The sequence below is a fragment of the Onychostruthus taczanowskii genome, unplaced genomic scaffold (genome assembly GCF_017590055.1).
Source record: "Onychostruthus taczanowskii isolate IOZ18803 unplaced genomic scaffold, ASM1759005v1 scaffold91, whole genome shotgun sequence".
Classification (NCBI taxonomy): domain Eukaryota; kingdom Metazoa; phylum Chordata; class Aves; order Passeriformes; family Passeridae; genus Onychostruthus; species Onychostruthus taczanowskii.
The window spans coordinates 1,865,412-2,134,572 of NW_024507105.1; the positions used below are offsets into that span (position 1 = coordinate 1,865,412).

The following is a 269,161-nucleotide window of genomic DNA, read 5'->3' on the forward strand; positions in this document are numbered from 1 at the left end:
ACAGCTCCTCTCATTCAAGGGCTCTGCTCCCTGGGCAGCACTGCCTCATGCCCATGGGCTTCAGATTTGGAATTCTGACTCCTCAAGCTGCAAAAACTGGGAGTTTGGAATGCACATGTTCCCCATCCCTCAGAGAGCTGGGGAAGGAGGGGACCTGGGCACAACCCAGCACTGGCAAAGGGCAGAGTGGGCAGAGGACAGAGCTCAGCTCCCAGCAGCATCCTGAGTGTTGATCAGCTGTTCCTGGCCCGTTTCCCTCTGCAGTGGGGGGTACAGGATTGCCCAACAGCCTTCGTGTGAGATTTGTGCTCCAGAGCCATCCTGGGCCACCCCTGCTCCCAGCTCTTCCAAACGTGCTCACTTTGCTCATGTTTGCTCCAGCAAACACCCTCCTGCTCCAGGCAATTCCCTCCCTGAGCCTCCCACATGGGTTTAAACCTGTGCTGGGAGGTCTGACCCCCCTCAGGTCACCCTCACATTTCAGGCCAAGTTTTGAGTCAGCCTGAAGGTGACAACTGCCCTCGCAGGAGGCAAAGCCCTTCCACAGCCCGCAGGAAGGGGACACCTGGCCTCTTCACAGCTTTTCTTGAATATTATGAACCTCAGCCCGGGTTTCAGTTCTTTTACCATGCGTGGCAGATGTCAGACAGACAATCTGGAATTTGTCCTGCAGTATCAGCTTTTCCCGGGTCTTTTCTGACCAGTGCTCAGCTGCTGCCCTGGCCCTGGCTGAGCTCCTGAGCAACAACCCCAGCCCAGCCCCACTCTGACATCAGGAACCCCAGCACAGAGCTCCCCTGGGCTGGCTGCTGGTGGGACATCAGGGCACAGAGGAGCAGTCCTGCTTCAGCTATTTCATGTTACCAGAAGAATTCAATCTCCCAGGCCTTCCTGAAGCACTCACCCACAACAAATTCCCTTGAGATAAAAGAGAAAAGGAACACATCAGGAGATGGTATCTGAGTCTGTTCCAGCAAGAAGCACGCTGGAGATGCTATCTCTGCCTCGTGTGCTGCAGTGGGGAGGAAAGGACTGAACTCCTTGGTTTGCATTGGAGGGGAGGTGACATTACCTGTTGGGGTGACCACGCTGCACCCGCAGTGCCCAGAGTGGGGAGGGCTGCTGTGACACAGCCACGGTCAATGTGTTGCATTTACCTCAAACAATAGCAGCTAATTGTGCTGCTAATGTCATGAATAAGAGCTAATTAGGAGTCATTGCCTTTCCCCTGTGGGCCAGCTTCTCCCAGTGCCTTCCACAGCAATTCCCAGCTCGGTGGGAACTCGCTGGGGGTTGCAGGCCTGGGAAAGGAACGCTCCTGAGTGTGAGAAATGGCAGCACAGGCTCTGCCCCGGCCGACGGCTGTGCTCTGTGAGTTCGAAAAACACAAAATAGGGAACAAATATATCAAGGTGTGGAGTGACACATGATGTCTTTGTTTCTATCTCAGCTGTCGATTCTTTACCATCTGCCAGGACGTGTCCTGACGGCCCCCCCACATTATCTGGGAAAAGCCATCGCAGATGCTATTACCATGAAAGGAAAGAAAGGGTGCCTGTGTGTGCAATGGAAACTCCCTCTGCGCTGCCCGGGGCACATTGCCATCAGCCAGCGAGCCCAGCCTGGCTGCCCGAGCTGCAGGGCGGGGCTCAGGGGTGATGCCACCCCCTTTAATCCCTCCTGCCCACACCAGGACACTGAGATGGACAGCACAGCCCGGCCCGGCTGCTGCAGAGGGGAAGAGGAGGTAAAGGAGGCAGCAGGGAGAAGAGAAGGACAAGGGGAGGGACTCTATTGTCCCTCTCCAGGCTCCAAACTGGAGCAATGAAGTCAGATATTGCTGTGCCACTGGGACCCTCCACCTGCCCCACTGGCAGCCCCATCAGGGCCACTCTGGGCTACTGATGAGCTCTCCTGTGAATGTGGAACAGGGTGATGTTCCTCTGTTTGGCCCAGCTCCTGAGTGGTTTGCAGAGCATCAGGTGAGGTCCCAGCCCTGTGTCACTGATGCTTCGTGAGCCACCTCCAGCAGCGAGGGCCATGAGGGCACAGACCTGCTCCCCAGCAGAGCCCCTCGCTGCCTGTTTTGGCACAGGGTGTGCCAAGGGGATCCCTCAGAGTGACTCCCAGGGAATCAGCACTGCTGACACAGCCAGCCCACAGCTCTGCTGCTCACCCAAGTGCCAGGCAGCGTGGGGCAATGGGATCTCTCTGCTGCATTCAGGGATCATGGGCCCATCTGGCACCAGATGGTCTCTCCACAGTTGTTGAAGCTCTTCCCCCCAGTCCCTGTGCAGTTGTTCATCCCCGTGGCCACCAGGCATGGTGACAGCCCAGCCCAGGCTGAGCACGGCCTCTGTGCTGGCACATCTTAGCCAGGAGGATCCTGAACAAATTGTGATCACCGCTCCAGGCTCCGAGGGCTGGCTCAGCCCTCCTGCCTCTGCCTGGGGAGGAGGGACTCACTCCAGCAAGCCCAGTGCTGAGCAGTCTGGCTCCCTGAGGGCTGCCTCTGGTGACATCCCAGCCCATACAGTCCAGCCTGGTGACAATGGTCACAATGACAATGGTGACAAGAGCAGATCTGGGGGTTCCCTTGTCCAGAGCTGTGTGAGACCAAGGCTCTCCCTGTGAATCTCCCCCAGCTGCAGAGGTGTGACCAGGGTCACTCTGGCAGGCAGAGGAAGGACAGACAGACACACCTCAGGGCTTGTTTTACTCAGACAGAAGAATATTTTTATGTCTGAGCAGAGCCAAAGTCCCAAGCCACCAGGAATTGCTTGAGCTCCATCTCCATGACAAACTCCAGCCTCTGGAGTTTCCCACATTAGCTTTTCAGCATCTCTCTTCCAGGTAGCAGCAGCTCTTGCGTTTTCTCATGCCTCATTCCTCGGTGTGGCAATACAATCACACCCTGTCTGCTCATTCTGCTCCCCTCACTGAGCATGGCAGAGCTGGCAGGGAGCCACAGGAACATTCTGCTGACTGTGGGCAACAAACAGCAGCTCCCACACTCATCCTGCACCCACACCACCCTCAGGGCAAGGTCTTCATCCCGATGGGAATCCTGGCTTGGGACACCTGTGACGTTGGTGGTGGGGTGAGGCAGGTACCAGCATTGGCCTGGGGACACTTGTGCTCACAGAAGCGAATCATGATTTAAACCCTACTCTGAGGTGAGGCCAGTCACACCAAAGGACCCAGGGGGATGTGACAAACCTGCTGGTGGTGACAGGGGCTCTACCAGCCCTGTGACTCCTCCACAGGAGCCTCTGCTGGCATTAAGTGCCCTCCTGCATCCAGGCCTTGTCCTGGCCCCATGCAGACCCCCCCAGCAGCACAGCCCTGCTGACCAGGAGGATGGGCAGGAGCAAGGGGAACAGCCCCCACACACTGTGATTTCCAGCCCCCACACACTGTGATTTCCAGCCCCCACACACTGATTTCCAGCTGCCCCCAGGGAAGCCCCTCTCCTCCCTGGGACCCCAGCTGTGGTCTCAGTCCCCTCTGGAAGTGGGCTGTGGCCTGGCCCCTCAGGTAGGACGTGCTGTGTGTCCTGGATCCCTCTGCCCTCCCTCTCCCTTGCTCCTCGAGGGCTGATGGTTGTGGCAGGTGTTGCCCTTGTCACCTTGTGCACTTGAGGGGACAATGGGGCCATACTCCCAGGAGGCCACCAGAGCTGCTGGGAGGGGAAGGGGCTGCCCAGCCCTTGTGCTCGGGAGATGTCCCCCAGAGCAGTCCCTGTAACCGGGCTGCGCTGTCACTTCCCACACCATGGTAATGACTTGGCTGCTCCTTAATCTGTACTTGGCAGGGAGTTTTATTAAGTCATTAACAAGACTGAAACAGGCAGTGCCTACCAGAGGCCCCTGGCAATAAAACTGCCCCATCCCTTCCTGGGTCCCCCCCCAAGGCCCTGAGCCCCCACCCTAGCCCTGCTAAAGCCCCTGTTGGGACCCCATTCCCGCTCCTGCCGTGCCCACGGCACTCCTGGCCAAGTGCCACTGCTCCACCCTGGAGCTCTAATGACACTAATGATTTTCTGAACACGAGTTGGGAGTGCAGAGCCAAGGCCCATCAGCCGTGGCTGGCAGGAGGTGATGGCTTGCCTGGGCCTGGCACACGCTGGCCCTGCTCTCGCCCGGAGCGCGGCGGATTCTCCGATACGTAACACTAATTACACGCTGCAGCTCCTTAAGAGATTCACCTCTGTTATTATTCTCTTAATCCAAACCCTGGCTCAGCCCAGTGCTGCAGGACCAGAAGATGCTTGGGATAAGCTCTGTACACTGCTCAGTGCATGGATGTAGTTCTGCACCTCCAGGGCTGGGCTGAGGCTCCCGGACAGAACCGAATGCTGGGAGCCCTGGTGGTGCCAATGGTCCTGGTGGCCCTCGTGCCCCAGAGTCCCACTGATCCCGGTGGTGCCAATGGTCCCAGAAGTTCCCATGCCCCAGTGTCCTGGTGGTCCTGGTGTCCTGATGGTTCTGGTGGTACCTATGGTCCCAGTGGCTCCCACGTCCTGGTGGCTCATAGCCCCGTGTCCCGGTGGTGCTGGCGGTCCCAATGCCCCGGTGATGCTGCTCACCCCGCGGGAGCCCCGGGTGTGATGGGACTGCAGCTGGGCATCTGCGCTGGGACCTGCCCGGGGGAACGGTGCTGGGATCCCGCTCTGGGCTGTGGGCCGGGGCAGAGGGATCCGGTGGGACCCCTGGGGAGCGGGGGGATCCGAGGGGACCCGGTGAGACCGGGGGGCGCCGTGGGGCCGGGAGGATCCGAGGGTCCCAGAGGTACCCAGTGGGACGGGTTGGGACCGGGGGTCCCGGTGGGAGCGGGAGGACTGGGGTGCCCCGTGGGGCCGGGAGGATCCGGGGGTCTCGGTGGGAACGGGAGGACTGGGGTGCGCCGTGGGGCCGGGAGGATCCGGGGGTCCCGGGGGGAGCGGGCGGGACAGCGGCGAACCCGGCCCGGGAGCGCCGGGCGTGCCCGGGGAGCGATCGCTGCGCACGGGCTCCCCCTGCTGGCAGCGACAGGCGCGGCGGGACGGGAACGGGACCGGGAACGGGAACGGGAACGGGAATGGGAATGGGAATGGGAATGGGAATGGGAATGGGAATGGGGATGGGAACGGGGATGGGAATGGGAACGGGGATGGGGATGGGGATGGGAATGGGAACGGGGATGGGAACGGGAACAGGGATGGGAACGGGGACAGGGACGGGAACGGGAACGGAGATGGAAATGGGAACGGGAGCGGGAACGAGGACTGGGATGGGGCCGGGATGGCGGACGGGAACGGGAGTGTGGGGCAGTTCTGGGGTGCTCAGGGGGTACCAATGTGTGCAGGAGAGTGCGGGCGGCACTGGGGTGTGCACAGGTGCCCTGTGGGCAGCCGATCCCTGCCCGTGCTGCCCCCATGCCCCAGCAGCTCCTCAGCCCCGGTGCCGGTGCCGCAGGGCCGGGGCGGAGAGGGGAGGAGAAGAGCGTGATCAGGTGTGTGAGGTGAGCACGCTGCTGCAGTTCTGACACGCACCCGAGGCTGCTCCGCACACACAGGCTACCGGGAGAGCCCCTCTGGCACCGGGCACTGCCGGGAACGGGGAACGCGGGCCTTGGCAGTGTGCACTCTGCCCCAGCCCCGTGCCCCTGACCAACCCCAGGAGCACAGCACAAGGGTGAGAGCCGGGCCTCAGGGCACTGTGCAGGGCTCCTTCCCGAGTGATTCCCCTGGGGGTGCCCCCAGCAGGCTCACCCCGAGCCCTGGCCCGAGATGCCGCTGAGCACTGCTCCGTGTCCAGCTCCTGCTCCTGTTCCTGCTCCTGCTCCAGCTGCACAGGCTCCCCTGAGATGGGTCCCACCCTGTCAGTCCTGTGCAATGTCCCTCAGTTTTGACAGCCCCATGAGAGAGGGATTCCCCTGGGGATGCCCCCAGCAGGCTCACCCCGAGCCCCTGGCCCCGAGATGCTGCTGAGCACTGCTCCGTGTCTAGCTCCTGCTCCTGCTCCAGCTGCACAGGCTCCCCTGAGATGGGTCCCACCCTGTCAGTCCTGTGCAATGTCCCTCAGTTTTGACAGCCCCATGAGCCAAGACCCTTCAGAATCCACTGCCAGCTGCCAGGAATACGTGCACTGGCCCAGTGACGATGTCCCAGGGACGATGGCAGTGGAATTGGCCAGGGTGAGGGACACCAGGGGCACAGACCAGACCAGCAGTGCCCCGGGAACTGTTTTCCCAGCTTGCTCACTCACAGAGCCAGGGAGGCACCTTTCTCCGGGGTCTGCTGAGACCCTGGGAGTGGGACATGCTGGGATGCCAGCAAGGTGTGTCCCCTGGGGGAGAGCAGTGTCTCTGGCCGATCAGTCACCCCAGGTCCAGGCTGAACGGGGGGTCCCGGAGCTGCAGAGCCCAGTGCTGTGCCCCCACCCAGCAGCTCGCTGCCCCCGCGGGCCCCGTGAGTCACGGCATGCATTCCTGGGGCAGGAGGGGACATGTGAGCTGCAGGGACAGGCCGGCTGCGTCATCCCCTCCCTCCCATGCCCCGGGCCGGGGCGGCCCAGCTCCAAGCTGAAACTTGTCTGACAGTAATTACAGGGGAGACGAGCACTTCAGAGGATTTACATTCCTTTTGGGCCACACCTGGGAAAGAACTTTCACCATCAGCCAGTTCCTGAGAAATAATTTTCCACCTGCGTGGCCCAGCCACAGCCCTGCACAGGGAGCCCAGTGGGGCTGGGGGGCTCCTGCCAGCCCCATTTTGGCTTTGTCTCTCTGCAGACAGCCCCAAATCCCCTCCTGCTGTCCCCAGAGCTCCTGCAGGCCGGGGTGCTGGTGCCTTCTTTCCCTGTGTGGGGTCAGTGCAGCTCAGTGCCCAGCATGGCTGGGGTCTGACCACCCTTCCCTGCGGGTCAGAAAGGGTGGTTTTGGTGACTGGAAGCTGGGGGTGAGGGGATTGCACCAGTGTCCCCAGGAGATTGGAGCCACATGGGTGGCCAGTCAGCCTCTTCAATTGGAGCCTTGTCAGGAGGCCTTTCACCTGTGCTTTGGCTAAGAACAGCTCCCCAGTGACTGCCTGGGACCCGGGGCTTTGACCCAGGCCATTGTGAGGAACTGGGGGACTCGGGGGACACATGAGGCTCACTGGGCGAGGGGCCATATCTGCTCAGGGCATTTCTGTCACCCCCAGTGACACACAGCCTTCCCAAATTACAGACAGGGCTGGACCTGCTGAGCCCCTTGGACACATTCTGTTCATCCCAGTTGGAAAAGACCTGAGATCCCCCCATTCCTGGGCTGTGTCTCTCCATGTTCATGGCTAACAGGGAGAGCCCTGTTACCCATGAACATGGAGAGACACAGGCAGCCAGTTCCTGAGCCAGCTTTGCCAGAGCCTCCTGCCTCCTCCTCCAGCCTCTGCTGTTTCCCACCCTGTGCTGGTGACCCCTGGGGGATCCCTGGGAGGCTGGAGCTGCTCTCCTGCCTCTGGCCCTGGCCCAGCTGTGCTGCAGCAGCTGTGGCAGGGTTCTGAGCCCTGACCACTGCAGCTCTCTGCCCTGTGCCGTGGCTCACTGGCAGCACCAGGGACACGGGTGACCCCAGCCAGGCCAGTGTGGCACACGGCACAGTGCGGCACTGCCATGCTTCATGTCCGGGGCCTGGGAGTCTAGTTCCATGTGCAGGGCGAGTCCTATGGCCAGGACTGCCCCACATCCACCCTCTGGGTCCCTGCTTGTGTCCCCTTATGGCCAGGGCTGCCCCACATCCACCCTGTGGGTCCCTGCCTGTGTCCCCTCTCCGTGTCCCTTGCACTGCTGACAGGGCACTGCCACACCAGCCCTGTGGGGGTTCAGAGCATTGTCTTTGCAGGGTCCCGGGGCTCTCAGCTGCAGCCCAGCGAGGGCAGAGGGGCCATTTCAGCCTCCAGAAGCTGCTGGGAACTGGCGGCGTCAGCACAGCACCGAGTCCAAAGTGTTTTGCAAGCAGAAGGGCGCGGGTGCTTTCCTTATTTGGCACACCTGGCTGGGGCACACCTGGCTGGGACACACCTGGCTGGGCACACCTGGCAGCGCCTGCTGACGCGGGATGGGGACGGGGCAGGACCCGCCTCGCTAATCACAGCCCAGCGCCGGGCGTGGGGACACGCCGCGGCAGGGACGCGGCCCCGCAGCCAAAACAACGCCGGTGACACGCCTGCAGCTCAGCCCAGCACCTCCAGCCCGGGGGTCTCCTGCCCTGGGGGTCCCCTGCCCTGGGGCCGCTGGGCTGTTGGCACATTTCTCTTGACAAAGAAAAACAAAACACAATTCTTGCCAAGAATATTTGTGAACGTCACATTCTCTGAACATCCGAGGAAGAAAACTCAATTCTTATCTCGTTTGCTATACCTGTGTTATACCAAAATATAATACAATATAAAGATTATTTACCCAAAGTAAGAATGTTTTGTTTCCTTGGCCTATCAGGGCCAAAAAAGTGTCAGACTGCCACAAGACAGTCATGAGAAAATCAGAAACAAGTGCAATTCTATGCAGTTGTGAGCAAGGGTGAGTGTGAAGCAGATTCAGTTTAGATATAATGCATATAACATAGTATAATAAAGTAATTAATTAGCTTTCTGATTATAGAGTCAAATACATAATTTTCTCTCCCTCACCCACATCAAAATCACCCTAACTTCAATAGTGGGCAGCCCCTGTTCCCTGTGCCATGTTTGTTTCCAGTGAGGCTGGCAGACTCAGGAAGAGCCCCTGAGCAGGGGAGGCTGTGGTGAGGAGTTTATTCCTGCTCCTGGGTCAGGAGTTAAGGAAAAAAAGAGAAGTGCAACCAGAGTCTGCCCTGGAGCAGGGGGACAGCTGGGGAGCCAGGCAGTGCCCACTTCTGATCTCAACCCTGCAGGGTTTGAACACCTGGCCCAGCCTGGCAAGAACCTGCTGTAGGGTTGGGAGGTTCAGAGCCAATATTAGCCTTGGCACCCCAACCCTGGCCTTCCCTGTGCCCCCAAAATCCACTTGATCTGCCAGCCCTTCCTGCCCCACGCCGGTCCAGCCACTGTGGCTCTGCCTCAGTGCAGGACTGAGCCTGGGGCACAGCAGAATGTGGAGCAGGAATGTGAAAGGCTCCATCTCGACCTGGTTTTCCCAGGAAGCTCCATGCCAGGGGGGAGTGCTGCCAGGCAGGCCACGAACACGGCAGCTGAGCAGTGCTGTTCCATGGAAATGCCTCTGCTTAGGGGTCCCTGCCATGCCATACCAAAAGAAGGGGCTGTCACCGAGTGTTTTTACAGCTGCAGCCCCCAGGCAGCGCCTGCTGAGGTTTCCCTGTCCCCCTGCCAGGCTGGCACTTGTGGTTTCTGAGATAAGGTGACCAGGCAGCTCTGGGATAAACACACTGCTCCTGCACCTTCGGGGTGCCAGGGGAGCCCCAGGAGTGTGCACAGCACAGGGGGCCGGGCTGCACAGCCGCAAACACGAGCTGTGGCTCCCAAGGACCTTGAGCTCCCCAGGGGCTGATGTCCCCTCGAGTGTCCTCTGCCACTGTGCCCTTCCCGGACCAGCCTGTCCCAGCGCCTGTCTGCCTTTGGGAACGGGACCACTGGGACCCCAGAGTGTGGCCATCCCACCCCTGCTCCCATCTCCAATTCCCAGCCTGGCAAGGGAGTGCCACGGCCGAGTGTTTCGTAAGAGGCAGATCCCTGCGGTGCCAGCATCATGCCGGGACGGGCAGCCGGGCTGGGCTGGGCTGGGCTGGGCTGGGCTGGGGCTGGCAGCGCTGGCCCGTGGCCAGTGTTTGGCCCTCGGGGAGTTGGTGTAGGCAGCGATGAGTGTGCCCGGCCGCGGGGCAGGGAAGGGGCCGGGCTGCAGCTGGAGCTGCGTGGGGATGCGCTCACACCCCGCCGGGTTTTGCCTCGTAAGGGAAATACGAACCGGAGCGAGGCAGGTGCTGACCAAGGTGTTTGGCCTGACCTGCCCCTCTCTCTGCTCGAGTCAGCAGAGTGGGGACAGCTCTGCCCTGTGCTCATCATTCCTGCTGCTGTTACCCCAAAAACCTCCTGGCCCTTACCCCCAGATCAGCAAGAGCTGGATTCAGCTGGATCCATCCCTGTCCCACCAGGGCAGGATGAAACCCCTGAGCTGTCTGGCAGCCAGGCTGGTTCCTCCCTTGGAACAGGGAGGGCACAGGGGCAGTGCACAGTGGGCACTGCTTCTCCAGGCAGGGCAGGGGCTGCTCCTCTCAGGAGAGCTGCTCAGAAAGGTTTGTCCCCTCTGCCCTCGCTGTGCCAGCACAGGGGACTCTGCTGTGACCCCCTTTGTGCCAGGCAGCATTGGCAGCACGGGGCAGGTGTCAGGGCACCTGGGAAGGTCTCCCAGTGCTTCCCAGTGCATGTGGGTTGTTCCCGTTGCTGGGCACCCACCATGGCAGGACAGGGCCAGTGCACCCATCCTGTGTCCAAAGGCATTGCCATGCTGGAGCTGGCACATGCCAGGAGCCCAGCTCAGGAGGGCCCTGCCTGGCACACAAGATTCCAGCAGAGGCCAGTGCACCCATCCTGTGTCCAAAGACATTGCCATGCTGGGGCTGGTGATGAGCTGGCACATGCCAGGAGCCCAGCTCAGGAGGGCCCTGCCTGGCACACAAGATTCCAGCAGAGGCTCATCCCAGGGTCTCTTCATGGCCCAAATTCTCTCCCTGGCATGGAGCAGGGAATTCCTTCCAGATTGGAGGGGACCTGCCTGGCTCAGGCAGAGTGGAAGGGCAAGAAGAAAGCAGGGGGCTATTGTATTTACAGAGGACCTCCTTGGCAGGGAGGAATGATGAATGTGACTCCATGTTCTCAGAAGGCTAATTAATTACTTTATGATACTATATTATATTAAAGAACACTATACTAAACTATACTAAAGAATACAGAAAATATACTTACTCAATGCTAAAAAGATAATAATGAAAACTCGCGAATCTTTCCAGAATCTTGACACAGCTTGGCCTTGATTGGCCAGAGTCAAAACAACTCATACCAAAATCCAGTGAAACAATCACCTGTGGGTAAACAATCTCCAAACACCATCCACATGTGAGCACAACAAAGAAGAAGCAAATGAGACAAGAATTGTTTTTATTTCTCTGAAGCTTCTCAGCTTGCCAGGAGAAAAATCCTGGACAAAGGGATTTTTTCAGAGAATGTGAATGCCACAGGAGGCAGCAGAGCAGGACAGCTGCATTGCCCTGCCCAGATGGATCATGGAATCATGGAATCCCAGAAGGGCTTTGGTTGGAAGGGAAGCTCATCCAGTTCCTCCCCTTGCCATGGGCAGGGACACCTTCCACTAGATGAGGTTGCTCTAAGGGCCCATTGAACCTGGCCTTGAACACTTCCAGGGCTGGGGCATTGGGAATGGGTGGAGCAGGGCTGGAGCCCTGCAGGGCAGCATAGGGAGATGAGTTATGTCTCCAGCTGGACCCCAGTCCAGCTCCTTGGCCGTGCTGTCCAGCAAGGGAGCTGTGGGAGCTGAGCCTGGTACCTTTGCCCCTTCCTGTGGCACTGGAGCAGTTCTGTGTCCCATGGCCCAGGCGTGACAAACTACAGCACAGCAGGAGGGGTCTGGCATGTGCAGACAGGCTGTGTGGGGCTGACAGCAGAGCTGCTGTGCAGGGATGATCCACGCTCCCAGCACAGCCCGTGCCGAGGCTCTGAGTCAGCCCTGGCTGTGCCTGGCGCCAACAGCTCCTGAATCCATCAGGAGAGGGAATGAAATCCCATCATGGCTGTGCCTGTCCCTCTCCCAGCTGCTCAAGCTGCCCTCGATGCCTGCTCTGGGCTCTTGCACTGCAGAAAACCCTCTGGACCTGCTGCCTGTCACTGGGCAGGGGCCAGTGCTGCCCAGAGGTTCTGGGGGTGTCTGATGGAGAGCAGAGCTGCTGCCCTGAGCTGCTCCCACCCTTCCTGGTCATTGTGATCCCTGTTCCCAGTCAGCTTTGCTCCAGGCTGATGCCAAGGCCCCAGTGACCCCCAGCAGGTGGATTTTATTTGATACATCCCTGGGACGTGAGCACGGAGCGATGCCTGCACAGGGCATCCCCTGGCCAGGGGAATCCCCATGGGGGGAGGAGAGAGCCCATGGGAATGACCCAGGACCTCGCCAGAGCTGCAGCAGGGGGAACCTATGGCATCTCCAAAATCCTGGAGAACTTCCCTGAGCGAATTCCCCATCCCCGGCCGGGAGGGGCAGAGCTGAGCCCCCGTCGCTGTGCCCAGGTGCCGGAGGAGCGGGGGCTGAGGCAGCTCCCTGCCCCAGCTCTGCTCCTGCCCACCCGCACCCGCAGCAGGGCGGCTCAGCCTGTGCTCGGAGCTCTCCTGGCACCTCGCGGAGAGCAGCGGTGTCACAGGAGGGAGGAGGGACGTGGGGCCCTGCCAGTGCGAGGCAGGGTGAATAAATACTTTAAACGCAGTGGTTGTAACACACCCGGGGCCACGTCCGTGCCTGGACTGGGCTGACAGGAACCAGGATGTGCCCGTGCTGTCCCTCTGAATGTGTCAGATTCAGTGCCCCCATCCCATCCAGGTCCCCGCTGCGGGTGGGCAGCGGCCGGGTCAGCAACACCCCGGGGGCTGCAAATCTGGGATGAGAATGCCAGGAATAGTTGTGTACAGAAAGGGAGCGCAGGACTTGATCGAGGAATCCCTGCAGTGCCTCTGGCCCCGTGACAGCCGGGTCACCCTGCTGCTCTTTCCAGGAGCAGGTTAATCACCAGGGCTGCCCGCGCTGATTAATGGGATCAAACATCCCTCAAACATCCAGCTCATCCCGAATGCCCGTCCTGCAGTCACACAGAGGCTGCAGGAAGGATGTTGGAGGAGAAAAGCTGGTTTCTAGGAATGTCCCAGGCCGGAGGGCATGGCTGAGCTGCGGGAGAAGCAGCAAAGCCAATGCCAGGATGATTTCTTCCACTCTGCTGCACTTCCCAGCTGGGCTGGGGGTGGCACCAAGACCCCCCCACCTCAGAGCACAGGGTGAAATGGCCCTGCAGGACCCAAAAAGGACAGAGACAGACCTGCAGTAAGCACAGGGTGTCACCCAGCAAGAGCCCCAGGGCCGCTGCTGCAGGACCCCCACACAGTGTGGAGCTGCATCTCCCCGGGTCTCCGGGTCTGTCTGCACACACAGGGGCACCAGGGAGCCTGAGATCCCCGGGACGGCCAGGGGCACCCTGCCCTCGCCACCAGGACGTCTCCTTGCTGCCAAGGAGCACAGTGGTCCCCAGGAGCCCCCCGAGATGCCTTCCCCCTCAGAGCAGTGACAGCACAGGTGTCACAGGCGGCTCTGGGCTCGCCCTGCTCCTCCTGCTGCCCCTGCACCTCCTCTGCCAGGCTGCCCGGGCTCTCTGCCAGGCGCTGCCTGCGAGGAGAAGGCAGCAGCTCGGAGCTGCTCCTGCAGGAGACCGGCATTGCCACCTCGTGGGGAGCCGGGAGTGTCACCTCCGCGGGCAGGACGGGTCGGGAGCAGCTCCCAAAGACGGGCAGAGGGGAGGAGGATGCGGGGGAGCAGCCGAAGCCGCTCATGACTGCAGGTGCCAGCTCTGAATCCTGCTCACAGCAAAAAAAAAAAAAAGGATGTTAACACTTCCCTGAGCTCACTCCTGAGTGATGGGTTCAGCTCTGGTGTCTGACACGCTCTCACCCCTTCTGCTGTTGGACTAAAGGCTCTGGGGGCCCCGTGGTGAGGACACAATCAGGATGTGTAGTGTGGACTGTGCAAATCAGAAGTGACACTGATAAATCGACTCTCTAGGGTATCCTGGCTCAGCAGCAGGGCCAGCCTGCCCACAGCTCACATCAGACTGAACGTCTGATGATGATGATGATGATGATGATGGCTCTGCTGGAGTGTTTGGTGTTGAAAATGAAGAGCAGCCCTTTGGCTGCAGTGAGGACTTGGAAATGCCTCCAGCAGAAAGAGTGGAGTGTAAACCTCTAATTGCTTCTCCTGTCTGGCTACTCCACCGTGCGGCTGCTAGCGACAGCTCCTTCCCTGGGAGAGGAGGAAAATCTGATCAGAAACAGAGGAGAGAAAAGAACCATCTGCTCGTTCATGGTGGTCATGGAGCAAATTCATATTCTTAGGAGAATTTCAGCCAGTTTTCCAGCTGATCTGCCCCACGCAGAAGAGACAGATGCTTCAGAAACACCAGAGAGACACAAACACAGCAACGCAAACAATTCCCTCTGCCCGGTGCAAGAGAAATCATTTACCTTTATCTTAAATAAAACCCCCAAGAATGATGCAACATCCGACCCACGTGGCGTGTGCCAGAGCCACAGATGGCAGCACCCAGCTGCCAATACCCTGTCAAACCCACGTCGTGCCTCAGAGATGGCTCCAGAGCAGGGCAGCAGCACCCACGCAGGGAGCTGGGGCTGCAGGGATCCCAGGGGAGCTCCAGACACAGATGCTCAGCCCAGCAGGCCCAGCAGGCCCAGCAGGGCGATGCTCCTGCTCCCTGCGTGTCGAGGTCTCTGTGCTCGAGATGACCTCAATGTAGGAGAAAGTTTCTTTTTCCCAGCCCTGCCACCAAAGGAGTTGGGATTCCTCAGCTCTGCTTTTCAAGGTTGTTTGTTTTCTCTTTTCTGTTACATTTTTTCCCTGACCAGCTGAGGTCTGTCCAGCAGGTCGGTTCGTGGCACACTGCTGGCCCTTGGGGGGTGTTAACATTTTGTACAAAGAACTACCTGTACCTTATTGACAATAATTTTCCAATACCATCACCTATGTTAGACAGTCTGTCTCTAAACCCATCCAAAAGTGTCACCATCACAGCAGAAGATGGACACTAAGAAGAAGCAGGAGGAAGGACAGGACACGCTCAAATCCCTCCATCTTGCCTCCTGAACCCCCATTCTAAAACCCCAAAATTCTAATTTTTCACCCTGTGACAAATTAACTATCATTCTACTCAAACTCTCGTGTAAATCTTCACACAAAGCTGGCAATTTTCTCCATGGACTAAAATCAAAGGCACAGGTGTCTTTGACTCCAGGGCAGCCAGAGGAATGTCCTGGGTTCTGCCACGTGCAGCTCTGACCCCCTCCCAGAGGAGAGCTCAGGCTCTGCCTGGATCTAGGTGCCTTTTGACCCCATTAATTGTCAGAGATCTACTGTTCCTCGTTTCTGGAGTCTCAGGGTATTTTTAATATTTGTAATATGTTTATATTTTCAGTATTTTTAGCATTTTACCACGTCTCTGAGCAGGGTGTGATGTTCCTGTGGCAGCAGCCCCCGTGCTGGCTGGGACACAGCAGGGACACCCCCTGCACTTTGGGGGTTTTATGGAGGGGCTTGACAGCTGGCCTGCAAGCAAAGCTGAGTTCATAGAAGAAATAGCAATTGATGATTTTCGAGTGTATCCATAGCAAGGAAGAAGAGAAGGCTGTCTTCTAACAGTGATAAACCCCAACAGTGACAGGGTTTATCCGTGGAAAGCCACGGAATGGCCGTGTTCAGAAGCTCAGCCCAGGCTGCAGGCCCTAAAATCAGGGCTCAGGAGCAGGATTAAAGCTGAGATCACTGCCGTGGTTTGGGCCCTTTGGGCTCACTGAGCTGACTGCCAAGAACAGCTGTGTCTGTCACTGCACCAGCACAGGGACTGCCCCTTCCCAAGCAGCACGACGGGCTCACCGGGATGTGCTGACCCCCAGGAGCCAGGCTGGGCTGGGCTGCACTCGGGGCACACAGCAAAAACGGAGCTGAGCTCACCCTGCTGAGCCTTGCCAAGGCCTGCCAGGCTCAGCTGGGCTGCACTGAGTGCCAGGGGATTGGTTTAAAGAGAAAAACCTTCCTTTCCTGTCAGTTCTGGCCTGCTCCAGAGCTGTGTGAGCAGCCTGGGAACAGCACCCTGCTCTCTGCCAGCACCTCCCTGCGTGCTGCAGGTGCTGAGCCAGCCAGGGGACAGCAGGTGACAAGCCTATCTTGAAGTCTAGGAAACTTTCTCATGAATGAGAGTCCAAGTCAGAGCTCCCCTGGGGGTCAGGGGAGACTCAGAACACACAGAAATATTCCCTTTGCCCTGGGTCTCCACAAACCCACAGCCACAAGTGAGCTCTGAATCAGCCAGGGGACAGAGGTGACAATCCCCAGGGACAAACCCATGTGGGGTCCCAGCCATCAGTTTCTCTGGGTCTGAAGGCACTTGAGACAGTAATTCATGTTAGACTCAGGTGTTCATTATTTCTTGTCAGTAAAACAGTCTCACTACTGTGAGTTCAGCTTTTCAGTAGAAGGCACAAAATGGCCAACATCTCTTGTTACAAGGTCCTTTGAGACTAAACTATCCAATTAAGAACTGACACCTAGATTGTTTTCTCTTTTAACCCAGTAACTGATCCCAAAGAGCCCACAATGCAGACTTTTGTGCCCAATTACAAAATGCCACCCAAACCCATGAAGAAGAAGAAACCCAGGACAACACCCTGTGCCCCCCATCTTTCTTCCATCCACAACACACTAAAAATCCCAAAACCTAAATTTCTCACCAAGTGATACACCTACACTACTCTCTATAATCTATTTCACACTTTTGTGCATTCTAGCCTATCTTGAAGTCTAGGAAACTTTCTCATGAATGAGAGTCCAAGTCAGAGCTCCCCTGGGGGTCAGGGGAGACTCAGAACACACAGAAATATTCCCTTTGCCCTGGGTCTCCACAAACCCACAGCCACAGGTGAGCTCTGAGCCTTCCCAGGGGACAGCAGGTGACAATCCCCAGGGACAAACCCATGTGGGGTCCCAGCCATCAGTTTCTCTGGGTCTGAAGGCACTTGAGACAGTAATTCATGTTAGACTCAGGTGTTCATTATTTCTTGTCAGTGAAACAGTCTCACTACTGTGAGTTCAGCTTTTCAGTAGAAGGCACAAAATGGCCAACATCTCTTGTTACAAGGTCCTTTAAGACTAAACTATCCAATTAAGAACTGACACCTAGATTGTTTTCCCTTTCAACCCAGTAACTGACCCCAAAGAGCCCACAATGCAGACTTTTGTGCCCAATTACAAAATGCCACCCAAACCCATGAAGAAGAAGAAACCCAGGACAACACCCTGTGCCCCCCATCTCGCTTCCATCCACAGCACACTACAAATCCCAAAACCGAAATTTCTCACCAAGTGACACACCCACACTGCTCTCTGTAATCTATTTCACACTTTTGTGGGTTCCAGTCTATCTTGAAGTTTCAGAAACTTCCTCCACGAATGAGGGATCCTGACACCGGGATGTGAAAAAGGCCAATCACTTGTTTTTAGAGTTTTAAAAGTTTAATAGCAATAAAATGGTTATAACAATAGGAATATGGTTAGAGTAACAAAAATTTGGACAATTAGGATTTAGGACAATACGAGACAATAAAAACAAAGAGTTACAGACAGTCTGGGTAGCTTTTTCTGGACAAACAAGCCCAAAAAAGGACCCACATTAACAGAGGATTAACCTTTAAAAGCAGCAGCCTGTTGCATATTCATACACCTCATACAGGATGCATAAATCCCATTCAAACAAAGGATTCTGTCTGGTCAGTGTCAACTTCTTCCTCTGAATCCTGAAGAACTCGATAAGAGAGCAATAAATTATTTTTCTCTGAAAGATTTGGGTGTCCTGTGGCTGCTGTCTCAGTGTGAGCCCTCTCTTTAAAAAAAGCATCTTACACAGTTTCTATTTCATGTTGTAACCTAAAACTACATTTAACACACTTCTTAAGAAAATTAACACGGCGTAACTTTCGAACACAACACACGCAACGTTCATTTCAATATTTGAGAAAAGCCAGCCATAAAATACACATTTTTCACAGGGAGATGAAGCCCTGGGCAGCAGCACCCGGGGGCTCTGCACGTGGGTGGGTGGCCAGGGAAACCCTGAGGTGGCCACGGGAGCCCCAGAGGGGGTCTTGAGGGTCCCAAGGGAATATTGGAGGGATACAGAGTCCCAAAGAGATTTTAGGGAAGCAGAGGAGGAATTGGGGGTTTGGGACACCCAGGGAAGCTCGGGGGTCCCACAGAGGTTTTGGGGGGCATAACGAGGGTGTTTCGCAGAGGGTTGGAGGCTCCCAAGAAAAATTGTGAGGGCTGGAGGGGCTTTGTGCCCCCCTGAGGGCTTCGGGCCGTGCCGAGCGAGTCCCAAGGGGATCTGGAGGGGCTTCAGCGCTCCCGGGGAGTATTCTGTGGTCCAGGGGGGTATTTGGAGGGTCTCGGGGAGGAGAGTGGGCGCCCCAGGAGGATTTTGGGGGTCCCGGGAGGATTTTGGGGCCTCCGGGGGTCTCGGGGGGCGGCGGAGGCGACCCTGAGGGGAACGGGGGTCCCGGGGGTCCCGGCCCGGCCCAGGCGCCGCACTGCGCACGCGCCGCCCCGCGCGCTGCCGGGCCCTCCCTCCCGCGCGTGCGCCCCGCTCCCCCCGCGCCGGCCTGGGCGCGGCCGCGTCCGCCCGATGCGTCCTGACGCCCCCGCCCGGCGGCCAATCATCGCCCTCGTTCGCCGTGCGTGATGGCGTCACGGAGGGGCGGTATATAAGCCGTCGGCGGCAGTCCCGCCCCCCTGACACTGCCTCGAGCCGCCGCCGCGAGAGCATCCTCCGCCCAGAGCCGCTCCCGCCGCCACAGCCGCCCCCGTCGCCGCCGCCGCCGCCTCCGCCGAGGGAAGGGAAGCGTATCGTATGTCCGCTATCCAGAACCTCCAGCCCTTCGGTGAGGCCCTTTGTGCGGTGGGGCCGGGGGAGCGCGCGGGCCCCGCCCCGGCCCCGCCCCGTGGCGCAGTTGCTATTCCGGGCCCTGTTGCGTCAGCCGCGGGGGGGTGGGGGCGCGGCCCAAACATGACGGGCGGGCGCGGCGGCCAATGGGGTGGGAGCAGGGGCGGGATTTACCCGTGACTGGCAGGAGCGCGGGGGCGGGGCTGGGACGTGACGGACAGGCTCGGCGGCCAATGGGGCGTGCCGTATGCGTGATGGGCGGGCGAGGCGGCCAATGTGGCGGCGGGGGGCGGGGCCTGACGGCGCTCCCCGCAGACCCCTTTGCGGATGCAAGTAAGGGTGATGACCTGCTCCCGGCCGGCACTGAGGACTACATCCATATAAGGATCCAGCAGCGCAACGGCAGGAAGACCCTCACCACAGTCCAGGGCATCGCGGATGACTACGATAAAAAGAAACTGGTGAAGGCCTTCAAGAAGGTGGGGTTTCGGGGCTTTGGGGGCGGGCAGCCACGCCCAGCAGGGATGTTTGTGGTGCTAAGGAGGTTTTTGTGTGTTTGCTGCAGAAATTTGCCTGCAATGGTACTGTAATTGAGCACCCGGAGTATGGAGAAGTGATTCAGTTGCAGGGTGACCAGCGCAAGAACATCTGCCAGTTCCTTGTGGAGGTAGGACACCTTCAGCCTCGCTGAAATCAGCCCAGATTTGTTAAAAGCACACAGATCCCTGGGTGGGGGCAGCGTTTGGGTGCACAGGGGCGTCACCCCATGCTGTGAATGCGTTTTCTGTCTTGCAGATTGGACTGGCTAAAGACGACCAGCTGAAAGTCCACGGGTTTTAAGTGCCTGTGGGCCACTGGAGCTTTATGCAAGAAGATATCCTTACCATGAAATTCCCACCTGTCCCTTGTGATAAGTTTAAAACCAGCCGGTTTGTGTAATGTAACGATCTTGGGTCCACTGTTGAGTCTGGACTGTTGTAATTGGTGATGTAATAAACTGACACGAGCCCATGCTATCTCGTCTGGCTGTCCCTCATTTCCCAGAGCTCACACGGGTGCTGGCACCATCCAGCCTGAAGCCACAAGCTCCAGCTGAGCCCAGGGACTCGGCCTGTCCTGATGGCTCCTCAGTCCAGCTGTGCTTCCGTCCTGGCAGAGGGGACTCGTGTCCTGCTGGTGCCACCCGGTCCCTCTGGGCAGTGCTGGCTCCTGGAGGCAGAGGGATTTGGGCGAGCAGTGACAGAAGAGTGACCTGGAGGCACGATGGCTGCAGCTCAGGTGCTGGTGCCTGCGAGCCCTGAGGTGCCAGGCACGTGGAGGAGCTGTCCCATGGGTAAAACCCGTGCCAAGGGCTGCATGTTGGACTAACACAAGGAGCATCCCTGCAGCTGCAGAGCCTTGTGGCTGCTGCTCGTATCCTGTGCAGTAACATGGCTTTGCTTTCATTTCTAATGTTTTATTGTAATGTATTTAAACTTATTTAAATAAAACTGGTTTTCAAAAGCCCGTGTGTGGTGGGTTCCATCACTCCCAGGGGCCAAAGCACCTTCTCCTGTTGCCAGCAGTGCTGCAGCCACAGTGCTCGGGGGCCTGGTGGGGTTCGCTGCCCTTGGGGGGCCTGGGGGTTGCCCCCCACTCTGGCCCACTGCAGGAAGAGGAAGTTCCCTTGGTGCTGTCTCTGCTGCTCCTGCTGGGAGCTGAGGGAAAGCCGAGGAGTGGGTGGGTGCTGAGTCATTCCCTGCCCTGTGCTGGTGTCAGTCCCGTGAGCAGGGTCAGCTCCTCTGCTTCCCAGAAACTGCTCTGGGGAGGAGCAGGAGGTGCTGCCACCCGGGTCAGCCTCTGCCACAGCTCAGGGGCTGAGTGCTCTCTGTTTTCTGAGCTCAAGCTCAACATGCAAGAATGAAATCTCAGTAAAAGGCGCTGGCTGAGGGCAGTGATGGTCCTGGGGGCTGGCAGATGCCTCTGGCACAGGAGCGGTGTGAAGTGCACTGAGATGCTGAAGAGGGCCCAGGGAATCCCTGAGCTTATCTCCCACTGTCCCCAGCCCCTCTGTCCTGCAGCAGGGAGGGCCAGGGTGTCCTGGGGTGCTGCTCCCACCCTGGCCACCTGCTCATGCTCCTGGCAGCCCCCCAGAGCAGCTCCTGGCTCTTCATCCACTGCCACAATGACCCCATCTCCCCTGTGCTGCTCAGAGCACTGAGTTTGCTGCCACTTCCCTGGGAGACTTTGCTCTTGGAAACAGAATTGCTGCAGTTATGCAAAACAGCTGTGAGTGCACCAAGGGTGACCTCCAGCCCTGCCTTGGGGTGACCTCCAGCCCTGCCCATCCCTTAGAGTGACCTCCAGCCCTGTCTGTGCCTCAGAGTTACCTCCAGCCCCGCCTTGGGGTAGCCTCCTGCCCTGCCCATGCCTCGGGGAGCAGGTGCTGGCAGGCAGGTGGCCAGCCCTGCACATCAAGAGCAGTGCTGGCAGCACCAAGGCCAGCATCCACACCAGGGTGTGCGTGCGTGCCCACAGCCTGACACAGCCCAGCCTCTGCTCTGCTGCTGCTCTGCCAAGAATGCCCGTGCCCCTCGTGTGTCTAGGCCAGACTTCTCCCTGGTGGACTTGCCAGGCTGCCAACAGATTTGGCCACTGCCAGGACAGCTGGCACCAGGCAGGTAGGGGTGAGGGGAGCTTGGTCCATCCTCCAGCTCAGCCTTGGAGAAGGGTCCACAAACAGGGGAGGCCTGGTAACAAACCTGCGTCAGGCTGATGCCAAGCCCGTGGCCCTGGAGGGAGCGGCCGCCGTGTCCCCATCACCCTGACGGCTCATTTGGTCCAGATTGAGCCATTAAAAGGCAGAAATTGGAAAACAATTTGTTTGTTCCTTGTGCAAGGCGCTCGGCGGAGCGAGCGATCGATGGCCGCGGGGCGCTGGATGGCTCCCGGCCGTCCAAAGCCCATTTGTTTGGGGGTGTTTGTTTGAGGAGCACTGACACAGCTCCTTGGGGACAGGGGACGGTGACGTGCCCCAGCCCAGGATGTCACTCACAGGTTTGTTGAGGGAAGGAGACAAATGGCCTCTACAAATACACTGATGGGGGGTCAATAGAGGCAGCAGGAACCGTCAATATCCAGTGGGGGTGGGTGGACAAAGACAGGACCTTCAGGGGCTCTGACAGGGGGGCCCTCTCTGCCACAACACCCCAAAGCTGCTGGGGGTGCAGGGAGAGATCCAGAGCTGCTGGATCTGCTCTGGCTCTGTGTCTGGTGAGGGGCCTCACACACACAGACACAGCCCCCCAGGTCTGCACAGCCCCCAGCCCCGGGGCACAGCACGTTATAAACGTGTGCACACACCAGGGTCTGGGTACAGACAGACAGACACACAGACACACATGTGAGAATGCACGTATGTGCACACACAGGCTTCTGTATACATGTATATACGTGTGCATGTGTGTTTATCCACATATATGCACTTATATTGCTATTTTTAAATGTAGATATGTGGGTATGTGTATGCATGTATGTATAAATGTGCACACATTGAGATATATGTGTACAAATATACATATATATACACACATATACATATATATAGACATATATACATATATATACATGTATATATATACATATATATGTACATATATACATATATATACATATATATAGACATATATACGTATATATACATGTATATATATACATATATATAGACATATATACATATATATATACACATATATACACATATACATACACACACACACACATATATATAGATATATATCCACATAATCCCAGAATCATTTAGGTTAGGGACTCCAAAAATCATGGAGTGTGTATATGTATTTGTGAATACTTGTACATACACATGTATATAGATATGTACATATAAACATATGCATATATATGTGTATTTATACAAACATTCATATATATACATATATCTGTGTTTCCATACCTACATACATGCATATATATATATATAAAATATGTATATAAATATAAATATATTTATAAAATATCTAAATATAAAATATATAGATACAGATATATATGTGCATGTATGTGTGGATACATATATAGAGATGTCATGCTATTCCTTATGCATCCATCCCCACCCTCCATCAGTCCGTGATGTACCATTTCCTCATGCAGTCATCATCCCTATAAGCACACACATGTGCACACGTGTGTCCATGCCTGTAGCTGTGAGGCTGTGTCCGTGTGCACGTATGGATACCTGGATGTATTTACATAGATTCATCAGCTGTGTTATCTATTAGAGATGTATGCATATATATCTGTATTTTATATTGTATAAATCCTGTATATTATACTGTATTATTTATGCATGGCTGTGTAGATTTGTCTGTGTGGTTGTGTGGGTCTGTCTGTGTGTCTGTCTCTGTCTGTGTGTCTGTCTCTGTCTGCCTGTGTGTCTGTGTGGATTTGTCTGTGTGGTTGTGTGGGTCTGTGTGTCTGGGTCTGTCTGTGTGTCTGTGCCTGTCTGTGTGTCTGTGCGGGTCTGTCTGTGTGTCGGTCTCTGTCTGTGTGTCTGTGCGGGTCTGTCTGTGTGTCTATCTCTGTGTGTCTGTCTCTGTGTGGCTGTGCGGGTCTGTCTGTGTGTCTGTCCCTGTCTGTGTGTCTGTGAGGGTCTGTCTGTCCCTGTGTGTCTGTGGGCACACGCAGGTGCCCGAGGCCCCCCCGGCGGTGGCTGGGTGTGTGTGGAGCCGCCCTGGGGCGTGGCAGCCCCGGCAGCGCCTTTAAAAGCAGGACGGAGCTGGGCTGGTCTTGGAGAGAGAAACCCACTGAGACCCCCACCGGGACCCCCACAGGACAGCCTGCTGAGCCTCAGAACCCCCAGGTGAGTCTCACAGGGCTCTGGCACTGCCTGCAGGTGACTTGGGGGGAAAGAGAGATGGAGAAAAGCCGAGGAGCAGATGGGAGGGAGAGAGCAGCTCAGAGACCCACTGAGAGGAGCAGAGGGGATCTGGGGCCTGGCCGTGCCCTGGGGAGGAGAAGCTCCCCAGCTCTTGCAGTTCAAGGAGGAGCTGGATGATGCTCTTAGCGTTTTCAGCATCCTTGCAAGGAGCCAGGAGTGGGACTTGATCCTTATGGATCCTGCCTTGACTCTGATTCTAGGGGAACTGGGGACCAGCCAGGAGAGGGGGATGGAAAAGACTTGGGGAGGTGAAAGGGATGGAGGGGACTTGGGGACCCAAAGGGAGGGACAGAGGAGACTGTGAACTGTCCATGGGCTGGGGCTGAGCATGTCCCAGTTCGGGAGCTGCAGCTGCCCCGCTCCCCCCCGTTCAGTGTCCCCACAGCCATGAAGGTGACGCTGTGCCTCGGGCTCGTCCTCGCCCTCGCCGTGGCCTCCTGCCTGTGCCGGCCACCAGCAGAGCCACCAGCTGCCCTGGGGGACCCCCAGCAGCCCCTCCCCAGCCTGGCCCGGCGGGACTGGCCCAAGTACCTGTCCCAGGAGCAGCAGCACCTCCTGTCCCAGTTCCTGCCACACGTCCTCACAGGTACTGGGAGCTCAGGGTGGGCAGCCTGGGGGGCGCAGCCTGGCCCCTGTGAGAGGATAAAATTCCAGCAATTTCCAGCTCTAACTGCTGCCTTTGCCCTGGCAGAGCTGAACAAGCACGAGGCCTTTGTGCATGAGGATGAGGGGATGGAGGCTTTGCACGACCACTTCTACCCCGACTGGATGGACTTTGGCCGCCGCAGTGCTGAGGATGAGGCTGGTGCTGCGTAGCTGCTGGGCTGGACTGGCTGGGCAGAGCACTGCCACGCTCAGTGCGTGCCCTTTCCTCAATAAAACTCTGGCACCACGGCCTCTGCACTCCTGGCTGTGCTGGGGAGAGCCTGGGAGGGTGGGCAGAGGGGATTTGCCCCCAGCCCCAGAGAGCAGAAGGGATTTGCCCCCAGCCCAGAGGGATGCGCAGGACAGAGACTGAACTGGGCACAGCAGCACACACAGAACGTGGCAGCAGACACAGCACACAGCAGCTGCTCTGTGAATTCACATTTATTTGCCAGGGGATGGGGCACAGCTTGGAGGAAGGGACACAGCTGGGGGGAGCAGCAGATGCACCCCCAGAAACATCCCAAGCTGTGGGTGCTGCTACTATTGCTACTGAGTGAGCAGGAAAGAGCTAAACCACCATTCCCTTTAAAAGCCAGTCCAGCCCAGGTGCTGGCCAGGGGCCCAGCCCAGGGTGCAGGGGTCTCCCCCTGGCCCCAGCAGGTTGCCCCAGGACACACCTGAGCCCAGACTGGGATTCACCCTTCCCTGCAGCATGTGGACAGCCCCAAACGGGCCAAGCTGCCCCTCGCTCTGCAGACAGGCTCAGCAGAAGCAGGAACAGTTTTTATTGCCAGAAACTGGCTCCTGTGAAGGGTCCACACTCCCCCAGCAGGGACAGGGTCAGCCAGCAACCCCTGTACCCCCCATACCTGGGGAACAGTGCCAGGTTCTGTCCTTGCAGCCAGGGCAAAGCCCCCCATGCTGGTGCCAGGACCTGGGGCAGCACCAGGAGCTGAGGCTGAAGCTTGTCCTGTCTCCATTTCCCCACGGATGAGTGAGGAAGAGGATGTGTCACCCTGAGCCTGGGGGCTCTGCAGCAGTGTCACTTCTGGGTGCCCCAGGCCCCTCTGGGCGTGGCTGTGCACAGGATGTCCCCCCTCTGGCCACCACCTTGTCCAGCCCCAGGCGCTGCAGCTTCTCCACCAGGTTCCAGCTGAAAGTGCTGCTCCTGCCTGGGGGTCCACTCTGGCCCCTGGGCACAGGGGGCTCAGAGTGCTGAGGGTCCTGGGAGTGGAGTGAGGGGGCCCACCGTGATCCAGTCCTTGGTGCCAAGTGGGAATCTCGCCCCAGCAAGAGCCTGAAGAGTCCCAGGGGGGTGCTCAGGGGTCCAGGGCCAAGCGCCAGCGTGGGGGGAGTCAGTTCTGGTGAGGGGCTGCTGAGGCTCAGCCCCTCAAAGGGCCCACAAGAAGGCACGACGGCATGATACAGACTGGAGGGGAAGAGAGAGCAGAGGGGGATCAGCTGGGGGCCCTGTCCTGGGGGCTGCTGCTGAGGGGGCCAGGCAGGGCTGCAGGCAGAGCAGGACCCCCTGTACTTCACCTGAAGAGCCTGGGGCTGTAGGAGACCCCCCAAATGGGGGCTGCTCCTCAGCAGCCAGAAGAGACTGGGACACAGTCACTGCTCCACCAGCAATTTCCAGACACCAGGGTTTTGTCGAGCAGTGAACTCCGGCTCACATCAACCCCCAACGAGCCTTAGGGGGCCTCATTAGAGCTAATCACCGGTGCTCATTAATGAAGGGACAGCCCAGCAGCCGGCTGTGAAAAGTTCCTGGCTGCTGCCCAAGTGTGGAGAGAGGAAAGCTGCGTTGGTTCCCCAGAGTGCCAGGAGCACTCGCTGCTCCCCTACCCGAGGAAGGCTCTCCATCCATCATCCATCCATCCCTCCATCATCCATCCATCGGGGTGCTGCATGCAGAGGAGGGGGCTGGCCCCAGCCCCGGGCACACAGACACCGCAGCAGCCAGATTTGGGGAGATTTCTAGTTGCTGGAACGTCTCAGAGCATCAGGGGCTGCAGGTGGCCCCCGGCTTGCCCTTTCCTCGAGCTGCAGGGAGCCAGGCCCGGGGTGAGGAGGAGGAGGAGGAGAGGGCTCGGGGGCACGGCGGGGCCGGTGCAGGCAGCGCAGGCGGCGGGGGCCACGCGCCTTACCTGGGAGTCACCGTGGTGATCGCGGTGGTGGGGTGGAGGATGTGGCAGGTGGTGATGGTGAAGGTAGACGGGGTCTGGGGGAGGTTGTTAACAGAGAGGAACACTGGAAGGGACAGGAGACAAGGGGTCAGGACACAGGTGCAGGGCACGGCGGAAGGCAGGCGGGACAGCCAAAGCTGGGCTGGAAGCTCCTTGCACAGGGCACAGATTCAGCAGTAACTGCGTCTGGTGCCTGCTCAGAGGGGGCAGCCAGCACAGGTAGGGCCAGGAGATGCCGTCTGTCCCAGACCGGCCCCTTCCAGGCAGCGAAGGGGCAGCAGGGGCTCGCCAGGGGGATGGCGAGGGCTCATCCCGCCGGGGCAGCTGCCCGAGAATGTTCCTTGTGCAGCTGCAGGCGGAGCATCCCCGTGGGGACAGGCGGGTGGCAGGGACAGGCTGCGGCAAGAGGGGAGAGCCAGCCGAGACAGGAGGGCAGGGGCACCCCGGGGGCTGCGTCCCCTCTGTCCCCTCATCCCCAGCTCACCCCTGGGGTGCTCCTTGGCTTTGGCGGGTGTTGAGGTAGGGAGCAGCTGGAAGGAGCTGGGGTCCAAATCATCCTCCTCCAGGTCATTGAGGCTGTAGACTTCCTCCAGGTCGATGTCCAGCTGCCTGAAGTCTTTGGTGAGCACCCCGGGACGGGGCACCAGGATCCCGCCCAGGTTGGGCTGTGCCAGCTGCTGCCAGTGGTGGAGTGTCACAGAGCCTGGTGGGGGACACAGCCGGGGGGAGCTCAGGTGGGGGTGCTGGACCCTCAGAGCACCTGCAGCTCTGCAGCCCCTCTGCCCCTCACCTTCCAGTGGCTTCACAATCTGCAGTTTGTCGGGTAAGTAGGTGAGGGAGCCCAGCGAGAAGCCGGAGCCGGCGGTGAGCTCCGAGCCCCCCGAGCAGTTGGTCCCGGCGGAGACAACGCTGCCCTCGGGGGTGAGGAAGCCGCTGGAGCTGTCCCCATCTCTCAGCCGCCAGAGCTTGCGTTCCCTCTCGGCCTCGAAGAAGGAGCGCTCCTCGGAGCCGTGGCTCTGCTGCCGCACCGAGAGCCGCTGCACCGCCGCCTCCAGGTCCTGCCGGCCCGGGGCTGCCCGGCACTCCTCCCCGACCCCCTCGGCCCTGCTGGGGGGCACAGCGTTAGGGCTGCAGCCCTACCCTGCACCTCAGGCTGTGCTGGGCCCCAGCCAGACCCTGCTCTCCCTGCCCCAGGCTGCTTCCAGCAGCTCACCAGCAGCCCAGCCCCTGTGCAGGAGCCGTCCCACCTGGCTCGTTCCCCCCCAGCTGCCCCATTCCCCCCCCCCACAGCTGCCCTGCCCCATTCCCCCCACCCCAGCGCTCACTGGGCATCCTCCGAGCCGAAGCAGTTGTTGTGGGGGGTGCTGGCCCCCCCAGAGTGGGCAGTGGACAGCTGCTTGGAGCCTGGAACGTGGTGGGGAGACTCAGAGCAGGACTTGGCTTTGGCTGCCTGGTTCACGGCCTTCACGGTCTCAAAGACGCGCTGGTAGCTCCTGTGGGCAGGAAGCAGCTCAGGGTGAGCCGGACCCTGCCCCAGGGCACAGCACCAGCCCCCGATGGCAGCACTCACTTGTAGTCTGAGGAGGAGCTGTCCGTCCTCTTCCTCATCATCCCCTTGATCTCGGCCGCCAGCGAGTCCTGGGGACAGGGGTACGCAGTGTCAGTGCCGGGGGGACAGCGGGGTCACCCCCCTGGCGCCCGGCCCCCGGCTCACCACGGGCAGGAGGCTGGCCGCGCTGTAGCGGCTGACGGTGCTGTTGGGCAGGCTGCGGCTCCGCAGGATCTTCACCTCCTCCCGGGCCTCCTGCAGCATCCCGCCGCACTCCGCGTACTTCTCCTGCAGATCCCGCAGCTGCGAGGACACCGAGGGAGCTGGAGCACGGCCCCGGGGAAGGACCCCGCACCAGGGGGGCACCCACGGCTTGTCCCGGGCTCACCTCCAGCCGGAGCTGCTGCTGCACCTCCTTGGCCGCGGTCAGGTGCTGCTGGAGCTCCTCCACCTCGGAGCCGTACTGCGGGCAGGAGCGGCGGGTCAGGGCGCTGTGCCCGCATCCCCCTCCCCCCGGCACGGGCAGGGGACCCTCACCGTGCGACACTTCTGCTGCAGGTCCGCCACCTGCGCCAGCAGCTGCGTGATCTCCTCCTGCTGCCGCGCCGCGTCCTCCGCCCTGTGCGCCAGCTCCTCCGACAGGTGAACGACCTGCTGGCTCGCTTCGGCTGCGGGGGGGGCCGGGGTCCGTCACCACCGGGCACGACCCCCAGCCGCAGCCCACTCAGCAGGGCAGTGCCTCCAGACCCCCGAGCCCTACGTACAAAACTGCTCCACGCAGTCAATCATCAGCTGCTGCTCCTGGTCCTCGTACTGACAGGTCTCAGTGGCGATGTTGGTGGCCTGGGGGAGAGGGTTGGGGGTGCTGAGCTTGGCAGGCAGGACCTGCTGTCTCCCTGAGGGGGCAGCTTGGGTGTCCCCCAGAGAGAGCAGGGCACAGGTGGGCACCGAGGGGCATCCACCAGCTGGCTCTGCTCACCTCCATGCGGAGCTTCTGGTTCTCCTCCTCCAGGCACCGGAGTTTCTGCTGCAAGGTGTCGTACTGGAAGTACTGCTGCAAGGACAGCGAGGACTCGTGCCTGCGCAGCCTGGGGACAGCAGGGATGGCCTGAGCAGTGCAGGCAGGGTGGGGCTGCCCACTCTGACCCCTATGCGCTCCCCCAGCGACCAAGCTCTGTGGGGTTGGACCCACGGCCACCAAGGGAGGGAAGGGATGTGGCCAGTGCTGCCCTGGGGATGGTGATGGCTCCTGCCCAGCCCACACGTGAGTGGCAGGACAGGGACTCCCACTCACGGTGTGGAGGTGGTGGTGGCGGGCTCGCTCTCCTCCGTGGTGGTGGTGTAGAAGTGGAGAAGGTCATCCCGCATGGAGACCTCGTGGCGCAGCTGCGCGATCTGGAGAGAACAAAGCGCTTCAGGACACAGCCAAGGGGACCACAGCTGCCCCCAGGGGGGCACACAGGGGCCCAAGGCTGTGCCCAGGAGCCGTTACCTCCTCTTTGGCCAATTCCAGCTGCTCCTCCAGGAGCTCATTGCGCTCAGTCAGGCTCCGGTTCTGCTTCAGCAGGGACTGCCCAATGCGTGCTGCTAACTCCAGGTCCCGCTCTTTCTGCGAGGGGCAGGTCTGCCTCAGCTGGGACTCCTCACCTACCCCTGTGTCCCCAGGGTCCCAGCAGCCCTCACACGGGTGGGATCTCCAACGTACCTCATCCAGCAGGTTGGTGACAGCGTCAATATCGTGGTAGGTCTTCGTGATCCTGACCACCCGCTCAGCACACAGGACTGGGGGAGAGGGCCAGAAGGTGAACCCCCACACTGTGGGAGTACTGACCCAGGGGCTCAGCACTGTCCCCCCAAGGCTGCCCCAAGCTACTCTCCAAAAATGACCTTTTGTCTGCTGGGTGGCACCTCATGCAGTGCCAGGCAGGGATCCCCACAGCTGGGACAGCATCATGGGAAAAAGGGGGCTCACACCTCACCCCCGACCCTGCCCACACCTTGGGGTGGCAAGAAAAATGCTGGGCCCCCTTGCTGACCCCACGACCTCAGCACAGGCACAGTGCCAGCCCTACTGCAGGACTCACGGACAGAAAGGGGGGACAGGGAAGGGCAGCAGCAGAGACAGGATCGGAGGTGACATCTCCAGCAGAAAGCAAGCTGGAGCTCCAGTATAAATAGCTGTGGGTGGCACCCTGCCGAGCCGGGCTCACAGGCGGCGTCCCCTCCAATCTGTCCCTAGCCCCCTCCCCCAGATCCCCCCTGCCCTAGTTTCTCTCTGGGGGAGGGGATGCTGCAGCCCGCACCCACCCGGTGCCCCTGCAGCTGCACAGCACAACGCACAGAAGGCACACAGCACCGGAGGCAGCTGCGGCCAGGACGCTGCGGGCACGGGCAGCTGCCCACCGCGTCAATCCGGGCCCCAGCGACAGCTCTGCCTCCCCCGCTGCTCCCTGGGCCTCTGGCAGGGAGAGGAGGTGCAAGCACGGAGACGTGGGTCCCCCCGGTGCGGATCCTGCCAGGCAGCGCCGGGCACGCACCCAGACGGCGGCGCTGGAGCCGTGCGGCCGGAGGGAGCCGGGAGCAGCCGCAGGGCCCCGAGCTCTGCCCGCACCCCAGACCCTGCTTCCAGCCCGGGACCTGCCTGTACCTACACCCTGCCCACGGCACGCAGCACTCCCGATGTCCTTTCTGCTGCTCTGCTGCCCCGAGGGTGTGTGCCTCAGTTTCCCCTGGCAGAGCAGCGCTGGCTGCGCTCAGGGTCCCCACCCGCGTCCCCAGGCAGAGCCACCCCCCAGTCGTGCAGACGAAGTGGGTTAACGGGGAAGCTCAGCCACACAAATCCCATTAGGCCTCCCCAGCTGGGGTTGTGTAATGGTGAGTGTGTTGTCATGGCGATGCCCCCACTCGCCACCCCGGTCCCGCCGGCTCCTCGCTGCCCAGGCTGCTGCCCCACGCCCCAGAGGGCACGTACCCCAAACACGGCCATGGGGAGAAGGGCCAGCCCCAGCCCCAGCCTCACCCCCCTCTCCTCACCCCGACAGGCCCCCTCTCCGCGGGGGTCCCCAGCCGCACCTCGTCAGGCCCCTGAGCCATTAATTGGAAATAATTAGAGCATGAGCATCGTTACGGTTGGAGCGAGCGGCTGGCCCTGGGAGACGGGGGCTGCAGCAGCGCTGGCGAACACGTAAACATCCATCCACGATGGGCCCGACCCGGCGGGGTGCGGGAGGGGAGGACCCCGTTCCCACGGCAGGAGGGACGCCCTTCCCCACGGGCACACGCAGACCTGGCAGGGCCCCTCTCCCCGTCCCTCCCGGCGTGGGGACAGGTCTCCTTGGGGCCGGGGTGACCCTGGGGGTCCCCAAGGGACCGGGCGGCGGCAACCCCGAGCCAGAGGGCGGCGAGGAAGCCCGGGATTGAGGGAACGCACAGGTGGGGAGCACACGGCAGCTCCCGAGGGAAGACCCCGGCCCCGACCGCTCCGGACCAGCCTCGGCCCCGGGGAGACCCCGGCCCCCGCCGCTCCGGACCAACCCCGGGTGGAGCCCAGCTCTGCTGCAGCCCCATCCCCATCTCCATCCCCGGGGCGGGACCACCCGCGCCGCCCTCACCTTCCTCCAGCTCCCGGGCGATGGGGTCCGCGCCGCCGCCGCGCTCCGCGTTCCCGTTCAACTCATCGTAGGCGGCGGGGCTGCTCCAGATCTCCATCGCGCCGAGCCCACCGCGGCCGCCCAGCCCGCTGTGCCCACCCAGCCGTGCCCAGCCCAGCCCAGCCCCGCCACGCTGAGCGGAGCCGCTGCGGCCGCTCCCGCCCCTATTTATAGGATCGCCCCGTCCCCCGCACCTGCCCGGCGCATCCCCCGGCGGCGGGGCCAGGGCCGGGGCCGGGACGGGGGCGGAGCCGGGCGGGAGCAGCGCGGGGGCGATGCGGGGGTCGGGGGTGCCCATTCCGCCCCGTTTTCCAGGGCTACCTCAGGGACACGATCCCCATCAGGCACCCTAGGACTGGGCTGCTTGTGGGGAGCCCACCGGGACAATCCTGCTCAGCCCTTGGGGACTGGTGCAGGTGTCACACCTCTTGTCCCAGCTCACAGCCCGGGGAGCCCGGGCACATCACACACCCGCGGGTGGTGGTGACTGCTGAGGGACACCGGGGGTCCCTGAGCAGCAGCTCGGCAGTGTTGATGCTGTGGGTCACGCACAAACAGCAGCTTCTGCCCCTTGGGAAGGACAGGGAGAGATTTTGGGCCCTTCACACAAAGCCATGGGGTCCCCATGAGAGTCAGGGTACATTTTTCTGGCCAGCCCTGCTCTGCCACCCTGCTCTGGACTCCCCATCATCACCCACGCCACAAACCCTGCACCTGCAGAGCCCATTGCAGTGCTGGGACCTGCCAGGCCCCTGGTCAGGGAAGGGCTTTTCCATCCCACTCCAACCTCCCCATTCATCACCTCTGGATCCAAGCATGGGCTGGAATGAGCCTGGCCCCCTCCGTGCCCCACCCAGGATGCCCCACACTCCCTGGCTGGCACCCTCTCATCCCCACAGCCACACTGGTGCAGAAGCAGCACAGAAGCAGGCAAAGTGAATAAATCATGGTGTGCTGAATTATGGAGGAGCTGGCAGGCACGTAGCACAGGCCACGTGGGTGTGATGCTGGAAATGCCAACGTGCTCTGTCCTCATCACCTGCCCCAGTGCCCGTCCTTGCTAGCACCCAAACAATCAGTGAAGGGAGGCAGCTGCCCCTCACCATCGCACACCTTTGCCTGCTTGACTCCTTCCTGTTGGGATCCTGACCCCAACTGCATTCTGCCATAACCCCCAGTCCCCTCTGGAGCGAGGACTGGAGCAGGTGCCCTCAGTCCCAGCCTCTCCCTCCTCCTGGAGCTGCATTTTCTCTTGGTAAGGTCTGGGGCGACACAGCCAGCACCAGCAACTGGGCACCCACCCTCCAGGGACCCCAAGGACTCAGGCACGCGTCTCAGCATGGACAGGCAGGAGCTGCTTCTTCCTAATCCCCTGCCCCAGGATTTGCTCCTCTGGGCAGGTTCCCTGTGCCTGCAGAAGCAGATTACAGGGGGCTATTTCTGATGGCAGCTTAGAGGTTTGAGTGAAGGAATGACGCCCTCCAGCACATGCCAGCAGCACTGGAGGCCTGGGTATCTGTGACCTGCAGGAGTCTGGGACTGAGAGCCACTGGCCCTGTGGAGCAGGGCTGGAGTCCTGTGGTGCTGCATGTCCCTACCCCATGGCACAGAGACAGAGTTTGGGGCTCAATCCCTCGTACTGCCACTGCAAGGGGCAGTGCTGGTGGTCCCCACCTGCTGAACGGAGAGAGGAGCAGCCACAAGGGGAGGGCTGCAAGCACAGGCAAGGCATGGTGAGGATGATGCTGAGCCTGGCATGAGCAGGTGGGTGGAGGCCTCGGCCCCATCTGTCTCCCACTGCCCCACATCCATCCCCCAGCCCCTTGCTCTAATCCTGCCCCCGCCACACACAGGCCAGAGGCACAAACAAAGCAGAGATAATCCGTCTGTGCCCCCCGCTGAACCCCGACCTCACCCAGGGGTGGGCCACATCACAGTGCCACGGGCACTGCCCCTGCCTGGCCGTGGGGGCTGCAGGGATCTCCCCCTGGAACCCCCACAGCTCTGGGGGCTTTGCTGGCAGCAGGGTCCCTGAGCCCTGCTCCAGGCTGGCATGTCTGGGGCAGCAGCAGCCCTGGGATTCGCTGGCACACCTTGCCAAGCCCACCGGTGCCCCAGCCCTGGGAGCCACAGCACAGGAGAGCAGGGACGTGAGGGGGTCCCGGGAAATGATGGGGGCTCTCTCCCAGCATACAGCTTGGCTCAGCAGCAGCTGCTCCCAGAATTAGCCCGGGATGTTCTGGGTGAGGAAATCCAGCCCGTCAATCCCATTAGCAATGATTAGCGCTCAGGCTGCCCCCACCCAGGCTGTGCCCACCGCCCTCGCCAACCCCGCTGCCCGCGGGCACTCACGGAAATACTGCAGGGTCTCCTCTATCTGCTGGGGGGTCAGGGGGGCTACGGGCTGCGGGGGGCCGCTGGGGGCTCGCAGCCAGTCGCCGTGGTCATAGCCGAACACGGTGTCAGCCCGCAGCGTGTAGCGGGGCAGCTGCTCGCCCAGCAGGCTGACAATCTCCACCTCGGGGACATCCTCGCTGCACAGCTCTGGGGACACAGGGACACGGTGTCAGCCGAGGGTGGGGGTCATATGCGGGGAGTGGGCTGCACAGGGGGCTGTGCAGGGGAGTACATCCTGCACCCCTCACCCCACTCTGTCCCCTGGGGGTTTGGAGCTGGTGCCACCAGCTGTGTCTGTCCCCAGAGCCCCTAGTGTAGGGATTAGGGGGTCCCCAGTAGAGTGGCACTCAGGGACCCTTCCCCAGCTCTCTGCTCCCCCCATCGCCCCGCTGCCTGCGGGCAGGGTCCTGCTGCCATCTCCTGGCCGCGCTCTGCCCGCCCGAGCGGCGCTGGGGACAGCGGGCGTGGGATGCAGCGTGCGGTGAAGGATGCCGGGACAATGGTTCATCTCCGGCCACAGAACGGAGACAGCATGAAGGAACAGCCCAAAGGACACCCAGTTCCTCACCCCTCTCAGCCCAGTTCCCCGGGGTCCGCTGGCACCCTCAGCTCTACCCACCAGTGATGGTCGCGGCATCGCGGCGTGTGCCCGTGTCTGAGCGCTGGGACGCGGGGCTGGTGTGGGGACAGGCAGTGACAGCTGAGTCCGGCCTGGGCTGGACGTGGCAGGCGGGTGGGCTCTGGCTGGGGAGGGTCTCTCGTGGGACCGGGGTGTCCAGTTTGGCTGGTGTTACGTGGGGGCCTGGCTGCCATGGGGAGAGGCACCGTCCGCCCTGGCTCCCTGGAGCGGCGCTGGCGGGCAGCAGAGTCCCTTCTCCGGCCCCTGCCTGGGGGAAAGGAGCTGTTCAGGTGATGCTGGAGGGACCAGGGACACATCCTGAACCCCCACATCCCCCGCAGGACAAACACCTTCCTGGAGGCAACATCTGCCAGCCCGGAGGCCGGACGGTATAGCCCGGGCTCAGGTATCCCTGCTCCCTGCCGATGGCACAGGAGAGCTGTGGGAACAGAATCCAGCTCAGCTCCACCCCTGAATGTGGGGCAGGTTTAGCAGAGGCAAGGGGTCAGCGTACCTGCTCTGCGGTGGCTGCTACGTGACGCGGGGGGCTCAGCACCAAAGCAGCGCCAGGGCCGGGCAGGACCGGACAGGACAGGACAGGGCAGGACCCTGTCCCACGCAGGGTCCCTGCGGGGTCGCTGCCTGTGGAGCGAACAGGGAGGAGCTGTCGAGTTGCCCGGCAGTGGGCAGACACGGCAGCGGTGCCAGGGTGAGCCCTGGGGAGCTCCACCTCGAAGAGCAAAGTCCAGCTGTGAACCTCCACCCTGTCAGCACCACGATGCAGAGCAGGGAGCTGCCGTGCCGTGCCGTGCCGGGCAGGGCAGGGCAGGGCAGGGCTGGGCAGCTTCTGCAGCTGCCTCATCCCAACCATAAACACATAATGAGACGGGCCATAAATCCAGCATATCCCTGCTCTCTGGCCACCTCCAATGGCTGTGTCTCGGGCTGCAGCGCTGCTGGCACTGCTGCCCCTCTGCCCTGCAGGGCAGGAGCCTCTGCACAAGCCCCGTGCCCCATCTCCAGCCCTGCTCCCACCTCCACCATCGTGGGGCTGTGGTACAAGCAGCCCCTCGCTCCCGGCTCATGCCAGGGCATGGCTGCCCTCTCTCCTGGCACATTCTCAGGGTCGCTGCCACATGCACAGCACCCAGACCAGGCCACCCTGCTCCCCCCTGGCACACAGAGACGGCACAAGGCAACACACAGACCCCAAAGCACAGCCGCAGCCTTCCCCAGCCCTGCGCCCCCTGGCACTGGGACCACCAAACCTCAGGGCCCAATCCTGCACCGTGCCGCCCAGAAAGCAGCTCCCCGAGCCCTCAGACCCTCTTGTCCCCAGGGAAGGACGGGGACCCACCGTGCGGAGGTGCCGCGCTGCCGCTGGCTGCGGGGAGGGAGCGCGGCCGGTGAGTCAGCTCAGCCGGGACTGCCAGAGCCCTGCAGAGCCTGCTTTTGGCCCGGCTCCTGCACGCACATTTACTCTCCCCGGGGGAGCCTTGTTCAGACACGTGCCGAGCAGCTCCCATCGCCCGCTGCTCCCACCGCCCCCCGCTCCCGCTCACCCCGGACCCCACTGTCCCTCCCTCCACGGGGACCTGCCCCGGGAGCTGGGCGAGGGCAGGACGGTGGGACACGGGCCAGGAGGAGCAAGGTCCCGGCTTAGGCCGCCCCAGGTACCTGTGCAGACTCGCTCCTGCCCTGCCCGATGCCGTCCTGCACCTCCTGCCCGGGCACCTCCCGAGGAGCGGCCGAGCGCCGTGAGAAGGGGAGAGACGGAGGAAAATTCTCCCGGGGATGCGGCAGCCGCCCTCAAATTCTCCGGGGAATGGAGGGGACCGGCTGGGCACGGCCCGGGGGTCGCCCGCGGGAGCTGCCCGGGGATTTGGGGTGCCCGAAGGACGCGGGACACCGTGAGAACCGGAGGCAGGGCGCACCCGGTGACAGCGGGCACAGCGGAGCTGGAGCGGGACACCGCGGGAGCCCAGGGCTCGGTGCACCGGGAGTGCGGGAGATGCCGGGTTTGGAGTGCAGGGAGATGCAGGTTTGGGGAGGGAGATGCGCACACACTCTGGGCGCTGCTCCCGGCGCGGCGGCGGCTGCGGAGCCGTCGGACATCGCTCCCGGATCCGCCGACAATGAGAGCCGCTCCCGGCAGGCGCGGAGAGGATCCCGCAGTCCGTCCCGCCGCTCCCTGGGGACCCCGCAAGCACCTCCGGTTGCTCTGGTCCAGGTGTCCTGTCCTCTCGCTCTGCTACCCCACCGAAATCCCGTACAGCCCCTGGCAGCTCCGCACAGGGGATCTCGGGATGTGCATCCCTACCCCAACATGTGCGGAGGGCACACCCCTGCCTGTGGCTCCAGAATGGCTGCAGGACCCGACCCCTCCTAGGGCAGATGTTCTGGGGCATCTCCAGACCCGCTGTCACTTTGGAGACAGCCAGATGTGACAGCAGGAACATTGCTGCGACCCGCAGCAGGGCTGCCTGGCAGCCACGAGGTGGGGTCCAGGCTCAGCACAGCCAAACCCCCATCCCAGGCACATCCCAGGCACACAGGGCTACAGCCAAGGCCTGTCACTGACTGTCTCCTGCTCTGGCAGCAGCTGCAGCAGGCCAGGGGCTGGGCTGGCTGGCCCCCAGCCTCATCCCATGAGCCACCCCAGCCCCACTGCCCTCGGGAAGTGCACTGGGTTTTGCTGGGACTGCCCGGAAAGCAGCTGTTGTTTTGCTCATCGCTGTCCTGGCACGGGCTGTGGCAGGAAGCAGATCCATTTCCCTGAGCACTGGGCTTGGCTGCAGCCACAGCACCGAGCTCAGGCAGGATGTTCCCCCCAGTCCCACTTCCCAGGCCAGCTCCTGCTGCTTTGTCCCCGCTTGCTCCTGTCCCGAGCACGGCACATGAACCTCGGTATCCTGCCGTGCTCTGGGGCAGCCTGGGCCCACGGCCAGGCAAAGCAGGTGCCAAGCATGGGAATGAGTTCCTCAGGATCACTCTGGCCCGTGGAGGGACTCACCATGGGCTCACAGAGGGTGAGGGCTGTGCTTTCCCCTGGCTGCCCCGAGGGATCGTCCCCAGCCGACAGAAGAACAGGCTCAGGGCAGCACGGGGCTGCAGGGGTTATTTTATTCTTTGCTTTGGTCTATACAAAAACAACTTACAGAAATAATAAAATCTTCCATTCCTGACCCACACTCCAGTAGCTGTCCATCCCTTTCCAGCCGGAGTGTTAAACCACCATCAGATCTAAAGCCTCTTTTAAAAAATGCGTTAGATAAGGGAGGAGGGGACGGAAACACACCACTCACCAAAGAGAAGGGAAACGGGTTAAAATGTGCAACAAAGATCAGTACAAGGACACAGTTCCTAATGCTGGAGTCACTCCTCTATGGGGACTGGCAAGACAGGGACACAAAGTCAGCTCCCAGCGGCTGATGGGAAAGAATTAAACCTCAGACACCCCGAAGGTCCTGGGACACGGACCCTTTGCTTTCAGCAAACTGGATTGGCCTGATTCAGTTGGAGCTTGCAGGAAGCAAAGGGTTTTTCCATGTCAGATTCCTCTCCTAGAACACTAACACACAGAACAAACGGTGGGGAAGTTAGAAAGCACAAACTTAAAGACGGCAAAAGCCGTTGGCACCATATTAAAAATAAAAAAGAAATATATATTCATAGAAAAGACTATTTTGCCAATGAAAGATCACTAACGGTGCAAGGTTTGTGTTTTAAAGCTTCAGAAACAGTATCTTGGATGCTGGATGTGGCAGTAGGTGCTCGAAGCAGTCCCAGGAGGAAGGACCTTCTCCACAGACCCACAGCGAAGAAAACAAATTGGAAAATAAAACCTCTCGTGGGAATGGAAAAGTTTTGTCTTCTCAGGCACTTCTGTCTCCCAAGTCCTTCTCGCAAATGCTCAGCTCTGGGGCCACCCTCTTCTGCATGGAGAGAACACCTGCAGTGGCAGAGAACTCCTGTCACCCACCGAGGGGGGATTTGGGAGGAGACCAGAGTGCGGGACCCCCATGGCCCGCAGGGACATTGATCCATGGCAGCGCCAGGGACCCCGTGGTGGCACCAGGGATCCCCCCAGCATGGCAGGTGCCATCAGCCCACGTCCCAGGTGTGCTGGCAGTACCTGGCGTGGGGCTGCGGGCGGGTTAGGCGAGCATGTGGTCAGCGAAGGGCGCTCGGACGCCGTCGCTGTAGGCATCCATGGGGTAGTCCCCGTCCATGTCCATGTGCATGTCCATGGGGTCCAGGGGGATGTCACCCGAGTACATGGGGCGGTAACCAGGGTCCAGCTCTGCAGGGAAAGCATGTGGCAACCTCAGCTCCCATCAGATCCTTGTTCCCTCACTCAGGGCAGCTGGTGACATGTGGTGCTGTAAAAAGGCCCAACCACCCCCGGCCCAAGGGCATGAGCTGTGTGTGCCCTCTGGGAGCTGAGCATCCCAATCCCCAGCAGACTGGTCTGGCACTTGACTGACAGCCACCTGAAAAAGGTTTTAAAACCAGCCTGGCTTAGTGACACGAGGCAACTGCCTCCCCAGAACCCAGCCCATGGGGACTCTGCAAGGAGGGCTGGTGCCACACTCACCATCTGAGTAGGGCTCGTTGATGGGGATCATGCTCTGAGCCTACAAAAGAAGATGGCACAGTTGAAGGGATTGATGCTCACGATGCCCAGGGGCCATGTGGTGGCAAGCCCTGTCCCAGGTGGTGCCGTGACCCAGGAGCTGAGGCCACAGCCCATCTGCCTCCCACCTCCCACCGTCTGACAGTCACTCTGACAGTCTGAGCTCTGGTTGGAGGTGCTGGCGACAGCTTTCGGAAGCAGCACAGAGCCATCCCCTGACGCCCTGGCTTCCCCAGGGAGAAAATCTGGTTCTCACCGCTTCCCAGGCTGCCGGGTCATGCTTGAAGAGGGAGTTGGTGAGCTCCACGGAGACACGTTTCCTGTAGTCAGGATTCTTGTCCTCCGAGATGCGGAAGAGCACAGCGGCCGCGTAGGTGGCTGTAGGGACGGCCAGCAGCCTCAGCTCCTGCTGCCACGCAGCATCAGAGCCCAAAACCCCAGCTGGGACAGAGCGCCCAGCACAGCCCCCGGCGTGGCAGCACTCACCTGTCCCCTCGTTCCGGGAGTGCAGCAGCTCCATCAGGGGAGCCGAGGCCCCCTCGGCATCGATGGCATCTGCCGCCTCCTTGTCCTGGGCCAGCTCGCAGAGCACGCCGGCTGCCACGCGCTGGATGTTCTCCACCGGCGAGTACAGGAGCTGTCAGGAGAGATCAGCGGCCGTGTGAAGCAGCCAGCAAGGAGCCCCTGCGCCCTGGGCACGCCCTGATGCATGGGGCCACCAGCCCAGGGCTGCAGGGTGGCAGGAGGTGGCCCGTGCAGCCCCGGTGTCCCCGCAGCCCTGACCTGCACGAAGAGAGGGATGGTGTTGAGGCGGAAGATCTCCATGCGGTTCATGGGGTCCCGGGCCAGGATGTGCAGTGCCCCCGTGCAACCCTCCACAATCTCTTCCATCTTCACTCCATCCTGCCAGGGAACAAGAGCTCAGACAGACCCCTCACACACACAGGGCACGGCCACTTGAAGTGTGGGCACAGGTACCCGCAGGGACGGGCTGGGTTTTGGGGTGCCAGGCTGTGCTGGGAGCGGGGCAAAGGGGTGAGGCTCACTGTGTAGGGCTGTTGTGTGCCAGCAGCTGCGTGTCGCTGGGCGTCCTGGTGAGCCTTGACCAGCAGCTGGACCAGGCGGGGGATGACAGCAGCCTCCTGCAGCGGGGCGTGGTTGGCCGGACACAGCGCCAGGTTGCGGATCAGGCCTATGGTAGCCTGGAGGAGAGGAGGAGGAGGAGGAGGAGGAAGGAGCAGTTTATCTCAGCTGTGGATCAGAACAGCATGTGTTCCCCAAGAGACCCACTGGCTGCACCCCTCCCAGTCTGTCCCACCCCATGCCCTCTGTGGTGCGGGCTGACTCAGCTTCGCCCTGCCCTGGATCCATCCTCTCCCCAAGCTGAGCTCCAGTTCCAATCAGCAGCAGGCACGAGCCATTTCCTTCATCAGCTGCTGTCAAGGACATGACCCACCAGGGGCAGGGCTGTGGCAGCAGCAGCCACCACCCCTCTGTGCACAGCACCAGCTGCTGCCCCGCTCAGCAGCCCATCCCACCACAGAGCAGCAGCCAGGAGCTCACTCCAGCCCAGGCACCGGGCTCCTCCTGCCCCCAACACCCCTCTAGGCCTTTACCTTCACCAGTGGCCACTGGTTGGGCTGGTTGAGGAGCTTGACAATGGCGGGGATGCCGTAGTTGAGGCGCACTGAGTTCTGGGCCATCTCGGCCTCGGGGTGCCGGCTGGTGAGGTGCCGCAGGGCGCACACGGCCGGCTCGGTGATGTCCTCCTTGTCACCCGCCCGCAGGATGGTGTGGATCAGGGCCTCCACCCCGTTGGACTGCGTCACCAGGGTCTTGTTCTTGCTGTTGTTGCAGGTCAGGTTGGAGAGGGTGCCAGTGGCACAGGTCAGCACGTTCACATCGTCAGAGCTCAGCTGGTTCACCAGGATCTTGAGGACGCCGTCCAGGCCCTCCTGCAGGAGTGGGATGGGAGGTGGGAGCAGCACACACAGCCAGACCCAAGTTCTAGCCCCACATCCAGCCCCACGGCAGGCAGTGATGGGGGGGCCACAGTGCTCCTGACTCCCACACAGCTCCTTTTCCATCCCTCCATGGCTCCTTTTCCATCCCCCACAGCTGGAGCTGCTCCTTCACGGTGAGCCCCAGCCGCTCTAACATGTACAGTTTCACTCAGACTTTAATGTCTCCTGCTGGAATCACACTTCCAATGCCCCTGCCAGCACTCCCCACACAGTGATGGAGTGACCCCAGTCCTGACTGTGCTGGCCAGCAGCCAGCAGCAGGTCAGGAAGGAGTTAAAGCACCATGACCACATCCTACTTCAGCCCTTCAGTCATCAGAGCCAGGGATGGTTCCATGACAGCCAAAATAGTTTCCAGGCTGCATCAGAGCTAATCCACATGGAGCAGCCCCAGCAGATGGGAAAACTCATCAGGAGGCAGCAGAGGGCTGGGAGAGCAGACCCAGAGCAGGGCTGGGGTCACCTCTGCACCAGCTGCAGGGCACAACAGCCTTGGCAGCAGCTCTGCCAGCAGCTCCCCCAGGAGCTGGGCATGCAGCCAGCCCAGGACAGGCTGACAGGGCTCCCGAGCCAGAGCAAACTCTGGTGGCACCGCTGAGTGACCGCAGTGGCCTCGGCCCAGCACTGGGGACACGCAGGAGTGCTGGCAGCCAGCTGGCATGGGCAAGGCCACAGGCAGTGAGCAGCGCCCCGGGATGCAGGGCAAGCCCTGCTGCTGGGTGACTTGGGCACAGCAGGGCATCCCCTCGCCCTGCCAGGCACATGGAACAGGGAACACAAGGCTTTGGACTCAGCCTGGCATGAGCCAGCCAGCACCAGGCATGGACACGGCTCCGAAATGTGGCACCGAGGCACAGCCAGGGGTCCTGCACACTCACCTGTTTGGTTGCCACGTCAGAAAGGTTCCTCAGGGTCCACAGGCAGTTCTGGACCAGCCTGGGGCTGGAGCTGGTCAGGTGCTTGCCCAGTGCCTGCATGCCACCTGCAGGGAAGGGGACAGTCCTGTGAGCAGCCCTGGCCATCCCAGCAGGAGGAGGAGAGAGCAGCAGCAGGGCTGGGCGGGCTGGGCATGGGCCAATGGTGCTGCACACAGAGCAGCCTCATGGCTCAGTGGAGGCCAAATGTGGTGTGTGAAGAGCTCTTGGACAGCCAGGATGGATCCTGCCCACACACAGTGCCAGGAACATGCCTAAGTAGCCTCCAGAGCAGGAATCCAGGCTTCACTTGGCTGTGCAGACCTCTGCCCGTCCCACAGACATGTGAGAGGACATGTCCTCAGCCACATCCCCCTGACACCACCATTCACCCTCCTCCTGTTTTTAGGTGCCTTAGGAGTGTCCCAGGAAGCTTCTAAAAAGGTTCATTTTATGCTTGGAGCTCCTGGCATGTCCCCAGCTCCGTGCAGGTTGTGTCTCTGGAAAGGGTCTTGAAAAAGCCTCCTCCTGTGGCTCTGCCCCAACCTCTCTTACCAGCCTCAACGATGGCAGGTTTGTTGCTGGGACACACCGACAGCACCTTGAGCACACGGCTCGTGGTCCAGAGCAGCTTCTCGTAGTTGTAGCTGCGCATGATCTGCACCAGGGCCTGGGGTCCTCCGTTGGCCAAAATAATCAGCTGCAAGACAGAATCCCAGAATGGTTTGGGTTGGAAGGCACCTTAAAGACCATCCAGTCCCACCCTCCACCACAGGCAGCAGCACATTCCGCTAGATGAGGTGGGTCCAAGCCCTGCCCAACCTGATCCTGAACACTTCCAGGGATGAGGCATCAAAATGGAGGGTTGGGGTGTGGCAGCCCTGGGCTGCTGGGACCCCCTTTCCAGATTCCCCAGCTCATGCCAGGACACAAGCCAGGCCCTTGGCATGCAGGAATGCTCTGGACACATCATCAGGGATGCACAAGATGGTGGGGTCTCCACTGCTGCCTCCTGCACATCTGTGAGCTGCAAAGTTGGGCAACCACCCCCCCTCCTGCCTGTCTGGGATCCCCAGCCCACCTTGCTCTCCTGGTTCCCATAGGCCAGAAGCTGCAGGCAGTCAGTGGTGATGGCCAGGAACTTGGGGTTGTTCTTGTTCAGCAGGGGAACCATCTTCTGCAGCCCATCAGCCAGACGCACGGCCATCTTGGCCCCCTCCTGGTACAGCAGCAGGTTGTGCAGGGTGGTGATGGCGTAGAAGAGAACAGACTCCACGGGTGAGCTGTAGGCAGACAGCACACACCACGTCAGGGCAGGAACTACCCCACACTCACACCAGGCTGCAGTAGAGTCCTCAGGGCTGCCCCGAGCCCAGCACCCACAGCACCCTTCAGCATGGCCCCAGGGAACGGACACCTCAGAGCCTGAGCCCCATCTCTGTGGCCAGGGCAGTGGGGGTGAGGTAGCTGCTCCCCTCCTCCTGCCCCCATGCAGGCTCCACACAGCAAACCCCAGGGGTTTTCACAGTTTTGCACCCTCCCATTGCTTTGGTGAGCATGAGGACCCACACTGAGGGCAGATGAGCCCTCCCCTCCTCTGCCCCCATCCCAGGAGGAGCAGCCAGGCTCTGCCACCCCCTTGGCATCCCCACCACCGTGCACCTCAGCATCCTGACGAGGGCTGGGATGCCACCAGACTTGAAGATGGAGAGCAGGCCCTCGCGGTGGTGCGAGAGGTTGTGCAGGATGCTGGTGGTGCAGCGGGCGGTGTCCAGGTCGCTGGTGCTCTGCATGGTGCGCACCACGGCCGCCACGATCTGCGGCGACTGCATCAGCGCGCGGCGCGACGCCTCCTTCTTGGACAGCTGGTTGACAATCATGGCTGCCTTGCTGACAACCACCTGGAGGGAGAGGAGCCGGCGTCTGGGAAGGGGTCCCGCAGCAAGGACAGGATGTGAGGTGACGTGGCTGGGCAGGGGTGAGCTCAGTCCTGCACCTCAGTCTGGTGCAGGCTGGAGGCAAGCAGGAGTTTGGCCAAGGGGAAGGAGACAGACATGGCCACAGAGCCCCACAGGTGCAGCAGCTGAAGAGACAAACACAGCAAACATAGCTCCTTACCGGGTCCTCATCGTTGAGCAGCTTGGTGAGCTCTGGGATGGCACGTGTGGCCAGCTCGGCGTCATCCTGGTAGTTGATAAGGTGCACGATGGCTGACTTCAGCATCTGGGAGGGCTCTGCCAGGCGCTGCACGTTGGTCTGCTGCCCCTCCAGCTGGGTGGTGATGAGAAGCGAGCGGTCTTCCACCGTCTCGGGGTACATGGCGGCCCGGACACGCTGGGCACGGGTCATGGCCAGCTGAGCCTCCATGTCCGCTGCAGGGGGGGACAGGGAGGCAGCGTGAGGCTCTCTCCAAGGAGTGCTCCCAGCCCTGCTTGCCAAACCCAAGGAGATGAGCAAGAGCTTAGCACAGAGACACCGGCCACGTCAGCAGTCCCCGCACGCTCTGCGCAGAGCTGGAGCTTCAAAGTGTAAACAGATCCGGCAGCACAGAGATAAGACAACACTCAATTAGGCAGCATGATGGGGCAGTTGTCACACAAGGCCCATTAATTAAAAAATTAAGGATATTTGCAACTTGGGACTAGCTGGCACTGGTAAAAAGGAGAGCACTGAGGCCTTCCCCATGGAGGATGCTGAGGTGTGATACTGCGGGAGCCACCCATGGTCGCCACCTCTGCACCACAAGGACTGCACAGGGTCCTGTGGGGGGCTCTGATCCCCATGGGAGCTGTCAGTAAACCTTCCAGAGCCTATTGCCCACAGGGAACTGAAGAGCAAGCGGAGCAAACCAGCCCCTCTGAGGGGATAAAGCTGGGGGAAGCATCTTCCTCACTCCAGGCTGCGGCTCCGCATCGTCCTCGCCTCAGCGGGAGAAGCCGTGGCAGTGCCACGGTGTTACGGCACACACTGGCAGCTCTGGCAGCCACACTGGGACAGCTTTCCCAGCAGGCAGACAGGCAGTAGAGCAGGTGGCAGATCCGTGGGATGGGATCAGCTGTTCCCATCTCAAGCCAACCCCCTGGCACGCTCGGATGTGCGCGCAGCTCAGCTCCAGCGCGGGCTGACCGCGCGCCACCCCCACGCCGGAGCCTCTCAGCGCCGGGGAGGAGGACAGGAGGAAGCATATTTTAGGCAGCAACAACTCCCAGGGTGTGGAAGCCAGCATGGAGGAGTACCCAGAAGCAGCATGGCTGCGGGGGAGGAAGAGGAAGGCAGGAGCTGAGCAGCTGAGCCTGCGGAAGTGCCGGGCCTCACAGCCCCTTACCTTGCGCTTGGCTCTGGCTCTGGCTCCCTCCCTGGCAGTAACTCGTGGTGGTTGTCTTCTTGATGGTGTACTGCTTCCCATACACCTCGTCATCGTCTGCGAGGCACTTGCTGCTGACGGAGGGCACCTGCGTGTTGACGCCGGAGTGGATTCCGGAGTCGTAGGTGTAGGTCTGCTGCCACTCCGTCACCTTGATCGGCTGCTCCATCATGTTCATCACCTCCATGGCTGCTCTGCGGGGTGGGCAGGGCAGGTGTTACACCTCCAGGAGAGCCTAGGTATCCGCAGGACCCTCCTGCCCCTCTCCTGCCCCCGAACGGCACGGCAGGCCCCGCGCAGCAGCCGGCCCCCACGAGCAGATGGAGCCGATCCCTATCTGCCCTCCTCCCCCGCCGGAGATGAAAGGCGGCACCGCGATGACGAACCCGAAGCTCAGCACTTTGTTGCTCGTGTTCAGACATGAACGGCGGCTGCGTCTCGCAGCGCCGTGTCTCACCACTGCCACGGCCAAGGTGTGGGCAGGCTCTGCCCAGCACAGTGGGACACCACAAGCTCCGGGGGCCCTGGCTGCCCCTGAGCTTTTTTTAAGACCCTTTCCAGAGACACAACCTGCACAGAGCTGGGGACACGCCAGGAGCTCCTAGCTCCATATGGCTGGAGCTCCAAGCATAAAATGAACCTTTTTAGAAGCTTCCTGGGACACTCCTAAGGCACCTAAAAATAAGCAGGCAAAGCCCCTGGCTCAGCTCTCCCACGGGTGCTCAGCACCACAGGCGCCCACGGCGTGGTCCAGGGCTGGGCACTCCTCACTCAGTGCCAGGACAGGGCAGCCCGGCACATCCCAACACTCAGGACAAACCAGCCAAGGTTGCTGGGAGCAGGGCTGGGATTTCCTTGTCTTTAATTTGGAGATACAGGGGGAGGGAGGACGGCTCATGGATTAATGCCTGAGCTCACTCAGGGCTGTGACTCACCAGCCCTGCATCCAGGCCCCCGGCAGGACCAGGAGGGAAGGAGGCAGGCAGGGAGGGAGGGCTGGAGGCAGGCAGGGAAGGAGGGATGGAGACAGCACCCGCCCAGCCCTCCGCTGACCCATCACCCAGGATTCCTATCCCTTCCCGGCCGCGCAGGAGTGGAATGAGTCAGAGTTTCAGAGGCGATAAGCAGCAAAGGGAGCAGCTGCCGCCCGGCATACCTGGGCGCAGCAGCACCCATTCCAAACAGCCTAATTACCGCCCGCAGCGGCCCCGATCCCCGCGCCGGGCCGGACCGGGGCGGCCGCGCAGCCCTGGCTCCGCTCCAGCCGCCAGCGCAGCGCGGGCCCCGCGGGGACCGGCCGGGCTGGGGCGGCAGCTTCGGGCACCAAAACCCTCCCGGGGGAGCGAGGACACGGAGCTGAGCCCCCCGCCAGGCCGGCGGCTGACTCAGGGCGTCGGGTGGTGGCCGAGGACGCGGCTCGGCGGGGCACGGCGCGCACGGGCTTGGCACGGCTTGGCACGGCTCGGCCCAGCGCTGCCGGCTGTTCCCAAGGAGCGGCCGAGCCCCCGGCAGCTGCACAGGGAGGAATCCCAAGCTTTCATTCGCGGGAGCAGCGGCCAGATGGGAAACAGGAGCCCGCCACGCTTGTCCCCCCTGGGCAGGGGCATCCCCCAGCCCCAGGCGCCTTCCCGGAGCCGCGGCAGGGCGCTGCTGCTGCCAATCCGATATTTTTTGAGCTGTCAAGCAGCACTGGCAGACTCAGAGCAGCTCTAATGGGCTGTGCACAACGCACGGTGGTCAGGGAACGGAGGGCGGTGGAGGCAGAGCCGGGTGGGAGCCGGGGTGTGGGATCAGTGGGGCAGGACAGCGTGTGACACATGGTGCCAGGGGCGAGAGGAGAGGCAGCTCTGCTCCCCACCCCGCGTCGCAGCAGGGATGGGCCGTGAGAGCCCCGGAGCGGAGCTGGGAGTGCCGCGGAGCTGCACCCGGGCGCTGCTGCGCTGGGATTTGGGAGGGCAGCTCCTTCAGCTGGATCATCCCAGCCACGGTGGCAGAGTCTTAATTGTGTTGGGAAACTCAAGAGAAGCAATAGTCGTGCCTTATGAAGTGTGGAAGGGGTAGGCAGGAGAGGGCTCTGTGGCACCGGCCGGGCTCATCACCGTGGTGCTGGGTGAGCTGGCACCCCTCACACCTGCAGAGCCCCAAGAGCCCAGGCCAACACCGGAAAGCTGCCCTGGACAAGGTGGGCAGGGGGAGAGCAGAGCTGAGGGCAGTACAGACCACACAGGCAGGGCAGGGACCCCAGGCAGCAGCTGACAGAGCTGGCAGGGGCTGATGCTGCTGCACCACTGTCAAACACTGACATCCACTCCACAATTTAGAGGCATCAGACAGGCACTTAATTTTCCAAACCTCCAGGAGCTGGGCTCAGACACCATACAGAGCCCTGCATTATGCATGAGCCACCCCTTCTGTCTGCACCACAGCACCCAGGGACATCAAAAGCCAGCAGAGCTCCTCGAGCTCAGACACGAGCTCTGGTGATCGGCCCCAGACGAGCTCCAGGCAGGAGAGCAGGACCAGGAGCCCCACAGAAGGGACACAGGCACCTGTCCTTCCCCTGAGCATCCCCCCAACAGCATTTGCTCATGGCCACAGGAACCAGCGAGGCCAACAGCACCCGAGGTGGCAGGGCCAGTGCAGCAAATGCCAGACGCTCCCACGGTGAGCAGTGACATTTTCTGAGCCCTGTGTCAAGCGTGCCCTGCTCATCACTCCGCGAGGGGCAGACACTGACACAAGCCTCTCCCCCGTCCTCCACAGCCTGGCTCTGTCCTCAAATGTCCCCTCTCATCCCCAGCAGGAGAGGGGTGCTGGTTACCCCTGGGCTCACCTTATCAGGAGCCGTTTCCTGGCAGTGTTTCTAGGGAAGTGCTGTAGCAGGGAAGGACCCTCATGCTGGAGGGAGAAGCAGGGTGTTATTTGGGGCACAAGTGAAAATACCCACACTGAAGGGTCAGCCACAAGCAAGGGGCATGTCTGGGTGGGCTCCAGCCCTCCCACATCAGGCCTGTGGGCAGCTCTTACCTCCCCCACCAAGCTGGCAGAGTGGGAAGGGGAGAACAGTGAAAGCAGAAAAAACCCACCAGGCCTCACCTGAGCCCCACTCCACACAAACCTAGACCCCAGGAAAATAAGATTTGCTCCTGGGAACAGTGAGAAATCCCCCAGGAAACAGTGAGGCAGCTGTGGGGGACTGTTCAGAGGGGCCAGCAGGTTTGGGGAGAACCTCCAGCCTGCTCCTGCACCACAACGGGGAAGGGGCCAAGACACCTGAGGGGCTTCAGCCATGGGATGCAGCACAGGCAGGTTCTTATGTCACTCAAGCAGGGCACTGCCAGGAAAAGGTTAATCCCTCTCCCACCACTTCCCTCAGCCAGGAAGACAGAGGAAGCTCCCGCAGGCTGTCGGGCACCGGCCAGCAGCTCATCCGCCCCCGGAGCCATTTGATCAGCGTCCAAGCAGCACAGCCCCCCGGGACACCGTCTGGGAGGAAGTCTCTGGCAAACATGCAGCCCCAGGCCTGACCAGCCCTTCCCACCAGCTGCTGTGAAGCCTTCAGCCTCACCAGGCAGGACACAGCCGGCACAGGGCTGAGCTGCCCAGAAGAGCAGCAGGAAAGCAGTGAGTGCTGCTTCATGCAGAAATATCCACTGCCCATGGGCTTCTCGAGGTCCCTGGGGTGAGCAGCCATGATCCCCAGCCTGGGGTCACACCAAGGGGAGCAGGTGGGGGGCACAGGGCACCCTCACAAGCCCCAGGCAAGGGGCTGCACTGGACCAGGCACTGGGTCTCAGGGTCAGGGGGTGTGAGGGGCAGCCTGAGCACACTCAGGCAGGTCCAGCCTGCCCTCAGCCCGGCATGGAGCAGTGTGGGTGCCAGCAGAGGGCTGCCAGAGCCCCCCAGAGCCCCACCCTTGCTCAAAGGAGCAAAGGGCAACAGTGCTGGGGGGTCCCCTCATGCAGCCACAGCATGAGAGGGGCTGAGCTCGGTGTGGGAGCGTGCGAGCGGCTGCAATTAGAGTCGCCAAGGCTTTTAAGGAAAGGGAAGAGGCAGTTAAGGCAATTCAATAAACGCAGCACAAGAAAAGACTCTATTTTAGAAGCACTTACACTACACACAAGCCATCTCCGGTCCCCCCCTTCCTGGAGCAGTGGGGATTAGCAACTGCCTGCTCAGGCAGCACTGGCCTGGGCAGCCACAGCAGACACACAAGGGCACCCTGTGCACCCTGGAGAGCTGCACCTCAAAGTCCCCCAACACCCAGAGCCCCTGGCCCAAGGTGCTCTGAAGCGACACCAAGGGCTGATGAAGCTGGGGCAGCCGCTAACGAAGGCCCTGCAGACGCGGCACAAAAGCTTCAGTGGTTTTGAAGAGGATCCTCGGGAACACACAGCGGGAGCAGGCAGAGAAAGGAGCTTGTCAAGACCTCACCAGCATCAATGGGAAGCGTTCGAGTCAGATCTCAGCACCAGGAGCCCTTTCAATGGGGCTTTACAGGGAAGATGAGTGGAAGAATTCAAAGGGGAACGAGAGCAGCTTGAAGTTTAATGAGGAGGAGACAGCGGCGGGGGATCAGCCTCTCGTTAGAGCAGGCAGAACCACTGGCCTGGCCTTGCACACAAAGGAGCCCATGGCCTTTGTGTGTGGATGTAGCCTGGTCCAGAAGGGCTCCTGCCTGCCCCACCAGCTCTGGGCACTCAGGAAAGGCAGCAGGGGGCAGGAGCTTCAGATCCAGGCTCCTTCACTGGAGGGGGCTCCAAACCTTTTTTATATTTCAGCTATTGTGATGTTGTTACATTTAAGCTGCTGAGTGCCTCATGCAAAGCTCCAGCCCCTCTTGCTGGGGGTGCTGCATCCCCCTGAGCACCAGACCAGACTCTGGCAGCAGGGCAGACCCAGAACTGTGCCACGACCTGCTGCGCTCAGCTGATGCTCTCCATCAACCCAGACCGTGTCCCCGAAATGCCTCGCCTGCACCTGAATTAACAGCTCCTGACAGCTCCAGCACACGCCAGGCCCAGGCTGTGATGTTTTGGCACTTCACATCACAAACCAACACAGTATTATCCATCAAGTGCTCTCTTGCTGCAAGCACACACTGCACTGAGCATGACACCCACCCCCTGCTCCCGTGCAGGGGCATGGCTCACAGCAGGACCCTCAGCCCAGGGAAAGCTCTCCCAGGGACATCCACCTGCCAAAATCCCACTGTGGGGTCTCTGGCAGCTCATCATCCCCCTCCCCACATCACTAGTTGTTGGCACAGACACCTCCACCTGCAGGATCAGGAGGACCCACATGGGCTCATCTCCTCCTCACAGTTTGCTGATCTCATTAGAATCATGTCCAGGAAAGATGGGAATTTGCCACTTGTCCACGGAAAGGAGAACTGGCATGGTGAGATTAATCACAATTACTCCATCTGGATAAAAAAATCAAAAACCATTATTTTGTTTCAACGAGCACAAAGAACAAGTTGTTCTTTAAGCACACTATAATTGCAGGCTCTGAACCTTGCTGGCTGTTCCCAGCTCCAACCACGGTGCCCAGGACCCAGGCTTTGCCACCCAGCCCTGCCAGAGGAGCTGGGGCAGCGAGGAGGGGCACAGAGGTGCTGAGCCCCGGCTTAATTTCTCCATCCAGTTGCATTACAGCTGCAAAGTTCAGACGCTTCACAAGAAATTATCACCAACAGCCGTCAGCACCCGGCCTGTCGGAGCAAGTTAATGATTTGTCACCAGGGCTCTGCCCGCGCGTCACCGCGATTACAGCAGGCTCTGCCAGCAGCCAAAGGTCTCTCCCCCCACTCAGAGGAACGCTTTTCACCCAGCCTCCTACCCCCAAAAGCCACAGGGCACCCCAGCGCACCCACCCCACGGGGTCTGTGCCCCAGCAGCGGGGCAGCCCCCCCGGAGGGCACTGCCACGGTCACCCCCTCCCAGATCTGCCCACCCGAGCGTGGGATATGGGGAAAACACCGAGCATTCCGCCTCCACCCCGCCAGAAGCTGGGAAGGAGGCCCGGGGACTGGCTGGGAACAGACAGCGCAGATGTCGCGGGCTGCCCGACAAGCCCCGGCAGCCGCGGTGCGAGGCTCCTGCCCCTCTTCCAAAGCCATTCCGGAGCTGAGAGTCCAAGGCGTGCCAGGATGCCTCCAGGCCCGCCAGCAGCCGCCGCAGAACCCATCGGGGATGGCGGATTTAGAAGGGTATTTCAAACCTCTGCTTAAATAGAAACATCTTCCCCTCCCCCCCCCCACCCCACCCCGCGCAGCCATCGACAAACCGGGTGTGGCTGCAAAGCCAGCCCTGTTTAAGCACAGACATGGTGCTGAGGTCAAGTTTTAAGCTTTTTTGGAGCGGCAATACCTGCACCTTCCCACGCCCTTGTCCGCCACTTTTTCAAGTATGTCTATGAGCAAAGAGGGGGAAAATCAACCCTCCCAGAGCAGAGAATGCGATTCAAGGCACGGATGCAGCCCTGGTGTCCTCCCGAGCTGCCATCCCCAGCCGTGTCCATGCACACAGACGCACCTGGGACACTCCACGGGGCTGAGACTGACCAGCTGCCCCAGCCCTGGGTGATGCTGGGTGCCCACACACCCAGTCTAGGTGGGGAAGCACCAGCTGAACCTGAGGTAGGCTCGTACTGCTGTAATAGACACGACATTTCATTTTAACTTCTGTTAATTAGAAGCCAGCCTAATTTAAACCTTCAAAACCAGCACAAGCGTCGGTACAGATGCTGCAATTAAAGTTCTGCAAGTTCTCCGTGCAGAGGCTCTGCTCCCCCAGCCTGAGGAGCGGGGCCAAGGGCAGCTTTGCTCCCAGGCTCTGCCATCTGCGAGCGGCAGCGCGCCCGGCAAAAGCGCCGTCTTAAATCCCGGAGATCTGGAAGTGTGATAAAAAGCCAAATCCCATCAAGCGCTCCCACACCAAACCACAGTCTTGAAGGGAAGCCGTCCTCGCAGGAACGGGCTGAGCTGCAGGAGCCGTGCAGCTGTACCGCAGTGCCTGCCCGGCTGCTGAGGAAGGCTTTCAGGTGGGGGAAACAAAGGGGTGAGTTAATGGGATTAGGGCAGCGCCGAATGATACGCTGAAATGCGGTACCAGGACCAGAGGGGACATCCCCCAAGCCCCCCGGCTGCAGCCCTGCCACGATTCACCCGCGCTGCCCCGGGGGCTCCAGGCACGGAGCACAAACTACTCGCACACCCAGCCCCAGGAGACCCCTCCCAGCAGCCCGGCTCGTCCCCCCACCCCCTCCCGGGGATGAAGGCGCTTCCTGGAGCCGGCAAGGACACGGCACATCGCCCAGACAATAGACTGTAACGCCATTGTCTGAGAGAGGGCCCCGCACGGCCGCCCCACCTTTCCCCAGCGCCCTGAGCCCTGGGGAGCCGCGTGTGTCCCCGCTCCGCACAGCAGCCACGGTGCAAGGAGGGAGCACAATCCTCAGCCACAGCTCTCCAGCGTCCCCGTCCTCATGGCCAACTTGTCTAAACCAAATTAGCAGTAAAATGGGTTTTTCATGACACTTCATGGAAATCCTCCAAAACAATGAGCGATAACAGGCTTCAGATGTGCAAACGCAGTTCCAGTGGTGCCCTGCACCCTTCCAGCCAGCTCCGACACCGACAAGGACACAGAAATGGACCCCTGTAATTTTCTCAGCCCTGTTTCCGGCTGGACCGGACACTCCGAGAGCGGAGCCCGGAGCAGCCCCCGCGGACACTGCACCTGCCCTGGATGCGGCTGCCAGCCCGGAGCAAACGCCCCCGGCACCGCTCCAGCCCCATCCCCGCGGCAGCTGCCGGGGAGACGCTGCGCCCCCGGCTCCCCAGCAGCCCACGGCAGACGGACACCAGAGCGAGCTGCTCGGGGCTGGCACCAGCGCCAAAACCAGCACGACGTGGGCTGGAGCAGGAGGTGAAGCGACTGGGGGGGGGCTGTATCACGGGGCTGTGTCCCCAGCCCCCTCCACCCTTCTGGTATGGGGAAGCTGTCAAGGGAACATGAAACCAGACATGGGACTCACCCAGGCACCCCGACAGCGTTATGGGGGTGCAGGGGCGTCCAGCCTGGCCGGAGAGGGTGCAGGCTGATGGCCTCACACCCGGGCAGGCACAAGGGTAGCGCAGGTCACCCTGTCCCGTCCCCTCCTGAGCGTTCACGCTCCTCTCCCAGCACACGCCGCCCCGCGTTGCTCGTATGACAGCCCACGTTTGCCTTCTCCGGGCAACTCCCAGCAACATTTCAGCATTATCCTTTCATCTGCGCTGTAAACCTGATTAATTAAGCTAATCACTCAGCTAACGCAATTAGAGCGCTCTCTCCTCTCCAAACATCAGACAAACAGCCAAGTTTCGCTCCCCCCGCCGTGTCCCGGTGCGGATGTCCGCTGTCCGGGGCTCAGCTGGGACCCCCCCGTGCGCACTGTGCCCGGCACCCCTCACCCCCGGGGCTGTCCGGGTGATGCCAGGTCACCCGCACCCCCTCAGCCCCCAGACCTCACATGGCAGGCGGCGGGCGAATGGTAGCTCCGACCCCTTCGATGTCGGGGCGATGCCGAGGTGACCCGAGAGCAGCACGCGGTGTCCCCAGGTGTGGCTGTGGGCACGGAGCAGCCCCGTTTGCGTAAGAGCCCCGGAGAACCGGGCGAGCGCCGTGCCAGGGCCTCGCCCGCGCAGCGGCAGCTCCGGGCGGGGCCGGGGACAGAGTCACGGCCTGGCACCGGAGCGCGGAGCCGCGATTCCCAAACTGGAATCGGCACTGGGACAGCCCGGCTGCCCACGGGGGAAGCCCCGGGGACCCGCCCAGTCGGGCCGAGCTCACGGGAAGCACACGGGGAGCCCTGCCCCAGACGGCGGCAGCGGGACCGAACCGGGACGCCCGGTGCTGCCCGGCCCGGACATCCAGGTCCTCCCCGCCCCGAGCGCGGCCGCTCCCCAGCGCCGCACGGCGGAGTCCGCACGGCTCCGCTGCAGCCCAGCCCGGAACGACCAACGGCCCCGTCCCGGCCGCTCCAACTCTGCTCACCGGACCACTCCCCGCCGCCAGCCCGCTCCTCCGGACCCTCCCCGCTCACCGGAGCGACCCCTGCCCGGTTCCGCCGGCCTATTGCCGCTCACCGCCGGTCCCCCATGCCCGATGCTCGCTGACTCGGCTCCACTCACCGTCGCTCCCGGTGCCCCGCCCCGCTCACCGTCGTTCCCCGTGTCCGGTGCGCCAGTCCCGCTCACCACCGCCGCCGCCGCCACCCATTCCCGGTGCCCCGGTCCCGCTCACCGACCCTCCCCGCCCGTTCCCGGTGTCCCGGCCCCGCTCACTGTCCCTCCCCGCCCGCTCCCGGTATCCCGGCCCCGCTCACCGTCCCTCCCCGCCCGTTCCCGGTGTCCCGGCCCCGCTCACCGTCCCTCCCCGCCCGTTCCCGGTGTCCCGGCCCCGCTCACCGCCGGTCCCCCATGCCCGATGCTCGCTGACTCGGCTCCACTCACCGTCGCTCCCGGTGCCCCGCCCCGCTCACCGTCGTTCCCCGTGTCCGGTGCGCCAGTCCCGCTCACCGCCGCCGCCACCCATTCCCGGTGCCCCGGCCCCGCTCACCGTCCCTCCCCGCCCGTTCCCGGTGTCCCGGCCGCGCTCACCGTCCCTCCCCGCCCGCTCCCGGTATCCCGGCCCCGCTCACCGTCGCTCTCCGCCACCCGCCCGCTCCTGCCCGAACAAAAGGCGAGCAGCGCCCCGCGCACCGCCCCGCCCGCCTCAGGCCCCGCCCCCGCACCGCCCCTCCGCTATTGGCTGCTCTGCACGCCCATCAATCCCCGGGCGTGCCGGGCTCCGCCCCCGCCGGACGTGTTTATCCGCTCCCCATTGGCAGGGGCGCGGCCGTCCCGCCCTCTGCCCGCAGGTGATTGGACAGCGGGGCGGGATGGGCGGGGCGCGGCGGCGGCAGAGCAAGGGCGCGACCACGAGGGGACCACCTGGGTGACGTCAGTGGGCGCGGCCAGGTGGGGCCGGGACCCGCCCCTGGGCAGGGCTGGGGGCGCGGGGACCCCCGGGCCGTGCAGGGACCCCCGGGCCGTGCGGGGACCTTGGGCCGTGCGGGGACCCCGGGCCGTGCGGGGACCCCCGAGGCAGGAGCGCGGGAGCGGCTGGAAGCGGCGTTCGGGAAGGGCTCGGGGCTGCTGGCGCTGCGTCAGCCCGGTCCCCGCCGGACCGGTCCAGCCGGGTGCTGCCGCCGCGTCCCAGGCGAAGCCGCCGTCACCCAGTGCCCGAGTCATCCATCGGATATGTCCCAGCCCACCTCAGGACCCCCAGGTTCGGGGAGCAGGAGGATTCTGCCCCGGTGAGGATGAGGAGGGAGCATCCTGCACCCCCGCTGCCTGTACGGTTCCGTGCTACGTCTGACAGCGAGCGCTGCCAGGCGGGGATTCTCAGCTCCCAAGGGAGGTGAGAGACAGCGCTTCCACCGCCCCTGCAAGAGAAAGGGAATTAATTCATGGCTGTGCGCTGAGCGGGAGATCCGGAGCACAGCGACAGAGCTCTCGGCACAAGGAAATGGGCACACGGTACGGCACGGAACAGCACGGCACGGCAGGGCACGGCAGAGCGCAGCTGAGGCGTCGGCCAGAAATCTCATTCACGCTCCCCTCCTGGTCAAGGTCGAGGGTGTCAGGGAAGCGCGAGATGTAACCCAGCTTCCTGCATCCCCTGCATCCCTTGCATCCCCTGCATCCCACCCCCGTGTCCCCAGCCAGTCACTCTGCACCCCGGCGCTGCCCCGCAGCTCGACTCTCCCTGTCCGGGGGGACAGGACGGTGGCCATGCTCCCGGTCACAGCCACCGCCGGTCACACCGCCGCTCCCAGAGCTCTGCTCCCGCCTGGCACTGCCGGCGGTGGATGCAGGTGGGAGCGGGGAAGGGGCCCCAGCTCACGGCTGCGAGGGGCTTTGCCTGGTGCCAGCAGATCGGTGGGAGAGAGGAGCTGTCTTCTCGTGAGTGTGGGGCTGGGGAGGGGACACGGTGCCCAGGTGTGTCAGAGCAGGGCGGAGGCCACCTGGGCCCAGTGCCACCCTCGCCCAGCTGTTGGGAAGATCCGCAGGCCTTTGTCCCCCGGGCTGCGGTGCCAGCGCCGCTCATCCACCGGCCACACCCCACCGGACTGGCTCTCCCCTCCCGAGGTGGCTGTGACCCATCGGTGACAAACCCAGCTCCTCCCGAGTGACAGGACAGCCGTGTCCCGGCGCAGGGTGCAGTGGGTGCCCCCTCCCAGCAGTGCCTCCCCGAGCCCTGAGCTTTGCCCACGGGTCTGGGGGCTCAGCCCCCGCCCCCTGCCCTGCAGAGCTGGAAAAGCCCCGTGAACGGGGGTTCCGGGCAGGGCAGGGTGGGGTGCTGGCAGCCTCTTGCCACCCTCTTCCTTCCATTCCCATCCCTTCCCTCCCCCGGGGCCAACGCTGTGATTCAGCCTCTCAGTTTCAGTCCTCGTAGCCAATTTCCATGCGAGCGGGAGGGAGCACGGCAGGGAGGAGTGGTCGGGCACACACTGCCCGGGATTGGCACAGGTTTGTCAGCACCAACAGAGACCCCCAGCGGGCCCCAAAACGCCCTGATGCAGGCAGGAGGGGGTCACCCTACCCTGCCACCCCCATCTTCATCGGGGGATGCACTGCACCCTCCAATCCTGGATCAGGGTGATGCATCCCCAAGGAGCAGTGTCACAGTGTTGTACCCCAAAACAACCATCAGCTCATGGATATTACACCCCAAAGACCCTTATGGGGTAGGACATGCTGCCCTCCAGCCCCCTGGAGCTCCCCCCAACCTCACCTGACAGTCAGTGGGGGTCAGGGATCCATTTGGGGTCCCCCTCAGGAACCCAGAGCCTCACAGGAGCCTGGCTGCTCTCATGGCCTCCATGGGTCCCCAGCCCCACGAGTTCCCCCAGGTCATCTGTGGGGACATCCAGGCCTGAACTCATCCCTTCCACTCCCACAGCAGGGCCTCTCCTGCTCTGAGCTCCTGGATCCCACGGTTGCAGCCCATGGAAGGTGGAGGCAGCCATGAAAAGACCAGTCTGGATTTTATTAAAAGTTCAGCACCAGTAAATATATAAAAAGAGCAACTGTGCAAGAGGGGAAATCTTAAATTAATGGAGCTTAAGGCTAGAGAGGGCTGGTGTGGCAAAATTTCAAGGCACGGGCAGAGCACAGGTGCCACAGCCTCACCAGGCTGCAGCCCCGTGGTGACATGGGGACATGGCACACCAGGAGCCCCTGTAGCACCAGGCTGGGGAGTCCAAGGAGAACTGGGCTATGGGAGCTGGCAGAACAGGAGCAGGAGCCTCAGGGAGCCTCAGGAAGGGGCAGGACCAGCTCCAGCAGCATTGGGCATTGCTCCCTACTTTGCCCTAAGCCCCTCAAGACAAGACAGGGGTCGATCCTGGTGCATCATCCACAGATCCTGGGGAGCAGCCGAGGGACGCAGAAATCCCCAGTGCTGTGGGGCATCACTGCTGGGGGCACTGGGGACAGGGGTGGCCCGGGCTCCTCGGCAAGCAGGAATGTTCAGGGCTGCTGGTGTTCCACTGATGGGAATTGGGCTGTGCCAGCAGACATCCAGGTGGCAAAGGCAGCCCTGCTGCAGGATGCCAGGCAGGATTGGCCCCTCCCTGTGAGTCTGAGTTTCTACCCGTGGCTGGGAGGAGCCCAAAGCCCGATGTCCCCAAGATGGCATCACAGAGCCACCACCATCCAGCTCAGCTGGTGCTGGCTCCCCCTTCACGTGGCTCATCATAGGATCTCTGCAAACAAGGAGAGTTTGGTGGCACCAGGGCTGTGGGCAGCAGACCCCCCACCCTACAGCACAGCCCCCAGCCCTGGTATCAGGAACCTTGGTCGTCTTTGTCTCCTTTGGTCTTGGGTTCCTGCCACCACTCTGAGAAGAAGCCTTCCTCGTAGTCACCTTCACCCTCGAACTCGCCATCTGAGGGCAGGTCCTGCTCCTGCAGCCCCTCACCACCATCCACCTCCATCTGCAGCACACGAGGGCAGGAGGAGGCTCGGCAGCCTCATCTGCAGTCTGCTCCAGCGGGGCAGACCCCCCACCTGAGGAATCACCCAGCACCCCCACCCCCAAAAGCACCATCTGCACCCCACATCAGGTACCTCGTCATCATCATCCTGCAGGTACTGCCGGGCGAACTCCAGCATCTTCTTCTGAGCCGCCGTCTGGTTGTGGTACCTCACGGCTTCCTGGGCACAGGGGGGACAGGGGCTGGGTCAGCCCCTCCCTGGGCGGTGCAGGGCCGCAGGATGGGGGGCCGGGGGGTCCTCACCGGCCGTGGCTCGAAGTCCTCCTCGCGCAGGCGCCAGCGCTCGCGGTGGAAGCGGTAATAGACCAGGTTCTGCTGCATCACGGTGTCGCCCGGGTCGAAGAGCATGTAGCTGGAGACGCTGCGCACCGCGTCCTGCACGTCGTTCACTGCGGGGAGCAGCGCCAGCTGACACGGGGGGGACACCCCTCGCAGGGCCCACAGCACCCCAGGGTGCCCCAGGGCACACAGAGCCCCCCGCTCGAAGCGGCACTCACGCTTGTAGTAAGCGAACTGCAGGTAGTGGTACATGGTGGCCACGAATTTCTCCACGAAGTAGCCGCCCACGTTGGGGGTGAGCTCGGTCTCGCAGTCCACCTTGCATTGCAGCACGCTCACAAAGTGGTCTGGGGGGAGACGTCGGGTGCTGCAGCCCTGATCACCTCCCCAAACGTGCCGTCCCCCAGCCCTCCAGTACCTGCGATGGCAGGGTAGAAGTCCTTGAACTCCTGGAGCTCGTAGGCGCCCTCGCAGCCGGCCAGACAATCCTCGTAGGCCTTGTAGTACTCGGCCAGCGCCTGCTCCATGTCGGCCGCGCTGCTCCGGAAATCCCCGCTGTTGTACAGCTTCACTGACCGCACGAATATCGGCTGCGAGGACCGCGCTTAGTGAGGGACAGCTGCTGCCCTCGGGCTTTGGGAGCCCAGGTGGGCTTCAAGCCCTGGGCAACCCCTCTCCTGCCCCAGCCCCATCCCCTCCTTACCTCAAAGGGTTGAGCTTCCAGGTCGACCAGGTATTCATCCACATCCAGCATCGTCCTGTAGTAGTTCAGGTACCTCAAGGTCATCTCATGCTTGGGGTTTTTCTGCAGGAAGGTGTGGGCAGCAGACACGGCTTTCTTGATCTTATTTGACTGTGGAGGGAGGAGGAGCCGGTGCAGAGACCTGCTGCAGGGCAGCCTGAACCCACAGTGCAGCAAAGGGGGCCTCAGCACCCAGCCAGACCCCTGGGCTGCAGGAGAGAGGGCTGATCCTTGTGGGGAACAGCCCTGAACCCACAGTGCAGCCAAGGGGGCCTCAGCACCCAGCCAGACCCCTGGGCTGCAGGAGAGAGGGCTGATCCTTGTGGGGAACAGCCCTGAACCCACACTGAAAAATCATCCACTGGCAGTGATGAACAGACAGGATCTGGGAATGTGGACACTGCAGGTAACTCCAGCCCCATCAACCATGATGGGCACAGGGACAGCTCAGCCTCTCATGGGCCCCCACATCCAGCCAGGAGTGATCCTCGTGGTGTGAGGTGGATCCATGTGGTATGAGGTGGATCCTCGTGGTGTGGGTTTGACCCACACATCTGCCCTTCTCCAGCACTGCCATCAGACCTGGCTGCTGCCCCTGCTGCTTTATGGGCTCTCGGGTTGCAGCTTCAGGGGAGTGAGCAGGGAGGGAGGGTGATTTGAACAACCCATCCATGAAATGGGTTTGGGCCAGAGCAGCAAGAGGAAAAGGCATTAAGGATGAAGCCAGGCAGTCCCTCGCCACTGCCAGGTGAGTGAGGCTGCAGCGCTGAGTGCTAAAACAGCACCCACAGTGGCAGGTGGCCAGGGACCAGACCCTGACCAGAGCACTGTCCCCTGCCAGAGGCACTCTGGCCAACACACAGCATCCCCCTTATGAAACCTCCCTCCACAAAACCTCCCTCCACGTCTGCACTGTGAAGCTGAGCAACTCCTTCTTTCTCATGGAGCATCCAGACACGTGTCCCACCACAATCACAGAGGCACTGAACCCTCCAACTCAGGCCCTTCAAGCTGGAGCAGCCCCTGTGTGCTCTCTGCCTGCCCAGGGAGACCTTGGGGCACCAGGGCACCACAAGGTGGGGTAGAGGGATGCAACCACAGGGGCCCCCCAGTCGTCCTGCCTGATGGGTCCCAGATGATGCTGACGTGCCACGGCTCAGGGGCAGTATGGAGGAGCTGGAGGGGGCTGCCAGATGGGGAGGGAAGGAAAGGGGAAGCACCTGACAGCAGGGTGCAGGATGGAGTGGGGCAGGGTTCAGGGGCTGCAGAGACAGACAGGAGTGGGGTTCAGGGTGGGCAGATCAGAGGGTGCAGGATGGGGGCACAGGATGAGGATGCAGAACGGGGGTGTTGAAGAGGAGGTCTAGGATGAGTGGCACGGAAGAGACCCGGGAAGGGGTGTGCCCAACCAGGGTGCAGGATGGAGGGGAAAGATCAGTGGTGCAGGATAGAGCAGCAAGACCCCCTCCCGACCCCCGCCCCCTGCCATTTGCCGCTCCTCACCTTGAAGAGCGCGTAGTGCAGGTACTGGTAGGGCTGGCGGCGCTGGAAGTCGCGCAGTGTCTGCGCCGGGGGGTAGCGCAGCTGGAACACGGGCAGCTCCCGCTTGCAGGCGCGCAGGCAGCCGGCGCGGAGCAGCAGCCGCCCGAAGAGCCGCATCTCCCGCTCCCACTCCCACGCGGGGTCCCGCTCCCCGCGGGGCTGCTCGGCGGGACCCTCCCCCGCGGGGAGCTGCTCCCCGGCGCAGCGGCGGTGGCAGTGCGCCTCGCTGTCCCGCAGCAGCCTGTGCAGCCGCAGGCTGGCCTCCAGCCCCCGAGCGCTCTCCGCCCATTGCGCGTCCGCGTACTGCTCCAGCGCCCGCTCGTAGGCGCTCTGCAGCGGCTCCAGCGCGGCCGCGGGGAACCCGCGCACGCTGTACTGCTCGTACTGCGCCGCGCACCGCCCCGCCGCCAGCACCGCCAGCAGCAACGCCGGCAGTGGTACCGGCACCGGCACCGCGCCGCCCATCCCCGCTGCCGCGCACTGCCCGCGCACCGCCCCGCGCAGCGCAGCGCTCCGCGCCGGGCCCCGCGCAGGGGGCGGGCGGCGGCGGTGGGCGGTGTGGGCGGTGCGCGGCGGGCGCGCAGGGTCTTAGTGCGGCTCCGCCGGCCCCGCGGGGGATGCGCACCACGGAGAGGGATGGCTCCGCAGCGCCATGCGCGGCCGGGCTCTGCGGGCCGGCGGCGGCCGGAGGTGTCCCCGGCGCTGGCCGGTGCCAAGCCCGAGGCCACACGCTCTGTGCCGTGCCAGATCCCGGCCCCAGAGCTGTCCCGTGCCAGGCCTCGGCACGGCCACAGTGGCCCCGGCCCAAACCCAATGCTTTGTCGCTGGCCGGACGGTGGCATTGAGGGATGTGACAGTGCGGGGCAGGAGCCAGGACACTGCTGAGGTTTCTAGAGGCTGCTGGCTGTGGTGCCACCACCCCTCTCAGTGAGGTCGTGTCTCCGAGCCATCGGGAGAGCCGCGTGTCCCCCAGGCTGCTCCGAGGGGGACACTGAAGGTGCTCACCCGGGTTTGGGGGCTGCACAGCGCCCCGGGGCCGAGCTGGGGGAGCTGGCGGTGCTTTGCTGGAGCTGTTGCTGTCACTGGTAGCACTGAGTCTCAGAGGAGCTGGGCTGGGATTTGGGTTTGGGTTCACAGCCCGTTTTATTTCCCACCTGGAACTCCCACCGAAGGCTCTTGCAACGGGACCTGTTTCTTGCCGATGGATTTGGGGGAGCAGGGATGTGTGGGCAACACCTCCTGAGTGAGGCTGTGTTTGTCTGGGAAGGACTGCTGGGAGAATTTCACATTTTTCATGATTGCTACTCACTAAAGGCTCTGCCAACAGCAGACTCGTTATTAAAACACTCAATTCCTTTTATTTACTCTCCCGAGCTGCTGGGACTGAGCAGCAATGAGCTGGCAGGGGCAGAGGGAAGAGGAGGAGGAGGAGGAGGAGGAGGCACAGCAGCACTAGGACCTAGGGCCGGGCAGGGCAGGGCCGGGCTGGGCCTGCAGCCGCACAGCCGCTCCCCAGTGCCTCCGTCAGCTTTTCCTTCAGAGGAGGAATTGCTCAATTAAAAAAAAAAAAAAAAAGGGGGGGGGGGGAAAAAAAAAAAAAAAAAGGGGGGGGGGGGAAAAAAAAAAAAAAAAAGGGGGGGGGGGGAAAAAAAAAAAAAAAAAGGGGGGGGGGGGAAAAAAAAAAAAAAAAAGGAGAGGAAAAGGGGGAAAGGGAGAAGAGAAATAAATAAAGGAGGGGAAAAACGAAGAGGAAAAACAAAAGAGGGGAAAAGAATAAAAAAGAATAACCCCTCCCGCCGTGGATCGCTCCCTGCCGCGGTGTCAGCCCCCGGCGCGGGGGGAGCGCGGGGGGCCCGGACACGTCTACAGAAATTCCGAGAGGGCCGGGCTGGGCGGGCGGAGGGGAAGGCACGGGACAGCGAAGGCAAGGGGCGTCCCGGGCAGGAAAGGGGCGTCCTGAACCCCCCGCCCGCCTCCTTCCCCGGCCGGGCCCTTCCGCCGCCGCAGCCCCAGCGCCATGGCCACGGCCCCGGGCAGCCGCTGCTGCCTCCTCCTCCTCCTCCTCCTCCTCCTGGGCGTCCTGGGGGCCCCGGCGCTGGGCGACCCCGGCCCCTTGGAAGACGTGGTGATAGACAGATACTATATTCCCAAAATCTGCCTGCGGGAGGCGCAGATGGGGGATTTCATTCGCTACCACTACAATGGGACCTTTAAAGATGGCAAAAAGTTTGACTCCAGGTATCGCCCGCGGCTCCGTGCCGGCTGCATGCGGGGGGCAGCTGCGGCGGGACCCTGCATGCCTCCCCCAGCCCCCAGCCCGCATGCCGGGGCAGGCAGGCGGCTGCGGGGACCCCGCATGCCGCCCCCAGCCCCGGGCAGCGGCAGCCAGGCCGGAGACAACGCCCAGTCCCCCCGGCTGTGAACCGAGGAGGGGTTTTGGTGGGTGCTGGGGTAACGCAGGAGCCTGTACATGTGTCAGCCTGAAGCGAGCCCCCAGCCCAGGCTGCAGCCCCCCAGCCTGGGCTGTCCCACAGGAGCTCCCAGCCCTTTGGGGAGCCTGCAGCCCTGCAGCTGCACAGAGCTGGGGGACAGCCTGTCCAGGGCACAGGCAGGATTTGGCCCTCATTGCCACGCTCTGCACGCAGGAACACGTATGTGCATGTGCTGCACAGGCAGAAAACGCTTAGAGCACTTTGAGACGTGGCAGCAGTGAAGCCTTTCATTATACCAGAGGCTTTGCTCTGCTGGCCTCAGAGTTCCTTGGCCCTGCATCGTCCCTGCTCTGCTCGGGCTGGCTGGGAATCAGGGTTGGGGCAGCCCCTGGTTTGCAACACCATGTGCAGGAAGGAAAACTGGGGACACAGGAATAACTGGGGCCATGTAGCAATCAAAATTTCCCAGGCAGATGTTGTTTGGGAGCTCTGGAAAGGAAAGGGGTTCACAGTTTGATGTCTCTTATCTTTCTTGTGAGCATCAATGGGGGAGAAAGTAACTGCAGTGGGAGCCTGGGGACACTGCTAAAAGAATTCTCTGTCAGGAGGACATCTGCTGCCCCAGCAGTTCCTTGGAGTATTTTAAGGTTTAAAAATAAAAACAAATTTTCAGTTTAAAAACGAGGCCGGGATGTCATCTTTCCCCATCACTGTGCAAAGCTCCAGTGTGCTGTGTACAAAATGATTTGGAAGCAGCAGGAAGCCCCAGAGCTGCCAGCCTCCAGCCCAGCCCAGTGGGTGAGATCTGGGCAGGGTGTGGGTGGCTTCTGGGGGTGCATGGTCAGGCTGAAATCCTGACCAGTGCCCCAGGGGCCAGCTGCCCTCCAGCAGCATGGCACTGAGCCGACTAGGACCCACATTTTCGAGCAATGGGCTCTGCCTGCGGCACAGGGACCAGGCTGTGATGTGAGACCCACGCACTGCCCCACCAGCATGGGCAGCTTTGGGAGCTTCATCCTTTCTCTCAGTTCTGATGGCTCTGTCCCTTTGCCCCAGCTACGACCGAGGGGCCACGGTGGCCGGTGTGGTGGGCGTTGGGCGGCTGATCACGGGCATGGACCGGGGGCTGCAGGGCATGTGCGTCAACGAGCGGCGTCACCTCATCGTGCCACCCCACCTGGGCTACGGCAGCATCGGCGTGGGTAAGGGCCCCTGGCACGGGGGGGCTGAGGGAGCAAAGCCCCCAGGGCTGGCCTGAGCAAGGACAGGGCTCCAGTGCCCCCCTGGAGGATGCAGCCTAAAGGTGGCTCCATGGCCAGGGTGAGTGGTGCTGAAGTGGGGCTTCCCTGGGAATGAGGGTCCTGCCCCCAGCTGGACCGTGCTGCGTTCCCAGGGGCTGCCATGGGTCTCCAGCAGAGGGTTCAGGAGAGGTTTCAGGGGGCAGAACCCATGGCTGGCCTGGGCTCAGTGTTGGTCCCACTTAAGGTGCTCTGTCCTTGCTGCTGCCCCTTTAGCGGGGCTGATCCCCCCAGATGCCACCCTGTACTTCGATGTTGTCATGCTGGACATCTGGAACAAGAATGACAAGCTGCAGATCACCACCCTGTCCAAACCCGAGCGCTGCAACCGCACGGTGGAGAACTCGGACTTCGTGCGCTACCACTACAACGGCACTCTGCTGGACGGGACCCCCTTCGACTCCAGGTATGGACCCCTGGGATGCACCCTGGCCTCAGGGCACCTGTGGGGCTGGGATGCACCCTCTGCCTCCACACTGGGCCGCTAGGGGTGGCTGGGACCCACGGACACCAGCCTGGGCACACAGTCAGAGCAGCCTCACCCTGTACTCCCTCCCCGCTCCCCAGCAGGGCTGGTGCAGCTCCATGACCCCCAAACCAGCCTCTGGCACAGCTCTGCTCCCTCCCCGCTCCCCAGCAGGGCTGGTGCAGCTCCATGACCCCCCAAACCAGCCTCTGGCACAGCCCTGCTCCCTCCCCGCTCCCCAGCAGGGCTCGTGCAGCCCCAAACCAGCCTCTGGCACAGCCCTCTCCCTCCCTGCTCTCCAGCAGGGCTGGTGCAACTCCATAATCCCCCAAACCAGCAGGGCTGATGCAGCTCCATGACCCCCCAAACCAGCCCTGCTCTGGCTGGGGCTGCTGGTGTGGCCCCAGAGCCACCCCCACCCTCATTCTCCACCACCAGCTACAGCAAGGGCAGCACCTATGACACCTACGTGGGCACTGGGTGGCTGATCAAGGGCATGGACCAGGGGCTGCTGGGGATGTGCGCTGGGGAGAAGAGGAGCATCATCATCCCCCCGTTCCTGGCCTATGGGGAGAAGGGCTACGGTGAGCCAGGCACCACCCCATGGTGCCAGCCCCTTCCCTCCCTGCTCTGACCAGAGCCCCTGGTCCAGGATCCTCCTTGAGGCTGACCCGTGTCCCCTCCCAGGGACGGTGATCCCACCGCAGGCATCGCTGGTGTTCAGCGTGCTGCTGGTGGATTTCCACAATCCCAAGGACGGCGTCTCCCTGGAGCACCTGGAGGTGCCGGAGTCCTGCCGGCGCCGGGCTGTCACCGGGGACTTTGTCCGCTACCACTACAACGGGACACTCATGGATGGGACACTCTTCGACTCCAGGTGTGGGAGGAAGTGGTAGGAGAGCCCCTGGTGTCCTCTCCTGCAAGGAGAGGCTGGAGAGGGGAAAATGGGCATGAAATAGGGTAAAAAAACCCAATATCTGTTGGTTGCTTCTCTATGAGCAAGGTTTGGTTCCTGGGGGAGCAGGAGAGGCTGGGATTGGGGTGTGGGTGCTGGGGCATTGATGGTGCTGGGGGTTCTCTTGCTGCAGTTACTCCCGCAATCAGACCTACAACACCTACATTGGGAAGGGCTACATCATCCCTGGCATGGATCAGGGGCTGCAGGGGGTCTGCGTGGGAGAGCACCGGCGCGTGGTCATCCCCCCACACCTGGCTTACGGGGAGAATGGTGCAGGTATGTGCTGGTTGTGAGGGTCCCAGGATAAGGGAGGAGATGAATCTGACTCCATATTCTTAGAAGGCTGATTATTATATTATATTATATTATATTATATTATATTATATTATATTATATGTTATGATATTATATACTATATTATATTACATTATTATATATTATATTATAATATATTATGATATTGTATTATATTGTGACATTATATATTATATTACATGATGATACATTATATTAATTATATGATATTATATTATTGTATTATACTACGATATAATATATTATATTACATTATTATATATTGTATTGTATTATATGAAATGAAATTATATGAAATTATATTATATGATACGATATATGATATGATATGATATTAATTATATTATATGAAACTATATACAAAAACTATACTAAACTATAGAGAAAGGATACATCAGGAGGCTAGAAAAGAATGAATAATAAAAACCGGTGACTCCTCAGAGGGTCCGACACAGCTGGCTTTGATTGGTCATTAAGTTAAAACAATTCACATGGAACCAATCAAACATTCACCTACCATATTCCAAAACAGCAAAACAGGAGAAGCAAATCAGATAATTATTATTTACATTTTTCTCTGAGGCTTCTCAGCTTCCCAGGAGAAGAAATCCTGGCGGAGGGATTTTTCATAAAATCCCTCCTCATCCTCCTCTTCCAGGGGATAAAATTCCCGGCTCAGCCGTGCTCATCTTTGATGTTCACATCATCGACTTCCACAACCCCGCGGACCCGGTGGAGATCGAGACCGTGTTCCGGCCGGAGGGCTGCAACGTCACCACCCGCCAGCGGGACTTCGTGCGCTACCACTACAACTGCTCCCTGCTGGATGGCACCCGGCTCTTCTCCTCGTGCGTGCCCCCGCATCCCCGGCCTTCCCGGTGTGATCCCGGCCTTCCCGGTGTGATCCCGGCCTTCCCGCTGTGACCCCGTCCCTCCCGCTGTGACCCCGGCCTTCCCGCTGTGACCCCGGCCTTCCCGGTGTGATCCCAGCCTTCCCGGTGTGATCCCGGCCTTCCCGCTGTGACCCCGTCCCTCCCGCTGTGACCCCGGCCTTCCCGCTGTGACCCCATCCTTCCCGGTGTGACCCCGTCCCTCCCGCTGTGACCCCGTCCCTTCCGGTGTGACCCCATCCTTCCCAGTGTAACCCCGGCCTTCCCGCTGTGACCCCATCCTTCCTGCTGTGACCCCGGCCTTCCCGGTATGACCCCGGCCTTCCCGCTGTGACCCCGTCCCTCCCGGTGTGACCCGTCCTTCCTGGTGTGACCCCATCCCTCCCGGTGTGACCCCGTCCCTCCCGGGGCCAAACCGCGGCTGGCACTGGGCTGGGGCTGGGCAGGCACCAGGCAGCACTGGGACCTGCAGCAGGAGGGTTCAGGGGACACAGTGGGATGGACGTGGCTGTGGCTGTGGCATGGAGGGCGTGGAAGTTCATGGCACACCAGGGTGGAGGGTGTAGAAGTTCATGGCATATCAGAATGGAAGATGTGGAAGTTCATGGCACACCACGGTGGAGGATGTGGAAGTTCATGGCATGTCAGGATGGAGGATGTGGAAGTTCGTGGCATATCAGGATGGAGGGTGTGGAAGTTCGTGGCATATCAGGATGGAGGGTGTGGAAGTTCATGGCATGCCAGGGTGGAAGATGTGGGATTCTGGGCCACGGTGGGATGGAAGGGTTGGGATTTCAGGGCTGAACACCCAATCCAGGGACTTTTCTCACCTGTTTCCTCTGTGCCTCCTGCAGCCATGACTACGAGAAGCCCCAGGAGGTGACTCTGGGGGCCAACAAGGTGATCGAGGGGTTGAACAGCGGCCTCCTGGACATGTGTGCAGGGGAGAGGCGCGTGCTCATCGTGCCCCCACACCTGGGCCACGGCGAGAGCGGAGGTAGGGGAGCAGCAGCTGATGTGTGCAAGCAAAATGGGTGGTTCAGCCTTGCTGGGCTGGGCTCCATCACCCCTCAGCCTGCCTGGGCCGTGGGGCTCAGGGCCAGGGTGCTGCCCTGCTCCCCGTGGTGCTGGAGCTCCCCTGTGCTGTGTTTCCAGCCCGGGGGGTGCCTGGCAGCGCCGTGCTCCGCTTTGAGGTGGAGCTGATCTCCATGGAAGAGGGGGTTCCTGAGGGTTACCTCTTCATCTGGCACGGGGAGCCACCAGCCAACCTGTACGAGCAGATGGACCTCAACAAGGACGGGGGGATCCCTGCTGAAGAGGTGAGTGGGTCCCAAATGGTGGGGTGCAGGAGGAAACGGGGGCACAGGGGACCCACCCTGGGCAGCAGAACTTGAAGGGCACTGCTGGCCCTGGGCACCTGGCAGGCTGCAGAGCTGTGCAGGAAGAACACCCCAGCCAAAGCATTGCTTTGGTGTGTGTGGTGTTTGTGAGGCGCCCCAGACAGGGGAGGAATTGAGAATCTGACTCCATGTTCTTAGAAGGCTAATTTATTATTTTGTTACTTTATTGTATTAGAGAATGGTATACTAAAACTGTACTAAAGAATAGAGAAAGGATACAGACAGAAGGCTTAACAAGAATGATCATGAAAACCCATGACTGCTTCCAGAGTCTCGACACAGCTGGGCTGTGATTGGTCATTAAGTTAAAACAATTCACATGAAACCAATCAAAAAATGACAGCTGGTAAACAATCTCCATACCACATTCCAAAGCAGCAAAACACAGGAGAAGCAATCAGACAATTATTGCTTTCATTTTTCACTGAGGCTTCTCAGCTTCTTCCAGGAGAAGAAATCCTGGTAAAGGGATTTTTCCAGAAAAAATGACAATGACAGCTGGGTGTGGGCAGTGTCCCCGGGGGCAGCCCCTGCTCTGGTCCCTGCCTGTCCTTGGCATGGGCTGTGCTCTCCCTGCCCTGCCTGGTGCTGGCTGTGCAGAGCCAAGCAGCATCTGTTCCCTCTGCAGTTCTCCACCTTCATCAAGACGCAGGTGGCGGAGGGGAAGGGCCGCCTGATGCCCAGCTCCGACCCAGAGAAGGTCATTGCTGACATGTTCCGGAACCAGGACCGCAACCAGGACGGGAGGATCACACCCGAGGAGCTGAAGCTCAAGTCGGATGAGGACCAGGAGAAGATTCACGAGGAGCTCTGAGGAGCAGTCCCTGCTGTTCTGGAGACAGGACTCATCCTTGCCATGTCAGGGCCTCGCTCCCACCCCGGGGATCTGCCCCTGCCCCTCCCCAGTCCTGCAGGGGGCCGGGTTGTGATTTTCACCTCTTATTAATTGAGGGTATTTTGATGTGTTCTCCTGAGCAGGAAAACTCAGCCCCCAGCTAATAAATCCAGACAAGAAGATGTCCCCTCCCTAAGCCCCTTCATCCTCCACCAGGTCCAGCTCAGCCCCCTCACCCATCTGTGCTGCAGGCAGGATGTAGGGGGGGATCCTCCTCACCTCCACCATTTTTTTGTAGTTTAGGGTTGGGGATTGGGTTTTTTATATATACACTTAAAATTCTTTTAGACAGAAGAAAGAGAAGGCTTTTGTCCCAGTCCCTGCTCTGCCCCTGCTCATCCTCCCTGGGACAAGAGGCTGAAGAGGGCTCAGGTTCCCAGGGTGAAACCCCAAACTCTGCAGGCATCTGCCATTCCAAAAATCTGGCCCCCTGGATCTGTGGAACCTGGCAAACCCCTCATCAGCTGGGAGAAGGGAAACAGACCCTCATTCCAGCCCTCAGGGAGCAGCACTGTCCCCCTTCACGCCCTCCCCACCTCCCAGCCCCCAGTGACTGAGACAGATCAGAAATTGTTTAATTTCAGTGCCTAAATGCAAGTCACAGTGCTCAGGTCCTCCTGCTGGGACCAGCACAGCTCTGGCACCTGCCAGCTCCCAAAACCTCTGCAATCTGCCCTGGAAGGGACAGAAGGAATGCATGAGCACAGCAGGGCAGAGTGAACCCCTCAAACAGGGACTCTGCCTCACACCAAATAAATAATTCCTCCAGGTTTCCAAGGACTTTGACTGTGTTTGGTTGCTTTGCCATGAAACATTGCCATGTGTTGGGGTAGGGGCACAGGGACCAGCTTCACCAGTGCCCAGGGGGATTCCAGGCTCCAACATCCACTGGCTCTGGCAGGAGAAACCAAAATTCCTGCCTGGGATCCTCCAGCAAAGCCAGCAGGGCTTTAGTTCCAGCACCCAGTGAGGGCTGGGGGCTCTGGTGGGATGGGGAGCTGGGGAGCAGAGGCAGCTGCCAGTGCCAGCCAAGGGAACAGAGCAGCTCCAGCCCCTCAGTCACAAACCAGCTGTGACCCAGCTTTAGCCAATTGTGGTTTTATTCCAAAACAGAAAAAAATCTGCTCTTCCCAAAGTCCCACATAACCAGAGGTTATACAGTAATAAAATGGTCTTTTCCTGCTGCTGCTCTGAGAGCCCAGGATCAGCCCAGAAATTTATTACACAAACACGGTCAGGTAAAACATTGTTTAAAACTCAAAATTCTGCCACTGGCCTCTCCCCTTAAGCAGTGCTTAGGCCCCCTTCCCTCCCCTCCTTCCCACTGATCCCTGGCAGACAAACTTCTGGCTTTGGGCAGCAGCAGCAGCTGAGCTCTGGGGCCTTTTTTTTCACAGTAAGAGCTGTACTGGTGCAAGAGGGACGGGTGAGCTGAGACACGAGGCCAGAGCTGCTGGTTTTCCTGGGGAATGTGGGGCTGGGTGATGTGATGGCCAGCAGGGTCACACCAGCCCAGTGGCTGCACTGGCACCAGAGTCAGCCCCAGAGCTTTGAAGCCCACAGAAAACAGGACAAGAGAGAGACTTATTTTCTTAACCAGGAACATTTAAAGTGGGTCTGTCCTCAGCCCACAGTTAACTATCTCCATTCCACCCTCAGCTGCTGAAGCCAGCGCAGAACATCTCTGTCTGAGACGTGGAATGGTTTGTTGTGGCCTCAGGGGTGAATTCCCACTGGGATGAAGTCTGAGCAGAGCCAGTCTGGGTGGGAAACTGCAGAGCCAGGCAGAGCTGGGGGAAAAGGAAAGGAGAAGCTTCCTCCACCTCACCTCTCCTGCTCCAGGGCTGGCCAAGGGCATTAGTGAGGTCGGGATGGAGCCCAGCCAGCACCAGCAGTCCCCTCCAGCTCTGTCCTGGGAAGGACACTCCCTGCCCAGTGCCTGCTGTGTGGCTGGAGCTGGGACAGTGTCCCCAGCTCATGTCTCAGCCAGGATGTACCGCAGAATGCCGTTCACCACGTCCAGCGTCTCGTCGCTCTCCAGCACAATGTCGTAGGAATCCAGGTACTTCCTCCTCCTCTCTTCCACCTGCCAGGACAGTGAACAACCAACAGCTGAGGGTCAGGATGACCAAAAAGGGGGTCATTGACTGCTCTGACATTTCCCAGACACAGCAGGGGCTCAGCAGACACCCCCAGGTCCCTCTGTGTCAGAACCAAGACACCCCTCTGGGTGCCCTGGGTGACACTAGCCCCTGGCAGGAAGCCAAAGACATTTGGGATTTCCATCTTAACCCATGGAGCAAATTACCAACCTTGTATGAAGAATCACAAGTCACAGAAGTTTAAGTAGAGTAATAATGAATTAATCACTGGGTGAAAAGTGGAATTTTGGGGACTTTACTATAGGGGGTCTAGGAGGCAAGATGGAGGGATCTGGGTGTTGTCCTATTCTTCTTCCTAGCCTCCATCTTCTTGGTGATGTTGGCACATTTGGATTGGTTTAGAATAGAGGCAGACAGTCTAACACAGGTGATAGGTATTGGAAAATAATGATAAATAAAGTACACGTAACTCATGGTATAAAATGTAGACACCAACCCAGGGGCAGGCAGTGTGCCCTTGACAGACCTGCTAGACAGACCTCTGCGGGTCAGAAAAAGAATGTTTTAGGTAAGAGACAACAAACAACCCTGTGAACCAGAGCAGAAGAATTCTGACTCTTCCTTCGACCATCAGGCTGGGAAAAAAGAACTCTTGGGGTCATCCTGACTGCAGGAAACCCGAGACCTCTGCACACCCCACGGGAGCTCCTACAAATCTCTTACACACCCAAATCACTGGGGCAGCCTCCTGCTGGCCCCAGGGGAAGCTAGGGAAGCACTGAACTGCTGCTCTCACCCACCTTGTCATTGAGAAAGCCAATCTTGAGGATGTTCTCCACGCTGGGAACACCGTCTGCCATGGTCAGGTCACCCATGGAGTCCCCCAGCAGGATGATGCTGGTCCTCGTGCTCAGCTGCTGGAAGTACCCTGTGCCCTGCAGCACGGTGTTGTTCTTGTTGTAGGTGTGGATGAGGGGTCCCTTGAAGTGTGTGAGGACACCCTGAGCACATGGGACAGACAGGCAGACAGCTCTTAACCCGATGGTGTCACTGTTAATCACGTCCCAGTCCTCAGTCCCAGCCCCACACTGTCACTGTCATATTTTCTGAAAAATCCCTTCACCAGGATTTCTTCTCCTGGAAAGCTGAGAAGGCTCAGAGAAAAAGGAAAAAAATATTAACTAATTTGCTTCTCCTGTGTTTTGCTGCTTTGGAATGTGGTTGGAGATTGTTTATCCAACATGTGAATTGTTTTAACTTAATGACCAATCATGGTCAGGCTGTGTCAGGACTCTGGAAGAGAGAGTCACAGGTTTTTCATTAGTATCTTTTAGCCTTCTGTAAGTATCCTTTCTCTATTCTTTAGTATAGTTTTAGTATACCATTCTATAAAAGTAATATAATATAATGTAATATAATGTAATGTAATATAATGTAATATAATGTAATATATGACATGATATAACATGATTATAATATAATATAATATAATATAATGCCTTCTAAGAACATGGAGTCAGATTCATCATTTCCTCCTCTGACAGGGGACCCAGAAAATACCACACCACACTGCTCTCCTCACACACTCAGCACACAGGTGCAAGGCAAGAACTCACATCATCACTGAAGCCCATGTAGTTGGACACCACATTGACATTGGAGTGGAAGACGTTGGCCTGACGGATGATCTCCTCCAGGATGTCACCAACTCCAGCAGAGAAGATGAACAGGGGCACGTTGTTCTTGTGCAGCTGATCAAAGAACTCCTCGAAGCCATCCCTAGAGCAGCAGTGTCCATTGCACAGTGCTGTGTTTCCAGCTCCCAGCATGGTACCTGGTGCCCTGTGCTGGCAGCAGGCTCAGCCCAGCTCCTGTTCCTGCCCACCACTTCCCAAACAAACACACAGGGAAGCTCTGCAAACAGCAGGAGCTCTCTGTGGCACCAGCACACCCTGTGCAGAGCCCCAGAGCTCTGGGTGGGCACTTGTGGGAGCATGGAGCACTCCAGGTTTTGCCTGGCATCTCCTGAGCACATCAGCAGCTCAGCAGGGGCACAGGGCACAGCCTGCCCACACACACCCACACGAGTGGGAGATGTGCAGCAGCTCAGACTGCTTGGGAGGATGATCAGAACAACCTGTGGCTGCCCCAGTCTGCCAGGACACAATTCCATGCAAAAGTGGAACTTGGGTTCATGAAAAGCCATCTCCTCCCTGAGCCTGGCAGCAGCCTGGCAGAGCCCAGCTCCCCGAGCCAGCCTTAGGGCCACAGCTGCCAGGTCAGCTTTAGCAGCAAGTTCTAGCACAACATTTTTGTGCCGTGGGTGAGATCAAGCCAAGGGCCAAGGGCCTGCATAAGGCTTGGCAGTTCCAGGGCAAAGAGCACAGCTCTGCTGGAAGCAGGGAGCTGCAGGCTACCCCTGCACCCTGCCCTGCAAAGGGGAGCTGTGCCCAGCACCAGCCCCTCAGCTGCTCCTTGCCAAGGCCCAAGAGAGGGGCTTGGTTTCAGAGCAGGCAGGGAGCAGCCTGCAGCCAAGAAGTGAGCTCAGGCTGTGTCTCATGCTCTGATTTAGCTTGAACTCAGCCTCAGGGAGTGAGCAAGGGAGGCTGGCACTGGTCACATGGCTGGAGACCAGTGAGCAAAGCACTGGCTATATGGGCAGGAGAGAAGGGCTGTGGGCAGCCAAGCTGTACCTGAGCATCACAGCCCTGTGCCCAAACCTCAGCACCACATCCCCAGCCTGAACCTCAGCATCACATCCCCAGCCCAAAGCTCAGCATCACATCCCCAGCCCAAAGCTCAGCATCACATCCCCAGCCCAAAGCTCAGCATCACATCCCCAGCCCAAAGCCCAGCATCACATCCCTGTGTGCCCAAAGCTCAGCATCACATCCCCAGCCCAAAGCTCAGCATCACACCCCTGTGCCCAAAGCTCAGCATCACATCCCTATGTGCCCAAAACTCAGCATCACATCCCCAGCCCAAAGCTCAGCATCACATCCCCAGCCCAAAGCCCAGCATCACATCCCTGTGTGCCCAAAGCTCAGCATCACATCCCTATGTGCCCAAAACTCAGCATCACATCCCCCAGCTGGTACCTGAGCATTGCTTCTGACTCTCTGACGATCTGGGCTATGTCACTTTTGTGGATCTTCTGCTGCACCAGCAGCTCATGGGCTTTGGTCCACCTGTATTTGATGAGGGAAAGGCAGCAGTGACAGAGCTGCAGGCAGAGTCACAACAGCTAAACCCTGTGGGATCCCTGCCAAGGCCAGGGATGATTCAAGCCCCATGTCCTGTATCTTCAGGGACAAGAGGTTGTCAGGACAAGGTCTCACCACAAACAGCACTCACCACTCCACCATGAGGGGACGTTTCTCTTCCAGGGTCCGGTTGGGATCTATTTCAATGGGATAGTAATAGTGGAGCAGATCCTTCAGCTGGAGTGTCACACAGAGGGAAAAGGAACAAAGTGAACATCAGGTCTAAAGAGACTAAACAAAACTAGCATTTCTGAAGTTCTCCAAAGCATTGCTCTTCCCAAACACGACCAAAACCTTGTCACCGAGCAGCTTCCCTCAGAGCACACTTGGAACTCTCAGCAGCCTGGCTGGCCCTCACCTCACTCCAAGTGCTGCAGGTACAAACAGCCCTCCCTTCTTCCTCTTATCAAACTGAAACACCCACAGCTGCACATGCAAATTTGAGTTCCCTTTTCAACTTCTCCTCTGTCACTGCTGGCTGAAATGCAGCCTGGACACTTTCTCACTCCATTCTGGCAGCCACCACAGCTGGGAGAGCTGCCACAGCAGCCCGTGTGACCTCCCAATGACAGGTACAACAGCCACCAAGCCTTACACACAGCACCCACCTTCTTCTTGCCATCCTCGCTGATCACACGGCTGGTATCAAGGATGTCTGCAAAGAAAATAAAATGGTGTAGCACAGAATCATAAAGAGGCTTTCTACAGCACCTCCCCTGTGTCTCAGTGCTGGCTGCTCCCAGTACAAGCCGTGGTGACACCGTGACCTGAGCACAGGCTCGCTGAGGGGTCCCAAGGCAGTGGCTCCCACTCTGAGCCCCTGAGCAGCCTCGGTGCCCGTGGGCAGTGGGATGAAGGCAGCCAGCCCAGGAGCTGGCTCTTGGCTCCTGCAGTGGGCAGCTGGCACCAGGCAGCGAGGCCCAGACCTGCGAGGGGAGGACAGGACAGAGTGGCCAGGCTTGGCAGAGGAGGGCACAGGGGATGACAGGAACCACATCAAATACAAACACAGAAACCAAACAGAACTAGCAACAGTAAAAACAACAGCTTCCACTCACTGTGAGACGTGGGGCAGCGCCTGCCATTGCAACCAAACCTGCTCAGCGTCATGTCAAAGTCAGAAATGACCTGGAAGAGGGGAGAAAAGCACAAAGCACGTCCCTGTGTGACCCAGCGCGTTCTGCGCTGCCCAGAGTGAGCCCAAGGTGCTGCCACCTGCGAGAACGCGCACCCAGCACCGCTAATCTCCCGTGGCCGCCCCTAGCAGCCACGAGGCAGACAGGGGATGTGCTCACCCTCCCACCCCGGAGCTCTTATCGGCACCGAATAGCTCCTTCATCCCGCCTGGGCGGAGCAGGGCCCTGGGACCGGCGCACAGTTAATGTCCATAACCGGGAGCCCAAAGGTCGGTCCAGAGGGAGCCACCAGCCCCTTCCCGCTCTCCTCGGGGGCAGCTTCTTCTCCAGCCGCAGGTGCTTCCCCGCGGGGCTGGGAGAAGCCGAGCAGGAACGGGGGGACGAGGAAGGGGCGGCTGAGGAAAGGACGGAGCAGCGGTACCTGCAGTTTGGCCACCCCCTGCTCCCGGAGAGAGCGGATGATGCTCCGCACCCGCTCGGGCTGCCGGATCCGCACCGTGCCTTTCTCCAGCTCGGGCACCTGCAGGCAGAGACCCCGCTCGGTGCCGCCCGGAGCCCCTCCCCAGCTCCGGGGGCACCGAGACCCTCCGGGCCCCTCTGTCCCCCGGTGTGGCCGCGCTCCCGGCCCACAGCCCCGCTCTCACCATCTCGTTCCGTTCCGTTCCGGGCCGCGCAGCCGCGGGGCGGGACCGGAACGCGGGGCCCGGGGGCGCCGGGCGGGGCTCCGGCCGCGTTCCGTGGTTGCTGCGGGCGGAGAACCGGAGAATCCTCCCGTGCTCCGCCCCGCGCCCGCTGCGGCTCCTGGCGGCGGTTGAGTTTCCCAAGAGACGAGCCGGGAAGGCGAGATATAATAAAATAAACAAATAAATAAATAAATATATATTTTTTTTTTATTTAAAAAAAAAAAAAAGTCATTCGTGCCCGCCGCCGGGAAGGCGAGATATAATAAATAAATTAAAAAAAAAAAATTAAATTACAAAAAAAGTCATTCGTGCCCGCAGGGCTCCCGGCACCGAACCGCTCCGCAGCCCCGGGAGCACTGAGCGCTGAGTCACAGAACGCTGGCGGAGGAAAAGCCCTCAAAGAACCATCCCCCAGCATTGCCAAGGCTGACCCTAACCAATGTCCCTAAGTGCCACATGCACAAGGCTTTTAAACCCCTCCAGGGATGAGGATCCACCGCTACTGCCCTCGGCAGCCTGTAACATCGGGTGTTACAGCATCCTGTTACAAGGCGGTATTAAGAACATAAAAAGTTCTAATTCCTTGGAACTGGGTTTGTTTTCAGCCACCAGAGTACTCCACAGCACACAAGATGAGCCAAGAGTTTGGGTTTTAATGCCAGGGCTAAACAGGCCATTCAGGAAAAACAATTCCCAACATTTCCAATATCCAGCCTAAACCTCCCCAGGCACAACGTCAGCGACAAAGCAGCAGGGACAGTGTGTGACAGCACCGACATGAGCTGGACTGTACCTCAGCTTCCTCCTGGGCGAGGCAGCACAGGGCACTTCAGCAGAGGTTCATGCCCACATTTGGGGGCAGTGAAATATTACTGAAGGGCTGCCAGGGGATCGAGCATGTGGCTGGTTCTGCTCCATCAAGACAGTGCAGGTCCAGGACCCAGCATAAGCCGGGCTGTGGGGAAGCAAGGCCTGGGGGCAACCACAGAATGCTGGGCCTGGGTCACCCTGCATCTGTGATGTCATTATGGGGCACAGTCCAGAACCAGCAAGGGGGTTCAGTGCTGGATGTTTGGGGACAACACCAGAGTGCTCCACACACCTCAGCAAGGTCCACTGCCTCTGGCTCCAACCTGCGGGATAGCTTGGCACCTACCAAATATTCATCCTCCACCATGGAGAGGAAGATGAGCGATAGGAGTTGCAGCATCTCCAATGAACTCCGCCTGGAAGGGAGATTCTGTGATGTGATCATCAGTGTAGATGGGGTGGAATTCAAGGCTCACAAGCTCATCCTCTCTTGCTGCAGTATCTACTTCAGGTCAGTCCTTGAAGCACAAGGGGATGGGGACAAACAGTATGCCCTGCTTGAGGTCACCCCACCTGAGCACTTCTCCAGGACTTCCACCTGCCCTGAACCTCTCACCAAGTGATTTCTCACAGTCCTCACACCTCCCTGAACACCAGGATTAATCCACATATCAGTGGCTCTTGGCAGTGGTGTCCGAGGAGCCCCAGACACAATGCAGGGCTGGAGCCTGGCCAGCCTGGCCCAGCTTTGCCTCCCCCACACCCTGTGACTCTCTGGGGTCCAAGACCAAGTGTTGGTGCTGCACCTGGGTTGGGGAAACCCCACCCCAGTGTCAGTCTGGGTTGGGGGACGAATGGAGTGAGAGCAGCCCTGGGGAGAAGGGCTTGGGGTGCTGGTGGGTGAGAGGCTGAACATGCCCTGGCTGTGTGCACTGGCTCCCAGAAACCCTTCATTGTCCTGGGCTCATCCCCACAGTGTGAGCAGCAGGCAGTGGGGGGATTCTGCCCCTCTGCTCCTCTCAGGTGAAACCCCCTGCCCTGCTGCCTCCAGTTCTGGTATGCTCCAGAGGCTGTGTCTCCTTTTTCAAACAGCCAGCAAGTAAAACATTAATCAATAAACCACGGGGCCTCCCAGAATGGCTCCTACCAAGGCCAAAACTGGTGCCCTTGGGGCAGGGGGAGCACAGGCGATTCAGGGGCAGGGTTTAACTCAGCAACGCCATGTTTTCAGGACTCTGTTTACCAACTGGGACAGCGCAGACAAGATGGTCTATCAAATCCCTGGCATTTCAGCTGAAATGATGGGTCTCATCATCAATTACGCCTACACCGGGACAGTACCGATCACAGAGGACAATGTTGAGAGTTTGCTGGCTGCAGCAGATCAGTTCAATGTCATGGGCATAGTCAGCCTGTGCTGTGAGTTCCTCAGTTCCAGGCTGTGCTTTGAGAATTGCATTGGCATTTGCAGACTCACTGACTATTACCACTGCCCCGACCTGCGCGCAGCTGCCTGCGTGTACATCCTGCACCACTTCGAGGAGGTGTCCCAGGTGTCCGAGGAGTTCCTAGACCTCTCTGCCGAGGAGCTGGCACACATCATTGAGAAGGATGAGCTTAACGTGCGGCGAGAAGAAGCCGTGTTTGAGGCTGTGCTGAGGTGGATCGCTCATGACCCGCAGAACAGGAGGCAGCACATCGCCTGCTTGCTCAGCAAGGTGGGTACAGCGCAGCCTTGGAGCTGTCCCCAAAGGCTACCGAGGGGGAAACCATCACTGTCAGTACTCCAACCTCCTCCTTGCGTGTTTCAGGTTCGACTGGCACTCCTACAATCCGACTACTTCATGAACAACGTCAAAGCTCACGAGTACGTGAAAGACAACGCCAACTGCAAAGATCTCATCATCAGTGCCCTGTCCGAAATCTACGACCTGAACTCCTACGGCCAGAGTTCCTCAGTCAACGCCAACCCACTCACCCGGCCACGCCTGCCCTACGCCATCCTCTTTGCCATCGGGGGCTGGAGCGGGGGCGGCGCCACCAGCGCCATCGAGACCTACGACGGCCGCACTGACAAGTGGCTGAACATCCCCTGGGAGCAGGAGAGCCCTGTTGCCTATCACGGCTCGGCTTATTTGAAAGGCCACGTCTATGTTATCGGTGGATTCGATGGCACAGATTATTTCAACATCGTCAAAAGGTTTGATCCCCTCCAGAAGACATGGCAGCAGGTAGCGCCCATGCACTCACGGCGCTGCTACGTCAGCGTCACTGTTGTGGACAACTTCATCTATGCCATGGGAGGGTTTGATGGGTACATGAGGCTCAACACAGCAGAGCGATATGACCCAGACACCAACCAGTGGACCCTGATCACCCCCATGCACGAGCAGAGGAGCGACGCCAGTGCAACCACGCTGAATGGAAAGGTAAACTAATCCCAAATAAGAGAGGTTGGGGTTGCAGCATGAAGAAAGTTCACATAAACCTTCACTAAATTTGTAACACTGAAATTCATGACAGTTCACTAAATCCTGGAGCTACAAAGCAGCCTGCCTAGTGTGGCAGTGACCAGGAGTACAAAAACTCTTCCAGGGCTGCTGCCAACCTGGTGCCCGACAGCCCTTTTCCTGGCCACAGGTGCAATACCAGGCCTGTCTGCTTCATGCAGCTTAAAAATCAAGGGTAGAAATCTTGCTGGCATCAGCTCTTTGCACAGCTGCTACTCTGAATCCAGGATGACCATTCCCACTCTAAAACACAACACCCCAAAAATCCTGCTTCACCATTCATTTTCTCTTCAACATCACCAAGGGTCTAACCACCCCATTCACACCTCTCCTCTCCCCAGGTGTACATCTGTGGTGGGTTTGATGGTGATCAGTGCCTCAGCTCAGCTGAAGTGTTCAACCCCACCACAAACCAGTGGTCCCTGATCGCCCCAATGAGCAGCAGGAGAAGCGGAGTTGGGGTGATGGCGTACGGGAACCAGGTGTACGCGGTAAGGGCCAACACCAGCCAGCACTGCAGTCCTGTGGGTGGCTGCAGCTCCCAGACCTCCAGGGTGGCCATGTGTTCATGTGAGGTTTAGGGAAGTCAGAGCCAGAACGGTCGATGCACTTCCTGAGAGTGTTATCACCCATCACACATTTTTGAGTATAAAAAGGGTGTTTGGCAATGTTTAAGCAGCTACAGCAAAGAACGTAATTTCTGCTGGTGCCAACAGCATCAGCAGCACAGAGCACGGACTTGGGCCTGCTCATCCATTGTTTATCCTCTCCATGAACTGCATCCAGCCTCTGGAGAAATGTCAAAATTGACAGTTGCATAAAGTGCTTTGGAAAGCTCTTCAGAGAGCAGGGAGCAATAAGCAAGAGCCGTGGTGGGAGATCTTGTGCTCTCCGCCATGCTCAGACTGCATCCAGGGAGGCAGGAGCAGTTCCCATCTCACTGTGCCTGCCAGCACCTGCCTGAGGAAAGGCCCCTTTCAAGCTCTGTGCCTTTGGCATTCACAGGTCGGAGGGTTTGATGGGAACAGCCGGCTGCAGAGCGTGGAAGCCTACAACCCTATCGCCAACGCCTGGCACGCCGTGCCCTCCATGCTAAATCCACGCAGCAACTTTGGCATTGAGGTGATGGACGGCCTGTTGTTCGTGGTGGGGGGCTTCAATGGGTTCAGCACCACCGTTGCCACCGAGTGCTACGAGGAGGACACCAACGAGTGGTACGACGCCCACAGCATGGGCATCACCCGCAGCGCCGTCAGCTGCTGCGTGGTGCCAGGACTCTCCAATGTCATGGAATACATCGCCAGGCAACACTACTACCAGCACAGCTCCTCCATGGACATCTTGTTCACCAGCTCAACTCGGAGCTCGCCGTTGTAAATAGTTCCCCTTAGCTAGGAGTGTTGTGATCAGCCATCACTGGATGCTTGTGTAAATAGTTCTGCGTATCTAATAAAGTCTTCTGAGCATCCCATCACTGGATACCTGGGTAAATAGTTCTCTTTAGGTAATAAAATCCCCGTGGCAGCAAGGGAGAATGTTCTCTTGCTCTAAAATAGAAGTAATTGTAACAGGCCAAAAGGATCATTAGGATTTCAAAATTTCACTCAACAGCACTACCCAATGTGTATCAGCCACACCCTATACATCAACTTAAAAAAATCAAAAGCACAACAGAATGCTAGAGAAATAAAAGGTTTATTTTCATTAATTCACCTCTTACAATAGACTTTAGTACAGTGTATTTAAGGTCAAGAAAGGACAGCAGGGTCTGTTTCAAAGGGCCTATGACACACACAACTTTACCTCACAGGTAAGGACAGGAGAGCTGCTCCCCAGGAAACTGCTGTCCCTCTGTTAATATGACAGGAGAGCAGAGCTGCTGCAACCCACAGTGACATGGACCCACGAGGAAAATCTGACTATTAATGGTCATCAAACAGCTTGTTAGTTCCACACTCTACATTCATATTAGTAACAGGGTTAGATCCTCAAGAGCACCTGTTTTATCAGATTCCATCCAGGACTGTCAAACAGGAGATGGCTTGTACCCCAACCTAAGGTGGACAGAGCTGAAAATAAATCCAAGTCACAGACCAATTTCTTTACACTTGCTTTTCAAAGCTCACTGGATGTTACAACATCCTGTTACAAGGCGGTATTAAGAACATAAAAAGTTCTAATTCCTTGGGATTGGGTTTGCTTTCAGCCACCAGAGTATTTCACAACACACAAGATGATCCAAGAGTTTGGATTTTAATATTTACTGTAATGGAGAAAAATGTCATTGCAATAGTCAAGCAGAATGCTGGGTACAGCTGTTCACAGCACATGTAAAATCAGGCTGTTTGCTTCATCTCTGGAATGGACTCCCACTATGTGCAAGGGAGTCATTAAAAACACAACCCGTGGCTACTAATGGAGTATCCAGGTAGTTAATATAAAATATTATGTACACATGTGACCCCTGGGAGATACTAAAGTGATCACCAGCACCTGGCAGGTGCCACTGGTACTTTGAGCAGAAAGCCAGGACATGACACATGTGTTTGGTGGCAGGTATCAGGACAGCTGTAGAGGTGTGATTGTCCTAAGGAGGAGGAAAACTGCCCTCAAGGTCCTTTCCCCCCGTGAGGCAGCAGTCAGCCTTCTCACCCTTACTGAACACACACTGGGATCCTGCTGCCAGCTGACCCGCCTCCAGAAACACACGGGAGGAATTCCCAGGCTTTTGTTTATGGGATCATTTGATAAACACCCAGCAAGATATGGTGGTCAAGGGCACAAGGAAATTGTTATGGATTCACAGACTTGTGGGCTAAACTGCAGCCAGAGCCACGAAAGCAATTCAACACCTCATGTGATGCAGTGGATTATCTGACCTATCAGTCACAAACCACATCAGTGCCACTGATCCCCTGGGATTCAAGGCTAAAAAACCCCAACTGCTTTAAACTACCCCAGAACTGGCAGAGCAAACATTGAGAACAGCCTGTGCTGCTGCCAGGCCCCACCCCAAGCACATGGAGGGACAGCAAGGCACACACAGCATGCGGCTGGCACACACGGGTTACCTGTTCAGGGATGGGGCTGGGCTCACACTGGCTCTGAGGGGACTGCTTTGAATAAGTGCCACAGCTTGTCCATCAGCCCAAAGTCCTCCTGGGAATTGCAATATCAATTCTGCTTAGAAAAAGCAAGACTGCAAGGTTTGTTCTTGCCTCTTTGTTGCACAGTGCCATGCATTAAATATTCAGCTCCTATTCCAACTGAAAGAACCATCTTGGTGTTCCTCCCTACAAATTGTCTGTATTTGATGATAGACTACAAGAGAGCTTGGAGAGAGCTGTGGTGGTGACCAACCACTGTCCAAGTGCCTGTTAAATCCTGCCAGCTGGTTCTGCAGGGTGGAGGATGTGAACTCCTCTCTGCTGCTTTGGTGCAAAGTCTGGGAAAGCATCTTAAAATCAGCTCCCACAAACTGCTGTTACATTGATGGATTCAGCACCAGAGGCATTTGCACACAAACTGCTGCAGGAGCAGCAATTCTGCACCTACTCCAGCCAGACCTGCAAGAGTCCAGGAGCAAGACTCCATGGATCAACCCCCAGCTTATAATCCTGCAGCAGCTGCTTGGGAACAGTCACCTACAAACATCACCTTAAACTCACCTACTTCCTCTTGCATGAAGCCAGTAGCATAGACTTCACCTGCCCCAACAACCAAAGAGGCAAAGAAAATAAAACATGGTTACCACAGAGGAGTAAGCTAAGACAAACTGTTCAGAATTTCAAGTTTGGTAATATTTTTTTTTTAACTAAGGCTGGAGACTCTCTCACAAACAGACAAGTTGCTGATATCAAAGTGGCCCACAAACCACAGAGTGGAGCATTAAGGGACATACACATCAGAGAAACCTTTACACACTGAGTGGTGGAAAGACTTACCCCAAGTTTCAGATATGATCTGGGCTGCCTGTTGAACTGGAAAAGGAGAAGGAGCAGCTCAGGAAGTAGAACAATTAAGACCAAAACAAACCCCAAACTGGTTAAAAGTTCTTTGCAAAGAACTCACCCACAGCAAAACCACTAGCAAATCATCAATGAACCAAGAACAGTAACAGATTTTCCAGAAAGATTTGTCTACACAAATTTTGTAATACCCAGGTTACTCCTCCCATTCCCTTCCCTAAGATCCTGAGTTAAGACTGCATGGAAAAACCTGGAACATTCAAAAGAAGGGAAGGATGGGGAGAAAAGGAGGTAGGAAGTATGCACTGAAACTGTTGGTAAATGAAAGGGTCCTGGAGCTTCTTGGACTGGGGAGAAGGAGTGTTCAGTGGGACAGAGAGGCAGGGATACTCCAAAGGGACTATCCCACGTTTTGTTCCCTGGGACTGCAGCAAGAGCCAACCAGAGCACTTGCATGTACAGCCACCTCAAAATGCCAAAAGGTGTTTAAATGAGCTTAAATCTCAGCCTCACAGCAAGTGGGGAAATTCAGATACCTGGAGACTCTGAAAGCCCAGCTCTCCCCCCTGCAGGAGCACACGTGCCAGCTTGGTACAGAGCTGCAGCACAGCTGCTGGGAGTCCCTTGGGACAGCACAGGAGGGCAAAGGCTTCTGATTGTCAGAGAGAGGCTGGAACAGCAGGGGCTCTTTCATCACTTTTCACTAGACCTAAAACGTGCAACATTTGAGAAAAGACCTACAAGTAGCTCAGGTTTCACTATATTCCCATGAAATAATCCCACTCTCACTGATCCACTCTGACAGAACTGAACTACCAGTGTGGGTGGGTGGCTCATGGTCTGGTGTCACTCCTTCGCTCAGACTGTTGACCCAAATTCTTAAGTTGAGTAAGACTCAAACCTTCAAATATACCTGAAAAAAAATTCATTGCCTCAAGCTCTTTTTTAGCAAGTGTCTTGTGTCCAACCAATCATCCATTTATAAACAAACTCTGCAGCCTCTCTACAACACAAATACAAAATATTTAATACACATAGAAACATCCTGAAGTAATTTCATAAAGAAAGATTGTGCTTTTGTTTCATATAGAACTATTGCACTTGCCTCCAGCTTGGGAAAGCCAAGTACACCAACACCAATCCTGTGAAGTTTAGTCACTGAGGAGAGAATCAAAGGAATGTCAAGAGATAAGTGCAAATGAAACAGGTGCTTTCAAGCACACACAAATGTAACCACTAAATTATTAAGAGAGAGATCTTTGATTTTCCAAGCAGAACTGTTAGAGACTAACTCTACAGAAATCCTTAGAACCAAAGATCTGAGGAAAGAAGTAACAGGCTTAATGCTCCCAGAGACATTTCACAGCCCGATACAGGCTACAGCTTCTCCCTGGGTATCATTAAGGAATACTGTTGGATTCATGGAGTGTCTCAATTCCCACCCACCCTCAACTTCTGAGCTTCTGAATTTTCAGTACACAACAGATGCCGGTTTTATGCATCAAATCAAATCCACACCCTCATGTCTTATAAAGACACATGAAGCCTAACAAATGGGTTTATTTCCTAGGCTCATCAGGAGTGATATTGCAGACACTAGCACTCGATCTGGGAGCGCGGCATCCTCCGTAAGCTCAGGGAGTATCGGTGTATCTCCTGCATCTGCCTTTCCTGCATCTGCCTTATTCTATCTTTTTGCCACATGAGATTTTGTGGCATGGGGTACCTCTGCGTTCCCTGCAGGCACCTGAAGGGGATTCTCACGTGGCAGGCAGTGGCTCTGCAGCGGGGCTGTGGCATTGGGGGCAGGAGCATCCAGCGCTTCCGCTCGGCGCAGTAGCGATAGGCCTCCTTCCTGTACTGCTTGTCAATGTCATCGCTGTTCTTCCACCCCCCAATGATAAACACGTCATCTTTGTAGTAACAAATAGCTGCTCCTTCAATGCTCAGGACCTCGGGGGGCAAAGATTCCAGGATTTCATCCGAGGCCCTGCTGGAGATCTTCCCCTTGGCCTCCTCGTTGTCTATGGGGTAACTCTTGGGGCAGCACGATGCCGTGTGGTAGAAGTTGGTGTTGGCAACAGACATCTGGAAAGAGCAGTAGTTGTCGATGAGGGGCAGGGACTCCACGTCCTGCCACTGCCTGGTTTCAGCATCGTATCTGATAATAACAGCCCTGAGCCCGTCCTCGCTGTCACTGTCAACCGGGGTGCGGGCGGCCACGTACACATAGCGGTCCTCCACGGAGACAGCTTTGACATCCCGCAGGATCTTTGGTGCCGACTCCAGGTTCAGCCATTTGTCCTGCTCAGGGTTATAAATGGCCACATCTTTAAAGCCTGGACTGAAATTGCCGTGTCCACCAATACTGTACAAGTTGCCTTTCACTTCAGTAAGGCCAAAGGAATGCTTCCTGGTGATAAGGTTTGAAACCTGCTCCCAGATATTTCTGTTTGGGTTGTACCTTTCCACGGTCTTGGCAAAGCCCGGCTCCATGGAGCCAGCCACATACACGTAGGACTCCGTCACGGCCACGGCATGCCCATCCAGGTGGTTGTGGATGTGAGGCAGGTTGACCCACCTGTCCTCGTCGATGAAGTAGCCCACGCACTCGCTCAGGTAGTCGCCGCCCTCGGACACGCCGCCGATGACCATGATGACGTCCATGTTCTGGCCAAAGCGCGGCAGCAGCGCGGCGGGGCAGGCCGAGTGCTGCAGGTTCCCAGACTGCAGGTTCTCAGAGCGCAGGGCATGGCTCTCCACGGCCTCGGACACCAGCTTCACACAGGCCTCGCTGCTCGACACCAGCCGCTCGGATTTGACGTGGCGAGTCAGGTACGTGGGTTTCATCTGAGACAACCGTAGCAGCTTAAAGAGATCTTCAAAGTACCTCTCTCTTTCCTCAGGATTTTTCTGAACCCACTTCAAAACAGTCTCAAAGAGGATTTCTTCAGAGTCCACCGTGATCTCTGAGTCTGAGAGCCAGTCCCGGACAAGGTGAAATGGCAAAGTGTAGAACTCCTCATCTTGGATGACTTTGTGGAAGTTTCTCCTGATCATATCCTGCGCTTTGAGGGCCAGCTGATTCAGGGAATACATGTGGGCCAAGCTGTGAACTGCCACACAGTTGGAGAGGTTCAGCTTCTTCTTCAGAAACTCTCCACAGAAGTCCTTCAACCGGGTCAGCAGAAACCTGCAGGACAAACAAGGGAGTTTTACATCCCTGGAGGTGTTCCAGGCTAGGCTGGACGGGGCTTGGAGCAACCTGGGATAGTGGAACGCGATGAACTTCTAAGGTCCCTTCCAACCCAAACCAGTCTGTGATCCTCTGATGCTGTGACCCGGTCCCCGCCAGGGCCGCACTTACCTGTCCGCCATCTCCAGCACCTCATGGACGTTGCCGGGGCTCACGCGGATGGTGCCGGTGTACATGAAACCGATAACGGCTTCCACCGTGTCGGGGTCGGGGCCGCCCTCCGAGCTCCACTTCTGCAGCTCCACGCGACCCGAGCGCGACTCCGCGAACCCTCCCGAGAGCAGTGGCGTGAAGTATTCGGTGGCGGCGGCCAGGACGGAGCGGTGCGCCCGGTACTCGCGGGCCATGCCCGCGCCGCCGAAAGCCAGCGTGATGTCGCAGTACAGGCCGTGGCGGCGCTGCTCGTTCTGCCGCCAGGCCAGGTCGGAGCAGTGCGCCGGGCACCCGAACTCCTCCGCCTCAGCCTCACCGTCCGCCGCGCTGCCGCGCGGGGCCCCGCGCTCCGCTTCGGCTGCCAGCGGGCCAGGACCGGGACCGGGACCGGGACCGGGGCCAGGACCGGGACCGTGGCTGGGACCGGGCTGCGGCTGCGGACAAGCCGCGGCCGCCGCCATCTTCTCCGACATGGCGGGCGGGGCGCGGCGCTGCCCCCTGGCGGAGAGAGCGAGCCGCGGCAGGGCAATGGCGGCGGCGCCGTGAGGGGAAGCGCGGCCAGGGCAGCGCCCGGGAGCCGCCGAGACACCGCGGCTCCCCTAGGCGCGGCACCCTACGAGAGCCCGCCTCCCCTTAACTCGGGACCCCCATGCATCCTCCCCATCCCCTCAGCCCGGGACCTCAGCCTGGGACCGCCTGGGGCACCTCGTCCCCTCGGGACTTCCCCGTATTCCCGTCCCCTCAGACCGGGACCCCCCCGGATCTCCATCCCCTCAGCCTCAGCCCCCGGGACCCTCCCGGATTCTCCACCACCCTACCCCGGACCCCCGAGACACCACGTCCCCTCACCCCGGACCCTTCGGGACTTCCCCGCATTCCCGGTTCCCTCAGGCCGGGACCCCCCAGATCTCCATCCCCTCAGCCCGGAGCCCCCGGCTCCCCGTTATGGGGGTCCCAGTGCCACGGACCAGAGCCGGGCCCTTTTCCACTCGGAGCCTCAGGCAATCCTCATAATTTTCTTCTTCCCCACACCCTCCCTGCACCCGGGCAATTAGGAATTCTCTCACTCCATGGTACATTGGGTTTTTAATTACAACGCAGTGAGCTGTATAGGTGGTTATTTCATGTTTGCTATACATACAGTGCAGTTCTCTAACTCTTGTATAATGCTATCCTAACTAGCTTGTGTCCTTCTGTTTATTCTCTACTTAACTACATTTTTATCTTTTTGACCTACTCTGAAACAGGCAAGCTGAAGTCTATATGCAGTTTGATTTTTATTTCTCCCCTTTTAAATCACCTGATGAAACAGACCCTGAGGAGTAATTGCTTTGAAGGTTATTTTGTTAAATGACAACTTGTCACACATCCCCTTAGACACCGTTTAGGGACAACTCACAGAAGTCACACATGGAAAAAGAATAAATTAGTAATGTGTATTTATTTGCGTTTGGTTACAGTACACAGACAAGGAGGACACAAATTATTACTGAGATATTTTTGCAGCTGCAGATTACATGAGTGACAGTGCACAGAGCAGCAGTCAGAGGAAAGGAGAGGTTTGCATAAATACAGACACTGGAGTACAGGGATTTCACAGTTTTCACAGCAGTATGTTACAACTTTACACTTTAAATTACTACACCAGCTTGAGTAACATTGGTTATACTTTAGCAGTGGTCCCAGGATTCAGGTACAGTCAGACCAAGGATAAGACCATGGTAAACAAATTGAAAAACAACAGACAACAAAAAAAAAAATCCAAAGTGATGGCTTATGGGAATGACAGGCACGTTCCCCTCACGGGAAAGGTACAGCTTGTTACCAGAGTTCAGTAAGGCATACCTATGAGCCAAACTCTACCCCCCAAACCCTAAATCACTTCTGGAAACAAAATGAAATGAGAATAGAAAAAAATAAAAGTGTGAGAGACGGTATTAAATACAGCAGGTAACAGAGGGAATAGCACAAGTTTTGGTTTTATTAGAGTAAGTTTCTATCCTTATAAAACAGTCGCTTTGCACAGTTTGACCAGGCAGCTCGACATCTCTGTCCCAATAATCATCTTTATACATCACAGTCCCACTGTGGCTGTCCCCTGGCCAGACTTCTGTCCTGGAGCACTCCAAGGCAACAGCAGCTTCTCACATGGTCATGTGCTCTGGTAGGACGTAGGATATGTCATCCCAGGGGTGACGGTACAGGCCCTGCTTCAATCTCTTCTGGTCCAGGTAGTGTCCTGAAAGGAGAGTAGTTTATGTTACAAAATTCTCATCCCTCCTCTTAGTCTCTGCCTTGAGCTGGATTTCTGAATCCCCCTGGGTTTCAGGTTTGTCTGGTGTTCCTGAGGCAGGGCAGCCCAGGAGGAGGGAAGGGGCAGGGAGGACAAGGCACACTCACCAATGAATCCCATACTCCTGCCCAGTACAAAGATGCCATTGAGAGCTCCTATATCAATATATTCATCTGCTTCTTCCCTGCAAAACAAAGGAAAATAAATGGCTCCTGGTAATCATCTGTTTAAGGAATCAATCTCAGATGGGCTGCCACCTGCTCTAGTGCCAGAAGCCACACAAATTCCCCTGGCAGATTTCTGCACCCAAAAGCAAAACCAGGCTGTTTCCTTCCCATGTCATGGAATTCTGCCCCTCAGGAGCTGGCAGTGCAGCTTCACAGGACCACGATCCAAGAACAGCTTCCCCTCACTCACCGTGTGAAGGAGCCACAATTCCTGAGCACGTCAACAAAGGCCACTCCAATGAAGCCATCTACATTCAGGATAAGGTTTGGTTTCTGCAGGAAATAAAACACACCCCAACAAAGATGTCAACAGTGCAAATGGTGTCCACATGGCACCTTCCACTGGTGATCTGAGGGCTGCCTGTAGCTGGGGACACACCAGCCCAGCAGCCTGAGCAAGGGCTACACTCAGTGGGAATGCTGGAAAATCAACCCAAAACAAGGGGTCCCTTGGTTCAGCCCTGAGGTTCCCTGCCAAGGGCCAGCACATGTGCCAACAGCCTGGGATTTACACCCAGCAGTGCCAGTGTGGACAGTGGCCACACAGAGGAAGGTTTGGCTTGTTCAGCATTTCCCTGGTAGCCAAATGCCTTCAGCCTTCCCAAACTGCAGCTGTACTTGGCTTCAACTCCACCCCAGAGACACAATCCCCAGCAACAATTTATGAAGCTCTGCACTGAAAATACAGCTAAGGCCCAGTCACTTTCCCTCCCATGAGAAGCAGTGCCCAGAGCAGTTCAGAGCTGGTGCCCTTCACCTTGGAAGTTGTGATTTTTTCTACTTCAAGCGCGTAGTCCAGCAGCGGAGTGGCTGGGAAGTGCTGCTTCACGTAGTCCTTGAGAATCTGAACTCTCATGTCAGGGTTGTTTATCTGCAAGTTCAGAGCACATTACAGTCAGTGATGTTGCCTCTTACTGATACTCTTTGTAGATTTGGGAGAATTTGGTCAACAGCTGCCTCTGACACTTGTTGATTTTCTTCCCTTTGTTTTTGCTCTTCCCCCACCCGTCCCTAAAAATCCCTCCAGTTTGTCCTAATGCAGTTTTCTTACTGATTTCACTCGGTGTCCAATGCCCATGATCAGCTTCCCTTCTTTCTTCATCTTATTCACAAATTCCATGGGGATAATCCCACTGTCAAAAGCTTTGCTGAACATTTTTGCTGCAGCATCAAGTGCTCCCCCAAACCGGTCACCCTGGGTGCAGAACAAAGGCAATTACATCAAAGGACTCGACAATTAAGATACAAACCCAAGATTATCTCCCCCATCCACCCTGCTGGTCTCTGGCATTCATGACATTAGAGTTGGGCAGGCACCTGAGAGAAAGCATTTGCTTATCTCTCACATGAATGCCAGTTTGGAGCCAGTGCATCTTTGCTAGAGACAATGTGGGGGAAAAGGCAATCCAGTGTCTGTTTTAGTAACTCTTGTCAGAGTTCCGGCAACCAGAGTCAACACTGACAGAAATTTGGCTACTAAGAAATATTTCTAGACTCAAAGGAGACAAACTAGTTTGGCTTACTGAAAAAATGGATGAGATTTGAAACCAAAACCAAACGATTAGAGTTGATATTCAAAGTGTGAGTGGACAGACACCACCAGTCTGTGACTCTGCAGCCATCCAAAAATTAGCAGGAATAAAACCTAGAAGAGTAATGAGTAACAAAGCTAAACCTCCTGAATATCAGGTACTCACAATAGTAAGAAGGCCTGAAGTGAGGCTTGAAACCAGATCTTTGCCAGCCCTGGCACAGACAATGGTGTTGTGGGCTCCAGACACAGCTGGCCCGTGGTCTGCTGTCACCATCAGGCACATCTCAATGAACTGGCAGGCATACCTGGGTAACCTGGGCACAGACACCACATCAGTCAGGGACAGAACACTGTAGCCATGATATTATGGAAAATCCTTTGCTGGGATTTTTCCTCTCCTGAGAAGCTGAGGAGCCTCAGGAGAGAAATGTAAACAATTACTATCTGCTGCTGTGGAATGCAACAGGTGCATCTGTGATTGGTCCATGTGGATTGTTTTCCATTGATGACCAATCACAGCCACGTGTGCCAAGGCTGTGAGCAGTCACAGGATTTTTATTATTCTGTTCTTTCTTGTTGTAGCCTTCTGATCTCTCTGTTCTTTTAGTATAGTCTTAATGTAGCATTTTAATATAATATCTAACATAATAAATCAGCCTTCTGAAATGGAGTCAAGCCTCGTGTCTCCACACACGGAGAGGAATCATCAACAGAACACAAATGCAAATGTTTGCAAAGTCCCCAGCCTCACCAGAACTGAGGTGACACAAGTAGTCACAGAGTGTGAATCAGGCCTAGAATACAGAAGTTTCCTCAATGCACCACAAGACTCATGGAAAACTTCATCCTGAGATTAAAACACACTGTATGCAACCCAAAATGCTGATATAGTGTCAAGGAGGAAATACAGAGATAGCATTCCAGTGAATCTACCCTCACATAGGAATCCTGGAGTTACTTTTTTTTTGCTTAAAAGTCTATTAATAAGCAAGAAAACCCACAAAGAATCTGCAATCTTTCACAAGAACCACCTCACCTCCTCTGAAACCAGAGCAGGCCTAGAACCCCTCCAATTCCCATCTCCTCTTTGAAGACCTCTGTGATGGGCATCCCAGCATAGATCAGCTCCTGTCCTCGCTCGTCACAGATGCTGGTCATGAAGGAAGCCGGTTTGCGAATCAGCCCCAGCTCCTGGAATTGCAGGGTAAACACAGGACGTTAAACACCCCACACCAGCAGAGAGGGGCAGCACAAGGCAGAGCAGGCAAACAGCCATGCTTCAGGTTTGCCCTCAGAGCAGCTTCCACAGCCCAGAACCAGCACAGCTCACAAGTAACACCACAAAGCACAAGGTATAATCCCAACGTGGCATCCAGAATCACAGCCAATGCCCTGCCTGATTCCAAGAAACCCAAAAGCAGGTAAACCAGCACAGCTCACCCTTGCCCAGGAGTAATCCATTGGCACAGTTGGAGGAGGCACTTCCTCAGCTGGTTCAATCACTCTTTTGGCCACAAGATCCTGGTACACAGACCTAGGGAGAGAATCCATTCAGTAACTTTGGTCCTTCTAAGAGATCCACGAGAGGTGATCTAACCTAGACTTTAAAACCCCACAATAAGTAGAATCTGCTTTCCTTAAGCAGAAATGTATTCCCTATCAGGCCAGGATCAGTGTCCTGACAGCTTTTGTCCACTGCTGAAGGTGCCCTGTGAGAGTGACTTACTGAATGACCTCTCCCAGCTCATCGAAACTCCGAGGAACAAACACCCCAGCTTCCTTTAAGGCTTTGTTCTTTGCTACAGCAGTTTCAGAGGCCTGGTTGGCACAAGCTCCTGCATGGCCAAACTGCACCTACAAACAGGAAAAGAGAGCACTAAGAAATACAGACTGTTACTTGCAGAGAGTGCAACAGAACAGAGCCCTGACTGGGAACACCAGTGGGTGCACATCTGTCTCCTCTGGGCTACCGAAACTCCTGGATGCAGTCAGAGCCAACAGGGCAATCACAGGGATGTTCTGGTCTGGAATCCCTCCAGGCTCATTCACTTTCTGCCTCCCTAAACTGCCCCACTTCAGTGCTGCTTAACAGAAATCTCTGCCAGCCCCACTCCAGAAACAGGCAGCTATTGGAATTTGCTGCTTTCCCTGGCATCTTTGGGCTCCCTTCACAAGTAAGAAGAATCCCCTGGAAATTTCCTGTGACAGAACTATAGAGCACAAGATATCTTTATAATTTGTCTTTATGAACTTTTACACATTAAAGTTACTACTGCCAGTTCTGGAAGGTTTAGGTACAATGAGTGAAGTTGTGTTTTCCTTCCTGTTGTGGATATATTCCTATTTTATGCATTTGCCCCATTTTCACACATACCTCTGAGGAGAACATGGTGGCACAGGTGCCAATGCACCAGCACACCACTGGCTTGGTGATCCGGCCCTCTTTAACTCCCCTGCAGATCTTGTACTCTTCTGTGCCCCCAATCTGCAGGGAGAGAGAGATGGTTCCAAGCTGCACTTTTGATAAAACCAGCTCCAAGAAATACAAAGAAGCATTGCTGGGAGTTTTTATCTTTTTTTTCACAGAATAATGGCTGAAGTGTCAGAACAAACCTCCTGATTTATCTTTTTTTTTTTTTTTTAATAGGGAAGACTATGCTTGCCTGTGGAACACATTCAATTTCTTTTGATGAAAGCAGCAAGAAATAAAATTAGGAATATTCAAGAACAGTAGAAGCTACTATTTAGCATCCTTGCAACAAGGTCAGACGCTCCCAAAACAAAAGCCACATGCAGTTATTTCTCAGAGTTAAGTGATCTCACTCACCTCCCCCAGTACTACAATCATCTTCACTCCTGGAGTATCCTGATAACGCAAGACATGATCCATAAAAGTTGAACCAGGATATCTGTGTGCAATCAGGAGAAATGGTACAAATTTATTTAATATACTTTCCTGAAAAAAAACTAACACCCAACCTACTCTTCCTTCTCCAAATTACCAACAATTCCTCTGCTGACCAACTTGAAAACCATTGTGTGCTGAAGGTACCAACTCATACCTGTCTCCTCCAATGGCCACCCCCTCGTAGACCCCGTCAGTGGTCCGGGAGATGATGTTGTTGAGCTCGTTGGACATCCCTCCAGAGCGGGACACGTAGGCCACGCTGCCAGGGCGGTACAGCTTCGATGCCAAGATGTTATCCAGCATGCCTCCTGTGTTGCCTATTTTAAAGCAACCTGGCTTGATCCCACCAACCTATAAAGAATAAGAGAAAGGTGTAAAGCCCTTTAAAATCATGAAACTGAGGAACATTTGTGTAAGGCAGCATTTCCGTAGAGAAGGGAGGATGGCAAAGACTTTATCTCACTGGCACACACTTCCTGTGAGCAAAGACAAAGTGGATTGTAGGATACACTTCATCCATTGCAGAAAGCTGATCTGAAGGTTAAAAAGACAGGAGAAGGTGGCATCAGTACTTACAGTTGCAGGCCCAATGATGGTGACTCCCTTTTTGTCAGCTGTCTTGATGAGCTTGCGTGTCAGGGCCTCCGGAATGCCCTCGGCAATAATGGCAATGGTGCGGATCTGCAAACAGTGAGAGAAAGAAATCCACTGGTACCCCACAGAGCTGCCTCTTGTCAGGCCCTGGAGGTCATACTTGGGAGGTCACTCTGTGCACTCTATTATAGTCAGCCTGAAGTAGTTACTGCTAACCCAGAAGCACCAAGATCCTCTTAAATAAATTGCAAGTCCAGCATCAGGATTTGCCAGGGACCCCCAGTATCCTCCTTACATTCTGTAAAGAGTTAAAATTGGGGATTATCTGCTAAGTCAGAAAACCAAGACAATTTGGTAATGCCATCATGGTTTAAGAAACACCAGTACCATGCTGACAGGGTCTTCCTTCTTCATTTGGGCTTCTTCTGGATCCTGTTCTCACCTGAGGGTAATTCATGGTTTCAACAGTGCTGTCGTAGGCAGAGCGCAGGGATGCAAAGTTGATGAGAACATCCACCTCTGGGTGCTTCCTCATGGCATCTGACATGTTCTTGTAGACTGGGATCAGGATTTCTTTGTGGCCCCAGTAGAACTTTTGCCTGTGGTCACCGCTGCGGGAGAGAAGATGGGAAAGCCCTGACCTGAAGGCTGCTGGAAAGGCAAAGGGACACAGTGCATGCAGACAGAGGAGTTTACAAACCCCATCCTCAGTCCCTGAGCTGACTGAGACACTCACGAGCACGTGAGCATGTCTGGGGAGGGACCATATGACAGCAGAAGGTTCTTCAGAGAATAGGACAGAGCAGCATATGGAAGGAGACGGGCTAATGGGGACAGAGGCATCCAGCAAGATGAATAAGCTCTCCCACAGTGAAGTTACCAGAGCCTTAACTCTACTCCAAGCTGGAAGACAGAATGAGGCACAGAAAGAGTAATGAATGAGAGGCAAAGCTGTGTCACTGGGCTGGTGCTAACACTGGACTGAGGGAACAGCAAACCAGTAGCTGTAGTGAACAGCCAGGACAGCAGTGGAAGGGCCAGTCAGCTTCCCAATCCTGCTACAGAGGGATTCTCTCATCCCACAGGCACTGGGGGGAAGCACCTGGGAAGGTTTCACTGTTGGTATTGGTACACAGTAGATGCTCTGAGTGGCACTGCAGTGAAGTCTGACTGGGCAGGCATTTGAGTGTGTGGATACTGGCTGTGCTCCCATACCAGTACATTCCTGACAGAACATTCCAGGTTTTGCCAGCCTGGCTCCCTCCAAAAGGTCAAGCAGAATCAGATAATTACAGGTAGCCTTTAACTTCAATTCCTATTGCTTTTTCCTCCTTAATCAAGTGCAGCACTGCCAGAGGCTGCCACTCAGCTATGGACATGGGTGTGCCTGCACTCAGTACCCCAAGGTTTGCACTTGCTGAGAAGTCATTACAGAGCTGCAATTACCATCAGAGCTCCAGAATAACAGTACAAGGTCTTAATTGTCAAGAGGAGAAATTCTCTGCAGGACAGAGGCTGATTAGACATCAGCTCTCCAGGATGTCTGTAAATACCACAGGAATGAACCAGAGCTCCTGCCTGGCTCTGGGCTCCCACCTCACTGTACTGGAAGCAACAGCTGCTGTTTCCCTTCTCCTTGCTTGCCCTGTCCCACAGGGAGACCCCCACACTGAGGAGGTACAATAAAACAGCTCATGCACACCCAGCAGCCCTTTTCATCTCTGCAGGGATGAGTAAAAGAGGGTAAATACCACAAGGGAACTCTCTATCCCACCAAAGGATCCACAGGCTTCCTGCCTGCTAAGAAATCCCTGCTGCTACATTGGAAAGAATATGAACAAGATTTTTATTTTTTTTTAAATTTTGTTTGGTTGCATACCTGCTTTGGTTTGTCAGCAGAGCTGCCATGATTCTGGGTAATATTTGGAGGGGTAATTCCTGCTGCTGCAGGCACAAATCAAGGTGTCTTAGACAAGCACACAGCCAACAGCAGGTGAGTGGAAGAAGCCTTACACAGCCTGCTTGCCTTTGCTGAGCCAGGGGGCTGGAAAGAAAGCCCAAGTAGCCACACCTGCCTTACTCACTGAGTGAAGAACAGAATTTGGATGTATTTTAAAAAGTGGAACTTCAATTCTGTGGTGAACACTAAGCTGTTTCAACAGCACAGCCCAAAATCAATGGTTGAAGAAAGCAGCCTACAAAGCCAACCCAGGGGTGGAAGGGAGCAGAGGAGAAGGTGTTCCAGCAGGGACAGAGACCAGGGCAGAGCCCCACTAAAGAACCACAGACACTGAGAGAAGAGGAATGTCACAGAAGAGCTGGAGGGAAATGGAAAAGTGACACAGTCACAGGCTACTCACGTGAAGGGATAAACCATGGCAGCCACCGAGGGCTCGTCCCGGGAGCAAATATAATCAAAGTCCAGCATTCCTTGGACAGCCCGGGTCTGCATCCCCCACACGATGGCCTTGGTGTGGCAGCTGAACAGGGTTGTGGCTTTACCTGCTCAGAAAGAGGGGAAAAAAAAAAAAATTCAGCTTCAAACCTGAGCAAACACAAACTGCAACTTTGCCAAACGGCTGCTGAAAGGCTCCTGGGTGGGTGTATTCCCCCTCCTCCAAACTGAACCCAGGAGATGAACTGCAGTTTGCAGGATGGAGTAGCCACACTGTGCAAATTAAGAAACTGTAGATGAATTAGTAATCCCTTCCTTGGATTCTGAACACAACAGCCAGGTTTTGGGGTTCACTAAATGGGCAAGTGAACCACAGGAGGGAGCTGGTATAGGAGAGAAGTAAAAAGTGCCTCTCCTCTCGTGAGCCTTTTATATTTCTCACAGTTTTCTTATGCAAAGCTGAAGAGAACTTTGAATTTCATGTATTTATTTGCAGGTAGCTCACAGTCTGGGTGAACCATGATGGACTGGTCAGGGCACCATAGTAGAATGATGGAAAACTTTAAAAACATAAAGGGCAGGAAATGGGGGGGACAAAGAAAATAAAAGGAGCTCAACATACTTGGGTTTTCTTTTCTCTTGGTGTTTGTTTGTTTTTTTTAATTACCAGAATCCAACACAAATTCATGGCTCCAAGAATTTATATATGGCCCAAAACCTGGCTTCAGGGGACAGAGTCACAGGAAAAGCAACAGTTCAGCCAGTGAGGATGGACTGTTGGCTTAAAGTCTATTTAAACCACTCGTCACAGCACAACAATGAGTCTCTCCTTCTGACTCCAGGCAGAATTAATTTTAAAACTTGTAAAAACTCAGAGCTGATCCACCTGCTGATGCCAGCTTGGGCTACTGCTGAGTTCTTCCTGGATTTGGATCAAAGGTAAACAGCATTAGGGATTAAACAGGACATTGCTCCTCTGGCTTCAAAAAAAAAAAAAAAAAAAATCAGTCCTTGCTCTCCAGCCCTACACACTCACAGCTCAGATTCACTGCAACATGACTTGCTATTAGGAAACTGAAAATTCTGTTTATCTTGCAGGTGCCTGCAAGGAGGTACCATGAGTGTTCCCAGGAACACCAAAATGTAGACCCAGAGACAATGGGTGTCAGATGTTTGTCTGAGAGCAACAATCCAAGAATTCCCCTTCTACTGTCCCTCCTCATGATAAGGGAGGTAACTTGAGCTCTGCTTTGTCTCCAGTTCAGCAGTTTAACCTCACACAGCCCAACAGAGTTTTAAAGTCCCAGTAAAATAACTTCACTAAGCACAAGCTTTAATGGTTTGCTGAACTGTTAAGGCAACATTTAGTTAATTTGTGACTTCTCTGTACTTTCCAAACCTGATAACCAGGTCCCATTCACTCTCACACAGCCCAATAGTTTTAAAGTCCCAGTAAAATAACTTCACTAAGCACAAGCTTTAATGGTTTGCTGAACTGTTAAGGCAACATTTAGTTAATTTGTGACTTCTCTGTACTTTCCAAACCCGATAACCAGGTCCCCTGCACTACTTTGCTTCCCTTTGAAATAAGATACCAGTTATTGGTCGCTCCTTTTGGAAAGCAAAGAGAACAGAGCTTTTCACTGCATGCCTCAGGCTGTTCTCTGTGATGGTTGTGTGGGGGAAGGGAAGAAAAAACGATGTTTGTTTGAGACCTGGCCCTCTCTCCCCCAGAAATAGGAAATATTTGTGCAGAGACATATGTGATCTGCACTTGAAAAAACAGATGAGAAGTTCACATGGTGACAGCTAAAAATGCTGGCCAGGAGGAAAGGACCAGACAACACAGCAAACTTTAGGAGAGCTAAAACAGCAACAAAACTAAGAACAAAAAAAAGTCAGCTGCCAGCGAGGCCAGGCACATTCAGCAGGTCACACAGGTCCTACCTGAACCAGGTCTCGAGGCTGGGACTGAATCTGTTGAAGAGAGAATCACTCATGCAATGGCATGACCGAGCTGACTGCTGCCAGCCTGCTGGCCAGGCACCCAGGCAGGTGCTGCAGCAGCCCTCCTCTCCTCTCTGCAGCACTCAGGGCTTTTGGGTTTGCTCTTGTTAAAAAACAAGCAGACTGGAGCCCTCTCACTGTACTTCCTCTCGTTGTGCTGTTCCTGAACATCCCAGCTCAGGGCAACTCTGACTTGCTGTGTGTATGAGCTCATGGCACAAGTGAGCTGCTAAACCACTTAACTACACTCAAGAGAAAGATAGCCAGGTACCACAAAACTGCTTCCTTTTATAGCCAGGAAAAAAAAGCATTTGTCTCATGCCCATCCTGCCTTTGGGAACAGCAGAGCGTTGCCAGCAGCACTCCCAGGGCTGGACTTACCAAGAGGTGCTGTTGGTTTTGCCTTCTTGGCTGGAGCAATGCCATCTGGTTTGGACTCAGAGAAGGAGGCAGTTCTGCTCGGTGCAGGAGTCTGAAAGATTCAGAAGCCAAGTCAGTGAGAGACAGTGCTCCAGGTATGGCCTGGAGCACAGAGGAGCAGGGGGCCTTGTCACTGTCATATTTCCTGAAAAATCCCTTCACCCAGGATTTCTTCTCCTGGAAAGCTGAGAAGCCTCAGAGAAAAATGAAAACAATAATTATCTGATTGCTTCTCCTGTTTTTGCTCCTTTGGAATGTGTTTGGAGATTGTTTGCCCACAGGTGGTTGTTTCATTGGTTTCTGCTGTGGGTTGTTTTCACCCATTGGCCAATTGGGGCCAAGGTTTGCTGGGACTCTGGAAGGAGTCACAAGTTTTCATTATTATCTTTTCAGCCTTCTGTAAGTATCCTTTCTGTATTCTTTAGTATCATACACTTTAGTATCCTTTAATATAATATAGGAACATAAAATAATAAATTAGCCTTCTGAGAACATGGAGTCAGATTCATTGATCCTTCCTGCCATGGAGCACCCCGCAAATACAATACTGGTCTACTACAAATAAAACCAAAGAAAATGAGTTTCCAGTCAAGCAACAGAAAATTGAATGACCCACTAGGTTCAACACTCCCACTGCCAGCTTTGAGAGGCCACATTTTCTGCACGAGTGAGATGGGCATTGGGGTGTCCTCTCTGGATAAACCGCACCAGCAGAGCCACGTTTGTTTCCCTAAACCATCCTACCAATACACTAGTGGCCAAAATGCCTTTGCAGCCTGTTTGGACAGGCACTACCTTCAAGGCTCCTCACCCTGTCCCCTTTCAGAGGGAGGGAGCTCACCGAGGGGCTGCCACTGGCGTTCAGGAGGAAGTTGGCGGTGTGGGCTGCGGCGGGCGGCTGGTTGGGGATGGGCCGGTGGCCCAGGGCCATGCCCACGATGGCTGTCATGTGGGTCTCCGTGCCAAACACGTGGATGGGGATCCCTGTGGTCTTCCCTGTGGAAGTACACAAGAGCAGTCAGCATCCTCAGGGGAAAGCTCGGCAGAAAGCTGTGGAAACCCAGGGCACCGAGGGAATAGTTCTCTGTCTGCTCTGGGGTACCCTGACCCCCAGGGGAGCACTGACTTTGACTCTCATGCAAGAAGAAAGTTTCTTAGACTTCAAGATAGACTGGAATCCACAAAAGTGTGAAATAGATTATAGAGAGTAGTGTAGGTGTATCACTTCGAGAGAAATTTCGGTTTTGGGATTTTTAGTGTGTTGTGGATGGAAGCAAGATGGAGGGCACATTATGTCATCCTGGGTTTCTTCTTCATGCTTCTTCCTTCTTCATGGGTTTGGGTGGCATTTTGTAATTGGGCACAAAAGTCTGCATTGTGGGCTCTTTGGGAGTTATTGGGTTAAAAGAGAAAACAATCTAGGTGTCAGTTCTTAATTGGATAGTTTAGTCTTAAAGGACCTTGTAACAAGAGATGTTGGCCATTTTGTGCCTTCTACTGAAAAGCTGAACTCACAGTAGTGATAAGAATAATAAACACCTGAGTCTGAACATGAATTACTGTCTCAAGTGCCTTCAATCTAGACCCAGAGAAACCAACGACTGAAACCCCCAGAGAAAGCCAGTGGAAGAAACAAGATGCAAGAATAAAACTTAAGGACGAGCTTGGTCCTTACCAACTTCTCCCATGACACGTAACCCTTCCTGGTAGTTCGGGCCTCCTCTTCGTACAAAGATCCTCACCTCATGCTCCTTCAGAGGGCCTTGGTAATCCTTAATTGCTCTCACAATGCCCTAAAAGAAACACACAGGACAGGTGACCCAGGCAGCCAGACATTTACCCTGTCCCATCACCTCAAACTCCTGGAAGAGATGGACTATGAGCCTCAGACAAGCATGGAACTGGGAAGAAGGGCTGGGGGCTGACAGCTGTGTGTTTGCTGATGTTTGAGACTGGTCACTTACTTTGAAGGTGGCTGCTACATTGGTGAAGTTTGCAATGCTGCCTCCGATAATCAGGATCTTCCCTGAGGGAACAAACACAGGTAAGTGAAGCCATTTCAAGAGCAGAGTGCTCCTAGATCAGGAAGCAGTTAAGGACATCAAGTGAAACAAAGCTGCAGAGTAACCAGCTGTATTTAGCAGAAAAAACAACCCTAAAGCAGCTGAGTTTAGTAGAGCCTGCAAGATAAGAGCTTTGTACCAAGCAAGAATGTCTGATAAGGATCTCTCAGGCCCCATGAAAAACCACAAGTCCTCTCTTTGAAGCAAGAGCTGACAGAAATCCAGCCCTGATTCGTTCAGAAGGCAGAAGTACATTGAAAGCTCTGCCAGGGAAGGCTAAGCATAGTAACAGCCCAGATTTATCCAGGTTTTTCTGCCAGACAGGTTCACAGCTTTGGAATTGAGCAGCTCCCTTACCTTCTGGGTGCTTCTCTCGGGTCATGAGGGAGAGGATGGTTTTAGCATAGTCATAGGTCTGCTGCTCACTCGGGGCTCCTGAGTACTCCCCGTAGTTGGCCAGTTCATTCACACCCCCCAGGTCACAAATGGTGTCACTAACAGCACAAAAAGCAGTTATTTAAGATGTTAGGTTATCATTTGAGTCACTATAAAGTTCCTAAAGTATTTCAAATCTCTGGGGAAGTGGGATTCTTAACAGAGGGACAGTGCTGTCTGCTGAAAACAAAGCTGCCCTCATCTTGTTGCCAGCCACAATTAATCTTGTCATGCTCCCCAGAAGCAAACTCAGGGGCCACTACAACAATCTTATTACCCTCAACAGCCTCCACCCAGCTTGTTTCTTTGTAAGCCAGAAAGGAACTGTATATCTGTAAGAAATTGTACACAAAAAGCAGTTATTTAAGAGATTAGATATCATTTGAGTCACTATAAAGTTCCTAAAGTATTTCAAATCCATGGGGAAGTGGGATTCTAAACAGAGGGACAGTGCTGTCTGCTGAAAACAAAGCTGCCCTCATCTTGTTGCCAGCCACAATTAATCTTGTCATGCTCCCCAGAAGCAAACTCAGGGGCCACTACAACAATCATATTACCCTCAACAGCCTCCACCCAGCTTGTTTCTTTGTAAGCCAGAAAGGAACTGTATATCTGTAAGAAATTGTATCTAACCATAACCCTTCCAAAACTAAATTCCACAGCTGACACTATGTTCCATAGCCTGGTGAAATATCTGCACAGCATCATCACTCTGAACAGAGATCCCAAACAGTCATAGTACAGGAAAATGGCTTTAGGAGAGTCTACTTTCCAGAGGCTGCAGCAATTATGTTCTCCCAGCACATGAAATCCTCCTCTGGAAACCTCACTCCCATTACCTGTACACCACTGAAGCACCACCACCAGCCACCATGGTCCAGATCCTGCCTTTGGGGTTCAGGATTGTAAGCTTCAGGCTGGCCCCGCTCTTGGCATCCAGGTCAGCAATGTAGGCTTCCTGCAGAGAGAGCAGCACAACCTCAGCTTCCTCCTGCACCCTTTTCCATCCCAAGGGTTCATAGTGCTGGGTGCATGTGGAAACACAGAGCAATCACACCTCAGGGACAGCAGAGCTACAAACTCAGCATTTGCCAGGGACAGCGCCATCCCTCCATCACACAACAGGCACAAAATCTGAACAGAACTGTAAACTCTGTTCTGGCCTTGTCCAAGACTGAGACCTGAGGAAATCTAAAAATCATCTCGCCCATGGTGAGCGCTCTGGCTGTGCTGGAGCCAGGAACACAATCACTGAGAGCTGTAATTTGGCTCAATGTGGTGCCCCTGCAGCCCAGCGTGCCAGACTGCTGAGCAGCACTTCATCAGAGTTCATTAACATTCCCAGCAAAGACTCTGCCATAACAACCTTCCCAGGGACTCAGAGAGGGATGATTCAGAGACAAAAACTGAACTAATCCTTTTAAGAGCAAACGGAGTTGAGTGTTGGCATCCAGCAAGCTACACGGAAAGGAACAGCTAAATGGATTTTCTGGCAACAGTACAAAAACCTTCCAACTGAAGCATAATTATAATCATTCAAATGAAAAAGTCAGGACAGAAATCTTTTTGGAGAGAAAAGAACAGACCCTTGAAATAAGTAACAGAATAATTAAGGAGAGAGTTCTACTTCCAACAGCCTCTGAAGCTGCTGGGACCTGTCTGCAGCAGTGCTTGTGCATCCAGCAGTACAGAGCCAGGAAATTTGGAGAGGGAACAGGCACTGCTAGCTTTATTGTAAAGTGCTCATTGTAAATTGTCCTCACTTTTTGGAAAAATAGGTGCATTAACATCTTCTAAGTTCTAGAAGTGGTGATTATTTTCTCTGGATTCACCCTTGGATGCAGCATGTGCACACAGCTGCTGCTCTGCTCTCAGAACTGTCACTGAAACACTGAGGGAATGTCAGCTCCCACAGGGCTCCCAGTAACCACTGCTCCAAGAGAAAAATACTGATGCTGAGGGGAGCAACGTGGGCAGGAAGCACAAAAGGAAGCTCTGCACAGGCACAGAGCTCTGGCACACAGCTGACAAAAGATAAATATCAGCCTCCATTAGAAAATAAGTCAATTTTGAATTAAAGAACTGACCAAACAGAGCTGGGAAGCAACTGCAGTTCAGAGTGTGATTCTGAGCAATCCTAGGACTGCAGCTACTCATGGACAGCACTGCCAAGGGACTTGAGACACAGCAACAAAACCACTGGAAACAGCAACACCATGGATATGGTAATCACATATCCTCTGAACAGAGACATAGCTCTTTCCCAGGATTTTCCTGGGAAGCTGTGAGAAAGCTCAGAGAAAGAATTAAAACAATTATTATCTCAACCTCTGTACCTGGCAGGCAATCTCTGTTTGTCAAAGATGTTTACAAGAAGGAGTTGACCAGTAAGTGAGAGAAGATTCCTAAAGGCCAATCAGGTCTTAGGTCCACCACTGTTTCTGTAAGAACTGTGGATTTCTAATAACAAAGTGCCTTTTCATGCCTTCTGATGATGGAGTCTCTGTTTCACCTCTGTCTGTCCCTGACACCCCTTCAGTGATACATGGCATACAAGCAATGATAAATTCAGGACACAGAGAAGGAATTCCAGCTGTCACTTGCCTCAGGGTAAGCTTCCCTGCCAAAAGGAGGGGGGAACTCCACATCCCCCCACTTCACTTTGCAGATGTAGTCAGCCGTCGCGTCAATCTTCGCAGCCAGATCCAGGATGTAAACACCATCCTTAGTCACCACTGCAGTGAAAAACATCACAATTAGCTCTGGGCTGTACAGAGACATATCACAGATTTACTCCAACAGCTGGTACCACACAGGCATCATTGCAAAAGCCGGGTGGCTGCTGTTTCCCCTGGCACTGGGCAGTATTGACCAGCCCCAGCAAGTTCCCTGAGGAATTAACCAGTAACTGTGGCCATGGCCCAGGCTCTGTCTCAGGGGCTATTTTGTTCTACAGTGCAATTTCTATATTCTTCAGTTCTGCCTTAACATCTCCTTCAAGGGAATTTGTCATTTCCTCATTTTTAATTCACTGAATGAACAGCTCAAAGACAGATCACTGCCATGTCCATACTTTTGCACATGGCACCTGCTGCTGTTGTGAATTACAGAAGCAAAGGAAGGATCAAGAACACATTTCAGTAGCTCAGAACAGACAGTTCTGCTTCCCAAAATATTCATTACCTAATGGATTGATCTCAAGGTACGTAAAATACAGATCTTCATAAAGGTTGAACAGGCCACAGATGAAGCTGGCCAAGATGCTGGAAAAAAAAATTAACACAAGTTAATGAAAGCAGCCAAATCTAAGTACAGCCTGCTCTGTTCATTGGTATTAGTGGCATTCTGCAAATCTACTTGGCATCAATTTCTTTCATTCTCATTCATCTTCTCTGGATGAAGCCTGGGTGATGGATGACTCAAGGGAAGGAAGACCTTGATGACTCATCTTAATTACCCTCCACCAAACTCTGCTGAGGACACAGTTGCTCACAACTGTCAGAGCTGTGCTGTCTGATTTATCCCCCTATAAGACAGAAGCACATCTTTGCCTCCCTGCTGATACCCATCTTTGTCAGATCTGAGCTTCCTCAGCTGTGATGGGGAGGAGGCTGCAGTGAACTGGTGGAGTGACAGGCTCCTTCACCCTTCAGAACTGCACAATGTCAGCAAGGATTAAGCTTTGTTTGGAAAAATCATGACTCATATTAGGCTAACTAGATATGGGCACCTAATTGAGGGAGATGCAGAAGCCTTGAGATCCACAGATAAGCCTGCAGAAGGAAGAACAGGAGAATAACTTTGGAGATCAGGCCAGAGCAAGGGAAAGGGAAGTTCTGAATTAGCAGTCAGAGCCACATCTCATCACCAGTTCACTAAACAAAAGAAACTTCTGTGCTGGCACAAAGGATCAGAATTCAGCACATGTCTCCAGTCTCAGGTTGAGACCTAAGCAGGCTGACAAGTGCTGCTGCCAAGTAAAGGCTCAGCACTAGGAAACCTTATTTTTGGGTTTTACAGGCAGCTGAGATAAGGTCACAGAGCTTGGATTCAGAATGCATGGCATATTCTGGAGACCAGCAAGAAGGGCAGGAGGGTGAGCTTCAGGGTTAAGAAAATAGAGGGATGTGGCACTGAGACAAAAGAGAGCAGCTACTGCATGGCTGCTCCTACCCAAAACTGCATCTCTACTTACTCCTTCTTGTCAGCTGGTGCATGCTGCAGGAGATGCTTCTTCACATCTGATTCATTGAGCTTCTCATCCACTGCCACGAGCAGCTTCTGAGCTTTGGCATCCACATCTCCCACATCCACACCCCCCTCGTGGTGGAAGAGCACATAGTCTCCCTCACGGGCAGCATAGATGCACACATAGAACTCTTCCTCCTGTGCCACACAGCAGGGACAAGGATTTAGCAGTGACCCTAAAAGCTCTTGTGACAGTGCTAGGATTGGGGAGGCTGAGCCCAAGTCAAGCTTCCCAAGAAGCAGCAGTGCTAGAGTGGCCCTGACACTGAGAAAGACTCACCAGTCATTTTTATTTGAATCAGGAAAAGGAAACAGTGATATTATCTCAGCAATGACTATAATTAACAAAAAGATCAGTGTGCAGAAGTGTCTGGCAGGCCCTTCTTCTAATTGCAGTTTTATTTGTTTTATAGTGCCCCTGCTATGATGTATTCTCTTAGGAGTTTTCATTGCATTGGCAAACTGATTAAAAAATTATGAAGAATATGATGGTGTATTAATTTATTTTCTATTTAAAATTTCAGTAGGGAAATACAGAAGATGTTTTTGCCTGGAGTGTGCAGCAACACTGTCAGCTCAACAGCACACTCCCAAACTTCTGCTTTCTCCTCTGTACCAATCCAGCTAAGCATGCAAACCCAAAAAGATTTAAAAGCCTGCTTTGATGGTGTACTAACCTGCTTGTGAGGGACGAAGGGTTCAATCAGAAAGTTCTTCAGGACTCCCTTGGCATTAGCAATCTGGGGACAGAAAACAAGATAAACACCCATAAACACTTGTCCAGCACATGGAAAGCTTTGAGAGTTAATCAGCACTGCTCTAAAATTGCTCCCTCTGCCTGCTGCACTCCTCCCTGTCCAGCACAGCACTCAGCACTGGCACCCCAGGATATCTGCTTACAGGAGTCAGTCACCTTTCCCATTCCTAACAGGACAGAGGGGTATCAGAATTACACCAGGACAGCTGCTCTCCTCTCCTGTCCCACAGACAGCTCTGTCACTGGGCCCTGCTCAGCACAGTGAGGCACAAGGGCTGGAGAGGACTTGGAGTAGTGGAAAATTCAGAAGTGAGGAATTCCTGAGCTAGTGGCAGGAACAGAGGCCTCAGAGCCTGAAATGGTATCAGGGAGCACAGAAGAGCAAGAGAATCCTTTAGCCTCTTCTTATGGGTGCAGGAACTGTTCTGTGTAGGCAATTTCCTGTTATCCAAACCCAAAAGACACTGGGAGACACTCCCTGCTTCTGAGGACACCAGTAGTCCCGAGTCTGTGGCCCAAACCTTGCTTTTGATATGGTTGTTGTGTTGTGCTAAAGGAGTAATTTCCACACCCATGGTTTTCCCAACAGGGAGCACTCACAGTGCTGCTCCTGCTGTTTCCCAATTCCTGCTGCACAGGCTCAGAGCCAAATCAATCTCAGCAGGGCCAAAACCATAAATTCCTTGAGGCAGCACAACTCCATCAGCTCCCAACACGCAGCAGCAGGGATGGCAGGCACTTCATTATCATTAGCTCTGCACTGTCATTCCCAGGAAAATAAATAATACGTGGTAGCACTGTATAGGAATGTGCCCCTTGTTGATGGAGTGACAAAACTATCCTTTGTCCCCTTATAAAGGAAATAAGCCCAGAAGTTTCTCTCCTCAATTAGGTGAAAAGGCATCTCATAGGATCTGGGGGACTTGACCTCAAACTTCAGGATAGCTAATTGGATGGAAGCCAAAAAGTCCAGCCTGAGCAATTTACTAGAAAAAGAAAAGAACAAAAACTAATGGCTTTTGTGAGGTGTTTTACCAGGAGCAAGAACCTCTGGCACCTGGCTCAGTTTTTCTCTGTAAAGAGTTTTGTTATTTTGCCTTTTATTAAAACCTTTTTGTTTCCAACACTACCACAGAAGCCATCCTGCTGATTTTATGCCTTCTGAGGTAGCTGAGCTATCTTGGGTGTGAAATACATCTCCAAGAGCTTGTGAGACCTGGCTTGAGGAGACCCATATTTCAGCACTGAGTTAAAATAAAGGCCTGAAGTAACACTCAGTCATCAGCCAAAACACAGGGGCTGGCTGCAGGAGAGAACCAGGGATTTTACAGCTTTTTTTCCTGTCCTGGGAACAAAAGTGAAGAACTCACCGTGGTTTCCTGGCCCAGGCGTTGCTTGAGCCAAGCCTTCACCTGATCCAGAGTGAGGTTAATCCCAACCAGTCCAAGCTTCCCACGTCTCTTAATGAGCTGGTCTGGCTTCACCACTAAACGCTGCAGAGGTTGGGCAAGAGATTCAAAGGAAAAAGCATTAGAAAGTGACTTTGGTCGAGTGGTTCTCTGCAAATAGTGAAGTAAAAAGTTAAATCAGTTCTGCACAGCATCCATCCTTGTAAAATTCCTTTATTCTTGGCAAATCCAGCTCCTGGTACAATATGCCTGCAAGTTTGGGTTTTCTTATGCTGTACTTTGAGAAAAGCTGTCTTGTTTCTACTCAGCTGTAAGCAGGCATCGGAGGCTGAGGTGACAGCTTGTTCTTTTTTTGATGAAAAACCCAATAAAAGTCATGACAGACACAGACAGTCGCTCACAAAAAAAAAAAAAAAGCAAAAAAAAAAAAGCCAGGGTCATGCACATTTCAGCCAGCTGACTGTGCCTCTTGACAAGATACCCATGGGTAGCTGCTCCTGGGTTACATACATCTCTAGCTTGCAAATATCCTTTTAAAGAACCAAACTAGAACTGGGTGTCATTTTCCTGTACCACTGACATGTCCTGGAACTTCAGTAACTTAAGAGTCAGAACACACTGTGCTGCAGGAAAGGACACTGAGCATGGTCTTGCTGTTGGACCTGAAGCCCTTTCCAGCCTTACAGAACCTGTCCTAAAGGCCCAAGAGCAACCTTGCTCCCTTTCTGCCTTCCTGCAAGGCTTTCAGAAGCACTGCTGATCTCCTCCTGCAGTTCATTCAGGCACTTGAGCATGGAACATCTAATTAGTGCAGGGCTTCTATCAGTCAGTCAGTCAAGGACTATGAGACATTCACATTCTCCAGCCAATGACTTAATATAATTAACCACTGGAAAAGAGCCAGCTTGGACAGCTAATAAAAAAGAGCTCTGGGTATGTTTTCTCTACAGAAAGTGTGAGGATATGAAACACAGAGATAAATGATTTTGCACTGAAAAATTTTATGAAGGAAGTTTTCCCTGACATTTTGCTTGGATTCAAAAAAACTAAGCAGTGTCCTAACTTGACATGGGGAGAGTACTCCCCCATTTCAGAGAGCAAGGCTTTGACATCTCTGCCTGAATCAACCTCCTTCACCTTCTGTGCAGTTATGAGCAACTGCTTCACAGCTCTCTCTGCTCCTGTACTTCAAACTCCTAAAGGAATAATCAGCCCCCATGAAGTGATACCGAGCCTTGCAGAAAGATTTGTTGTTTCATCAGGCTTGGGAGTAGCAGCAGCAGCAGCGACTGCTCCTTCAGGAAGGCTCTGGAGCAGTGCTCAGGGGCTGCAGGAAGGCAGTCCTGCTGTCCTTACCTCGCTCAGGAGCCAGGGGTGGTCCTGGGTGAGCCGTGCCCAGTCCGTGGCTGGCGTGACCCGGGCATACTTGAAGCGGTTCTGGATGGCAGAGGACGTGCAGATGTATTTGTACAAGAACTCCTTCCCTGTCTGCTCAGAGATGGCTTTGGCTGACATGGCTACCTAGTCTGGATGGGGAAAAAAAACAAAAATCCATGAGGAACAGAGCCCTGTTCTGGCAAAGAACTGAGCATCACTCAGCTCAACACAAACCCAAGGCAAACCAATTACATGTAAGATCATAAAACTCCCCAAAATAAGCAAGAACTACTCACTTTGCTTAAAACTTCTACCCCTTCCCTCCCCTGCCATGCACACTGGGCTGGCTTTCATCCAGCCCTGTCTGCAGAATCCCTGCAGCTTGTCCCAGCCACCACCAAGCCTTTCCCAAACCCACAGCTTGGAGCATCCCCTCACATCCAGGGCAGCACCCCAGGACTGCTCCTGGTGTAACCCACCTAGCCCTTTTCCTGGTGCATTTCCAGGGAGGGATCCCCTCCCTCCCACTCACTTCTCTAAGGTATCCCATATCCCCAGCCAAGCCTGACTGTGGGCATGTCAGCAATCCCCATCCCTTTTCTAAAGGGAAAAGAAAACACTGCCAGGATTACCAAAACTAGAATAGGTTTACATCACTGTTTTTTCTTGTTTCAGAACCAGATTTCTTGGAAAGAGCTTTACATCTGAGAGAATAAGACGCTCAAGACAACAACAAAGATGAAGTTTAGACAGTTTGTTTTCGTTTTGGGGTTGATCTTTTTAAGAAAAATTCCAAATTTAATCCCTTTCCTATGGATGGTTTTCTTTTCTTTTCGAGTATATTCCAAACTGATGTAAGCAAATGATTTCTGGCCTCAAGAGTGCAACTACTCTTTTTGGTAAGGCGTCAAAGATCCATTTATTTTTAGCTGCCATAAACACTTATTTAAAATAATACTTCTTCCCAGTGACCCTGTCTGCATGTGTCACACACCAGAGCCGAGTGCTGTGACCAGCCAGCAGGTTTGCTGTGTCTGGGGGTCAGACTGCTGACAGGGAGGCTCAAGCAGCAGCTCCTCCTGCATTTTAAGTGACTGGGGTCACATCACTGTCTCCCAAGCACTGCCAGTGTGGCAGCAAGCAAAAGCACCCTTGGGATGGATTCTGGGAGAGCTGCAAAGCAGAGGTGCACCAACACAAAAAAGAGGAATTCAGATTCCACCTGAGCACCTGGACAGCCAAGTACTAGAACTGCTCAGTGAGACTACCTGCCCTCACAAAACACATACCCCACTGCAGAGGGAAACAGTTAACAAATTCCAGTTATTTCTTGTGCTGCCCTCTGGGTAACAACCATTAGTAATCAGCTGGGCTATTCATCCTATAAGCAAACACAGAATAGGCAGCGATTAACTAGCCATAATTAAAATAAAGAACTTTTCTCCCTAGAGCAGAAAGGAGGAGGTGGGTCCATCCCAACTCCTACTCCATAGTAGAAGGCAGGTTGCATTCCCTGAGCTTCCAAAACCAACCAGGTCAGACTAAGTGCTATTACTGGAAGCTGATAACTGTGCTTAAGGACCAGCAGTCAACTTTGCCAGTGCCATCTTGTCAAATGCAATTCCAGGGTTAAAAATCACAAAGCTACAGCAAAGGCAAAAGACAAAAGTGCAGTCCCACTTTCAAAGAGTTCTGATGTAAAACCCGAACAGGATTGCAGCACAGCTTCCAATTTAATCCCATTTCAAAACAGCATCTGGCAATGTTTCTGCAGCACCCCATCTTTCATCAGACTCAACCCCCCCTCCTGCCACTAGGAACACCTGCCCCAGCTGCCTACTGAAACAGCTCTGTTAGTTTATTAGCCCCAAGGTGGCCTGACAAGAGAGGAGCTCTTGTGAGCAGCCAGAGGACACCAAACCCCAAACCAATCCTGCAGGCACACACAGACACGGTCCCACAGGCACCACAGCACTGCCCAGCCACACACACACCTCATCTGTACTGCAGAGCCCAAAACTTTCCACTGGAATTTGTACTTTAGGCAGAGCTATTTCTGAGAGCAAACCTGCTCCCACAATACCTGCAGGCACCATTTGTTCTGCCTGAGAGGGAGCTGCAATATTCCTGCTTCAAACCCCTTCAAAATCCATCAATTCCACAATCTGCTCAGGGCCTGTCCCACAGAAACAGTGTCACATCTCACTGCAGCAGAAGCAGATGGCTAAAAGAAAATGGTAAACATATTTCTTTAAGAAACCTATTTGTCATTTCTCCAGGGCATCACAGAGCCTCTGAACAGCACTGCAGAACTTCAGTCCACAATTACAAATTAAACCGCTCAGGCCGATGCTGGCTGTGCCAATGAATACCCTGCAATTGCAGGACACTGGAGCTAGGCTGTCCCTCAGGTCTTATTAAAAACAGTCCTGTAAAAAAACCTCCGTGGGAACAAGTGATATGCATGGGATTCCCTAAACCTGAGGGTCACAAAGCAGAGCTGTTCCCTTTCCAGAACCATTTCTGGTCTTTTTTATGTTGCTCCATTCTGCTGCTCCTTTGGTTTCCCTCACAACTTCATCACCTCATTTTTGCAGTAACACTACTGGGGTAAAGAAAGGAAACTACAAAATTCTTACAATAGCAGCAGATGAAAAATAACACCCTTGTGTCATGGCAACAGAACAGCAGGAATGAGGCTGTTCTGACCTTATCTGCCAGAGTTTCACATCTCCTAAACATTAGCAAGTCTTTAATCACACCCCTCACTCAGTTTTTCCACTGTTCTAACCCTGCCTTTCTCGTGGGACAGGGAGTACAAAGCAATTGCTTCAGTCTGCTGAACTGTTAAGCTAAGAGATCAGCAGGAAAATAATCCATAGGGCATCAGCAATTCCTGGCTGTGTGTGCTCGTGCAGGTCCATTAACTCACTGCATCTGCTCTGCTAACACCAAGCAGGGTCACTACAGAGGCAGAGGAACTGAATCTCCTCAGTTTCCCAGGAATGAGACAGGTTCAAACTCTCATCTGTCAGAATTAATCTTATTTTCAGTCATGTTAGCACCTGCAGTGCTGGGGAGAGCAGAGGCTGCACCTCTGAGGGTAAACTCAGGGAAAATTTCCTTTTCTCTGCCCAGAACAAGCTGTGGGAGGGATAACAACGTTCTCTTCCACTGCTCTGTTCAGCACTCATTAGCCAAGACTGATCTGCAATTTTCGCAGCATTTCAAGCCCCAGACCTTGCACCCACCACACACAGGGGCAGATTCATGTCAGCAGGACAAGTGCCACAGATTTCCATGAACGATTTGTATTCATTAAATGAGGCTCCAACACCAACAGCTTCCCTGCAACACCTCGGAGACATTTCTCTCATCATCCATACTCACTGATTCAAAAAGAGCTGAATTCCAGCTTTTGCTAGCAAGTAAGTGACACGGATTAAATCACATTTTCAGGGGCTCAGCAGCACTTATTCCCTCAAAACATCACCTGCCAAATAGATGCAAATAAGTTGATGCTTGGGGAAAGTTTCCTGAGTGTATTGACAAAGAAAATCAGCAGGATGGTGGCAAGGCAGGCAAGAGCCCTCGAGCTGGATGTTGTGTTTGCTGTGACACAACTGGTATATCTGCTCCAATATATCAGCAACAAGCTGAAGGGTGCACCCAAAAAATCCAAAGGAAACACAGATGGAGAAACAGGGAGGCATTCCTGTCACAGAACTCAGGTGGAGTCTCCCTGACTCCCAGGAGATGAGGGATGTGGCACTGCTCACTGTGACACGGTCTGCTCTGTGAGGGGAGAAAAAGTATTACAGACATTGATTTTGTTTGTTTTTCTTCTAACCAGAAGAAGAGGTGTAACTCAGCTTCACCAGTCTGTGTTCACACAGAATGTGGTGCTCACACATGGAATTCTCTGAGATCCAGATTGGTACTGTGCTCCAGTTGCACCAGAACAACCCTTCAGACCAGGAGGAAAGGACTCCTTCTCCAGGGAAGGCTTGACACCCACTCTCCCCAGAACTGTGTCAACAAACCCACACCATAAAGCAGCCCCTCCTTTCTGGGTAATTTATTAACACAGTTCAAGCCAAGCCAGTATTTTCAGCCCATGGCAGCATGAAAAATTACATCAGCTCCCACCTGGCAGACCCGTGTGTTTCATCAGAGGATGGTGAGGGCTCAGAGCTGCAGCCAACATGAGGTCATGGTCCCCCAGCTGTGGTTGGGAAATGCTGTGTGGGGTGATGCAAACAGGTGCTGCATGCCCAGCTCTGGGGGAGGCTCCTGCACACACAATCTGAGAGAAACACGGCAGCCAGGGAGGAGCACAGACCATGGACTGGTTACATGTGGCTAACACAGACCCGGTGGGCACCCAGTGCCACAAGGGGGAATTTGTGAATCCTGTCATTAAAGATCATCTTCTTCTGCACCCTCAGGGCTCCTTAACAAGCTTATTCCTTAAATCACATGCACAGTGAACAGCAGTAAAGGGCTCCCTGGCCACCATGGCTGGGCAGGACTTCCAACTGTGGCTGTCCTTGTTTGGGAACCACTTCAGGCAGTGCTGGAAGCATGGGAAGAGCCCTGATACCTGGAGAGAGCTGCAGAGTCTCACAGGACACCCAAGAGGGTTTGGGCAGCAGCACCGGAGCGCAGAGCTGATACTCTGAGCTCCAAACCTGCTTAGGGATCAGAAAGAATACAGGCATCCAAAAACAGGCTAGTCAGGGCGCAGCTCAGTTTTCAGCCTGCAGACAACAAACTGTCCAACACAGAGAAGGGAGAGTCTGCAGAGCAGGATGAGAATTTCGAAAGCAGCAAGGCAAACAGGAGGTGTTTGCAAGCAGCAAACAGGACAGCTGGAACCCAGCCGGCCGTCCCGGCAGGGGAGGGACGCACGGGCTGTGCACGCTCGTACAGGAACGGCGCGATCCCGACACGGGGCTGCTCCTCCAGGATTTTCCTCATAGCACCGAGGAAAGCGCTTTGGCCAAAGCCCCCTCGCACCAGGGGGAAACAAAACGCGTAAAGCCGGAGCCTTTGCCGTCCCCGGGGTAATCCCTGCGCCGGGACCGCCGCACACCGCCCGTGCCCCAGAGCCGCCCCGGCCATCAGCACCGCTGCCCGGAGCCCCCGCGCGGTCGGCAGCGAGGGGCTCCATCCGCACCGCCCCGGCACACCCGCCACTCGAGCGAGCCCGGCCGCTCCCTCAGGCTGCGGGCCGCTCCCGGCGCTCGCCCGCCATGGGGGCCGCGGCCGGCCACAACCGGCGCGGCTCCCGCCCCGGACGCGTGGGCGCCGCCGGCAGAGAGGCCGTGCGAGGCGCCGGCGCTGCAGCCGCCCCGGCACTCACCTGGGCCCCGCTCCCGCCCCGCTCCGCTGCCGCTCCGGCCCCGCTCGCGCCGCCGCCGCCGCCTTTTGTTCGCGGAGCGCGGCCTCCCCGGCCCATCGGGCTACGGCCGCCGCCGCCGCCCATTGGCCAACGCCGCTACCACGTGCGCGTTGCCTGAGCGCCCGCCGCGCAGCCATTGGCCGCCGCCGGTGGGGTGCGGCCGCGTAGCCTTGTGGGAGTCGTAGTTCCGGCACCATCGCCACGCCCTCGGCGGAGACCGCGGCCGTGACCCCCCACGCCGGGCCCGCCGCCGCTGACGTCACCGGCCACGATGACGTCAACAGGCCCACCGGCCAGCGGTACCGGCGGCGGGAGGTGCCGAGAAACCTCCCACGGGCGTGCTGTGCCCGGCGGTACCCACGGGGCAGCGGCGGCATTGCCAGAGCCCGGTCACCGGTGCCTCCCGCAGCACCGGGAGCGTGCTGCCTGTGCGCCGCTCCGTTTGCTCACAGCCTGTCGGGACAGCCCCACGGCTCCGCCGCTGCCTGGGAACCCCCACCCCACGCTCGCTTTTCCCCGTGACTAAGGGCTGAGGGAGCACCGGGCGCGCCTTGTCCCGGTGCGGCGGCAGTGTCACCGGGCTGGGCACACACTGCCACAGCCCTCACGAACACAGCGTTGCTGGGGGCGGCGTTCCACACCCGGCGGTGCCGGTGGAGGGGGGGAATCTCCCGGCAAAGCAGCTCCCGAGCGCTTCATCTGCCTGAAATCGCCGGCCCGGTTCCCCGGGGACGGGGCGTGTCAGCCCGGCCGCCCACTCCCGAGTGTCTCCCCACCCTGGCGTGACCCCCAGCCCGCCTCCCGCCCCAGCGGGGCCGGCCAGCGCCGCTGGGCCGGGGCCAAGCCCCGGGCAGCGCCCCGCGGTGACGTTAAATGTCGCCGGTACCGAGCGGGACGGGCGCCGCCCGCCTCCCCCCGGCCTGGTCTGAGTCACTTGGCAGGGACAAAGTGTTTCAAGCGCAATCTTGGCGGAGAGTCCGGACCAGCGCCAAAATAAAGTCAGGGCCGGAGTGCCGATGGGAGTGAACCCGCAGCGTTCGCCGTTTACCCGGCCAGGATCGCAGCCCTGAGCGGCGAATCCGGTACCGGGGCCAGCGGCGGGCACCGAGCCTCCCTGTCCCACAGCATTCCCGAGTACCGAATAACCGGCTGCAGGGCGGTGTAACCGACGTGCAGCGCTGCCCTCGTGTTGCCCCTGCGGAACGCACGGGCCAGCGCCCGCCGGGCCAGAGGAACCGGCTCTGCCCGGTGTTCCGCCGCCGCCGTGGCACCGGCCGCGCTCCCGCCCCTCCCGGCCGCGGAACGCGCGTGGAAGCGCAGAACCCCACGGGCACGGAGCCGGGCCGGGTCAGAGCACAGCGAGCACCGGAGCGCGGCCGGGGCCGCCCGGCACACCGGCGCCGCACGTGGGCAGCGGCGGGGCGCGCCCCGTCACTTCCGGGGCGGGGCAGCCCACCGGAAGCGGGCGTTACCCGGTAACCGTTGCTTGGCAACGGCGCCGCGGCGCAGCCATGGCGGACGATGACCTGCCCGTCGTCTCCTTCGGGAGCCTCATGACCGAGGGGACAACCCTGAGCCGGCGCGGCCAGCACGACAAGGCTCTGAGCTGCTTCAATGACGTGAGGGCGCCGCAGTCCGGGGCCACCGAGATGCGCACGGCGGGAGGGGCCTCGGGGGGGGCCGCGGCGGCGGGACCCGGTTCGGTTCAGGCGGGGACCCGCGGCAAGAGGGGGGGACACGGAGGGACGTGTCTTCAAAACTGTTCAGTAAAATCCTTTAGTTTTCTCCTCATCCGTCATCAAAATCCACGTGGGAACTGTGGCATCACCCGCACGTTGATCCCACGGGGACTCCCGGGACGAGAACCTTGACTCCATGTTTCAGAAGGCTGATTTATTACATTATGATATATATTATATTAAAATGCTGTATTCAAACTATACTAAAAGAATGGAGAGAAAAGGGTTTATCAGAAGGCTGGAAAGAACAAGAATGGAATGATAACAAAGGCTCCTGACTCCCAGAGAGTCCGAGCCAGCTGAGTGTGATTGGCTATTAATTAAAAACACCAATCACAGATGCACCTGCTTCATTCCACAGCAGCAGATAGTTAATTGTTTACATTTCTTTTCTGAGGCTCCTCAGCTGGAATAGGAGAAAAATCCTAGCAAAGGATTTTTCATAAAATACCGTAGCTACACCTGTGTGTTTGTGGTGTTGAGCCAGCACTGGTGACGTGTCCATGTCTGCGGTTCCAGGCGCTGAAGCTGAGAGCAGGAGACAAGCACTGCCTTATCACCCGCTCCAGGTGTTTTCTGAAGCTTGGAGACACAGAAAACTCCTTGAAAGATGCTGAAGCCTCGCTCGAAATTGACAATACGTTCCATGAGGTAACCAGCAGGAGGGAGGTGATCTGTGAGACCCTGCAGGCTCTGAGGCAGAGCTCTGAGGAAACTCCAAACCCTCCTGAGATTTCTGCTGCTCTCAGAGCTGTTGGGGTGCTCAGGCACCTCCACATCTGGGGTTTAATGTATGCAAACTGTGACAGCTCTGGGCTCTCACACGTGCCTGACAGGATTTACTTGAGATCCATCAAAATTTCCCTCATTTTATGAATTTCTTCCCCCAAATGTCATTTTAGGGGCTTTGCCAGAAAGCAGAGACCCTGTATGCCATGGGGGATTTTGAGTTTGCACTGGTGACAGGAGTTACTTGAGATCCATCAAAATTTCCCTCATTTTATGAATTTCTTCTCCCAAATGTTATTTTAGGGGCTTTACCAGAAAGCAGAGGCCCTGTATGCCATGGGGGACTTTGAGTTTGCTCTGGTGTTTTACCACCGAGGCCGAAGGCTCCGCCCTGACCTGCACAAGTTCCAGCTGGGCATCAACAAGGCTGAGGAGGCCATTATCAACTGCATTGGGAGTAAGAAGTGTCACTTTCTGGCTCCCATGGGCCTGGACAAGGCTGTTCAGGGTACAGCTGATGGCAAATCAGCTCTGCAAGTGACCCAGGAGCCCCACAGCAGAGCCTCCCTGCTTCTGGGCTCTTGTTCTTTGTGGCAGATGAATCCAGAAGCACCAGGAAGCAGCACAAAGAGCCAACCCCTCTCCTTTTTTTTTTCTTTTGTTCTTTCTTTCTCCCCTGAATGCTGATCATACACAGTGCCTGATCCCTTTAGTTCTGTAGGTAAATCCTGAGGCTCCATTTTCCAAAATCATCGTGGAAACTTTCCAGAGGATACAGACCAGAGCAGCTCATCTAATCCGTGACCTGCTCGTGGCCTCCCACATGAGGGGAGCTGACAAGGAAGTTGGAGACACTTTTTACAAACACCTGGAGTGCCAGGACAAGGGGGAATGGCTTCCCACTGCCAGAGGGCAGGGTTGCATGGGATCTTGGGGAGAAGTTCTTCCCTGTGAGGGTGGGGAGGCCCTGGCACAGGTTGCCCAGAGAAGCTTTGGCTGCCCCACCCCTGGAAGTGTCCAAGGCCAGGTTGGATGAGGCCTGGAGCACCCTGGGGTAGTGGAAGGTGTCCCTGCCCTTGGGAGGTGCAATTCCAGGGGATGGAATGAGCTCTCAAGTCCCTTCCAACCTAAACCATTCTGGGATTCCATTATTCTGTGATCTACCTCCAGCCCTAATGACAGAATCCATTTTGAGACCTTTATCCCTGTATTCAAAGCTTGGAATGCAATGTGCCATGCTACCTCAGACTGGCCTCCTGAAATCCTGACTCTCCTCCAAATTTCATTGCAAAAGAGCAGTGAAACTGTTGACTCTTGTAACGAGCTCTGCTTTCACCATTCCTGGCTCAGATCACTGAGCAGGTCCTGGAGAGACAGGAAAGGCCAAGGACCTCGTGGGGTTTAAAGCAAACAGAAAACTCATCCCTTTTCACTTAGTTTGTCTCTCAGCCCTGCCAGCAGGCAGGGACAGGACGTGTCCCAGTGTGGGCACAGGCACACCTCACCTGGGGCTGCCACCTCTGCCATGTGAGTGTAACACGTGTGCAGGGCTCCTCTGGGGCTGCCAAACCTGTGGGGTGGGTTGGAGCCTGTCCCTGCCCAGCTCCTGGCACACCCCACTCACACCCTACACACATTCCCAGGTAGGCCAGGGCCGCCCTCTCCCAAAATTTCAAAACTGCAGCCCTCCCCCAGTGCCAGGGTTTGACAGGTGCCAGTGGCACCAGAGCCTGCAGCGCTTTCAGATGGGAGAGTTGTTTAAAAAAACAGGGAAGGTTTCCAGATCTGGCTTGCTCTCCTCCATTCCTGCTGCTTCCTGAGCTTAGCACAATGCTCAGATATCATCACAGCTCCAGCTGAAATCTTCCCAGCTCAATATCCTGAGCCAAGAGCTCTAACCACCTTTGGACCCCCTGGGCTGCAGGCACAAAAATGTATTTAAAAAAATAGAAAACTGATATTTACCTAAGCATAACTAAACTAATATAACTACTATTCAACTGATAAATAACTAAAAATATTTTCAGTCACTCAATAGCTGTGAGATGCAGGGAAGCATGGAAACACGTGGATGTTTGAACATTTGGGAAATGCACACACATTAACAGGGCACATCCCAAGCTGCTTCCCTGGGTGGATGGGAACACCTGCCCCTGTGAGCCCCCTGTGTTTGTGCTGCTGAAGGGAATTCTGCAGCAGCCTTGGCAGCTCTGTCCTTCCCTCAGACCAAACAAAGAGCTGTTCCTCACTCTTCCTTCCCAGGGTGCAGACAGATGGTGGTAAACACAATGGGCCTTTTGCCCTAATCAATGCCCAAACCTTTAAAATACCTTTCCTTCCATTTTGTGTTCCAGCTGTGATCCCCCAGAAGAACCTGCATCCTTCTCCTTCAGTTTCCATGCAGGATGTGCCCTATCTGTAGGAATATTGCAACAGTGAATGCAATATTCACCCCTGATGCTGTATGAATTGAAATCCCAAGAGGAGCTGGTGGCATTCTCTGCTCCCAGAACACACCAACACCCCTTATTCCATGGGAAAGATGAGAAAAGTGGTTGAAACGGAACATTTTGGGCTTGGCACCTTTATGGGCATTTCACTGACAGCAGCCTGCATGGCTGCTGTGCAGCACTAACACAGATCCTCTGTGTCTGCAGATCCATCCTCGGTGAAGCTGGAGACCAAGGAGGAGCTGTGCTTTGTGAGCAGGCAGGCAGAGGTACAGCACAGGGCTCTGGCTGGAGAAGCTTCTGGAGTTGCTGTAACGCTGAAATGGGCACCAGAGGAGTGACAGTCCCCTCAGGGATGTGGCTGTGGCAGCAGTGGGCCTGCTGAAGGGAGCTTTAAAACACACTGGCCTGTCATGGGGGTGTTTGTCACCTGCTTCTAATGCAGGTCTGGCTCAAGCCACCCAGAATTTAAAGGGGGAGGCAGAAGGGCAGGAAGAGCCTCCATGCAGGAACAAAACCTGGAATTTCTCCTCCAGCCCATGTCTGGGGGTGTTGCCAGCCACCCATCTAATGAGTAACAGCCCAGGGGTCAAAGAGGGTACAGTGAGCTCCAATATTGACTTTGGGTTTACCTGATGTTTAAGGGTCACAGCTTTGATAATGGACACTTTCTTTATTGCTTCACTTTTGGGTGATCCATTGCAGTAGTGTTGCTCCTCTGAGAGGCCAGAACTAGTTCTTACTCTTTCTGTAACACCCTTGTGGTCCCCAGGGAGCTCAGTTGGCTGCAGAATTTCAGTTGCTCATGGCCAAAGCTGGTGAGACACTTTTTGCTTTTATTTAAAAAATAAGTTGTGTTAAATGGAGTATAAACAGAATTCTGCTCATTCCAGTGTTCCCCACTGATGTCCCCCACCTCCTTTTGTTTTTTTCTAGCTCCAGAGCAAAAGTAACAAGCAAAAACAGCAAAACAAACCAAAGGACCAAAAGGATCAAAAACAGACGAAGAAGCAGAGTCCAAAAACAGAGCAACAGCTTCTGGGGCAGCTTTATGCTGACAAGGCATATCTGGAGAAGTTGCTCAAGGATGAAGGTGTTTCTCCTTCTCAGCAGATTCTATTTTTCTTTCATCCCTTTTTTATTCTTCTTTATTTCTTTTCTTCTTTTAAATCCCTTGACTCTTACTTATACCAGAGCTCACAGTGGGGGGGACACAGGCAGGTGTCTGCTCATGGAGCTGTGACTCCTCTGTGGGTTTGTTATAAATGCTGTTAAGACCAAGATGTAGGAATTGGAGAAGTAGCTTATTTTAGAAAAAGGCACAAAGAGGATGCTCCTTTAATCATATTTGTAGGGAACTTTTCACCCAGAAATAGAGAAGTGATTAAGGTTTGGTTTGCTCACAGGTTTTACAGTGTTGCCAGCACTAATTACACAGTGAGCAGTCTGGTTTGAAGGCAGGTAAAAGCCCTCTCAGTTTCCATCTGCCTGATCCACAGCACTGTTCAAAGTGCCCTGTCAATACAGATGTGCCATGCAGATGTTCTGTCCCAGAGCACAGGTGCTCAGCACAGCTGGCCCCACTTACTGGGCCCCTTTTTGGCTCTGATCAGCAGAGAAGGCAGCAGATATGAGGCTGGAACACCAGCTCAGCTCACTGAACCACATGGGCAGCAGAGTTTATTGTATTTGCAAGGTGCCCTGATGAAGGAAGGAATGATGAATCTGACTCCATGTTCTCAGAAGGCTAATTTATTATTTTATGGTATTATATTAAAGAATGCTATACTATACTAAAGAATACAGAAAGGATACTTATACAATGCTAGAAAGATAATAATGAAAACTCGTGACTCTTTCCAGAGTCACAGCTTGGCACTGATTGGCCAAAGAGTGAAAACAACTCACACCAGAGACTAATGAAACAATCACCTGTGGGTGAACAATCTCCAAACACATTCCAGACAAGCAAAACACAGGAGAATTAAGTGAGATAATAATTGTTTCCCTTTTTCTCTGAGGGCTTCTCAGCTTCCCAGGAGAAAAATCCTGATTGAAGGGAATTTTTCAGAAAATGTGAATGCCACAGAGTTTCTTGTTAGCTCCCCCATCACCTCAGCTCTGAGGAGCAGGGGACACTTCCATATCCAGGACTCTCTGTGTCAGAACAGAAAAACATTCCAAATCAATTCCCCACTGAGCTGCAGCTCAGATCTGCTGATTCTCACCTGGGTTCTACCTTATCTTATTCCCAGACTTGATGCAGAGCAGCACAAGGCAGGGGGTCAAAGTCATGGACCTGGTTTTGGGTGGCATCTCCTACCTGAACCAGCGGCGGGACTTCTGGCAGCAGCAGAAGCCGATGTACGCGCGGCTGTACGAGCGCAAGGTCCTGCGGCAGGGCCGCGCGCGCGACAAGAAACAGAAACCGCCCGACATCGCCAGAGCCATCGCAAAGGAGGTGGAGGACATTGAGCTGAGTAGGTTCCTGGCTGGAAGCTGAGTGCTTCCCACTGTTGTGGGGAGGTCTGTTCCTGAGCTTTGGCTGAGGGTTAGCCGCTTCACCAGGTCTCAGTTCCCGAGTAGCAGAATCTCAAGATGGTTTGGGTTGGAAGGGACCTTGAAGTTCATCCTGTTCCCCCCTCCATGGGTAGGGACACCTTCCACTGTCCCAGGTTGCTCCAAGCCCCATCCAGCCTGGTCTGGAACACCTTCAGGGATGGGGAATTCACAGCTTCTCCATGTCTCTGTGTCACACCCCAGTGTCAAACTCTGCTCCCTGTCCCCAGTGCTGGCCAGAGGTTCCGCTGAGGAAAGCTGCAGGAAAGCTGAGCGTCTGCTGAAAAAGATACAAGCGTGGTCAGAGGATGAAGTTCCCAACAAGAATGAGCTGATTGGGAACCTCCACAGCCACATTGGGGATGCACAGTTGGCAATGGGGCAGATGGAGGCAGCTTTGCACAGCCATAAGATGGATCTGGATTGTGCCAGGCAGAAGTAAGTTCTGAGAAGTTCAGGTGGGTGGAGAAAGGGGAAAATGCCTCTCTGGGGGCGTTTTAGCATTAGGTAAAGGAATTCTCACCTGGGAGGTTTAAAAGGGTTACACATTCAGCTCTGCACAAGTATTAGGGTCTGTGGTAACTTTTTATCTTCACTATTTCAAAATAAGGAACCTGAAGCAGATTTTTAAGGACCCACAGCACAGGGCACATCAAAACCTCTTCTGTAGCAAAGCAAAAGAACACAAGTCCCAGTTTCAGCACTTTAATCTTGAGCAGGTACTTTCTTCTCAGGAAGATCAGGGTTGAAATTGCTCCAGTTTTCCGCTACATTTTGTCTTAAACTTCTTTTCATAGAGACCATTAAGCATGGCTTGAAATAAAGGTCCCTTCCAGGTGCACTTAGCTGTCTGCACCAGACACATCCCACAGCTCTTCCAGCTGAATAAAATGAAGCAAAACGTAGTCTTAGATGTAGCAAATCATATCAGAAATCATGGAACAGTGCCTTGAAGTGATTTAGAACTTTTTTGGCAGTAGTGCTCTGAGCTTTTCAAATGTCACTGAGTGGTGGTTTCTCATTTTCAAAAATCCTTTTGGAAGTTGGTTTAGGAAAAGGCTGCCTCTCTCCTGGTGGTCGCACTCCCCGAGCAGCCCGGGTAAAGGCAGGAATTAGCAGGAGAGTGGGGGAGAGATGCCGGCTTTGGGACCCCGCTCACCCGGGGTGCGGTGGAGGACCGGCGGTGACGGGCGGGCTGCGCTCTCTGGCGGCTGCCGCTGGAGACGCCGCTAATGACTCGTTAATTACTCGCGTTAATGACCCCGTGATGGGGATTTGAGCTGGGTGATCCCTACGGTCCCTTCCCACCCAAACCGCTCTGTGATTCCATGACTCCCATGGCATTTATCTGCTCCTCGCACAGGCTTTTCCATCTCTAAGGTAAGGGTAGGCAAAGCTGCTTCTGAAGATGAGAACGAGGATAATTAAGAAAAAAATTAAAACCCACAGGGCTTTATTGCAGAAGGAGCTGCCTGTAGCATGGGGCAAAGCTCGGTCCAAGCACAGGATCAGGGCTGGTGTCAGGAGCCTGCAGACACCTTTTTGTGTCTTTGCTTTGAAAAACAGAAATCATCCATTAGTTGTTCCCACAAAGGGAAACAGAGGCAAAGAAAAGGGAAAGACTTTCCCAAGGGCTGCCAGATTTGCACAAAAATTAATAATAATCAAAGGCAAAGTGAAACCATTTCCCCTGTGTCTCATGGGGTCAGCTGCCAGAGCTGTAGATAAAATGAAAAATCAAACTTGATTTCATGACTTTCAGCCTGACCTGTGCCCTTTACTTCCTAACAATTCTCTGAGGGCATGGGGAGCACCAAGGGGACCATGAAGAAACGCAGAGTGAGTGAGGAACAGGAGGATGTCAGTGCCACAATCCCTTTGTCTCCCTGTCTCAGCACTCTGACAGACGCCGTGTCCCGGGCCCTGGACAACATCGGCCACGTGTACGCCCGAACTGGCAAGTTCCAGCAGGCCATCAACACGTATGTACAGCCCAGCAGCAGAGGCATCAGGGGTTGGAGTGACCCAGGCTGTGGTTTTTCAGTTGTGTGTTCTCACTGCAGCCAGGCCTGGGGAAATTTTCACACCTGAACCCTTTGCTATCAAATCAGTGGTTGAGTTGTAACTGTACCCAGTGAGGGTTGGTAAAGGTTTGTCTGTCTTACTCTGCTCGAAGCTGGGAGGAGAAGATTCCACTGGCCCAGTCCAGCCTGGAGAAGGCCTGGCTGTTCCACGAAATTGGGCGGTGCTACCTCGAGCTGGATAAAGCTGAAGTAGCCCAAGATTATGGCCAGAAGTCCCTGCAGTCAGCAGAAGAAGAGGGAGATGTGGAGTGGCAGCTCCATGCCACCGTGCTGGTGGCACAGGCACAAGGTAAAGATGTGGGCACAGGTTTTGCTCTCAGGGTGGAGAAGCTGGTCTGAAAACATCTCTAGGATTTAACAGCCAAAGTAACTGCTCAGATCAAGACTGCCTTGATTACTTCTTGCTGTTCTCCTGATCCTGGGCTAAACCAGCTGATATCCTTGTCTGTTCCAGTGAAATTGAAAGATTACCGGTCTGCAATCCTGAATTTTGAAAGGGCTCTGGAGAAGGCAAGGCTTGTGCCCAGTGAATCTGCTCAAAATGGCATCATTGCGGTAAGAGGGCTGCTGAGGGGAGGAGCTCTGGGCAGCCTCTGTGAGTAGCTGTTATCCCAGCTGGGATTCTCCAGCCGGTAATGCCAGGAAAATGCAGTTTTACAGTAGGAAAGGATTTGGTAATGATAGCAGACAGCAAAAGAAAACAGGAAAATGTTTGGTATGTAGCTGCATTTCTGGGGCTTTTGTTAAGAACTTCCTTCCTTTCAGGCCTTGGATAACGTGAGCAAAAGCTTCATTGCAGAACTGAACAAAGGCCACGAAGATGGAATGATTTCCTCACGTGAAGGTACTTGTTGTTCACACCTCTGCACCCAAAAATGGGAAAAAAACCCACTCTCCTCTTCTGCACGTCAGCAGCACCCTAGAATTCCCACAGCACCCATTTCCTTGCAAGTATTGAATTAAAATCTCGGTGGAGGTCCAGGATTGCTTCAGCTGCGCTCCCAGCTCCGGCCGTGCCCAGCTTAGGGACAGCAGCGCTCCCAGAGTGTCCCCTGCAGGCTGGCCCGGTGTCACCGACAGCCCGGCCCTGCCCCAACCCTCCTGGGCTTCGGGGAAGGTCCTGGCAGGGCGCTGTGCCCGCAGCTCCCCTCAGTGCAGCCAGGACCTGGAGGGCAGTGAGAGATTCCTGGTGAGGGTAAGGGAGCCCGGGGGCCTTTCTTGTGTCCAGCTGCTGAGTTCTAGGACTTGGCTTAAGTTTCCTTTTCCCTTCCCAGATCGCCTTTTCAGCAGTGAAAGCATAAAAACCACCACTGATAATGTGGAAGAGGAGGAGAAAGAGAATTGAGATAAAAAGCCATAAGAGGAAGCCAGAAACGATGCATAAGCAGACGGAAACGTTAAAGGGGAGAAACGGACAAGGAAGTAAAGGACAGCAGTGGGGAAAAGTAGAGCCTAGGCGGGAAGTTGAAATAAATATTGAGCAAGCGTCGTACCCAGCACTGGAGCGGTGTGTCCCTAGCAGGGAAGGAGCTGGTCCGAGCCTCCCCCGGCCCCGGGACTGTCCCGGCAGCATCCCCGGGGCCGGTTCCTCCGCGGCCGGGCGGGGCTGAGCCCCGGGGCCCCCCCGCCGCCCCGGGGAGGGTTCGGCCCGGCCCTCGGGGGCGGGCGAGTCCCGGGGCTATGAAAGGAGCCGCGGCCGCGCCCGCCCCAGAGCCGCTTCCCCGCCGCGCCGCTCCGCACCGGCGGCCGCCCCGGAGCCGCTGCCCTCACCATGGTAAGCAGGACCAGCGGGATGGGGACTAGGATCGGGACTAACGTCGGGGCTAGCATCAGGACTAGGCTCGGGACCGGACCGCAGCTCCTCCCGGCAAAGGTTCCGATTTCCCGGAGCGCCGGCGGCGTTGCCGACATGTGGGCGCTGGGTCTGCGGGTGCGCGGAGCCAACCGGGCACCGAGAACGGCCCCGGGGCCCGTGGCTCCGTCCGGGGGTCCCGGGACACTCTGGGGGCTGCCGGGGCACGGGCAGCTCGGGACCGGGAGCGATGGCTCCCTCCACGCCAGCCCCCGTTCCGTGGGGAGCGGGAGACAAGCGGGAGCTTTGTGGGGGCGGCGGGGGGGCCGGGCCCGGCTCAATGGGAGATTGTCCGGCCAGACCCCGCTGCCCCGGGCTCTGCGGAGCCTTTGTCCGCCCGGCCCGGCCCGTGAAGGCGCCCGTTGTCCCCGAGCCGGCGGCGAACAATGGTCCGGGGGGGGCCGCGATTGTTCCTTTGTTCACGGGGCTGAAAAGCGCCTCAGTCCCCTCGGCAGCTGCCGCGGCAGAACAGCGGCCCCGGTCCCCGCCCGCGGGACAGCCCGGCCCGGGGACAGCCCGGCGCGGGGACAGCCCGGCGCGGGGACAGCCCGGCGCGGGGACAGCCCGGCGCGGGGACAGCCCGGTGCGGGAACAGCCCGGTGCGGGGACAGCCCGGCCCGGGAACAGCCCGGCCCGGGGACAGCCCGGCGCGGGGACAGCCCGGCCCGCGGCTGCGAGAAGGAGCAGCGCTGCAGGTAACTCACCGGCTTCCTCCTGTGTGAGCACTTTGAGCCCCGAGTGTGCGGGGAAAGCAGCACGGGGGTCGCCGGGGAGCCCACAGGTCCCTGCTGCTCTCAGTTTGTCCCCGGCTGGGTGTGAGGCTGCAGCTGAGCCCAGGGCAGGCAGTGCCCGTGGGAAATGTGGGGTCCTGCTCCTGCTCCCAGAGCATTTGGGAGCAAAACCCATCTGCATCTTATGGAATAAAGAGATGAGGAAATCAACATCTGAAAAGTATTTTTTAAAAACTGCACAGTGGAAACATTTTTCTGGGCCAGGCAGAGCAGTTATGTTTTATGTAAAACTTCTCAATTTTTGCATTGAAGGCAAAACTCATTTCTTGGGCATCACTCCCACGGTCCAGTGGATCCCAGGCTGGGCTGGCCCACAGGCAGCTGGGGGATGGGAAGTTCATGTATTGACCCAACAATGTCTGAATCGATGCTATTGAGGACTTGCACAGCTGAAGAAATCCCACGTTTCCTTTCAGTCCCGTGTTTTCCCAGGTCCTACTGGGAATTAATCTGGGTTTCTGCTAACTGGAGCTGCTGGCAGGAGGGGAGGGACAGCCATGCCAGCTCCCAGAGGCATCTCCCGCTCGCTGTGCCAGCCACGAGTGTTTAATTTCCTCCAGCACTTGAGGTTTCACTTTCGAGTTCCGCCTTGCAGCTGCTGGGAGGGGTTTGGTTTTCCTGGAAGCCGTCTCAGTTGCTCTTCTGAAGAGGAGCCCAAATTCCCTCCTGTGAGGCGCTCAGCTGATCCAGACAGACAGCACCATCCTTGTGCTGCTCTAGGAAACAGCCTGGGAACAGAGTTTGTGATTCAGGTGAAGGGACAGGAGTGTGGCAGCTCTCAGCCTGCTGGGACTTTCAGTTCCCCTTGGGCTCCTCCAGGGCTCACTGCCCTCGCATCCGGCGGCCACAGGTGTTTGTTCAACTGCTCAGACTAAATGTGCCACATGAGGAGCTCTGCCCGGGCTGGGGCTTTGTGGCAGCCTGAAAAACCCCCTCCTAGTGGGGCAGGACTGCAGCTGCTGAGGCCAGAGCGGGGAGCAGGGCTGAACCTTCAGCCCTTGGGTGGGATGCAGTGGATTCCTGCTGTGCAACCAGGCTGTGGGAGAAGGTGTCAGCTGAGCAGGGCACCCAAGTGAGGCAGTGTGGGGGACATGCTCCCTGTGCCCATCCTTTCCACTAAAGGTCCCAGCAGGGCCACATTGTCTCTGGGGTTCCTGCCCTGCAAAGTGTTTTCTCCTTCCATTTCAGAACAGAGGTTTCTCCAAGAAGAGTCACCCTTTCCTGCCTAAAATATTTAGAAAAATGTCTACTCAATCAGCGAAAGAGAGACCCGAGAGTTTGCATTTCCCGTTCCTGGACGACGAAGACACCATCTCCACGCTGAAAGAATCCAAAACCTTTTTCATCCTCCGGGGCCTGCCTGGCAGTGGGAAGTCCACCCTCGCCCAGGCCATCCACGACCGCTACAAAGACGCCTGCAAGGTCATCTCCGTTGATCACTATAAAATTACACCATTAATAAGAAGCTCCATTCCCGAAGAGTACTCCAAGGTGGATGAGGATCTAGTTGACTATTGCAAACGGGAGATCAGCGTCATTGTTTTGGATGACACTCACCACGAGCGGGAGCGGCTGGACCAGCTCTTTGACATTGCTGACAAGTACCGCTACAAAGTCATCTTCGCCGAGCCCAAAACCCCGTGGCGCTTGGATTGTCCCCAGCTAAAGGACAAGAATCAATGGAAACTGTCTGTGGAAGAGCTGAAGAAGATGAAGCCAAGCTTAGAGAAGGAATTCCTCCCCATGTATTTTGGGTGGTTTTTGAGCAAAAGAAGTTCGGAGATCCTGAGGAAGGCTGGCCAGGCATTCTTGGATGAGCTTGGGAGTCTCAAAGCCTTCAAAAAGGAGAGTAAATACTGTATGTATTGATGTTCTCTTACCACATTCTTACCTGCTGATGTTAATGAGTCTGATTAGCTTCTAAAGTCAATTTCTAACACTGCCAACAAGGAAAAGCTTTTTAAAGCTACTAACCTGGTGTTCATAGTTGACGAAGTTGCTTTTATAAGTAAAAATAAATTAAAGAGCTTTTCCCAAGTCTGTTTAGGTCTGGCCCCACAGGGCACTGAGCTCAGGTGGCAGCAGCAGAACATGGGATCCTGGGTGTCCCCTGGTTCCAGGGGGTTGGGTGGGAAAAAAGGCAAAGGCAGAGAAATGGGAAAGGCTGAACAAACCACCAGGTTTAAGATGAGCCACGATGATGCACAGGAGCTTCTGTTTTTTGGCTCCATCTGCAGTGAGCCTGGGAGGAGGGAGGGGTTTGGTTTCCCACCCAGCAGTCAGAGAGATGAGATGTGAAGGCTGAGGTAGGGAAGGGAGCTGAGATGGGACCAGGGCTCATGGGCTGACCTCAGGGGGATCACTTTGTGACAGTGACATTGTTTACCTATATCTGCAGTTCCTTCTGCTATCGAAGATCCCAAAATAAAAATAGATCTCACCAGCTACTTTGTGAAGAGGCCACCTGGGGTCCTGCACTGCACCACGAAATACACTGAGTTTGGAAAAGCAGCTGGAGCCGAGGAATATGCGCAGCAGGAAGTGAGTATTGGGGTCCCACCTCCCCCACACCCCCGTGTCCCCTCCCTCCCCTTTGGGATGTCCGTGAGTCTGGGAGAGGGTTGGGAATAGCTTTGATCTGACCCAAGAGGCCAAATATAGGGATAGGAACTACATCCATGTGGCCTGTGCAGAGAAAACTCCAAACTGGATATGGTGATTTTATTTCCTATTTCCAAACAAAATACTCCCACTTTCCCCAATCAGACATGACTTCCAGCATCATCTCTGACAGCTTGACTGGACGATGATGAATTGAGGTATTTAGATCCCCAGATCAATTATTTCACAGCACATAAACCCAGGTTAAATATTGGAATTTGTGAAGGACAAAGACATTACCAGCTCCAGATCCACAGAGCTGGGACATCAGGCACCAACCTTCTCCTTGCTCTGGGTATTTTGCCCATGTCACAGCAAGAGCTGCCACGAGCAGCCACGCTGTCCCCAAGCCTGGGGACAGTGAATCCCCCCCCCACAGGCACTAACACTGTCCCGTGTGTGTGTCCCTCTCCTCCAGGCCGTGAAGTCTTCCTACGGCAAAGGCTTCACCCTCTCCATCTCGGCGCTGTTCATCACCACAAAGACTGTCGGGGCTCGCATCGAGCTGAGCGAGCAGCAGCTGCTGCTCTGGCCCGGGGATGCTGACAAGATCCTGCCCACGGACAACCTCCCGCGGGGCAGCCGGGCCCACATCACCCTGGGCTGCGCCAACGGCGTCGAAGCCGTGCAGACGGGGCTCGACCTGCTGGAGTTTGTGAAGCTGGAAAAGGCAGGGAACAAAGGGGAGCAAGTGGGGGAAATTGGAGGAGGGAAACTGCTGTATTTTGATAATGGTATGTGGATGCTTGTCCTGTCTAAAAAGATTGATGTGAGGGCGATATTCTCGGGGTACTACGGGAAGGGAAAACTCGTGCCCACGCAGAGCACCAACAAACGGGGCGCTGCCTTTAGCTCCTGCACCATCATCTAGGAGCACAGGCAGGGCAGCTCCTCGGTTTGTTTTTAAAAGGCAAGTAACTCCTGTAACCTTAAAAGTGTAAAGAGAAATAATTCTACCTTTACTAAAGCAACCCTCCTGCCCACCCCAGCGTGAAGCCTCTGGGGAGTTATCGGCCTCAGCAAAGGAGGAAAACAAGCAACTCCTGACTGAAACTGTCACGGATTTTGATGTGAGTTTTGGAGGGAACCTGCTGGGGCGTTCTGCTTGTTTTCTTCCTTGGAGAAAGATCAACTCTGGGGCTTTTTTTGCTTCCCTCTGAACCACAATCGTTCGATCTGTACCTGCTGGCACTGACCAAAGCCTGTCAGTCGCTGGTCTGAAGCCAAGGGAACTGCAGGATGTCCCTCCCCTCCCACACCCAGGAACTGACACTGGCCGTTCTGGCAGCTGATTACAGGGTCAGAACCAGCGAGACCCAGGCGTGGGTCACTCCTGTCAGGAGTCCTGCCCTTACCAGGGGTTTGGCCCCTAAGGACAGCCCTTGCTGAGGGCAGCAGGTCCTGGCAGCCCTAATCGCAGCTGCCCTAATCGCAGTGGGCTCCATCCCAGCTCCTGTCCCTCACAGCACAGATGCTCTGGGGACAGCCAGGAGGAGGGCACTGTGCCAGGTGATGCCTTAAAGACACCAACTTTGGGGAAATCAAGTGAAACACCAGGACAGGGAGCCAATTCCCTCCACCTGGGCTGGACCAAGCACCATCCTCTGTCCTGTAGGGAACAATCCTGCCTTGGCAGGGAGTGGAAGAGATGAACTAACATCTTTTCCATCTTATTTGACAGAAACTAAAATCATGTCTGAAGTACACAACTGGACTTCATGCAAGATTTTACTCCCTTCCTCTAATGCACTTGAATGTTAAGAGTTAGGCTGGAGTAACCCTGTAGTGTAGGAAGTGGAGGCACTGTAACCTTGTAACTTATGTCTGCTCGAACCTAAACCCCAGCTGGAAGTTACTGACCCAGCACTTGTGTCATTAAATGTGTTTTATTGCAACCTGGGTTTGTGCTCTGCCAGGCCCTGGCCCAGCTCCTGGGCATGGTTTAACACAAAGCTCCACTAACAGCCCCAGGTAAGGTCCCAGCTCGACCTCCTGCCCTGGCTCAGGGTCTGGGGAGCAGCAGAGTGACATTAACCCAACTAACACTGTAAATACTGACTGTGTTTGAGGCGTGGGCTGGGCTGGGGCTGGGCACAGCTCACCCCGAGTCCAATGTTGCTGGGGCAAGGAGCATTTCTCTCTGACTGTTGAGGCCAAAAGCAGGGAGAGCTTTGGAGCTTTTGTGGTACCAAACACAAAATACTTCCTGCTGATCAGAAGCAAAGGATAAGAATAAATTCTCATTATACCATAAAATAGTGAGCTATAAACCCACCCAGAGCACCTGTGATCCTTCTTGGAGAAATCCCTCCAGCCTTCCATACTGGCAGCAGCTGAGTGCCCAACGCTCAGCCAGGGCCTCTCCTGACAGAACCTCAAGGGTTTGTTCCACCAAAGCTCTACAAGGGATTTGCCAGCTCCTGCTCAGGGGCTGGCTGAGCCCACACCCCCAGTGCCCAGATCACTCCAGCATTGGAATACACAGCTGGAACATCTCCTTCATCTGCCTGTTCAAGAACAACAGTGACATTGTCGTCGTTTGAGTTTTTATTAGTTTGTACATCATATACAGTTTATAATAAAGTAAAACCGATTGCATATGGGTCTGCTCAGGCTGATTTCCCATACAAACACGGCATCAGAAGTTCTGCTAAGGAAGTAAACAACAAATATTCACATTTTTACCATTCACATCCTAGAAAGGTCCAAGAGGGACAGCTGGTACCGATGCGGAGCCCGGCTGGGAGAGGATGAGGAGTTTGGCAAAGCAACGGGACAGCGATTGCTCCATGCAATTCCCCTTTCCCCCCAGGGAAAGGTTGAGCTATGTACACTGAGGTAAACATTCCGAATTCCAATTCAGATAAATACGGCAGCACAGGGACAAGCTCCTCTCCAAGTGGCTTCGCATCGGTGCCTGGGTTTGTCCTGACTAATCCACAAAGTTGTGACCCACGTGCACTGGGGGGCTCTGGGTGCTCCCCCCGCGGCCCCTCGGATGCTGCCTCACCCACTCTGTTCACAGGAGCCATTAGGGGACACTGGGGACAGGGCTGGGCAGTCAGGCTGGCATGGCAGCAGGGCTGCTCGTCCTGCTGGGCTCCCCAAGGATCCTGCCCTGCAGGGCCAGCCCTGAGCTCCAGCTCGGGTGCAGTGTCCCAGCTCCCAGCAACAGAGCAGAACTGTCCCTCCAAGCTCAGATCTGGGTGAGGGAAAACGCCCAGCATTGCTCCAAGAGGGGATAACCCCATCCACGACGGTGGGAGTGGGGAGAGCTGGGCCTGGCCAGGAAGGCCAAAGTGTTTCACATCAGCTCCCACAGTCATGCAGGGACCCAGAATGGCCCCACAGAGCCAAGGGCAGGGACAGCCACCAGCTATTGCCACCTACCCCTGCCACAGCCCTGCCACAGCTGCCCAGGGACTAGCACTGCTCCAGGGTGGGCGCAGCACACAGTTGTCCTGTTCCCTAGGGAAAAGGAGGGGAAAGGACAAGGCACGAATTTAAACAGGATGAAAACCATCCATTAGAAATAAGAGAATAGCTGGAGTTATTACTGAAACTGAGGAGGTCATTTGGAAATGGCAAAGCAGCACGTGGCCCAGCCCTGTGGCTGTTTGATGGCTGCAGGTCCAGGGCCAGTGTGGCTGCACAGGGACTGGCAGCAGCCTCCATGTCACACACACAGCAGCACAGCAGCATCCACTCTGTCTCAGCAGGTACAGAGAGTTGAGGGGCCTGCTATTCCATGGATAATACTCTTGTACCTGAACAATTTGTCTTTCTCCCATTTTCCAACTTGCATTTCTGCATTTACAACAGCCAGCAGCACTGGGGATCCTGCTCACTGAACGCTCCCAGGATCAAAACCAAATCAGGTGTTTTAGTGCAGCCAAAGCAATGAGGAACCTTAAGAGGGTGGCCAGAACCTCCTGAATGGACTTCACAGCTTTCCAACCCCAACTATTCCATGGTTCTCTGAGCATGGCCAGACAAAACCACATCCAAGGCAAAGCCTAACAGCCACACAATTCCTGATCTCCTTGCCAAAACTGCGGTCCTACAGCAGAGCCCCCACATGCCAGCTCTGCCCACAGCCACACTCCTCACACACTTCTCTTCACAACTTTCCCAGGGAAGCTGACAGCCACTTGCCAGCTCTCGAGCTGCTCAGACCATCTTCTCCCAACTTGGCCGGTGGAAGATGTCCCCTGACACACCAGCCTGGTCTGGCTCTCAGCCACAGCACCTCTGCTCTTTCTAGGCCCTTTGTGTTGGCAGCAGCTCTCACAGCACCAGCCATTCCCCCTTGGAGAGCCCAGGCAGGAGCTGCCAGGCTGAGAGTCACACCAAAGCGTGTCCATGCCACCACAGCCCACCTCCTGCACCTCTGTGTGCTCTCTGTCTTTCTGGGAACACCACGGGCACAGCAGCTCCTGAAGATGCTCATTTGTGGTCTCTGTGGCAAATCCCTGCAGCCAGTGGCCCCCCTGGGGCTGCAGGACACACAGGAGGGCTGTGAGCAGCTGGAGCACTGGCACTCAGCTTCCCTGCAGCTACACCCAAGCACAACCATGGACAATGTCCTGGAACCACCATGTGTGGAGGCAACGCTCCAAGCAATGCACAGCTGAGTCCATTTTTTGGAAAATGCAGAGTTTTGTCTCCCCAAGCCGTGCTGGGACACGGTGGAGGTCACAGTGCCACTGGACACTGCTGCTGCCCTGAGGTGCCAGGTGCCACCAAGCCCTGCTCAGCCCTGCTCTGTGCCAGGGGGAACAGGGACTGCACAGGTCCTGGGGCACTCTGGGCTAGTGGAAAGTGTCCCTGCCCATGGCAGGGGGTTGGACTTGACAGCCTTTAAAGGCCTTCAAGCCCAATCCATTCCATGGTTCCATGCATTTGCCTTCACCTTGATTCACGTGCTGCAGAAAGTCTTGGCACTCACCATATGAATATTTAACTACATTAAATCATGCATTCATGTACAGGTTATAAATAGCTGCTGTATACATTTTCTCTCCCAGAAGCAGAGCCATTCCACTCCTGTGCTCCAAGGAACGGGCTCAGTCAGCTTGGAGAGAAGGAAGGGAGGAAGGAAGCTGGTCACACTTCCCTGGGGCAGGGGAAAATGAGAATAAACCCACTGACAGACACAGAACATGGCTCTGCTCAGCAATGAGACACTGAGAACAGCCCAAACTGTACAGTGACATCAACACACACACAGGACAAGATGTCATGGAACCAAAATGCCACTAAACTCTTGTAAACTCAGATTACAGTGCCAGGAAAGCTGGGGAAGCATCAGTGTGCATAGACCAGTATTTCAGTTCCCCACGTATTCACCACTTCAGAGCCTGAAAAGTGCCAGGCCCCAGCTGCTCTGGGTGCACCTGGGTGGGTCCATCCCTCACACTGGTGTGAAGGATGGCAGAACAAACGTGGGAGAGTTGGGTTTTGAAAGTATTACTCAGCCCTGGTTCACTCAGAAAGCTGAGTTTCAAACGAGTTATTCTCCTGGTGTGAAGGATAGCAGAACAAACGTGGGAGTTGGGTTTTGAAAGTATTACTCAGCCCTGGTTCACTCAGAAAGCTGAGTTTCAAACGAGTTATTCTGCAGTGCTAAAATTTAAGCCCTTAAATTTTCCCTCTATGAAAGCAGATTGTCAAGAATCCTGACCAAACACCACAGCAGGACCACGACAGCACTGGGACCTCGTGGTCCTGCACCAGTCCCTGTCCTGCTGGAGGGCACACCCAGCCCTCGGGAGGGAGGAAGACAAAGACCTGGCACTCGGAGTGATCACCTCGAGCAACGAGCTCCCTGCAGTGTTTGCTCTGCTGCGGGAAGGCAAAGCAGCTGTTACAGAGTCACTGGGAGGTTCTCTCTCACAAACACCCGTTCTCTGAGCAAACTCCAGCCTCCAGCAGCCCCACACTGCCAGGGTCAGCCCAGGACCTGCCACAGCCCCTCTGCCCCTCACTGAGCACCAGCCCAGGACCCCCAGCCACGGCCCCACTGCTCCCCTCCCATCCCAGGCTGAGCACAACCTCCTGGGACTGGGCCTGACAGCACCAGGCTCCAGAACCCTCAGACAGGAGCTCACACAGGGCACCTGGACAAGAAGGTGCTGCCCATGCTGTAGAGAAAAGGGGGGAATTCCAGGAGCAGAGCTCTCCCCCAGCTGAGACCCTGCTGTAACACCACCTTTTGGGTGAAAATCAAACTGCTAACAGGCAGTGTCTCCCACCAAACCCACCAGGACCAGCTCCAGGCCAGAAGCTCATCCATCCCTCCAGCTCCTGTCCTGACACTGCACAAGAGAAAGAACAGACTGCCAGTTCAGAGCTGGACTTTGCATTTTCTTGCTGCTTTGGAGGAGTAAATCACTGCCAGAGGAAAACCACTCAGCCAGGTTAACTAAACACACAGCTGCTGCACATCCCAAACCACCCAGGATCCCTGCCTGGAATTCACTTGGCATTGAAAGACTCACCCACGTCATGGATCAGTAACAGGAAATCACACATCAAGCTCAACAAAATCAAGTTTAGCACAAATATAAAATATTCAAGTGGATTAATTTAAAAAAGTACAGTGAAGGAATTCAGCCCAGAGCAAATTCAATATTCCCTTAAACAGGACAATCTTGGGAACACAAAGCCCTTAATTCCAGCTGCATCACAGGGAATTCTCACATAAGCTGCTCTTTGAACTCTAAGCAGCATTTCTCTGATACAGAATTGTAAGCTCACATGTTATCACAGAAGTTTAATGCCCAAGTGGGCCTTGCTTGGAGAACCGTGGAAAAAAAAAAAAAAAAAAAAAAGAAATAAAAAGAGCAAAGAAGCCAGGCTTGCAGGTGAAATGGGATTGTACAAAACTGGATTGAGCCTTGGCAGTATTTCCAAACGATTAACATAACTTACAAGTTACTCCAAACCCTGGACATGCTGCTTTGGAAGCAACCAGAACAAACCAGGAATTCTTTCTCCCTCACACATGTGGAGATTCTGGGAAGATTCCAGGAAATCCTTCGTGTTGAGGGGCAGAAGCAGCTGAAAGCACGGGCCAGCATGGAGGGACCAAAAGATTCAAAGCTTTATTTTTTTTTTTTTTTTTTAATAAAGTTAACAGTAAAACAAAATTCACAAGCCTTCCCCTCCCGAGCTGGTTTCCTCTTCACACACACAACACACAAACAGAGGCTCCAACCCAGAAATGAAACTGCTCTAAGGACAACAAGACGTGATGGAGGAGGAGTCTGGGGCTGTCCGTATTCGAGGTTAAAAGAAGCAGATCAGGTATGTGTGGTTTGATTTGTGTTTGTTTGCTTCTTAGCCAAACTGGAAAAAGAAATTTCCAGGCCCAGAAGCTGAAAAAGAAAATGGAAGATAATCAGGACTTTTCAAATCGAAATTGGTTTAGTGTAATCCTAAGCAGCACATGGATGGCCAAGCCCACACACAGCTCCAGAATGAGGAGTCCCCAAGTTTGTGGCTTTGGAACCCAGAAGAACCAGAACCAGCTGACACTGTGCAGGCAGAACTTGGAAAGAGCTCTTGGATTTGTGCAACAGCCAAATGCTCTCCTGAAGCAGCAGCACATCCACTGGGAGCCCCAGCTGCCCTGCCAGGGGATCTGTGTACTCACGATTCCACGGCTGGGAGGAGAACATCTCACCTACCTTCAAAGCTGAAGCCCCCTGGCCCGCTGAAGAAGGCCTTGAAGATGTTATTTGGATCAAATTCTACAGGGAAGAGAAGGAATTCATGAGCTGCAGAGAAACAGCCATCACATTCCCACAGTTCAGGAGCTGTCAGCTCACTTGAGGCTCCAGAGTGTCTCAGAAGGGGACACAGGGCTGGCTCCCAGCACCTGGGGCCATGTAGGGACCACAAACAGGTAAAGCAGCTGTCCCAGAGAGAACCTGCCACAGGGCAGCCCAAGGATCTGGATAAGCAGCATTTAGGGACTCACAATGGCTAATTTACCACATCCTGTGACAGATTTCTGCCCCATGGCAGCTACTGCCCACCAGCTGAGCCAACACCCAGCAGTGTCCCAGCCTGCTCCCAGCTGCAACCACTCAGCTCATGCCAATGTTATCAGGGACTAAACCAAGTAAATTCATGGAACCATTCCCAGCAGCAGGCTTGCTTTAGGCAGATTCTAAAGGGTCTGATCTCGTTGCAGGCTGCAGAGTGTTGTAAAGAACACTGACCTCCCATGTTTAATCCATCCTCTTCCAAGTCCTGCCCGCTGTCATAGCGGGCCTTCTTCTTGGGATCTGACAGGATGGTGAAGGCTTCACCAACCTCCTTAAATTTCTTCTCCTCTTCCTTCTGTACTTCTGCACTTGCTCCACTGTGTCGGTCTGAGGATACACAACAAGCAGGAAAAACTTTTAATTCCTAGTGCAAATGGATAATGTTAAACACTCCTTCCCAGATCATCTCCAGATATTTGGGGTCAGAGCTGCTATTTCCCAGAAATTCCCTCTTCCACACACATTAGTGCCTCAGTGATGGCTGCACAGGGCACGTAAGGACAGCTGGGGGTACCTGGATGGTGCATTAGTGCTCGTTTCCTGTAAGCCTTCTTGATCTCATCTTCAGAGGCATTTTTGTTCACCCCCAGGATTTTGTAGTAGTCTTTCCTTTTGCTCTTTTTCAGCTCCACCTGTGCATTCTTTAGGAGCTGCTTGTGTTCTGGAAAGGAGCACAACACCAGGGGAGGAGTTACACCATCCTTTCCACTTCAGGCCACTCAAAAAGCAAGGGGACAGTCAAGACAGGAACCAAAACCAGACATTCTGAACCCAGTGCACTGCCTCACACACAAGTTGAATTATCACCTCAGGATTCAGAGCTGGGAGAGAAACCAGACCAGAGACACGGATTTCCAGTGCTTCTGAGGGCTTTTCCAAATTGTCCTGCTGGGGTATTAGGCTGCAAATCACAGCATATTGTGGGTGGAAAAAGGAACAACAAAAAATTACCAATTCAGGGAAACTTGTGCACACACAGAGTGCTTTTGTGCTCACCTTTTGTTTTCTCTGTCTGATAAACCTTCTCATAGTCTCTTACAGCATCTTCATATTGCTCTGTGTCCATGTAACTGTGGAAAGAAACACAGGTGGCCAAGGTGTCCTTCACAGGAACATCAGAAGGGGTTCAGTGCAGGCTGTCTGGGTGGAGGTGGATTAAGAGAAGTGCTCTGGACTGCAGCAGATCAGACCTCAGAGGAGCCCTGACACTTGTGGGAAACCCTGTCACAGCAACCTGCACTCTGGGCTCCAAGAGGACACTGTAAACTCCTTTGGCAGCACAAGTTCTGCTTTAACGAGCTGATAATTCCAATATGCAACTGCAGGAACTGATCCCAGCCAGCTTGAGCTCCAGGAAGCTGGTGCAGGGTCAGAGCTGGCACAGAGCTTCACAGTGACAGTGCTGGTCAGGAGTGACAACCCTGGCACCTCCAAGGGACACGTGTCTGTCTCTCACCCCTCAGCCTTACTCACCCATTGCCTACTCACTGCAACTTAGCAATTAGAGATGGAAAAGATTGAAAGAGACCTCCAAGCTCAATCTCTTTTCCAACCACTGTAAATCTGCAATTGCAGACATGGAGAGGGGCTCTCTGGGACAGAACATCTATAAACAGTCAGTGTCTATAAACACAGTCAGCTGAGTCAAATTTTAGAACAAATCCTCCCTAAATCCTGTTCAGATCATATATGAGGAAGGACTTCCTCACTGAAAGGGTGGTCAGGATTGAAACTGGTTGCCCAGGGGGGTGGTGGAGTCACCATTCCAGGAGATGCTCATGGAACAACTGGATGTGGTGCTCAGTGCTCTGGTCTACTGCACAAGACTGTAATTGGTCAAAGGTTGGTGCCAATGATTTTGGAGGTCTTTCCCAACCCAAATGATGCCATAAATACACCACCAAGAGCAAGTGCCAGACCCAGGCAGGCAGGAGAGGCCAGAGAGAGCTACCCCCACCTCCTCAGAAGCACAAGGAAGATGAATAAATTCAGAGCTCCACCCCTTCTATTCAGTCAAGCTCCAGATTCGTGATGCTGTCCCTCAGAGCTGCCAGGAGGACACTGGTGCCCCGTGCCAAGGTGTACTCACCACTGTGCCCTCCTCAGGTAGGCTTTGACGTACGTGTCGTCCAGCTTCACCGCGTTCGTGCAGTCGTCGATCGCTTCTTCGAGTTTCCTAAGCTGCAACATCACACACAAGAGAGTGAACCCCACACAGAGAACAAACTCTGCACCACCACTTCAGGCTAATGAAAGGTGTGAAGGATCTGGGAAAATCTCACTGTTTTCTGGGTCTCTGTCTAGGATTTTTTTTTTTTCTGGTTTCCCACAAATACACAGCTTTTGTTCACTGGGAAAAAGAAAAAAAAAAAACCATCAGAGGCTTGGCCAGTGACATGACAGAGCTATGAGGTGCTTCTGTGTAAGAAATGCACTCAAAACCAAGGGCCCTCCTGATAACAATCCCAATTCTGTGTCCAAACTAATTCCTGGGCAGGAAGATAAACCTAAAAATATTTAAAACAAATCTTTTTTAGAAGAAGTGTTGTTTGTTTTCAGACACAAACATGGAAGACATGCATTATGTGGCCTCCAGCTCATCCCACTTCCCAGGTTTTGGGAACAGCCTGTGTCTCTTGACCAAGTGGGGGTGTCTGGGGAAGCAGCATCAACACTGGGGCAGCTGAGGAAGGAAAATGCCCAGAGGACACAGGGTGGGAATTGGGAGCACTGTCCCATGACTGGCTGTTTCTCTGGATAGTGCAGGACTAAAATTCAACAGCAAACTGAAGAAGTGTCATGGGGCTTTAAATTAGGTTGTTTTGTTTTTTGTTGTTTTTTTAACATAAAAACACAAAGCAAGACATGATTTATAAAAAGAATAGGAAAATAAATCTGTTCATTCCTGGGAAGGAAACAAACAGAGACAGGGGTGCTTTTTGCTGACTAAGATAAGGCTAAAGCATGTCCCTCCTCTCCCTCCCACTCTGTGCAGCCCAAGTATTTCAGTTTTGCTTCTGCAGGAGTCAACTGCTGGCTGTTGGGAACTGATCCAAGTATTGTGCAAGCACAAAACCCTGAAACACTGCCCATGGCCTCAGAGATGCAGCTGCCCAGCAGCCAGGGGAGGCTGTGCTTTCCAGAATAACTGATCTGTGGTTTGTCACTGCCATGGTGAGGGATATGACAACAGCTACCTGCCAGGGGACCGTCCCTTACCTTTGAATTAACCGTCCCCCTGTTGCAGTAGAGTTTGGCATTTGTTTTGATATTATTTGGGTCTATTCCTAGTGCCTCTGTGTACAGTTCATATGCTAGTTTGTAGTTGCCTTTCTTGAATGCTTTATTCCCGTCTTCCTTCTTCGCTTTAAGTGCTTTGGCATTCTGAAAGGAAACACACCTGGGTAAGGACACGAGGTCAGGGGGCCAAACACCTTGTTCTGCCTGACAAGGGCCCTGAGACACAACAGTTCTGCTCTGCTTTCACACACTGCTGCAGGATACAAGTCACAGCCTTGCTCCAGCAGCTGAAATGATCTCACTTTGCCTTTCCCCCAAGAGAAGCACTAAGGAACAGCCAGTGCCAGTTCCAGGCATCCTCCATAGGAAAAAGGCTGCCTAATTTTTAAGAAGAGAACATGACAGTGCAGTAAATTTATGGATTAAAATAAAAGGACCAGGAATTCACTTTTTGAGAACACATGAACAGATTTGAAGTCAGTCGAAGAACCACACCAGGGAAGGAGCAACATGAAGGAACAGTGTTACATGAAAGTCAGGGTATTTGCCTGGATATTGGACCTGAAAGTCAGGAGGTCCTTTAAAACCAATGTATCTGGTTTTATTGCTGCTCTGTCTGACCAGGGAACAAAGAAGAGTGAAGGGGAGGATGCTTCAAAGTATCTGCTGAGAAATAGTTTCTAGGAGCATGGTTTTATCTGAGGCAGCAGCTGGCTGTCTTTGGGAAGGGTTGGACACACTGCCTGCTCCTGGAGAGCTGGGAAAGCCAATTGTGGTATTTGCTGGGTCTCCAGGACAAAGGAGGAATTGAGAATCTGACTCCATGTTCTGAGAAGGCTAATTTATTATTTTATGGTATTATATTATATTGAAGACTGCTCTACTAAACTATACTAAAGAATAGAGAAGGCTTAACAAGATACTAATAAACTCATGACAGCTTCCAGACTCCCAACACAGCTGGACTGTGATTGGTCATTAAGTCAAAACAATTCACATGAAACCAATCAAACAACCATTGTTGGTAAACAATCTCCAAAGCAGCAAAACACAGGAGAAGCAACCAGACAATTATTGTTTTCATTTTTCTCTGAGGCTTCTCAGCTTCCCAGGAGAAGAAATCCTGGCAAAGGGATTTTTCCAATATGACAGTGACAGCCAGCGATGAGGGCGGGAGAAGGGATTGATCCAACAGAACCAAACTACATGTTAAGTAAAAAAACACCCCAAATTCTGGTGATTTTACAGCCCCATCTCCAGCACTTACCCGGCAGGCAAGACAGGCTTTCTCGTGGTCAGGGGCCATCCTGAGGGCCTGCACGAAGAACTGCACGGCCTTCTCGATGCAGTCCTCATAGTACAGGCACAGCCCACGCACGTACAGCGCGTCGGCGTTGGTCGAGTCCATCCGCAGGATATCACTGCAACACAGCAACAAAGACATCCTCCCTGCTCCTGCTTCCTCCCCAGACACAAGCACTCCCTCCACTGAGGTACCCTTTGGTTGAAGCTCTGTGTGAGGGGGCTCCCGGGATGAGCGAAGAGATGTGGATCTTGACTTTACGTTTTAGAAGGCTGATTTATTATATTATATGTTATATTAAAATGATATAGTAAAACTATACTAAAAGAATAGAGAGAAAAGAATTTATCAGAAGGCTAAAAAGAACAAGAATGGAATGATAACAAAGGCTCCTGACTCCCAGAGAGTCCGAGCCAGCTGACTGTGATTGGCTATTAATTAGAAACAACCAACATGCACCAATCACAGATCTACCTGCTGCATTCCACAGCAGCAGATAGTTATTGTTTACATTTCTTTCTTGAGGCTTTTCAGCTTCTCAGGAGAAAAAATCCTAGCAAAGGATTTTTCATAAAATATCATAGCTACAGTACCCAGGTATTTTAACAAGTCTGTGGTACAGAAAAGGCAAAAGGACAGAAGCCTCCTCGAGCAGGATGGTTGGTGTGAATGGGGTTTGGATGCAGCTTCCCATGAAGATTAATGGGGATAAATTCAACCACTCCCTCCTCATCACAACATTTGTTGGATAATACCCTTTTCCTGACCCAGAGATGGGGCAACTGAGAGGCATTTAAAAAAAATTTATTTTATTTATTTAATTTATTTTATTTTCAGTCTTATGTGAAGGGTGAGACAATACAGATGTTATAATTCATGCCATCACAACCAGAATCCAACTATTTCCTAATTATAATACACTATAAGTGTTTCTTGGCCTATCAGCTTTTTGCCACACCAAGCTGTAAATGCCTTAAAGGCATTTACATAATCTAAAATTACCCCTCGTGGGTCCCACTACAAGGCATCTTTCATAGTTCTAATTCTCCAAAATTATCTAGTCTTATTTGCAGGGCCATCTTTTGAAACTTTCTTCTAGCTCCATTTCTCTCTCACCAATATCTGTCTCAAAGTTTTGACAGTTTCTCAGCATTTCTTGTCTCAAAGATTCCACGTGGATGCACACTGTGTGCCTTCTGTCAAGCCCTAAAAGCTCTCTACAAACCCATTTCCCACAAAGATGCACTAAGGAATATTTGTATTTTCTATTCCCTCACTTATTCCATGCATGGAGCACATAGAGCCAGGACACCCAGCAGGTTCTCCTCAGCCCCAGCCCTCAGAAACTCACCTGGCCACAGACTGTGCCTCGGGGTAGCGGCCCAGCAGTGCCAAACACTCAGCCTTGAGGATTTTGAACCGGTGACAGGCGGGAGCGAACTCCAGAGCACGATCCATGCAAAACACAACCTGGGGTGGGAGACAGCACAGCCCTGAGCACAGCAGAGAGCCAAGGGCCTGCTCTGAACACTTGAGGTTTGTCTTTGACCAGGAAGGTGAGCGTGCAGACACCCACCTGCACTGCTGCTGGAGACACATTGCATTGGAAAATTTTCCTGCTATGCTTTTCAAAGTGCATACCTTTTTCAAAGGTTGTGCTATTTTGCTGCTATGCTTTTCAAAGTATATACCTTTTTGAAAGGTTGTGCTATTTTCCTGATGTGCTTTTCAAAGTACATATCTTTTTCAAAGGTTGTGCTTTGTGGGTCAAGGTCTGAGGCATCTGCTGTGTTACTGTGACAGAGCACTACACAAGACTCCAGGGACACCTGTAGGAGGTCTATCCCTTGAACTCTTCTAAATTGGAACCCTAAAGAAAGGGCCAAGAAGGACAATCCTGCTCCTGTTTCCTGCAGTATAAAGCCATGTGGGAGGAACAGAAATTCAATAGATTGAGACAGTTTGGACTGGACAAAACACAAAAAAGTACAGTGTAAGGACTGATCTTCCACTGGCCTGACAGCCATGGGCAGGGTGAGCTAATGGGTCTTTTCCATCCCTGCACTCTGGTGGGGACATCTGGGCAAGAACGGGGCATTGTTCCCCAAGGTTCATCTGCTCCTCAGCCCGTGACATCACGGGCTCCTGCTGTGGGAAGCACTGTGCTCCAGAGCCAAGGGCTCCTGGTGAGGCAGGAGCAGCTCTCCAGAAACAAAGATCATGTTTCATGTTAGCCTCCCCAGTGAAGTGGGACTGGGGAAGTGAGGGACAGATGCAGATGCCCAGGACGTGCCACACAGGCAGGGCAATTCCTACACAGGAAATTCACGTTGATCACACATCCCATTTGCTCCTCAGAAATAGGTGATACAAAGCTGGGATTTATCCTTCCAAAATCTTGAGCTTAACCTAAGAGTAACCTGAACAATGAGCTCAATGTACCAGACATTCTCTTTCCTGGGACAAATCTGAGCCTTACATGCATCCACAGCATAGAAACAGTTGCATGAGAAGCGCTTGGTGCCTTTCAGATTTCATGTTGTCATTTCTTGTTCTATCAAGTCAGTACCAGCTGCATCCTGCTACAATCCTTGGGAAGAAAGATTTGGAAACTGTAAAGAGAATGCCCCATGCAGATCTGCATTCCTCCTTGTATGACCTGGCACACAGCACACCTTTTTTATTTTTTTTTTTTCTTTCAAAGAGTTGAGAAAGAAGAATCCTGGATATGCATTTCAGGAGCAAAGCTGCTAACAAAATCTGTCTCAAACAACTCAATCATGACTCCATTCACCCTGCAAAGCAAGCAGTGACAGAGGGTTGGCCTGAGCCAGTCACCTCCTCACTTGTCCTTTGGCCAGTGCTCAGGGAGCACGAGCTCTGCCACTTTCAGAGCTGACACAATTCACCAGCCAGCCCTGCTCTAGGAGATGTGGCACAGCACTTCCAAATACCCAGCCAGGAAACCAGCCACAGACCTGCCTGGGCCATGCCAAACACACCAGTTTTTGTATCAGACCACAGCAAACAAGTCAATCTCACCTTCCTGAAATCCCGTTTCTCAAAATCCACTTCAGCTATTTTTTCATACTCAAGCACAGTCGTGGCATTCTTCAGCTGAAAGACAGAACACACAAGTGCTGCAGGACAGACTCTGCTCTGAAATGCCACCAAGCAGCATTTGAGCAGCCTCTGAATGTCAGAGCCAAAACTACTGCAGACCATGGACCAATAATGCAGGTGACATGAATGCTTTTCCCAGCATTAAAATCGGTTTGAAATAAAGTGACTGAACTGAGAGTCCAGGAAAATGTACCCTGTGAAAGAGATGCAACAGTGGCAGCTGCCTTACACCACCATCCATTCCTCCTTTGGCCAGCTCAGCCTCCTGAGCACCTACTGGGCACAGTTCAGTCTGAAGATCCTCTTACCTCCTGCTGTGCCTGGGTATTCTTATGATCCAGTTCTAACACTCGCTGAAAGCAGCGGCTGGCAGCCATGGCATTCCCCAGGGAAAGGTGGCACTTCCCTTCCCGGAGATGGCCCTGGGAACACAGGGAAAAGGGATTTGCAAGAGCTGTGACAGGTGCAGACAAGGGACTGAACGAGGTGCTTGAAGCTCTCCACGTACCCGTACAAAGCTGTCGTCCAGCCTGACTGACTGCTGAGCATCCTCCAGTGCTTCTCGGAACCTCCCCAGCATCATGAGCGTGGCAGCTCTGTTCCCATAATAACTGGCATTATTGGGACACGTATCTGGAGACAATGCAAGACTCATTATCAGTGTAATGCAGCAGCTGCACAACTCCTGGCACTTAAGAACACTGGCCCTGACTGGCATTATCGATCTGGTGACATTTCCCAAGGTAATTAAAGCAGGCAAGAGGTTTTCATTCAGCATGTGCTGTCAGAAACCCCACTGGTGTGTTTGAAATCAGCAACCAGCTCCAGTTTTAGACATGGTGTTCAGTAAGGATTGATATTATCAGCTGTTCTCACCTATGGCTTTTGTGTAGTAGTTGAACGCTTCGTTGTAATCTTTCTTGGCATAGTATGCATTTCCCTGCTCCTTGAATGCTTCTGCTTCTCTGAAAGGAAGCAAAACACCACATTTTCAGAAGAACTGAGCACCAGACAGATTGTGACCATGATGAGCATTTGACCCCCAAGCAGTGTAACTGTTTAATGCTCCAAATTTAAGCTGGTTCTTGTGAGATCTCCTCAGCACACCCCATTTCCTGCTGGCTCCCAGCTACTCCAGCACTTCACCTGGGATACTCAGCAATACTTCCTGGCCAAATTTTACAGGGATGCATGAGAAGCCTAAAGCCACCTTTGAGTCCCCTCGGAGAGTCCAGCAGAACACCCTGGTACGGAGTTCATCCAACAGCCCCCTCCTGCAAGGTGCTGCACCTCAGAACAAAAGAGATAGTGCTGGCTCTTTCAGGAGTCCCACATACTCACAAACCAGAGCCAAGAACAATTTCCACATTCAAAAGACAGCTAAATCAAAGAGAAATATGGGTACAAGCCTGCAACAGAAGCCTGGCACTGCCTTGGCAACAGGTCTAGAAATAGTCCTCACACTCAAGAGCAAGCATTTGCAGAGACAGTTTGGGACATTTAAAAACACACAACATATGGTTTAAAGCAGCTTCCCTTAAACTCTCGAAAGCAAAGCTTCCCCTGAGGGAAACCAAGGCCCTTCTCTTCTCTCATGTCCCTTCAGCCTTTCACCTGCACAGGGCAAGAGGGAGAGCACATCACAGTGATGGAACAGCAAATGTGAGCAGTGCTCAGCAGGCTGACCTGGGAGAGAACAAAGGGAATTGTGTTGGAACAAGTTCCCATGTTTTCAGCCTTGCTCAGGCTGCCATTGGCCATTCCCACACAACCACCTCATGCAGGGGTTGTTTTCACTGAGCCATCACAGATTTCCCAGCTGGCAGAACAATGGACACTGGGAGCTGGGAAGTGTGCTCTTCACTTTCAGTTTTAAGTTTTGCTGTGTGCTACACCCCAGCCGAGTCCAGCCACAGCTCTGTGGGAGTTAAACCCCGGGAGGAGATGAGATGGGTAAGAACTGTGGCAGAGCAAGGGGTAGCACACACCCACTGCCCCCCAAGGGCCTTGTCCTGGCTCAGCTCCTCCCGCCCCTGCTCCAGAAAATGATGAATTGGCCCAGTGGAAATGGGAAACTGCCATCCCTCCTCTGCCTCAGCCCTCCCAGCATCACACCTGAGGCAGGTGCTGCAGCCTGGCTTTTCCTCAAGTACCCACCAGAATCCCAGGAGCTCTGCACTCTCCCAGCTACACTGATGTGCTACAATGATGCTGTGGGGTGGATCCATATCACAAGCATGAGGAGGCAAACTCTGCATGATTAAAATGTTTCCAAACACAACCACCTTTTTTGAATATTACAGATCAAATATCTAAATACAGTGGAAAAACTACTCAGCTCTTCTGCACTTTTGGAACCTGAGCAGTAAAGAGTTTCACTGTTCTCTTGTTTCTGTAATTGCAAATAGAAAAGAAAATCACAGATTCTAGGAAAGCTCCTTCCCTCAGGTCTTTGCTGTACAGTTTAAAGAAATGGGTGAACAGTCTTAATGGCAGAACTTACCCGAGTCACCACCACAACCTGTCCAGCACAGTGGGCTGAATCACAAATCTTTTAGCCATTTTACCTGTCCTGTCATGAGCAATTACCATCTAATAGACACAGCTAAAGGCTGGCTGCCAGAGCACCCCATCTGCCACAAACTGCTGGGAAGAGCTGGGAAAATGGGAGAAAGAAAACATAACCCTGGCAAAACCAATTTTCAGAAAGCACCGGCACTGTGAGATGCCAGAGAAACACTCCCACACACAGATTACTGTTTTCTACTCTTTTTTATTGGTCTGTTTTCCTTTTAAGCATTTTAATGCAGATCAATGTATCAACAAGTCACAGAGCCTCGGGTGACACTGGCAGAAAGGAGAGCACAGGTATTTCTGCTGCTCACATGGCCTAAGGCTTAACCATGAAGATTGTGAAAGCAAATCACCTCTGCAGCACGAAGGCAAAGGACCTGCTGGAGCTGCCAGGCTGGGCTGCAGCTCCAGCACCAGGACAGAAGCAGCTCTGCCCTGTTGTGCCCTGATGACATACAGAGCACACAGCCCTTGTTTACCATGGCTCTGGCTCCAACAAGGAGAACTGCAGCCCCTGATCTCACTGGGGATTGTTTCAGCCCAACAGATGCTGTGGCCTGAATGAGCTCATTCTGCCTCCTGCGCTGCTGGGGCCTGCACTCCCCACTTGCTACTTTTGACACTGAAGAAGAATCGTGCTTTGCTAAAATACACCCCCAGCTGAATGGGTGTCTTTGTGACGGGGTTGGTGTGTTCACTGGGCTGCTCCATGCTGGACACAGAAACAGAGAAGAGCTGCACCAAGGAGCTGGGTAAGAAGCTTGTCTTTCATCACTCACATGCACCACAGGCACAGGAGGGGCTGGTGGGAGTGACTCTTTTTGCAAACTAGGCAATTATTTTTTTCTCTTCTATGGTATTTCTCAGCATCTCTAATACTTGAAGCACTTTGGTCCCAGTCACCGCAGAGAACCTGTCACCACAGAGTCATTTGGGTTGGAAAAGCCTGTGAGATTTTAGACACCAATCACCACCTTGTCAACCAGACCAGAGAGCACAGAGTGTCATGTCCAGTCACTCCTCGAACATCTCCAGAGACGGGAACTCCAACTGCTCCCTGGACAACCCTTTCTGAAAAGAAATTCCACCCCACGTCCAACCTGAACCTCTTCTGGCACAGCTGGAGACCAAGGGAGACCAGCAGCAGCTGCATGTGCTGATCCTCCCTCGCACACTCAAGCTCTGAGGATGGAGCTCGCTGCCTGCCTGGGGAGAGAGGAGCCAGCACAAGGCTCCTTCTCCTCCCCATGCCCTGTGAAAGCTCAATCCCTGCTCGTTCCCAGCACAGCAGCTCTGGGAGAAGCCATCCTGTGCACAGTGACACAATCCCACGCTTGCCTAACAACTCCTGCCTCCTCCTCAGAGCTTCCACACGCTGCCCCCGCTCGAGTGCCGATCGTGGCTTCCACCTCCCACTCCAGCTCCCAATGAGACTCCTGCAGACACCTGATTTTCTGTCATGGGAACCTTCAGGGATCTGTAACCCAGCAGCTCTTGATCCAGATGTGCTTGGCACAGCCCCTGGGCAGGGATGTGCCAAGGCAATACCACCAGTGACAGAAATCCAACACCTAAGCAGGTGGCAGAGTCACTATCTCCCAGCTCTCCTGACCCTCACTCCCACTTCACTGCTTGCCTCCATTATGAAATGGTGGCAAAACCCTAAAATAGCCAGGATTTAAGGAAGGCTCCAAAATCCTATCCTGACCAAGTAATCTTTCCTGTTATGCTCTGGCAATTTTGTGCAGTTCTTGCAGAGGCTTTTCCTTCAATAGGATCTGGTGCCTTTATCAGGCATTTTTGGGGGTGAAATCCCACCCAGATTCTCAGCTGTCAGATGTGACTCAGCCGCTGGGGTAAAATAAGTTGTGTGATCTCAATTCAGTTTACAGCAGGCAGATGTCTAGAGCTTAAAATTAGCCATCATGTTTGCCCCTGGACATACAATACCCTCCCTTCCCTTCTTTCAGAACTTGGAAGAGAAACAAAACACTCCAGAAAGACACACAGGGTGCACTTTAGAGACCTGTCCTCAGGTGAGGTTTGACACTGAGTGAGGATTTAGGCATAAAGGAATATATATTTACAACTTCCTCGTGGGGGGCTGCAGAGGGGCAAGCACTGAGCTCTTCTCTCTGGTGACCCCTGGGTATGGCCGGAGCTGGGTGAAGGAGGGTTAGGTTGGATTTTAGGAAAAGATTCTTCTCCCCCAGAGGGTGTGTGGGCAGTGGGACAGGCTCCCTGAGGCAGTGGTCACACACAGTGGTGTGTGACAGGCTGCTGCCCTGCTGGGCAGAGCAGAGCTGATTCCTGGCACATCAGCTCCCCCCAACGCACAGACACCATGGCAAAGACTCCACACAGCCCCCAGCCCGGGAAATCTGAGTCTGGACATGCAAATATCTACGTGAATGGGCCAAGGACTCACCCATGGAAACGTAACAAAGGGCTGCCTTGAGCCTCCCCAAGAGCAGAGCTGAACCTGAACCCACAAGGTGCTCAAACCCTCAGAACGTTCCTCATAACCGAGGGCAAACTCAGAAGGCCAAAAGAGCCACAAGGACCAAAATACGCCACGAGAAATCCAAGAATTGACCCAAACCTTCCCTGCAGCCACGAGTGAGAAGAGCAGCCGAGCCCCAGCTTTAATTGTGCCGTTATGTAATTCCCGGAGCTCAGAATTAACCTAATTCCCAGCAATGCCCCCATCCTGCCTGGCAGGGCCACAGCATAACTTTTGTGAAAATCCATGGAACGGTCTAGAATCACCCTGAGACTGCTTTTTTTTTTGAAGGAAGCAATTCCTCTTGAATGAAGGAAGCCAACCAGCTTAAGAATTCCACAGGAAAACAACTGCATCTACATTACGATTCACCTCAAAAAAGCACATGTCATGTTAAAGAAATAGGTTGAAACTGTAGGTATGGATCACCTTTTCCTTCTGGATAAAACAGCTGCCTAAGTTAGATATTCAAACACTCTGCAGATGCACAGGGAAGCAAACAACTACACAAGTACCTTGTGCTGCTTCTGGTATGACCATGAGATCACAAATAATTCCAGATGAGTAAAATGGGTTTATCACCTGGGAAACCCAAGTGTCCATGTATGGGCAGAACAGGAGTAGGAGAGCCATTTCCAGGTTATCCCAGAACGACCTGGTGCCCCTCAGATGATTCACCCCCTCCTGCCAGCGCTGCCACAAAACTGGCCAGAAGTTACATCTATTCTGGAGGAGCCTCGCTGAGATACACCTCACTCCATGCACTGGAAAAGCCTCTTGGTGCTCACCAACACCTGACAAGCTCCAGGGAACACCTGCAGACCTGGCCAGTGACCCTCAGCCTCGCCAGGCCAGAACCTCCAGGACTCGGTGTGGGCCACTCCGTGCTCATCACTCTGCTGTGGGAAATGTTGATGCCCCCAAAGAGGCACCAAGACATCCCAAGCCTGCAGCAGGGGCTCTGCAATCTCCAAGCAGTATTTTCCAGACAGCTGGAGGTTTTTTAACAAAACAAAGCTTCCATATGTTCCAGTGCTGAAGAAGGAGGAGAAAGATCCAGCCTGGAGCAAGCATGGGAGCCAGAACTCAGAGGTGCCAGGAAGATGACAAGGAAATTCTCCCTGGCAAAGCTCCAGGGGCCCAAGCTCACAAAGCAGCTGGGAGCAGGGAAAAACTGTTCCCATGGGTGAGAAACCTTTAAAATTAATGAAGAAACAAGTGAGGCCCAGTCCTGCTCATCAGCTGCTCTGCCCTGGTGCACCAACGGATAAAATTAACACAATTACATCAACACTTTCTGCCAGGACCCCAACAATCCATGAGGCAGCAGCAGACAATAATTATCCTGTGACCACACTCCATTCCTGTGCCCTGGACACCCTGGGAGCCCTCTGGCATGTCTGCAGCTGCTTCAGGGCGTTAGTTACAGCCATTCTGAAATGCAGATCTCCCCTTTTGCACATTTTCTAACTTTCCAGTTTTATTAAGCTACGGAAAACACAATTGTGCATTTGGACAAAGGTGAGTCCTAGAGCAAAATATCCATATTCTGCTCTACTGTAATCCCTAAACTGGACATGGAACCCTCATTGTTGAGTTATCATAAGGATTCTGAAAAGGTTTCCCCTTACTTTTGCTGATTTTTATGGAAGTGAGCGCAGATACACCCCAAAGGCTGCACCAAATCAGTGTGTACCATGAGGAGCTCACCCAGCTCTTACCTGGCCTGGGATGCTTCACAAACACCTGACACCTTCTGAGCTCCAGCTCCACACCAATAAAGCAGTTATTGCACTGATTTCCACAAGAGCAACTGAGCTACCACAGTGAAACAGGAAAGGCTGGGGAACTGCAAAGAAATCGGGGTGTGCAGGGCTGGCTTCTGATTTCCACGAGAGCAACTGAGCTACCACAGTGAAACGGGAAGGGCTGGGGTAGGGAAGAGGTTAATGCACAGAACTGCAAAGAAATCGGGGTGTGCAGGGCTGGCTCCCCCAGAGCAACACCAAGGAATTAGCTCCTGCCCATACGGATCCATTTTAGCAAGGGAAAGGTACAACATTCCCAAGAGAACACGAAAAGGAAACATTGTGAAAGCACCTAATGAAAGAGAACAGGAGCTGGAGGTCACTACCTGCAGACACCTGTGCCTTCAGCCAGGGTTTTACCTCTGTGAATTTCCACCGTTTCAAAGGCCACATTTCGCCTGCCCAGAGGGCAGGGATGTGCCCGCACAGGCCCGTCCCAGCCCCGCAGGCTGGGCGCTGCTCTGCGAGCCCCAAGTGCCTCTTCAGCAGCTCCTCCTTTCCTGCTCAGCAGGATCTCCCCAGGGAGCTGCTCCTCGGGCCTCAATTCCACAGAATCCCTTCAGCCATCAACGGGAGCCTGAAACCACCATTCCTCAGAGGCCACTTTTGGGTTTGTTTCCTTTTCTTCATTCCACTGCATCATCTTCCAGAGCAAACACCTCAGCTCCTCCAGGAACACCTCTTTCCTTCCAGGGATATGAACCCAGCACCTGCCACTATGGAAAACCACTGGAGTTTCCAGGACAGGGACCTTCCCACAGCTCCTGGGGGGAAAACGTGTGGGAAAGGTGGGGATCCCACCTCGCCCTGCCTCAGGTGACACTGGCAGCTCCCCCGGGCACAGCACGGACAAACCGGGAGCTCCGGGATGATGGAGCATTCCCGGGGCAGCGCTCTGCGTCCTTCCCGTTACCCACAGCAAGGCAGGATGGAGTCACTCGGGGCAGGCTTCAAACGGAACAGGACCGGGAGGACGCGGGGACGGAGCAGCAAAGGGTTCAGGAGTTTGGAGCCTCCCCTTCCCACGAGTTTAATCCTCCCCTCCCCGGCGAGGGGGAGGACGCTCCCTCGGCACCGGTGAGGGTGTGTGGCCTCGGGACACTGCATTTCTGGGCCACCCCGGTAACGGGTGGGTGTTCTAATCCCGGAGCTCGCTGGGACACACCGGCACCGCAAAGCCAGCGCCTCCCGGGCCCCGCCGCGTGCGGCCCGAGGCTGTCACCGCCCGCCGGGCCCGGGGCGCCGCCGCCCCCGGCCGGCCCGCACACAGGACTTTGCCCGCGGGGTCCGCCCGGGCAAGGACCGACCGCAGTCCCCGGGCGCGCTCCCGGCCCTGCCGAGCACCGCGGCCGCGGGCCCTGCGGCACTCCAGCCTCGCCGGGCCGCGGTGCGCCCACCGGGAGGGACAGGGGCCGCCCTTTCCCCGCCCGGACCGCCGCTCTACCTGCGCGCCTCTTCGTCGCTGTCGGTCTCGCCGGGCCCGTCGGGCGCCGCCATGACCACATCGCACTCGGCCTCAGCCGCCGCCGCCGCCGCCATCTTACCGCGCGGGGCTGGGCCGGACCGGGGCGGGGCGGGGCGAGGGCCGGAACGGGCGGGACCTCCGCCGGTGGAGCGGGGCGGGGCCCGACCGGCAGGGGGCGCCCGCGGAGGAGCCCGGCGGCGGCATCGGGAGGGGCCGGTACCGGGAGGAGGGCGGAACTCGACCGGGCGGTGGGCGTGGCTTATCCACACCACGGCCCTTCCCATAGCGGGGCAGCGCCGGCTCTCGCGGTCCTCCCGCCCACAGGGGAGCGCTGTGGTGCCGCCGCGTCCCTCCCGCCGCTGCCGGTGAGGCTCGGCCGCGCCCGCCCCGGTGAGCCGGGATGGGCAAGAGCTGCAAGGTGGTGGTGTGCGGGCAGGCCTCGGTCGGGAAAACCTCCATCCTGGAGCAGCTGCTCTACGGGAACCATGTGGTCGGTGAGTGCGGCGCAGGGTAGAGGCCGCTCCGCGGCTCCCCGGGCGTAGCTGGTCGGGCCCTGGGCAGTGCTGGCTCTGGGGATCCCCCATGTCACCCCCACACACCGGCCAGGGCCCCGGCAGCGTTCCCACGTGTCCCCTGCCCACCCCCGGCAGGCTCGGAGATGATCGAGACCCAGGAGGACATTTACGTGGGCTCCATCGAGACCGACCGGGGCGTGAGGGAGCAGGTGCGCTTCTACGACACGCGGGGGCTGCGGGACGGGCTGGAGCTGCCCAAGCACTGCTTCTCCTGCACCGACGGCTACGTGCTGGTCTACAGCACCGACAGCAAGGAGTCCTTCAAGCGTGTCGAGCTGCTCAAGAAGGAGATCGACAAGTCCAAGGACAAGAAGGAGGTGAGTCCCCCCGGAGAAGGGGCTGCGGAGTGGGATCTGCTCCCCTGGGGCAGGTTCTCACCTTTGTTTTCTCCAGCCTGTCACAAGATACTGATGGGTCGCTGATATGGGAGACTCCCAGCAGTAAAAGGCTGTCTCCTGGCATGCTCTCTGAGCATACAGGTGCTCAAAAGCTCCTTCCACTTTGGGGCTGGTTTGGGACACACAGACCCCAGCAGGAGGGGAAGGGAGCACTGAGAGCACTGGGTTTCAAAAGGCCTTGACATGGACGGGGAATCAGCGTCAGGGCCAGGCCCACCACTGAGGGGCTCATGGCAGAGCCAGCCAGCCCTGCAGCTTTGCACTTGGTTGTCAGGGGCCCTTCTCACCCTTTTGGAACAGGTCACCATTGTGGTTTTGGGCAACAAGTGTGACCTGCAGGAGCAGCGCCGGGTGGACCATGATGCAGCCCAGCACTGGGCCAAGGGTGAGAAGGTGAAGCTGTGGGAGGTGTCCGTGGCTGACCGGCGCACGCTGATCGAGCCCTTCATCTACCTGGCCAGCAAGATGACACAGCCACAGAGCAAATCTGCCTTCCCCCTGAGCCGCAAGAACAAGGGCAGTGGATCCATGGATGGATGAGCCTGCTTCCCCTTCCCTTCCGTTGCCACCTCCTCTTCCTCACCTTCCTGCTTCCCTCGCACACACCTCCTGCTGAGTCTGGTGTCACAGAGCCTGTAGGAAGCAGGTGACCAGGAGGAACAATCATGCCAGGGCTAGGGATGGTCCTGGTGGACAAGAGAGGCAGTGGGACAGAACCACTCCTCTCCCTGCCCAGCCCCTGCAGCTGTCGGAGGTGCTACAGGAAGGTCAGGATTCACTCAGTGACCCCCTCTGCTCTCAGGTCCAGGCTGGGAGAGTGGAACAGAGGCACAGCACAGGCTGGCTGGAGCGTGGGCATCAGCTCCACATCTGGAGAGAACAACTCCCTCTTTTTGTATTTCCTGATAGCATGTGGGCAGGGCCTGTTTGCTGGCCCTGCCTCCAGCCAAGCAGCTCTCCTTGCCTCTGTGCTGCTCCCTGGCAGCTTGTCCCTTACCCTGGCAGTGTCCACTGCTCCTTTATGCACTGGAATATCCAGACATGCTGCACCAGGGAATGCCTAGAGCAGGGCAGGTGCTGTTCCTGAGGGCAGAGTGCCCAAATCCACCATTCCAGCCTTCCTCTTCCTGAGTGCAGACTCAGCCATGAGCTTGGAGGAGATGGGGTTGTGCTTCACCTGCATACCTAGATCCTTGGAGGAGTGGGACTGTACTTACCATGCACACCCCAGATGCTTTGGGCTATGGCAGCTCTCACTGCCCACCTGTCACAATGCTGCCTCTTCTCAGAACTACCTTAAGACAAGGCACAGGTGTCCCAGCCTTACCCAGCAACACTTATTCCCTTCAGGTAGTCTGGATGTAGGAAAGGAATTGATGAAAAGCCCCAGTGTGTTTATACTTGTTCCTTTTATTTACTGAGTAACACAATAAAGCGATGAGATTCGGTTATCAAAATATTTTCCTTTTTTTTTTTCCCAACAGTTATAGTACATCAAAAAAATATACAATGAACATTACAGGAGGGTACTGGCCAAGTCCCTAGAGTCTGGATATTCCATTTTGGGTTTGGTTTGTTTTTTTTTTTTCTGGTGTTTTGAATCAAATTTCACATCACTCCAAGGTTATTTACAGAGGGGCACACGTTACCGAGCGCTATGGACTATCCCTACTCCTAGTACAGCATGTGCTAAGTCAAAGGCAGTAAATGCTTTGGAGAGCAGGAGGGGATTTGGGGGATGCCATAACGGGGGTTTCTTACGCAGCTCATTGCAGTATTATTGTCTAGAAGGAATGGCTTTCACAGGGTTAAAGTGCCAAGAACAGGAGTGCGTCAGGACTCCACTGGTGAGGGACAAGGAGCAGCCATGGCTCCAGCACAGGCTTTTTGGAACAATGGAGGGAAACAGGCCCACTGGTGCCATGTGGCTCTGCAGGCTGGAGCCCAGCTGCTCCTGGCTCCCCAGGCTTCTGAGGGGCTGGGCATGGCACCAGGGGCTCATGGCACAGGAGGGGACCCATTGTCCTGCTGGACTGGGGGTGACCCCAAGGGCCTGGGAAGGGCACAGTGAGACGGGCAGGGGTGGCTGGGGACACACCAGCCATGGGCTGCTTGGCAATGGGGGATGAGGACAGCGTCCCTCCTGTCCCCTGGGACCCCACCAGCACAGGCTCCTGTCCCCTGGGATGTGGGGTCCCTGCGTGTCCCCTGGGCTGTGGGACCATCTCCCTATCCCTGGTAAAGCCGTTTCTGCTGGGAGCCTTGCTTCCCTCATCTGTGCTCCACGCCACATATCCCACCACTGCTGCAAGACCTTTCCACTGTTTCCATGCACAGCTGGTAACTCTTCTCTCACAGCTGGTAACTCTCTTCTCACAGCTGCCCTCTCCCCACTCTCCTCCTTCCCTGGGGAAGGGATGCCCTGAGCAGGTGAATTCATACCCAGGGGCTCCCTCACTCTCCTGTCTCCGTGGCAGGAGCACAGTGGTGGCTCCATGGTTGGTGCTGCCCACAGACCCTGCAGGTGTGTGCTCCTTCCTGCAGCTTTCCTGCCCTTGCCAAGGCTCCAGCCATGGGAAGCAGATATGTTTCAGGCTCCAGCCATGGGAAGCAGATATGTTTCAGCCATCTGAGTCCCCCATTGGCCGCTTCCTGGTCACCTTCCCGTGCCAGGCCCCATCCTGAGCATCGGTGGAGCACGCTGGGCAAAATCCTTCTGAAATCCAGGCGCTGCTTATGGCCAAGACGTCAGATATGTGTGCTTGTGCGTGTGGATTCCCAGGTTCACACACCAACCTGCCTCTTCCCAAGGGCTGGGAGGGAATGGGAGTCACAGCAGAGGTGTGAACCAGCACCCTGGGCCAGGGACAGGACAGAGCTCAGTGTCATGTTGGTTCTTCTGCTGCCACCACGGCTCTGGCTGCAGGGATGCGTCAGCACCAAAGGGAATCGCAGGCGGCCAATGCGGTGGGTGGGTGAGCTGCCCCCTGGATTGCATAGATCAGGGTGGGGTGTTCCTCCAGAGAAAGGTCCATTTGGGATGCAACTCTCTCTATGTACAGCAGTGTGCTGGGCACCCAGAGCGCTGCGGTGACAGTCCCAGACAGGTCATGGTTGGGCTGTCTGAGCACAGTGAAATGCAGAGCTATGGCCTCGGGGTCCCTCCAGAGCCTGGCACTCTGCAGGCTATGGGTGCACCTGCCACCTGATTGTCCGGGCTGCTGAGGACACCTTTGATTTCGGGAATCATCAGTAACCTCCTGGAAGCTCCTAACTAGGATGGGATTGGAGGGCTGTGCACGGCAGGTGAGCAGCAGCGTTGCCTTTCACTGGAGAACTGAAAGTGCTTTAGGGACATTCACTCAGCCTCACAGCGTCTCCCGGGAGGTAGGGGCAGGGCTGTCCCCACGGTGGGACAGAGACAAGGACAGGTGCCAAGCACAGGGTCACCTCCTTGGGGAGCCAGCACTGGACAAGCCTGGCACCCCCGGCCTCGCTGGGCATGAGTGGGGCCCAGCATAGCCATGTGCCCATCGTGTGCTTCTGGGGCCAGGGCAGGGCCCGTGTGCTTTGGAGGGAGGAGGCACCAGCCCTGGGGTCAGCTATTGCTCTCGGAGTGAGGATACGGTCAGTGTGGCCGGTGCCTGCCACCACGGGGGCTCTTTGGCTGGTGGGATATAGGGAATTGTGGGGACGGGGGGCTGGTGGGTGGCACAGAAACCCCCTGCCAGCACAGGTAGGTGCAGGGCTGGCAAGGGCACAGCCAGCCCAGGCTGAGAGAGAAACTGTCAGCTTCCCACTTGTGCTGGGGTTGTTTCTCCCAGTAAGAGCTGTGCTGAGATTCCCCTCGCAGTTCCCTTCCGACTGCACCGGCAGGGACCACAGGGATGCTCCTTCTCCCAGGGACCAGCCAGCTCCTCTCCTTCCAGCCTGGTAACTGGGAGGGCGATGAAGAAACAACCACCAGGCCAAGGACAGGCAGGCTCTGGCCATGAGATGGTCCTGCTGATTTGGACACTGTCCCTTCCATGCACTGCCTGGGCTCATCTGCTGAGCAGGGGACCAGCACAGGCTGGGGGAGCGCTGGGGATGCGCGGCGGGGCTGGCCAGGCTCTGTCGGGGCACCTCTCTCCAGTGGGAGCCCTCTCCGAGCAAAGGAGAAGCCGGGGTTGATGTCTACGACTACGTTTTCCCACCAGCCAGGAGAGCAGGTACCAGGAGCGCTGCCCCCAGCGCGCAGCCCCCGCAGCCCAGCCCAGCTGCAGCGGACAGACCCTCGGTGGGCCGGCAGCTCTAGTAGGGTGCGAAGACGATGGGACCCGGCGTGGGGCGGACGTGGGCCGGCGGCGTTCGGAAAAGGGCTGGTCCGAGGATCGGGGCTTGGAACAGGGTGGTGGCAGCTGCTGGTCGCAAGGCAAGGGGTCCAGGCATGGCGCAGACAGCAGCGGCGGTGAGCGGGCTCGGCAGGAAACGGGTTGCCAGGGTTTTGGTGAGGTGCTTCTGCAAAGCCAGCTTGGACTGCAGGGAGGGAGGAGGAGACACCGTGAGACTGCAGAAGAGGTGGAGGAATCACAAGTGCTGCCATTGTGAATGCTGCTGCCAAAGCACTCCCAAGTTTTCCCCGTGACTCAAAACCCACCACCACAGCTCATCCTTGAGGGGAGAAGCTGAGCTGTGGTGATGGAAACCAAGGTTTAAGAGAATCAGCTCCCTTAACTCACTGAAAGAATTGCTGATGGTGAGCGAGGCTCTGTGAACAAACTGAGAGAGTGCTGTGCAGGGAGACAGGTACCTTGAGAATACTCACTGCGAGGGCAGCATTCTTCTGCAGCTTGTTGTAGGGGCTGTACTTGGGCTTGGGTGGCTTCCCTGCCAGCCTGTCTTTGTGCCTCCGGCTGCTCATGTGCTGGGGAGGAAAACAGCTGGATCACTGGGAGCCAGGACAGCCGGGTACTGTGTGGCTCAGGTCTGTGGGGACACCATCACCCTGCAGGGGCCATCAGGTACCCACACCCTGAGGCCCTGCACGCCCACACCCAGTGCCCAGGCACTCCCAGAGCATTGTCACCTGCTTGAGCTGGGTCTCAGAGTTGACATAGATCTCGCACACTTGGCAGTGAAATGCCTTGTTCTGGATGTTGATGCTGCCCTTGTTCCCGATCCGCTTGGACTTGTGCCCTGCCCGAGAGAGCAGCTTGCCCCGGCCTCGCCGCAGTTGGGTGCCATGACCTTCCAGCATTGACTTGTGCTTGGCGCCTGGTGAGAGGAGAGGGGACACTCAGCAAACCCAGCCCTGTGCCAGTGCCACAGCAGCAGGAACAGTGCCCTCCAACAGCACCAACCTGTGCCCAGCAGCACATGCAGGCAGAGAGGACAGGGAGCTGCCTGGGAGCCCGAACTTTTGCCATTCCCAAACCCTGCCAAACTGCACGTCGCAGGCAGAGCAGAGCTGCTCATCTTCCCAGAGACCCCCCCTCCATGTGCCAGCTTTGCAGAAGCTGCTATTTCCAGCGTGAGCTGGAGCCTGTCGCCTGTCCCCGGGCGTTAGCACAGTCTGCGGAGTCGGGCGCGCGTCGCCCGCCGTGCTGCAGCATCTGAGCCGTGCCCAAGGTCAGAGCAGAGCCAGGAATAGCTCAGCTGGGTCACAGCAGGTGGGGAAGGAGGAACCCAAGATCCCCACACACCTGGGGACAGGGCGCTCTGTCCTGTCCCTGCCAGCGCCGGGATGGCGAGGGTGCATGGGGAACACGTAATTTAAGCCCCTGCTAATTCATTCTATTTTTTAAGGCGTGAAGCAAGGAGCTGTGTGGCAGCCACAGAGCAGCGCCAGCCTGCAAACGTTTGTTTGTTTGTTTGTTTGTTCTTTTTCCCCAAATCAGCTCCTGAATTTGTAACTGGAGCTGACAAAAGCAAAAGGACACGTCTGCAGCTAAGCCGCAGCAGTGTCCTGAGCCAACCCTGCACACGGCAGCGGCTGCTGCCCCAGCAGGCAGTGGGGTGGGAGGAATTGTTTCCCAGTATTTGAAAGGACCTTCCATTTAAAGTTGGGGTGCCCAGCTTCAGCATCCTCTAGAGAAAGGAGTGAGCCAGGAGCTGGAATTGCCTGCAGACCCTACTGGGGATCCCTGTACCAGGCTGCCACCCCCTGCTACCACCCTGGGGGACCCTCAGCAGCTCCCACAGCTGCCCACCCCAAGGGGCTGCCCCACACAGCCCAGGAGTCGTTTTGGGCTATGGGGCTCCACAGCTCATTGCATTCCCAAGGGTCTTCTGCACAGAGCCACAAGCCCAAACCACTGAGCTACCTTGGGAAGTATTATTCCAGGTTTGGAAGAAGCTCTGGCTATCAACTTCAAGACAAAAAGAAAATAAAGTAGAGTCAATCACTTGATTAAATGTCCTTAATTGGGACATGAACAATAAGAGTGTTTGACCTTGTGAAAATTCACCCTAGAAGCTGCAGCCCAGGTAAAGCCCCATGACTTATCTGTGCAGGTCATTTTAATGAATGTTTTTTAATTACAGCAACACTCATTAATGCTCGCTACTTCATTGCAAGACTGCTTGGTTATGGGGCACGCTCAGAGCTTTGCTCAGAGCCCCGATGAAGTGGCAGGGGGCCCATCCCCCTGCCCCCAGTAATGCCCTTACCGGTGTTGTGAGCCTCCAGCTGGGACAGGGAGTTGACGGTCACTTTGCAGGTGGGACAATACAGGTGCTGTTTGCTCTTTTTCCCCTCTTTCTCACTCTCAGGGGCCGAGCTGACGCTGCTGCCTGACTCAGCTGCCTGTGCCTCAGCTGCCTGGGCGGACGAGGAGGCCACGCTGGTGGCATCTGAGGTGCCCTCTGACAGCTCGGAGGCCGGCGGGGAGCCCAGCGGGGCAACAGTGCCTGGCAGCTCCACAGGTGACTCCTCAGTGCTGGGCACCAGCCCCAGGCTGCTGCCCTCACCCTCCGACTCCTGTGGGCTACTGGCATCAGCTGGTGGGAGGAGAAGGAAAAGGGGAAAGAGGAAAAGAAGTGGGCAGAAAGAGAAAGCTCTCTGTGCCTGAACAGGTTTTCTGGATTTCAGGGAGACCCCCCATCTTCCCCAAGACCATCCCAGACAGCGTCTGCATGCATCCCCAGGTCTCTCCTATTACAGCTGTTATCTGTAGTGCAGGGAAGCTGGGCTCAGCACCAAACCCTGCTGCTGCCACAGCTCCCACCAGCCCCATCCCTGCATGTGGCAGAGCCCTGGGGATGTGTGGGACAGAGCTCGCTCCCAGAGACACCAAATCACAGGGAAAACACCCCCTGTTCCCCCACAGGAGGTCAGGTGGCACCTCTGCCACAGCCTCAGCCCCACACCCCCTCCTCGTACCTGTGCTGCCCAGCTCCCCACTGCCCACAGGGCTGGGGGCCAGGTCGGCCGTGCTGTCCTGGCCAGGGGTCCCTGCTGCAGCCCCCACCACCTTCTGCTTGTTCTTCATGGCCTCGATGGCCTTCAGCCTCCGTGCGTGCTTGTGGCCCTTGTAGTGGGCTTCAGCCTGGTTCTGGGGGGAGAGAGGGATGGCCAGGTCACTGCTGTGACAGACAGACAGACGGACATGGGCAGGGGATGCGCTCACACCCAGGATGTGGCCACTCAGGCAGGTTCCTAGTGCAGCCACCTTACCTGGTGGCACCCACCCCCAGGGTAGGACCACTGCAAAGGGGTGGTGGCAGTGGGGTGTAGCACAGAGAGACAGAGGTAGCACAGGGGGGATTTTTGGCAGTGGGGTGTAGCACAGAGGGATTTTGGCAGTGAGGTGTAGCACAGAGTGGTGGTGGCAGTGGGGTGTAGCACAGAGAGGCAGACACAGCACAGAGGGATTTTGGCAGTGGGGTGTAGCACAGAGGGGTGTTGGCAGTGGGTGTAGCACAGAGGGATTTTAGCAGTGAGGTGTAGCACAGAGGGGTTTTAGCAGTGGGGTGTAGCACAGAGAGGCAGATGTAGCACAGGGGGGGTTTTGGCAGTGGGGTGTAGCACAGGGAGGCAGACACAGCACAGAGGGGTTTTAGCAGTGGGGTGTAGCCCAGAGAGGCAGATGTAGCCCAGGGGGGGTTTTGGCAGGGGGGTGTAGCACAGAGGGCTGTTGGCAGTGGGTGCAGCACAGAGGGGTTTTAGCAGTGGGGTGTAGCCCAGAGAGGCAGATGTAGCCCAGGGGGGGTTTTGGCAGGGGGGTGTAGCACAGAGGGGTTTTAGCACTGGGGTGTAGTGTTAGGACTGGGGTGTCGCACAGAGGGGTGTTGGCACTGGGGTGTAGCACAGAGGGGTGTTGGCAGTGGGTGCAGCAGAGGGGTTTTAGCAGTGGGTGTAGCACAGAGGGGTTTCACAGAGTCATTTCCCTCCTCTCCCCAGCGTGCTCTGACACCAACATGTTGAGGCCAAGGTATCACTCTCTAAGACATCCCCACATTGCTTGCTTGGCGAGATAAGGACCCTGCTCTGATTAAATGCATCGAGTCACTCCTAAAAGCAGCTTTCAGGCAAAATTTATGACTCCAGAAACGTACAATGAATTGTTGCTGTAAAAATGAAATAAAGAGGTTTTTTGGTGGGGAGGACACATCACCCACTGTATCCTAAGGGGTGTTCAACACATGGTTCATGTCCCCAGCTCCTCTCTCAGTGAACGCTGGATAATGAAGCGTGACTCTGATGGATTCGTGTCTGCACCAAACTGATAAAAATGGCCACAAAAATAACTCCCCTGAACACTGGTGTCCTCCCAGCAGGGACAATGCTGCATTGTCCCCCAAAACAACCCCCGTTTGGCAATTTATGGAGTGGAACCCCAGTATGAATTAGACACTGTACCCCTGAGTAGGACAGATTAATTTGCACAGCATTCCTGGGGGCCAGCTGAGGATTCCCGGGCTCAATAGGGGGAAGCATCCTACCCCATCCCTTCCCTTCCCTCCCCCTGTGGCTTTCCAAGGGCTGGGAACGGGGGCTGGGGCTGTGGCTGGTACGTGGGAAAGCAGAGGGCGAGTCCAAGCGTGGTGCCTCATTAGCAAAGACAATAAACTCCCCCTGGATAACAGGGCTGGAACGGGGCTGGGTGCATCCAAAGTAGGTCACAGCCTCCGTGCTGGAACACCCACGGGCTGTGAGGGTCTGGGCCAGCCAGGGGGGACCTGGAGGGACATGGGCAGAGCAGGAACAGGGGCACAGGGTGCTTGTGGGGGCACGCTGTGGGACTGACCCTCCTGGCACAGCATCTCTAGCTGGGAAGAAGCCTGAAACAGGGAAGCAATGAGCAATGAAGGAAGCAATGCTTTTTCTGAGCTGCTTGGCCATGGAGAGGAATCATGAAGCCCAGAACCAGGGATTTTTTGCTGGCAGAGCCAGCAGCATCCCCAGACACTGCAGATCCAGCGTGGCCAGGCTGGGATGGCTCCTCTGTAAGCAAGAGCAGCTCCAGCAGCCCACAGCCCCCGTGGATGAGACTGATCCATCGCTGGGGACACCCCTGGCAGGGGCTGGCCCCGTGCCCCCTCCTCACTCCCAGCCCCACGTGTGGCCCCACTTACAGCAGAGTTGAAGCGCAGGTGGCAGATGTTGCAGGAGATGAACTGCTTCTTCTTGAGCGGGGCTGGCATGCCGAAGGTGTGGCTGATCACTGCCTTCTGCACCGGGTCCATCTGCAAGGGGAGGGAGGGCTGGTGCTGAGTGTTGATGGCTGCCCCAGCGTGGCACCATGATCTGGTGACCCTCATGCCTGTCACGCTCCCAAGGAGCCGCTGCCAGTGCCGCAGAGCTCACAGGGGGGGCTGCAAGGAGCAAGGGGCTGCATCTGCTGAGGAGCCCTGTGGCCATGGAGGCTCCCCTGCACAGGGCAATGTGCTGTGTCAACACTGGCTCCTGTCCTGCTTAAACCGTGCCTGAATCCATCAAATCCACCAGGTGTGAATGTCAGCTGTGGTCTGGCAGGAGGGATGAGACCTGTGTGTGCCCAAGTCCCCTCTCCCTCCACAAAGACATTTGTGTCACAGGTGGCAACTTACAGTTTCTGTTTGAACCTCACTGGCTGCCCTTGACCTCAGCAGGAGCAGAAACCACAAAAATGGGGGACAGAGGTGGCCAAAACAAGCATCTGACCATTCAATCTCCATGTGCTCCTCACCAGAGAGTTGGGATGTCCCCATGCAGTGCCAAAGGCATGAGCAGGGCCATGTGTGCCAGCTCCCAGGACACTGACACCCCCGTGGGTGCCAGGGCAGGAGGGACAGCAGTGCTGGCTGCCACAGACACAGCTCACCCAAGACACAGTGCCCACAAAAGCCCCTCTGGGCTGCCCCACTGCTGCCCAATGTGCTTTTCACCCTCTCAAACCCAACAATGACAGCTCGGTCACCAGGCTGAGCACACACAGAACCACTTCAGTGTCCTGCCAGGAGCCATGTCTGTCCTCCAGCCTGCCCAGGGCTGTGGTGGGGCCAAGCATGTGGCCAGTGCCAGGCCCTGGCCCTTCTGTCTCGCCTCAGGGCTTGGCCTCATTCCACAGCCCAAGCACCAAACTGCTTCCAAAAGCCATAATTGTTTTTAACAAAATGCATTTATTAAGGAAGAAAACATAAGAATAACCTCTTTGTCTGAGCGTGGCTCCAATCCATAATGCAAGTATTGTTCCCTAGCCTGTGGCACAGGGAGATTATCTTATCTGAGTCCTGCTGTCAGGAGAGCCCGGGGTTTGCAGCGATCGTATTTCTCTGCAAAGCTATTTCACTGCCGAGACAGGTGCATCAGTCTTCGAGGCACATGCCCGGACAACAGCACCATTATCAAGACCCCAAATTCCTTTCCAGGAGTGAGCAGAATGGTAAAAGCAGGTGATTAACGAAGTGCCTGTTTGCTACGAAATTTTACTCACTTATCTGGCATATAAATGAAGAGGCATTTGGGGTTCGGCAGAGACCTGGAGGAAGCTACAGATGGCAAAGATGCTGCTCCAGGCCTGACAACAAACATTGCCATGTGCTGGGCTGCTGGGCCAGTACTTGTTTTCCAAACACCCACCTTTCCATTCAGAAAAGAAAAATGGCTCCAACCTTCCCAGCAGTGTCAGCCACCAGGTTCACAACACTGGCACCCACCAAGAAGCTCGCATGGACTCATCCACACCCTGAGCAGGGTGGGGATCAGAGGAGGATGCAGAGGAAAGGGAGATGCTGGCACAAGGACACAAATGAGACCAGGGACTGTCCTGGTCTCATCCAAAACCTGCCAGTGAAGCCAGTGGCAGCAGGGCCATGCCTGAGCCTCAACTACACGGTGGTGGTGCTGAACAGCCCCAGCACAGGGTATCCTCATTCTCCTGGGGTTGTGCCAGGGTGATAGCACCAACCTGGATCTTTCCAACCCCTGTTCTTTTGCCAAGTCCACCCTGCTCCACCCTGTGGCACAGCAAGGAGTTTTGTGCACCAGAGCACCTGCTGCTGCCCTGGCAGGCACAGGACTCAGGGGCTCCCAGGGGCTGGGCTGGCCAGCACACTCAGACCTGGCTGCTCACCCCAGCCCCAGGCATCCCAGCCAAGGCACGTGGTGGCCATTGCTGCTCCTGCTGTCCCCAAGGGAACACAAGCACAGTCTCAAGCTGCCCACCCCCACGGGAGCACACATGGTCCCAGGTGCTTTGCCAGAAGCCCAGCCCAGCTCCAGCCCACACTAAGCATATCTGAAGGCTGCTGCCACCTGAGAGCCCTCGTGCTTCTCCCCAAAACCAAACACAAACATGCCTCTATCCCTCCCTGCTGCATGCCCTCGCAGCTCTCTCAGACATAGAAAAGCCCCCCCCAGCTCCCATGGGGCTACCTACCAGTGCCTGCAGCCAGGGATTGAGGCTCTTCCTGGTGGTTTCCGAAAGAATGGAGCCAGCAACAGAGGTGGCTTTGGGCACCTCAGTCTTGGGGAATAAAGATCCCGGCTTTATAGTCAATTCCTATTGACTCACATTACTTTATTTATCCCTGGATGTTCCTGCTGATATAAATAGCCATCCCTGTGCCGAGCTCCCTGCGGCCACTAGGGTCAGGGCAGGAATTCACAGGGATGCTGCATCCCTCCAGATCGTGTCTGCTGACTGAGTTTTATGAGGCGCTGCTGGGTCCTGGGGATTTGCAACATCCCAAGCTAAGGGAAGGGCCTTTGGAACAAGGAACGTGCCTCCAGTGCTGTCAGGGGTTTTTTCCCCTGGTTGTTGCTCTACGTGGCAGGAGGCAGCTTGGAAAGGTTTTGTTGGCTCTGGAGTAAAACATCTGCTGGGTTCATGGGAGCCCTGTGACCTGCTCGGAGTGCAGAGTGTTCTGCTGGGCAGAGCAAACAGCTCCTGCTCTGCAGGGCATGGCTGAGCCCTCACAGCATCACCAGCCATGCAGGGCACAAAAGGAGAACCTGAGATCCTGCTGCAGAGCAGCTCCAATGTGGCAGCGACCTCAGCAAAGGGCAGACCCTGACTGCTGCTTCCATCCCTCTCCCCACACTGAGGCTCAAGTGGAGCCTGAAAAGCCTGGCTCAGGATGCAGGGATGTCCCAGCTCTTCATCCTGAGGCAGGGGAGCTCTGCTCTGGCTCCTCCAGAGCTGCCAGAGCAACTCAGGCTGCAGGGATGCCCCAGCCCTTCATCCTGTGGGAGGGAAGCTCTGCTCTGGCTCCTCCAGAGCCACCAGCCTGCATCTCACCCAGCCTCCTGTAGCCACATCTCCAGCACAGACACACCCCAAAGGACAGCTCCTGCCCCTGGACCATCAGCCAGCAGCACACACCAGGCTCAGGTCTGGGCTCAGAGTGCTTGACTCCAGGTCCCCAGATGGCTGGGACAGCCTCCCCTGGCATCTCTGTCTGTGTCTGACCCATCCTCTGCAGCAGGAGCCCACATGGAGCACAGCAGCCATGTGACACTGCGTGGCTCCAGCAAGTACCAGATTCATTTTCCAAATTACTGATTTTTTTAAAGCAACAACCGTGGGTGAACAGGCGCTGAGGCAGCGGCAGGTGGGAGCCAAGAGGAGAGGACAACAGGCGTTGGGTCAAGTTCACTCCTGACTCCAGCGACTAAAAAAAGAGTCCAGACAAAAAGCAGGAACTTTAATGGCATCAAAACCCCTCCTGTCCTGTGTTCCAGCTCATTAGCCCGGGGAGAGGCTGGGCTGGGGCTTCAAAAGAGCTTAAAGGACTCAGAGTCTGAATCCCATTCAACAGCAACAGGAATCCTGCACCTAATTTCTGAACTGTCTTTGAGGATCTCAGCGACAATTTGCACTTTCCAAGCACATTTAAGTTCAAAGCCACACACAAAAGGCCAGTGAGCAGGGAGGGGGCTCAGGACAGTCCTATTTCTAGGTTGATGAGAGAAAACAACGGGCATTGATGAACCCTTAAACACCAGCACGCAGTGCCTCTGGGGTAGAGCTGGGGAGCCTTACCCAGAGCAGAACCTGCTCCACAACAATTCCAGGCAGCACCCAGGGGTGACAGAGCCCCCCACGGGGCTGGGAGCAGCCTGGGGGAGCAGTCCAGCGTGGGGAGAAAACAATTTCCTTGGTTTTCTCAGTGTCCTTGGTCACATCCATGGCAGTTTAACTGTCTAATGGAACGTCTCTAAAGATGTGTGTCATTGCCCACCCGAGACACCTGGGTTGGTGGTCCAAGGTTGGGGACCTGGAGCCCAAGTGGGGGGTGGGAGCAGGCCCCCAGCACTCTCCCAACATCCACAGCACCAGCCACATTCCCCATATCTGTAGTACATTCTCTTTTCTTTTCCTTATTTAATTTTCTACTAATGAACTGCTCTCCAGAGCTACTTTATTACTATTGATTCCAGGGGCAAAATCCAATTGATCTGGGTTAAAATGAACCATGTTTTTAATTCTGCTACTGACAGGCACTGGCTGGGCAGGAACCTCTCCAAGCTAAGGGCAAAGTGGGCATGTTGAACTGGCATCCAGCAGCCAAAACCCCAGGAATTAAACCAGAAGCTACCTGGTAGGCTTCAAGGAGTGGTGCCATGCAGAGAAGGGACTGCTGTAGGAGAGGAGGGATCCAGCAGTCCATGCCCATCCTCCCTGGGGACTCACCGTGTTGAAGTTGGGGAAGAGGTTGAGCGGTGATGTCCCGTTGAGCCTGAAGGTCAGAAAGTGCTTGATGTCCAAGGGAGGATGAAGAGGCCGGCCAGGGATGGGCAACGACGCTAAGAGGGGGCTGCTGTGTCCGGAGGGACCTGGGCAGGCAGAGGGAGAGAGCAGCGTTAGCACTGCTGATCCCTGCTGGCAGCAGGACAGAGCACACCAGACACGGCACACGGGGACATCTGCCACGGACTACAGCACCCCTCCAGGGAGAGGCTCCAGCCCAGGGTGGCCCTGGGCACCCCTTTGCCTTCCAGGCTCCAAACCAGCACCCCAGCTCCAGACGCCTCTGCATCCCAGCGTGGACATGCACGGGAGTCCAATGCCTCAAAAGGTGTCCCAAACTCCCCCAGGGAAGCAGCCTCTTCCCTGGGCTCCTCCACACCAGCACCGGTGAGGTTTTGGCTGCCAAAGGGCTGGGGGCAGAGGCAGAGCTGCCCCCACTCCTGCGGCACAGCCGCCACTCCCCGTCCCCCGCAAATGAACCACACGCTCCAGCGTGAGATTTAAAAATAGCCTGGAGTTATTAATAATGTTCTGTTTCAACAGAAAACACCCGTGGGATAGAGGGAAGGAAGGAAGGAAGGAAGGCCAAGCAGAGATCTGTCTCCAGTCTGCTCCCCATCCCAGCTCGTGCTCATCACAGATGATGAGCACAGGGAAGCATCCTCCAGGTGGCAGAGGGAGTCCCTGCCCAGCTCTGGGAGCGAGGAGGGGAGAAAGATAAAATTTAAAAAATTAACTAATCAAACACAATAAATAAGAAATGGTTTCAGAGTGCTGTGAGCCAGAAGAGCCCATTCACATCCCACATGGCTTCACCCCCCCCTCCAACCCACCCACAGCCCCATCCCTTTTCCTGCAGCAAGGACAAGGTTCCTCACTCCTTTGGATTTTTTTTTTAGGTTTGGGCTCTTTTCCCCCTCAAAGGCATCCTGGATCCCTTGACCCAGCACAGCACAACCCCATCCCACCATGATGAATACTCTTGTGGGAGGCTGACTGGCCAGCACCCACTCCCACAGCAGCAAAAGTCTCCACCAGCAGCTCCTGTGACAGCACCGAGCCTGAGCTCCCCTCCAGCCCCACACCCTGGCGCCAGCCATGCAGAACCAGGCTGGTGCTGCTCCTCACTCTGCTCTGCGCCCACCCCATGCCAGTCCCAGCTGGTGCAGGACCTGAGACACGCATCTGAAATTCAAAGTTCCAGAGATCCCCTGGATTTGAGCAGCCAGCGCTCGTCGCCAGCCCCACGGGCACCAACGACCTCTTTCTGGGCGAGCGCACGCGGAGGCTCTGCCACGGCGCCGGAGCCATCCCCGAGCCAGGCCTGACTCCGGGGAGGAATTACAGTTTGCTTCATCAGGCGTGCGCTGATCGAGTTAATTCCAGAGTCGCCCAGAAGGGAAATCTGCGAAACCGCTTAAAAATAAATAAATAACGTCGCAGCAGCAGCGAGCAGCACTGGGTGAGGGGTGCATAATTAACCTTCTGAGGCGTGAAACAGCGTTTCTACATCAAATCATTTGAGACGGCCGGGCTGGCGCCGGAGGAGCTGCCCTGGGACCCCCCAGCACACACAGCCGGGGCCCCACGCGACAGCAGCAAAGGCATTTGGGGCTGGATCGTGAGGGGTGCAACTCGTCACAGCCAGGGTGGTTTGCATGGACTGCACTGGCCTTAAAAACATAAAATATAGATATACACACACACACACATACACCTATATCTATATCTATATCCATATCTATATCTATATCCATATCTATATCTAATCTATATATATATCTATAAATCTATATATCTATATATCTATATCCACATATTTTTGTATTTATGTATTTAATATATTTTATGTATATATATACATAATAGATATATTTAAAATATACATATATATATATATAATATACATATATATATGGGAGGAACAAGAGGTGAGCGATCACCTCATCCCCAGAATCAGTGACTACAAGAAAGGATGCTGCAGCTCAGCTAATGCTCGGGCTGAAGGATTCTCTCCCTGGGGAGCAGCTCCTGCACTGGGCAGGCACAGGACGAGTGCTGAGGGGACACAGACTCCGAGGATCGGCCACTGCCTGCAGCAGCTGCTGCCCACCAATGGTGCTGAGAAGATATGTCAACCTCTTTGGCACACCCTTGAACTCAAATTTGTGGATTAAACACATTCTGGACTGGGATAAACCAAGCAGTTATAGAGAGCTCAGAAACCCCTGTGAGACCCTGCAGATGGGCAGGTTTTTTTCTCACTTGGCTTTGCTCCTGAAGCAGACAGGACCCTAAGGAGCAGGGAGAGGGCTGAGGCCACCCCAGTGAAGCTCCCCAGCATGTCACAACACCCTGCTGGGGCACCCACAGGATGCTCTTGAGGCACCTTTCCAAGGTTACAGGGCTATGGCATTGTGGGTCCTGCCTTACCTTTGCTGCAGGGCAGATTCCAGCAGCAGCTGAGGGCAGTATTTTTAGGTATTAATTAGACACTCAATTACGGAGATTTGCTTTTGGGCGAGTGGCAGGGTCCCAGGTCTGTATAGAATGACACGACCTTAGGCAAGGTGACAGGCATGGCCAGCAGCAGGTGGGTGAAGAGGCCCCCAGTGGTTCAGCTTTTTGTCACAGCCCCTGCTCTGTCGCCCCCCGTTTTGGCAGAGGAGCCCCCACCTCCACCAAATGCCAAATGCTGCTGCTCTGGCACTGCGGGTCCTTCTGGGACAGGATGTGCTCCTGCAGAGCATTCCAAGGGGCTGCTGCAAGGAGAGGAGCACAGGAACCACGTGTTCCTGGCAGGAGCACCTGCTGCAGTTTGGGGGGGTTGTCTCTGTGCCCCCCCAGTTCCACAGGCACAGCCCAGGCCTGACCAAGAGGTGTCAAAGCCACGATGTCCCTGATGTGGTGCTGCGTGTCCCCTGCTTGGGGCTCAGTCCTCTGGAGCTCAGCCCAGTTCCTGTCCCACACACAAGTGACTTTTGTAGAGATCCCTCACAATTTAAAAGAATTTTCAGCCCTACATTTAACCAAACTCACCCAAACTGTGTCTGGCTGTCCCCCCCAGCCTCTCCCCACCCCTTCACCTACACAGCCACTGAACACACACCTGCAGCAGGTTTTTCTCCTGCTCCCTCTGAGGCAGAGCAGAGCAACTGTTGTGCTCTGTCACCTGCCTGTGTGAACCTCCCAGAGCTGCTTCTGAAGGCTGCAGGTTCTCATACCAACACGAGCCTGCCAAGGACCCATCCCTGCAGACGCTGCCGCCTCAGCGAGCATCTGGTGCAGAGTCTGCCCAGGCCAGATGGAGCTGGAGCTGTTTATTCACACAGAGGCTCCCTCCTGCTTGGGAGATGTTCTCAGCAAATTTTGATGGTGTCTCTAAATCCTTACCCAGGGATTTAAAGGTTTTGTCTCTGGCCAAGCATGTTTCCAGGAGGCTCCCCAGTGCCAAAGTCTGGTGGCCAGAGAAGAACAGCAACCCCCAGTCACAACGCTGGACCATGATGGCAGTGCCAGTGCAGCCCCAGCACCTCTGGGATCTGCATTAGTAACAAACGGATTGCACTGCACTGGACTCCCAGAGCAACCAGACCTGGAGTGTGGGGCAGCAGATCTGCTACATCCTCCCATTCCCAGCTTTTGGCAGCCCCAGCAGAGGACCTTGTGCTCAGGATTCAACTGAGATAATGCTTCATGCTGCTGCACTGGGCTTATTGCTGATCAGAATCAGTCTGAAGTGAAGGAAACAGCCCTCCCAGTGAAAACCAGCAAAGCCCCATCACACTGGAACACACCAGCAGCACCCCAGCCCTGTGGGCAGAGGGGCCCGAGCTCCAGGCTGCTGCAGGCACCAACAGCTCTGCTCACCTTGGGACAGGGAGTAACACTTCAGAGCAGAAATATGAGCTGAACACCCCCAGCTGGCCCCAAAAGCAGGTGTTGAAGGACTTTCTCCCAGACTGCAGGTTGCCAAGAGCTCAGGGTGCAAAGGGAACTCGGGGACGTGAGGACGTTTTGGAAACAACAAGAATTAGCTATTGATTGTTATTGGACCCCTGCTCATAATTTATTCTGTCCTTGAAAAAAAAAAAAAAAAAAAAAGTCCTTTTAGATATCTTTATACTTTAAACTTTAGGAAAATTAAGATAGACCTTTTTAATATAGATATTTATATACGTATATTTATATATATACACACATACACATATGTACACAATGATACATTTAAAGTTAATATTTCCTCAGCCATTACAATATCACTCCCTAAATCTCTTGCTCTTGAAATGATCATGACTTGATGCCACTGCTAAAAATACCCTGGTGCTGTGTGCAAGGAACACCAACACGACACCGCCAGGCACGTTGGGGTCGGCGCAGAGCTCGGAGGATGCGCTGCCTTTTCTGCATTCCCTCTCCAGGCTCCAGAACAACAGAAATCCCATATTTTTGCAGAGCATTAAGCAAAAGCTGCTGGGTATCTTTGTGCAAAGGCAACGTGACATTTGAGCTGAAGAGCTTTGCCTTCATCTCCCTAAAACAAAATGATGACAAACCCTTGGAAAAAACTCATGGCAATTTGGAATCTCAGGTGGCCCCAGGATTCTGAATTCTGGGCGATTCAAACAGAAGTTTGGGGCATGAGGGAGGGGTGGTCATGGGACCAGCACGGCTTTGCAAAGGATCCTGTTTCTCTTCCCAGCACAGAAAGGTCACCATCCACTGCAGCTGCCCAGCAGTGACCAGTGATGTGGAAAGGCAGCGCTGAGCTCACCCTGGGGGCTGCCCGCAGGCCCCGGCTCCTGCCCCAGGAGCCACGCCAGCCACGCTCACTTCACCTGCGCCACGATGAACCCAGACTCCCTCATGCTCTCGTAGTACTCGATGGCCAAGGCAAAGTTGAACTCGCTGATGGCCGGCCCGTCGAGGGCGATCTTCATGAGGTCAGAGAGCGCCTCGTCCTTGGCAGGGCGCGACCGGCCGCGCTTCAGCAGCTCCCGGCCCCGGCTGATCTTCTCGGCAAGGACCGAGCCCAGCGGCAAGGCCAGCGCAATAGCTGCCAGGACAGCGAAGTCTGGGAAGAGTTCATGCATCTCAGAGCTGCTGTAGACCAGCTTGACACAGAGGTCCTTGAAGGAGAGCTGGCTGAGGCTGAAGACGATGCGCTTGAAGAGGGGAAAGTCGCTCAGCGCCCTCTCGCTCACCACCACCCGTGAGTACACCCGCAGCAGGAAATTCAGCTCGCTGACCCCATAGCTGCCAATGTCCTCCAGAGACTGGGGGTAGCACTTGGGGTTGAAGATGGCAGAGAAGGAGCTGATGGCCTCCAGGACGCTGCTGGGGAACCTGTCCAGCAGGTTGCCCCGCACCCTCTCCAGGTAGCTGTCCTTCAGGTGCTCAAAGTGTTTCAGGTGCACCTGGGAGCAGTTGGCCAGCTCAACACCCTTGTAGTAGAGGTGGCTCTCGCCCTCCCGGGCGTCCTGGGGGTGCTTGTTCATCTCGCTGAGGAACTCCCGGAGGTTCTGGCCACTGGTGCTCTGCTGGGCCTGCAGAGTGGTGGCTGTGGCTGAGACTATGGGCTTCAAGATGGAGAGGTCAAAATCCTCGATCTGGAAGAAACGACTGAGCTTCTGGAAGATGGGGAGGACATCCAGGAGGATCTTGGTGAAGGCCACAAACTGGAACTTCTTGAGCTCTTCGCAGAGGCCACGGGCCACGGGTGAGCGCTCCGCCTGGCTCTCCAGCAGCAGCACCAGTGTGGGCCATGAGGAGTCGATGGCTTCTACAGCTGGGAAGATAGAAGTCCAGTGGATGGCTTTGGGGCTCCCCAGGTCTATCTCACAGAGGTCCAGCACTCTCCGCAGCTCCTGCAGGCTATTCCCTTCCCCCTGGACGCTGGAGTAGAGCCTATACACGGCATCCACAGTGGTCTCATACTTCTGGAGGTACTCAATGGTGCTGATGCTCTCAGCCAGCAGCAGGGAGGTGCCGTGGGACAGGCAGTGCACCTCAGTGAGGAGCGGGCAGAGCGAGGTCAGCGCCGTCCCCACCCCGCTCAGCCGCTCGGCCACCAGCGAGGCACTGTCGGCGCTGAGCCAGGTGAGCTTCATGCTGGGGATGCCAAAGGAGCGCATCACCTCGCCCACCTTGCCTGCCACAGTGGAGGCCTCCCCGGCAGGCAGCTCGAAGCTGCCCAGGAAGGTGGTGGAGGTCTGCCCGTTGCAGGGGGAGACAGTGGTGGTGAACACGGCGAGGCTGCGGTGCTCCAGGACGTCCACTGTCTCGTCCACCACCAGCCCAATGAACGGCGAGGCTTTGATCCTGTGCCTGTCCTCGTTGTGGAGGACTTTGGCAATGGCTGCCTGGGCCAGTTGAAGGAGGGGTGCAGGGAGGGAGAGAGAAACACAAATGAGATTCAGAGGCAGTGGGAGATGAGCAGCACTTGGCACAGAGTGAGCGGGTGGGCTCCCACCCACAGGCTCCCACAGCGCAAGAGCCCTGAGCCAGGGAAAAGCCCTTACACACAGAGGCTGGAAATCACTTTCTTTTTCCCTAATAAGCTTTCTCCTCCTGCTCCTGTTTGGCTGCTCAAGCAGCATGGGAAGCTGCTGAGAGCTCGGGGGTTCCTGTCCTGAGCTTGGGGTCAGAGCCCCACAGATGCAGCAGGACACAGCACCACCAGCAGCACTTGACCCCTCAAGCCCCCAACATCCCATTCCCAAGCCCCCACGTATGCTGGCAGTGAGGCAGGACACCAGGAACCCACCTGCCCCATTCAACTCCAGCAGTTCCACTTCTGGAGCACAGGCAAGAGCAGCAGCAAAATGGCAACATTTTTTTCCATCTTTACTCATCTACTCACATTCCCCCCATTTCAGGCAAACTCCCTGGTTTGGAGGGAAAACTTCCTCTGTGTGTGTGAGTGCTGCAAGGATCACCACAGGCTGGGAAACCTAATTAGTGGGTTTAGTCTATCAGTAGCAAAATAAGGCTCTGCAGAGAGCTGAAAAGGCTGGCAAACGGCCAAGACTCACTAAAAATTTAATTTGATTTTAGCAGGCATGAAGCGTTCGTAAAATACAGAAATCCCTCTTAAACTCCCCGGCTACTTGATCTTTCTGATCACTTACTTCAGGGCAAAAGAGGCAAAACCCACAGTGCTAATTGAACTCCTGAGACAATTAGCTTTCATCCTGCAAAGCAGCCGGGCAGGCTCGGGGAGCTCGGTGGGCACGGGCACCGTCCCTGCCCTGCCAGGCGCAGCGCCCACCTAAGCGCAGCCCCCCGTACACACCTGCATCTCCCTGATGCTGCCAGGCTGGTAGAACTCGCTGTGCTCCGAGGCCAGCAGCGCCTGGCACAGGTTGAACTTCTGGAAGTTGAGCAGGGAGGAGCACTTCTCATCCGCGATCTCCTCCTTGGCCATCCAGTAGACCGTGGTGAGGACGGCCACCTTGGCCGGGTTCACCTCCACCTTGATGACCGAGCGCAGCTCGGGGTGGCCGTGGACACGGGTCTCGAAGGCCAGCTGCTCCCGGTTGACGGCCAGCGCCTGGCGGTGCGCCCCAGAGGTGACGTGCCGCAGCAGCGCGTGGCGCTGGAAGTTGTCCGTGCCCACGGTAAAGGCGTTTTCCGCTTTACCGTGCTTGTTCTTCACCAGTGCCTGCCGACACTCGATGCAAAACATGAGTTTCCTCTCATAGTCAAACTCCAGCCAGGTAAATTCTTCCTTCCAGTGCTCATTGAAATAGCGTTTGCATTTTTTATTGGAATTGGAAGTTTCCCCAGCTGGCTTTTTCCCTGGAGGCACCATACTGCTGTGGCTGGGGAATCAACTAAGGCTGAGCCGCACCGTGCCTTGAGGAGCAGCGTGCACATTTAATTTAGTAAGAAGGTCTATTACCACTCTCCTGGTCCGACTGGAGATGAAAGAGACACAAGGGAAATGGGATTAGGGCCCTGCAAACCTCAGCTGGGGCTCGGCTGTGGTGGCACAAGCGACAGTGGCACGGTGACAGCAGCAGTGACAGCGGTGCTGAGGGCAGGTCAGGCTGTGCAACAGCCCCAGCACCGCACGTGGGGATCCCATCAAGCACCTCATCAGCACCACCAGAAGCTCTCAGTGTCACTGGTGGGACTGGCACACACACACACACGGTCCCATCAGCACAGGAACACGCACACGCTTCCCCTTGGAGCAGCCTTCCCCACTGTGCTGGCACTGGGAAGGTGAGGAAGGCTCAGCGCCAGCTGAAACACCCAAAAAAGAGCGTTCAGCCCCAGAGGAGCAGCACCTGCGGCTGGCAGTGAGTGCCAGGGTCCTGGAGCAGAACAAGGGTGACTGGGAGCTAGCTCAGACACACGTGCTTGTGGGCACATGTGTGCTCTCAGTCCTGCCTGGCTTGTCCCTCTGCCAGGGAATTGCCAAAGCCGTGGCAGGGCCCATGGCAGCAGAGCCATGCTCTGCACACTCAGTGGCATCCCAGTGTCCCACTCTCGGGGTGACACACCAGACCCACTCCAGGCCAAGCTCCCAAATATCTACTGAGCTAGAGGCTGCAAAGCACTTAAACCAAATCAGGATCTGAAGGGTTTAAGCATTCACTTGAGCTCCTCCCTACACTTCAGGCCCGCTGAGTCTGAACTCACATTTCCCCATGAACCAGACTGAAAATCCAAACTGAGCCTTGATAAAGGTGTTGGGGACAGGAGGGGGAAGAACCCAGCGCTGCATGGGGAAAGGGGAGAACCAAAACGCAGAGGGAAAAAGAAAGAACGTGGACACTGAGCAGCAAGAAAACTGGGGAATACCATCAGTCCATGTGACTTGATGAGACACCGATGAGGAACTTGGGGTTTTTCTGAAGAACAAGCCCCCAAACCAGAGCCATTGCCACAGCACTTTGGGAGCAGGGGGAAGGAACCCTCACATTTCAGAAGTTAGAACACCACCACGACTCCCAGTGCTGCAAACACCCATCCCCACAGAGCCAGTGCCCTGGACAAGGCTGGCAGGTGGCCCTGGAGTGACCTGCACCGAAGCCTGGCACAGCGACCCCATCCATTCCGACCCCATCCATCTCTGTGCCCACCTGCAATGGCCCCGGGGGGAGCATTCCTGTGCTCTTTGTCTGTCACTGACCCCATTCTCTCCCAAATCATCCCCACAGCCACCCCCCAGCACTAGCGCCAGCAGAAACTGCTGCCTTGGAAAGAAAAGAAAAGAAAAAAGAGCAGCAATTAGTGTGTGGGATGCACGAGGCCGGGGCGGGGGCTGGGATGGAGCAGAGCTCCGTGGCACCTCTTCCCACAGCACCATTCCCGCAGCACCCGCCGTGCTCTGGCACCAGCCCAGCGCCCCTCGGAGCGCTGCCCACGGGGGACAGCGCTGCGCATCCCGGGGGGCTCGGCATGGGGGTCACACTCCGAGCCCCCCACCAGCCTGCTTCTCCCCGCGGCGGGAAGTTTGGGCAGGATGGGGATTTAGTTGTGAGAGGACAAGCCCCTGTCCCTGGAGCATCATCGCGGTCTCGCCGTGCCCGGGAGGATGAGCGGGGCAGCCCCAGCGCCCAGCCCGGCGTGCCCACCCCGCTCACCCGCCCCTACATACGTACCATGGAAAGGCTGCCATAAGCTTTGGGGTGGGGGGCTTGCAAACTTCCCAGATTTTAAATAGAAAAAAAAAATTAAAATCATCTAGTTTGAAAAAAAAAAAAATAAATAAAAACAAAACAAAACAAAAAAAACCCAAACCCAGCCAAGCAACGCAAAAGCCAAAAATAAAACCAAAAAAAAAAAAAAAAGCAGCGGGGCGTTTGGGAGGCGGCCCCGCAGCCCCCGCGGCCCCGAGCGCGGCGGCTGCAGGAACAAAGCCTGCGGCGGCCGCCCGCGCTCACCGGAGCACGGGAGCAGCCATCTTGCAGCGAGCGGGGACCGTCTGCCTCACGGATGCTCCCGGCAGCTCACGGCGGCAGTGGCCACTAGCGGTGGCCGGGATGGGGAAGGCCCCGCGGCCGGGGCAGGGCTACGGGGACGGTGGACGTGGTGGCCGGGCCAGGGGGACAGGGGACATGGTGGCCTCACCAGGGGGACAGTGGATGTGGTGGCTGGGCTATGGGGACAGGGGACATGGTGACTGGACTATGGGGGTGGCAGACGTGGTGGCCTGGCCACAGGGACAGTGGATGTGGTGGCCAGGCTATGGGGACAGGGGACATGGTGGCCGGGCCATGGGGATGGTGGACATGGTGGCCGGGCCAGGGGGACAGAGGACATGGTGACTGGACTATGGGGGTGGCAGACGTGGTGGCCGGGCCAGGGGGACAGGGGATGTGGTGGCCTCGCCAGGGGGACAGAGGACGTGGTGGCCTCACCAGGGGGACAGAGGACGTGGTGGCTGAGCCACGGGGACAGAGGACATGGTGGCCAGGCTATGGGGACAGAGGATGTGGTGGCCAGGCTATGGGGACGGTGGATGTGGTGGCCTGGCCATGGGGACAGTGGACACGGTGGCCGCAGCAGCCCCGGGGAGGGGGAGCCCCCGAGCCGTACCCTGTGCCTGCCCACGCTCACCTGCCCGAGCGCTCCCCCCAGGTGCAGGGAGCGATGGGCATCAGGTGCCCACGGGCTCCTCGCCTGGGTCTGTCAGCTGACCTGGGTGAGCTGCAGGAGTGTTTGCAGCCAGCCAGGATGGGTGTTTGGGGGTTTGGGAAGTGTTCTGCAAGCAGCGGTGGGCAGAACAGTCCCCCAGTCGTGGACACGGAGGTTTGGCAGGATCCAAGTCCAAGCCCTTTAGGGAATGCCACGAGGTGTTCCTGCCTACCTGCACTCCTGCTCCATAGCAGCAGGGCTCCTTAACGAGCAGAGGGGCTCCTCACATCCCAAAAACCTTTCTTTTAGCAATAAATGGAGCCTCTCCACTACTTCCAGAAAGAGGATTTTGTGCCACCTTGCACACCTTGGATCGGCAGGATCCAAGTCCAAGCCCTTTAGGGAATGCCACGAGGTGTTCCTGCCTACCTGCACTCCTGCTCCATAGCTGCAGGGCTGGGGCAGAAACACAGCCCCCTGCCCCAAGGCTTCCTAACGAGCAGAGGGGCTCCTCACATCCCAAAAGCTTTCTTTTAGCAATAAATGCAGATGAAATTTAGAGCCTCTCAACTACTTCCAGAAAGAGGATTTTGTGCTACCTTTGCTCTCCCCAAACAAGGCTCCTGAGAACTCTGACATCCCAAGTGGCACCAGTGTCCTGTGGGACCCCTGATGGAAACCTGGCTCCTGGTTTCCCAGCACACATCCTGTGCCTGGGAGCTGAAGGATGCTCCCACCCAGACTCGCCCTTCTCCCGGTGTGGAAGTGGGCCACGAGGAGGGATGTGGCCCACCGGAATTTGCCTGGATTAGGAGCTGCATTGTACCTGGCTCCGGCTGGCTCTGCACCAGGGGGGTCTGGCGGCCCCAGGTTAATTCCTCTCTTGAGGCTCCTCCACATATCCCGGGGCAAGAGGCTCTTCCTGCTCTGGGGACATTCTTGCCGAAGTGTCAGCCCAGGGTTAATGAGAGCAGGAGGTGGTGAAACCAGAGCCGGCTCCTGGGGTGAAAACACACCCGATTTATTCTTGTGCTAATGCCACCAGAAAAGAGGATTGAGCCTTTTTAATGAGTTTTTAGGCAGGAGCCTGCAGCATCCCCTGGTCCCATTCCCCGGTTCTCAGCACCCAGAGCAGGACAGCAAAGATCAGGGACCCCAACGCCACTTCCCATGGGGACCCCTCCACGGAGCCCCTGCAGTGGAATCCAGGGACCAGAGGACTCCAGAGGAGAACACCCTTGTTCTGCCTGCTCTGTGCAAGGCTCAAACCACCCACCCCTTCTCCTCTGCAAACCCATTCCTGCTGGAAGCCTCAATTTAACACGAATTTTGGGCAGCATTTGCAGGATGTCCCTGACCCTGCCGAGCACTCTGCCCTCACATAGCTGCCGGATGTCAGACGTCCTTCCTAAAGGAACTGCAGTGGAGATACTCCTGTTTACCTCCATGCAGCACCAGCAGCCGCCTTGGCTCGACCATTTGTTGCTGTTTTTCCCCCACTGTGCCGTGCCTGAGGAGCTGGGTGGGCAGGTGCCCAGAGCACCAGCACATCCATCATCCCCACAGCTCGAGGGTGGCAGCAGCCATGAGCCACAGTTTCCATCTGAGTCCCAGTTTCCACTGGCATCCCACACGTCGGGCAGCCAGAGCAGACCCCACTGAGCTCCCACTGGGGTGCTCCAGGCATCCCTTCCTGCACTCCAGCCCCACATCCATGGACGGCTTCCCCGAGGGTTTCTTACTGCTATAAGAAGCTGAACAGAAGAGACCAAAGCCAATGACATTACTCCCCAAAAATTTTTTTTAATCCCCGAGTCCAAAGATATTTATGAGATTTTGCTTCCATCCCTGCTCTAAGCCTGTCAGGCTCTGGGAAATGACGCACGCTGTTCCCTCAGGGAAGCGGAGGTGCTGGCGTTCCCAGAGCTGCTGACCCCAGGGAGCCCATCCCTGCTCAGCCCCCAGTTCTGCTCCACCAGCCCTCTCACCCCTGCCCATCCATCACAGGGCACGGGCTAGGAAAGACCCAGCACCCTGCAGCTCCCTGCTCACCCTCTGCACCCCAAAACCCAGCTGTGCCAGCCCCAAAATGAACGGGGATCCTGCAGGGGAGGGAGCACTCACGGGAGCTGCCCGGCTGCATCCCTCGCACCCGAAGGTGGTGACAGCTCAGCTCAGTCCCTGCCGTGTGTGGCGGAGGGGGAAGGCTGTGAGGAGCCTGTCTCATGTGGGAGAGAGCACCCGGCACCGTGTCAGCTCAGCCAAATTAAAAATACTCCTGCAGCCCCCGGGACGGGCGGATCTGGCAGGGACGGGGCATGCAGGATGTGCAGACACTGGAAGGGACGTGGGGAGGAGAAGGTGTTCCCACGCAGAGAAGGGGATGGGACACACACTGGGGGACCCCCGTGTTTGCCAGCTGTGTCCCAGCTCTCCTGCACAGCTCAGGGTACTCAGGGGGCTGTTCCTCCTCTGCCCTTCCAGCACCACTGTGGGCACAAAGGCTCTGGCTCCAGCACGCTCAGGTCCTTGTGGAGGGGCTTGGATGGGCAGTGGGCCATAGGTTGGGAGCCATGGGGTTGTTCCTCCTCTGCTGGGGCTGCCCTTCCAGCACCACTGTGGGCACAAAGGCTCTGGCTCCAGCACGCTCAGGTCCTTGTGGAGGGGCTTGGATGGGCAGTGGGCCATAGGTTGGGAGCCATGGGGTGCTACTGGAGAAGAAGCCCCCAAATTGGTGACATGGTGCCCCCCACACACCCCACAGCCACGGCCAGCCTGCAGGATGCAGCCTCGTGCCTCGTTCCCCTGCCCAGCTTTGTCACAACCTTCAGCTGCGTGACTGCAGCTGGCAGGGAACAAGCCTTGAAATAAACTCAGATGACATTCCTGCAAACTCTGGACATGGCCACAACAGGATTACCGAGCTGGGCTGGGGAGGGGGGGAGCATGCTCATCTCTCCCTGCCGGCGACCCCAGCTCCGGGCTGAGGCTGCTCTGAGCAGCAGCTGAGAAGGGCAAAGCCCTTTTGTCAAGGAGCAGAAGCAGGGACACGGTGATCTCGCTCCCTGGGCTTCCTCCAGTCCATGCACCTGGTCCTTGGGAGGCAGCTTGGCTGCATCTTTCTCCCCAGGAGCTACAGGGAACTCCACCCCACAGCACTGATATCAAAAACAGCTGCTGAGGAGCAAAACTGGATATCAGGCTTGCTCTGTTGAGCATCTTTTCATCCCTTGTCCACAAACATTGAGCTCAACTCCCTTTGGATTTTAATTCCCAGCGCTCCCCATTTGCCAGGTAAGGATTGAAAAACCAGCATTTAGGGATGTCTCCCCCAGCAGAGGTCCCAGTCAGCTCAGTGTCCCCCGTGTCACAGCCAGCAGTGCTGCCAAACCAGTGCAGCCCAGCCAAGACCCCACTGACCTCTGCCACAGGGGCTCGGGAGGGATTTGGGCTCATTCTGACTGGAGGCAGCAGAAGGGAGGTGGCAAGCACTGAGCCCTGGTCTGGGCTCCACTGCCCACCCCTCCCTGGGTGGTGGGGGAGAGGCCAGGGTCCTCCTGAGAGATGGAGAATTCAGGAGTGCACCAGAGCCCCCCATCAGTTCAGCCTTTATTCTGGACACTGTTTAAATTGTAAAAATTGCAGCCAAGTCCAATTCATTACAGCTGAGGAACGGCTGACAGAAATGAAAAGGGAGAAAAGCTCCTCAGATTGATGCTTTCTCACCATTCCAGTGAAATAACCAATTTGGAACAAATTAGGGGCTCCCGTCTCCACCAGCCTTTTGAATTGCCTCCAAGCCAACGCACATTTTTCATAGTGCAGCGTTTCTTCCATTAGCAGTGAAAATTAATGATTTCTATTATTGAAGCACCTGAAGGCAGGTGCCTCCCTCACACAGCCAGGGCTGGGCTGGCACTGAGCCCCCAGAGAGCCAAGAAGACCCACGAGAAGACAGCCAGCTTCAGAGAGGGTAAGTGACATGGCCAGGGCCCGCTGGTGGGTCAGTGGCAGAGCCAGGCTCCAGCCAGTGGCCATCCCTGCTGGGCTGTTCCCTCTCAGCAGTGCCATCCCAGACGTGCCAGAGCACACAGACCACCGTGGTGACACTCAAACCACTGCGTGTGACAGTGTCACAGCTGTCCCCAAAACCCCCTAAGCAGGGAAACCACGTGGGCTTCAGCCAGTCCCAGCTTTGCTTGGGAAGGGAGAAAAGGGGAATTGCCCCAAGGGCACAACTCAGACTTCAGGAGAGCAAGTCCTGGGGGACCAAGAGGGCTTTCAAACCCCAATCCACTCACATATTTCCCCTCCCAAGCTTTAGAGAGACCAAAGCCCTTTGCCTCCCCTGTGCTCCCAGCATTATTCCCGGAGCACAGCTCCCCAGCAGCTGAAGCACACAGCCCCCCTGCAACCACGGCTGCCCCACGGCCAGCATGGTCATGCCTAGGCTTTGGGAGATGACACACGTCTGTCCTTATCTTTTAATTAGATTTTTATTTCCTACCTCTAGTATTTCATTGTAATTTCCGCCACTCCTACCCAGGCCATGCTAATATAATCACTCTGGAGGAGAGTGGGAGCAGCCAGCCCACTCCTTCCAACATCCCGCTCAGGAAAGGCAAAAAAAAGCAATCTGCTAAATCCCCAGCCCCTGCAGTCATTACAAGCTCGGGGACATCAGGTGGGTGCTGAAACAAACCATCAAAGCCTCAGCGCCGCCAGCACCTGCCAGGAGCATCAGCACTGAGAAACTTAAAAAAAAAAGTTCACATTTGCTCAAAATACTTGTTAGCAGTTCATTACTGCAGCAAGGTGAGGCATAATTAAAAACGGACTAAAGAGATTTGTGAATTATGTCCTCGGCTTGATGCTGGAGACGCAGTGATATTTTTTAGCCCACATCATCCTGGAGGTCAAGATTAGATGACAGCTTGGTCTAAAAATACTCTGAAGGGGAGGCTGAGGCTGTTGGAGGAGGTCAGAGCCCCCTGTGCCCCCCTCCCAGTGTTGCTCAGGGTTGAAACCAGGGGACAGATGTGTCCTCCCAGGACATTGCTTGGAGCAAGCCCCAGTAATAAAAACAACTGCTGCATTTCCAGGGAAATCCACCCAAAACAAGCACAGGGAAAGCTCGGTCCCAGCATCTGCCAAAGGAGCCCCAAAGCCCAACGCAGCAGCTCAGTGGGGCCAGGCTCCCCACACTGTCACCCCCACAGGTCCCAAGAGGGCTGGAATCACCATCAAAGCACCACGTTCTTCCCCCTGGAGCAACACGGTCCTGGCATGGGGAACATCAATGAGCCCAAGACACGGCGGGGTCAAAATTGAAGCTTTAGTGGCTATTTAATGTTTCCTCCATATCTGAGGCCACAGAGTGAAAAGCAAGCTCTGGGGTTGGACTTTAGTTTGTCTTTTAAGCCTGCTTTGCCTGACAAGTACTCCAGATAAATATCCCGAGTAGTGTTACACGTTCCAGAGAGACAGGGAAAGACATTTCAGAGAAAAGATTGTGTTTCAAACTATTAGAAAAATTAAACTGATCCACGGGAGACAGCTGGGGCCAGCCTGATCCATGGGAGACAGGCACCCCAACACGGGCACTGACTGATGTGCCAGGCTAACAACATCCATATTCCTGGCTTGGCTGCCCTCGGGCAACCACGGGCACCCACAAGGACTCGTTATCAGAGGAAAGAGAGTGCATGGCAGCCTGCAGACGTGCCAGTGCCTACACAGATGTGCAGAACACAAAAACACACAGAGAAAAGTGGCAGCCCCATCACTGCCAGCAGCCAGCGGCCACGCTCCCTCCCCAGCACCTGCTGCAAAGTTAATGCTGATAATAACAAAACCACTAAAATTACCAGCCCTGAATGCACACGGAACCAAGAACAGCGTCACGTTCCGTTCGCTGCCGCTTCTCCGAGCCTGGCCACGGAGCCCCACCGCTGGCCACCCTCACAAGGACGCTGCTGGTCACTCTCCCCCAGCCCCACATCACACAAAAATCATCGAGCGTTTGTGTCGCAGGTGCAGCAGGAACGCAAGTTGGAGCTGACACCCAGACAAAGAGCAAGGGCAAAATCCAGCCCCGTCAGCACACAACCTTTTCCCTCCTCTTTTTGCAGCCCTGGGAAAAATCAATAAGATGCAGTGAGTCAAACTCAGCTTGAAGCCCGTAAGTAATTAGGATTAGCAGGCTGGGAGCCGAGGGAACAGGCTGCCTATGTGCTGGGCGGGGAGGGACCATTTTGTGGGTGTAGGGTACAGCCTCAGCTGATGCAAATAACACGAGCAGCTCTTTAACGGGGTTTTCAGGCAGAACGGCAATAAGGAATGGGAACGACATCATTTGCTTAGAAACAAGAAAATCTCATGAGGATAATTTGGGGTGCCGAGCCATGCTAGGAACAGGATGGGGACCCCACAGGTGAATCAATAGTTGAGTTTGACGCTGAGCCCATTCCCAGCCCCTCACTCTGAGCCCGGACTCCTTGAGTACCGCTTATTCCCGGCGTTCTTTCCCGGCAGTAAATAACCCACCTCAATGTATTAGAATTAAGTTAGTGGCCAAAATCGCAAAGTGGAGAAGAAACACCCCCCCCCCACACACACACACATACAATCTGCACGGAGCTACCATCAAAATAAGAACCCATTCGGTGTGTTTCTGTCCACGAAGAACAGCTCGGACGCTGAAAAGTGCCCTTTCCTCCCGCTGAAGGAACCCGGCAAAATTCGGGAGCGGGGAGCGGTAGCCCCGGGACAGCGGCGAGGCGATCCCCCGGTCCCCCTCCCCGCCAACCCCACCGACCCCCGAGCTCCGCGGCCGCCCCGGTCCCGCTGCACCCCCGAGCAGCGGCTCCGCCAGCAGCGAGCCGGGGGATGAAGGAGCGATGGAGAGGAGAGAGATGGAGGGCGACGGGGAGAGAGGCGAGGCTGCGGGAAAGTTGCGTTTCACCCACCTAGAAGCATTTTGGATGCGGCTGCGTCGCCTCCGCGCTGCTGGTGCCTCCCGCTCGCCGGGCAGAGCTGCGGGCAGGGCCGGGCGGGCGCAGCCCCGCTCCCGCCGCCCCTCGCCCCGCGTCCGGCCCCACCTCGGCCCCGCAGCGGCGCGGGGGGAGCGGCTGCCGGAGGTGCCGGGTACCGGCGTGGAAATGGGCGGGGGGACCGAGCGCTCCCCCTCCCCGCACAGCCGCCCCCGCGCCGGGGCTGCCCGAACCCCGAAACTTGGGGAGAGGGGAGGGAACCCTCAAAGGCTCCGCGGCACCCCCGGGGCTCGCCCGGAGAGTCCTCTCAGGTGGCTGCTTTGGGGTGACACTGCCGAAATGTCCTTGTGGGTCGGGGAGGGCAGACTCGGCGGCAGACACCCGCCCCGACCCCCGGGAGAGGCTCGGCGGCAGCAGGGACCGTGTCCCTCCCTGCCTGGTGACCTCGGCAGTGGGGCCCTGCTCGTTCAGCCCCAGCCCTGAGTGCTGGAAGCACACAGGGTCTGCCCCAGCCGACAGCTTTTGGGGTGGCACGAGTGGACACGGGCAGCCTGGCCTGGCTGGGGTGCTCATCTCAGCTCCCCACGACTGGAGTGCTCATCTCAGCCTCTCATGATTGGGGTGCTCATCTCAGCCCCCCATGACTGGGGTGCTCATCTCAGCCCCCCATGACTGGGGTGCTCATCTCAGCCCACCATGACTGGGGTGCTCATCTCAGCCCCCCATGATTGAGGTGTTCATCTCAGCACCCCACGATTAGGGTGCTCATCTCAGCCCCCTATGATGGGGGTTTTCATCTCAGCCCCCCACGATTGGGGTGCTCATCTCAGCTTCCCATGACTGGAGTGCTCATCTCAGCCCCCTATGATGGGGGTTTTCATCTCAGCCCCCCACGATTGGGTTGCTTATCTCAGCCTCTCATGATTGGAATGCTCATCTCAGCCCCCTGTGATTGGGGTGCTCATCTGAGCCCCCCATAATTGGGGTTGTCATGAGCCCAGTTCTTGCTGCTCTCCCCATCAGTTCCTCAGCAAAGGCTGTGGCAGTTGGGCTCCTCATGGCAGCACCTTCTCTGTGCTGATTTTTGGCTTCTTCTCGGGAGGTGAGGCTCATGACTTGCTTACATTGCTGCCCTTTAAACAGGGAAATTAAAAACCTGCTTGTGAAAAGGGGAAACAATCACCTCCCCTGCCTCCCTGAATGGGAGACAAGAACAAGGAAGGAATGAAATATTTTTCTCAGGTCAAACAATAGGAGTTGGGCAGAAATCGTTGGGCTGTAAGCAGAGTGAAAATGAAACCTTTTAAACCGTGAGATGCCCGAGTCCCTTCCCATGTGCCACAGCTAGAATAGGCACTTTTGGGGTTAAATACAGAATTTTGGTCCACTAAAGCTATCAGAGCTCCTCTGGGTGCTGCTGCTGGACCAGGGCACACCATGGGTCTTTCTCCCAGACTTCACCCTAGCTAGACCAGGCACTTTTGGGGCAAAATACAGAATTTTGGTGCACTGAAAAGCACTAAAGCCACCAGGGCTCCTCTGGGTGCTGGTGCAGGGCCAGGGCACACCACGGGTCTTTCTCCAGACTTCACCCTGGCTCGGCTGGCACCGGGGCAGCACTGGCAGAGCCCGGGGCAGGGTGTTGCTGTCAGGGTCGTTAACAGCAGCAGTAAGTTTAGCCGGGGCACTCGCTAATCCGGGATTGACAGCTGGCCCCGCAGCCTAGCCCGGCCTCCCGCAGGCTATTTAAACCCGATATTAATTTGTTTAATGTCATCAGCAGTTTGGTGTTACTGCAAGGAGCAGAGGGAGCTGGAAATGTAAAGACTGGGAGCAGGGGGCTCCTCCACCCCAGAACGATGGCTGGTCTCCTTTCCCCGGGGATAACCATGGACAAGTCTGGCATCTCCTGACCTCCAGCCCCTCTGGACCGATGTACAGCCCCGATCTCCACTCCATCCTCCATGCCTGACCAGCTCCTTCAGTTCTCCCCAGCAATTCCCTCAATAAATCCTCTCCCAGCTGTGGTTCATGCTGCATTTATCCCAGCCAGGCGAGCAGGTCCTGGCCGGCATTGCCGCGGCTGAAAGGGCTGGGGCTGGAGGGGCACGGAGGGGTGGGAGGGAGCAGCGGGGTGTGGGATGCTGCACTTTGTGGCCGAGCCTTTGAGGCCAGCTGGAGCGGAGGCTAATTGCAGGTGCTGATTACAGCCCCTGCCATTAACGCCTCCGGCACTCCCAGCCCAGCCCAGCGCATCGCTGGAATTTCCCAGCTCGGCGCTGTGGGTCCCTCCGGTGCATAACTTGCTATATTTGTCCGTGTACCCCAGAGCTGGTGTAGGGCAGCAGCACAAACCCTCCCACAAGGTCCAGACCCACATCCCCCTGCCAGTGGGGCTGCCCCCCATCCCGGGGAGCAAAGCCCGTGGCTGCAGCTCCCCACAACCTCCTCTGTGAGATGAAGCTGCTGAAGCATCTACCCCGGAGTGGCTGAGAGGTCGTGTCAAAAAGCTCCACCGTCCTGTGGGAGGCCCTAAAAAAACCCCAGAGCCAACAGGGGTCAGGTGGCACAGCCCCTCGTGGTCACCACTTTCCAGCACAGGTTGATATCCACGCGTGGGACCCTGATGGCTGAGCATCCCAGAAGTGTGGGGATGGAACCAGAGGGTTTCTTGTGAAATGGCCCCAGACCCCAGCCCTCAGCCTGCAGATCATCACACCCACCCCGGGAGAGGCAAATCCCAAACACGCATTAAGCTGGGCTTGCTTGGGCAGGTCTGCTCAAATCCTGCCTGTGGTTTAAAGCACGAGGGAGGGCAGGGGGAAGGGGAGGGTGCTCGGGCTCAGCTGTGCCACCAGTGTCACCAATTCGCTGGGTTCTTTGTGACAACAGACTCCAGAAACCACAACAGAGGGATTAATCTGAACCCTGCTGAGGGCAGAGTTAAATTCTTTGCTGGCTGAGGGATGTCCAGGCTCTTCCCAGCCTTAGACTCCAGCCTGGAGTCTAATAGTGACCAGAACTGGGCAATGAACACCTCAACAAAGGAGGAGGGAGCCAGGGATAAAAGCCCAGCCAGAACTGCTCCCCTGCCCCAGTCTGCTGAGCCTTCCAGAGCCTTTCTGGCTGACTTTGTTCGCCAAGGATTTAGGGTATAATTTGGGGGTGAAAGACGCCAGATAGGATCAGGACTGATACACCTGGAGGATGTGTATCGGTTTTCCTCTGCTGTGTAACCTGAGCCCCGTCAGGAGCAGAAGGCTCCGGCTGAAGCTGCCGCCGGCGGTTCATCCCTGCCGGGCCAGGAAGGCGGGCGCTGACCTTTCCTGCTCCTGAGTTTGCTCAGGATTAAAGTAACATTTTTTAAGGGCTGAATCCTCCTCCCCCGAGGGGCTTCCCACACAAAGGGAGTGGGGTTTGTGGCTGACAGTCCCCCACGACCCCCCTGATAAACAGAGACTTGCCAAACTGCTGAGTTCACACTGCCCACCCAGATGATTTTTTGATTAATCCCCAGTATTTTAATGAATCCTTCATACAGATTTCTGCTTTTATGAAGAGCAAACCTGGGAGCTTTGTGTCAGTGGAGGGGTCTGGCGACCCTGGGAGACACAAAACCCCAGCTCTGACCCCCGAAGATGAGCCAAGGTGGGCAGGGCTTTGGTATTGGAGCAATGGGCTGTGCCTCCCACCTTCATCATCTTTCCCAGGGAGATGGCTAATTACAAAGGCATCCAGGACACGTCTGTGAATAGGGTGGAGAAGCTGGATGACCTAGAAATATTTAATTATCAAGGAAAGGGGTGGAAATTACACCTGGAAATATTTTCAGAGAGAGAGAGAGTGTAAGATTTTCCATCTAATTGAGGAGGGCACTCTTGGAGGGACAGGGCAGAGGGTTCCACCTTGCCACCACACTTTGGCTCCCCCCAGCCCAGTGCAGGTTTCCTGGAGGGCCAAGGGGCCCATATGGAATTTGGCATGGAACCAACTACCCAAAATCTTCTGGATGCTTAATTAGCCAGGGGTGATGCTGTCTCTGGTCTTGCCCATCATGTTCCTGCTTAGCTTTGGCCCCTCAGGAGCTGCTGGTGCCCAGGGAGCTCACCTGGGCAAACACTCTGGTGCCACAGCTCAGACCACACCGAGACACTCCAGCTGGCACAGCAACAGCCAGATAAATGAAAGTGCTCCTTGTAAATCTGTGGCTGCAGAAAACACCAGAGGTGAGCTGGAGCAGTGTTGTGGGCAAGCTGTCCAAAAGCAGTGATAACTCAGGGGCATGAAAAGGGAAGGGAAGTGAATCTGAGGTGAGCCGGCAGTGCCTGCAGGCAGAGGCAGCCCTGCTCCAACCTCTCTGACAACTCCAACAGCTCTGACAACTCCAACAGATCCAAAAGCACTCACATGCTCCAAAAGCAGAGTTGGGGGCAGCCCAGGGAGGCTGCAGGGAAAGGCCATGGTCCTTGTGCTGGAAGGATACACAGCTACCAACACCAGAGCTCATCCAGAGCATCACCAGCTCTCCCAGCAGCACCAGGACCAGAGAGCAGGGCCCTGGATCCCCCTGGATCCCCAATCCCAGGCTGTGGACAAGGCTCCAAAAGCCAGAATCTCATTTTCTCCCTCTGCACACCCGCACTGACACCACCATGGGGTTATGGAAAGGAGAGCTCGCTCTGGGAAAGAGGCAGAAGCACGACGAGGGGAGATCATCTCTTCAGAGAAAATTTTATATTGCTTACGACTTACTGTCTGGGAACATAAAACAGTTTAAGCAGCCGACCCTAAATCACAGTGACAGCTCTACACTACCCACAACCCCCAGCTTGCCCTCCCCTCCCCGTTCCCCTGGTTCCAGAGCTCGCTCCTCCCGTGGCCCCGGGCAGCACACGCGTGTGCACACACACAGACACACAGACACACACACACAGCGGGCACGGAGAGCAGCCCGAGGCTGGAGGGTTCAGGGGGATGAGCAGCGTTTCCAGACGCGGATAAATCACTTCACCCCTCCGCAGTTCCCCCCCCGTTCAGTCCCGGTGCTCTTTGGGACGGCGCCGGGGCACGGCACAGCCCTGGCACGCACAGCCGGGCACGACCTGCTCCATCCAGCCCCTCTAATCCCCAGCGACAGCCGGGCGGCAGCGGGATGCAGCTGCGGGATGCAGCAGGATGCTCCCGTGTCAGAGCAGGACGGCGGCTGCCTCCTCCCGAGAGCAGCAGAGCCCCCCGGGGGTGCCGAGGTCCCCCTGGGGGTGTTCAAGATATAGCCCCTTGCAGCTGTGATCAGCTAATTGAGAATTTAATCACAGAGCAAAAATGCCAGTGTGACAATTTACAGCAGCCCTGCAGCCCCCAGGTGCTCAGGGGCAAAGCCAAGCACTCCAAACAGGATGAGTTTGGATCCCATGCCTGAGGTGGCCGCAAGAGCCTGACCCTAGAGCATCCCCAGCACCGGGCACCCTTCCAAGGGGACATCACCCCATCCTGGGGACCTCACCCCCTGCTCAGAGCTGCTGATGGAGCTCTGGAAAAGGCTCCTTCAGGCTCAGAGCAGCTCCTCAGACCAGCAGGTGCCGACAAGCTGGGACACGCTCAAGGTTTAGCTGCTGCTTTGACCATTTTTTTCCCTGCTTAAAATAAAAACCTGCCAGGTTTCCTCTTCCAAATCTGCTGAGCTGATGCTACATGGGAAATTGTGAAATATTCCACGGCTACATGTTTCTCGTTGTTCTTAATCCACTTCTAATTAATGTCACGTGCGTGGCAGCCCTGAGCTGAGTGGCCGTGAAACGCTTATTGAAGCAACTTGACAGCAAACCCACTGGAAGAAAGTGACAGCAAAATCCGCGATTAAACAGGAATGGCTCACAACTGCAGGGCTTAAAAATAACACGAGGCAACTTCCTACTGATTTTTTTTTGGGAAAAATCTCCACTGCCAGCAGCGCAGCACAGCCTCTGCCAGCGCCACATCAGTGGCAGCCTGACACTCCCATGGCCCAGGCAGCCCCCACCAGCCCACAGAAAGATGATATTTGATTTATCTTATCTGACTTTGATATCTTTTGGCTTGGTCTCTATATTTCTCTGTATTTCTTAAGCTGGAGCATCCACCTGAGCACCCGAGCTCCTGCCACAGGAGGTTCCCACCTCCTTGATGCCCCAGCAGCACAAGAAAAGCCCTGCAGCTTCTCTGTAAGAGTTTAAATGTAAAGGATCATTTTAGAATAAGTGTGTCAAGGAAAAATATCCCTGAAGCTCTGACCAGAACTGGGGTGCAGAGCCAGAGGTCAGTCCAGGTGGGGAAGGCTCCACACCACAAAATCCTTCCAGGCAAAGCTGACCGCTAATCAATTCATTTTCTATTAGAATTTACTGACTCAATAAAATCAGAGATTAATTATGCTACAGTTATTAATCCACAGAAAGCTGAATAGCTGGGCTTTTCAGAGGGACAGCAAGCTAATGGGGTATTTTCTGAGGATTTAGAATGGGAACAGTTTGCTCTGGATTCATGGGCCAGCACGAAGTTGATGTGCAGGGTCTGGGCTCATGTGCAGCCTCTCACAGGGCACCCACAGGTCCCTTCCCCCACAGAAACTGGGGTTTTTTTGTGAAAAAAATAAGAGCATTTAGTGAAACAGGGGTTTTCTGCCAGTTCCCTTCTCAGCCCTCCCAGCTTTGTCCCCAGGAGCCCAAGGGACATCCCTGTGCCCCATCCCTGTGCCCCAACGGGAAGGGAGAAGCCTTGGAGTGAGCAGAGGGAAGGAAAATGTACAATTACCCAACTCAGCTTCTTCAAATTATTCCTGATCCCAGCCAGCACCTTTAAGACATGAAAAAAAAAAAAAAAAACATTCTATTTTTCCCACTGAGATCTTTAAGACATGGAAAAAAAAAAAAATTCTATTTCTCCCACTGAGATTCCAGGTTATTCAAATCTGATCTGAAAAGCTATTTTTGCTCATCTTTGCTCACAGCTGAAGGGAGCAGCCGAGGCCAATGGAGCAGGAGGGCTCCGTATGTTTGTCCTTCATAAATTCACAGAAGCTTAAAATCTGAACCCTGGTGCTGCTTGGGCACAAGGTATTGATCAGCACCTGGCAGATGCAGGGTTTGTCCCAGCCAAATGTTAAATCCCCTTTAGGGATCTGCCGTTGGGAATTTTGGGAGAGCCTGATGTGCTGCCAGTGTACCTGGTGATGGATGCTGTGAAGTGGCTCCCATGCCAGACAGATATTGGCCTGTCCCTGCCAAATTTGTCCCAAAAGTCCCCAAAAGCAGGAGAGCAGCAAGGAAGAAGCAAGAAAACATTTCCTCTGGCATTGCTGGAGCAGGCACCAAGGCTGGGCACGGCTGGGAGCTCCAGCAAGGGCAGATGTGAGAATGTCCCAGCCCCAACCCAGCAGTGACATGACTGCTGCACCCCGATTAGTCCCAATTAGACCCTAATCCCACATGTTTGCAAACTATTTAAATCAATACCTTGGGATTATTGCAGACAAAGCCCAGCTGAACGTGGCTGAAAGGGACTGGCACCCGTTTGCTGGGTAATGAACAGCTGAAAGGCTGCCACAGCAGAGGGGGAAGGAGGAGGGAATGCAGCTGGGAACGAGGTGCCAGAGCACACAGAGCAGGGTCATGGAGAGGGAACATGGCCCAGGATCACGGAGCAGCAGCAAGGAGTGGGATCTCACACCCACCAGTGCCATGGTCAGACCCACCAGGTCCCCTCCCTCTGCTGCTGTCCACCCCAGCTGCTGCTCTGGGTGGTTTTTGGGAGCTGTCTCTCAGCAGGGCTCTCCCAGACCAGCCAAGAGCACAACCTTGGGCTCCTTGGTCAGAGCAACAGCCCAGCCCCAGTGCCTCGGGCACTGCCACCCAGCTCTGCAGGAGCCGTGCAAGGGGAGGGGGTTCCCTGCCAGCTGCCAAAACCAGGGAGCTGGGACCCCCTGCGAAACACAAAATAATCCCACCAGCAGCTGCCAGCCCCCTCTGACTCCCAGAGGCTCCCCTGGGGTCCCCACGTCCCTGCCAGGGGCCCTGCTCTCTGCTGCAGGCCCCGTGATGCTGAAGCTGTCACAGCGATTTCTCTGCTCATCTCAAACCTCTCTGCTCCCAAACACGCACGGACAGACATTTCAGTGGATAATTGGGAAAACCAGGACCTTTCCCTTTGCGAGGAGCTGTTGTTCCAGGGCTCTGCTGCCAAGGGGGGGAACAGCACCAGTGTGAGGCAGGGTGACAGCTCTGGGCAGGCAGGGAGAGGGTCAGGGCACACAATGTCACGGGATGCTGGAAAGGAGGAAGGGTTTGTGACACAAATCAGCCCCAGGGCACAGCTGCCTCCGGGTGCTTCGGCCCTGCCTTGGCATTTGGGTTGGGGGAGCAGCTCAGCAACCTCCAAAGCCCAGAAAAGTGGTTTGAGTTGGGCTCGGGGCTTGTGTGAAGCCTCCTGGGCACAGGAGATGCCCGAACAGCGTGTCCTTCCCTGGCCAAAGGGGCATGAGCTGCTGTCAGCTCAGATTTGCCGGGGAATTGGTGCTCCAAAGGAGAGTGCTTCCCACTGCCTTGCAGGGAGGTGGGGGCTGGCAGAGCCCAGAGACAATGCTCTGATAGCAGCATGCACGAGCTGCTCTTTACATCCCATGGCTTTTTTTGAGACACTGGTGGAAAGGACTTTTAGGGAGGGCAATGAATCAGGGTGTAAGTTTTGAAATGCTCCAGCTCAGCCTGTCCTGTGCTGGGAGCCCCAGAGATGATCCAGGGTGAGGGGAAGCAGCAGCCCCCTGCCCATGCTCCTGCAGCCCATTTTGGGGTGGCTCATTTTGGGGTGGCTCAGCTCTTCCTGCTCCAGCACCAGGCTGTGGTTTGGTTCCCGAGGACTCTGAGAGCAAACTGAGATGGCTTGGGCTCCCTGGGAAATCACAGGCAGTAATTAAATCACTCGTGACCCAGTTGGATTAGAGCTGGCATCTGCGGCACGAAAACGTCTTTCGTCTGTGACCACCCTGCATCTAATCACCACCTTCCCCAGGATTCCACACAGGACAACCAGGATCTGGGACCTGTCTTGCAAAATGAAAAGTCTAATAAGCAATCATTTGTTTCTTAAGTTGGGGGCTTTCTGCTACAGAGCTAATGAATTGTAATGACACTGATTAGCATGTTTGCCAGCGCCTCTCCTCTGCAGCTTTGCTGCACGAGACGCCAGCAATCACAGCCCGTGCAGGAAGAACAGATCCCAGGAGCCAAAGGGGAGCAGGGAGGCTGAGTGGTGAATGGAAAACTGCCTTTGATGTAGCTGTAGATGTCAGCATGAGACAGAGATTCCAGCCCAGAGGAACATCCCTCAATTACTCATTACTCAATTACTTCATTTAATCCACTGTCTTTAACCTCCCAAGGCTCCCCCAGTGCTGACACGCCACTGGAGACCTGTGCTAGCCATTCCTGCCTGTGGGCTGTGCCAGGCTGTGCCCAGCTGCCCAAGGAGGGGTGACTGTCCCAGGACTGCAGGCAGATGCATTCTCTCAGCAGCCAAAGGTGCAGATCTGGTGGAGGGCTCCTCGAGGAGTGTGATGAGGCAGGGCAGGGCTTCCCCAGCACCCCATGGCCCTGCCAGCCCTGCCCATGCACCACAGCCCAGCCAGGAGCTTGTCCTGCTCTTGTCCTCAACACAGGGCTGGTCCCCTTTGCATTTTGGGGGGACCCATATGGCATCAAGTGGCACGACGGGGGCAGAGGGGACACAGGAGTCACATCAGTCAGTTCCCAGCCAGGCTCAGGAGGCTGGGAAAGGCTCACAGTGACAATGCTGGAAGTGACATTTTTAACCAAAAGTGCAGGGAAAGGTCAGCTCCAGCGGGAACAGGAGGGACAGGGAGGCACAGGGAGCGGCTGCTGCCTGTAATTTCTCCACACAAGCAGACCAGAGCCCTGCACACTCAGGAGTGACCACGGCGAGGCTGGCAGAGTGCAGAGTGTGGGGCTGACAGCACGGGGCCCCAGGGGTGCCACACTGGCAGAGATCAGGGACAGTGCAGAAGCACAAAGAGCAGACTGGCATGCCCAAAGATTCTTTGGCTCAGTAGGAAATGCATCCCTGGACAGCCTCCCATCAGGCCACAGTGAGGGGTGAAGCTGGAAGCTGCAGGCTGGAATTTATGAGGCCTATCCCCATTAAAATAGCCGGCGATATTTCCATCTGTCAGTAACGCTGATGAAGAGACCTGCTCCTTTGCATATCCCAGGCTTTACCCAAACAAAACCAGCACCAGTCAGGGCAGGATTTGGCACACAGATGACTATTGCCATGCTAGGAATTTATGGCTCCAGCCTGCCCAGTCTCTAGGAAGAGCAGAAGCAGGGAACCATATAATCTTTCGGGTCCCTTCCATCCCAAGGCATTCTGTGATTCTGTGCAATTCCCTTGGTTTCCTGCTAATGACAATCCCTCACAGCCAAAGGCTCAGCCAGAGCAGGTCAGCCACGGTGACAGGGTGACATTTCTGGGCACGTTTCCCTGCTTTTGTGCATAAAATCTGCAGCAGCCAGCTGGGCCCAGCCAGGTGAATGCTGGCAGATGGCACAGAGGGCAAGTGAGTCCTTGCCTTTGCACAAGCTCCTGCCCAGCAACACAGCACCTGCACGTGGCAGCATTCCTGCCACAGCCAACAGGTGAGGGGCCTCAGCACCAACATCTGAGCAGCACTTTGGATCAAACTCAGCACAGATACAGGAGAAATGCACAGCAGGAGCCTGGGGGACACGCTCAGGCTGGCACCTGCAAAGCAGCATCCAGTATCCCAGCAAGTGACAGCCTTGGGGACGCTGCACAAACCAGCTACACAACCCAAGGAGACACCCACAAAGACAGAGCAGCGACAACAACACTTGCACATGGACAGACCCACGTGTGTCCATCCCTCTGCTGCTGCAGCGTGGCCTCCTGGGCCCCAAAACCACCTGAGGGCTGAAAGCCCTGCACTTCCAGCCAGTGACAGACGCCAAGGACAAAACCAAGCACTTCCAAACTTTCCACGAGCCCAACAGAGCAGCTGTGCCAGAGCAAGGGCAGCCTTGGGGCAACCTTGACCTGCTGGGTGGGCTCCTACCTTGGGCTGCTGGCATCTTCCCCTTGTTTAGCTGCTTGAGGCGCTTCTGGTGGGACTTGCCGTTGTAGTGGATCTGCGCCTGGGCAGCGGAGTTGAGCTGGATATTGCAGACCTCGCAAAGTGTGAACGACTGCTGCTTCTTCTCCCTCTTCATGCGCTGCTCGGGCTGGCTGGGGGGGCAGCTGGCCTCCTCCACCAGCTGCACTGCGCTCTCGGGGCTCTGGGATGGGCTCAGGGGTCGCTTCATGCCTGCGGGAGGAAGGACAGACCCACTGTGAGGACAGAGGGACAGGGACGGGTGCCAGGTGAGGCAGGAGAGGCCAACACAGGTCCCACGCCTTTGGTGTGTGAGTCTGAGGGGATCCCTGAGCAAGTGAAACAGCATTTGGGCAAGATGACCCGAGCAGCAGCATTCCCAGGAGTGCTGGAGCAGAGAACAACCCACTTCTTCCACGTTTCCAGCTCTAGACGACACTCCTTGTGTCAGGTCAAGTCTCTGTTCACTGGTGGGCAGCACTGTGGGTTGGCCCAAGGCAGGTTAGGATGGAACCAGCTCTCAGCAAGCGAGAGATTCAGCTGGCAGGACTCGTGTGCGGTGAGGGTGTCCCAGAGCCTGTCCCCACCACGGAGGAGAGCGGCTGGCGCTGCCACCATCAGCCACCAGCAGGGTGAACATGGGGCTCTGTGGGACCAGCTCGCAGCAGGAGCTGGAACCCCAGACCCGCACAGCGACACCACAGAGAAGAGCCGCCCATGGAGAGCCTGGGGTCAGCTGGGGACAGCCCTCCAGCGGCCTTTGCCTTGCAGGGACGCTGTTCCTGCCGCCCGACCCCGAGCCGGGCATCGCCGCGACATCCAGAGCAGCCTCGGAGGCGCGAAGGTCACCCGAGCCCTGCGATCCAGTTACCGCCTCGGAGCCGGCAGCTGCGGCTTGCAAACACCCGCCGGCACGGCAGGGGCCAGGGCAGGGGCCGGGGCGTCGGGGGATGGCCGGGCAGCACCCAAGGGTGCCCTGCAGGGATGTCCCTGGCACCCTCGGCAGCGCTGCACCGCCAGGACTCAGTCGCCCGCACGCCCCCCGGGCAGCAGGGACGCACCGGGGGCTCGGGCTGTCCAAACCCCGCTGGGGGTGCCCTCGCCCCAGCTCGCAGCACCCCCCAGGCTTCGAGGGCTCGGTCCCCGGGCCCACCGGGAGCTCGGTTCGCTGCAGCCCCGGCCGCGGCCCCGCGGTGGCGCCGCCGCTCCGCGCCCGTCCCGCGAGTGGGAGCCGCGAGCGGGGACAGTGGGGACAGGGGACAGCGGGGACAGCGGGGACAGGGACAGCGGGGACAGTGGGGACAGCGGGGACCGGGGACAGCGGGGACAGCGGGCAGCGGGGACAAAAGGCAGTCCCATTGCCACTCACCCACCCACCCGGGTGAGCCCCCCTCTCCTCTGCCCCATCCTGCGCCGTCCTGCAGCCCGGAGGTGGCCGCAGTGTCCCCATCAGCCCAAAGGAGCTGAGGTGTTCCACTAGCGGCTAACAGAGGCCTTTCCCAGGAAAACCATTAACAGAGCAACCGGAAAGCAGATCTGGGAGGAGATCAGCAGCAGGAATGTGAGACCGGGCCTCAGGGACACGCGGCACGCTGTGGGGACACAGCCGAGGCAGGTCGCCGGGTGCCCTTGGCATCCTCCCCCTCCCCGGGTATTTTTAATGCAATTACATCCCAGGACGCAGAGCTAAAATTGGAACATTATGTGGACAAAGTATCCCCAAAGTCTCCCTCGTCTTTAAAACGGGCACTGCTGTTGCTCTGATTAGGCAGCAGCTCCTGTCCCGGCTCCCGGGGCAGCGTTTGAAGCTCTGTCCTAATTGCACACACACTTGTTGTCTCATTCACTTAATTTCTTCTGTGCCTGTTCTGCTTCTCAGGTGTCAGGGCCACAGGCGGGTGGCTGGTGGCTGGGACAGGTCACAGGGACAGCTCCTGGCACGTGTGCAGGCTGGCAGTGCCCTGACTGACGCCTGCTTTGGGGCAGATTTCAGCTTTTCAGCAAAACCTTGAGGAACTTTTGGCTAAGGGATGGGGGCTGTGACCTTTCACAGCAGGGTGGAGGTTAAATGACACCCCCAGGGTGGCTCTGAGCCAAACCCAGCTCAGAACAGGGGCTCACCACACCCCAGCCCCACCACCCATCCCACCCCAGGAGCCATGAGGTTTTTGTCTCCACCGTGCAGGAGCATCACAAGCAGCTGCAAATTTTTGGATAGTCTTCCCAAGGGTTCTCCTGGATGGGGCAGATCAGCTGCCACCCACCTAGATCTGACCTGCTGAGCAGCACCAGTGGCACCTCCCAGGACCTGATCACACCCTGCACCTCTTGCTGCCCTTCCCTCGGAGCCAAGGCCTCACAGGGGATGTTCCTTTGGCTGCTGATTTCCTGAAGGGTGCTGGACCATCCTTTACTCAGCTCCTGAATGCAAAGCAAACTCCAGAATGCACAACTTGCTGCACAGGCTGCAGTCACTGCAAGCGACTCCATGCCCACACACTGGGCTGAAGCAGCACCCCACAGGATCCCACAGCACCCCACAGCATCCCACAGCACCCCACAGGATCCCACAGTACCCCACGGGATTTCACAGCACCCCACAGCATCCCACAGCACCCCACAGGATCCCACAGCACCCCACGGGATCCCACAGCATCCCACACCATCCCACACCATCCCACACCATCCTACAGGATCCCACAGCATCCCACAGCATCCCACAGCGCCCCACAGCATCCCACAGTGCCCCACAGCATCCCACAGCATCCCAGAAAAGCCTCTGGCTGGGCACGAGACATATCAGCAGGGCAATGGGGCTCTGGCCAAGCTCCACAATCCTGATGAGGGAGCAGGTTTGATGCAGGTCAGGTCCATTCCCATTATTCCCATCATTATTCCCATTATTTATAAACCATTTCCTGTATTCTGAACAGCCTGGGGCAGGCCACGCTGGGCACAGGGGGTGCTCTTATCCCAGCCTGGACAGAGGTTCCCATGCACATGCAGCCTCACATCTGTGCAGGGATGTTCCCTCAGTGTCCCACCCCAGCAGGGACCCTCGTGCTCCCTGCTGCCATCAGCACCAGCTTGTGTCCCATGGGATTTTTATTTGGGCTGAGCTCAGGAGAGCCAGCACACATGACCAGAACCTCCCCCCAAGTCAAACTGCCTTTGTCACAGAGCTGAGGGGACCTGACAAGAGCTAACTGGGAGATCTCTCCATTCAGCAATTTGTGATCAGGGAGAACACCATCTGAACAGAAAGTGCATGAACTTGGTAAGAGAGCAAGAAATCTGAGCGGAAAAAAACCTTGAGTTCACTAGGTTACATTCTACTGAATCCACCTTCCTTGCCTCCCACTGTGTACACACAACAGTTTAAAAAAAAAAAAAAGCAACAGAAGTAAAAGAAAGCGTTGGCACAAAAGTGGCCACCAAGAGTTGTCACAAAATTCCCTCAAACCCCCTGAGCAAAGACCAGTTTCACGGTCCACACCTGCAAGGACCCTCAGGAAAGCCAGAGCTGCCACAACACCTCAAGCCCGACCCAAATCTGCATCCCATCACCTCAGGGCTTGCACCGTTTAGCAGCTCCGTGACCCTGCCACGCGTGTTTGCACCAGGACCCCTGGCTGTGCCCCCCTCCAGGGACCCCCAGACCCGCTGGAGCAGCAGCCCCACCATCCTCACAGACCCCCCAGCACCGGCACGGGCAATCCCAGCCCAGCCAGGCACCAACGCCTCTCCCGGGCTGCCCCAGCCTGGCACAGGAGGCTCCTACCTGCTGCTGGTGGCGGCACCGCCGAGCCCTGCCCTTGGCACCTCCTGCCCTTGTGCCACAGCCCGGGGGGCACCGCGCTGCCCGGACAGCCGCAGACGCTCGTCTCGTATTTCAAGGAGCGCTTCAATCGCCGTTCGATCGCCACTAAATCAGCCCTCATCAGCAGGCTCCGGACGCAGCCGGCACGTCCCGGTCGGTGCCCGCGGCTCAGCGAGCTCCCGAAGAGCCGCCGGCGTCACGCGGGGCAGCGCGGTGGCATGCCAGCTGGCAGGGGTGGCACCGGAGGAGCCACCTTGAGCCAAGAGCAGGCGGATGCACCTGACAGCAGCTCTCAGTGACAGGGGAGATGGGGGAATGGGGCAGCTTTCCGGGCTGCCTCGAAGGCTGGGCCCAGAGAATTCCCTGGGTAGTTTGATGAAGAGGCTCTGGATGCTGGTGGAGGGGTGGGAAGGGCACAGGGGGCTCTGCCCTGGGCATGGAGGTGGCCCGGGGGACCTGATTTAGCTTCAGGAGACGCTTCAGAGTGCTGGCCTGAGGGCTGAGCAGAGCCAGGCAGATTTGCAGGTTTTGGAGGGCCTGGCCATGGCTGCAGCACTTCAGCATTTCATAACACTGCATCAAACCAGCTGCCCCCAGCCCTGACATATGCTCTGCTAACGCCAGAGAGAGGCACGTTTTAGGATCAGCCCATAAACCATCCGTTGTCACAGCAAGGATTAGTGTGAGCTGTCTCTCCTCAAGGGCTCTGGAGTGCAGGCTGGCTCCTGGCACGGGGACCAGGGCACACACAGGGCTCACACCACCCACAACCCTCATTGTGAACCCCCAAATGCCCAGTTCTTACCCTCAGATGCTCTTGGGGCTCCCCTCAGCCCCGTTCCCACAGGCTGAAGGGCAGTGGGACATCTTGCAGCCTGCCGGGAGGGCAGGGAGCATCCCACGGTGCCGCTGCCCGTCCTCTCCTTTGCACAGCAAGATCATTAACACCGCATTCAGGGCTGAGTGTCCCCTGAATCAGCAGATCCTGCTCCCGGGCAGGCAGGACAGCTGAAACCCAGCTGAAGGAGACACCATGGAGGGAGCAATGCTGCTCCTCTGCATCAGGGCAGGGAAACAAAACCTGGGCAGTGCTGCCTGCTCTCGATCCAGCAGGGAAAACAGCAGAGCAAACAGAGGCAGGGAGTGAGACGTTCCATCCCAGGGCTCGGCTGGAGGTGTGAGCACAGCGCAGGGAGCAGTGGGAGAGGAAGGATTGAGGATTCACCCCCCTCGCTGTCCGTGCACCCCCTGGATGAGGAGAATCTGAGGAGATCACAGAATCCTTCAGGATTCATGTGGGCAGCACAAAGGTTAGGCAGAGCGACTGTGTTCTCTTGGGAAATAAAACACAGAGAAGCAGGTGATGCCCAGGGAGACTCTGAGCCCTGCCAGCACCTCATGCTCCCCTTGCTGCTACAGGAAAATTCCCAGAAAAGATGATTTTCCACAAGTGCAAGATCCAGAATGAGATCCAGACCCCACTGTGTTCTCTTGAGAAATAAAACACAGAGAAGCAGGTGATGCCCAGGGAGACTCTGAGCCCTGGCAGCACCTCGTGCTCCCCTCGCTGCCCCCCAGAAAAGATGATTTTCCACAAGTGCAGGATCCAGAATGAGATCCAGGGCAGCTCCTGGGGGCCTCCACCCCCACTGCAGGCACGGACAGCAGGGTCAGCAGCGGTGCCACTGGACACACAAGGCCACAAACATTGGCACAAACACCACGGGATGGCAGTGCCAATCCCCTTCCCCACCCACGTGCTCCCGTGGCAAAGCTGAGCACACCCACCACGAGCACTTACAGTGATGAGCAGGGCTCCAGCAGGTCCCACAGCACAGCTGGGCACAGTCTTCCCTCCCAGCTCCCCTCTCTCTCACATCTGGGTCAGGAGCTTTTCAGGGCAGAAATTGGATTTTAAGTGAATTTGTGGAGAGCTGCTGGCTAACAGGAGACCTCCAGCTTAAGCTGGAGCTCTCAAAGGCTCCTCTATTACAACGCAAATTAAATATTTGATAGTGCTAAGCAAGTGACATTTGCAGTCTGGTCACGCCAGGGGTATCAGATAGAGATATTTGCAACGGGATCTGTTTAAATCCATGTAGTGCTTTGGATGTGTCCATCAAAACAAGCCCAGAGCTTTATTAAAATCAATGTTATCAAACACCCTGCTGGGGGAGGCTCTGGAGCCCACATGGTGGGGCTGGGGGGCAGCTGAGCCCTGCTGAGCTGTGAGGCTGCAGTACAGTGCAGCTTTGGAAGAGATTTTTTTTAAAATTAAAGAGGAGTGAGACTTATCCCTACTTGCAGCTGTGGGAGGGAGATTTGCTGCAGCAGAAAAAAGGGAAAGCATTGACCCAGCCCCATATAGAACCTGTTTTCAATCAGATCTCTTATATATGAGAGATTTCTGATACCTGATAGCAGGTCAGACATGCTCCCATCCCAGGTCCATCAGACACGTTCCAGAAAATGCCATGAAGTTGTTCAGGGTGGCAAAAGCCTGATTCCCATCCCCAGCTCAGCAGGGCTGCATGGAAACACACTTTGTCCAAATGCAACAACACTACTTCCCTTTTTTTAGGGAAGGTTTATGTTTCCTTCCTAGGAAGCATAAAGGCTGAAAAGGACTTTCTGCATCTGTCACAGGAGACGTGACAAAGTGACACAGTGTCCAGGCAACTTGCTGACAGTGAACGCCCTTCACGGACAGATTTGGGGAAGATTTCCTTACCAGCACATGGCTCAGTCCCATCAGCTGTGGTGGGAGGGGAGGCTCCTGAGCACCAGGACTGCTCTGGGTCTGCCCTTGGGGACCCCCCAGGGGTCCAGGGACAGCTGGACACCCCGATGTGGCTGAGGGCCCACCCCAGTGCCAGCCCCATCTGCCCCAGTTCCATGGCTCTTGTCACGGTGCTGAAGCTCCCAAACCTCCCAGCTGCTGGGAAAAAGTTTGCAAAAGCATCTCAAGCTGAAAGGCAGATGACAAGCAAAAAGAACCCCGAATTTATTGTTTTCTCAGAATTTAGAGTGGGAGGAAGGAAAATGGGACGACCCATGATTTTTTAATGCCTGCAGTTGGCAGCTCCATATTTAATGTGACAGCATCCCTTTAAGAAAAATATGTTCATACACAAGAAAGAAAATAAATTGGCAAAGCAATTTGCTTTCAAGCTAGGCTGACAGTTCCCCACTCCAGCATTTTGCTGCAGCCTTGGGTGAGCTGCAGTGGCCAGCACTCCATGCTGGGCAGGGATCACCTCAGAGGTTAAGGATGCTTCACTGGGTGACAAGCCCATCTGGGAGCAGTAATTTATCCCAGAGATGGTGCAAAGAATGAAAGGAATAATTCATTGTGTGTGAGGTGACAAGGAGACTGTGCTGTCATGTTACCACACTGACAACTCCCGACACAAACAGAGATCTTGTTACGGAGCCTGAACCCACACGATCAAAGGGGCTTCTGCATTTGGGGTAGGAAGGGAGAGAAAAAGACAGGGAGAAAGGAAAATAAGAGCTAAATCAAAGCCTTGTTACAGTTTCTTATGAAAGAAACTTGGGAGAAATGCTTTTTGCAGCGCAATTAGTCACCAGGATCTGAGGCAAGCGCCCAGCAGGACCCACTGCTGCTGCCCCGGGGCTGGGGAGGAGCACCCTGGTGTGGCTGCTCAGGGGGGACAGCAGGAAGGACCTGTCTGATAGGGGACAGTGGCACCAGAGCCATCATTAAGAGAGGCATCAGAAACCAGGTTAAAACCATCCCTGACTTCTGTATTCCCCTCAGCTGAGGGTTGGGGGTCCCCAGAGTGACGCCGCACATGCAGCACCTGAGGTCCCTGCTGGCAGCCAAGCCCCTAAAGCCTTGAGCTTGGTGATGGTGGTGCCACACCCAGGGGTGGCACAAAACCCCTGAGACCCCTAAGGTGGTGCTGGGGGGGTCCCCAAGAGTGACGGGGATATAAGGGTCCTGTCCAGAACCGTGCTGCAGGAGCATGGGCCTTCAGCTCAGTTCACACCTTGAAACCCCGAGCTGGCTGTGAACAGCAGCATGTCAGAGCTGACAGGCAGGGAAATGAAATGGGACAGATGATAACGAATTGCCCACATCCCTCAGTGTCTCCTGGATGTGGAGTAATGAAGTTATACACTGCTCACTGGCTAGAGGACAGAAGAAGAGCTTCAGAGCTGGGGTTTAATCAGTTCAGTGACAAGCATGGCCTGGATTCGTTCCCTCCTCTCGCCACGGTTTTGTTCCTCCACTCCTCTCCCAGCTCGCAGCTCCTGCCAGCCCAGCCCCAGGACTCCCTGCCCTGCTCCTGCAGCTCTGGGATGAAGCTGCAGGAGCGCAGCTGCTGCAGTGTGAGAATCCTGCGCTGTGCTGGAGGTCACTGCTGTCAGGAGAGGAGCACGTGTGTCCAATTAGAGTGGGAAACCTCTGCTCCCTGAAGGGCAGAGGGCAGCGAGCCCTGGCCGGCAGTGCAGGTGGCAGCTGGATTATTCATTTGTGCAGCACCGCTAACGTTATTTAACGAGCTCGGGTGGGTCAGCGTTCCTGCTTGAAAGGAATTCCAAAACGGACTGATGAAAAGTTACTTTATCTCCCTGCCAGGACACAGCCCCACTCCCAGAGCTCTGCCTGCTCCCTCTGTGCTCACCTGCCTCCCACACTGCCACTGCTGTCCCCAAAGGGTGACAGAGCTGGGCTGGGCACGGGTGACCAGAGAGCCACGGCTGGGGCAGAGGGCATTCCCGAAGGAATGCTGCTCCGCGCTGCCCGCCAGCGAATTCCAGAGGACGGGAAACGTGGCGGCGGGGCAGCCCGGGCAGAGGGGCTGCTGACAAGCCCGTCTGCAGCCCAGCCGTGCCAAGGGTCCGAGCGTGTCCCTGCGTGGGCACCGTGCCAGCTCGCAGCCGGGATGGGAGAGGCGGCCAAGGCACGGCCCTGCGAGCTGCCTCGGGGCCGCACCGGGGCCGGGATCCCGACGGGAAGCCCCGCAGGGCTCCCAGCTCCCCGGGGCATGCGGGGGACGCGGCGAGAGGCTCAGCGCCACCGGAGCTGGCGAGAGGCGGAGGCGTTGCTGTTATGAAAACATGCGAGGGCTGTGTCTGAAAACATTGTGAGGAGCCAGCTCCATAAATAGGCCCTTTATGGCTCTTCCCCGCGCTCAGACAGGCTCTTTCACACACGCTTGGCTCCGGCACGGCGGGTTCCTCCGGCGTCGGGTGGGGGACACTGAGGGGACACTGAGGCACAGAGCCCCCCCGGCTCAGTCCCGCCACCCCTGAGCAGGGGGTGCCACCCCCGGAGCAGCAGCCCGTGTCCCTCGGTGTGCCCGTGGGAGGACAGAGGGCAGGACAGTGACCCGTGCTGTCACGGGACAGGCCAGCAGCTGCCCCGCTGCCGCCACCCCCGCACGCAGCACACGGCCGCGATTCATCAGCGCACTCATCAGGGAGCTGGCATTAATTGAGCAGCGCCCGTGGCCGTGGAGCCCGATGGTCTGCGCGGTGTCAGAAGCTGTGAAGGCAGCAGGAGCTCGTCGCTGCTTTCGGCCGCATCCATTTAACGCGGTGACAACTCGGTTTGTGCCCCCTCAGCAAACGTCCCCCGGTGTGGGAGCACTGGTGACTAAAGCAGCGGGTGAACGATTAGTGACTCAGCGCATAATTTTGCTCATTTCGTGCCTTTTTTTAGCGCGGGGCGGACAGAGCTCGCACAGCAAACTCTCGCCAGGCACCGCCACCGCTCCTCACAGCGCCCCAGCTCCGGGCACCCACCTGGGGCCGGGCACCTTCTCACAGCAAGCGTCTGTTTGATGTGGTGCTGCCACGGAAAACAGGGAGGAGAGATGGAAAACGCTGCCAAGGGCTTTGGCTTGGTCTGCATTCTGCTTTTTACTCTTCCCTTTCTGACCTGGGAGAAGGCAGGGGGAGCGCTGCAGCCGCAGGGAGCTGGGCAGCCCCGGGAGCATTGGGAGCCTCGGGAGCCCCGGTAACCCCGGGAGCCCCAAGAGTCCCGGCAGCACCGGGAGCACTGGCAACCCCAGCAGCCCATTAACCCCGGCAGACCCGGGAGCCCCAGTAACCCCGGCAGCCCCAGGAGCCCCGGTAATCCCAGGAGCCCCGGCAGCCCCAGTAGCACCGGGAGCCCCGGGAGCCCCGGCTGAGCAGCTCACACCGCCCTGGCACTGGCCTGGCAGCTGCCTTGATCAAGAGCAGAGCACCGAGCTCTTGTCTCGGCGGTAACTGATGTCTGCAAACACCAGGTGCCGGAGGGAATTAAGAAGCTCCTTGAGCTGGAATTGTGCTGAGCAGCCGGCGCTGGGGTGAACGCTGCCAGAGGAACCTCTGCCCGCACCACCTGCATCAGCCTGAGGACCAATGGCTGCGTCCCGCGGGCTGGGGACAGCGACAGGGATGTGCCAGCAGTTTCCTCTCATCCCTACAGACAGGGCAGCCACAGCACAGCAGGTGAACGAGTGCAGAAACCCGACCTGTGAGAGCAGGTCCAGCCCTGGGTGGCTCCCTGTGGGCGTGTCCGCACCTCCAGGTGACCCATGGAAGAGTGGAGAACCAGGTCAATGTCCTTGGCACCGCCACCACACCTGGATGGATCCCCCTCCATCCAGGGGGTGAGCTGAGCCGCTCACAGGCCCCCCATGCCATCCCTTGTGCAAGGATCTGGGCAATCACACGAGCAGCGTGACCAACGCCACCATGCCAGTCACTCCCATCTCCCACGGGCACCTGCAAAGTGTCACCAAAACAATTGCACAATTGCAGGTGCAAAATTTTGCACCTGCAAAATGTCACTGCAAAGTGCCCCCAAACTCATGGGGTCAGAGCGACATCGCCCCAAAGCAGTTCCAGGGGTGGCAGCCCCAGACGCATTGACAGCGAATTGTCACCTCCTTACAGCAGCTTTGTCTTTGCTTTCTCTTTAATGATTTCCCAGCTGCTTCCCCATTTCAGCCGATAATGGGACTTCACTCTCTATCTGGGTCTGAGAGGCGCTTGCCTTGTTCAGGCTGGAGAAAATCAATTCCCCTCTCACTCAAGTCTTTGCGAGACAGATGAACTGAAGATCGTGCCTGCCTGAGCAAAATATTTATTCAGTCTGGGAACAGATTTACTTTTGAACCTTCTATAAATACAGCTGAGGGCCCCCATTTAATCCCTTACCAGAAGACCTAATTTTATTTGTTTTATGTTTTAAAGAATTCTCCCTTTTCCAACGCCTTGTCAGCAGGTGAAGAAAGGCAGGATTTTTGGCACTCAGCTTGGCAGTGGGCAGTGCTGGGCAGATCCCACTGCAGGAGGGGTTCGGTGGTGAGAGGGTGAGACCCCTGCACTGCTGGGTTGTTCTGCAGGGTTCCCTGCTCTTTGTTCCTGATTTACACCCATCAAAGCCCCGCTGGAGCCAGGGCAGGCAGGGAGAGGCCAAATCCTCCACGGAGGCTCTTTGTGACCCTGCCTGCCCTGCCCACATGAGGATCCCTGTGCTGGGGGCAGAGTCTCTGTCTCTGCAGCCCCTCAAGACCTGAGACCACCTTCCCACAGAGCCATCACCCCCTTTCTGCCTGAGCCCCCCAGGACCAGCCACGCTTTGCTCCACCCACAGCCAAAACCGGTTCCAAGGGGCAGCTTTTTATTTATAAAATAAATTTAATTTATTTTTATATTCCCTGACACAGCAGGGAATTCACCACCAACCAGTGCCTCTCCCCATCACCCTCCCCACGGGGTGACCCCAGGGGACCCTGCCTGGCACCAGCCTGGCCCTCCAAGGATCCTGCATTCTCTGTCACTCCACAGCCAGGCTCCCTCAGCTGGGGCTGTAGAGGGGTTGGGTTCCCACCACTGGCAGAAGGAAAAGCTCCTTGGGGGTGGGTGGGCAGTGGGGAGCTGCTCTCAGGGGCATCCAGCCACCGGCCAGCATCTCTGCCACACACCACTCTGTTCCTGCCAGAGGGTTTGCCCAAGTTCTTAGGAGGAGAAATGTTCCCAAGGACACACTGAAAAGCTTTCCCAGCAGATGCCAAGAGCCAGCAGGTGCTGGAGCTGATTTTCTGCCACCAGAACCCACCTTGGCACTTCCCTGGGAGGAAGTGCAGAGCCCCATGCCCGTGGGAGCAGCACTGGCACTGCAGCAGTGCTGGCAGCAGGCCAGCACTGGAGGTGCAGGTGGCTGCCAGGTGTCTCTAAATCCCTTTGACTCATCCTCTGCATTGCTCAGTGCCCATCCTGCCCCGAGATTCTGGCACTGCTTTGTGCCTTCCAGTGGTAATGGAGCACACAAGTCATCATCTCCCTCCACATCTGGCCAGGCAGGTGAGATTCTCAGGTATGAGCCCTGCAGTGCCAGTCCCAGCTCCCTCCCTGAGCATGGACAGACCCCAGCCTGGACAAGGGAATTGCTATTTTCCCATCTGGCATATCCCCAGCCCTTGGAAGACTCCTCCAAAGGCACAGTGAGCTCTACACTAAAACTGGCTCACTTATTTGACACACTTATTAAATTGTTATCACACCTGTTGGCTAATTACCTCTTCTGCAAACCAGAGGGCACAGAAATTTGACATTGACCTGTGCAAACCTGCAAAGATACTGGCTGGGTCTGGGGGGGCTCAGTGGGGCTTGGGAGATGTGGGGGGCTGGGAACATGGCTCTGTGGGAGTATCCCCCCACTGCCCCACAGTTCAGCTGCCCCATCTCCCAGCTAGATGGGGAGTGGGGAGCCCAGGAGCCACGGTGAGCCCCCTGCATCACACGCCTGGGGTGCCAGCACTGCCCTTCCCGAGCACAGATTAATCTGGGAGAGCTTTAATCCTCTCAAGCCCTTTCGTAACAGCCCTCAAAAATAAGCCTGGAGAGTTCCTAATACTTCTTGAAAATTTGGAGTTGGGATATTTATAGGCTCTGGCCTTGCATGAGAGGAAGCACACGCAGCCCTGGCTGGGAGGGAGGGCTCTGAGCTGGAGGAACCTGCCCGGGGGGAGCCCCTGCCCCACCCCAGCTCTCCCCCAGCCCGGCCAGCAGCCGCTCCGTGCCACTCCCAGTCTCCCGCTGGCACCCTAACAAGCGTCCCTTGTTTGGGATTTTGATGATTTTTTTCCCCTACGAGCGTTTCAGGCTCCTCAGAAGAGCACAGACCGGCTCTGTGCCTTCAGCCCTTCAAAGGAGTGCAGAGCAGCAGCGCTTCCGACCAAGACAAACAGCAGTGACGCCCCCAGGGCACCTGGCCGAGGAGGCCGAGGGCAGCAAACCACACACACCAACAGAGAAAGTTCAGAAAAAAAAACCCCAAGCCCCCCAAAAATGTGCCAGAAGTTTCCCACATCCACAAAAACCAGGAGGCTGGGGTCCTGCTCTGCTGCTTTCCAGTCACCACCAGTGGTGGCCATTGGCATCTCTGCCTCGTTGGTCCAGGGACATCCAGGGCAGCATCACCTGCAAGAGCCAAGTGGCAGCTGGCTCATTGTTTCCATGTCTCTCCTGCTCCAACAAAACATAAAAATATCCTCCAAAAAGCTCTTAGCCCTTTGTCCTTGCGTGGTTTTACAAAGATGTGACCAAAGGTGTCCCCAGGGCAGTGGCTGCAGAATTCTCCCTCCAAGGCAGCAGAGCTCTCAGGGAAATGGGAGGTGATGGGAAGATGAGAACCCCCTATGATCTTCCACAGGCAAAACCCACCCCACATTCAACAGTTCCTTCATCCTCCTGATGCAGAGCAGAGCCCGTGGCCAGATGTCAGGAGCAGAAATACTCCAACTGGAGACAGAGTGGCACCACCTGATCCCCAACAGAGCGCCCAGCTCATCCCCTGAGTGAGGCAGAGCTGGCACAGAGCTGCCAGGATCAAACCTGTGGGCCAGAGGGATCCAGAACCTCAGCAAAGGAAGCAGCAGGGATGCCCAGCTCCCTCAGCACCCTGAGCCCAGCTGCTTCTGCCTGACCAAGGTCCAGCAGCTCCTACTCCAGGCAGACACAGGCACAGACAAGGGCTTCACCTCAAAATGTTTCCTTTGCAATTTCCCAGTGATCTTTCTTATCAACTAATTAAAAAATTTCCATAATTAGGCCAGGGAAAATCACGACTCAGGAACGTTCCCATTTCAAAGCAGCACAGATCTGTTTGGAATCGAGGGCTCCAGAGCCAGGATCCCCCAGAACCTTCCCCTGTGACCAGGACTCCTCCTGAGCCCACCCCTGCAGGGCCCCACAGCCCCAAGCCCACCCCCAGCCCCTCTCCCTGGCACCCTGCCAGGAATTCATCCTGGGGAAAAGGCTGTTTACATTGCAGGGGGAAAAGTGGTGGGTTTTATAAAAAAACAGCCATAAAGGGCCCTCTGACAGCGAGGGATTCTCTGTGCCTTCAGCCCCAGGAGTGCTTGGGGAGCACCCACGCTGCCCCACAGAGCAAAGTGCCCAGCCCTGTGCCCACAGCCTGCTGTGCCTGTGCCAGCCCTGCTGCCACGGCCAGGGTGCAGCCAGGCTGGGCACACGGGCATCCTGGTGCCTCTGAAACACCAACACCTGCACCAGGGGAGCTCCCACGGGAGCCAGGGCATCCCCTGCTCGCAGAGCAGCTCGTGGCTCCTAAATCTGCAGGTTCCCTTTGATGACTGGCAGGTAAATTGGTGTATTTCTAAGAGAAATGGAGCAGTTGTTACGGTGCAGCTGCAGCCTGGGTTTCCTTGAGAGCACAGACATAATTCCTGACAGGGGCTTTCTGACACAGAAATTATGGCGCTATTTTGGAGGCAATCTCAGAACATCATCCTAAGAAACAGCCTTTGTACATCACAATATCGTTGCTAAATTGACAAATAGAACCTCATGGGCTTCATTATTCTGCTCTGGGAGCACATTTTTGCATTTTTATCATCCCTAGAAATGATTAAAGAGCTGCAGAACTGAGGGCTCTGGCTTTGGAACACTCAAACTCCAGTCCAGATTGAGCTGAGGAGAAGCAGTTGGAAGGGCTGCAGGGCTCAGAAAAGGAATTTTTGCCCTTTTAATGTGTAAGTCTGGCACGTTTTGGAGACTGTCCAGTGCTTCCACAGCAGGTTTGCTTTTAGCCCTGGAAATTCACCAGTGCAAAGCGATGTGACTGACACATCCAGTGCTGCATTGGGGACATCTGTGCAAAGCTCCTTGTTCAGTCAATAGCAAACCTGTGTTGTGCACTCGTAGAAATACCTCGATCTCCTCAGAAACATCAGAAAAAAAGCCAGACAAGAGGAAGATCCCCAGAAATACAACAAATCCCCAGAAATACAACAAGTAAAGAGCCCAAAGACTGGGTTCCTTTATGAGCTGACGTCTGAGGATGCTGGGGCAATGCTCAGGGAGTATTTTTGGGTTGGAATTGCTGCAGATGACCACAGCCAGGTGAGCTCCTGGTGGGCCAGAGCATCACTCCAGGCCCTGCACATTCCTGCCAGCCCGTGGGGATGAACAGCAGGCGGGTGCAGGCAGAATGAGCTGGGACAGCTCTGTCCCTGTCCCTGTCCCTGTCCCCACTGGCACTTTGACAGGAGCCTGGTCCTGGGAGAGCTGGGAATGCCAGGCAGAACAGGAGCCCCTATAAACAGGGCAGAGAACATCAGCCAGGCAGGTGGGGAGGGATGGCATGGCATGGCATGGCATGGCATGGCATGGCATGGCATGGGAGGGCTGCTCTGAGCCCACTGGCAGTGCACACTCCAGCAGGATGGTACCTGAGCAGCCAGACCCCAACCCTCCCCACCATGGCCAGGACATGCAGCCCTCCGCAGTCCAGCACTGAGGCCAGTGAGCCACCAGCTCCCAAAAAATATTTCTTACTTCTGGGACTGCTAAAGCAGCCTCCCAACTTCTCCATGCAGAGGCTGCTGCTCTGTCAGAGTTGAGCAGCACTCGGGCACTGAGAGCAGCTGCTCTGGAGCCCCAACCAAGCATGATGGGGGCCCAGGAAGCTGAGGGATGGGGGCTCAGGGATGGGGAGGTCAGGGATGGGGGCTCAGGAATGGGAGCTCAGGGATGGGGGCTCAGGGATGGGAGTCTGAGAGATGCCAGCTCAGGGATGCCAGCTCAGGGATGGGGAGCTCAGGGATGGGGAGCTCAGGGATGGGGAGCTCAGGGATGGGAGCTCAGAGATGCCAGCTCAGGGGTGCTCATGTGCCAGGCTCACAGCGGGAAGTCACAGCCTGCCATGACGTCACAGCCCTGCTAAGGCAGAGCCTGGCTCTGTGCATTCACAGACAGCCACATCCAGGGTCACACCAGCCTCTTTCCCAACGCACGTGGCAGATTACAGAACAAGCACAAAATCCACAGCACAGGATATCATCACCCTGCCCTGAACTCTGCGTATGGCAGGGGTTCCTGGCCTGGCAGGGTCACACTGGCAGCTACCAAGGGACCAACACAGCTCCTGCATCCCCACGGAGCCTTTCCACACAAGTGGCAAACATTCAGCAAAGCCGCTGGGCTGGATGCTCCCTTGGAAACACCTGCAGTCACTCAAAAAGAAACCTCAGTGGTGGTGGATTTGGATGGTGGTGGCTGAAGAAACTCCCAGCCAGGCTGGCAGCCGGGACAGAGCCTCATTTATCCACAGGCTGTCACACACGCTGCCCACTGGTGCTGTTTCGTGCCCCACATGCAGACACAGCAGCTCACAAACATCTCCACTCCCCACTCAGACATCCCAGGTAACCAGGGGGTGAAGCCAATGTGTTGAGCAGGGCAGGGCCAGCTCCTGCCTCACATTTTCACCCAAAATTCGTCCCTGTGGGACAGAGGTGCTGCCATACCTCGTGGGACCCACAGACACATCAGCTCCAGCAGCAAGGTGCCAGTGCACGCTGGAGAATCAACCTGGGAGCCCCAAGAGTGCAATGCCAGGGTCTAGACGCCCCCACCCTTCGCACAGAACCATCTCATGTGTTTAAGCAGCACTTTCAAGTTTTGCTCCGAAAACAAATGGCAGCCTCTCGTGCCAAGATGTTGTTTTCCCACACGCCCATCCAGCAGGACCGGCGCTCGCCGCCAAGGGCAGGCACGGGCACGTCCCTGTGCCGGGATCCTTGGGGTTTGCTCTGGGGCAGAGCAAGCCCCAGCCCTGCCCACCCCCATGCAAACTCCTTAAAAGCTCCCACCGTAACTCACTGCTGCTCCAAGTTAACAGCAAAGTCGGCTGGAAATGGCCGGGGGAGAGCGGTCAGTCTGCCTCTGCCTCCACATTCCTGCACCAGGGGACCCCGCTGCTCCCACCCGGAGACACAACCAACAGAAAGCTTTTGTACAGCACTCTGAAGGTCCTTTCCCTAAGAGCCAGGAGGCAGCCAGAGCCTCGGCTCCATTCCCAACGCAGCTCTCCAAGGCCGGACGCACGCAGCTCCAGGACGCACAGCCGGGTCCGGAGGGGCCCAAGGACCGACCCCCGCCCCCTGCCCCGCACACCCCGACACCTCCTGGGCAACACCGCCCACGCCAGGTGCTGCCGCAGAGCCCGATCCAGCACACAGCCCCGGGGGTCGCACGCCGTGCACCCACGGGGTGCCGGGGTGTCAGAGTTACCGGGCGTACCGGGGTATAGGGGGTACCGGGGTTACCGGGGGTACCGGGGGTACCGGCACCCAGCGGGTCCCGCTCGGCGTGGGAGCCTCAGCCCCGCGCCGGAGAGGGTGGTCTCGGTAAAGTTCCGCTCAAGAAGTTTCCCTCCTGGCCTGACCCCTCCGGTGTTCCGGGGCCGGGGTTCCGCCACCCCCGCCGCCCCTGCCCCGGGATGGGGCGCGGGGAGCGCTGCGTGCCCCGGGCGAACATCCGGCCCCGATCCCGAATCCCGGGGCCCTTCCAGCGCATCCCCCCCACCTCCCACAACTTTCCTAAGCCTGCAACTCCCCGTGCCCACAGCCCGGCCCCGCGGCCGCCGGTACCGGCAGCCCGGCCGCCCCCGCCCGCCCTACCTGCCCAGCCGCCCGGCTCCGCCGCCGTCTGCAGCATCCTCCCGCCGGCTTCTCGCTCCCGGCCGTGCGAGCGCGCTCTCGGAGGAGGAGGAGGAGGAGGAAGAGGAGGAGGAGGAGGAAGGGGGGGGGATGAAGGCAGCGCGCGCGCCGCCGCGGTCCAACCCCCCCTCGGCGCCGCGCTCCCGCACGGAGTGGGAGGGGGAACGGCGGCGGCGCATCCCGATGCTGCATCCCGCAGCTGCACCCGCTGCTGCATCCCGCAGCTGCACACAGTGCTGCATCCCGCTGCTGCATCCCGCAGCTGCATCCCGGTGCTGCACCCGCTGCTGCATCCCGGTGATGCATCCCGGTGATGCATCCCGCAGCTGCATCCCGCAGCGGCGCCAGAGGCTCGGGGGCATCCTCCCGTCGCCCAGCCCTCGGTCACGGCTGCCCCGGGCTGGGACGGTGGGGGCGCAGGGGCTCCCCAGGCTCTTACCGGGCGGTTTGGGGGGTCGCTAAGGTGTGTGGCTAGGGGCGCAAAGGAGTGTGACACCGCGGGGCTGTGGGGAGGACACCTGAATTCAGGGTACTGGGATGCCTGTGCCACCAGAGCACCGGAGAACGGCGGGGCAGGTCCCAGCCCCGCGCCCCGAGTGGCAGCAGACTCTCCAGGGAGGTGGCATGGCCGGGGGCTGCAGTTCTTTGCCGGTGGCAGAGCCCCTGCTCCTGGCAGGCCCAGCAGGGAGGGACAGAAGCCCGGCCGTGCCCGGGCAGCCCGGCTGCTCCAGGAGGGTGCAGGATGGAGGGAGGGGACCCGCAGGGAGATGCTCTTCACTCCTCAGTGCTCAGCTGGAGCACGAGGTGCCTCCGCCACCGTGCTTAGCCTTGTGCTAAGATCAACAACTTTAACTGCAAAAGTCTGAGCTGGCCTGTCGCTGTCATCGTTGTTAATATTTTAGCAGCTCCCAGAACCTTTCAGCGGGGCCACACAGTGCTGACACAGGAGAGGAGATATAAAAGCCTCCTGCTGCCCGCCCCGAGGAATTCGCTGTCTAGACACGTTATATAATCACATTTTGCCCTCCTCCAGGACACTTTGCAGAGGTTCTCAAAGCGCTTCCCAAAACTGCTAATTGAGCTTCAGAGCCCAGCTGGGAGGGAGCTGCTCTGGCCAAGAGCCCTCTCCTCTGGAGCAGGTACCCAGGGGCTCCTGCCTCCCAGAGCAATTGCCTGCTCGCTGCTTTGCCTCCACTCAAACACGGAATTGGTGCCAAGAGGCAGAGCTGGGACTGGCCCCGTGCTGCCCCTGGCAGAGGCTGGAGGCTGCAGAAGTGGGGGCAGAGCACATGCTGCTACAAACCCCTCCAAGCCCACAGGTGCCCAGGCCTGCAGGAGGCTCCAGAGCCTCCAGGGAGGGGGAGCAGAGAGTCCCAGTCTGAGCTCCTTCTGGCTCTGGAGACCTTGGAACACGAGCAGGTGGCCCAGCAGCAGCAGATCCCTCCTGTCCACACCAGGAGTCCCTTTCCCTGCTGCTGTCAGAGTCAGGTCCCCAGGAGCAGCAGCGTGGCACCACTGAGCCTTGTCCTGGCTCATCATAAATCACTTGGGGTTTTCAGAGCCCTTTTGCCAAAGCTCAGTGCATTTGTTTGCTGTGCCATCTGATTTTCACAATGTAGGGTGTTTTTTTTTTTTCCTCTCTATAAATAATTACAGGCGCTCTAATGGATCTGAAGCTTTACTGTACCTTGGCTGTCAGGAGCCAGATGATGATGGTATAGCCTTCTCCAAGGAGCTGAGGCAGGGCTGGGGCTTCTCCACACCTTTTTCATTTACTTTAAGCCTTTCAGCCTCATCCTGATGTGGGAATGTGGCCCCTGTTGACAGAGTAACTAAATAATCTTTTGTCTCATTTTTATTTGAACTACAAATTAGAAATTCAAGATGTAAAATTTGAGAAGAAACAACTTAATCCTGCCTCCAGCACAATACAGGGAAGGGACTGTACTCCCCTTCCAGGCATGGGGATCAGGAAATGCAGAGAGGAGGCCTCTTAGCTGACCCACATCTCCCAGAATTCCAGCACTGGGGAGCGTGGATGCATTTCTTCCCCTCCATGTGAATCTGGCTTCCCTCTTCCAAGGGCAGCCCTTCATCCCCGAGACATTGTTTGTGCCAAGACCACGGTCACCCTCAAACATTTTGGGTTGCTGCAGATATCTCCAAAGCTGAAGACAAAACTGTAAGCAAAGAGAAGGTCATCTCCAGCTGCAGCACCCTGAAGTGCCATGGGACAGAGCAGCAGAGGGCACGGCACATCCAGCCCCTCCATCACCCTGTAGCTGCTCACAAAATTTCTCCCCACCCCATTCTCAGCCCTGCACAGCAATTTTGTGCACTTGAAGAAGCAGAAATGAGCCCCTGAGGAAACAGGATTGGGTGCTGCCAGGATGGAGGGGACGGGCACTGCCAGGAAGGAATGGGCACTGCCAGGAAGGAACGGGCACTGTCAGGGCAACGCTTCCTCCTTCTTCATGTTTTGGAGCTCAGCAGCTCTGCTTTCAGCAAACAGGCAGTTTTACAATCAGACCAATGTTCTCCATCCTTTGGCAGCTCTGACATGCCCCCACGCAGGGAGGTGCTGGCACTGCCCAGGGACACTGCTGGCACCTCTCCAGTGAGACAGGTGATGGGCAGGGGTGACAAATTGTCCCAGACATGATGCTGCTGAAACATTGCCAATCCCAAATGTGGAACCACAGGAGCCCAGGGAAGGGGGATCCCTCCTGCAGCACCCACTGGGGTCCCACAGCAGCGGCTGGCTGCAGTGCCCAGCTCTCAGAGCCATCCCCTGGCAGGGCCAGCACAGGCAGAACTCAGGTTTCTGGGTACAGCACGCCATGGGAGACAGGTGGGCAGAGGAAAGGCCGTGCTCAGGGGTCAAGCCAGCCAAGGAAGGTGGGTATGGGGTGATCAGGCCCAGCAGCACTTTCCAGGAAGGCTCTCTGTCTCCTGAGCCGTGCCAAGCTGCTCCTGCAGCTGCCGTGGCCATTCAGCAGCTGTTGAGCTGTAATTGCTCATTGAGTCATAATTTATTTTTTTTTCCCAGTGAAAGCAGCACTGTCAGGGAATTAAAATCTTTTCAAAAGCCCATAAAGATTTCATAAACGTTTCAGAGCCAGATCGGGGGGGGTTAGCACCTTCACAGCCAGGATCCAGGGAAGGCAATGAGGAGAGCAGCAGTGGAACACTTGACAGCTGTAACTGGTTCAAGGAACAACAGCACTGGGCAGCAGCAGCCCACGGGGAGCTGAGTGAGGCTGCGCTGGCCCTGCCTTCAGCCTGCACAGGGCAGGACCTGTCCCCAGCCCACAGCCTGGGTGCAGGGGCCCAGCTGAGCTCCAGGTGGTTCAGCTCACCTTGACTGCCACGACGTGCTGCTGCCATGGCTTGTGGGATGCTGGGATGTGACACCACAGCAGCTCCAGACTCCAGGAGAGCAAAAGGTGAACGGGGGGAGTGCAGCTGCCCCAGCCCCAGCGTCTTGGCTCTCACTTGATTCTCATCAGCTCAATTAGCAGTGACCCAGCTCTGGCCAGAGGGGACATTCAACCCCACAGCCGGTGTGGGTGAGGGCACTGACCCCACAAACACCTGTGCTTGAAGCCAGAGGAGCCTGAGGTGCCTCAAAAGGAAAGGTTTGCCCTCTGGAGAAGCTGTTGTAAACATGGAATGAGGTTTTCCACTGCTGCAGCCCTTCCCACATGAGCAGGTGTTGGCAGGTGACGGAGGAGCCGCGTTCCCAAAGCAGCCCCTGCACCCGCCTGGGCACCTGCTATTTTTAGTGTGAGCTGCCTTTGAAGGTCTCTGTGAGCTCTGTAAAATATCTGGGCCAGGCACATGCAGATTCCACAGCACCACTCTGCCACAACATGCTTCTCAAGGAAGGAATTGGGGATGCTGGAGGAACACAGCGGGGACCCACGTGCCTTGAGGGATTTCAGGGGGAGGAGATGAGTGCCCACAACCTGACAGAGCTGGACACTGGTTTGCACCCCAGGATGTGCACAGCCACATCAGCAGGGCAATGTTAACCCTAAACCTAATACTAAATCTAACACTCACCCTAATGCCAGCCCTAACCCTAAACCTAACTCTAAATCTAACCCTAACCCTAAACCTCACCCTAACCCTAACCCTAACTCTAACCCTAACCCTAAACCTAATCCTAAACCTAAACCTAACTCTAAATCTAACCCTAAACCTCACCCTAAGCCTTACATTCACCCATACCCTAACCCTAACCCTAACCCTAACCCTAATGCTCACCCTAAACCTAACTCTAAATCTAATCCTAACCCTAACCCTAATCCTAATGCTAACCCTAAACCTAACCCTAAATCTAATCCTAACACTAAATCTAATCCTAAACCTCATCCTAAACCTTACCCTCAACCTAACCCTAACCCTAACTCTAACTCTAAACCTAATCCTAACCCTAAACCTAATTCTAAATCTAACCCTGAACCTCACTCTAACCCTTACACTCACCATAACCCTAACCCTAATGCTAACCCTAACCCTAATCCTCACCCTAACACTAATCCTAACCCTAAACCTTACTCTAACCCTAACCCTAACCCCAACCCTAACCCTAATCCTCACCCTAACCCAACCCCACCCATGGGCACCACAGGCAGGGCACCCCCATTCTCTAAGGGGGGTGCAGAAACAAGAGCACAAACGGGTCAGAGCTGAGCTGAGCACCCATCTGGGCACCCATGGGTGCAGGAACTCCCCCACAGCTGCAGGAGTGAAAGGGGCACCCCCAGCCCTGCTCCTGGAGCCTGCTGCCCCAGCACCTCTCACCAGCAGCACTTGGAGAGGCACCTGAGCAATAATTCACTGCTGGGGAGAGGCTGCTGTTATTTTATGGCCGTTGTTATTTCCTTCCTATTGTATTAAAATACAGGTCCCAGCCTGTATTTTAATTAAAATCTACAGAAGGCCGATAACTGCTCCCTCTGCATAATTGCAGGGAGTAAATTTTATTATATAGGAAAGTGGTTTTAATTTTTAATGGACTTATTTTTAAGGAAGAGCAACACTTTGGATGGATCTGTGAGCCCCAGTAAGATTATCAAAGGTGAGAAGAGGAACAAAGATGGGTTCATTACCTGTTCCCCATAAAACTGTTATTTTAGGGGAGTTTTGTGCTTCCTCCTAATGAGAGATGAATTGCACCAGCTTCATTTGCTGTAGGAGGAAAATTAAAATGAAACTGATAAGAGCCCAGCCTCTAGCTCCTGACTTACCTCCCAATTATAAATGAAAGCTCACAGGCATTCCAGAGATGGGGCTTGATGTCTACATTAATTATAAATAAATTATCTACACTTAATGTTTAAATGAAATTTCAGATAAAGCTTTATATTTAGAAGAGTGTTGCATCAGTGCATAAATATTTATGCAAGGAGTCTGGGTGAACTGCGTCTGCCTCAGCGTGACGTGGCAGCAGAGCTGGAGCAGGGAGCCTTGCGTGGGCCTTGGGAAGTGGCACTGAGCCCACCAGGAGGGGAGCAGGACAACCCTAAACCTGACCCTCCACTGGGGTTTGGAGAGGGGAGGCGATGGGGCACTCTGGGCACGTGCCAGTTGTCAGAGCAGCAGCCCACAGCCAGGGAGGTGACAATGACAACCCTCCATGCTCTCATCTTCCTCCACCCTCCAGACCTTGTGGCCATGTCCCACAGGACCCCTGAGGCACGTGGTGCCAGCGCTGGGGTGAGCCTTTAATGCAGCCAGAGTGGAGGAGGAGAAATCTGAGGGGCACAGCTGAAAGCCGTGTAGAAAAACAGTAAGGGAGGACAAAAAAAATTGGTGGAAATTGTTCATCCCCAGTCACTTGTGAAGGAGTCCAGATGAGGCCCAGGCAGGATCCTGCATCCTGAGGTGGGATATCAACCCTGGGCACACAGAGAGCTGCCTGTGCCCACACTCCTGCCCAGCCCTGGGATGTGCTTCATGCCATGAAAATCTGGGATGCAGCAGCTTTCCAGGGCCATGAATGCATTTGTCTTGTTTCTTTCTGATGCCTGAGACAGAGCACCCCTGTCAGGAAGAACATCCCTGTCAGGGAGAACCTCCTGGCCAGGGCAGAGCATCCCAGCCAAGGAGAACACCCCAAGGGAGATGTTCCATTTGCCAAGGAGAATATCCCAGCCAGGAAGAACATCCCAGCCAGGAGCACATCCTTGCCAGGTGCACTCATGACCCACCAGCGAGGGCTGAGCAGGCAGAGCCGGGCGCAGTTGGCCCAGGAATTTTAGCAGGGTCACCTTTGGTATCGCAGCACTGCACAGTCCTTGCTCTGCAATGGGAGCAGTATCTCATTTCTTCCTCAATTAGCTCCTGATTATCAGTGTCCCAGGGCCCCTTTCCAGTCTCTGTTTAATGCACCATTAATAATTCATTTCTCAGATAGCAGGAACGCAGCGCGAGGTTGGGGCTTTGTGACTAATAAGTACCAGAGCAACTCTCATCTCCAAGGGACAAATGAAGGCAACAAAAATAAAGTGGAAGAATCAAAGATAATATGTTTTGTGGCCTTTAATCAAATGCTGCACAACGGGTTTGATTACTCAGGTGAAGAACACACAACCACGCTGGGCCTCGCCAGCATCGTCCCCATCCCACTGCCTTCCCTGGCACAGAGGGAAATTGGGGCACCTCGAGTTCAAACTAGGGCTGCCCTCCTGCCAGGGTTAGAGGTTTAGGTACAAACTAGAGCTTTCCTCAAGCTGGAAAATCCCAGGAGCAGATTTCCCGCTGCCCAGCAGAGCCGGCGCGGTCGCTGAGGAGCTGCACGCACGCTGGCAGCTGCACATTAAGTGTGACGGGTTTCTGACAGATCCAATTATAAAGCCAAGCCTCAGCAGAATTGCAGCCCTAAGATTTAGTGCATGAAATTCTGTTTGGGAGTTTTCAGATATTGCAGTTTGTGCCAGGGGGTCTCTGCAGGCCCCAGACTGTGCCAGCACCTGCCAGCTGTGCCTGGGTTTTACCCCACTGTGCTGCATCCCCTCCCTGCCACATCCTGCCAACTCCCAGCCCAAATAGTCACCTAAAAATGGCAAGAAGGAGAGTGGCCACCCCAAGCAGCGCTGAGGAAGGGGGGAGTGCAGCCCCCCTGCTTTTGTGCCCCACAGGGACGTGCCCTGGCCCAGGGACTGCCCCTGCCCCTGCAGGGCTCACACACGGGCTATGGGCTGTAAATCACTTGACTCCAGGAGCTGAGGATCTGCCCAGGCCTTTCCACACAGCCCTAGCATGGTATTTTTAGCCCTTTCCTAGAAAAACAAGGTGGGCATGTGTGATGGTCTTGTTCTCAGCTGACCAGGGACTTGGCTGCCCTGGGAATGTTCCTCAGAGGAAAGCAGCCAAGAAACCTCCAGGGACCAAAAGATCTGGGCCAGTGAGGACACAGGGATGTGAGTCCAGCTGCTCCCACAGCGCTTTGGTCCGAAGAGAAGTCAAGTCTCTTTGCCAGGCACGGGGCTGTTGTGCTCCAGCCAGCGCTGCACAAGCTTGTTCCATCAAAACCCTGGGATCAGAGGGTTTGTTTACTTTTTCTAAGTGGCTGAAGCACAGGGTTGTGCCCCAGTGCTGACAGGGGGCCCTGGGATCACAGGTGGGCACGAAGCCTGGGGTGAAAGCTGGCAGCCTGCAGCGCTGCTGCCATCAGATCAGAGCAGCATCACCATCCCTGGCTCGGGAACCCAAGAGCTGTTGGGAAAACAGATTTGCCTTTACATCTGCGAGGCTGTTCCATCCTCTGCCATCCACAGCTGAGCCCAGCTGGCAGGAGCAGCCACAAGGACGGTGCCAGGGGGCTCGGTGACTGTGGGGGGCTGGAGTCTCCCCAGTCCTGGCTTTTGTACCCTCCTGGGGACGCCCAGTGAAGGGCTGCAACCTTTCCCAAGCTGGGATGGCTCCTTTGCACTGGCACCTCCTGGCTGGGCTGGTGGGATCCACACCGGGCACAGTGGGTACCTGAGTGCCAAGCAGCAGGGGCACCTCCCTGACTCCCCTGGGATGGGCAACCCCTGGTTTTGCCACCCCCAGCCCGGTGCCCTGGGGACATGCCTCGGCTGGCATCGCACAGCACACGCCAGGGAGCTGTTTGAACCTAAGCAGAATAAACCTACACTGATTATGTTTCCTGCCTCCCGGTCGGGGCGCGAGGGAAATTGTTTGATGCTAATCCCCTTGTTTAATCCAGCAGCATCCTGACATGCGAACAGGCAGGATTAACTCCGCCGGGACTCGGGGGACGCGCGGGGCTGCAGCGGGATGGGGACGCACGCTTCGCAGGCTCCCATGCAGAAACAACACGGGGAGAGGGCTTCTGCTTTTTGGGATAGAATTCCTCCACCACAAGGACTTTTCTGCAGGAATTTCCTCTAGTACAGAGAGGGGAACTCCAGCTGTCCCAGCAAAGCCATCTCCGGGTCTGTGCTCCCAGGCTCTGGAAGAGATATTGTGCAAGAGACAGATTTTCGGATGTGCCTGGGAAGCAAAATTCAGTCGCCATCCCCCTCACCCAGGATGCCCCCGACTCCTGCTGCTCATCCTGCTGCTGCCTGAGCCAGGAACACGAAGCAGGACGGAGCCACCCGCAGGGCAGGACCCCCAGCCCCGGGCATCTCCCTGATAAAGGTGCCTGGTGGGTCCTGCTTCGGCTGCTCTGCGCCCTCCTTGCCGCAGACCTGCCCCGGATTTCAAATTTCCATTTGCCTGACTTTATCTTTCAGACCCAGTTCTCATTATTCCTCTCTGTGCCAAGTTAAAGAGCCCTTAAATACCCAGTAGTTTTCTCCCCAGGACGACACTCGCAGGCTGTAATCAAGTCACATCTCAGGCTCCTTCCCGAGAACTCGGGCAGGCTGAGCTGCACAGTCCCACCAAACTCCACCCTGGGGAAAGGGCTGACCTGAGGCGCTGCCAGGTGGAGGAGCCAGAGGTTTTCCAGCGGTGCCTTGAGAGGGGAATCAGAGCTTTCATCTCCGGGTCTGATGTGCCCCCAGACTCTGGAAGAGATATTGTGCAAGAGACAGATTTTCGGATGTGCCTGGGAAGCAAAATTCAGTCGCCATCCCCCTCACCCAGGATGCCCCCGACTCCTGCTGCTCATCCTGCTGCTGCCTGAGCCAGGAACACGAAGCAGGACGGAGCCACCCGCAGGGCAGGACCCCCAGCCCCGGGCATCTCCCTGATAAAGGTGCCTGGTGGGTCCTGCTTCGGCTGCTCTGCGCCCTCCTTGCCGCAGACCTGCCCCGGATTTCAAATTTCCATTTGCCTGACTTTATCTTTCAGGCCCAGTTCTCATTATTCCTCTCTGTGCCAAGTTAAAGAGCCCTTAAATACCCAGTAGTTTTCTCCCCAGGACGACACTCGCAGGCTGTAATCAAGTCACATCTCAGGCTCCTTCCCGAGAACTCGGGCAGGCTGAGCTGCACAGTCCCACCAAACTCCACCCTGGGGAAAGGGCTGACCTGAGGCGCTGCCAGGTGGAGGAGCCAGAGGTTTTCCAGCGGTGCCTTGAGAGGGGAATCAGAGCTTTCTGATGCACTGATGACAAATGAAATGAGCTGTGAAAAATAAATTGCTGCGTTGCCCTGACTCTGTGAGCACACCCGGGGGGTGCTGGGGCAGGAGGGCACAGGCACTCCTGGGGCTGTGCCCATCCTGGCAGCCCGTGGGCAAACAATCCCAATCTCCCAAGCTCCTTCAGGGTGCTTCTGCCAGCAGAACTTGCTGCAGCAGCTGTTTGCTGCGGGGCTAATGGTGCCCATCTCTGCTTACAGGCAGCGAGTCGTGATGGCTGCAACTTAAGTGGAGCTGAGATAAGCAAAGGTGCTTCCAGGCACAGACTTTTTTCCAGCCTGGGGATTTGGCCACGGGCTGTGAAGGATGCCAGTCCTGAAGGATGCTGGCTCAGGAGGATGCAAGCCCTGAAGGACACCGAGCAAGGTCACAGCTCCCATCGCTGCAGCTTGGCTGCTCCCTGCTGCCAGGCCCAAGGTGACTGAGCCCCTGGGAAGGAGAAATCAGATGCAGCTGATGTTAAAGCAGGGATGCAGAGGGGAAAATAAGCAGAGGATGGATACAAACCCACTTGCAAAACCCACAGAGACTCACTGTGCTGTCCTGGCCCTGTATCCCATAAAGTCGGCTGCACCCCCTCAAAAAGGGGCAAGTTTTACAGAAATTCTGGTTTGGGCTGTCCCAAAAGGACAGACAGATCTGCCAGGGTTGGTGAGAGGTTGTACCACCCAGTGCTGTGGGCACCCACTGGGCTAACTCACAACCTGAATTCTCCAAGCACAAATCAGGGCAATTTGAGCTGAGCAAATCGCTCTGGAGTCCCTGCGGGAGGGATCCTGCCTAGGGAGCGGGAGGAGAGGCCATCCCAGCCCACAAGGAGCTACAAATAACTCAAACGGCCTCATTACCCAGTTTCTGATGCACAGGAGTTTGGTTTCCCCGGGGCCATGTCCACCTGAGAGCGGGCTCTGTGTGCCTGACACTGCGGGAGCCTCTGGTCCCCTGCACATGTCCTTGTCCTTCTGCAGCATCCCCGGGACCTGCTGAGCATCCGCATTGCTCGCTAGCACGGGGCGTCCCCGGGCCAGCAGCAACACGTGTGCCAGGATCCCGCGGGGAAGGGACACGCGTGGAGCCGCAGGTGTGAGCACTGCAGCCCCTGGACTCGCCGGAGCATCCCCCCGTCCCCCACCATCACCTCCCGGTTCCCAGAACATCCCCCGCTTCCACGGGCATCCCCTGGTACTCGCCGGATCATCTCCCGGTTCCCTGGGCATCCTCTAGTTCTCCGGGCATCCCCTGGTTCCCCGGGCATCCTCCGGTCCCCCCGAATCGCGGGCATCTCCCGGTTCCCCGAACATCCCCCGGCTCCCCGAACATCCCCTGGCTCCCCGAGCATCCCCCGGATCGTTTCCCGGCTCCCCGGGCATCCCCCGGTCCCCCGGATCGTTTCCCGGTTCCCCGGGTATCCCCCAGCCCGGCCCGGGGCTCCCTCTAGCGGCCGGCGGCGGGGCAGCACGGGCGGCCCGGGGCTGCACACCCGGTGCCGAATCCCCCGGTACCGAATGCCCCGGTATCGAATCCCTCGGTACCGAATCCCCCGGCACCCGATCCCGTGGTACCGAATTCCCCGGTACCCGATCCTGTGCTACCCAATCCCTCGGTACCGAATCCCCCCTCCCACAACCGGCCCGGTCCTGCGCCCGAGCCCCGTCCCGGCTCCTGCCGCAAGCCCCGCGGCTCCCCCGCAGCTCGGATGCAAAGCTTCCCAGGGAGCTCCCAGGTGACACGGAGGGGACGCCCGGAGCCCCCCGGGACCCCTGGGCTGCCCCAGAGGGGTTTCGGCTCGTTCTGCGCCTCGGGAAGGTTCGGTCTTGGGTGGGTGGGTGAGACGGGTCGCTCAGGCACTGTCTGTGGGTGGGGTAGGGCCGGGGCAGCCTCACAGGCTTCACTGTCCCCTGGGGACCCCTGTTCTTCTGGCACAGGGCACAGTGGGTTCTGGCTCTGGGGCACTGTCCCCCCTCGAAGCCTCCTGTACCCAACCAGCCCTTGCCACGAGTGATGCAGCCACCCTGCCCGTTCAGTCTAGCGTGTGTGTTTTAATGGAGACACTTCAAGTTCATAAATCAGAGTGGAGAAGCACTGGGCTGTGTCCTGGACCCACAGAAAGGGATGGTTCTCCTGGCAGGGTTGTGGAGGAGAAGGCAGCAGCATGGGGAGCAAGGAAGGGTTTGGGTGGTTTTCAATCCCAGCATCTCATCCTTCCTACATGGGTGCAGCAAAGCTCCTTCAGCAGCCATGGGATCCAGCTTGGGATGGGCTGCTGGGGCTCAGACCAGTGAGGAAGAGAGGAGTGAGCCATGGCTTTCTGTCCAAGGGTCGAGGAAGCCTCCCCTTTTCATGCAGCACCCTGAAAATACCCTGTGAATACTCTTCTGAACACAGCCCGTGCTAGAAGGACAGGCTGTAGGTGGCAGAGCAGTACTCCAGGTAGTCAAACGCCTTGATGGGGAATGTCACAGCACCCCATTTCTTGTACCTCCTCTTCTCTGCTGGTGTCTCCACCACAAAGTTTTTGATGCAGAGGATAGGCAGCTTCACCTGCCGGTACAGCATCTCCATCCCCCAGTCCTGTGTGACAGGGAGGGGACAGTTACCCGAGGCACACACAGCGTCCCCAGGCTGCAGGGCCACAGGCATGGGACAGTTCAGAGTGAGAAAGGGATGATTGGAGACCCAAGGCATATCCCAAGGCATGTCCCTCCTTTGGAGACAGCCTGTGCCCGTGTCCTGCAGCACACACATGACACAGGCGTGTGCAGCCGTGAGCTGGGGCACAAGGCACAGCCCTTCCTGTCCCTCCAGCTCTGACTGGGCTGCAGACACAGGGGAATTGTGGCGCTCACCTGGCTGCAGTCTTTGCAGGAAATGCGGCAGCCGGGCTCCCAGTCCTTGAAAGTCCTCGGGAACTGTATTTTCCCAGAGGAAACTCTGTAATACGACCTGGAAGGAAGGGGCCACCAGACAGTAAGGATGATGGTGCAGGGACACAAGCAGGTGCTCCCACAGTCAAACAAAGCTCCTGCAATCCCCCTGTACCGAGGTCCCTGACAAAGAGCTGTCAGCAGGCTGGTGGTACCCTTACCCATCTGCCTGCCCATGAGCCTCCTACCCGAATTTGGGGTTGATGTTGACGTGGTGCATGCCCTCCACCGTGCGGATGTCGCTGCCCTGGCACACGGCCCTGTTGCAGTTGATGCAGTACAGGCGAACGGCGGCCGGGTCGTGCAGCTGCCGCCGCTCGCTGATCCTGGCCTCCTTCATCAGCCAGCTGGCCACGGCCACCTGCTGCAGCTCCTGGATCTGGGGGGTGTGGTGGTGCATTTTAGTTAAATGGCAGGCCCCAAAATGTACGGTTTATTCCAAGCCTGTGGTCCTGCCCTGAAGTCGCATGTATCTGTAACCCCATTGGCCCAAATCTTATTCTGCTCCCACTTTGAATCTCCCTCTTAAGCTGTGCAAGGCAGACCAGTTGCCCTCTTGGCCCTTCTCCCCCTAGGCTCTCCCTCTCTCCCCCTCCCTCCCCCTTCCCCCTTCCCCCTCCGTAACCATGCTGCTCCCAGGGCTTGGACCCCCAATAAACCCTCATCTAATCAGCACCCTCAGGAGCCGTGTGGAGTCTCCTTGCCTGCCTGCTGCTACCAGCGAACAAACAGCCCCCCCAAATGACCCCCAACAGGTGGGGACAGGGGTCAGCACAGGACAGATGGCAGACACAGCAAGATCCATGGCTACCGAGGGATGCATCAAGCACAGAGAGGGACAGGCAGGGCACATGCTGGTCCAGACCCCTCACACTACCCCATCCCAGGATCTGGTGTTTCCCTGAGACACAGCAGGCAGCAAGAGCTGCCTGGCCCTGCCAGTGCCCCCAGCAGCACCCAGTACCCACCTTTTGGAAGTACTCCTGCTCAGGCATGGCTTGCACAGCCTGAATCGCGCTCTTCATGAGCTCCACCAGGTCTTCATTGAGCAGCTCTCGGGTCACCTCCCTGGTGTTGGCTTTGGCAAGGACAGAGTAGACACTGTTCTCAGCACGGGCACGGCCCCGGGCCTGCAGGGCAAGGTCAACAGTTGCAGTCAACTTGCAGTCAACTGCAAGGTCAAATGTTGGCTGTGTCCCTCAACAGAAGAGGGACACAGCCAACTCTTCTGTGCTACCCTGTGAGGACAGAGCCACCTCCACCCTCCCCTGCGCCTTGCCAAGGAGATGTTCTGCCAGGGGCTGGGCTCATCCCCAAGGAGCTGCCTGCAGGGAATGCAAGAGCCCCCATGTCCCACCCCCGTGACTTTGGGGGATCCTGGCAGGGCCAGAGGGAGCCTGGGCAGCACCTGCATCATGGCAATCTCGTTGGTCATCAGCCCATAGCGGACAACGATGTTGCACTCGGGGATGTCCAGGCCCTCCTCGGCCACACTGGTGGAGAAGAGCAGGTTGAGGGATCCCTGACGGAACTGCTTGATCACATCCTGCTGCTCATTCTGGGTAGACAGAGGGGTGATGTTTCAGCAGCTGTGTAGGGCTCTGAGACCCCCAAAATGTGCAAAGTGGGGCGGGTGCAGTTCCTGCCCACCCTGCACTCACCTGTGTCATGTGCCTGGTCTGGTTGCTGTAGCCGGCGCCGGTGAGGACGGCAGCCCTGATGTGCTGCCCACGGAGCGTGGCCATGGTCTGCAGCCAGCTGAGCAGGCTGTGGGCACTCTGCCTCGTCTTGGTGAAGACGATGCCACGAGAAGTGCCCAGGGGCTGAAAGTGCTCACGCAGGATCCCCTCCAGCTTGGCCAGCCTGGGGTTCTCATAGCGGTGATCCCCAGCAAGCGCCTGCAGTCTTGCCCTGTTCTCTGCACAGGTGAGCGGGGTGTCAGGGACACTCCCTGCACCCCAAATGCAGCCAGCATCACCCCCCTCCAAGCCCCTCTGTTACCCTCAAACGTGGCAGTGAGGAACTGCTCAGTGGGGTCCTTCATATCCCTCTCGGTGCTGTAGAACTGCTCGAGGCACTGGAAGGCGTCGACCATCCTCACGGTGTCGTTGATCAGCAAGGCGTCGTTGTACTTGCGCAGGTGCAGGGCGCACACCCGCGTCTTGCGACAAAACATCTCTGCAGCTGGCAGGGCAGGGGACACGGCAGTCACAGCCTGGCCCCGCGGCTCAGCCCTGCCACACCCAGCCTGCCACACCCTCACCTGTCTTCTCCAGCTCCACAATGCGCTGCTCGTAAATCTGCGTGCCGAAGTCCCGCGGGAAATCCGGCTTCTCCATGAACTGCTGGATCTGCACCATCACCTTCTTCAGCTGCTCACCAAAGGGGTCCTGGGAGCAGAGAGGGGCTCAGGACCCAGGAATTGTGGCTTGCATGGTGGGACGCAGATAGTTGCAGGATTTCCCAGCACCAAAGCTCTGGGTCAACTGATTTTTCACACTGGCCTGAGCAAAGCAGATGAAGGCCCCTCACCAGCAGGGCCTGGGGGTCTCATCTTCCACCCAGCGAGCACCCCATGGCTCTGAGCAGCCATCCCTCACCTGCACTCTCTCCTGGCACAGGTCATACTGCTTCTTGGGTTGGGGGACGTGGCTCTGCAGGTGCTGCAACTCGTCCTGCACTGATGTGATCTTCTCAGTGTCCAGGTTGGCACAGATCTGAGAGGAAAAGACCCTGCTTCCACCCTGAGCCCAGCTGCCAGGACAATGCAGTTTGGGGATGACTCCTCCAAGCTGCCCAGCGCCCACACATCTGGGCATCAATCCCCATCCCGAGGAGCACCCTGCTGAACCCCAGGGGAAGCTGTGCTGAAACAGGACAGGGGGCACAAGACATACCTGCAGGATGTGTTCCAGAGCTCCCTCAAAGGATGTTGCCCCTCCAGTGCCAGGGGATGCCGTCAGCCCCAGGACCTGTGGCAGGTCCTGCTCCCCACTGAGCTTGCGCTGGAGGTATCTCAGCATGATCTTGTTGTAGACGGCGTCCTTGTGCGTGTGGTGGCACTCATCTATCACCAGCAGCGAGAAATCTGCTCCAGGCCAGGGAGGGGAGCGGGGTGAGATGGTTGCTCAGCTGGGGGCTCAGCCTCAGCAGTAGATGCAGCCTGGTGCCCACCTGTCAGCTCCACGTGCAAGTCCTCCTCCGTGCTGACCAGGGCGTTCTGCAGAATCTGCGCCGTGCAGATGACAACGTCGCTCTTCTTCACCAGGTCGGCAAAGAAGGTTTTGTGGCTGGTGTCCCCACTGATGGACGTCACCCTGAAGGTGTCCTGCAGCGCGTGGAACTCCTTCTCGGTGTGCTGATCCACCAGGTGCACCTGCGCCCACAGGACCGCACTCAGCACCGGCCAGCACCACCAGCGGTGTCCCCGCGGTCCCGGGGCAGGGCGGCACCTTGTTGACAAGCACGGCCACCTTGGCGCCCCGCCGGCTCTCCAGGTGTCGCCGGCAGACGTGGACGGCCACACGGGTCTTGCCGGCGCCCGTGGGCAGCCACACGATGCTGTTGCGGCCGCGCAGGGCCGGGGCCGCCGCCTCCCGCTGGTACCCCCGGAGCTCCATTCCCCGCCGCTCCGCGTCCCGGAGCCGCCGCAGTCGGGAAACGAAACTGGAGGCGGCGCCGAGAGCGGCGGGCGGGGCACGGCGGAGGCCCGGCAAGGGGGGGCCACGCCGGCCGCGCTGGGGCAAACCGAGCCGAGCCGAGCCGAGCCGAGCCGAGCCGAGCCGAGCCGCCCGCCGGGATCCCCCGGGAGCCCCGGCTCCGAACTGGAACCGAAACCAAAACTGAGTGGAGCTCCCATAGAACCTCCCCGCACCCAGATCGCCCCTGCACCTCCGCCTGTCAACACCCTACACCCCAACCAAGCTCTGCACCCCAATTCTGCCCAGTGCACCCCGGCCCAGCCACGGGGATCTTCACTCTCCCCATCCCGAGCTGTTCCTGTTCCCGTCCCCAGCACCATCCAGAATATCCCAGGTTGTCCCCCCCACCTACCACGCTGGGGTGCGCCCCAAGGAGGGATCTAGGGCTGCACAAGGACATTTATTAAAAAAACAAACAAACAAACAAACAAATCAATGAAAACACCAGTCAAGTGGAATGGGGGAGTGGGGGGCAGGGAAAGGGGTGGGGGGCACAAGGAGGAGAGAGCAAGGTGGAGACAAGCAGAGGTGGCTGCCAGCCAGAGCACAGCAGGGAGCAGAGGCCAGCACAGCACCGGGCAGCCACCCTCCCTGGCACTCAGAGGGGCAGGACTGGGGCTGGCAGCCCCCCACTCCCCAGCTGGCAGCAAGGGCAGGCAGGGAGGATGTACAGGCAGGGAAGCAGACCTGCCCTGGCGGAGGGAAGAGCTGACAGAGGCAGCAGGAGCTGGGTGTGCAGGGCAGAGCCCCCTGCCCAGCAGGACCCTGGCCCAGGAGCAGCACCGCTGCGGGCAGCGCGGGGCTGACCCCGCCGTACATTCAGTGTGAGGGGCAGGGGCTGCCTGTAGGTGGACGGAGCAGAAACCAAAGCACTTGTGTGCCCCTGCCCTGTCACAGGGAGTCAGGGCAGAAGGCACGATCCCAGGTAAGGGGGATGCACAGGGATCAGGGGGCTCCCCCTCCCCAGGCAGAGGCAGGAGCTCAGTGCTGTCCCTACCCTGGGCAGATCCTGATGAGGCAGCTCCAATTCCCTAGGAGAGGCAGCCAGAGCACCTCAAGCATAAAACCACCACTCCCCCAACCCCTGTGGCTTCCCAAGAAGGAAAGCCCAGCTCCCCAGGCTGCTCAGCAGCACCAATCCCTCCAGCAGCTCCTACCAACAGAAAGAGTGGGGCTGGATCCCACAGGAGCCCTGTCCCTGCCATGGGAGGACCGGTGGCCACAGCAGATCCAGGCCAGCCCTCACTACTTGTCGATGAGCCCCCCCTCCTTGAGCTTGAAGTAGAAGAACTTCTCGAGGGTGTTGGCACACTTGCAGTAGTCGCTGTCGGGCGGGTTGTACTCGCGGCAGTTGGTGATGATGCGCTGCAGGTCGGCGATGAACAGCTTCTTGGTGACGTAGTAGCGGTTCTTCAGCCGCTCCGTCATGGTCTTCAGGTCTGCACGTGGGACAGGTCAGGACCCCTCCCCAGGTTTCTGCACGCCCCAGCCACTGACGTGGATACCAGCCATGTCTCAGCTCACCCCTCTCTCACTCTGGACCATCCCGAGGCTCCCACCGCCCCAAGCATGAGTCCCCAGCACAGAGCCCAGGATTAATGTGGGGTCCTCAGCCCCCTCTTCTGCAATCCTGTCCTGGGGGGCTGGACACAGCAACCTACCAATAGGGAAGCGGATGATCTCATAGTAGTCTGGTGCCTCTGACTTCTTCACTGGCTCCATGAAGGGCCACGCACTGGGGTGGGTCTGGGGAGAAGTGGGGGGCAGTTGGAGCAATGAACACACAACCCTTGTCTGCTCCAGCACCCAGAAGTGCTGCTCCCCCCACACCTGGGTCACCCCAGCAGTCCCCAGGGGCAAAGCCCTGTACAGCCCATCCCAAGGAAGGAAGCTCTAAGGGCTGTCAGGTGGACAGGCAGCCCAGAGTGAGGGTCCTTTCCTGCCCACACCTTGATCTGGGCCAGGAGGTTCTTCAGCATGTTGTAGAGCTGGTCTGGGTCCTTCAGCTCCTTCCTGCAGGACAAAGGCAGTGCCCATCAGCCTCTCTCCACTCCAGGGCCAGCAAAACACCAAGACTGAGGCACAGCCCGAGCTGAGCCCCCAGCCCTGCTGCTGCAGATCTACCCCCACCCCCATGCAGCACTCACCCCTTCTCCTTCCCCAGTGGTTTCCATCCTGTTTCTCCTGGAAGACAAGTGTCAGTGTCACCATGTCTGCGCTGCAGCCATGGGGAGGGAGGACAGAGCCCTCCTGCCAGACCCCCTCCCAGGACTCACGGATGCCAGGCACGCTCTCGATGGGGATCTGCCGCACCCCCTCCTTGAAGCAGGTCAGGCCCGGGTAGACTTTGCGGATCTGCGCCTGTTTCCTCTCGATCAGCTTCTTGATGATCTGCAGGGAATGAGGGTTGGAAAGGTGCAGAGGAGTGGGGGGCTGCAGGATGCTCCAGGGAGCCACACACTGTGATGTGGGACCCCACAAACCCACCGTGCAGGACCAGAGACAACCCAAGCTAATGTCAATGTCACCAGTGCTCCCTCACTGCCCTGCAAGTCTGCTCTCATGGCCAGCAGAGTCCCACACCTCTCCTCTGCTTTTGGGGATGGCTGCAGTCACCCACCCTTGTGCCCACCCCTGGGCCATACCTCCTTCTGCTTCTTGATGATGTGTGAAAGCTCGGTGTAGGGGATGCGGGGGTTCAGCTCACACTCCATCAGGGTCGCCCCCTCGTAGTCCTTGATGTATCCCAGGTAGCGGCTCTTGGGGACCTTGATGTCCTTGGAAAAGCCCTAGGAGAGAGGGGCAGGTGGGAGAGGGTAGGTGGGAGGAGGCAGGTGTGCAGCAGAGCTGGGAGCAGCTCCCAGGGAAAGGAGCCCACCTGCTTTTTGAAGTAGCCAATGGCGTACTCGTCTGCATAGGTGAGGAAGTAGAGGATGTTGTGCTTGATGTGGTACTCCTTCAGGTGGTTCATCAGGTGTGTCCCATAGCCCTTGGGGAAGCACCATGAGACAAGGACCCCCCCAGGCAGCCCCATCTGGGATAAACAACCCCCTCCCACCCACAGAAAGGGCAGCTGGAAGATGACCTGGAGCAACTACCGCAGCTTGGGGCTGGCCAGTGCTGAGCAAGTTTGGCTGCCCAAGGGGCTACACCAGCTACAGAGAGACCATCCTGCCCACGCCAGGATGCGTGTGCCCACCTGCCTGCTCTCACCTTCACTTGCTCATTGGAGGTGACAGCACAGAAGACAATCTCCGTGAAGCCTTGGGTAGGGAACATGCGGAAGCAGATGCCCCCAATCACTCGTCCATCCTTGATCAGTGCCAGGGTCTTGTGCTTCCTGCGGGCAGCACGGCCGAGGGTGAGGGGAGCCCCCCACACCGGCCCCCATGCACCCCCCAGCCACGCACGGGTCAAAGACGAGGCGAGTGATGTACTCCTTGGGCATGCGGGGCAGCTGGTGAGAGAAGACATTCTGCAGCCCCACCAGCCACATCAGGATCTTCTTGTTGGATTTCTGGGAGAGCGAGTTGCCGATGACGTGGAACTCGATGATGCCGCGGCGCTCCTCCAGCCGCGCCGTCTCGTCCCGCGCCGCGTTGGCCGACAGCAGGCTGGTCTGGGGGCACGGGGGGGGTCACTGACCCTGCACACCCTCTCTGGGGGAGCCCACTCCACCCTGGCATGCTGGGGAAGCAGCTCTGTGGGACGTGGAGAGTGCCACAGGCATGCCCCAGCAGCCGCAGGGCATACCTCGGGGCCCAGCATGGCAGCAGGGTCTGTGATGGTCAGCATGACCTCGTTCACCAGTTCCATGGGGATGTCTCCCATGACACGGATCCGCTTGGCATCCTCCAGCGTCAGGCTCTCAGGGAGCTTCCTCTTCTCTCCTGGCATGGGAGCAGAGCGGCACATCCAATGCTGGGAGGGACCACGGACAGTTCCAGCTTTCTGGCGTGGGCTCATGGGACCTTACCTGGCAGGGGCTCTGGGGTGCTGGTGTCCAGGCTGGTGGCCGAGCTGCTGCTGCTGAGCTTCTTGCTGAAGAGAGGAGTGGTGGGCACGGCAACGGTGCTGACTGCAGCTGCAACAGACCCATGGTGCCCACGACTGAAAATGCCTCATCACACCACAGCAACCCAGCCACAGCCACTGCTCTGCCACACCCTGGCCCTTTATCCCTCAGCCCCCAAACAGGGGGAGCTGATTCCTGAAATACCTGGGCGAGACACCAGCTGGGTACCCTCTGCAGCTGGCACTGTGAAATCAGCCTCCCAGATCGGAGAGTTCTCACCGTAGATCTCCTCCTCCAGCATGGAGAGGAACCTGGAAGGGAGTGGCACATCAGCACACAAGCACCCCAAAGGAGGAGCGCCCTCAGTGCTCCAGCAGCCATCTCCACACTGGGCACCTACTTGGGGAAGTGGGTGAGGATCAGTGTCCGCTTCTCCGGCACCAGCTTGTCCTTCTCCACCCGGAACTTCTCCAGCAGCTGCCGGCGGGTCACCGTGAAGATGGACTTGAGGAGGCTGCGCCCGAAGACGTGGGTGGTCTCATAGCGGGGCAGGCTGTCACAGCTCTGTGGCACATGGCAGTAGCACAGCCACCTGTGGGACAGGAAGGGGCTCTGGAGACAGGGCTGGAACCAGAGACCCCAGAGCAACCATATCCCTCCTGGGACAGTGCTGCTGGGAGCAGGCTGGATGAAAGGCACAGCTGACATTCAGAAGCTTTGGCCCCAGTGGGTGCTTGTGGTGGCTGGCTCAGTGGCCCCCTGCTCTCCTCACCTGGTGTAGTTGACCTTGTAGGTGGCCACATCGTCATTCTGGGAGCGCTGACGGAACTGGGACGGTGTCTCCAGCTTCCAGTAGTTGAGGCACAGCAGGAACATCTTGGAGAGCTCATACATGGTCTGGCGCTCCTTGGGCGGCAAGTGGCTGAACTTGTACTGCACGAAATTCAGGACTCCCTGGGGAGAGGATGGGAGGGTGCCAGGGGCTGCTCTGGGCTCTTCCATGCTGCCTCCCAGAGAGTGAGGGGACCTTGCAAGAGCAGCAGAACACAGGACAAGTCATCAGGGCAGTGTTGAGAGCAGCCTGACAGCAGCCTCACCTGCTCAATGTTTGGTTTCTCAAAGGGAGGGCTCCCCAGGGACCCCTCGACCACAGGCTGGCTCATCTGCAGGATGCACTTCCGCAGCAGCTGCAAAGACACCAACAGAGACGATCAAAAGAGTCCCAGGAACTGGATGCTCCAGGAATGGTGGAGGTGGCCGAATGCTGCCGTGGGGCTGCTTCAATTTCTGCAGCCAGGAAGGCACTGGTGCTACCCTTGGAGCACAAACATTCATCCCCTAGAACTGCCCCCCTAGGGAATTCAGGGCCAGGAGAGCAGTGACTCCAGAAGAGGGTCAGCATTCCAGGTCTCTGGGCTGTGGGATGGTTCACAGCCCCAGCTTCAGCACCAGCTCCAACAGAGCACAAACAGTGGGACAGCAGCCCCACAATGACAGAAGCTCTGCACAAGTCCCCCCATGAGTGGGGCAGTGAGACACATACAGCTCCAGACGCACCTTGAACAGGTAGAAATACACCTGCTTGGTGTCCGTGTCCTCCTCCTTGTGCACTGACATGAAGAGGTTCTCCACATCCACCACCATGCCCAGCAGACGGTTGATCTCCTCCTCTGAGACGTTCTCCAGGTGGGACACGTGGTCCGCTGTGCCAGAGAGAAATCCACAGTGAGACCAGGGGACCAGCACTGCAGTGACACTGAGTGAGGGATCAGCACCACAGTGACACTGAGGGACCAGAACCACAGTGACCCTGAGGGACCAGCACTGCAGTGACACTGAGGGACCAGAACCACAGTGACACTGAGTGGGGGATCAGCACCACAGTGAGAACAAGAGATCAGAACCACAGTGACACTGAAGGAGGGATCAGCACCATAGTGACTGAGGGATCAGCAGCACAGTGACCCTGAGGGACCAGCACTGCAGTGACACTGAGGGACCAGAACCACAGTGACACTGAGTGAGGGTGCAGTACCAGTGAGGACAAGGGAGCAGCACCACAGTGACACTGAGGGAGGGATCAGCACCACAGTGAGACCAGGAGATCAGCAGCACAGTGACACTGAGCGGTCAGCACCACAGTGAGAACAAGGGATCAGCACCACAGTGACACTGAGTGAGGGATCAGCAGCACAGTGACACTGAGGGAGGGAGCAGCACCACGGTGACACTGAGGAAGGGAGCAGCAGCCCTCGCCCTGCCCAGGGGGTGCCACAGGAGTTACCCAGTGCATGGCCACAGCTCCGGCACGGCTCGCTCAGGTTGGTCACTGGCTGCTGCAGGTCCATCCGAGGGGCTGTGGGCGGGTTGGGGTTCTTCCAGCCATTGCACTTGCAGGCATCGTTGGCCTGGGAAGAGGGACAGCAGTGGTCGTTGCAGTAGCTGCCACCTTCTGTGGCCAAAGGATTTCCCTGGCTCCCACCTACCCCTCTTCACCCAGCCCAGCTTTTCTCAGCCCCCACCCTGCATCACCTACCCCCCCAGCACTGCTCCGTGCAGCCCCAGGACCCTGCAGCCCCTGCCCACTGACATCTCTGCACCTCCCTCGGGTAACTCAGCATCCTCTTCCTGCCCCCCTGCCTGCACCCAGCCCAGCACCCCCATCCTGCACATCCCAATCCTGCATCCTTTGTCCATGTATTCCTTGCTCTCACCCTCCTGCATCCCTAAATTCCCCTAATACACCCATAAACGTCCTTGCAGCCCCCTCCTGCATCCGCTACCCCGGTCAGCATCCTCATCCTGCATCCCCCTCATGTCAGCATCCTCATCCTGCATCCCCACCCAGGTGAGCATCCTCATCCTGCATCCCCACCCATGCACAGCACTGAACTCCCACTCCGGTATCGCCTGCACCCCCAGCCATGCCCGTCCTTGCCTCCCCCATTCACGCACAGCCTCGAACCCCCCCTCCCGCCCTCCGTGCCCTCCCGGTCCCGCTGTCCCTCACCTTGCAAGCCGAGAACACCCCCAGCTTCTCCAGCTTCTTCCCGCGGGGGAACCCTCGCACCTGCGCCTTGCGCTGGCTCGCCCGCTGCTGCTGGCTCAGCCCGGGCCGTGCCGGGTCGCTGGACCCCGCTCCTCCAGCCGTCACCCCGCTCGCCCCCGCCGTCCCCGTTGTTGCCGTGCCCGGGCCCGGCGGGGGCCGCCCGGGCTGCGCGGCCTCCGGCTCCGCCATGCCGGGCCCGGCGTGCGCCCCGCGCTCACTGCGCCTGCGCGCCGGGAATGCCGGGAGCTGTAGTCCGCGGCGGCGGGAGAGGCGGGGCCGCTGCTCCCGGGACGGCGCTCCCGGGGCCGGTTCGCGTCACCCGCTGTCCCAAACGGGAGCAGAGCTCCCACTCGGCACTGCGGGTGGCGTGTACCGTCCAGAGAGGACCGAGGTCCGGTCATGACGACGCACGGCGACAGCCCCTCACGGGGCGATGGCGAGCCGTCGGTACCCGGAGTAACCCTCGCACCCCTCCGGTAACCGGTACCGCTCCGCATTCCGCTGACTCCCGCAAATATGGAGCATGGCCACGCCCTCTTCTCCAAATGCGGTGTGTGACCCGCCCTCCGCCTTCTCGCACCGGCACGGGGTGCGGCCGGCGGGGAGCGTGGCCGCGCCTCCCGACCGGTACCGACGGGCGGCTCCGCCCGCCTGGCCATTTACGAGAGACCGCGCCCCCGCTCACCGCGGGGGAAGCGGATTAGCGCCGGGCTGGTGCGCGGAGTGCGGGCACCGCCTGGAAGGTGCCAGAGCTGGCGGGGTGGCACCGCACGCGAGTGTTCCAGCACCATCCCGAAGATGGGAGTCGCTTGTCCGAAGGCTGCCCAGGGGATCCTCAGTGCTGCACATAGCCTGGAGCCCCCCGCCCATCCTCCTCTGCCAGGGCAGAGCTGGGGAGAGGTGCCAGGGACATGCCCGGTGCCAGCACAGCCCCGCTCCCCACCCTGCAGAAGCATTGCAAAGCACAGGGCTGGGCAAGACCAGAAACACCGAAACCACACAAATAAAAGTTAGGAATATTTATTACATATCAAAAAAGCCACGTTTTGGGCAGACACCCCGCCCCGGGCCATCGCGCGGTCCCGCTCTGCGGCCAGCAGCTGCCCCCCTCTGTCGCCAGGCTCAGCCTGGTCCCCGTTGCTCCTCTTCACGCCTTGGCCCGCTCGGCTCCCTCCTCAGTGCTGCCAGCAGGCTGTGCCACCGCCGGCCCCATCTGGATGGGCACATTCCTCTCGGGAGCGGCCGGCAGTGCCAGCTTGGGGGCCTCGATGCGGAGCTGCCCATCCTTGGACAGGGAGCAGGTCAGCGCTTCGGCGTCCACCTCCTCGGGCACGTCCCACTCCCGCTTCAGCACCTCGTACTTGTAGGAGAAGGAGCCCTTCTCGTCCGTGCTCTGCGTCTCCTTCTGCCCCACCAGCACCACCTTCCTGCCCACCACCTTCACCGACAGCTCCTCGGGCGCAAAGTCCTTCACGTCCTGGCAGACGGAGAAGCCGTCCCCAGAGCCCTGGGTCAGGGCTGCGCTGGTGCTGGGGGCGATGCCGAGCCGCCCGGGGCTGCTCCCGCCGCTCAGGTACTGCTCCACGCTGCTCATGAACTCCCGAGCCCTCTCCATCTCCAGCCGCATCTCCCGCTCCAGCTCGGCGAACAGGGTGCCTGGATGTGGCCAGAGGGTGCGGACGGGTCCCAGCCACGGGAACAGCGAGCTGGACATGGGCGGCATGAAGTGCAGGCGGCAAAGCATCTCTGCTCCAAGGAGTGCTCCTGGCTGTGCTGCAGCTCTGGGCAGTGGCTGGAGCCGTGCTGGGCTGGGGCAGGGGAGCAGCGGATTTTATTCTCCCCTCCCCAGGGGTGTGTCCCTTCCAGAATGCTCTCTCCCCCCACGCAGTCTCCTGGAGCCATTGCCTATTTTTGAGAGGCTGATTATCCACCAGCCAAAATAGCAGCGCCTGTTTCTGGGGACAGCTCACATGCCACAAATAGGGAGCCGCAGTCAGTGCCGGGAGCTCAGGTTTCTGCAGAGCCATCGTGATGCAGCAGGGCCCATGGGGCCATGGCCGGGGGGCTACAGAGCCCTTCCCTGACCCCCCTGCTCAGGGCTCGGTGGAGGCAGGCTCCACTGTGCCAGGAGCTCATCACTCCTGCCAGTGCAGCAACTAGTCCCACCTCTAAAGCACATGTCCCATGTCATCTGCTGTCAGGCACTTCTTTCACTTTCTGGGACCCCTCTCCCTGTTGGCCACCCCCATCCTGTCCTGATCCCTCAGCACCCCACTGCACATCCCACCTGGGTGTGGGGCCACAAACTGACTCCTGGTCTCACCTGAGGGGACCTACCTGGGCACAGATGGGGGAAATGGAACACAGCGGAGGGAGGGGGAAGGCAGGGAGGAGACAAGCCCAGACTCACTCCACGCCTGGGAAACGCAAAGGGCACAGATTTTTGGCAAGGGTGGCTCAGGCATCCCGCTCGGAGGCTGAGGTGATGCTGCTAATTATAAGCCAGGAGAGCAAAGCCGTAAGAGTCAGGGCGAAGGTATGCCGGGCACGACGTCAGCCGTGCCTCTCCTCACGGGTGAGTAACAAGAATGAGCTGGAACGGGCTGGAAAGAGCTGAGCTTTTCTCCCGAGGGTGACGTAATGTGCGGGACAAGGCCACGCCTCCAGGGAACGGGTTTAAAAACCTCCGGACGGCAGCAGCCGGGCAGAACGCTTCCAGCCCACTGGAAAGGGGACAGAAGCAGCAGCAGCAGCCACAGCAGCAGCGATGCTTTGCCGGATGCACCTCGCACCATTCGCCTCCAGCTCCCTGGCCAGCCGGCTGGGCACAGTGAGGACCCTCTGGCCGCACGCAGAGACCATCTTCACCGAGCTGCAGCAGGAGATGGAGAAAGCTCGGGAGTTCATGAGCAGCTTCGAGCAGCTCCTGAGCAACCACGGAGCCATGGCCATGGAGCACAGCCCGAGCACCAGCATGACCCTGACCCAGGGCTCTGGGGACGGCTTCTCCGTCTGCCAGGACGTGAAGAACTTCACTCCCGAGGAGCTGTCGGTGAAGGTGGTGGGCAGGAAGGTGGTGCTGGTGGGGCAGAAGGAGACGCAGAATGTCGATGAGAAGGGCTCCTTCTCCTACAAGTACGAGGTGCTGAAGCGGGAGTGGGACGTGCCCGAGGAGGTGGACGCCGAAGCGCTGACCTGCTCCCTGTCCAAGGATGGGCAGCTCCGCATCGAGGCCCCCAAGCTGGCACTGCCGGCTGCTCCTGAGAGGAGTGTGCCCATCCAGGTCAGCTCTGCTGCCCCACAGACCGGACCAGCTGCTCAGGATGGAGCCACCAACAAAGCCCAGGTGTGAGAGGATGGGACCCGATGGCCACGGCAGGACCGGAGCAGACAGGAGCAAGTCTCGGGTTTAAGCCCAGACAAGCTTCATCAGCAATGATGTCAATTTTTTCACTAGACTGGAATGATTTTGTATCCAATAAAAATCCTTTTGCATTGAATCTTCTTTTGTGTTCTCTGGGTGTTGGCTGATGGGGAGGCTGCGCCCTGCTCTTGGTGCCAGAGGAATGGGACGCACAGAAAGGGAAGGACCTCTCTTGCTTGTCAGGGCAGCACAAAATGGGGTCAGACAGCAGACTCAGAGGGCTCTGTGATGGAGGGGATCTGGGAGCACTGTGCTGCTAAGGGAGGGAGGCAGGCAGGAAAGACAATCCCACTCACCTGTACAGGAGCAGCAGGGGTGCCCTCACCCTTTCCCCTCACACTGCTGCCAGCATCACCTCCAGCTCCACAGCCTCAGCCAATACCCATCCCCAAACAATAGGGAAAGAACCACACCAGGCTGCCTGGCTGGGTGTGGTGTGAGGCTGTTGTAGCCACACTTTCCCCTTCCCAGCTTGGCAAGGGGCTGTTGGAGTCCACCCTGAGCTGCCAGCAGCAGGGAGGGAAAAGCCCAACCCCGGGCGCAGTGCGTAACCACCACAAACAGCCACGCTCAGGCCCGGGCAGGCAGCAGCTGTGTGGGCAGGCAGCAGGTATGCAGGCAGCAACACCTGTTTGTGCTAAAGCCACCCTGAGATCAGACAGCCCATTGCCCAGACACACCAGGAATGCCAGCAGGCCCCCAGCCCCGCTACTGAGCCCCTGTTGTAAGCGGCAAGACCCTCTTTAGGGTATCACAGATGCCTTCACAGAGACCCCAAGTCTAGGAAGAAACCCGGCACCAAGGAAGAGGAGCCAGCAGATGGCAACAGCACTGCACACAGTGTCCACTGAATTGCGCTGAGTGGGATCAGGGAAGCTCTTCTCCAAACTGGTCTCTCTCTGGCTGCCTGGGAAAACCAGCAGCATCAGTCCACCCCACGCAGTAAGCAGTGGGTGGTCCCACAGAGCACCTCAGCAGTCCAGGCACCAACAGCACCCCACAAATGAGGTGTAGTGGGGGCCACCAAAGCCCACACCCCACAGGCAGCCCAGGCTCCAGCATGATCCCAGGCACTCCATCACCAAATCACTCCAGACCCTTCCTGCTTCCAGGATTTTAAGGAAATCCAGCATGAGGAAGAGGCACTGAGACCTTGGATAGCAGATGAAGGGCACACAAGCCAAGGCTGTTCACACCACTCTACTCACAGGCTCTGTGCCCGAGCCTCTCGCAGCCCCCCAGCTGAGGGGGGCAATGGGTTCCAAATGCAGCACATCTCCATCCCCAGCCTCTCCTGAGCACAAATGGTGCTGCTGGCAGCACAGGTGGCAGGGATGGAGCTGCAAGGGTCTGCCTCTTCTTCCATACTGATTCCAGGTCCCAGGGTGTTGGGGTCTCATAGTCCATGCAGCAGTGACAGGAGAGCAGCATCTTCCAAGGCCATCGTGCTCCAGGGACAGAGACACCGTGTTCATGAATTCTGGAGCACCATCCCAAGCCTGTCCCACTGCAGAGCAGAGCTCCTCCACACACTGTTCCCCCACCTCTTCCCATCTTGCATTGTAGTTTCCCCAGAAGCACCAAGCAAGCAATAATTCCCACAATTTCCCTCAAGCTTCCTTGAGCACACTGGAGCCAAGTGAACACGAGCAGCATCACTGTGTGCAGGAGCAGCCACACAGCCCAAGCTCAGGAGCCCCATTTCTCCCTCCTCAGGAAGGAAGGGCCCCATTTCCCTACCAAGGTGTGGGACATACCAGGAGCAGCCCAGCACAGCTCAGCTTCCACCAAGAACTGTTGTGCTCAGGTCCAGTCCCTGCTGCATTAAGAAACATGAACATTGTTGTTATGATAGGTTTATAAAAATTTTGTTTTAATCACACAAAACTGAAGTTTGTGATGAAGACTAAGTCAACAAGTTCCTCTTAAATACCAGGATGCATAAGACACTGCATTAGGCACTAGGCAGCAGCCAACATCAGTTAGAGTCTGGCAACAGAAGCCATTTAATACCTCCCTTCATTCTTTGTGGAATTACAGGCTTTTGCAATACATGTCATTTCCACCAACAGGTTACCCAAGGTTTCCCCCACCCCACCTCTGTACATCAGTAAACCTTGTGTATTCCCACCAGAGCAGGGTTAACAATATTAGTGGCATCACAACCATCAAGAAAAGGACAAATTTCTATACAAGATTTTTTGCAAAAGTTGCAACAGGATTAGTGCATTACGACAGAACCGAGAGAAAAGAAGAGTTGGCATGCTGGAGTCCAACACAAAGAAAGACAACAGGCAGCTCGTTGGATGTACTATATTGACAAGATACTGATTGGTTACATGGAGAAACATACAATACAAAATACAGAAGAAACCAGTTTTGCTTCCCTCTGCCCCACCCCAAATACTCATCATTGATTTGGTCAATAAGTGGCCCAAGAGCCGGAGTTTGTCTCTAATGCTACAGAGTTTAGTGGTTGTTCTGGGCGCATCGTAGGGGATCAGCCTCAGCTCTTACAGACAGGGAACTTTAAACACGTGTCCCAATATCCCTTTGTTTCCCATAGTGAACTACAGTGCTGTGGGACCTGGCTGCTGCTGGCCTCACCTGCGGGACGGCCACGCTGGCTGGGCAGACACCAGGTCCTGCATCCACCACCACCAGGAAGAGGGAAGAGCAGAAGTTCATATATTAAAAAAGTGACTTAAGACTTAGAATTGAATTAGTATTTGTACAGAAAGGTGCAGGTGGAAGAACTCCCTCCAGCCTATGATCAGAAAGGGATGGAGAATCACAGCGGCGCCGGCAGCAGCCGCCCTACGGTAAGTGCGATCGTTAGCGTGGGTTCCAGTCACTCCTCCACGGGCTCGCAGGCTGCAGCAGCTGCTCAGTTGCTGCAGCACTGGCTTCTGCTCGGCTGGCTGCTCTCCTGAAGGTCCACCACCCGATTCCTGCCCGGGCCACCAGGAGCGTTCTGGGGTTCATTTTTTGGCAGTTTCTTGGCTAGGAAGAAATGGGATGTTAGCAGGGTCCTCCAGAGAGATCAACCTCCTTGCACTGTGTGCCCCAGGCTGGGTGCAGCCTGCTCCAGCCTGAGCCCTCACTGCCAACAGTTTGGGACAGGACAAACGTGCAGTTTGCACTGCGTGCCAAACCACCCCTTCCTTGGCTCTGCCTGCCTGCTCCCATCTCCATCACCACCCCAGACACAGGGAACCTTTGCAAGGCTAAGGCTCCACACGCTCAGGGAATGACCAATCACACCAGTGTGGCAAAGTGCCCCAGTAAGAGCCAGCAGCCCTGGCTGACACAGGACCCTCCTGGGCTGCAGTGCTGGCACTCAGAGCTACCCCAGCCCTACACACAGGCCGTACCTATTGCCATGAAGATTTCATTCACATTCATCGCTGTCTTCGCTGACGTCTCCATGAACAGCAAGCTGTTGTCATCTGCATATGTCTGTGCATCCTACAAACAATCACATCAGAGTGCTAAAGGCAGCCTGGCAGGAGGCCCAAGCAGATTTCATGCACTACACTTGTCAACACACTAACTGCTGGAGAAACACTATGTCCCACCCTGGACCAGAAATTCCCTCCCCTGTCCCTGCTCCCAGCTGGCCTGGATAAGCCAGGGACATGCTCCACCAGCAGCTCTGCATTGCCAGTGTCCCGCAGCTAGGCTGGGGCACAGCCTGACTGAGCCACACAGCACCTGGGAGTGTGTCACCCATTGCAAGGGCACCACAAGCAACCCTGTGCAAGGGCTGGGTAAGAGCCTCTCCTGAGCACTTGCCTCAGATGAGGTAAGAGCTGTGAAGAGCAGAGAACAAGCTAGGAATGATTCCTCATGTGTCTTGTACCCACAAGATGCTGTTTCACACCCTGTAGATATCCCCTCATGAGTAAGGCAGCAAAGGAGGCTGAGGACAGAAGCTTGTGCTCTGTGGGCCTCCTCCTCCTCATTCATCAGGACTTTCATCAGCCAAGGGCCACATGTGTTGTGACAGAATCAAGGGCACAGACCCTGCTCAGTGGCATCCTGCAGTCCTCAGCACAAAACTTCACTTTCATTCTCCCTCAAAGCATATTTTACATAGCTGCCACCTCCCTCACTTAAGCAAAAAGATGCTTTCCTGACCTGCTAGGGTAACAACTTCTCTGGATTCCCACTCACCTGGAAGTCCACAGCTCTCTTGTTAGCAAGGTCTGCCTTGTTTCCTGCTAGTGCAATTACAATATTGGGGCTAGCCTGCCTCTGCAACTCTTTCACCCAGTTCTTGGCTCGTACAAATGTGTCCTGGAAGCAAACAGGAGGCAGCAGTCAGGAAGGGCAGCCATGTAGGAATCCACAGGGCAGATATGATTAGAACAAGGCTTTCCTGTGAGAAGTGTCCTGCCTCTGCAGCACTTGGCAGCAGGATCCTTTATCAGCTCACAGCCTTGGCCGGAGCGGAGGAAGAGGCCTTGAGCAGTTTTCAAGAACTTGGCAGCCCCAGCCAGGTACCTGCAGGGCTGTGACCCAGACCCACCCCCAGGGAGCCTCCTGGCAGCCCCCCAGCCCTGCTCACACTCACTGTGTTGGTGATGTCGTAGACCACGATGGCAGCCTGGGCCCCCCGGTAGTACATGGGGGCCAGGCTGTGGTATCGCTCCTGCCCCGCCGTGTCCCAGATCTCAAACTTCACCGTTGTGTCATCCAGACACACTGTCTGTGTTAGGAAGGCAGCTGCAAGAGAAGGGGGTTTGCCTCAGCTCCAGCAGGATAGGGCCCAGAGCCAGCCCAGGAGCTCAGAGCAGCTCTGCTGGCACATGGAAGTGAGCTGAGCCCTGGAGAGGCCAGTGCCACTCTGCTGTGTCACATCCCCTGTTCACAGGAACCCAGAACCACCACACAGTGACAGGAAGGTGGCCCAGAGAGCCCAAGAGCATCCACAGTGCCAGACCTTCCAGCAGCCTTGCCAGGATCACACAGCCTGTGGCAACACCAAGATCAGACCTGGGGAGCACCAACAACAGCACCAAACTCAGCCCACTTACACCCCACACCCCAGTTTAGTAACTGCTTGTTATCCCAGTGAGTCTAACACCATGTGTTACACACAGCACAGAGGCACAGATACAGACTGAGGCAGAGCACAGCCCTCCACAGAGGGGCATTAGGCCCTGCTTGCCAGTAAGCCACACTTTCAGCTGTGCTCACTCCCTGCACAAGTCACAGAGTGACAACTCAAGCCTTTCCTCAGGACAGCCCCCAGTATTGCTGCTCAGAGACCCACGTGCTAACCAGCCTTTGGTTGATTGGTGACACTGTGCTAATGATTTCAAGCTAATAAACTACTAGACCTGAAAGCACCATGAAAGTAGTTAACAGACTCAGGCTAGAAACAGCCCCAAAACCCCAGGTCAGGGTCTGAAAAGATAATTAAGGGCTATAAACCAAGCTGAAGGCCTCAGTTCCAATTAGAAGCTGGAGCTGAGACACTGGAAACAAAGCCTCAGAGGCCAAGTGTGGGGTTGCCATAGCGTTATTCTCTGCTGTGCTGATCATTACACCAACAAAGTAATTGTGAACCAAGAGTTAAAGCATTAACTGTTGGGCTCTATTTATAGCAAAAATCCCAGACCAGACCAAAATAGCCAGTCTTGCTTCTGACACCCCAGACTGCCCCAGCAAGGTCAGCACCTCGTGGCCACAGGCATCTGGAGCTGGCACTCACCTCCAATTGTGCTCTCCTGGTACTCGTGGAACTGCCCCTTCACGAAGCGCAGGACCAGGCTGGACTTCCCCACCGCTGACTCGCCCAAGAGAACAAGTTTGAACTGGCAGATTTTGTTCCCAGCAGCTGGTCCATTCGGTCGGGCAGCTCCACCTCGACCTGCCATCGTGGTCTAGGTGCAGGAGTGCCGAGAGTTAAGGATGCTGCAGGTTCTGCACTGGGATCCACCTGTAGGCAGGTTGCAACTGGAAGAGGAGGTCAGAGTTAGTGACACGCTCAAGGGACCAGCTGTACCAGTTCTAGAGGGTGGTTTGATCTGCAGCCACCATCAGCACAGACTGGTGGTGGTTCCTTCCCACACTGCAAAGTTATCAGCTGTGAGCACCACAGAGCAGTTCCAGCCTGGCAGCAGCCCCTGCAGCAGGATCTCAGTCTGCAGAGCCTCCCTGGAAAAGAGGTGATGGTAATACGAGCTCTCCTCCCCACCAGTGGGCCCTCCAGCACTTCCACCCTGTATGGATGTTGCACACACCTTGCTGGGGTGAGGCAGGTAAGGAGCACCCAGCACACAGTGGGTGTTACTAGAGCTTTGTCTGTTCAAACAACAATTACTCAGTTCACAGAGGTAACAGAGCTTGACCTTTAGCTCCCTCCTCCTTTCCCGAGTTCACAAGGAAGGGATTTCAGCCTGTCAATGCTGTACAGAGCCATCCCAGTGCCACAGTGACAGGAGGCAGCTCTGCAGGTCACGAGGCATTTGGACAAAAGGAATTTCTAGAGCTGTCTGTTTGTCCTGAGGCACTTACACCACAACACTCTGCACCTCCCAGAGGGCCCAAGGATGGCCCTGGAGCCAGGCAGCCAGTCTGCTACAGGGGGGCACCCGAGGAGGTGCCCACCTCAGAAAGGCACCTGACAGCAGCTGCTCTCTGGGCACAGGCCGTCCCCAGCTCCCCTTCCCATTCCTGCTGCACACCAGGAATCACCACCCAACCTGGTCCAGAGGCAGCACCTAATGCTTCCCACACCCACCCCGCTGCCTCAGCACCCTTATCCCACAGCACTCCAGGTCACCAGGCCACTGGCCATGCTCCTCACATGGACTGTTCAAAGGCAGCATGAACAGTCAGCATCCCCTGGGATCACCACTCCCCAGCTCCAACCTCCCGAGTGCTGCAGAAGCACAAAACCATGGCAGCAACAGCAGGACAAGCTGATTTGCATCCAGAGTTAGCCACAAGTGAATCCCAGGGCCTCCCTAAGCACTAAGCTCTTCTGCCTGCAGAGAACAGGAATGCTTTCCAAGTACACAGTTACAGATTTAGGCACATTTCCTGTACCCTTCACAACTCCCACTTCCCTGTGGATGATAAATGCTACAGCTGATTGCATCTGCTGTGGATCACCACTTTCCCTTCTACTTGCCTAAAGCAGGCTGTTTGTTGAAAGAAAATGCCCCAAAAGCCAATTTCTCCTCATCCTGAGAGTACCCCAAAGAAACTCTGTGTACATCCTGCATTTTCCCAGCAATTAGATACCAATGAATAAGAAGTTTAAAACAGGTCAAACTGGAGCAGTGTCCTGTGAACAAAGCTCAAGCCTCCTCAGCACAGAGTTTCAAACAGCTGCTTTCCAGGGCAAGGCCTGTCCATCTGTGACTGCTTGAGGTTACTTGAACTATGCCTCAAGTTTAAACAATCCCATAGCTTGACAGGGAACCTCCAGCCATTTCAGAGCTACTCTGGAGCCTGTGAGTACCAGCAGCTGGAGAACCCAGCAGCTTACACAACACAAAGCACTTGAGCATACATTGACCTAGAGACATCCCACCTCAAATTGCTCTGAGCAGGAGGCAGTCAGACACCAGCTGTTAAGCTGGTACCAGTCACCAGAGCTGGCAGGTAAGACAGAAACAGAGGAGTAAAACTTCTGAGTGCTGTGGGATGTTTCAGGAGCCAGAGCTGTGAAGTTATTGCTCTGAGTCCCAGCCTTGGGTTAAGCAGTGAAGATATTGTAATTCAGAGCTGAGTCCTTGCAAGTAGCACAGTCAGGACTCCCCTCCCTCTACAGAGGAAGGGCAAACACTGTTTGACAGGATGAGAAAGCTTGATATGAAACAGACCAACAAGTGGCTTTGCTGGACAGTGAGGGTGCACTGCTTGCTGTGGCCAGGAGCAGCTTGGTCACCACCAGGTTCGAGAGGCTCAGCAGCAGCTCTGCATCTCTACCAACCTGAAGAGCCTTCCACCTTTCAGTGCTTCCCCTCTAAACAGAGCTTGCAAGGGAGCAGCTTGGGTTTAACCTTGTATTTATAACTCCCTGGGCAGTCTATCAGCTCCACTGCTGCTCCAGACCAACATTCTGCACAAACACTGTGTGAAGCACAGCGTGCCTGAGTTATGGCCTCCCGAAATCTGATAGTGGTCATTCCCAGAGCAAAACAAGGAAATGAGCTTGTTGACATCCTCAAGCCTTAGCCTGACCTATATTTCACAGATCTTGATGCATTTTGCCATCTGCTTGTGCTACATGAGCTCCAACAGAATTAGGTGAGCACATCTATGTTGAGCTCACTGTGGACAGCCACTGGTCAGTGCAGGCAGGGCAGCAGCCAGAGCTGCTCCAGTTGTGGAGAACCAGATCATCATCTAAGGGTGGTCTGATGCTTGGATACAAGATTACATGGCTTCATGTTCACACGAGGAGTTGCCATATCTTTCAGGTGTTTGATTGGAATTTAGAGACCCCGACTGGTCACTGGTGGCCTTGGGCTTAGGACACAGCCAAGACCTGGATGCCCAGCTGATGGTCACAGGAGGAAGCAAATAACCAAAGGAAGTGCCACCAATGCTGCAGACACACTCCCTGGCAGGACAGGCACTTTCTGCCAATGCCAAGATGTTTGAGGATTGCAGTCAGGCAGAACTGAGCTCTGCAGAGGCAACAGGGAGCTGAACCACACAGCCTGAAGCTGTGCTAGATCAGCCTCCACCCACCAGTGGACACTGAGCTGAGGAACAGGGACTGCTTCCTGCTCTGTGGAGCCATTTCTGGTGCTTGGGGAGCTGCTCATCCTCACACCTCTTCCAGCAGAGGGTTGGGCATTCACCCCTCCCTGCTCCCCACGAGAACCCCAGCACTGACACTCGAGCCAGGGTCAGGCAGACCAAAATAACCACAGCAGTGCCACACAGACAAGGGAAAGCAGCTGAAGTCCCAGCTTGTCTTGCTAATTCAAGCTGTCAGGGCCATGAAAAGGAAGGGCATGGTGGGGTACTCATGTAATCAAGACTAACAGACATTAATTTTTCTACTAGTTTCTTTTAACTAGTGAAACCCAGCAGTTGGGAGATCACAAGAGCCATGAGAAGGCCCGTGCTGGTTTGTTTACCTGCCCTACCCACCTCCTGCTCACTGAAGCACACACAGGACTTCTGCATCCCACAGCAAAAGCACTGATTTTTATTTCTTGTTTGCTTTGAGATCAAAGTCAAGTACCAATTCCTGATGCTGTCCCACAAGTAAGAGCTCCAGGTCTATCACTTCTGCAGTTTGTGCTCCTCCAACCCCTCCTCTGCCTACCAGGGTTTGCTGGAGGGGGCTGTACACAGCCAGGAATATTAAATTCAAGAATCTGAGCACCCTAAATGAGAAAGCACATGCCATGGCTGCTACATTCCCTGCCTGCCCAAGTGCAAGACCATTCTCCATAACTCTCAGGATGCTGGGGAATAGCACCAGAGCCCTTTTCAAACAAACCTCCCCAGGACAAGAACACAAATCTCCACATGGGAATTACTGTCAGATCCCCATGTCAACCCCTGCAGGAGACCTCACCACAGGGAAGCTGCTCATTTAAGGTGTCAGAAGTTACAGAATCTGATATTTTTGCCCTGTGTTAAGCCAGTGGCAAAAACTACTCTGAAAGCTGAGGATATTTAGAAACCCAATCCTGAAGACTCTGGTTACCCAAACGACTGCTGCTGTTCTCAGCTATGCAAGGAGTTGCTTCACTGGGGATTTGTTGGCTCAGAACCAAAATACTCAAGACAAAAGCCCCAGTGAAGTATTTATCTCGTTAAATAGCTGACAGCGTTACATGAATTCCTTGGCAAAGGAAGTCCTGAAGTTACCCAGTGGTTTTGCTTCACCTCACACTGCACAGGCAGCTGGCCCAGGGCTGCAGAGTCAGCTTCAGGACATGGAGCCAGGAGCAAGCAGGACCAGCAGAAAGTGTGGGTCCCACCAGAGCCACACACAGACCACACCAGCCCAGGCTAGCACAGCACGGAATGTCAACTCAATATTCCAATTCATCAATATGATTAACCAGAAAAAACTTCCTGAGCCTGGTCAGGAAGGAGGAGGACCCCCGCCTCTTCCAGGAGGGTCCAGGCTGCAGAGAAAGGAGGAACAGACCCAGCTGTTACACAGGACAACCAAGAAACACTCAACCTACAGAGCTCAGTCCCAGATCCAACCAGGCTCATGCTTTACCTGCTGGCCTCGCTCCAAGATTGCACGAGTTTCATACTCAACCTTTCCACAGAGAATTCTCTGCCTTCTTACCTTCTCCCTCCCCACAGAATGAGCCCTCAGCGCTCTGATCAGCAAGGACACAGTCTGGAGCTCAGGAACTGCTCTGAACTGGGCCACTCTCCAGTTCAGCTGGCAGGAGCTGCACTACAGCCCTAAAGTACAGATTCACAGACCCAAATCAGCTCAGACAGCAGTTTCAGCAGCACTCCCAAGGCTGTGACTAACTCATGATAGTGTAACAATTTCTCTGTGCAGTCCCACATCCAAGACTCACAAAGATTTGGACATGCTCACCTTAAATTAGAGGTAAATAGGATTTCCATTCCAAAGTTGAACTCTTCATTCAGCTACAGACCTGAATTAGTACCATCTTCTCATGTTGTTGATACACACATCTGTTTCCTGACATTTGCACACCCATGGCCTCTGGAGCAGCCCCAGCAGCCAGCTGTTTTCCAAAGCAGCTTTTCCAAAACAACTCTATCCCCAGAGATTTCAAGGCCACCACCCTGCTGTGACAATCCCTCCAGCACAGGCTTCTGTGGAAGAGTTTTACATCACCTCCATCTCCCATTAGCTGCAACTAGCTCCCTGTCCCACAGTGGCTCCCTCTTGGAGCCCTCACCTATTTCCAGTTATCCTCAGCACATCAAGGATGGAGGATCAACCCATGCATTCAGCCTGGACTGATTCAAACGGAACAAAAGCATCAAGGTTTTAATTCTTCAGCAAAGCTTGTTTAACTCCTGTTCAGATGCCCTCAACAGACACAGCTTCACTTTGACCAGACACTCAGCAACACATGCCTTGGATAGCACCCACTGTTCAGTCAGCAAGAAGGCAACATCAGCAATGCAAAGCAGCAAACTGCCACCTGCACTGCAAGGAATCTGTGACCTTCAGAATATCTTTCCCAGACTGCACAAAGATCTCCTGCCTCAAGCAGCTCCTTATTTGGAGTGCTACCAAACCAAAGCAAACATGAAAAACAGTGTTTTCTTATCTGTTTATGCAGAGCTGCTCCAGCAGCTCATTCCTGTGCTCCAGGGGAGGACAGCATTCCCCCCCAGACCTCAGATGAATTTTATACCTCCCCAGTACTGTCACATCCAGGAAGGTTTCCTGTTTCTGGCCAGTGTGTAAGTGTTTTCAGTGTTATTCTGACAACTTCTCAGGACTTGCATAAGAGGCTGCAAACTTCATACCCCAAGGGAAGAAAACAGCTGACTCCAACATTTCCACATTCTATCCTCTTTTAAGTCTGCTGACAGGAATACTCTGGGCTACACCCACTTCATTAGAAGCGTTCCCATTTCATTTCCTGTGTCTGAAAGCACTCGGCATTCCTTCCCCCTCCCTCTTAGGGAGATGCCATGACCACCATCCAGAACTGTGCAGGAGCTGAAGAAGTTTGGATGCAGAGCTGATGACTGGCAGGGCCTAGAGCAAGCCTGGATCCCTGCTGAGATGCAGAAGGGCTTTGCTGGGATGGAGATAATCCCACATCTCAGCACAACAGTTTGGCCAAGCACACACACATCACCAGACAGCTCCTTTACCCACTGCCCAACTGTCCAAGTGGCTGGGAAATCTAAGAATTGGTGAAATCTCAAACTGGGAAACCAAAACCACTACACCAACTCATCAATGGTTTCACAGGAAAGCAAAGTGTACTCTACTAATGCCAAACTAGATAAATGTTTTATCTTACTATGTTCATATCCACATGCCAAGCCAGCCTTTCCCTCCTGCTCTCCAGTAACTCAAACCCTCTCCAGGAGTCCATTTCACCTTGCCTGGGATGTCTCAGCACCCACTTACAGAGCCTACAGTGACCCCTCACTGCCTGGACAGCCTGAAATCAAGTGTCAGCTAAACCAGCCAGAGCATCTTAGCAGAGAAGGTCACCCCAGAAGCAGATTTTTGGTCTGAAGGTATTAACTGCTCCAGCAAACTACTGTGACTCACAAGGGGTCTGAGGTGATTTCAACACTGAGACCCAGCTATGACCCCAAACATTCCTGTCCTTGACCTCCCAGATCCAGCCAGGCTCGCTTGCCTCACTCCAAGAATGCATCAACATTGTCCTGTAGCTGCCTACAGCCACTATCCTGCATTCTTAACTCTTTTCAGACATAATTCTTTCACCTTATTATCCAGGTGAGCTGAAAAGAAATGTAAAAGACTTTCAGAGTCAAGGCAGCAGTGGGTATCAGTGGGTATTTGCAGGAAGCTCCCCCAGACTGCGTGGCATGCCAAGACAATGGACTGAGGTGGCTTTTTTGGCCCCAGCAAGGCTCAGAGGTGGCTCAGGAGCCCCTGCAGAGCACAGGCCCAATGTGAGGCTGTAAACAGGGCAGCCCAAGTGAGCTGACCCTCCACACAAAAAGCTAAGAATAGCAGATGCAAGTTGTTCCACACCAGACTTAAAATAGTCCCTCGACATGTTCTCCTCTCCAGCTTTCCTCCAGCACTGAAAACAGCCAAGGTCAGAGCTCCAGCAGCACAACTGAGGGCAGCAGGGCAGGGGTCAGAGCTGGCCTGGGCTCCCTGCAGGTCCCAGCACCACTCCCAGCTCCTGCCCAGCCCCAGGAGCATCACCAGGAATAAGGTGTGAGCAGTTTCCCCAGGATTTAGCAGGGCAAACCTGTTGCTCACGCTCACAGCTGCACTCCCGGTGCAATCCCACCCCCAGCTCACACACCAGGGTCTGTCCTGCTGTGACAGAGATAAGGACAGCCTCGCTCGAGATCCCCTTACAGACAAGCCACAAAATGTCCTTGCAGCCCCAGGGCCCTCCAGCCCCGTGGGTTTCCCTTCACAAGGGCCCTCGAGGGGCACAGGGCTGTGCTTGGCAGCAGCAGTGGCCCAGGCCAGGCTGCCCTGGAGCCCGTTTGCAGCAAACCAGTTCACTTCCCTCACTCCAGCAGCTCCCGGGACCCCAGCTGGGCCTCCCAGCTCCTGGAGCTTCCATTCCCCGCTCAGCGGCTGAGCGGCTATTACAAAACACGATCCCACCACGAAAACCCCTTCCCCAGCCCCACTGAACTCCACTCAGCCGCGGCTGGGACAGACGGCAACCGGGGCACAGCTCCCGGACAACCCCACGGTACCGGCTGCTCCTTCCCGCTGGCCCGGGAGGAGCCCGACCCGAGCACCCACAGCGCCGCCGGGCCGCCTGCCCCGAGCCGGGCACCGTGCCCCGGGCTCGTCTCCCGGTACCGCAGGCCGGAGCCGCCGCTGCCCCGCCTCGCACGGCACGCAGGGCCCCGCTAGGCCGGCACACGGCGGGGGTACCGGGCCGCACACAGCCCCCGCCCCGCCGGCGGCAGCGCCCGTCAGCCCCAGCGCCGCCCCGCCCGGCACGGCGGCGCCACCGAGCCCCCGCTCCGCTCCCGCCACGGGGCCCCGCAAGCGGCGCGGCCCGGCTGCCGCCCTCGGCAGAGCGAGATCCCGGGGAACGGCTCCACCCCCTCGGGCCGGGCTCGGCCACCTCGGCGCCAAAGGCGCGGACGCGGCCGCACTCACCGCCCGCAGCGCCGCTCCCGCCGGTGCGTCTCGCAGGCCCCGGCCCTCACTTCCGCCTTTACCCGTTCCGCTTCCGGACCCCACCACCCCTTCCGCCCCCCGCTCTCCGGCCACAGGCAGACGCAGCTGCCAATCACCCCCCTCCTGCCCCGCCCCCGCCCCGCCCCGGTGAGCTCTGCGTGACGTCATGGCGCTCCCGCGGGGACTGCTGGGAGTTGTAGTCCGGGGGAGTCCCGGTGCGACCGGCCCCGTGAGGGACTCGGGCGTGGCGCGGCGGACGGAGAATCAGCGGAGCCGGGGCTGGAAAAATAGAGCCTTTATTTCTCGGTGTTGCGGGGAGCGTGGGAGAGGCGGGGCGGAACAACACGAACTACAGCCGCGGAGGGGCGGCAGCGCCCGTGACCCCCGGGCAAACCGGAGACATCACCGGAGATCCCTACGCTGCCCCGCCACGTCCCACCGCCCCGGGAGACCCGGGCGGGGCTGTAGAAAAGGCCCCGTGGGCCAAGAGTATAAAACCGTATCAAAATCCCTGCGCGTGTTCGGAGTGCGGGTCCCGGGACCCCCGGGGAGGGTCCCGCGGCGGAGAGCCCCGGTGCGGCTCCCGCCGGTGCGGCTCCCGCCGGTGCCCGCGGGGTCACTGGGAGCTGGTGGAGCCGGATCGCGGCTGCGGGCGGGCGCGGCACCAAGCCCCGACAGAGCAGCCGGGGAAGGAACGGGCGGAGCGGGGCGGCAGCGGCGGCGGCTGCGAGTCCGAGCCCCGGCGGGGGTCGGCACCGGGAGCGGGGCTGTCCCCCCGCAGCGGGCGCGGCCCCTCGGCGCCCAGCCAGGGGTGCGTGGCGGCGGCGTGGGCAGAGCGGCTGCGGACCGGGCAGCGTTTGGCCCGGGGGCTGTCGCTGGGGGAGCTGAGGGAGCTGGGGGGCACCGGGGGCGAGGGGCGCGCCGGGGCAGCGGGCGGCGAGACGGCGGCGGGCAGACGGCAGGGACAGGCGGGGGAGTGCGGGGTGCCCAGGTGAGCCTTGAGCAGCTCCATCATGCCCTGCAGCTCCCGGCTGAGGTGAGAAACCTCCCGGTTGAGGTGGTTGATCTGGAGGAGGACAGACAGCAGTGAGCGCCCGCCGGTGTCTCCGGGGGTTTTGGGGACGTGCACCCACCTCTGCTCCCCACCGCACCTCCTGGTTGAGCCTGCCGATGTTCTGCTTTATCTGCTCTGCCTCCACCACCAGGGCTGGGCTGCCGGGGTCAGTCCCTGCTGGGGGGGAGGCAGACAGCGGTGGGACGCCGTGCCAAGCCCCAGGGCTGGCACTGTGCCCTGCCCGGCGCTGCTGGCACTACCTGCGCCGGGGGAGTCCCTCGCAGCGCCCGGCGGCGGCTCCGTGCTGAAGCAGAAGCTCTGTGCCTCCGAAGTCCCTCCGTTGTCTTCAATGCCATCCACCACTCTAGAGCAGGAGGAGGTGAGGTTTGCCCCGAGCAGGAGGGGTGAGGCTCGGGGGGAAACTGGGTACCAGGGAGATGCTCCAGAGGAGATCCAAGCCTCTCTCAGCAGAGCTGGGAGAGGTGAAGTGCAGCAGATCCATTTCTGCAGCAGAACATCCCCCCCAGATGCTGGAGCCATCAACGTGACTAAACCCAGCTGCATGTTGCACTCCAGGAGGTTTTGCCCTGGCTGTCTGTCCTGCAGTACCCTCCCCCAGTTCTCTCCAACCCCATTTCCTGGCCTTCTGTCTACCTCATCCTCCTGTACTGCAAAGGCTCTCTCTGCCAATTCCCCGGGTTGCACAGAGCCAGGCCAGGACATACCTGCGTGCCAGCGTGGCAGAGCTGCAGCCCCTGCCCCAGCCTTGGGGACTGAGAGCACAGACTCCCCTTCCAGGGCCGTGCACAGCCCCAGCCCCAGGGCTGTGAGCACAGGAAGGGGCCTGAGCAGCAGGACACGCACCCACCTCCATCTCGCTGCCCTCCCGCAGGTTGAAGGTCAGGTCCTGGTGGATGTCAGCTGTGAACTTGCTGGCGTACTCTGGGTAGAGCTGCAGCACTTCACAGAGCCCCCGCAGGCCGATGTGCTGCAGGTCACAGTAGGTCAGAGCCTTCACGTCCGCGTTGGTCTTGATCACCTGGTCCGTTCTGCACAGGTCGGCTCCAATCAAATCCCCTTTGCCTGCAGGAGGGGTGGGCTAGTGACACGAGCCCCTCACCCTGCCGGGCAGCAGGAAGGGCTGGGGCAGAGCCCACGCCACCTGCCCTCACCCAGGATGGCCAGGACCACGTTGTCCTTCAGCACCTCGAGGGAGCCGGAGCACACGAAGTAGTTGGCCTGCAAGGCGTCGCCCTGGCGCAGCAGATACTCCCCCGGGGCACAGAACGAGGTCTTGATGTGGAGCGAGAGGGAGCGCAGGCAGCCCCGGCTGGCCGTCTCGAAGATGGGCAGCTGCAGGATGTCCTTGTTCAGGTGCATGGCCACGTCCGCACGCAGCTCGTCGGGGAAGTCGTGCAGCAGCTGGGGACAGAGGAGCCGGGGCTCTGGGCACGAGGGGCAGGGAGCAGCTTTCCTGCGGGGAATCTCGCTGCTGAGCTGCCCTGGTGTCTCAGCACTCCCGAGGGGCAGAGGCAGGCACTGCGGTAATCAGATGCTAATCTGCTAATCTGCTCCCTATGCCTGTCCCGCTCCCCGTGCTGTCAGAATTTGCTCCTCCAGCACCACTCTGAGCTGGCCCTGCCATCCCCATTGCTCCCCACAGGTGCAGGCCGGGGCTGGAGGGGGCTGGCCGAGCCCCACCAACACCTCCTACCTCATTAACATCAATGCCGTTGTTCACCGACCAGGTGGTCTGGAAATACTCCAGCATCCTCTGCTTGAGCTGCTGGGGCAGGTGATGGACGCGGATGAAGTCCTTGAGGTCCTTCATGCGGGTGTGGTAGAGCGAGCGGCGCGAGTACATGCGCTGGATGATGGCCGTGACATTGCCGAACACAACGGCGTGCATCAGCGCTGGGGGCAGGAGGGCAGCGTCAGCCCCGCGGGGACAGCGGGGACACGGCACGGGGCTGCTCCCCAAACCCCGCCCAAGGCTGCCTCACAGTCCTGCGAGAAACTGCTCACTTTGAAAATTTAAGAGGGTTTATTAAACCTTAATAAAAATACAACAAAGGACTAAGTTACTGCCCCGGATAAGGGACACGCACACTCATTCTTTTTTGCTTGTCCTAGACAACCCCGGGTGTCTGATGGTCACAATACAGGGGGAGGAAAAGGAACTATGGAGACAACAGAGGACACCTAAACTACAATACACAACTATACATCACTAAAGCTTTCCTTAATATTCACACAACAGTTGTCCTTTAATTGCAAGAGCCAATCATCTCATTATCCATCTATAAAAATCCCATCACCTCCGAGACATGAACTTTAAGGAATTTAGAGATTTTAAAGGAGCTAAGATTTTTAGTTAGGGATAAGCTTTATTGGAGTTAATTAAAATAAATGGGTAGGCCTTGATGAAGTTAAGACTTAGTAGTTAACTAATTAATAATCGATTGCTTGTCAACACAATGTTTGGCTAACTGGGTTTATAATGAAGAATATAGAAATTGATAAATAGCTTTAGGAACATAAGACAATTGTGGGCCTCCTCTGTTCTGAAACCTATTGAAGACAGGAATGAGAGTTTCACCAAGAGTTCATTTGTCATATTTGCATTGAAAAGGTAGAAAGGTCAGAATGAGGAAGACTTCATTTACTTCCTCATTTTGGGACCCCTCCCCATGAAAGGGACCACTGACCCATTTCAAGGAACAAACCATGCATGCTTAATAGCTTTTGAATTAATTAGCATACGAAGCGGGGAATGGGATGTACCAAAATTATGAATATGGATTTGTATTTTGGGTATCCAATAGTTGTATGGATAAAAGGACTCTGTAGTCACCTGTAAATTGCAGCATGTATTTGGGAGCTATCCCACACAACACCACAATAAACACACACTTTCTAACTTTAAACTGTTAGAGAGTTTTTGTCCGTCGCAGTTGGATATCGGTACTAGATCAATATCCACATTTTTTAATAAATCACCTCCCCCAGCACCCTGCCTGGCAGCCCGAGGTGAGCACCCCGCCCAGCCCCGCTGCTCCCTCACCCCCGATGAGCATGGTGCAGATGGAGAAGATCTTCTCGGTGTCCGTGTTGGCGCAGACGTTGCCGAAGCCCACGCTGGTCAGGCTGCTGAGGGTGAAGTAGAGGGAGGCGATGTAGGCGCTGCGGATGGAGGGGCCCCCCACCGAATTGTTGATGTAGGGAGCCTCCAGCCTCTTGCCCAGCTCGTGCAGCCAGCCTGCCAAGCACAGCCCGGGGTTAGCACCTGCAGGAGCCAGCGGAGAGGGCTGCAGCCCTGGCTGTGCTCCCCGCAGCCCAGCGGGGATGCAGAGCCCCAGCACGCCTCCGGCCCGCGCTCACCGATGTCCCAGGTGCGGGGGTCGTTGCTCTCCAGCTCCTTGCGGCCGATGACGTACCAGATGCAGGCCATCCAGTGGGCCAGCAGGGCGAACATGGACATGAGCAGCGTGAGCACCATGGCGCTGTACTGCGAGTAGCGGTCCAGCTTCTGCAGCAGCCGCAGCAGCCGCAGCAGCCGCACCGTCTTCAGCAGGTGAACCAGCGAGGTCTGGGGGGCAGGCAGGAAGGTGAACCTGGTGCAGCTGCAGGAAGGGACAAGAAGGGACCCCAACACTGCCCCTGGGGCAGGAACCCTTTGTGACCCCCACAGCTGCCAGGAGGGTGATGGGTTACAGGGCAAGGCAGGGGCAGCTCATCCCCAATCAGCCTTGCAGCCCTGTGCCCAACTCCCAGCAGGCAGACAGGGTTGTGGCTTATCAGGGCACCTGTGGGTTGTCATGGTCCCCTGTCAGTATAGGAGATGTGGCTGTTGGAGAGGGGCAGGGAGGCGGGCAGCAGCTTTGCTGTTGAAGGCTGTGTTTGTGCCAGCAGCACTCACCACGGTCACGTTGAAGATGTAGAGCAGATCGAAGGGCAGAGCAGCAATCAGATCCACGAAGAACCAGGTGGCCACGTAATGGATGCAGATGGAGCGAGGGTCGTACACAACCTGGCCCGACTGGCTCACGTACGTTGTCCGGAAGTTCAGGATGATATCTACCCCAGGAGAGCAGGACCAGCCCTCAGCACCCCTGCTGTGGCTGGCAGAGCTGAGCCAGCTTCCACAGCCAACATTGGTGTCGCTTCTGGTGTGCCCAGGGGCACAACAATCCCAACTCCCCTCTCCATCACCCCTGATCCCTGCCCCACCATGTCCTGGATCCTGGATCAGTGCTGAGCTGTCGCCGTGATATTTCTATGAAAATCCCTTCACCCAGGATTTTTCTCCTGATAAGATGAGAAGCCTCAGAGGAAAAGAAAAACAGTAATTATCTGCTGCTGTGGAATGCAACAGGCGCATCTTTGATTGGTCCATGTTGGTTTTTTCTAATTAATGGCCAATCACAGTCAGCTGGCTCGGACTCTCTGAGTCATGAGCTTTTGTTATGATTCCATTCTTTTCCTTTCCAGCCTTCTGACAGATCCTTTCTTTCTATTCTTTTTAGTATAGTTTTAGTATAGCATTATAATATAATATCATATAATATGATATGATACTATATGATATTATATGATATAATACCATACCATATATCATATCACATCATAATATAATATAATAAATCAACCTTCTGAAACACAGAGTCAAGATTCTCATCTCTTCCCTCGCCCTGGGACCCTTGATCACAGCCATGCTGAGCCCCAGACCTACCCAGGATGAAGAGCATCTCTACGGCGATGTCGCTGACAATGGTGCTGCGGGCAGCTGACAGGCTGTCCTCCGTGCCCGTGAAGCAGACATTGTAGGGGACAGTGATAGCCACGTAGAAGGTGGCCAGCAGGATCAGCCAGTCCCAGAGAGCCTTGAAGATGCTGTAGTGGAGCAGGATGAAGCGGGACTTCTGTACCGAGGCCACCTTGTACTCGGGGATGGAGGGCTTGTTCTCAAACACGTTCTGCAGGGCAAACGTGGGGTGGGACGGGGGTGCTGCAGGGGCCATCCCACACGAGGGGTGAAGGCCACCACAGCCACCACTCCTCCTGAGTCCTGCCAGCCAGCTGGCACCCCCTGATGCCAGGGTGATGATGCCCTTTTCCTGCATTGTGGTCACCCTCAGGGATGGGCACAGAACCCCTGATTGCAGCACAGCAATTAATGCAATGCACACCAATTAATGCAATGTCATTGCTATTAACAGTAATCCCCTGGCAATGCCAACAGCTGCCTGGAACCATCTCAGGTGCCAAATCACATGGGGGGGCAGAGGAGGGGAGAGGTGAGGGCAGAGCCAGGGCCATCCCACCCAGATCCCCAAAATTCAAGACTGGTGCACTGATATCCTTTGCCTGCTCATCAGCTCTGGGACCCAGCAGCTCTCAGACCCTCCTTCTGCCCCCACAACTGCAGGGGGTGCCCTGTACTGGGCACAGCAGCTGTGCAAAGGGGCTGGCACAGGACTGTGCCCCATCTGGCAGCTCCACAGCTCTGGCACCCTGGTTACAGCTCTCCCCAGAGCCAGCGTGGCTGTGCTCAGAGCCAGCACTGGGGTTTCCTGACAGTGAGTGTATGAGGAGAGGCACAGCTCTGCCAGAGCTGCCAGGTCTGCTGTCTCAACAGCAAGCTCTGGGCACCCACTGGGTTCTCCTGCTGCCAACCAAACACAAGTGCAGCCTGGGTACAGCGTGGCTGCCAGAGCTGGGGGGCATTTCAGTACTTGGCAAGCCAGGGAGAGACGTGCATGGGAGCAGCATCCCAGTGAGGCTGGGCTCTGCTGGGGGCTGCTCTCGGGAGAGCTGCTGCACTGCCAGTTCACCACAGCCCCAGCGTGGAAGGCACTGGGCAAAACTGGGGCTCCCCCAGGTCCTTACACGGTTGATTTTCATCTCGCCACGGTCCCTCCGGACAAACTGGCTGCTGAGCTGGTGCAGCATGGTCCGGCCCTGCCTCCGTGCAGCCCTCAGGTGAGAGTTCCCAGGCTTCTTGCTCCTCTGCTTCTCACTCCTCTGCTTCTCTGCAGTGGACAGGGCACACTGAGTCAGTGGGAGTGCCGTGCCATGGGTGTACGTGTTCCCCACCAGGGAACAGGGAGCCCCTTTGCCACGTGCCCACTGCACACACTGCTCCCTGAGTCCCATCCCCGTTCCACAGCTCACCCTCCTTCTTGTCACCAGGGTGGCTCCTGCCTCGGCTCTCTGTGATGTCCTTGAAGGAGAAGAGGAAGAGCACCACCTCCCCCTTCTCATTCTTGATGGGCATGATGTCCAGCAGGCACCAGAAGGCAGCTCCTGGGTGCAGGAGAGAGTTGGTGAAGGCAGGGCAGCTCCCCCCCAGCCATGAGACCATGAGAGGGCAAACCCCAGCTGGAGCTGTGGCCAGCACCCAGCCCCTTGTGCCACTCACCACCCTTCTTGTAGAAGCAGACCTCAGCCTGGTACTCCTGCCTGCTGTCCAGCGCCTTCTCGATGCTCTGCAGGACGGGCTCGCTGGTGTCAGCCCCGCAGAGGAAGCGGCAGCTGCAGTTCTTCTGCATGACCTCGGTGCGGGCAAAGCCCGTGAGGTCGCAGAAGCCGTCGGAGCAGTAGACGATGGGGAAGCCACAGCGGCCCTGAGCGTTTGCCAGGATGAAGTTGCTGTCTGAAAGGAGACACAGCTGCCCCCGAGGCCTTGGGACCACCTCAGGAGGCACAAACAGCAGCCCAGCCTTGGGATCACCTCAGGGGGCACAAACAGCAGCCCAGACTTGGGACCACCTCAGAGGGCACAAACAGCAGCCCAGCCCTCCTGGCTCCCGATGTTTCCCTCTGGCAAGTGAAGCCAGATCTCCATGTGGCTGCTGGCTGCCCCTAGCTGCTCCCAGAGCTTGCTCATCTCCTGTCCTGCTGCTCCCAGCCCAGGCAGGACCCCAGCCCCATGCAGTGGAAGGGGAAGGAGCCCAGATCTGTCTCCCGCCCCCATCACCCACGCGAGGCAGCTCACGCCTCCCCCTCACCATCTGCCACTCTGCCAGGGCTCAGGGAGCTTAATGGGAGCAGCAGCTCCCGGCTGGGCGTGCCCAGCCCAGGGGTGCCCAGCTGTGGTGCTGAGATCCCCAGAGGTGTGGGTGCTGAGAAACCAGCTGAGAGGGTGGGAGAAAAACCATCAAGGGCCAGCACACAGCTGCCGTGGGCCAGGGATGAGCTGCAGCATCCTCGGCCTCTCAGCAGCACAGAGCCACCCCAGCATCACCCAGCCCTGGCGGTGGGAGGTGGCACAAGCCACAGCAAAGTCCTCGCCAGCCCTGTGCCCTGCCCAGTGACAGAAGAGCTGTTCAGCCCCCCAGCCCCAGCCCTGCCCCACGGCAGGATAGAGGGGCTCATGTTAGCAGGGTGCCAAGGAAACGGGTGTGCAGCTGGCACAGACTGTGGTGGAACCCAGCGTGGCCAGACCAGGGTGTTCCCAGCCCCAAAGCGGTCTCTGGTGTGGGTGCCCAGCACAGAACCCTTGCAGCACACAGCCAGGATCAGGTGGATGTGCTCTGCCCCCTCTCACAGAACAAAGGAGTCCATGGTGATGCCAGCACCCGCACACCACGGGCAGAGTGGTGCCAGGCAAGCACTGCAAGAGGCTGTGGGAGGGCAGGGAGGCAACCACAGGCAGCCCTGGCTGCTGGAGGTGCCGTGGGGCCACCACAGCACAGCTCAGCCCAGGATTAGCTCGGAGAAGCAAAAATAGCCTGAAGCTGTGACTAAGGCCAGATTTTGGCTCTGGGAAGCCGGGATTATGGTGATATCCAGGATGTGTTATTAGAACAGAAAACAAGGGTTTGCATTTGGGAGTGGCTCACTGAGCTGGAGGATGTGGCCCTGGCAGGCTGGCAGACCCCAGCCATGGTGGCCACTGTGCCCGGTTGGGTGCCCTGGGCACAGAGCAGCCTCTGCTCTGGGAGAGGCAGGGTTAACTCCCCACAGAGTATCACTGCCCTAAACCCCTCTCCATGGCAGATAAAGCCGATAAGAGGCACATCAAACCCGCAAAGCCCCACACTGTTTAAAAGTGCCCGGTGGAGGTGGTTGGGCAGGCTTGGACAGGGCACTGTAGGCAAAGCCAGGCTCTCCAGGGCAAATTCCCAAGGTTTTGGTCCTGGTGTTGCAGGCAGCTTCCCTGGGGATTCTTCCTTGGAGAGCCTGATCCAGGAGCTCTGCCCCTCTGGAGAAACAGTGGGATCACCATCATGAAACACATGTGGCTCTGCCCTGTCACCTCCAGGCACAGCTCAGTCAGAGTCAGAGAACAGAGATTTCTCACACATTGCAGCCCCAAGGGTAACATCCCAAATTTCAGCTTCTCTGTGCCTCCAGGGCTGCTCCGTGCCACTCCAGGCTCGGAGGCACCTCGCATCACAGCAAAGTGCTCCAAGTGCCTCGATAGTGCCCTGGGAGGTGGCTGCAGGCTCCCGGTGCCATCTCCATGCCAGTCACTCCCAGCAAGGGAGGAGATGCTCAGCCGTGAAGGCAGCTGGCCCGGGACACACCTGCTCCAGGTGTTTTTGAGGGGAAGCTGAGGTCAGTCGTGAACGCGGCCCGTCCCTGGGTGGCTTCATGGTGCCAGCAGAGCTGGAGCTGGCATGTGGCACCCGGGTACCACCCATCCCGAATTCATCCATCCCGGCCCTGGCATATGGACACGGAGAGCAGCTCAGCGCCCGGGGACACCGGCCCCACTCGGGCACGGAGGCCTGGGGATCCCGGGTCAGCCCGGGCGTGTGGACACCGACCGTGCCCTCCCCGAACCTCCCTCGCCCCTCCCGGGGCCCCGCGCCCTTCCCGCAGACACCGGGATCTGTCCCTGGTGCTGAGCGCGGCTCCGGCAGCGGGGAGAGCATCGCGGGGGCGACCCGGGACACGGGGAGTACCGGAGCACCGAGGCCAGGTACGGGACGGTCCCCGTACAGCGCCTGGCTGCCCGCACCGGCCGAGGCGCCGGCTCTGCGGGGCCGGGCGAGCCGTGTCCCGTTCGCCGTCTCCTACCGGACAGCGGCTTCCCCCACCCGGTTTCCCCCCACGGCCCCTCCCCGGTCCCGTCCCAGCCCTACGTGTGCCATCGAAGCGGGTGGCGATGGTGTCCAGGAAGGTGTTCTGCGGCGCCAGCAGCCCCTTCATCACCGGCATCGTCCCGCCCGACCGGCCGGCCGCGGCGGGGCTGCGGCGGCGGGGCTGCCTCCGCCGCCCCCGGCCCCTCCGCAGCACCGCAGGCTGATCCCGGCCCGCCCGGGGCTCCCGGCCCGCCCCCGCCCCGCCCCGGCACCGGGAGGGGCCTCGGCACCGTCGGGCACCGTCCCCCGCCCGCGGGTAGAGCGAGCTGGCCCGGGGGCGCTCTGGGTTGGTGGCGCCGGGAGCCGCCGTACCGGGAGGCACCGGGACCCCCCCGGCCGCGGGAGCCGCTCGCCACCGGCTCGCTCGGGAGCACGGGGGCTGCGGAAGGGGCGGGACGCGCCGCACCTCGGTTAACCTCTGTCCTGGCAGCGGGTCCCGCTCACGCCCCAGTGCAGCCGCCGAGGATGAGCCCGGTCCCAGCCCCGCGGAGGAAGGAACTCGCTCCGGCAGCTGCCCCCGCACCGAGCCCTCCCCAGAGACACAGCAGAGCCGGGTGACATCAGGCTACCATTTATTGTAAAAGGCCGCGGTGCCCGCGGTGCCCTGAGCAGGCTGGGCCAGGGCCAGGGCTGGGAGGAGGTATCTAAAAGTGCTATTTACACCGAGCTCCGGCTGCGTGTGCCCGGAGTCCATCCTGCCAGGGATCCTCTCCGTGTCCCGCTGCCCCCATCCCATTCAGTAAAAGCTCCTTGCAGCTCCCTGGGCCTGGCTCGTGCTCGGGTCCTTCCCTGAGTGTCCCTGGCACTCCCTGGGGCCGTCAGGGCTGGTGGCAGCACCTCGCGGCACCGCTGTCGGCTGGGCGACCGTGCCCGCAGGGCAGCCCAAGGCTTCCTGGCAGATGGTGCCCGAGTGCTGCCCGCGCTTGCCCATGGTGAGGATGCCCGCAGCGTGGTTGCCGGAGCCGTGGAGCAGGCGGTAGAGCCGGCTCTGGAAGGCCAGGGGGACGCTCTTCCTCTTGCCCAGTGTGAGGATGCCGGCGGCGTGGTTGCCCATGCCGTGCAGGAGGTCGTAGACGCGGCAGGAGCAGGTTTTCTGCCGGCAGCAGTGGGGCAGGCTCTGCCGGGCAGCAGCCAGGGAGCAGAAGAGCAGCAGGAGCAGGAGGCAGGCAGCTCGCCGGGGCTGCCGGAGCAACGGGCAGCGTTAGGGCAGAGACAGGGACTGCCCAACCCAGGACTGTCCCCTCTGCTGTGCCCACAGGCGTTCAACTCCCCACTGCCCTGCTTGTTGCCGCAGGGGCTCAGCCCCACCACACCTGAGGTGAACCTGGAGCCTCACCCTTCACTGCCCTGCACCTCACCTGTGTCCCAGCCAGGTGTGGGTGTCCTCCCCGCACCCCTGCCCTGCTCCTCACCTGTGTCCCCAACCAGGTGTGGGTGTCCTCACTACACCCCTGCCCTGCTCCAGCACACAGCAGCTGTGGCAAGCACCCTCCTCTCGCTGTCCAGTGCCACGGGACAAGCAGTGAAAGCACCCATGCTGCAGGCACTGCATGTCCAGCTCCCTCCCAGGCAGTTCTCTCATCAGCTGCTGGCTACAGTCAGGGATTCCTGGGGATTTGCTGCACACTCGGAGCTTCCCAAGAAACCAGCCGGGCCCTCCCACACCCCCAGCCCAACATTCCGATCTCCCACCCATCGCTGTTCCCTCATCCCCAGGTGCTGCAGCACTCCACCTTGGTGTTGGGCACCTCCATCCTTGCTGGGGTCTTCATGTGGCTGAGCAGCTCTGGGGCATGTCCCATCAGGCAGCCGACAGCGCAGCACCCTGCACTGCCACTGCCACTTTATAGGGCCTGGCACAATAGGGCTGCCAAAAATACCTGGGGCAGCGGGAGCAGCCGGTGTCTGGGAGACGTGGGAGCGCTGTGGCCGGTAGCCCGGAGACCGTGCAGGCCTTTCCCCTCA

General features: G+C 56.6%; 24 protein-coding genes across 55 annotated transcripts in view; 8 read left to right on the forward strand and 16 right to left on the reverse strand.

The window, feature by feature from the left end:
* The first annotated feature begins 18,558 nt into the window (after positions 1–18,558).
* EIF1 (eukaryotic translation initiation factor 1) lies at positions 18,559–19,742 on the forward strand. Of its 2 annotated transcripts, XM_041426557.1 has the most exons (4): positions 18,559–18,724; positions 19,042–19,205; positions 19,292–19,393; positions 19,522–19,742. In XM_041426557.1, exons 1-4 carry the CDS (start codon positions 18,694–18,696, stop codon positions 19,564–19,566), a joined length of 342 nt encoding a protein of 113 aa, XP_041282491.1. In that variant the 5' UTR covers positions 18,559–18,693; the 3' UTR covers positions 19,567–19,742. The 2 variants fall into 2 exon arrangements, with proteins under 2 accessions (XP_041282491.1, XP_041282489.1); XM_041426555.1 differs by having other exon boundaries at positions 18,589–19,205.
* Positions 19,743–23,501: 3,759 nt separating this feature from the next.
* Positions 23,502–24,533, forward strand: LOC121347714 (gastrin/cholecystokinin-like peptide). The gene is made up of 3 exons (XM_041426569.1): positions 23,502–23,584; positions 24,037–24,248; positions 24,354–24,533. The coding sequence occupies exons 2-3, from the start codon at positions 24,050–24,052 to the stop codon at positions 24,476–24,478; spliced, it is 324 nt and encodes a 107-aa protein (XP_041282503.1). The 5' UTR covers positions 23,502–23,584; positions 24,037–24,049; the 3' UTR covers positions 24,479–24,533.
* A 696-nt stretch (positions 24,534–25,229) lies between these two features.
* HAP1 (huntingtin associated protein 1) lies at positions 25,230–31,774 on the reverse strand. The gene is given in 16 exon segments (XM_041426430.1): positions 25,230–25,384; positions 25,387–25,739; positions 26,461–26,563; positions 26,984–27,202; positions 27,290–27,603; positions 27,825–27,992; positions 28,070–28,137; positions 28,214–28,351; positions 28,437–28,511; positions 28,586–28,716; positions 28,813–28,891; positions 29,028–29,136; positions 29,343–29,443; positions 29,541–29,657; positions 29,754–29,830; positions 31,660–31,774. Coding segments are annotated over 16 exon segments (2,181 nt in total). The 5' UTR covers positions 31,757–31,774; the 3' UTR covers positions 25,230–25,352.
* Positions 31,775–37,823: 6,049 nt separating this feature from the next.
* Positions 37,824–55,410, reverse strand: LOC121347668 (junction plakoglobin). Of its 3 annotated transcripts, none has more exons than XM_041426487.1 (15): positions 55,339–55,410; positions 45,613–45,845; positions 44,406–44,659; positions 43,950–44,188; positions 43,369–43,570; positions 42,843–42,987; positions 42,252–42,355; positions 40,967–41,305; positions 40,397–40,552; positions 40,134–40,253; positions 39,837–39,987; positions 39,607–39,728; positions 39,312–39,351; positions 38,850–39,017; positions 37,824–38,666 (listed from the first exon to the last, which is right to left on the reverse strand). In XM_041426487.1, the coding sequence occupies exons 2-14, from the start codon at positions 45,836–45,838 to the stop codon at positions 38,872–38,874; spliced, it is 2,244 nt and encodes a 747-aa protein (XP_041282421.1). In that variant the 5' UTR covers positions 45,839–45,845; positions 55,339–55,410; the 3' UTR covers positions 37,824–38,666; positions 38,850–38,871. The 3 variants fall into 3 exon arrangements, with proteins under 3 accessions (XP_041282421.1, XP_041282422.1, XP_041282420.1); XM_041426488.1 differs by having other exon boundaries at positions 55,298–55,344; XM_041426486.1 differs by lacking the exon at positions 55,339–55,410 and adding an exon at positions 55,257–55,281.
* Positions 55,411–57,710: 2,300 nt separating this feature from the next.
* On the reverse strand, positions 57,711–61,786 carry P3H4 (prolyl 3-hydroxylase family member 4 (inactive)). The gene is made up of 8 exons (XM_041426458.1): positions 61,265–61,786; positions 59,723–59,872; positions 59,438–59,609; positions 59,238–59,366; positions 58,984–59,129; positions 58,814–58,900; positions 58,539–58,680; positions 57,711–58,449 (listed from the first exon to the last, which is right to left on the reverse strand). Exons 1-8 carry the CDS (start codon positions 61,766–61,768, stop codon positions 58,439–58,441), a joined length of 1,341 nt encoding a protein of 446 aa, XP_041282392.1. The 5' UTR covers positions 61,769–61,786; the 3' UTR covers positions 57,711–58,438.
* Positions 61,787–63,083: 1,297 nt separating this feature from the next.
* Positions 63,084–71,233, forward strand: FKBP10 (FKBP prolyl isomerase 10). 2 transcript variants are annotated; one of them, XM_041426566.1, is made up of 10 exons: positions 63,084–63,541; positions 64,792–64,937; positions 65,250–65,439; positions 65,938–66,083; positions 66,187–66,376; positions 66,588–66,733; positions 67,431–67,620; positions 68,517–68,659; positions 68,818–68,981; positions 69,691–71,233. In XM_041426566.1, the coding sequence occupies exons 1-10, from the start codon at positions 63,321–63,323 to the stop codon at positions 69,874–69,876; spliced, it is 1,722 nt and encodes a 573-aa protein (XP_041282500.1). In that variant the 5' UTR covers positions 63,084–63,320; the 3' UTR covers positions 69,877–71,233. The 2 variants fall into 2 exon arrangements, with proteins under 2 accessions (XP_041282500.1, XP_041282501.1); XM_041426567.1 differs by having other exon boundaries at positions 65,944–66,083.
* Positions 71,234–71,268: 35 nt separating this feature from the next.
* NT5C3B (5'-nucleotidase, cytosolic IIIB) lies at positions 71,269–77,267 on the reverse strand. The gene is made up of 9 exons (XM_041426583.1): positions 77,103–77,267; positions 76,880–76,978; positions 76,381–76,450; positions 75,931–75,977; positions 75,414–75,499; positions 75,158–75,247; positions 73,676–73,838; positions 72,860–73,060; positions 71,269–72,043 (listed from the first exon to the last, which is right to left on the reverse strand). Exons 1-9 carry the CDS (start codon positions 77,103–77,105, stop codon positions 71,933–71,935), a joined length of 870 nt encoding a protein of 289 aa, XP_041282517.1. The 5' UTR covers positions 77,106–77,267; the 3' UTR covers positions 71,269–71,932.
* A 1,915-nt stretch (positions 77,268–79,182) lies between these two features.
* On the forward strand, positions 79,183–81,838 carry KLHL10 (kelch like family member 10). Its single transcript, XM_041426264.1, has 4 exons — positions 79,183–79,669; positions 79,763–80,380; positions 80,803–80,952; positions 81,467–81,838. Exons 1-4 carry the CDS (start codon positions 79,217–79,219, stop codon positions 81,836–81,838), a joined length of 1,593 nt encoding a protein of 530 aa, XP_041282198.1. The 5' UTR covers positions 79,183–79,216.
* A 317-nt stretch (positions 81,839–82,155) lies between these two features.
* KLHL11 (kelch like family member 11) lies at positions 82,156–88,475 on the reverse strand. 7 transcript variants are annotated; one of them, XR_005954266.1, is made up of 4 exons: positions 87,797–88,472; positions 84,406–87,622; positions 84,130–84,168; positions 82,156–83,620 (listed from the first exon to the last, which is right to left on the reverse strand). XR_005954266.1 is itself a non-coding variant. In XM_041426463.1 (3 exons), the coding sequence occupies exons 1-3, from the start codon at positions 88,309–88,311 to the stop codon at positions 85,581–85,583; spliced, it is 1,989 nt and encodes a 662-aa protein (XP_041282397.1). In that variant the 5' UTR covers positions 88,312–88,475; the 3' UTR covers positions 82,156–85,580. The 7 variants fall into 7 exon arrangements, 2 of the variants coding, with proteins under 2 accessions (XP_041282397.1, XP_041282396.1); XR_005954267.1 differs by having other exon boundaries at positions 82,156–82,530; positions 83,533–83,620; positions 84,130–87,622; XR_005954263.1 differs by having other exon boundaries at positions 84,130–87,622.
* A 785-nt stretch (positions 88,476–89,260) lies between these two features.
* Positions 89,261–117,291, reverse strand: ACLY (ATP citrate lyase). Of its 3 annotated transcripts, none has more exons than XM_041426407.1 (29): positions 117,048–117,291; positions 110,485–110,654; positions 109,090–109,212; positions 107,640–107,702; positions 106,910–107,100; positions 105,898–105,977; positions 105,319–105,449; positions 103,554–103,672; positions 102,637–102,773; positions 102,181–102,242; positions 101,892–102,009; positions 101,058–101,212; positions 100,178–100,268; positions 99,737–99,766; positions 97,755–97,896; positions 95,837–96,005; positions 95,377–95,481; positions 94,955–95,151; positions 94,720–94,801; positions 94,267–94,377; positions 93,619–93,746; positions 93,333–93,426; positions 92,929–93,083; positions 92,056–92,206; positions 91,410–91,553; positions 91,116–91,229; positions 90,549–90,631; positions 90,239–90,315; positions 89,261–90,077 (listed from the first exon to the last, which is right to left on the reverse strand). In XM_041426407.1, the coding sequence occupies exons 2-29, from the start codon at positions 110,641–110,643 to the stop codon at positions 89,983–89,985; spliced, it is 3,306 nt and encodes a 1,101-aa protein (XP_041282341.1). In that variant the 5' UTR covers positions 110,644–110,654; positions 117,048–117,291; the 3' UTR covers positions 89,261–89,982. The 3 variants fall into 3 exon arrangements, with proteins under 3 accessions (XP_041282341.1, XP_041282340.1, XP_041282342.1); XM_041426406.1 differs by lacking the exon at positions 117,048–117,291 and adding an exon at positions 115,871–115,963; XM_041426408.1 differs by lacking the exons at positions 99,737–99,766; positions 117,048–117,291 and adding an exon at positions 115,871–115,963.
* Positions 117,292–117,420: 129 nt separating this feature from the next.
* ODAD4 (outer dynein arm docking complex subunit 4) lies at positions 117,421–126,931 on the forward strand. The gene is made up of 12 exons (XM_041426241.1): positions 117,421–117,528; positions 118,168–118,299; positions 118,681–118,834; positions 121,035–121,096; positions 121,764–121,920; positions 123,083–123,307; positions 123,617–123,824; positions 125,282–125,368; positions 125,563–125,759; positions 125,925–126,025; positions 126,236–126,314; positions 126,745–126,931. The coding sequence occupies exons 1-12, from the start codon at positions 117,421–117,423 to the stop codon at positions 126,813–126,815; spliced, it is 1,581 nt and encodes a 526-aa protein (XP_041282175.1). The 3' UTR covers positions 126,816–126,931.
* A 183-nt stretch (positions 126,932–127,114) lies between these two features.
* LOC121347531 (2',3'-cyclic nucleotide 3' phosphodiesterase) lies at positions 127,115–133,372 on the forward strand. Its single transcript, XM_041426243.1, has 4 exons — positions 127,115–127,244; positions 129,302–129,971; positions 130,512–130,654; positions 131,193–133,372. Exons 1-4 carry the CDS (start codon positions 127,242–127,244, stop codon positions 131,643–131,645), a joined length of 1,269 nt encoding a protein of 422 aa, XP_041282177.1. The 5' UTR covers positions 127,115–127,241; the 3' UTR covers positions 131,646–133,372.
* A 4,485-nt stretch (positions 133,373–137,857) lies between these two features.
* Positions 137,858–154,951, reverse strand: DNAJC7 (DnaJ heat shock protein family (Hsp40) member C7). Its single transcript, XM_041426242.1, has 14 exons — positions 154,824–154,951; positions 147,371–147,459; positions 147,003–147,127; positions 146,803–146,916; positions 146,414–146,488; positions 144,723–144,841; positions 143,336–143,489; positions 142,048–142,212; positions 140,918–141,009; positions 139,825–139,898; positions 139,343–139,489; positions 139,003–139,155; positions 138,466–138,528; positions 137,858–138,153 (listed from the first exon to the last, which is right to left on the reverse strand). Exons 1-14 carry the CDS (start codon positions 154,916–154,918, stop codon positions 138,116–138,118), a joined length of 1,503 nt encoding a protein of 500 aa, XP_041282176.1. The 5' UTR covers positions 154,919–154,951; the 3' UTR covers positions 137,858–138,115.
* Positions 154,952–155,060: 109 nt separating this feature from the next.
* Positions 155,061–157,274, forward strand: NKIRAS2 (NFKB inhibitor interacting Ras like 2). 2 transcript variants are annotated; one of them, XM_041426327.1, is made up of 4 exons: positions 155,061–155,338; positions 155,495–155,572; positions 155,670–155,736; positions 156,118–157,274. In XM_041426327.1, exons 1-4 carry the CDS (start codon positions 155,245–155,247, stop codon positions 156,212–156,214), a joined length of 336 nt encoding a protein of 111 aa, XP_041282261.1. In that variant the 5' UTR covers positions 155,061–155,244; the 3' UTR covers positions 156,215–157,274. The 2 variants fall into 2 exon arrangements, with proteins under 2 accessions (XP_041282261.1, XP_041282260.1); XM_041426326.1 differs by having other exon boundaries at positions 155,159–155,338; positions 155,495–155,736.
* Positions 157,275–157,408: 134 nt separating this feature from the next.
* Positions 157,409–216,728, reverse strand: LOC121347584 (zinc finger protein 385C-like). 6 transcript variants are annotated; one of them, XM_041426320.1, is made up of 10 exons: positions 216,486–216,728; positions 211,869–211,980; positions 198,678–198,926; positions 169,822–170,059; positions 165,376–165,486; positions 163,181–163,352; positions 162,469–162,798; positions 160,886–161,073; positions 160,610–160,723; positions 157,409–160,335 (listed from the first exon to the last, which is right to left on the reverse strand). In XM_041426320.1, the coding sequence occupies exons 1-10, from the start codon at positions 216,520–216,522 to the stop codon at positions 160,111–160,113; spliced, it is 1,776 nt and encodes a 591-aa protein (XP_041282254.1). In that variant the 5' UTR covers positions 216,523–216,728; the 3' UTR covers positions 157,409–160,110. The 6 variants fall into 6 exon arrangements, with proteins under 6 accessions (XP_041282254.1, XP_041282255.1, XP_041282253.1 ...); XM_041426321.1 differs by lacking the exon at positions 211,869–211,980 and having other exon boundaries at positions 169,917–170,059; XM_041426319.1 differs by lacking the exons at positions 211,869–211,980; positions 216,486–216,728 and adding an exon at positions 202,495–202,543 and having other exon boundaries at positions 169,917–170,059.
* A 1,557-nt stretch (positions 216,729–218,285) lies between these two features.
* DHX58 (DExH-box helicase 58) lies at positions 218,286–234,014 on the reverse strand. Of its 12 annotated transcripts, none has more exons than XR_005954248.1 (16): positions 233,913–234,014; positions 232,507–232,878; positions 232,229–232,430; positions 231,952–232,142; positions 231,655–231,771; positions 231,318–231,444; positions 231,056–231,238; positions 230,716–230,972; positions 230,463–230,612; positions 230,023–230,184; positions 229,243–229,433; positions 228,977–229,073; positions 228,610–228,701; positions 226,019–226,063; positions 224,672–224,991; positions 221,671–221,720 (listed from the first exon to the last, which is right to left on the reverse strand). XR_005954248.1 is itself a non-coding variant. In XM_041426310.1 (15 exons), exons 1-15 carry the CDS (start codon positions 233,958–233,960, stop codon positions 224,724–224,726), a joined length of 2,502 nt encoding a protein of 833 aa, XP_041282244.1. In that variant the 5' UTR covers positions 233,961–234,014; the 3' UTR covers positions 223,075–224,723. The 12 variants fall into 12 exon arrangements, 3 of the variants coding, with proteins under 3 accessions (XP_041282244.1, XP_041282245.1, XP_041282247.1); XR_005954253.1 differs by lacking the exon at positions 221,671–221,720 and adding an exon at positions 226,329–226,559 and having other exon boundaries at positions 224,950–224,991; positions 226,019–226,114; positions 226,979–228,701; XM_041426310.1 differs by lacking the exon at positions 221,671–221,720 and having other exon boundaries at positions 223,075–224,991.
* On the forward strand, positions 230,006–243,319 carry LOC121347588 (heat shock protein 30C-like). The gene is made up of 2 exons (XM_041426325.1): positions 230,006–230,014; positions 242,558–243,319. The coding sequence occupies exon 2, from the start codon at positions 242,587–242,589 to the stop codon at positions 243,169–243,171; it is 585 nt and encodes a 194-aa protein (XP_041282259.1). The 5' UTR covers positions 230,006–230,014; positions 242,558–242,586; the 3' UTR covers positions 243,172–243,319.
* KAT2A (lysine acetyltransferase 2A) lies at positions 233,143–240,159 on the reverse strand. 2 transcript variants are annotated; one of them, XM_041426314.1, is made up of 18 exons: positions 239,781–240,159; positions 239,055–239,178; positions 238,328–238,473; positions 237,868–237,957; positions 237,543–237,724; positions 237,171–237,362; positions 236,975–237,081; positions 236,732–236,839; positions 236,509–236,645; positions 236,166–236,374; positions 235,969–236,095; positions 235,634–235,744; positions 235,401–235,544; positions 235,032–235,146; positions 234,903–234,939; positions 234,705–234,768; positions 234,417–234,501; positions 233,143–234,194 (listed from the first exon to the last, which is right to left on the reverse strand). In XM_041426314.1, exons 1-18 carry the CDS (start codon positions 240,006–240,008, stop codon positions 234,001–234,003), a joined length of 2,400 nt encoding a protein of 799 aa, XP_041282248.1. In that variant the 5' UTR covers positions 240,009–240,159; the 3' UTR covers positions 233,143–234,000. The 2 variants fall into 2 exon arrangements, with proteins under 2 accessions (XP_041282248.1, XP_041282249.1); XM_041426315.1 differs by lacking the exon at positions 235,634–235,744.
* Positions 240,824–241,627, reverse strand: LOC121347586 (heat shock protein beta-11-like). The gene has a single exon (XM_041426322.1). It carries the CDS (start codon positions 241,561–241,563, stop codon positions 240,967–240,969), a length of 597 nt encoding a protein of 198 aa, XP_041282256.1. The 5' UTR covers positions 241,564–241,627; the 3' UTR covers positions 240,824–240,966.
* A 1,906-nt stretch (positions 243,320–245,225) lies between the features above and the next one.
* On the reverse strand, positions 245,226–257,160 carry RAB5C (RAB5C, member RAS oncogene family). The gene is made up of 6 exons (XM_041426324.1): positions 257,030–257,160; positions 248,963–249,207; positions 247,820–247,971; positions 247,420–247,542; positions 246,618–246,711; positions 245,226–246,246 (listed from the first exon to the last, which is right to left on the reverse strand). Exons 2-6 carry the CDS (start codon positions 249,126–249,128, stop codon positions 246,131–246,133), a joined length of 651 nt encoding a protein of 216 aa, XP_041282258.1. The 5' UTR covers positions 249,129–249,207; positions 257,030–257,160; the 3' UTR covers positions 245,226–246,130.
* An 85-nt stretch (positions 257,161–257,245) lies between these two features.
* LOC121347552 (potassium voltage-gated channel subfamily H member 4-like) lies at positions 257,246–258,644 on the reverse strand. The gene is made up of 3 exons (XM_041426266.1): positions 258,365–258,644; positions 258,202–258,278; positions 257,246–258,116 (listed from the first exon to the last, which is right to left on the reverse strand). Exons 1-3 carry the CDS (start codon positions 258,642–258,644, stop codon positions 257,667–257,669), a joined length of 807 nt encoding a protein of 268 aa, XP_041282200.1. The 3' UTR covers positions 257,246–257,666.
* An 81-nt stretch (positions 258,645–258,725) lies between these two features.
* LOC121347724 (potassium voltage-gated channel subfamily H member 4-like) lies at positions 258,726–264,655 on the reverse strand. The gene is made up of 10 exons (XM_041426586.1): positions 264,526–264,655; positions 264,279–264,410; positions 263,994–264,136; positions 262,837–263,080; positions 262,024–262,181; positions 261,486–261,693; positions 261,169–261,363; positions 259,819–260,018; positions 259,277–259,526; positions 258,726–259,187 (listed from the first exon to the last, which is right to left on the reverse strand). The coding sequence occupies exons 1-10, from the start codon at positions 264,653–264,655 to the stop codon at positions 258,760–258,762; spliced, it is 2,088 nt and encodes a 695-aa protein (XP_041282520.1). The 3' UTR covers positions 258,726–258,759.
* Positions 264,656–267,751: 3,096 nt separating this feature from the next.
* Positions 267,752–268,250, reverse strand: HCRT (hypocretin neuropeptide precursor). Its single transcript, XM_041426481.1, has one exon. The coding sequence runs from the start codon at positions 268,248–268,250 to the stop codon at positions 267,933–267,935; it is 318 nt and encodes a 105-aa protein (XP_041282415.1). The 3' UTR covers positions 267,752–267,932.
* The window catches only part of LOC121347660 (inactive phospholipase C-like protein 2), an 11,945-nt gene continuing 10,535 nt past the window's right edge, over positions 267,752–269,161 (reverse strand). For both annotated transcript variants that reach the window (XM_041426478.1, XM_041426477.1), the window contains one exon: positions 267,752–269,161. This exon is cut by the window's right edge and continues 1,186 nt beyond it. The gene's annotated coding sequence lies outside the window, so the exon portion shown is untranslated.

Excerpts from the sequence above, each read along its gene's own strand:
- LOC121347586 (XM_041426322.1), bottom strand. The coding sequence starts at position 241,563 with ATGCTTTGCCGCCTGCACTTCATGCCGCCCATGTCCAGCTCGCTGTTC.
- LOC121347584 (XM_041426318.1), bottom strand. The coding sequence starts at position 177,786 with ATGGTGCCTCCAGGGAAAAAGCCAGCTGGGGAAACTTCCAATTCCAAT. Across the intron at positions 176,336-177,267 it reads GCAGCATCAGGGAGATGCAG|GCAGCCATTGCCAAAGTCCT; the intron begins GTGTGTACGGGG and ends CAACTGGCCCAG.
- ACLY (XM_041426407.1), bottom strand. The coding sequence starts at position 110,643 with ATGTCAGCCAAAGCCATCTCTGAGCAGACAGGGAAGGAGTTCTTGTAC. Across the intron at positions 107,101-107,639 it reads CCTTCGTCCCTCACAAGCAG|GAGGAAGAGTTCTATGTGTG; the intron begins GTTAGTACACCA and ends TGTGTGGCACAG. Across the intron at positions 102,010-102,180 it reads ATGTAGCAGCCACCTTCAAA|GGCATTGTGAGAGCAATTAA; the intron begins GTAAGTGACCAG and ends TGTTTCTTTTAG.
- LOC121347531 (XM_041426243.1), top strand. Across the intron at positions 129,972-130,511 it reads CAAAAAGGAGAGTAAATACT|TTCCTTCTGCTATCGAAGAT; the intron begins GTATGTATTGAT and ends CTATATCTGCAG. Across the intron at positions 130,655-131,192 it reads AGGAATATGCGCAGCAGGAA|GCCGTGAAGTCTTCCTACGG; the intron begins GTGAGTATTGGG and ends CCTCTCCTCCAG.
- NKIRAS2 (XM_041426326.1), top strand. The coding sequence starts at position 155,245 with ATGGGCAAGAGCTGCAAGGTGGTGGTGTGCGGGCAGGCCTCGGTCGGG. Across the intron at positions 155,339-155,494 it reads CTACGGGAACCATGTGGTCG|GCTCGGAGATGATCGAGACC; the intron begins GTGAGTGCGGCG and ends CACCCCCGGCAG. Across the intron at positions 155,737-156,117 it reads AGTCCAAGGACAAGAAGGAG|GTCACCATTGTGGTTTTGGG; the intron begins GTGAGTCCCCCC and ends CTTTTGGAACAG.
- HCRT (XM_041426481.1), bottom strand. The coding sequence starts at position 268,250 with ATGGGCAACCACGCCGCCGGCATCCTCACACTGGGCAAGAGGAAGAGC.
- KLHL10 (XM_041426264.1), top strand. The coding sequence starts at position 79,217 with ATGGTCTATCAAATCCCTGGCATTTCAGCTGAAATGATGGGTCTCATC. Across the intron at positions 80,381-80,802 it reads CAACCACGCTGAATGGAAAG|GTGTACATCTGTGGTGGGTT; the intron begins GTAAACTAATCC and ends TCCTCTCCCCAG. Across the intron at positions 80,953-81,466 it reads ACGGGAACCAGGTGTACGCG|GTCGGAGGGTTTGATGGGAA; the intron begins GTAAGGGCCAAC and ends TGGCATTCACAG.
- RAB5C (XM_041426324.1), bottom strand. The coding sequence starts at position 249,128 with ATGGCAGGTCGAGGTGGAGCTGCCCGACCGAATGGACCAGCTGCTGGG. Across the intron at positions 247,972-248,962 it reads CCAGGAGAGCACAATTGGAG|CTGCCTTCCTAACACAGACA; the intron begins GTGAGTGCCAGC and ends CTTCTCTTGCAG. Across the intron at positions 246,247-246,617 it reads TGAAATCTTCATGGCAATAG|CCAAGAAACTGCCAAAAAAT; the intron begins GTACGGCCTGTG and ends ATTTCTTCCTAG.
- LOC121347552 (XM_041426266.1), bottom strand. The coding sequence starts at position 258,644 with ATGGCTCCAGCATCTGGGGGGGATGTTCTGCTGCAGAAATGGATCTGC. Across the intron at positions 258,279-258,364 it reads GAGGGACTCCCCCGGCGCAG|GGACTGACCCCGGCAGCCCA; the intron begins GTAGTGCCAGCA and ends CCCCCCCAGCAG. Across the intron at positions 258,117-258,201 it reads TCGGCAGGCTCAACCAGGAG|ATCAACCACCTCAACCGGGA; the intron begins GTGCGGTGGGGA and ends GTCCTCCTCCAG.
- DNAJC7 (XM_041426242.1), bottom strand. The coding sequence starts at position 154,918 with ATGGCGGCGGCGGCGGCGGCTGAGGCCGAGTGCGATGTGGTCATGGCG. Across the intron at positions 147,460-154,823 it reads AGCGACGAAGAGGCGCGCAG|AGAAGCAGAAGCATTCAAGG; the intron begins GTAGAGCGGCGG and ends GCTTCCTTTCAG. Across the intron at positions 146,489-146,802 it reads ATACCCAGGCACAGCAGGAG|CTGAAGAATGCCACGACTGT; the intron begins GTAAGAGGATCT and ends TCTGTCTTTCAG.
- EIF1 (XM_041426555.1), top strand. The coding sequence starts at position 18,873 with ATGGGGTGGGAGCAGGGGCGGGATTTACCCGTGACTGGCAGGAGCGCG. Across the intron at positions 19,206-19,291 it reads TGGTGAAGGCCTTCAAGAAG|AAATTTGCCTGCAATGGTAC; the intron begins GTGGGGTTTCGG and ends TGTTTGCTGCAG. Across the intron at positions 19,394-19,521 it reads TCTGCCAGTTCCTTGTGGAG|ATTGGACTGGCTAAAGACGA; the intron begins GTAGGACACCTT and ends TCTGTCTTGCAG.
- ODAD4 (XM_041426241.1), top strand. The coding sequence starts at position 117,421 with ATGGCGGACGATGACCTGCCCGTCGTCTCCTTCGGGAGCCTCATGACC. Across the intron at positions 121,097-121,763 it reads TTGTGAGCAGGCAGGCAGAG|CTCCAGAGCAAAAGTAACAA; the intron begins GTACAGCACAGG and ends GTTTTTTTCTAG. Across the intron at positions 126,315-126,744 it reads AATGATTTCCTCACGTGAAG|ATCGCCTTTTCAGCAGTGAA; the intron begins GTACTTGTTGTT and ends TTCCCTTCCCAG.
- KAT2A (XM_041426314.1), bottom strand. The coding sequence starts at position 240,008 with ATGGCGGAGCCGGAGGCCGCGCAGCCCGGGCGGCCCCCGCCGGGCCCG. Across the intron at positions 238,474-239,054 it reads GAGCTGTGGCCATGCACTGG|CGGACCACGTGTCCCACCTG; the intron begins GTAACTCCTGTG and ends TCTCTGGCACAG. Across the intron at positions 237,958-238,327 it reads TGTATTTCTACCTGTTCAAG|CTGCTGCGGAAGTGCATCCT; the intron begins GTGCGTCTGGAG and ends GTGTCTTTGCAG.
- LOC121347668 (XM_041426487.1), bottom strand. The coding sequence starts at position 45,838 with ATGGAGGTGATGAACATGATGGAGCAGCCGATCAAGGTGACGGAGTGG. Across the intron at positions 40,553-40,966 it reads ACCAGTGGCCACTGGTGAAG|GCTACCATAGGCCTGATCCG; the intron begins GTAAAGGCCTAG and ends CCTCTCCTCCAG. Across the intron at positions 39,018-39,311 it reads CAACGAGCCCTACTCAGATG|AGCTGGACCCTGGTTACCGC; the intron begins GTGAGTGTGGCA and ends CTTTCCCTGCAG.
- LOC121347714 (XM_041426569.1), top strand. The coding sequence starts at position 24,050 with ATGAAGGTGACGCTGTGCCTCGGGCTCGTCCTCGCCCTCGCCGTGGCC. Across the intron at positions 24,249-24,353 it reads CCTGCCACACGTCCTCACAG|AGCTGAACAAGCACGAGGCC; the intron begins GTACTGGGAGCT and ends TTGCCCTGGCAG.
- DHX58 (XM_041426310.1), bottom strand. The coding sequence starts at position 233,960 with ATGGCAGGGACAGGGCTCCTGTGGGATCCAGCCCCACTCTTTCTGTTG. Across the intron at positions 232,143-232,228 it reads CTTGCACGTGGAGCTGACAG|ATTTCTCGCTGCTGGTGATA; the intron begins GTGGGCACCAGG and ends GGCCTGGAGCAG. Across the intron at positions 224,992-226,018 it reads TCCACCTGGCAGCGCCTCAG|AGCCTGGGAGCACAGACCCG; the intron begins GTCAGCCCTTTC and ends TATCTCTTCCAG.
- LOC121347724 (XM_041426586.1), bottom strand. The coding sequence starts at position 264,655 with ATGCAGAAGAACTGCAGCTGCCGCTTCCTCTGCGGGGCTGACACCAGC. Across the intron at positions 261,364-261,485 it reads CCCCCGCACCTGGGACATCG|GCTGGCTGCACGAGCTGGGC; the intron begins GTGAGCGCGGGC and ends TGTGCTTGGCAG. Across the intron at positions 259,527-259,818 it reads ACGGCATTGATGTTAATGAG|CTGCTGCACGACTTCCCCGA; the intron begins GTAGGAGGTGTT and ends CTCTGTCCCCAG.
- NT5C3B (XM_041426583.1), bottom strand. Across the intron at positions 75,248-75,413 it reads CGTCCCCTCATGGTGGAGTG|GTGGACCAAAGCCCATGAGC; the intron begins GTGAGTGCTGTT and ends CATCAAATACAG. Across the intron at positions 72,044-72,859 it reads TTGGCTTTCTCAATGACAAG|GTGGAAGAGAGGAGGAGGAA; the intron begins GTGGGTGAGAGC and ends CTGTCCTGGCAG.
- LOC121347588 (XM_041426325.1), top strand. The coding sequence starts at position 242,587 with ATGCTTTGCCGGATGCACCTCGCACCATTCGCCTCCAGCTCCCTGGCC.
- FKBP10 (XM_041426566.1), top strand. The coding sequence starts at position 63,321 with ATGGCCACGGCCCCGGGCAGCCGCTGCTGCCTCCTCCTCCTCCTCCTC. Across the intron at positions 64,938-65,249 it reads CTACGGCAGCATCGGCGTGG|CGGGGCTGATCCCCCCAGAT; the intron begins GTAAGGGCCCCT and ends CTGCCCCTTTAG. Across the intron at positions 66,377-66,587 it reads GGGACACTCTTCGACTCCAG|TTACTCCCGCAATCAGACCT; the intron begins GTGTGGGAGGAA and ends CTCTTGCTGCAG.
- P3H4 (XM_041426458.1), bottom strand. The coding sequence starts at position 61,768 with ATGGGCGGCGCGGTGCCGGTGCCGGTACCACTGCCGGCGTTGCTGCTG. Across the intron at positions 59,610-59,722 it reads TGGAAGCTCAACCCTTTGAG|CCGATATTCGTGCGGTCAGT; the intron begins GTAAGGAGGGGA and ends CGGTCCTCGCAG. Across the intron at positions 59,367-59,437 it reads CTTCTACCCTGCCATCGCAG|ACCACTTTGTGAGCGTGCTG; the intron begins GTACTGGAGGGC and ends GTCTCCCCCCAG.
- KLHL11 (XM_041426462.1), bottom strand. The coding sequence starts at position 88,311 with ATGTCGGAGAAGATGGCGGCGGCCGCGGCTTGTCCGCAGCCGCAGCCC. Across the intron at positions 87,623-87,796 it reads GTGCTGGAGATGGCGGACAG|GTTTCTGCTGACCCGGTTGA; the intron begins GTAAGTGCGGCC and ends TTTGTCCTGCAG.